General features: G+C 43.6%; 2 protein-coding genes and 2 non-coding genes across 4 annotated transcripts; 2 read left to right on the top strand and 2 right to left on the bottom strand.

Moving 5' to 3' along the window:
- Window positions 1-49,627: 49,627 nt before the first annotated feature.
- On the top strand, window positions 49,628-49,700 carry Trnak-cuu (transfer RNA lysine (anticodon CUU)). The gene has a single exon. It is a non-coding gene; the product is annotated as a tRNA-Lys (tRNA).
- Window positions 49,701-57,446: 7,746 nt separating this feature from the next.
- On the top strand, window positions 57,447-189,604 carry LOC126209848 (amyloid-beta-like protein). Its single transcript, XM_049938976.1, has 11 exons — window positions 57,447-57,495; window positions 66,647-66,868; window positions 124,269-124,486; window positions 129,253-129,401; window positions 140,282-140,474; window positions 152,631-152,885; window positions 166,185-166,375; window positions 168,816-168,976; window positions 173,564-173,895; window positions 179,203-179,349; window positions 186,273-189,604. The coding sequence occupies exons 1-11, from the start codon at window positions 57,447-57,449 to the stop codon at window positions 186,381-186,383; spliced, it is 2,028 nt and encodes a 675-aa protein (XP_049794933.1). The 3' UTR covers window positions 186,384-189,604.
- Window positions 189,605-256,547: 66,943 nt separating this feature from the next.
- On the bottom strand, window positions 256,548-269,904 carry LOC126209847 (another transcription unit protein-like). Its single transcript, XM_049938975.1, has 3 exons — window positions 269,744-269,904; window positions 264,099-264,315; window positions 256,548-257,060 (listed from the first exon to the last, which is right to left on the bottom strand). The coding sequence occupies exons 1-3, from the start codon at window positions 269,902-269,904 to the stop codon at window positions 256,548-256,550; spliced, it is 891 nt and encodes a 296-aa protein (XP_049794932.1).
- A 17,023-nt stretch (window positions 269,905-286,927) lies between these two features.
- On the bottom strand, window positions 286,928-287,002 carry Trnat-ugu (transfer RNA threonine (anticodon UGU)). Its single transcript has one exon. It is a non-coding gene; the product is annotated as a tRNA-Thr (tRNA).
- Between the last annotated feature and the right edge of the window lie 1,356 nt (window positions 287,003-288,358).

Raw genomic sequence — 288,358 nt, 5'->3', positions numbered from 1 at the left:
TGCTCACCAGTGTGTGATCCGTACCAGATGGGGTTGGTAGAAGAGATAGAGAAGATCCAGCGGAGAGCAGCGCTCTTCGTTACAGGTTCATTTAGTAATCACGGAAGCGATACGGAGATGATAGATAAACTCCAGTGGAAGACTCTGCAGGAGAGACGCTCAGTAGCTTCGTACGGGCTTTTGTTGAAGTTTCGAGAACACACCTTCACCGAGGAGTCAAGCAGTATATTGCTACCTCCTACGTATATCTCGCGAAGAAACCATGAGGATAAAATCAGAGAGATTAGAGCCCACACAGAGGCATACCGACAATCTTTCTTTCCACGAACAATACGAGACTGGAATAGAAGGGAGAACCGATACAGGTACTCAAGGTACCCTCCGCCACACACCATCAGGTGGCTTGCGGAGTATGGATGTAGATGTAGACAACAGTTTCCTTTTATCATTAATAAGTGCGAAAGTTGTTTAACAGCACCATAAACTTGTTTTACATCAGTTCGACGAAGTGTTGAAGAGATGTATGATACATTTTTATGCCTTTTTTTAACCTTACCTTTTACGAGGAAACTGCGTTGATCAGCGCTGCATGATAAATCCGTATATTTCGTTTTTTAAAATTTCTTGTAATGTCTTTGTGTTCCACATTACGAATCAACAATTTTCTGATTAAACTCGAACATTGACCATTTCTATTTCGCTATAAATACTGTTTCTTGTTAAGTAGCAGACAGGAGGAGAACTATGAAGAACAGTTATGTTCCGTAGGTTATGCGGCCGTTCATACACTGCTGGCCACCGTAAATGCAACACCAAGAAAGACAAGAGGTAGCACAACAAAATTTATTTTGTAAATAACATGTTGACCAAGTATCAAATGATTACGTTTACACACTCGCATTCGGGAGGACGACGGTTCAATCCCGTCTCCGGCCATCCTGATTTAGGTTTTCCGTGATTTCCCTAAATCGTTTCGGGCAAATGCCGGGATGGTTCCTTTGAAAGGGCACGGCCGATTTCCTTCCCAATCCTTCCCTAACCCGAGCTTGCGCTCCGTCTCTAATGACCTCGTTGTCGACGGGACGTTAAACACTAACCACCACCACCATTACGTTTACAGACGTCTGTGACATGTGGTTCCTGCCAGAATCAGTAGCCAGAGTAGCCGCCATTGTTGGAGATCACCGCTGCCACACGTCTCGGCATTGAGTCAAAGAGACGTTGGATGTGTTCCTGGGGTACAGCAGCCCAAGCAGCTTCCACACGTTGCCAAAGATCATCTGGTGTGGCAGCTGGGGATGTAATCTGGGTCACTCGTTGAGCAACCATGGACCACATGTTTTCTATCGGCGAAAGATCCGGAGAGCGAGCCGTGGTCGCGCATTATCCTGTTGAAATATGGCTGTGGCCGAGCCCTGAAGGTAAGGAAGCACAACTGGCTCCAGCACCTCGGATATGTAGCGCCGGCTATTTAAAGTACCGGCAATGCGTACCAGAGGCGTGCGAGAGTAATATCCAATACCGCCCCATACCATAATACCCGGTGCAAGACCAGTGTGGCGGTGCATAATGCAGCTGTCCAGCATCCTCTCTCCACGGTGTCTCCACACTCGAATCCGACCATCGTGGTGCTGCAGACAGAAGCGTGCCTCGTCAGTAAAGACAACGTCATTCCATTCTGCCGTCCACATCCGTCTGTCATCACACCATTGGCGACGGAGACGTCTGTGGTTCTGCGTCAATGGTAGACGAAGCAATGGACGTCTTGCGGACAGACCACTCTGCTGTAAACGGCGTCGAATGGTACGCGCAGACACTGGATGATGCGTTACAGACGCAATGTGCTGTGCTATAGTTCGGGATGTCACTGAGCGATCCGTCACTGCCATGCGCACAATTTGCCTATCAGCACGTGCAGTGGTGCACCGAGGTGAATGCGATCGACCACGTCGGTCCGTCGTACCCTCCTGCATCCAACGGTCACATATCCGCATTACAGTTGTTTGGTTTCGTCCAACACGACTAGCGATTTCTCTGTATGATAATCCACAATCTCGGTAAGCCACTATCCTTCCTCTGTCGAACTCGGATACTTGATCAAACGATGTTCGCTGTTGTCTACGAGGCATAACTGATCGTCTTGTGAAACAACCACAAGATAAACACACGTGCCGAACGTACACTCGTCGAAATCGCCAAGCCTTAAATGGCGCTATGAGGTGGCGCCACAGGCGCGCGTGATGTGCGTCTGCGCTGAAATCCTAATCAGTTGCATATCTCATCGCTGCAAACCCATGGTGTAAATTTCACTTGATTCGAATGCTTCCTTCAGGGTGTTGCATTTACGGTGGCCAGCAGTGTATATCCTCAGTTTCTAGACGAATCTACTAAAACAATGATAGCACATCCAAACAAAGCGATCGCAATGGCGTAACACCCTATAGGCGTACCGGTACCATAGTTGCGATTTTAACTGACCAGAGCTACGCTTCCTTAAGACAGTCTACCGTAGCCTACGGTAGTTTTACTACTGTCCCGGTAACTGACCCTCAACAGAAACAATTGTAACGTATCGCGCATAAACAGGCAGAAACAGCCATTACTGTAGTATTACGAGAGCGAGTTAATACGTTCATGTCAGCGTTTACCAACGGCGGTCGACGCTATTTCTTCCCAATGGACGCTGTTTATCACGGGTGGCTCGCACTACATCCTCCCACTGGACGGAGTTCATCACGGGTGGCTCTCGCTAGATCCTCCCATTCGACGACGCGTCCCAAGTCTGGCTCACACTTAACTGCACTAATTATGCTACCAGCATTACACTTACGTGTGACGCGTTACCAGGCAGCCAGGGGCAACGAACAAGTCTGAATACAATGTGGTCATTCAGCGAGAGTGCTTTCTGAACAAATCAGATGTCACATAATTTGTGATTAATCTAGTGTATAATTAGTCTGTGATCCTTAGTGTTTTCAAAAGAATTGACTTAGACCAGTTTCAAAATAAAAAGTTAGTATTTTGACAACGTAGGAATACACAGATTGCTACCTACCGCAAAGAAGATGGTTCAAGTGGCTCTGAGCACTATGCAACTTCTGAGGTCATCAGTCGCCTAGAACTTAGAACTAATTAAAGCAAACTAACCTAAGGACATCACACACATCCATGCCCGAGGCAATATTCGAAACTGCGACCGTAGAGGTCACGCGGTTCCAGACTGAAGCGCCTAGAACCGCACGGCCACACCGGCCGGCCGCGAAGAAGACACGTTAAGTTGCAGACATACCTAATTAAAAGAGACTTGCATAAAACTTTCGCCCGCAGCCTTCACCAGCAAAAGAGAAATACATATCATTCATACACACAAGCATACATACCTCATGCACACATGACTTACTCCTCCAGCATCTGGATACCTACACTCCTGGAAATGGAAAAAAGAACACATTGACACCGGTGTGTCAGACCCACCATACTTGCTCCGGACACTGCGAGAGGGCTGTACAAGCAATGATCACACGCACGGCACAGCGGACACACCAGGAACCGCGGTGTTGGCCGTCGAATGGCGCTAGCTGCGCAGCATTTGTGCACCGCCGCCGTCAGTGTCAGCCAGTTTGCCGTGGCATACGGAGCTCCATCGCAGACTTTAACACTGGTAGCATGCCGCGACAGCGTGGACGTGAACCGTATGTGCAGTTGACGGACTTTGAGCGAGGGCGTATAGTGGGCATGCGGGAGGCCGGGTGGACGTACCGCCGAATTGCTCAACACGTGGGGCGTGAGGTCTCCACAGTACATCGATGTTGTCGCCAGTGGTCGGCGGAAGGTGCACGTGCCCGTCGACCTGGGACCGGACCGCAGCGACGCACGGATGCACGCCAAGACCGTAGGATCCTACGCAGTGCCGTAGGGGACCGCACCGCCACTTCCCAGCAAATTAGGGACACTGTTGCTCCTGGGGTATCGGCGAGGACCATTCGCAACCGTCTCCATGAAGCTGGGCGACGGTCCCGCATACCGTTAGGCCGTCTTCCGCTCACGCCCCAACATCGTGCAGCCCGCCTCCAGTGGTGTCGCGACAGGCGTGAATGGAGGGACGAATGGAGACGTGTCGTCTTCAGCGATGAGAGTCGCTTCTGCCTTGGTGCCAATGATGGTCGTATGCGTGTTTGGCGCCGTGCAGGTGAGCGCCACAATCAGGACTGCATACGACCGAGGCACACAGGGCCAACACCCGGCATCATGGTGTGGGGAGCGATCTCCTACACTGGCCGTACACCACTGGTGATCGTCGAGGGAACACTGAATAGTGCACGGTACATCCAAACCGTCATCGAACCCATCGTTCTACCATTCCTAGACCGGCAAGGGAACTTGCTGTTCCAACAGGACAATGCACGTCCGCATGTATCCCGTGCCACCCAACGTGCTCTAGAAGGTGTAAGTCAACTACCCTGGCCAGCAAGTTCTCCGGATCTGTCCCCCATTGAGCATGTTTGGGATTGGACGAAGCGTCGTCTCACGCGGTCTGCACGTCCAGCACGAACGCTGGTCCAACTGAGGAGCCAGGTGGAAATGGCATGGCAAGCCGTTCCACAGGACTACATCCAGCACCTCTACGATCGTCTCCATGGGAGAATGGCAGCCTGCATTGCTGCGAAAGGTGGATATACACTGTAGTAGTGCCGACATTGTGCATGCTCTGTTGCCTGTGTCTATGTGCCTGTGGTTCTGTCAGTGTGATCATGTGATGTATCTGACCCCAGGAATGTGTCAATAAAGTTTCCCCTTCCTGGGACAATGAATTCACGGTGTTCTTATTTCAATTTCCAGGAGTGCATATGCACATACACAGATGGCGGTCGTACACAAGGTATGAAAGGATAGCGGAATGGAGGAGCTGTCCTTTCTACTCAGTGATTCATGTGAGGTTTCCGACGTGATTAAGGCCGCACGAAGGGAATTAACAGATTATGAAAGCGGAATGGTAGTTGGAGCTGGACGTATGGGACATTCTATTTCGGAAATCGTTAGGGAATTCAATACGCAGTGGCCGACGGCCTTCATTTAACGACCGAGAGCAGCGGCGTTTGAGCAGAGTTATGAGTGCTAACAGACCAGCAACACTGCATGAAATAAGCGCTGAAATTTATGTGGGACGCACGACGAACGTATCCGCTAGAGCAGTGCGGCGAAATTTGGCGTTAATGGGCTATGGCAGCAGACGATCGACGGGAGTGTCTTTGCTGACAGCACGACATCGCCTGCAGCGCCTCTCCTGGGCTGGTGACCGTATCGATTGACCCTAAACGGCAGGAAAGTCGTAGCCTGGTCAGATGAGTCCCCATTTCACCTGATTGGGAGCTGATGATAGGACTCGAATGTGACGCAGACCCTGCGAAGCTATGGACCCAGGTTGTCAACAAGGCACTCTGCAGGCAGGTAGTGGCTTCAGAATGATGTGAGTTTTCAGAATGAGATTTTCACTCTGCAGCGGAGTGTGCGCTGATATGAAACTTCCTGGCAGATTAAAACTGTGTGCCCGACCGAGACTTTGCCTAGGCAAAGGTCCCGAGTTCGAGTCTCGGTCGGGCACACAGTTTTAATCTGCCAGAAAGTTTCATATCAGCGCAGAGTGAAAATCTCATTCTGCAAACATCCCCCAGGCTGTGGCTAAGCCATGTCTCCGCAATATCCTTTCCTTCAGGAGTGCTAGTTCTGCAAGTTTCGCAGGAGAGCTTCTGTAAAGTTTGGAAGGTAGGAGACGAGGTACTGGCAGAAGTAAAGCTGTGAGGACCGGGCGTGAGTCGTGCTTCGGTAACTCAGATGGTAGAGCACTCTCCCGCGAAAGGCAAAGGTACCGAGTTCGAGTCTCGGTCGGGCACACAGTTTTAATCTGCCAGGAAGTTTGATGTGAGTTTTGTTTACATGGTATGGAATGGGTCCTGTGGTCCAGCTGAATCGATCACTGGCTGGTAATGGTTATTTTCGGCTACTTGGGGACAATCTGCAGCCATTCATGGACTTCATGTTCCCAAACAACACTGGAACTTTTATGGATAACAATGCGCCATCTCAGTAGGCCACAATTTTTCGTGATTGGTTCGAAGAACATTCTGGACAGTTCAAGCGAATGATGTGGCCGACCGCTACGGCGCAGGTTCGAAATCCTGCCACGGGCATGGATGTGTGTGATGTCCTTAGGTTAGTTAGGTTTAAGTAGTTCTAAGTTCTAGGGGACTGATGACCTCAGATGTTAAGTCCCACAGCGCTCAGAGCCATTTGAACCATTCTTTTTATGTGGCCGCCCAGATTGCCCGACATGAATCCTATAGAACGTTTATGGGAGATAAACGAGAGTGGAGTTCGTGTACAAAATCCCACGTCGGCAACACTTTCGCAGCTATGGACGGCTGTATAGACAGCATGGCTCAGTATTTCTGCAGGGGAGTTCCAGCGACTTGTGGGGTCCATGCCACGTGAGCTTCTGCACCACTCCGGGCAAAAGATGTACGACACGACATTGGGAGGTATCCCGTGACGTTAGTCGTCTCAGTGATCTAAAAGGGATTAAGTGTTTTTAGAAAAAAAATCAAAGGAATTACTTTTCACACGCCGTCGCTGTTCTGATTAAAGCCGGCCGGAGTGGCCGAGCGGTTAAAGGCGCTACAGTCTGGAACCGCACGACCGCTACGGTCGCAGGTTCGAATCCTGCCTCGGGCATGGATGTGTGTGATGTCCTTAGGTTAGTTAGGTTTAAGTAGTTCTAAGTTCTAGGGGACATGACCACAGCAGTTGAGTCCCATAGTGCTCAGAGCCATTTGAACCATTTTTTGTTCTGATTAAAAACTAGAATGCCATAATGTACAGGGTGGTCCATTGATAGCGACCGGGCCAAATATCTCACGAAATAACCATCAAACGAAAAAACTACAAAGAACGAAACTCGTCTAGCTTGAAGGGGGAAACCAGATGGCGCTATGGTTGGCCCTCTAGATGGCGCAGCCATAGGTCAAACGGATATCAACTGCGTTTTTTTAAAATAGGAACGCCCAATTTTATTACATAATCGTGTATGAATGTTTTAGTTGGACCGCTTTTTTTAGCTTTGTGATAGATGGCGCTGTAATAGTCACAAACGTAACTTTCCGCCAGTGCGGACGGTATTTGCTTCGTGATACATTACCCGTGTTAAAATGGACCGTTTACCAATTGCGGAAAAGGTCGGTATGGTGTTGATGTATGGCTATTGTGATCAAAGTGCCCGACGGGCGTGTGCTATGTTTGCTGCTCGGTATCCTGGACGACATCATCCAATTTTCCGGACCGTTCGCCGGATAGTTACGTTATATAAGGAAACATGAAGTGTTCAGCGACATGCGAAACGTCAACCACGACCTGCAACAAATGATGATGCCCAAGTAGGTGTTTTACCTGCTGTCGCGGCTAATCCGCACATTAGTAGCAGACAAATTGCGCGAGAACCGGAAATCTGAAAAACGTCGGTGTTGAGAATGCTACACCAACATCGATTGCACCCGTACCATATTTATATGCACCAGCAATTGCATGGCGACGACTTTGAACTTCGTGTACAGTTCTGCCACTGGGCACAAGAGAAATTACGGGACGATGACAGATTTTTTGCACGCGTTCTATTTAGCGACGAAGCGTCATTCACCAACAGCGGTAACGTAAACCGGCATAATATGCACTATTGGGCAACGGAAAATCCACGATGGCTGCGACAAGTGGAACATCAGCGTCCTTGGCTGGTTAATGTATGGTGCGGCATTATGGGAGGAAGGATAATTGGCCTCCATTTTATCGATGGCAATCTAAATGGTGCAATGTATGCCGATTTCCTACGTAATGTTCTACCGATGTTACTTCAAGATGTTTCACTGCATGACAGAATGGCGATGTAGTTCCAACATGATGGATGTCCGGCACATAGCTCGCGTGCGGTTGAAGCGGTATTGAATAGCATGTTTCATGACAGGTGGATTGGTCGTCGAAGCATGGCCCGCACGTTCACCGGATCTGACGTCCCCGGATTTCTTTCTGTAGGGAAAGTTGAAGGATATTTGCTATCGAGATCCACCAACAACGCCTGACAACATGCGTCATCGCATTGCCAATGAATGTGCGAACATTACGGAAGGCGAACTACTCGCTGTTGAGAGGAATGTCGTTACACGTGCCAAATGTATTGAGGTTGTCGTTACACGTGCCAAATGTATTGAGGTTGACGGACATCGTTTTGAGCATTTATTGCATTAATGTGGTATTTACAGGTAATCACGCTGTGACAGCATGCGTTCTCAGAAATGGATAAGTTCACAAAGGTACATGTATCACATTGAAACAACCGAAATAAAATTTTCAAACGTACCTACGTTTTGTATTTTAATTTTAAAAACCTACCTGTTACCAACTGTTCGTCTAAAATTGAGCCATATGTTTGTGACTATTACAGCGCTATCTATCACAAAGCGAAAAAAGTGGTCCAACTAAAACATTCATATTTCTTTACGTTACTACACGAAATGTAATAAAAAATGAGGTTTCCTATTTAATAAAACGCAGTTGATATCCGTTTGACCTACGGCAGCTCCATGTACCAGGACAACCGTGGCGCCATCTGGTTTCCCCCTTCAAGCTAGACAAGTTTCGTTCTTTGTAGTTTTTTCGTTTGACGCTTATTTCGTGAGATATTTGGCCCGGTCACGATCAATGGACCACCCTGTATACTTCATAGAGAGAGGAATTACTTGTAGTTTACAAAAGACAGCTTCACCGATATTACCTATAATTGTTCTCGGTTTCTTTTTGCTGGCACTGCTAGCCTCATGAAGTCATTTCCACATCCGCTTTCAGTGTCAGCGGTAGAAGAACCTGGAAAAGCTCCGGATTCTCATTCATAATTAATTCACCCCAGCAATTATCAGAAAATCAGCTCCAGTCAAAATTTAGCCTCCAGAAGTTGCTGCGAAAATCTGTTCCGCGAGCTGTCGGCACAGACACGACTAATGCCACGAGTGTTTATCGATGTTAAATTGCGTAAAGTGCCGTACGCGTAACGTCAACGGAAAAAAAGACAAGATAGATAAAAACATGGCGGCCTGAGCTCTCGGCCGGTCAATTATGATATCATCACAGACTACCAAGGAACTCGTACAAAAAATTAAAAGAAAAAACCCACGCGAAATGTCAAGAAGACAGTGATACTTCCCAACACAGAAAGTGAACTTATAAAATGAAATGAAAGTACTGTGTGCAAAAACTCAACACATGCACGTGGTACCGAGCGAGGTGGCGCAGTGGTTAGCACACTGGACTCGCATTCGGGAGGACGACGGTTCAATCCCGTCTCCGGCCATCCTGATTTAGGTTTTCCGTGATTTCCCTAAATCGTTTCAGGCAAATGCCGGGATGGTTCCTTTGAAAGGGCACGGCCGATTTCCTTCCCAATTCTTCCCTAACCCGAGCTTGCGCTCCGTCTCTAATGACCTCGTTGTCGACGGGACGTTAAACACTAACCCCCACCACCACCATGCACGTGGAAGCCGAAGAAGAAACCGATAAACAACAATAAAACCTGACCACTGAAGATGCTTTAAAATCGAAACGCGTCTGGTCTTAATAAGACTTTTATTACTGTTGCAAAAGACGGCAATTAACCTATACAACTTAGCCTCGTAAAACTTTTAACCTGTTTCTAGAAAACGCATGAGAACGTGAAAAGCATGTTATATAAGTATGTCCTACAGTCGTGCGAAACACTAGCAGAACGGGTGACCTGCTGGATGTGTGCTTCCCTTCTAAGATGCTCAGTTTAGGAGGCCAGCAGAAATACAAACATAAAAACTGGTCAAGTGCGATTGGGACTCACGCACTCAAGATTCCGTACAAACTTAATTATGATTCCTGGGAATCGAGAATTTTTGTGTGTTAACGGTATCGATACTGGCAAGATATTGGTCCTGGGAATTTCAAGACCGTATCGAAATCTCTGCAGTAGCTCATCGGATTAGCCTGAACACACAAAAAGAAACGAGCAGGGACTTCAAATGGCTCTGAGCACTATGGGACTCAACTTCTGAGGTCATTAGTCCCCTAGAACGTAGAACTAGTTAAACCTAACTAACCTAAGGACATCACAAACATCCATGCCCGAGGCAGGATTCGAACCTGCGACCGTAGCGATCTTGCGGTTAAAGACTGCAGCGCCTTTAACCGCACGGCCACTTCGGCCGGCTGCAGGGACTTCAATTTATATATATATAAAGAGGGAAAATTTAACAAAATATCTTTGTCTATTTACTGAAACGTGACTGTGTTGTGTTGTGGTCTTCAGTCCATTCACTGGTTTGATGCAGCTCTCCATGTTACCTATCCTGTGCAAGCTTCATCATCTCCCAGTACCTACTGCAACCTACATCCTTCTGAATCTGCTTAGTACAACTTACATTTTTTGTTTGCATGCGGTAAAATTCCTCTAATTTCCTTTTTACGGATGGTACTATGTATGGCAATGTGGCAAAAAATATTACATGAAGTAATTACAATTTAACAATTTTCTATTTTTTTTCCTTTAAGTGTACTGCGAATCCTTGCTTCTTGCCAAATTGCATGATTCTAGGTCAAGGGAAAGTTTCCTGTAGGTTTCGATGAGTGAGTTTGCGAGTTTCAAAATATGCAACTTAAGTGGCTGAATCTCTTTCTCACATTGACTCAGAAGCTTAAATTTTTACACCGCCAAAAGACCATAGATCTTAGCATGTGACATAAATTTGAATTTGATACGCCAATCTGTTCACGAGATAAAGGAGTTCTAACAGACAGACAGGCAAAAAAAATAGTTCATGTTATTTAATTACAGATTAACAATTTTCGGATTTTTTCCCATTACTTGTACCGTGAAACCTTACTCCTTGCAAAATTTCATGATGTTAGGTCAACGGGAAGTACTCCATAGGTTTTGATTGAGTTTTCGAGTATAAAAATATGTTACATAAATGAAATTATCTTTTGATTCCGTTTACGAACAACCTTAAAATTTTTACACCGCCAAGTGACTATAGACGTGATAACAATTTAAACTTCATACGGCAATCTGTTCAGGAGAAGAAGGAATTGTAACAGACGGAGGGACAGACAGACAGACGGATGAAAAGTGACGAAAAATATTTTTTCGCGTTATGTAATTACAAATTAACAGTTCAAATGGCTCTGAGCACTATGGGACTCAACATCTGAGGTCATCAGTCTCCTAGAACATAGAACTACTTAAACCTAACTAACCTAAGGACATCACACACATCCATGCCCGAGGCAGCATTCGAACCTGCGACCGTAGCGGTCGCGCGGTTCCAGACTAAAGCGGTTAGAACCGCTCGGCTACACCGGCCGGCACAAATTAACAGTGTTCGGGTTTTTTCCTCCTGCCATCGGAGGTTCGACTCCTCCCTCGGGCATGTGTGTGTGTGTGTGTGTGTGTGTGTGTGTGTGTGTGTGTGTGTGTGTGTGTGTGTGTTGCCGTTAGCAAACGTTAGTTTAAGTAGTATGTAAGCCTAGGGACCGATGATCTCAACATTTGGGCCCCGTGGGAACTTGTTCCCACAAATTTCCAATTTTTCGGATTTTTTTTCCTTTATTGTACTGTGGAACCTTGTTTCTTACCAATTTTCTTGATTCTAGGTCAACGGGAAGCACCATATAGGTTTTGACGAGTGAGTTTTCGACTATCAAAACATGTGCCATAAAAAGGCTGTATCTTTACATTGAACTGGCTTAGAAGCTCAAAATTTTGCACTCCGAAGGGACAGTAGAGCTTAATATGCGACAAAAATCTTAACTTGATACGACAATCCATTCCTCAGAAAAGGAATTCATATCAGTCGGACAGAAAGACAGACAGACGGCGAACAAAGTGATCATATGATTGAGACACGGAACTCTAAAAACTGGAATAATCTGGAGAGAACGAAAAGGCAACATGGGAAGAAAGATACGATATTGCAGTGCCGGTGTTATTCCCAATTACGATGCAAAGTCCCTTTGGACATGTATGCGTACAGACACTGTGACGACTACAGCCGTTGTTGTTGTTGTTGTGGTCTTCAGTCCTGAGACTGGTTTGATGCAGCTCTCCATGCTACTCTGTCCTGTGCAAGCTTCTTCATCTCCCAGTACCTACTGCAACCTACATCCTTCTGAATCTGTTTAGTGTATTCATCTCTTGGTCTCCCTCTACGATTTTTACCCTCCACACTGCCCTCCAATACTAAATTTGCGATCCCTTGATGCCTCAGAACATGTCCTACCAACCGATCCCTTCTTCTAGCCAAGTTGTGCCACAAACTTCTCTTATCCCCAATCCTATTCAATACAACCTCATTAGTTATATGATCTACCCATCTAATCTTCAGCATTCTTCTGTAGCACCACATTTCGAAAGCTTCTATTCTCCTTTTGTCCAAACTATTTACCGTCCATGTTTCACATCCGTACATGGTCACACTCCATACAAATACTTTCAGAAACGACTTCCTGACACTTAAATCTATACTCGATGTTAACAAATTTCTCTTCTTCAGAAATGCTTTCCTTGCCATTGCCAGTCTACATTTTATATCCTACTTCGACCATCATCAGTTATGTTGCTCCCCAAACAGCAAAACTCCTTTACTACTTTAAGTGTCTCATTTCCTAATCTAATTCCCTCAGCATCACCCGACTTAATTCTACTACATTCCATTATCCTCGTTTTGCTTTTGTTGATGTTCATCTTATATCCTCTTTTCAAGACACTGTCCATTCCGTTCAACTGCTCTTCCAAGTCCTTTGCTGTCTCTGACAGAATTACAATGTCATCGTCGAACCTCAAAGTTTTTATTTCTTCTCCATGGATTTTAATACCTACTCCGTTACGAAATGCATTGAATGTATTCACAATTGCGAATATGGACAACCATCAGCTGTAGAATGGAATGACAACAGTGAAAATTTGTGGCAGACCAGGACTCGAACCCGGAATTCCCGGTTATCGCGGGCGGTCGCCTTACCATTTGATGATCAAAAGTATCCAGACACGTGGCTGAAAATGAAATCGTGGCGCCCTCCACGGTAATACTGGGATTCAGTATGGTGTTGGCAAATCCTTAGCCTTGATGGCAGCTTCCACTCTTGCAGGCATACGTTCTATCGGTTGCTGGAAGGTTTCTTGGGGAATGGCAGCCCATTCTTCAGGGAGTGCTGCACTGAGGAGAGGTATCGATGTCGGTCGCTGAGGCCTGGCACGAAGTCGGCGTTCGAAAACATCCAAAAGGTTTTCTATAGGATTCAGGTGAGGGACTGTGCAGGCCAGTCCGTTACAGGGATGTTACTGTCGTGTAACCACTCCGCCACAGGCCGTGCATTATGAAAAGGTGTTCAATCGTGTTGAAAGATGCAATCGCCATCTGCGAATTGCTCTTCAATAGTGGGAAGCAGGATGATGCTTAAAACAGCAATGTAGGCCTGTGTTGCCACGCAAAACAACAAGGGGTGCAAGCCCTCTCCATGAAAAACACCACCACACCATAACACCACCGCCTCCGAATTTTACTGTTAGCACTATACACGCTGGCAGATGACGTTCACCGGGCATTCGCCATACGCACACCCTGCCATCGGATCGCTACATTGTGTACCGTGATTCGTCACCCCACACAACGTTTTTCCACTGTTCAATCGTCCAATGTTTACGCTCCTTGCACCAAGGAGGCGTCGTTTGGCATTAACCGGCGTGATATGTGGCTTATGAGCAGCCGCTCGACCATGAAATCCAAGTTTCTCACCTCCCGCCCAACTGTCGTAGTACTTGCAGCGGATCCTGATGCAGTTCGGGATTCCTGTGTGATGGTCTGGATAGATGTCTGCCTATTACACATTACGATCGTCTTCACTGTCGGCGGTCTCTGTCAGGCAACAGACATGGTCAGCCTGTACGCTTTTGTGCTGTACGTGTCCCTTCACGTTTCCACTTCACTGTCACATAGGAAACAGTGGACGAAGGGATGCTTAGGAGTGTGAAAATCTCTTGTACAGATGTATGACACAAGTGACGCCCTATCACCTGACCACGTTCGAAGTCCGTGAGTTTCGCGTAGCGCCCCATTCTGCTCTCTCACGATGTCTAATGACTACTGAGGTCGCTGATACGGAGCACCTGGCAGCAGGTGGCAGCACAATGCACCTAATATGAAAAACGCATGTTTTTGGGGGTGTCCGGATACTTTTGATCACACAGTGTACATTCCCGTACAGGTGAGATATTTTTCTTGAAAGTAGCTGGCCCCGTGTCGGCGGATAAATATGGTATTGTAGTGCTTGTCTTACTCCGACCCTCGCGATAAACGGGAATTTCGGATTCGAATACCGGTCAGTTTTCACTGTCGTTATTCCATTCTACACCTGATGGTTGTCCATATTCGCGATTGCGAATACATTTAATCGGAAGAGAGAGTTCTGGATGCCTGGAAAGTACAAAGACTGAAAAGCGTGACTCAGGTGGTCAAAAGCCGAAAAACTGGCATCAGATACAATTGTGGTGTAAACAAGTTAGCATCAGGCTGTGACGTAGGGCGCTGCACAGCAATCGCTGCTCCTACCTTCTCCCAGACAAGGTGAGCCACGGCGTGTTGATGACGACGTCCGCTTCCGTAATGTACGCCTCCAGCCATATGGGAGGGAAAAGCTGCCCGCGTCACATCGTCGTGGCATCGAGTGTGATTCAGCCTTAACGGCCGTCTAATGTGATGCGACGTGGACGAAAAACGCCATTGGAAGTGTGGAATGTCTCATGAAACTCGACACAAATTTCCTTGTCAGTGCTCGTCGTCCGGAGGGTTGTGTATAAAGGAGTACAGCAGCTTTTTTATTTCCTTACCAGGTTCCGTGTAGGGTAACCATAGTTTCTTTAGACAGGAGTGGGATTTTTCATACCTCGTCTTGGCCAGCAAGTGGGACAATGTTTTATGCGAGGCGTGTTTTTTAAGTAAGTGTCGTTTTGAAATTAAAAACAGACGTTCTAAGATATCTCAATAGATTTATTTTTACATGAAAGCCTGTACCATAATCTACGCACTGACGCCATTACAGTCTGATTCTTCCTTGTTTGCATTGTGTACTCAGTATTTAAGATGCCTCCGATAATCGTGATTCAAATGGTTCTGAGCACTATGGGACTTAACATCTGTGGTCATCAGTCCCCTGGAACTTAGAACTACTTAAACCTAACTAACCTAAAGACATCACACACATCAATGCCCGAGGCAGGATTCGAACCTGCGACCGTAGCGGTCGCGCGGTTCCATGTTGGAGCGCCTAGAACCGCACGGCCACACTGGCCGGCCAATCGTGAGTCCCACCGACTGCGAAGTATGGCCTGTTATAAGATTTCTTAGTGGTAAAGGCCTAAAAGCCATCGATATTCATCGTGAGATCTGTGCAGTTTACGGAGAAAACATTATGACTGATTGAATGGGAAGAAAGTGGGTGAGAGCATTTAAAAATGGCCACACAAATGTGCCATGAGTAACAACGGAGTGGGCGTCCTTCGGTCGATAATGAAAGTTTGGTGCAGGAAGTGGACAATAAGGTGAGAGAAAACAGACGCTTTACGATTTCCTGCTTGCGGGATGACATTCCTAATGTTTCTCGTAGTGTTTTGTATGGCATTGTGACCGAGCACTTGAATTACCGAAAATTGTGCCCACGTTGGGTACCGAAAATGTTGACGGATGTGCACAAAACCAAACGTTTAGACAGTGCATTGACCTTGAGTGGTACCACTACGACGGAGATGATTTCTTAAGCCAAATTGTTACGGGCGATGAAATATGGGTGGCCTACGTCACACCAGAATCAAAGCAACAGTCCATGGAAGTTGAGCAAGGGCATCGTTTTGCTGCAAGACAATGCCCGTCCGCATGTGGCGAATCAGACCAAAGATCTCACAACATCTTTTCGATGGGGAACTCTAGATCATCCTCCGTACAGCCCCGACCTTGCGCCCACGTACTACCATCTGTTCCTGCACTTGAAGAAACACCTAGGCGGTCAGCGTCTTCAAGACGTCAAAACAGTGGTGATGCAGTGGTTAACAAGTCAGGCGGCAGACTTCTATGAGGAGGGTATTCAAAAACTGGTACAACGTTATGACAAGTGCCTCAATATTGACGGAAATTACGTAGAAAAGTAGATTAAGGTACAGCTTTTCATGTAAAACTAAAAGTATTCAGATATCTTAGCACGTCTTTTTTTAATTTCAAAGCGGTACTTACTTAAAAAAACACGCCTCGTATATCGTTAAATATCTTTTTTAAACCTAAAATTTTCTCTTTCTCTGGCATTGTGGGCGTTACTAATATTGTTGGCGGTTGCCAAGCGTATACAGGATGAAGAAAAATTTCCACACTCGGGCTTCGCAACGCAATTCCTCCCATACTATAGCCCGATCCACGAACGATGCCGGTTCGTGCGTGTCGAGGAAATTGGTGGTAAGCTCTTATAGGACCAAACTGCTGAGGTCATCGGATCCTAAGCTTAAGCACTACTTAATCTAACTGGCCGAGCGGTTCTATGCGCTACGGTCGCAGGTTCGAATCCTGCCTCGGGCATGGATGTGTGTGATGTCCGTAGGTTAGTTACGTTTAAGTAGTTCTAAGTCTAGAGGACTGATGACCTCGGATGTTGTTCCATAGTGCTCAGAGCCATTTGAACCAATAAAATAAGCGAAATCAGACTTCGTACAGAAAGACTTAAAAGCTCTGTTTTCCCATGCGCCGTTAGAGTATGAAACGGTAAAGAAATAAATTGAGGTGACAGATGCCATGGGATATCCGACTATTGTGTCGGACCTGCTTTCGCCGGGCTAGTGCAGCAGCCTGTCATTGCATGACGCTGGAAGTTCCCTCGAGAAATACTGAGCCATGTTACCTCTATAGCCGTCCATGATTGCGAATGTACTGTCGGTGCAGGATTTTATGCACGAAAGGATCTCTTGTTCTAATGGGATTCATGTCGGGCGATCTGGGTGGTTAAATCACTAGCTCGAATAGACCAGAACGTTCATCGAACCAGTTGTGTACAGTTGTAGCCCGGTGACATGCCGCATTGTCATCCATAATAATTCCATCGTTGTCAGGGAACATGAAGTCTATGATGGCTGCAAGTGGTCTCCAAGTAGCCGAACATAACCATATTCAGTCAATGATCGGTTCGGCTGGACGAAGGGACTGGTCCATTTCAGGCAAACACAGCTCACGCGATTATGGAACCCCCACCAGCTTGCGCAGTGCACGGGACTCGCATTCGGGAGGACGACGGTTCAATCCCGCGTCCGGCCATCCTGATTTAGGTTTTCCGTGATTTCCCTAAATCGCTCCAGGCTAATGCCGCGATGGTTCCTTTGAAAGGGCACGGCCGACTTCCTTCCCCGTCCTTCCCTAATCCGATGAGACCGATGACCTCGCTGTCTGGTCTCCTTCCCCAAACAACCCCCTTGCACAGTGCAGTGTTGACAACTTGAGTTCATGGCTTCGTGGGGTCTGCACCACTCTCGAACCCTACCATCGGCTCTCAGCAAGTGAAATCATGGCTCATCCGACTACTCCACGGTTTTCAGACGTCTAGTGTGCAAACAATATGGTCACGAACCCGGCGAAGGCGCTGCAGATGATGTGCTGTTAGCAAAGGCACTAGCATCGGTCGTCTGCTGTCATAGCCCATTAACGCCAGATTTCGCCACAGTGTCCTAACGAATACATACGTCCCATATTCATTTCTGTCGTTATTTCACGCTGTGTTGTTGTCTGTTAGCGGTGATAACTCTACTCGAGCACTGCTGCTCTCGGTCGTTAAGTGAAGGCTGTCGGCTACAGCGTTGTCCATGGTGAGAGGTAATGGCTGAAGTTTGGGATTCTCGGCACCCTCTTGACACAGTGGACCTCGGAATATTGAATTCCCTAACGACTTCCCAAATACAATATCCCATGCCTCTATGTCCAACTACCATTCCGCGTTCATAATCTGTTATTACCCGTCGTGCGGCCATAATCACGTCGGGAACCTTTTCATATGAATTACCTGAGTATATATGACAGCTCTGCCAACGTATTGCCCTTTTATACCTGCAGTTGCGAGGTGCCGGGGCTAGCAGTGTATTTAACACTAAATTCTTCTCGAATCTTCATATGCAAATGATGCTCTAAGCCCCCCCCCTTTTCTAACTCCGACTTTTGCTGTCGCACATGGATTAAGAAGAAACGCGAACTGACTGTAATCGACCCTGCAAGTGAAGTAGAAAAGAGTTTGGCACCTGCAATAATTAATAGAAATTAATTAGATAAAGGAAAGTTTCATTAACATAGTGAGAAATGAAAGGGTTGCTCTACCTATTAACAGAATGAAAGTTCTGTCCAAAATAACAATTTCATTAACTATGACTAAATTCAAAATAATCAACAAAACACATGAAACATTTACAATACCTCAAATTGGATACTCAAATAAATGCTGTGCAGGTGAAGTTCTCCATAAACTAGATTGTGACATTAATGACCAAGTGGTATGTGGAGCCAATTCCTTGCAACTCAAATCTTAAGAGAAACACCCAGCCAACCCAACATTAATTGCTGCTACAGTAGTGATAACTCAGACAATGAACACCCAAGACAGAACAAAGTTAGAAAAGACGAGCAGGCGCGCACTGCTGAGCTCTGATTATGACCTAGCAAACTTCCCTGATTTGCCGGTGCTGCGGATGTACATTACCAAGCTGTCTTCTTACCTAAGGACACGATCTGGCATACCGGAGGCGATGGCTGGTTGCTTCGACGTCCCGTCGTGGTGATGATAATGTCGCGAGTATAGCCTGAAACAAATTCTCCTGGTCTGGTTGTTCCAGACTAGAGACTTCCTAGCAACACAAATACACCTCTGAGGGAGACGAAGAAGGCTTGCTACACAATCACTGGTGGTACAGTGAGTGATTTTAACGAAGTCACACAGTAACTCCGGTACAGTCAACTTTAGCCAAAACTGCTCAGGATGGACAACATAGGCCGCTTGTAGGCAGAACGCTCAATTGCCAACTGTACTCGGAAAGTTACGTTGAAGTCAAAACATCAGCAACTTCGTCAAACAGTTACAATTAAATGAAAGTATATTAGACAGCCAATGGAAGGCAGGCTGTCCAGAGCAGCGAGAGCTCAGTCTTGTAACCTACTCCGACCGAAAGGCGAGAGCCGACCTCTCAAGAGCACCCGTACAAGCCGAACACACAACATTCTCGCCCCCACGACAGTGGCCGTGGTTAAACGTTCCAATCAGCAACTCGAAAACCGGCGGAAAATTCCACTCTATTGCCGAAGCACTACTATTCCACCAATGGAGATACTTGGCGCCAATTTCTGCGCCGATTTTGCTACTTCACGGAGCTGTCTCCTGAGGAAGCCAATCACAGATATGATTTTGCAGAAAACGCGGGAATTTGCCCGCCAAGACTGTCTGGGAACACAAGTCATTCACACGCCTCGTTGGTAGCCTGCCAGAAAGTGTTTTCACCAAGTTTCTGCGAAGTGACGGAATCTCTAGCCCAGCCGCTCCTTCAGGCCCCTGTGGGCGTGTCGCCCCTGCTCTTATGACAAAGTCGGCGTCTGGACAGCATCCACTCGACTCCCTCACACCCGTCGGCATAACCCTTTCAAGATCAGCAGAACCCGCCTGTCACCGGACCACCCGGGTGACGGGAGACGCTGCGTGGGAAGTCCGCATGTGAAAGAATAGCAACTTTTCACCGCATGCTGTTAGAGAGGAAAATCGAATTACTCAGAGTAAGATAGAAATATGAGAGGGGGCTCATGCCACCTCTCACTGTACGCAGTACTTCCGCCCTCTGTATATGTGCATATCGCTGTTCCGTGACCTTCATCACCTCATTTTACAGGTGGTTCGAAGAACCCACTGCGGGCCACTTTAGCCTGAATTGCAGAGTAGTCATGTAGATGTATCTTGTTCCCACGACATTAAAGTATATAAAAGTTCTTGATTTTTTTTCCTTGTGGAGTTGCTATTTAAATGGCCCACAGTGTAAATTGGCATGTGATGTAAGGGATCGGATGTTAAGCGCGAGGCAGGCAAGCTGCATGAATTAGGGTCGCTGAGTCGCGCAGGCTGAAGGCCACCTGCGATTCCGGCTGCCTCTCACCGGCGCGAGAAAGGAGGAGGAAACGGGCAGGAGGATGAAAGGCTTGTGACGCAGTCGGACCGCTGGCGCACGAGGTCACGGCCGGCGCGGGCCTGCAGACTTCTAGGAACAGCCAACAGCCTCTGGCGACCGCAGGAAGCCCAGTCTCACAGACAGCGGCGCACTTCCCGTATGCAGACAGCGCCCTACATTCTACCAGCTACATAGACGCGATTGAAAAAGGTAGAGGGGAGGGAGTCGGTCTACACACACCTCACCCAGACGCAAACAAAATACACTACTGGTCATTAAAATTGCTACACCACGAAGATGACGTGCTACAGACGCGAAATTTAACCGACAGGAAGAAGATGCTGCGATATTAAAATGATTAGCTTTTCAGAGCATTCACACAAGGTTGGCGCCGGTGGCGACCCCTACAACGTGCAGACATGAGGAAAGTTTCCAACCGATTTCTCACACACAAACAGCAGTTGACCGGCGTTGCCTGGTGAAACGTTGTTGTGATGCCTCGTGTAAAGAGGAGAAATGCGTACCATCAGGTTTCCGACTTTGATGAAAGTCGGACGGTAGCCTATCGCGATTGCGGTTTATCGTATCGCGACATTGCTGCTCGCGTAGATCGAGATACAATGACTGTTAGCAGAATATGGAATCAGTGGGTTCAGGAGGGTAATACGGAACCCCGTGCTGGATCCCAACGGCCTCGTATCACTAGCAGCCGACGTGACAGGCATCTTATCCGCTTGCCTGTAACGGATCGAGCAGCCACGTCTCGATCCCTGAGTCAACAGATGGGGACGTTTGCAAGACAACAACCATCTGCACTAACAGTTCGACGACGTTTGAATAAGCACGGACTATCAGGTCGGAGACTGTGGCTGCGGTTACCCTTGACGCTGCATCACAGACAGGAGCGCCTGCGATGGTGTAATCAACGACGAACCTGGGTGCACGAATGGGAAAACGTCATTTTTTCGGATGAATCCAGTTTCTGTTTACAGCATCATGATGGTCGCATCCGTGTTTGGCGACATCGCAGTGAACGCCCATTGGAAGCGTGTATTCGTCATCGCCATACTGGCGTGTCACCCGGCGTGATGGTATGGGGTGCCATTGGTTACACATCTCGGTGACCTCTTGTTCGCGTTGACGGCACTTTGAACAGTGGACGTTACATTTCAGATGCGTTATGACCCGTGGCTCTACCCTTCATTCGATCCCTGCGAAACCATACATATCAGCAGGATAATGCACTAACGCATGTTGCAGGTCGTGTACGGGGCCTTTGTGGATATAGAAAATGTTCGACTGCTGCCCTGGCCAGCACATTCTCCAGATCTCTCACCAATTGAAAAGTCTGGTCCATGGTGGCCGAGCAACTGGCTCGTCACAATACGCCAGTCACTACTCTTGATGAACTGTGGTATCGTGTTGAAGCTGCATGGGCAGCTGTACCTGTACACGCCATCCAAGCTCTGTTTGACTCAATGCCCAGGCGTATCAAGGCCGTTATTACGGCCAGAGGTGGTTGTTCTGGGTACTGTTTTCTCATGATCTATGCACCCAAATTGCGTGAAAATGTAATCACATGTCAGTTCTAGTATAATATATTTGTCCAATGAATACCCGTTAACATCTGCATTTCTTCTAGGTGTAGCAATTTTAATGACCAGTAGTGCATACTGAAGCGGCAAAGAAACTGGTATAGGCATTCGTATTCAAATACAGAGATGTGTAAACAGACACAATAGGTGCTGCAGTCGACAACGCCTATATACGACATTTTCTGGCGCAGTTGTTAGACCGGTTACTGGTGCTACAATTGCAGGATATCAAGATTTAAGTGATTCTGAACGTGGTGCACGAGCGGTGAGACACATCATCTCTGAGGTAGTAATGAAGTAGGGATTTTTCCGTACCACCATTTCACGTGTGTACCGTAATCGAGAATCCGGTAAAACAACAAATCTCCGGAAAAAGATCCTGCAAGAACGGGACCAACGGGCCCGCCAGGTTAGCTGAGAGCGCTAATGCGTTGCTTCCTGGACTCGGGAAGGCGCGCCGGCCCCGGATCGAATCCTCCCGGCGGCTTTACGACGGAGGCTGGTGTGCCAGCCAGCCTAGATGTGGTTTTTAGGCGGTTTTCCACATCCCACTATGTGAATACCGGGCTGGTCGCCACGTCCCGCCTCAGTTACACGGCTCGCAGACATCTGAACACATTTGCACTATTCCATGGATTACACTAGACGCAGACAGTTGGGGTACCCTAATTGCGTCCTGGGGGGTATGGGATGGCGGCAGGAAGTGCATCCGGTCATCCCTTAAATTAACCTTTGCTACATCCGATTAACCTTGCCGACCCTGCGTCATTGCGGGAAAAGGCACAAGCGAAAGAAAGAAAGAACGATACCGATGACAACTGAAGAGAATCGTTCAATGTATCAGAAGTGCAACCCTTGCGCATACTGCTGCAGATTTCATTGCTGGGCCATCAAGTGTCAGCGTGCGAATCATTCTCGAAGCATCATCGATATGGGCTTTCGGAGCCGAAGGCCAACTCGTGTACCCTTGATGACTGCACGACACAAAGCCTGGGCCGCACTTGGTCTGAGCCGCCTTGCATGATTCCAGCGGATGCCCCTTCAGAGGTTCGAGTTCTCCATCGGGCATGGGTGCTTGTGTTGTCCTTAGTGTAAGTTAGTTGAAGTTACATTAAGTGGTGTGCAAGTCTAGAGACCGATATCCTCAGCAGTTTGGTCCCATAGAAGCTGACCACAAATTTCCTGATTGCCTCGCCTGGGCCCGTCGGCACTGACATTAGACTGTTGATGACTGGAAATATGTTGCCTGGACTGACGAGTCTCACTTCAAACTGTATCGAGCGGATGGACGACTACGGGTATGGAGACAACCTCATGAATCCATGGACCCTGCATGTCAGTAGGTGACCCGTTCAAGCTAGTGGAGGCTCTGTAATGGTGTGGGGCGCGTGTAGCTGGAGTGATATGGGACTCTTGATACGTCTAGATATGACTCTGACAGGTGACACGTGTCACGATCACCTGCATCCATTCATGTCCATTGTGCATTCCGACGAACGTGGGTAATTCCAGCAGGACAGTGCGATACCCCACACGCCCAGAATCGCTGCAGAGTGGCTCCAGGAACACTCTTCTGAGTTTAAACACTTCCGCTGGCCTCCAGACTCCACAGACATGAACATTATTGAGCATATCTGGGATGCCATGCCACGTCGGTTTAGGTCACTTCTGCGTGCTCGCTGGGGCCCTACAAGATATTAAGCAGAGGGTAGAGGGGAGGTGTCGTGTAACACACACCCCACCCAGACGCAAACAAAATATACTGAAGCGCCAAAGAAACTGGTATAGGCATGCGTAATCAAATACAGAGATATGTAAACGGGCAGAATACGGCGCTGCGGTCGGCAACGCCTACATAAGACACCACGTGTCTGACGCAGTCGTTAGACCGGTTACTGCTGCTGCAATTGTAGGATATCAAGATTTAAGTGAGTTTGAACTTGGTGTTATAGTCGGCGCACGAGCGGTGAGACATAGCTTCTCCGAGGTAGTGATGAGGTGGGGTTTTCCTCGTAGGACCATTCCAAGAGTGTTCCGTGAATATCAGGAATCCAGTAAAACATCAAATCTCCGACATCGCTGCGAGAGGAAAAGATCCAGCGAAATAGGATCAACGACGACTGAAGAGAATCGTTCAGCGTGACAGAAGTGCAATCCTTCCGCAGATTGCTGCAGATTTCAATGCTGAGACGTCAAAAAGTGCCAGATTGCGAACTATTCAATGAAACACCATCGATATGGGCTTTCGGAACCGAAGCCCCACTCGTGTACCCTTCATGACTGCACGCCACAAAGCTTTACGCTTCGCTTGGGCCCGTCGACACAGATATTTGGCTGTCGACACCGATATTGGGCTGCTGTTGACTGGAAACATGTGGCCTGGTCGGACGAGTTTCGTTTCAAATTGTATCGATTGGATGGATGTGTACGGGTATGGAGATAACCTCAAGAATCCATGGGCCCTTCGTGTCAGCAGGGGACTGCTCAAGTTGGTGGAGGGCAGTAGCGGCTTGCTATCTGCGACAGTGCATGCAAGGTGTGGTTATGTTAGTGCGAGGTATCGTGCATCGTTACCTTTGTCGTTGCGGGTGCTCGTTGTAGGGCCTGTGGGTTGTGTACAGTACGACTTCCCTGCTACCCTATTGTCGCAGAGGTTTTTTTCCCTTGGCGCTTGCCTTGGCACTTTTTTTCCTCTGCTCTTACAAACCGTTACTCTTCGATCGCTTTCGTCCACTTTCTGTCTCCTGATGGACCATGTCAAAGAGTAATCCTACCCAGACCTATGGACATCACAGCCCGTATCCTGTGACTCCTGATTCGAAAACTAACATGTTATACAGAGGTGACAGCAGACGTTTTGGTTTGGTCACCACGTCGGTGTGGGCATGGAGGGGACCCGTCCTCAAAAAAAAGCCGCTCGAAACGTACAGCCCGCCACGGACGCAGGCTGGTGGGAGCAGTATGGTGCTAAGGGTGACATTCTCCTGCGCTTGCCTGGGACTTGTGTTGGCGACGACACACTGGTAACTGTGAATCACCTGCAACCATTAAGCCTTGATGTCTTGTCCGACGGCGTGTCATCTTTCAGCAGTATAACTGTCCGTGTCTTGGAGCTGGAACCGTACCACAGTGGTTTGAGGCGCATTATAGTCAACTCGTGTTCATGTCTCTGTGGTCGAATTTGGCTGATGTAAATCCTATGGAACTCATCTGGGTCGCTACCGGGCGCCATCACCGCATAAGCAAATCAGTGGCCCCCTATTCACCACACGACCCGTTTGTAGACCTCTAATGCCACACACCTCCACAAACTGACCAAAAAACTGTTAGATTCCTGATACGCAGAATCAGCGATGTATTTCGTTCCAAAGACGGACAAACAAGCTATTAAGCAGGTAGTGATTATGTTTTGGGTCATCAGTGTATTTCATCGAACTGCTCCTCCGCTCTCCCCCACATACAGAAATTCAAAACTGTTTTGACCAGATAAATTCAGATGGGAGTTTTCTCCATTTTACTGTACATAAATTCTACATATATATACTCCACAAGCTACCGTAAGATATGCAGCGGAGCGCACTTCGTACTACTGTCACTTCCCCTTGTCCTAATCATAAATGGTCTCTTCGCGAGGTATACGTAGAATGGAGTAATATGTCACCTGACTCTTACAAAAAGTTACTTTCTCTGAATTTATCGAAAAACCACACTGTGACGTCGAACGAATCAAAAAAATGGCTCTGAGCACTATGGGACTCAACTCGAACGAATCTCTTGCAGACTATGCCACTGAAGTTCTCTGAGCATCTCCGTGACGCTTTCGCGCTTCCTAAACGGACCTTCAACGGATCGCACTGCTCTTCTTCCCACATATCTACTTCGTCTATCAATCCAATCTGATACTTTTCCCACAGTGATAAGCGATATTCAGGAATTGGTCGAACGAGGGCTTTATGAACTACTTTTTTGGGGGAGAAAATTCTGAAGTCTAGAATACCCAAGAAGATTGCAAATCTTATAAAATTACACTGGAAGACTCCAACGGAATTGTGAAAATGGACGGGGATTATCCGATGGCTTTTGCCATAAAAACAGGAGTCAGCGAACGAGATGTAATATCACCACTATTGTCCAATGTAATAATTCAGGAAGCGCTGGATACAACAAGTGAAGCATACGAATGAAAATGACTGTACTGGCCTTTGCTGATGATGTAGCGTTAATCTCTGAAAATCTAGACGATCTGAAAATAGTGACAAGAAAGCTCTTTCAGAAGGAAAAGGCCGTTGGATTAGATGTAAATGACGAGAAAATAAAATTCACAAGGACAGAAAGAAATTACAAGACAAAAAGGCAGGAAACCATACAGGTTGATTACCATGTGTTTGAAGACGCAGAAGAGTTTCGATAGCTGGGGTTTGGAGTACATAACACACATGATGGAAAACAAGAAATAGAAGCGAGGATAAAAGCGGTGTCCTATAGTTCAGTATTAGGGTCTGCCATGTGGGCCATAAATATTCTGTTGTTGTGGTCTTCAGTCCTGAGTCTGGTTTGATGCAGCTCTCCATGCTACTCTATCCTGTGCAAGCTGCTTCATTTCCCAGTACGAACTGCAACCTACATATTTCTGAATCTGCTTAGTGTATTCATCTCTTGGTCTCCCTCTAAGATTTTTACGCTCCACGCTGTCCTCCAATACTAAACTGGTGATCCCTTGATGCCTCAGAACATGTTCTACCAACCGATCCCTTCTTCTAGTCAAGTTCTGCCACAAACTCCTTTTCTCTCCAATTCTATTCAATACCTCCTCATTAGTTATGTGATCCATCCATCTAATCTTCAGCATTCTTCTGTAACACCACATTTCGAAAGCTTCTATTCTCTTCTTGTCCAAACTATTTATCGTCCATGTTTCACTTCCATACATGGCTACACTCCATACAAATACTTTCAGAAACGACTTCCTGACACTTAAATCTATGCTCGATGTTAACAAATTTCTCTTCTTCAGAAATGCTTTCCTTGCCATTGCCAGTCTGCGTTTTACACCCTCTCTACTTCGACCATCATGAGTTATTTTGCTCCCCATATAGCAAAACTCCTTCACTACTTTAAGAGTCTCATTTCCAACCGAGTTAATTCGACTACATTCCATTATCCTCGTTTTGCTTTTGTTGATGTCCATCTTATATCCTCGTTTCAAGACACTGTTCATTCCGTTCAACTGCTCTTGCAAGTCCTTTGCTGTCTCTGACAGAATTACAATGTCATCGGCGAACCTTAAAGTTTTTATTTCTTCTCCATGGATTTTAATACCTACTCCGAATTTTTCTTTTTTTTCCTTTACTGCTTGCTCAATATACAGAATGAATAACATCGGGGAGAGGCTACAACCCTGTCTCACTCCCTTCCCAATCACTGCTTCCCTTTCATGTCCCTGGACTCTTATAACTGCCATCTGGTTTCTGTACAAATTGTAAATAGCCTTTCGCTCCTTGTATTTTACCCCTGCCACCTTCAGAATTTGAAAGAGTATTCCAGTCAACATTTTCAAAAGCTTTCTCTAAGTCTACAAATGCTAGAAACGTAGGTTTGCCTTTCCTTAATCTATTCTCTAAGATAAGTTGTAGGGTCAGTATTGCCTCACGTGTTCCAACATTTCTACGGAATCCAAACTGATCTTCCCCGAGGTCGGCTTCTACCAGTTTTTCCATTCGTCTGTAAAGAATTCGCGTTAGTATTTTGCAGCCGTGACTTATTAAACTGATAGTTCGGTAATTTTCACATCGCCTTAAATATGGAGAATAAATAAATACATAGAGAATAAGATAATGGTTTTGGAAAGCAATGGCGTAGAAGATATGCGGACCAATTAGTGAGGGAGGAGAATGGCGAAGAAGAAGAAAAAGGGAGCTCAGGGAGTTATATAATGAACCAGATATTGTTGCGGAAGCCGAGTGGGTTTTCTTCTATAAAAAGGCAAAAAGAATCAAGATTGAGAGAAGTGTTGGAGTTGAAATCTGAAGGCCGAAGACCATAATAGACTGAGAATAAATGGAGAGACTAGGTGGCCAAGGATCTTCAGATATCATGTATACAGACTGAAGCGGCAAGTGAAAATTGTATCACGGCCGGGAATCGAAACCTGGTGTCCTACTTAAAAGGCAGGTGTGTCAGCTATTCCGCCATCTTGGCACAGCGATACACACAACTGCATGGATTACGTTGGCATGCCTCCCCTTGCACATTCTCAATACCGCCCCAGTCTACTTTAAATTCCCCCTTACACACGAACAGAACTTCCGAGGCTCTCCAATCTGTCTCTATGGATGAGTTTAATTCTACTACTGCTACTCAAGTCATGCAAGTACTGTGAGATCAATCAGTGGTTCACCCTAACCTTAATAGTGCATCAGATTAATATCAATCAGGTAGAATATAGATAAACCAAGGGCGATTGAAATTGTATGATAATCGCCGAAACAAAATGAAAGGAGAGGTGCCTGACAGTTATTACCACAGCAGTGGGCCGGGATGGTTCCTTTCAAAGGGCACGGCCGACTTCCTTCCCCGTCCTTCTCTAACCCGATGAGACCGATGACCTCGCTGTCTGGTCTCCTTCCCCAAAACAACCAACCAACCACAGCAGTGGCCTGCCCGGAAGACACCGAAGTCTTTCAAACGCAAAAAGAATCGAGCCCCACCCGTTCGTACATCTGCTGTGATTATTTGAGCAGGAATGGTCCAGAGTCCAAAGAAGTCGACCAATAAATTGTCGCAGCAAGTGATCGTTTCGTGTAGGTCTCGTCAACGTATTTCACACCATATATGGATGAAGCCCTATGAAATGCAAAGTGTCCAAGAACTGAAGGACGAAGATACGGCAAAAATTGTGAATTACTGTAGTCCTGGTTCCATATGACAGGACATGTGGACTCCCAGAACATCACATACTGGTCAACAAATAGTGGCCTTACGATTACCGAGCGAGGTGGCGCAGTGGTTAGACACTGGACTCGCATTCGGGAGGACGACGGTTCAATCCCGCGTCCGGCCATCCTGATTTAGGTTTTCCGTGATTTCCCTAAATCACTCCAGGCAAATGCCGGGATGGTTCCTCTGAAAGGGCACGGCCGAATTCCTTCCCCATCCTTCCCTAAACCGATGAGACCGATGACCTCGCTGTCTGGTCTCCTTCCCCGAAACCAACCAACCAACCTTACGATTAAGGAGGAACCTCTTCTCGGTGAAAAAGTCGCAGTGAGGTATGCCGTGTCAACAAGTGGGATTGTGGGTCCCATATTTTCTGGAAACAACAGTAAACACTGCAGTGTATACGCAAGTCTTGAGGAGTTATTTTCACTGTAACACTTGACGCGAGTCAGTCTCAAGAATTCGTGAAGGATACACAGAAAGTTCAAGACTTTTGGCAAAATGCAGATAAAAATATTGTTTAAATTAATAGATTTTTCAGCCGCATCTTTATTACCAGTTTTCAGATATACTTGCAGTGAGGAAAGCCGTTTTATAGATAGTTTAAAAGGACTGTCAACAAAGGATTCTGGGCGCCGCATTCGCCATGCCTAACCACTTGTGAGTTTGTCTGTGGAGTAGCCTAATACCTCAGTAATATTAGAAGATTTGAAGGATAATATTCATAATGAAATTTTGAGAAATGATGCGGCAGAGTTACGCTGTGTATATTAACATGTTAGGACGGGGTGAAGCATAAGGAGATCATTTTCAGCACCTAACATAATGTAAAAGAAAAGATCAATTCACTAAATATAGACCTTTGCACTACCTTATTCGTTATTTCCGTACTAGCTAAGTTATTACGTGTTTATCTATTTGTTATCGTATCTGCTCACGGCAGGCGACAATTCGTGCGCAACTGGCGAGTAGTCTGTACTCAGGGCTGGTTTTCTGTGCGCCGCACTGCATGTCATTGTTGGATCTTGAGTTGGCTGAAAAAAGACCAATGTGGGCACGCAAAAAAAAAGAAAAAAGTATTTCACCAGCATAATGCAGCATCCCACACATCAGCGACAACAGTGCACGAATTGGGCTTTGAACTGGTTCCTCATCCACCCTCGATTAGATTAGATTAGTACTTGTTTCATAGATCATGAATACGACACTTCGTAATGATGTGGAACGTGTCAGGTTAATGAAAGGTGTCTATACAAGATATTTCATTACATGACACTTAATTTTTTTGGGTGGGGGGATGTGGGGAAATTACCCACTTACTATACCCAAAAATTCATCTAATGAGTAGGAGTTGCCATTCAGATATTCTTTTAATTTCCTTTTAAATGCTATATGGCTATCTGTCAGACTTTTGATGCTATTAGGTAAGTGTCTAAAGACTTTTGTGGCAGCATAATTTATCCCCTTCTGAGCCAAAGTTAGCCGGCCTGAGTGGCCGTGCGGTTCTAGGCGCTACAGTCTGGAGCCGAGCGACCGCTACGGTCGCAGATTCGAATCCTGCCTCGGGCATGGATGTGTGTGATGTCCTTAGGTTAGTTAGGTTTGATTAGTTCTAAGTTCTAGGCGACTGATGACCTCAGAAGTTAAGTCGCATAGTGCTCAGAGCCATTTTTTGAGCCAAAGTTAGATTTAACCTTGAGTAGTGAAGATCATCCTTTCTCCTAGTGTTGTAGCCATGTACACTGCTATGACTTTTGAATTCGTTCGAATTGTTAATAACAAATTTCATAATTGAATATATAAATTGTGAGGCTACAGTGAAGATCCCTAGCTCTTTAAATAAGTGTCTGCAGGATGGTCTTGGATGAGCTCCAGCAATTATTCTGATTACATGCTTTTGTGCAATGAACACTCTTTTACTCAATGATGAGTTACCCCAGAATGTGATGCCATACGAAAGCAGAGAATGAAAATAGGCGTGGTAACCTAATTTACTCAAATGTGTATCGCCAAAATTTACAATGACCCTAATAGCACAAGTAGCTGAACTCAAACGTTTCAGCAGATCTTCACTGTGTTTTTTCCGGTTCAACCCCTCATCAATGCATACACCTAGAAATTTTGAATATTGCTACCGACTTCTGATCGAAGTCTATATTTATTAATGGTGTCATTCCGTTTACTGTATGGAACTGTATATACTGTGTTTTGTCAAAGTTTAATGAAAGCCCATTTGAGAGAACCACTTAATGATTTTCTGGAAAACATCGTTTACAATTAATTTCATCAGTTAATTCTTCTCTGTTGGGTGTGATAGCTACACCTCTATCATCGGCAGAAAGTACCACCTTCCCATCTTCGTGAATATAGAATGGCAAGTCACCAGACCTAGCCCCAAGTGACTTTGTGGCCATGCGGTTCTAGGCGCTTCAGTCTTGAACCGCGTGACCGCTACGGTCGCAGGTTCGAATCCTGCCTCGGGCATGGATGTGTGTGATGTCCTTAGGTTAGTTAGGTTTAAGTAGTACTAAGATCTAGGGGACTGATGACCACAGATGTTAAGTCCCATAGTGCTCAGAGCCATTTGAACCATTTTGAACCCAAGTGACTTCCTCCTATTCTCTGACTTCAGACTTTGGTTTGCTGGAAGAACTTCACATCAAATGAGGCAGTGATAAGTTGCAGTCAACGAGTACATTGCAGAGTTTGACCCCTGGACCAAGTGTGTATCCCTCAAAGGAGATATGTCGAGGAATAGGATGAGTCGTTTACGAAACAAACATTTTTTAAAACTTTGAACATAGCTGCTAAGGGTCAGTGACCGTGTCAGAATTATATTAGAACAAATAAGCCCTCGGTCACAAATATTAAGTCAAAATTGACCAGGTTTCGACGCTACTATGAGCGTCGTCTTCAGAATTAGACTAACTGTTCTAAAACATATTAGGTATATAATACATTAATAAAAATAAAGTTTGTACTGACTGGAAAAGATGCAGTATTTACAAGTCACATATTAAAAAAGATCTAAGCTGGAAAGGCGACGTCATGAATAGTTGTGAGATGGCGAGCCGGTAAGGGCTGCTCGTACTGTGAACAAGGGTTGCAAGATGCAGTACTTACAAGTCACATATTAAAAAAGATCTAAGCCGGAAAGGCGACGTCATGAATAGTTGTGAGATAGCGAGCAGCCCTTAGCGGCTCGCCATCTCACAACTATTCATGACGTCGCCTTTCCGGCTTAGATCTTTTTCAATATGTGACTTGTAAGTACTGCATCTTTTCCAGTCAGTACAAACTTTAATTTTATTAATGTATTATATACCTAATATGTTTTAGAACAGTTAGTCTAATTCTGAAGACGACGCTCGTAGTAGTGCCGAAACCTGGTCAATTTGACTTAATATTTGTGACCGAGGGCTTACTTGTTCTAATATAAACATTTTGTTATTTTATGTAAAAATACAGCAACCAGCCACTTTTTAATGCGTTTTTATTTATGCCAATATGCATTTCGGGTTTGCACCCATCTTCAGCTGGCAAATTACATGGATCTTCAGTTACTACAGTAGTACAATCTCGACAGCAGTTTGGATGCTGCAGCAGGCCTGTGCAAAAGCAACGATTCCAATCATTTACTTCAATTTCGCGAGTTTAAAGTTATTCACTATCAGTTGTTCATTTTACTTACATTCTCCTCTCCTTGTTTTTTCTTCGCTTTTCCTCTTTTTTGCAACAACACAAACACTTTTTATCATGCATTTTACACAGGCGCACTGCGTTATCCGCCATGTTGTCGACTGACAGTTTTTGTTCACATACAAACGGTTTATCTATGGACAGAGTTATATTTTACGAAAGTTTTGAGGTTCTAAGATAAGCTACTGTTTTCTAAACATTGACTTGGGTGATAGAAGTATTCTAAGTACGATGTATACAATTTTTTTTTTGCAGTATTGGAGATAATAAACTAACATAACACATTTATACAAAGCAGTAATTCATACATTTACAATATAACAACGATATAATTAAGATTTTTATGTTTTATATTATTACATGCATTTGTTGGGTTTATATTAGATTATGTTATTTCTTGATTGTGCTTAGTAAGTGGTTTGATAAGTAGAGTGTGGAAGTTTTTCAGAAATATTCGGTTTGGCAGCTCTGTTTGGTCGTTAAGTATGTCAGAAGGGGATGCATGTTTATGTGAATAAATTTCGATTTCTTCTAGGAGGTTCACTCTTTTTCCTTTGTTAGCTAGGTGGAGAACTTGTAGGTTATGGGATATGTCTGTTACTTGATGTTCTTCTGGTACATGTTGGGCGAATGTGGATTTATTTAAGTTTTTTAAACGAAGAGCATCCATGTGTTCTCGAAACCGTATGCTGAAGTTTCTCCCTGTTTGGCCTATGTATGTTTTTGGACATGAGTTGCAGTTAAGTTTGTATATTCCTGATTGATTGTACGGTTTGGTATTATTTTGAATGTTATGGATAGCTTCGTCCTTTATTTTGTTATTTGTATAGTAGCTGATTTTGATATCTGTTCCTCAGAACAGGTTTGCTATTTTATATGACAGCTTTCCTACAAATGGCAAGCTTACATATTTTTCCTTTGGCTGTGTTGTGGTATTCTTTAATGTTGTTTTGTTATTGTATTTGTTTATGTGGGGATTTATCTTAGAGTATAGTTCATCTATTAATTTTGGATTGTAACCATTATTGTAAGCAATTGCTTTGATGGTGTTTAGTTCTTCTATTTGGTCAGCTGGTTCTAGTGGTATTTTGTGCATTCTGTTTATCATTGCTCTGTATGAAGCCGTCTCATGTTTATCCGGGTGGCAGGATGATTTATTAATTGTATTATCTGTGTATGTTGGTTTCCTGTATACTTGAAATTTGTGTTTGTTGTTGGAGCTACTTATGCAGAGATCCAGAAAATTTAAACCTTCTTCTGTTTGGTGTTCTACATTGAAGATGATGTTCTGATGCATTTTATTCATTTCTTTTGCAAGGTTATCAATTTCTTCTGCTGTGCCATCAAATAAGATTATTATATCATCAACATACCTTTTGTAATAAATTATCTTGTTTACTATCTGGGGGTTTTCTTTAAAAAATTTACATTCTAATTTATTGATGAAAATATCTGCAAGCAAACTGGCAAGGCAGCTACCCACAGCCAGGCCCTCTTTCTGCTGGTACATTTTGTTATTAAAAGAAAAATAGTTGTGTGATAGTACTAGTGTTAATAGATCAATGAATTCATATATTTCTGATAATGCCAGATTTTTATGTTTAAGTAAATTGTTTTTAATTATTTCTATTGTTTCTTTGACCGGTATGTTTGTGTAGAGGTTTGTGATGTCAAGTGATGCAAACCTAGCAGTATCAGGAATCTGAATTTCCTTTAGACAATTAATAAGTTCATAACTGTTCTTTACTGAGTATGTCTCCAAAGCCGGCCGAAGTGGCCGTGCGGTTAAAGGCGCTGCAGTCTGGAACCGCAAGACCGCTACGGTCGCAGGTTCGAATCCTGCCTCGGGCATGGATGTTTGTGATGTCCTTAGGTTAGTTAGGTTTAACTAGTTTTAAGTTCTAGGGGACTAATGACCTCAGCAGTTGAGTCCCATAGTGCTCAGAGCCATTTGAACCATTTTTATGTCTCCAAATAAAATTGACAAATTGTTATAAACATTTTGTACTTCCTTTTTTTACGAATTCTCGAACCACCTTCGAACGGCAGCGGAGTAAGTGTACATTGCTCGATGCGCTCGGTAGTGACGTATAAGGAGGTAGGGTGCGTCACGGAATGCGTTGGCGGGCTGACGCACGCCCGCGGCCCGCATGCCTTCTGCCAACGCCCGTATTGCGTCGCGCCTGCTCGCAGCCCTAACTCGCGCAGTGCGGCCCCCTCTGCCAAGTTTGCAAGCGCTGTCCGCTTCTCTGACCTCGAGCGCCCGTGCGCCACCGTTGCCAGACTTCCGCCTCTTCCCTCTGTGTAGGGAAGTCCCACCGCCGTCCTTCCGCACCGGCCACAAGGCGCTTGTTAGCGATCATACAATTTGTCAAACTTTACAAGTTGTTCGAAATATTTCACAGCGTGGGACCCTGTTTGACGTGTTTGTCAAACATGTTTGACACGGTTGAGAGAAATTTTGTTTGACGCTAGATCTGACAAGGTGATGGACGTTGTTTGTTTTGGATGTACGCGTTTGTTTACAAAGCTCACATGAAGCTACTGGGGGTTTATGCTAGTAGCTTTAGGTCTACATTGCAATCTACAGCTTGTCATCTGCAAACAGCAAAATGTTATTTTATTTTTCTGTTTATTATCCACGTCCGACTGAGAATCACTATGTATAGAATAATTTGTTTACATCGTCTAAAATTGTTGAGAGACACAATTACATAGTTAAAAAGACATTGTGTCACATCTTGTTTTGGTTGTAGGACGCCACCATCCCAAGGAAATTTCATCAGCCGGCCTCTGTGACCGAGCGGTTCCAGGCTCTTTAGTCCCGAACCGCGCTGCTGCTGCGGTCGCAGGTTCGAATCCTGCCTCGGGCATGGATGTAATGTCCTTAGTTAGGTTTCAGTAGTTCGAAATCTAGGGGACTGATGACCTCAGTGTTAAGTCCCATAGTGTTTAGAGCCATTTGAACATTTTGAAATCTAATCACTTGGGGAAGCAAAAAGCGAAAGCTAATGTAAAACGCATCGTAACGTGAATTAGCCATCTGGAGATGAACCTTTCATCTCGAAACCAGTAACTGCGCTATTTAAATAACTAAGTAGCATTGTAAAAAGTGGCTGCTTGCTGTTGTCCTCTCTGTAAGAGTCAACCTGCACTACGTACAGTTTTGTTATGCGGTGTTACTTCCAGTTTTTGATATTCTAGTATTTTCTCCTTTGTGTCGAGGTAACACGCTTATTCCTTTCGCTTTTGTCGTTTCACATGCATTTTCTATGATTTGTTCGCCAAGTACAGTGTTTTTCCCACCATTACCTGCTGTTGTGGCCGTGTGTTGTTCGTTTGTTTCGTGGCATGTTTATCTGGGATGTGGCGCGCGCATTTGAAGTCTTCTTGACGTTTGCGATGGCTTCACAAATGCTGGTCGGGTCGGAGTGAGTTTCCTCCAACGAGGAAACGAGCGGGAGGTGAGACGACGTAAGTCTGTACCCCGTACTCTAGGAATGGGTTTCACAGTTAATTACATCCTCTTTGCTAACAAAGGCAGTGATCTGAGCAGTTGAAAGGAATGGATGGTGTCTCGAAAGGAGGCTATAAGGACAACGTCAACAACAACAAGCCTGTAGTAATGGAATGTAGTGGAAATTAAATCAGGCGGTAGTAGGAGATGGGGCACTGACGGTGCACGATGATTTGTGCTACTTGGGCAGAAAAATAACTGATAATGGCGGAAGTAAAGATGATGTGAAATGCAGACTTGCCAATAGCAAGGAAATCGGTGTAGAAACAGAGTAATTTGTTACCATGGAATACGAAGTCTTAACTGAAGGTAATCATGTGGAGTGTAGTCTTCTACGGACGTGAAATTTGTACGATAAACCATTCAGACAGGAATACAAGCATTTGAAATGTTTTGCTGTGGAAGAATGTAGAAGATTACCTGGAGCAAATAGTTAATTGTTACTGCTTCTACTGAATTGAATTGGGGGAAAAGGAAGGATCAATTAATAGAACATACCTAGGGACATCAGGAATTTGTTAATTTAATAATGGAGAGCAGTGTGTGTGGCACGGGGAGAATAAAAAATTGTAGAGAAGACAAAGAGATGAATACAGTTCAGCAGGTTCAAATGGAAGTAGGTTGCAGTAGTTACACAGAGGTGAAGAGACTTGCGTACGATAGAGTAGCGTAGAGAGTTGCATGAACAAGTTACCAGGCCGAAGACATCAACAATGTATTTATAGTACGTTCTAACGACTCGGACATCCTGGGTGTTTCAGTTGCCCTATCTATCATTTTATGTAACCCACAACACCTTCAAATACCAGAAGCAAGTTTTTCATGTTCTCTAGCTCCCTACGCGCAAAGTGTTAGTCCTACAGCAAAAATGAACAGGACCTTTTTGTAGGAAATGTAATGGTTCAAATGGTTCAAATGGCTCTGAGCACTATGGGACTCAACTGCTGTGGTCATAAGTCCCCTAGAACTTAGAACTACTTAAACCTAACTAACCTAAGGACAGCACACAACACCCAGCCATCACGAGGCAGAGAAAATCCCTGACCCCGCCGGGAATCGAACCCGGGAACCCGGGCGTGGGAAGCGAGAACGCTACCGCACGACCACGAGATGCGGGCAGGAAATGTAATGTAGGAGGGGACTGCACAACCTGGTGGAGGTTCTGTAATGGTGTTTGACGTGTACAGTTGGAGTGATATGGGACCCCTGATACGTCTAGATACGGCTCTGACAAGTGACACGTACGTAAGCATCCTGTCTGATCACCTGCATCCATTGTGCATTCTGACGGACTTGGGCAATTCCAGCAGGGCAGTGCGACCCCCCACACGTCGAGAATTATTACAGAGTGGCTCCAGGAACACTCTTCTGAGTTTAAACACTTCCGCGGGCCACCAGACTCCCAAGTCACGAACTTTATTGAGCATACCTGAGATGTCTTGCAACGTGCTGTTCAGAAGAGATCTCGAGCCCCTCGTACTCTTACGGATTTATAGATAGCCCTGCAGGAATCTGGTGTCAATTCTTCCCCCGGCACTACTTCAGACATTAGTCGAGTCCATGCCACGTCGAGTTGCGGCACTTGTGCGTGCTCGCGGGGGCCCTACACGATATTAGGCAGGTGTACCAGTTCCTTTGGTTCTTCAGTGTGTGATCGAACAGTGTAAACAGCGCGCGATAGTTATGTTATTTTTTTTTTCATTACAAGAGACAAAGACACGAAATTCGTTCGGATAAAAAATGAAAGACGGCTCATGACTTTACTAGAAAATTATCACACGTACAAAACAAAGGCAGAAAAGAAGCTACTACCAAATGACCAAGATAGTGTAACGAAACACTCATAGTTTACAATGACAGGTCGTATAATGGACAGATATTTTCGAATTATGCAAGAACAACGTCACAAAGTCACCTTCAAACGCATTTTTCTTGAATAACTCGAGAATCCCAGCGAATGTGTATCCCAGCACAAAATTTAACTACACTAAATTTCCTACAAAAAGGCCCTGTTAATTTTTTCTGTAGGACTAACGGTCTGCGCGTAGCGAGCGAGAGAATATGAAAATCTCGCATGTGGTTTTTGAAGGCGTTGTGGGTTGCCTAAAACCTATAGGTTGGGGCAGCTGACTCACTTTGTATAAATTTTGTTATTGTTCCCAGAATGAGATTTTCACTCTGCATTGGAGTGTGTGCTGATATGAAACTTCCTGGCAGATTAAAACTATGTATCGGACCGAGACTCGAACTCGGGACCTTTGCCTTTGGTGGGCACGTGCTCAGTTTTTTTTCTCATTTTGTTCTATATTGTTCGTTGAGTTTGTTCAGGGCGGACGTCCGATGACACCCGTTCAGGTTGAGCTACCGTGCCGGCTGCCAACTGAGCTACCCAAGCACGACTCACGACCCTTCCCCTCAGCTTCAATTCTGCCAGTACCTCTTCTCCTACCTTCCAAACATCGCAGAAGCTGTCCTGCAGACCTTGCAGAACTAGCACTCCTGGAAAAAAAGATATGGCGGAGACATGGCTTAGCGACAGCCTGGGGGATGTTTCCAGTATGAAATTTTCACACTGCAGCGGAGTGTGCGCTGATACGAAACTTCCTGGCAGTCTTAACCTGACAGGAAGTTTCTTTGTTATTGTTGTTAATAATTTTTTCCTTATTATGTGAAATACACTCATAAGCCTAAAAATTATGACGACTGCCCACCGCAACGTCGGATGCCGCTTGGCGGCGTCGCGAGCCCTTGACGCGGTAAAAAAAAGCCGACACGGACGGGGAACCACTCTAGCGAAGATATGGGCTGCTAATGGGGAAATCCATGGAGATATGCGACTTTCACAAAGGGCAGATTATGATTACTCAGAGAGCGTGAACGAGTAACTCGAAATCGGCGAAACTGGTAGACTGTTCATGTGCTACTGTCGTGAACATATAGGACAGTGAAACTTCCGCTAGGCGCAAAATGGTTGGACGTCCACGATTCTGCTCACAAGGGAACCTCCCCATCGCACCCCCCTCAGATTTAGTTATAAATTGACACAGTGGATAGGCCTTGAAAAACTGAACACAGATCAATCGAGAAAACAGGAAGTTGTGTGGAACTATGAAAAAATAAACAAAATATACAAACTGAGTAGTCCAATCAGTTCCGCTGTTAACTGTTGCGCTGCACTTCAGTGTTTACATCGCTGTACTTGTGCTCCGCCGAGTGCCGTCCGTCCGTTGATCTCCGTGTTCGTTCCTGTTCCTTGTGATCTGATCGCTCTTTCTGGTCTTTCCGCTGCTACTTGGAATTTCGGTTGTTTAACCGAAATTGCTTCGCTGGATTAACCATGGCTACAAACCTCAGGAAGAATACTCTGGTATTTGCTTTTGACAAGGAATCCCGTCCTGTTCAGCCGACATCCCTGGAAATAGATGACTGGATTACACAGGTAATTGGTCTAAATTCTGAAACCGTTCATACCTGGCAACTGGATCAGGAAAAATACTGTGTTTTTGTCAAGTTAATCAGTGCTTCGACTGTTGATAAAGTGTTACGAAAGTGGGGCTATGAAGTAGATTTTGTGCATAGAAATGGTTATAAAAGTAAGGTTTCCATCTATAGAGCGGACATTCATTACAAAACCGTTCGTATCTTGAATCTTCCCATTGAAATTGAAAATGATAAGATTAAGGAAGCTCTTTCAAACTACGGAGACGTTAAATCAATTGCAAATGAAAGATGGTCGCCTCGCTTTAAACTGCAGTGTTTTAACGGGGTCCGCTGTGTAGAGATGGACGTTAAGACGAATATTCCGTCTCACATAACTGTTTGTGGGTATAAGGCACAAATTGTTTATACAGGTCAGGAAGCTACATGTCATATATGTAACGAAACCGGCCACTTCAGACAGGAATGTCCGCGGCGAACTGTTGTTCTTAAAAGTAATTTGATACAGCGTCAGAAGCTTACCTTAAATGATCTGTTACCAAAGAATAGCCCGGAACAACTGGTTGAGGATGTTAACGCAGCGGGCCAAGCTGATGTCTCCCTTCACGATAACAGTCAATTTCCCCCGTTAACAACAAAAGGAAACCCTGTTGCCACTACTCGTGAAACTGAAACGCAACCGAAAAAACGACCTCTGGAGATAACTGATAGTTGTTCATCAGAGGACGAGCTGTCTTGTCCCACTCCCTCACTTCGCAAGCAAAAACAGTGCGATGAGGAGGCAGAGGAACCTGAAGGCAAAATGCGAATGGAAACTAATGAACAGAAAGATAATACACATACGGTACCAGAAAATGAAGAGGGTGTAAGCAGCAATAATTTGCAAGAAACATCAGGTGCAGTAGCCGATTGCAAAGATCAGAATCTATCTGTTAATAAACAGATTCAGGGAGAGGTTGCAAAACTGCAGTCTCCACTTGTTTCCCTCGATCAGAAAGTGAGTGAAATTAATAAAGAAAAAGGAAGTGGTGGCCAAACTGAAATCACGGTCAACACCTCAGGGCAGGCGCCGGCAACCGAAATTGCGAAAGCGTCTGCTGCTGCTCCAGATAAGCCGCGAAGTAAAATACCGACACAACCAAATGAGAATGTAGTTCGTAACCAAGGGAAGGGAAAATCCGGTAGGGGCGAACCAAGCCCAAAGAATGTTCAGTCCGAAACGGTCGTACACGAATCACTGGAGGAAAAATCAGAAAGTTTACCAGGAAATCAGTCTGCTTGCGTTACAAGAGAAAACATTAGAAGCAGAAAAAAACGGGACAGTAACTAATAAACTGACTGAAGTGTTATTCCATGTTCAGCCTTCCGAGAAAGCTGTTACAGCTGAACTGAACCCTGAACCACATGAAACTATATTAGTTCATCAAAACAACTACAAAGTGACAGCACAATGACGCAATCTTATTCTGTCACCACTATAAACATAAATAAAATCACGACCGGTTTGAAATTATCGGCCCTTAAGGAATTTTTGTACGAATCCGCGACTGATATTGCCCTGTTACAAGAAGTTCTAATTTCGGATTTGGTAATTCCCGGTTTTGTCAGTTACATAAATGTGTCTCTCGAAACAAGTGTCGGAACAGCTATTTTGGTGAGGGAAGGGATTGCAGTAAGCGAGGTGGAACGACTGGAATCCGGAAGAGGAATAGGACTAAATATCTATGATGTGACTATCGTCAACTTGTACGCCCCTTCAGGAAGTTCTCATCGAGCTGACAGGGCACGTTTCTTCAAAGATGACCTGATATACTTGTTAAGGAAATCGCCAAGACAGTTATTACTTGGAGGTGATTTTAATTGTGTTTTAAATCGAAAAGATCAGTTACCTAATTTTAATTTCTCAAGTGAACTAAAACAACTAGTTACTGGTTTAGAATTAAAGGATGTATGGGAAATCAAATACCCCTCCAGTGTTGAGTTCACTTATGTCACGGCAATATCACGCAGCAGGATTGATAGACTATATATTTCTAAAAATCTCGAAACGTCCGTGACAAAAGTAGAAACAATTCCTACGTACTTTTCAGACCATTCAAGTGTCTTAGCTTGCATAAATCTAACAAGACAGCCGGTTCGCCGATTCAAGAATCAGTGGAATTTGAACACTTCCTTGTTAGTAAATCATGATTTAGAAGATCTGATTAAAGAAACATGGGCAATATGCCTGCGAGCTCGTAGTAGATATGCCACTGCTATTGACTGGTGGGTTAAAATGGCAAAGCCAAAGTTGAGGAAAGTTCTTATTCAATACAGTGCCCAGAGCGCAAGGGAAATGAAATGCACTATAGAGTATTACTATTCCGTTTTGAGAGATCTATATGATCAAGTCTCAGCGGGTTCCTCACTTCGGATAGCAGACATCAAAAAAGTCAAAGCCAAGTTACTTAATATCAAGAGAAGTCAAATGGAAGGGTTGAAAATAAAATCGAAGGCAAATTCGGTGTCAGAAGATGAAACTACTTCCCTATATCATTTAGTGAAGCATAGGAAAAACGGGAGAAGGACTTTTATTGATGAAATTCGAACAAAACACGGTACGATTCTCAGAACCCAGCAGGATATCATGGACGAGATTTATCGCTATTATTGCGAGCTATATTCTGTACATCAAAGTAGAGATGCTTCCTTGGAAGAATTGCTTGACATCCTAGCCCCACAGCTGACAGATGATGACAACGAAAATTTTCTCGAGGTTGTCACCGAAGAAGACGTGTATGAGACTCTGTGCGCCTCACCACCAAAAAAATCCCCAGGACCGGATGGTCTGCCAGCAGAGTTTTACATCCGTTGCTGGCCAATAGTAGGTGCAAAAATCACGGACATTGTAAATGAGGTTATTCAGGGGAAAATGATTCCGGCTGAGTTTAAGGAGAGTAAAATTGTTTTGGTGCCAAAAAAATAATGGAAACAAATATTTAAATAATTTTCGTCCAATTTCACTGCTGAATTCTGATTATAAATTAATAGCTAGAATAATAAACAAGAGAATTTCATGCCTTACAGATAAAATTATTAGTCACCATCAGAACTGTGCACAAGGCAGAACCATTTTTCAAAATCTAGCGGAATTCAGGGATATCATTGCAATAACTTCTGTAACAAACATAAAGTGTGCTTTATTGTTTTTAGATTTTTATAAAGCGTTCGATGTAGTAAATCATGAATATCTTCTACAGACATTGAAGAAAATAGGTTTCAACGATAGGGTCATACAGTTGATTAAGAACATAGCAACTGGAATAAATGCTAAAATAGCGGTGAATTGTCAACAATCCAGGCCGATGCAAATACAACGAGGTGTTCCTCAAGGAAGTCCTCTGTCCATGTCGCTCTTCGCAATTTCGCTGGAACCTTTCCTCCGACATGTCCATGCAACATTAAAAGGCTTATCAGGAAATAAAACAGTTATAAGAGCCTATGCTGACGATATAGGGGTCATTATAAGGAATAATGACGAGGTAACCACGCTCGCAACGGTGATTGATTCGTACTGTAGAGCATCTGGAGCCAATGCAAACGAAAAAAAAAGTAAGATGTTAAATCTCAGAGGTTTTGATAATATCAACGTCGAGTGGGCAAAAATAGTCCGACAACATAAAACACTTGGGATCACCCTGACAGCATGTCCTATGAAAATGACGGCTTTAAATTGGAAAGTTGCAGCAGATAAAGTGCAAGGAGCCATTGTAGAGAATTTAACTCGATATATGAACCAAGTTCAAAGAACACAGTATATCAACTCATGCATCCTTGCTAAGGCTTATTATACTGCCCAGCTGTTTCCAATACCGAGAATGATAGCGAGGAGAATAATGTCCAAAATCACCAACTTTTTGTGGAGAGGTGAAGTGTTCAGAGTACCTGCTAAAGTAGCCACTTTAGATCCTAAAAATGGTGGACTAGGATTAATTGATATAACGGATAAAGCCTCTGCTCTTTTTATCAAAAGGCAAGTTAATTTAATAAGAGACTCGCGAGAAAGCATAACCAGCCAACTTTTCGAGATCATTAAACCTCCAAGCCTGCTTCCCCCGATTGACGTGCAGAATATCAACAGTCGCTTACAGCACGTGAGGATTTTCTATGTTGAGTTTAGTTATGTCAGTGTCGAACTCAGGCAGTCACGACACTTAACATCGAGAGCCATAATGCGGGAACGAAAGAAAAGCGAAGGAAGAAACAAAATAGAACGACAGTTTCCAAACATTGAGTGGACTGAGATTTGGAAAAACATTAGTTCTAATGTGCTCACGTCTAACATAAAAACGGCATGGTACAAGACAGTTAACAACATAGTTAGCACCAATGAAAGACTGCACGCAATCGGACTCTGTGAAACAAATTTATGTCAACAATGCCATCTAGTTGACACAGTAATTCACAGATATACTTGCAGTGGTCACATGAATAGTTGGAAGTGGGTCCGAGAGCAAATAGCTCTGATTACAAGAACATCCCCTGAGTATATATCGCTGTCATTGATACACAGGCCTGACGCACGCTATTTCCCAGAAGCAAAAAATAACGCTGTGCACTGGTTGCTGGGAAATTTTGTTAACTACGTCCTTAACAAATTAGGATCCGATAGCATCATAGAGTTCAAGGTACACATGCTTTGTGAGTTTCATAAAATTAGAAGCTATTCGAATCACAAGAAAAAGTTCGGTAATATGTTAAAAATTGTATTTGAAAGAATAGACATTGGTTAAGATAAAAAAGAAGACTGTGTTGACAGTGATGTATTGTAGAAAAAGTTCGGTAATATGTTAAAAATTGTATTTGAAAGAATAGGCATTGGTTAAGATAAAAAAGAAGACTGTGTTGACAGTGATGTATTGTAAGGATACTATTTAATATTTTACAGTATATTAATGATGTGTACTTTTTCTACTTCAGAGAGTAGTTTTTGCAACTTATAAGCTAATGTACAGAACTTATGTGACATTGAGACTGTGTGTCGAAATAGTGTCAAAACACAAAACATTAAAGGTGCATTATTGGCTTATACTAGAAATTTGGAAATAGACAGTTTTTATAGAAATGTCCTTATCGATTGTTTAAAACCATAAGATTCTATCTGATAAATGTAATATTCAATGGCTGGCACATTGCCCTGTTCATTTTTGCACTGTGATGTGTAAGTCAGTTTCTCAGTGAAAGACTGATTATATAGATCTGATCCAGTGAAAGACTGATTATATAGATCTGATCACTTCAGATTCAATTAATGTCCAGAAAGTGTAGTTGGGAGGCTAGTCAAATATATTATATATCTCCTTTCGGCCATTCTCAAGTATTTCCGAAATTGTCCAATATGATTATTAAATTGCTGTAATTAAAATTATCCCATCAACTTGCTGATATCCATCATAAAGAAATTATGCTTCTGTAAAGATTGCACCTCATGTAATTCAAAGTGCAGATTTTACTTCTTCAGGTTGAAGTTTGAATGTCTTTAAAAAATTTTGTTCTTGATGTTTAAATTAATTCTTTCTGGTAATTACTCAGTAACACAATCCTCTGTTGTCTTTCCTTAACGTCAGCGTAACTGAAATGTTTAAATAACTTCATGTATGCATAAAATAGTATGTATTTGGAGTGTAACATTGTTTTTTTAATAAATGTTTTATTAAAAAAAAAGCGTGTTCGGTCAGTGGGTTTGCTGCCTTCTGTAATAAAAAAACTGAGTTAATCGATCAACAACGAACTTAAACGGATGTCTCACGACGTCCGCCCAGAACAGATTCAACGAACAAAAGCGAACAGAATGAGATTAAAAAAAAAAAAAGTGGTTAGAGTGAGCGACTGCGAATCGAGAGGTCCTTGGATCGAGTCCTCCCTCGAGCAAAAATTTTACTTACTTTATTTTCGCAAAGTTACGATCTGACCGTTCATTCATTGACGTCTCTGTTCACTGTAATAAGTTTAGTGTCTGTGTTTTGCGACCGCACCACAAAACCGTGCGATTAGTAGACGAAAGGACGTGCCTCTCCAATAGGAACCGAAAACATTTGATCGCAAGGTCATAGGTCAACCGATTCCTCCACAGGAAAACGCCTGAAATATTCTATACGACACTGGTGACGGCATGTGCGTCACATTACAGGAATATGTTGTCGACCCACCTAACTTGCACACTTGGCGAATGGGTAAAAAGATTCTTCTACCTTGCCCGATTTAGGTTTTCTTGTGGATGTGTTCCTGAAGAGGGGCAGCAGCCTTTTCAGTAGTTGCAAGGGCAACAGTCTGGATGATTGACTGATCTGGCCTTGTAACAATAACCAAAACGGCCTTGCTGTGCTGGTACTGCGAACGGCTGAAAGCAAGGGGAAACTACGGCCGTAATTTTTCCCGAGGGCATGCAGCTTTACTGTATGATTAAATGATGATGGCGTCCTCTTGGGTAAAATATTCCGGAGGTAAAATAGTCCCCCATTCGGATCTCCGGGCGGGGACTACTCAAGAGGATGTCGTTATCAGGAGAAAGAAAACTGGCGTTCTACGGATCGGAGCGTGGAATGTCAGATCCCTTAATCGGGCAGGTAGGTTAGAAAATTTAAAAAGGGAAATGGATAGGTTAAAGTTAGATATAGTGGGAATTAGTGAAGTCCGGTGGCAGGAGGAACAAGACTTCTGGTCAGGTGACTACAGGGTTATCAACACAAAGTCAAATAAGGGTAATGCAGGAGTAGGTTTAATAATGAATAGGAAAATAGGAATGCGGGTAAGCTACTACAAACAGCATAGTGAACGCATTATTGTGGCCAAGATAGATACGAAGCCCACACCTACTACAGTAGTACAAGTTGATATGCCAACTAGCTCTGCAGATGACGAAGAAATTGAAGAAATGTACGATGAAATAAAAGAAATTATTCAGATAGTGAAGGGAGACGAAAATTTAATAGTCATGGGTGACTGGAATTCGAGTGTAGGAAAAGGGAGAGAAGGAAACGTAGTAGGTGAATATGGATTGGGGCTAAGAAATGAAAGAGGAAGCCGCCTGGTAGAATTTTGCACAGAGCACAACTTAATCATAGCTAACACTTGGTTTAAGAATCATGATAGAAGGTTGTATACATGGAAGAACCCTGGAGATACTAAAAGGTATCAGATAGATTATATAATGGTAAGAGATTTAGGAACCAGGTTTTAAATTGTAAGACATTTCCAGGGGCAGATGTGGACTCTGACCACAATCTATTGGTTATGACCTGTAGATTAAAACTGAAGAAACTGCAAAAAGGTGGGAATTTAAGGAGATGGGACCTGGATAAACTGAAAGAACCAGAGGTTGTAGAGAGTTTCAGGGAGAGCATAAGGGAACAATTGACAGGAATGGGGGAAAGATATACAGTAGAAGAGGAATGGGTAGCTTTGAGGGATGAAGTAGTGAAAGCAGCAGAGGATCAAATAGGTAAAAAGACGAGGGCTAGTAGAAATCCTTGGGTAACAGAAGAAATATTGAATTTAATTGATGAAAGGAGAAAATATAAAAATGCAGTAAATGAAGCAGGCAAAAAGAAATACAAACGTCTCAAAAATGAGATCGACAGGAAGTGCAAAATGGCTAAGCAGGGATGGCTAGAGGACAAATGTAAGGATGTAGAGGCTTGTCTCACTAGGGGTAAGATAGATACTGCCTACAGGAAAATTAAAGAGACCTTTGGAGAGAAGAGAACCACTTGTATGAATATCAAGAGCTCAGATGGCAACTCAGTTCTAAGCAAAGAAGGGAAGGCAGAAGGGTGGAAGGAGTATATAGAGGGTCTATACAAGGGCGATGTACTTGAGGACAATATTATGGAAATGGAAGAGGATGTAGATGAAGATGAAATGGGAGATACGATACTGCGTGAAGAGTTCGACAGAGCACTGAAAGACCTGAGTCGAAACAAGGCCCCCGGAGTAGACAACATTCCATTGGAACTACTGACGGCCTTGGGAGAGCCAGTCCTGACAAAACTCTACCATCTGGTGAGCAAGATGTATGAAACAGGTGAAATACCCTCAGACTTCAAGAAGAATATAATAATTCCAATCCCAAAGAAAGCAGGTGTTGACAGATGTGAAAATTACCGGACAATCAGTTTAATAAGCCACAGCTGCAAAATACTAACACGAATTCTTTACAGACGAATGGAAAAACTAGTAGAAGCCGGCCTCGGGGAAGATCAGTTTGGATTCCGTAGAAATACTGGAACACGTGAGGCAATATTGACCTTACGACTTATCTTAGAAGAAAGATTAAGGAAAGGAAAACCTACGTTTCTAGCATTTGTAGACTTAGAGAAAGCTTTTGACAATGTTGACTGGAATACTCTCTTTCAAATTCTAAAGGTGGCAGGGGTAAAATACAGGGAGCGAAACGCTATTTACAATTTGTACAGAAACCAGATGGCAGTTATAAGAGTTGAGGGACATGAAAGGGAAGCAGCGGTTGGGAAGGGAGTAAGACAGGGTTGTAGCCTCTCCCCGATGTTATTCAATCTGTATATTGAGCAAGCAGTAAAGGAAACAAAAGAAAAATTTGGAGTAGGTATTAAAATCCATGGAGAAGAAATAAAAACTTTGAGGTTCGCCGATGACATTGTAATTCTGTCAGAGACAGCAAAGGACTTGGAAGAGCAGTTGAACGGAATGGATGGTGTCTTGAAGGGAGGATATAAGATGAACATCAACAAAAGCAAAACGAGGATAATGGAATGTAGTCGAATTAAGTCGGGTGATGTTGAGGGTATTAGATTAGGAAATGAGACACTTAAAGTAGTAAAGGAGTTTTGCTATTTGGGGAGCAAAATAACTGATGATGGTCGAAGTAGAGAGGATATAAAATGTAGACTGGCAATGGCAAGGAAAGCGTTTCTGAAGAAGAGAAATTTGTTAACATCGAGTATAGATTTAAGTGTCAGGAAGTCATTTCTGAAAGTATTTGTATGAAGTGTAGCCATGTATGGAAGTGAAACATGGACGGTAAATAGTTTGGACAAGAAGAGAATAGAAGCTTTCGAAATGTGGTGCTACAGAAGAATGCTCAAGATTAGATGGGTAGATCACATAACTAATGAGGAGGTACTGAATAGGATTGGGGAGAAGAGGAGTTTGTGGCACAACTTGACCAGAAGAAGGGATCGGTTGGTAGGACATGTTCTGAGGCATCAAGGGATCACCAATTTAGTATTGGAGGGCAGCGTGGAGGGTAAAAATCGTAGGGGAGACCAAGAGATGAATACACTAAGCAGATTCAGAAGGATGTAGGTTGCAGTAGGTACTGGGAGATGAAGAAGCTTGCACAGGATAGAGTAGCATGGAGAGCTGCATCAAACCAGTCTCAGGACTGAAGACCACAACAACAACAACAGTGATAATCACTCCCAAAAAAGTGATGAAAACATTGAGTTTGTCGCATAAACGGCAACAAATGAATGCAACAGTTTCACAGTCGCACAGTTTTCCCTGTGCTCTGTCAAAACAAACGTTTTTAACGTTTTCAAGTTTTTCCGTGTGTAGACCGTCAAATCCTGCATGTGTCCAAGCAAATCTGAACATGTCCTGGAATTTTGGGGAGCAAAGTTGATCATGTCTGAGTGCATGAACTTTGATAATTGTCTGAAAATAAAAAATTAAAACTTTTCACTCGAGGGAGGGTTGAACCAGGGACCTTCCGTTCCGTAACTGCTCACGGTAACCACGTCACAGAGAAGTGTTACAGAGATGATCCTAGCGTCTCTCAGCTACTACAACGTACAGGATGGTTTCTGTACTACAAACTATTTTCAACATAGTTTGCACTTTTGTGTTACGTAAACTGATGAAAAAGATAAACCTGTAATTGTGCCGTGGTGGAGTCCCATTAGGCACTCGGTGTTCAGTAGTTCCCGGCCGTTGTATATAGCCGCATCTCATTGGGCGCGGCGCACTGTCTTTCCTGTTGCGTAACCCGTGGCGCATGATATCATTTCGCGCGTGGCGTCGTGATTTTCACCACACCGAAACACACGCTCGTGCGGTATGCATTCGCGCCAGTTTGTTACGCTCATATGTGACTTTTCTGCTAGTAGAACAAGACTGATGATAGCGGGGAAGACACACTTTATGCAACGCGCCCGGCTAGCTCAGTCGGTAGAGCATGAGACTCTTAATCTCAGGGTCGTGGGTTCGAGCCCCACGTTGGGCGAATATTTTAATTTGTCAACTATTGTCTCGAATTTAGCGCCGAACTTACTACGTTTCCGCCAAGTCAACTACAACAACTAGAATGAACATTTTATTAGAATATTGACGTTAAAAATAGCGACGGGAACAACCGAATTAAAACAGTCGATGCGGTAGGGCTCTAATTATTTAGAGCGGAAAAATTCGATCGTTTCCCCATTGTCTAATCATTATTTTTTATTTCTCTCTATTATTGGCTGACATTACTCTTACTGCCGTTCCGTTATTTTCTCTGCCAATAAGTAGCTGTTAGCTCAGTTTTTCTGACACAATGAATCCTGCAGGGCTTCCATAAATCCGTGAGAGTACGAGAGGATGGAGATCTCTTCTGAACAGCAAGTTGAAAGGCATCCCAGCTATGCTCACTAATGTTCATGTCTGGGGACTTTGGTGGTCAGCACACGCTCCACACCATTGCAGAGCCTCCACCAGCTTTAACAGTCCTCTGCTGACATGCAACGTCCATGGATTCATGAAGTTGTCTTCAAACCCGTGAACGTCCATCCGCTCGACACAATTTGAAACGGGACTCGTCCGACCATGCTACATGTTTCCAGTCATCAACAGTCCAATGTCGGTGTTGACGGGCCCAGGCGAGGCGCAAAGCTTTGTGTAGTGTAGTCATCAAGGGTACATCTACATCTACATTCTACATTTATACTCCGCAAGCCACCCAACGGTGTGTGGCGGAGGGCACTACGCCCCACTGTCATTACCTCCCTTTCCTGTTCCAGTCGCGTATGGTTCGCGGGAAGAACGACTGTCTGAAAGCCTCCGTGCGCTCTCTAATCTCTCTAATTTTACATTCGTGATCTCCTCGGGAGGTATAAGTAGGGGGAAGCAATATATTCGATACCTCATCCAGAAACGCACCCTCTCGAAACCTGGCGAGCAAGCTACACTGCGATGCAGAGCGCCTCTCTTGCAGAGTCTGCCACTTGAGTGTATTAAACATCTCCGTAACGCTATCACGGTTACCAAATAACCCTGTCACGAAACGCGCCGCTCTTCTTTGGATCTTCTCTATCTCCTCCGTCAACCCGATCTGGTACGGATCCCACACTGATGAGCAATACTCAAGTATAGGTCGAACTAGTGTTTTGTAAGCCACCTCCTTTGTTGATGGACTACATTTTCTAAGCACTCTCCCAATGAATCTCAACCTGGTACCCGCCTTACCAACAATTAATTTTATATGATCATTCCACTTCAAATCGTTCCGCACGCATACTCCCAGATATTTTACAGAAGTAACTGCTACCAGTGTTTGTTCCGCTATCATATAATCATACAATAAAGGATCCTTCTTTCTATGTATTCGCAATACATTACATTTGTCTACGTTAAGGGACAGTTGCCACTCCCTGCACCAAGTGCCTATCCGCTGCAGCTCTTCACGAGTGGGCCTTCGGCTTCGAAAGCCCATATCGATGATGTTTCGTTGAATTGTTCGCACGTTGACACTTGTTAATGGCCCAGCATGAAATCTGCAACAATTTGCGGAAAGGTTGCACTTGTCACGTTGAACGATCTCTTCGGTCGTCGTTGGTCCCGTTCTTGCGGGATCTTTCTCCGACCGCAGCGATGTCGAAGGTTTGATGTTTTACCGGATTCCTGGTACTCACAGAACACTCGTAAAATCGTCATACGGGAGAATCAGCTCTTCATCGCTACCTCAGAGGTGCTGTGTCCCAACGCTCGTGCGCCGACTATAACACGACGTTCAAACTCTCTTACATCTTGATAATCTGCCATTGTAGCAGCAGCAACCGATCTAACAACTGTGCCAGACACTGGTGTTATATAGGAGTTGCCGACTGCAGCGCATTATTATTCCTCTTCAGATATCTCTGTATTTGAATACGATGCGTGTACAGGGTGTTACAAAAAGGTACGGCCAAACTTTCAGGAAACATTCCTCACACACAAAGAAAGAAAATATCTTATGTGGACATGTGTCCGGAAACGCTTACTTTTCATGTTAGAGCTCATTTTATTACTTGTCTTCAAATCACATTAATCATGGAATGGAAACACACAGCAACAGAACGTACCAGCGTGACTTGAAACACTTTGTTACAGGAAATGTTCAAAATGTCCTCCGTTAGCGAGGATATATGCATCCACCCTCCGTCGCATGGAATCCCTGATGCGCTGATGCGGCACTGGAGAATGGCGTATTGTATCAAAGCCGTCCACAATACGAGCACGAAGAAATGGTTCAAATGGCTCTGAGCACTATGCGACTTAACTTCTGAGGTCATCAGTCGCCTAGAACTTAAAACTAATTAAACCTAACTAACCTAAGGACATCACACATATCCATGCCCGAGGCAGGATTCGAACCTGCGACCGTAGCGGTCGCTCGGCTCCAGACTGTAGCGCCCAGAACCGCACGGCCACTCCGGCCGGCGAGCACGAAGAGTCTCTACATTTGGTACCGGGGTTGCGTAGACAAGAGCTTTCAAATGCCCCCATAAATCTAAGTCAAGAGGGTTGAGGTCAGGAGGGCGTGGAGGCCATGGGATTGGTCCGCCTCTACCAATCCAGCGGTCACCGAATCTGTTGTTGAGAAGCGTACGAACACTTCGACTGAAATGTACAGGAGCTCCATCGTGCATGAACCACATGTTGTGTCGTACTTGTAAAGGCACATGTTCTAGCAGCACAGGTAGAGTATCCCGTGTGAAATCATGATAACGTGCTCCATTGAGCGTAGGTGGAAGAACATGGGGCCCAATCAAGACATCACCAACAATGCCTGCCCAAGCGTTCACAGAAAATCTGTGTTGATGACGTGATTGCACAACTGCGTGCGGATTCTCGTCAGCCCACACATGTTGATTGTGAAAATTTACAATTTCATCACGTTGGAATGAAGCCTCATCCGTAAAGAGAACATTTGCACTGAAATGAGGATTGACACATTGTTGGATGAACCATTCGCAGAAGTGTACCCGTGGAGGCCAATCAGCTGCTGATAGTGCCTGCACACGCTGTACATGGCACGGAAACAACTGGTTCTCCCGTAGCACTCTCCATAAGTGACGTGGTCAACGTTACCTTGTACAGCAGCAACTTCTCTGACGCTGACATTAGGGTTATCGTCCACTGCACGAAGAATTGCCTCGTCCATTGCAGGTGTCCTCGTCGTTCTAGGTCTTCCCCAGTCGCGAGTCGTAGGCTGGAGTGTTCCGTGCTCCCTAAGACGCCGATCAATTGCTTCGAACGTCTTCCTGTCGGGACACCTTCGTTCTGGAAATCTGTCTCAATTCAAACGTACCGCGCCATGGCTATTGCCCGGTGCTAATCCATACATCAAATGGGCATCTGCCAACTCCGCATTTGTAAACATTGCACTGACTGCAAAACCACGTTCGTGATGAACACTAACCTGTTGATGCTACGTACTGATGTGCTTGATGCTAGTACTATAGAGCAATGAGTCGCATGTCAACACGAGCACCGAAGTCAACATTACTTTCCTTCAATTGGGCCAACTGGCGGCGAATCGAGGAAGTACAGTACATACTGACGAAACTAGAATGAGCTCTAACATGGAAATTAAGCGTTTCCGGACACATGTCCACATAACATCTTTTCTTTATTTGTGTGTGAGGAATGTTTCCTGAAAGTTTGGCTGTACCTTTTTGTAACACCCTGTATAAGTTTCTTTGGTGCTTCAAATACCCGGCAGTGTATTGTAAGAGGGGAAAGGAGAAGCCCGGATGAATATTCATCGCGAGCAGAGAAATGGGGAGGCAGACATGATTATCCAGATGGTGATTGACGCGAAGTTTCCATTTGTAGCGGCAGCTTGTTGACGTTAGCAGGGTTGCGCGGTGACTGTCCCTCCAGGAAACTACGGCCCGGTTAGTGTGGCTTCTGCGATAACCTTTTTCAGCACCCAGGATGGTGACGTGGACTTTCCTTCTCGCCTTCTGGCACGTGTCCAGACAAGGCGTCAATCGCCTGCGAAATTTATCGAGTGTGCCATTTAGCCTCAGTTTCTAGAATGGCTTAATTTTTCGCTGCGGGGGAGCTGAAATTTTATGCTGTCGGCATATGGCGGTGAAACCACGCATCCGACACCATACGTCGTAAGTGGTGTTTCTTATGGTTAAAACTAATGTGTATAAGGTATGCAGAGCACGTAACAGCTCTGAGTAGCACATCGCAACACGTAATTGTAACGAGCAATAAAGACAATTCCTTTACAATACTGAGAGAAAAATGGGAGGATAAATCACAATTATTTGTTGCGAAGACATATTGCGTGATTGTGTTATGACTAGGCGGTGTCTTCCAAATTCAAAAAATAAAGCAATAAGTAGACACCAGTAACCCAACTTCCACTCACTCTCATGTATAAAATGAGTCCGTTTTTCGTAAATCTAGTTTCTCAGGCATTGCAATGTTTATGACATCATATCTCCTGAAATGCTGCAAAATTCTTTACAGAAGAATTGAAAAACTGGTAGAAGCCGACCTCGGGTAAGGTCGATTAGAGTACCGGAGAAAGGTAGGAACGTGCGAGGCAATACTGACCCTATCGTAGATTATACATTAAGGAAAGGCAAACCTGCGTTTATAGCACTTGTAGACTTAGTGAAAGCTTTTGATAATGTTGACTGGAATACAGAGGCGAAAGGATAACTTGTACAGAAACCAGATAGCAGTTATAAGAGTCGAGGGGCATGAAAGGGAAGCAGTGGTTGGGAGGGGAGTGAGACAGGGTTGTAGCCTCTCCCCGATGTTATTCAATCTGTATATTGAGCAAGAAAAATTCGGAGTAGGTATTAAAATCCATGGAGGAGAAATAAAAACTTTGAGGTTCGCCGATGACATTGTAATTCTGTCAGAGACAGCAAAGGACTTGGAAGAGCTGTTGAACGGAATGGGCAGTGTCTTGAAAGGAGGATATAAGATGAACATCAACAAAAGCAAAACGAGGATAATGGAATGTAGCCGAATGAAGTCGGGTGACGCTGAGGGAATTAGATTAGGAAATGAGACACTTAAAGTAGTAAAGGAGTTTTGCTATTTGGGGAGCAAAATAACTGATGATGGTCGAAGTAGAGAGGATATAAAATGTAGACTGGCAATGGCAAGAAAAGCGTTTCTGAAGAAAAGAAATTTGTTAACATCGAGTATAGATTAAGGTGTCAGGAAGTCATTTCTGAAAGTATTTGTATGGAGTGTAGCGATTTATGGAAGCGAAACGTGGTCGATAAATAGTTTGGCCGATCACGTATCTAATGAGGGGCACTAAATAAAATTGGGGAGAAGGGAAATTTGTGGTCCAACGTGACTAGAAGAATGAATCGGTTGATAGGACACACTACGCGTCATCAAGGACTCACCAGTTTAGTAGTGGAGGGAAGTGTGTGTGTGTGTGTGTGTGTGTGTGTGTGCGCGTGTGTGTGTGTCAAAACTGTAAAGGTACACCAAGAGATGAATACAATAAGCATATTCAGAAGGATGTAAGTTGCAGTGGTTATTTGGAGATGACGAGCGTTGCACAGGATAGAGTAGCATGGAGAACTGCATCAAACCAGTCTTCGGCCTGAAAAAAAAAAGCGCTACCACGTCCTGAATTGTGTGTCGAACAACGATCTGATTTTCCATGTATAAGTAGCGGCATATGTGGAGACTGTCCGCAAAAGGTGTTGCGAACAGAGTGAAGTAAAAATCAGTAATATAAAGCGTTATGCCTGATGCTGTAGTTTTACTGTATGAACAGCGAAAAATATATTAAGCGATAAGTGGTTTCCTTGTCACAATTTTATGGGTTTGTGTCGGCAATAGAAAGCTTCGTAAAGGTTTGTATTGATGTATATATTTGATGGACGTCGCGGATTGCTTCTCATCTTCAAATACTGAATGAATACAGTCTGGGTAGCTTGTGCAGTCTGAATTTGGGTGCGTTTATGCTGCCACTTCTCTGTTTGCCAGAATGACCCAGCGGTGACAAAACAGGCCCTTCGATATCTGGTGCATTTGTTGCACATTTTGGAAACCGTTGATTTCTTTTCTTTCTGTGTGAGTATCTACCAGGTTCATAATGACTATGCATTATCTGTATCTGTAACAAAAAAATTATTTAAGGAGAAGCTCTCCCAGTAGTAAATAAATTTGTTGGTTGTGGGAAGTACAGTATGTTGTAATTTGTGCAAAAAATTAAAATTCACTGCCAGAAAATTAAGCATCTTCTTTTACGCTTGAAAGTAAGTGGAACAACGAGAAAAATCATCAGCATGAACATTACCGTACAAGTAGTGGAATATATTTCATTAATTGAAGATGTTCTTGTTTGGAAAAGAAGTCTCCTAAAAGAACTATTTTGTAAATTGCCTTTTCCACTTAGTAGGCGACTGAGACCATCGCTTTCTGATTCTTTGTCATATTTATCAGTCTTTTGCATGAGACTTCTCGGCAGATTGAAACTGTGTGCCAGAACGGGACTCGAACTTGGGTCCTTTGCCTTTCATGGGCAAGTGCCCTACCCACTGAACTACCCAACCACGACTCATCACCCGTCCTCACACCTGCACGTCGACCAGTACCTCGGCTCCTACCTTCCTAACTTCGCAGAAGCACTTCCGCGAAACTTGCAGAACTAGCACTTCTGGAAGAAACGATATTGCGGAGACATGGCTTAGCCACAGCCTAGGGTATGTCTCCGGAATGAAATTTTCACTCTGGAGCAGAGTGTGCACTGATATGAAACTTCTTGGCAGATTAAAATTGTATGCCGGACTGAGATTCGAAATCGGGACCTTTGGTTTTGGCGGGCAAGTGCACTTACCAGCAAAAGGCAAAGGTGCCGAGTTCGAGTTCAGACCGTCACACTGTTTAAATATGCCAGGAAGTTTCATATCAGCGCACACTCCGCTGCAGAGTGAAAATTTCATTCTACTCTTTTCTACGTTTTTTATTCTGAGTGGTAGTTTTCAGAAATGTGGGGGTGAAAACAAAAATTTTGTAGTTTGCTGGACGCATACAGGAGCTTTCGATTTCGTAACTCCACATGTGTACCCACTACACCACAGTAATCTATCGCTTGCGCCTTTGTCCCGCATTGTGCGCAGGGTTGGCGTGATTAAATCGGATTTGGCATGTTAATGTGAAAGGGTGGCCGGATGCCCTTCCTGCCGCCATCCCCCCCACCCCGGACAGAATCAGCGTACCCCATCTGCCTGCGTCCAGTGTAAATCATGGAAAACTGCGGATGTGTTTCAGATGTCTGTGAGTCGTGTAACTGAGGCAGGACGTGGGGACCAGCCCGGTATTCACCTAGAGGGATGTGGAAAACCGCCTAAAAACCACACCTAGGCTGGCCGGCACACTGGCCCTCGTCGTTAATCCGGCGGGCGGATTCGATCCGGGGCTGGCGCGCCTACCCGAGTCCAGGAAGCAGGGCATTAGCGCTCTCAGTTAACCTGGCGGGTCCCACTACATCACAGTAATCCTGATAAAATTGTTTGTTTTTGGTTGGTTGATTTGGGGGAGGAGACCAAACAGCGAGGTCATCGATCCCATCGGATTAGAGAAGGATGGAGGAGGAAGTCGGTCGTTCCTTTTCAAAGGAACCATCCTGGCATTCGTCTGAAGCGATTTAGGGAAATTACGGAAAACTTAAATGAGGTCGACCGGTTTGAACCGTCGTCTTTCCAAACGCGAGTCCAGTGTGCCAACCACTGATAAAATGGCGAATTTGCTCCGCGTCATAGAGCACCTGAAAGCTTCAAATGCTGGTAAGTCATTACCTAATCCAATACGGCTTATGCCAGGTTCTTGAGCCAAAGTGTATCTTCGAAAGGAGCGGAGCCACAGCACCACTCGTAACACGTATGTAAATAGAGGCAGTTACAGACAACTGCGATGAGATGAGGTGGTCACTTTTCCGCGCCAGCACGCCCAGCCTTGGTGTCGGCCGTGACCCGGTGGAACAGAACAAAGGAACGGCGCTCCCCGTGACGTGACGAGCAGCTGTAGCCGCTCGCTGCTCGCCGCCAACAGACACAACACCGACCGCGCCATAGCGGCAGCGGGCGGATAGGCATTGAGCGGACTTCACACGAGCGTCTCAGTCGATTACTCGTGAAAAGTGAATCGACTGCAGCGCCTATGGAGTTTGAGTCTCGCGTGTTTCCAGTGGTTGTTTCCGTTTGGCCGTCCGCGTCAAAATCGCATGCGTTTTGACAGTTGTCTGCTGTGCATTTCTGCACCTACACCTACATACGTACACAAGACACCGTGCTGTGCATGGCGGAGGGTATCACGTACCACTTTCAGCCATTTCCTTTCCTTTTGCATTCAAAAACAGAGCGAAGGAAAAACAACTGTCTGAAAGCTTCCGTACAAGTCCTAATTTCTCGCGTCATTATGCGAAATGTATGTTGACGGCTGTAGAATCGCTCCATTGATGGTTACGTTGTGGTCTTCAGTCCTGAGACTGGTTTGATGCAGCTCTCCATGCTACTCTATCCTGTGCAAGCTTCTTCATCTCCCAGTACTTACTGCAACCTACATCCTTCTCAATCTGCTTATTGTATTCATCTCTTGGTCTCCCTCTACGATTTTTACCCTCCACGCTGCCCTCCAATGCTAAATTTGTGATCCCCTGATGCCAAGAAACATGTCCTACCAACCGCTCCCTTCTTCTTGTTAAGTTGTGCCACAAACTCCTCCCCAATTCTATTCAATATCTCCTCATTAGTTATGTGATCTACCCATCTAATCTTCAGCATTCTTCTGTAGCACCACATTTCGAAAGCTTCTATTCTCTTCTTGTCCAAACTAGTTATCGTCCATGTTTCACTTCCATACATGGCTACATACTTTCAGAAACGACTTCCTGACACTTAAATCTATACTCGATGTTAACAAATTTCTCTTCTTCAGCAACGCTTTCCTTGCCATTGCCAGTCTACATTTTAAATCCTCTCTAGATCGACCATCAGCAGTTATTTTTTCCCCAAATAACAAAACTCCTTTACTACTTTAAGTGTCTCATTTCCTGATCTAATTCCCTCAGCATCACCTGACTTAATTCGACTAAATTCCATTATCCTCGTTTTGCTTCTGTTGATGTTCATCTTATATCCTCTTTTCAAGACACTGTCCATTCCATTTTTTGACCAAAGTTCAGTCTTGATCACACCATTTATGTTTCAATTATATAGGTAACCGGTTTCGGTTATTTTTACATAACCATCATCAGACCCATGGCTCCCTTAGGATGGTAGGCGGAGCTCTCCTCAGCTGCTACGAAGTTACCTGTATCATTGAAACATAAATGGTGTGATCAAGACTGAACTTTAGTCAAAATATAATAATCTATTGATCAGTGTATTCCAAAAATGTTTACCAAAATTGTACTGTCCATTCCGTTCAACTGCTCTTCCAAGTCCTTTGCTGTCTGTGACAGAAATACAATGTCATCGGCGAACCTCAAAGTTTTTATTTCTTGCCTATGGATTTTAATACCTACTCCGAATTTTTCTTCTGTTTCCTTTACTGGTTGCTCAATGTACGGATTGAATAACATCGGGGATAGGCTACAACCCCCTCACACTCCCCTCCCAACCACTGCTTCTCTTTCGTGCCCCTCGACTCTTGTAACTGCCAGCTGGTTTCTGTACAAATTGTAAATAGCCTTTCGCTCCCTGTATTTTACCCCTGCCACCTTTGGAATTTGAAAGAGAGTATTCGAGTCAACGTTGTCAAAAGCTTTCTCGAAGTCTACAAATGCTAGAAACGTAGGTTTGCCTTTCCTTAATCTTTCTTCTAAGATAAGTCGAAAGGTCGGTATTGCCTCACGTATTCCAACATTTCTACGGAATCCAAACTGATCTCCCCCGAGGTCGGCTTCTACCAGTTTTTCCATTCGTCTGTAAAGAATTTGCGTTAGTATTTTGCAGGTGTGACTTATTAAACTGATAGTTCGGTAATTTTTACATTTGTCACACCTGCTCCGTAGTCCCTCTCAAATGCCGGTTCTCTAAATTTTCGCAGCAGCACCTTTGTGAAAAGAGCGTCGTCTTCCATCCAGGGATTCTCATTTGAGTTTCCGAAGGATCTCCGCAATACTTGCGTGCTGATCGAACGTACCAGCAACAAATGTACAAACAGGGCTCCATACTGCTTCGATGTCTTCCTTTAACAGCCGTGGTGGGGATCCCAAACACTCCGACAGGATTCAAGAATGGGTCTCAGTACAGTTCTATAGGCCGTGTTCTTTATGGATGAACTACACTTTCCCAAAATTCTCCAAATAAAACAAAGTCGAGCGTTTGCCTTCGCCACTACAAACCTGACGTGCTCATTTCATTTCATATCGCCTTGCAACATTATGCCAACACATTTAATCGACATGACTGTCAGGCAGCACACAACTAATTCTATATATTGGATTGTTACCTTACTCGTCTGCATTAACCAACATTTTCCAACATTTAGAGTAACTTCCGTTTCATCATATCAACAAGAAATTTTTTCCAACACCCCTCCCCCCCCACACACACACACACACTTCAAATTGTATCGAGCAGCCGGCCGTTGTGGCCGTGCGGTTCTAGGCGCTACAGTCTGGAACCGAGCGACGGCTATGGTCGCAGGTTCGAATCCTGCCTCGGGCATTGATGTGTGTGATGTCCTTAGGTTAGTTAGGTTTAAGTAGTTCTAAGTTCTAGGCGACTGATGACCTCAGAAGTTAAGTCGCGTAGTGCTCAGAGCCATTTGAACCATTTTTTTTGTATCGAGCAGATGGTCGTGTACGGGTATCGAGACAACCTCACGAATCCGCGGACCTTGCATGTCAACAGGGGACTGTTCAAGCTGATGGAGGCTCTGTAATGATGTGGGGCCTGTGCAGTGTGGTATGGGGCCCTTGATACCTCTAGATACGACTGACTGGACTGGACTGATTTGGGGGAAGAGATCAAACAGCGAGGTCATCGATCTCACTGGATTAGGGAGGCGGCTGGTCACGGCGGAGATTCGAGTCCTCCCTCGGGCATGGCTGTGTGTGTGTGTGTGTGTGTTTGCCCTTAGGCTAATTTAGGTTAAGTAGTGTATAAGCTTAGTGACTGATGACATTAGCAGTGAAGTCCCATAAGATTTCACACACATTTGAACATTTTTGATTAGGGAGGGATGGGGAAGGAAGTTGGCCGTGCCCTGTCAAAGGGACGATCCGGCATTTGCCTGAAGCGATTTTAGGGAAATCACGGAAAACCTAAATCAGGATGGCCGGACGCGGGATTGAACCTTCGTTCTCCCGAATGCGAGTCCAGTGTGCTAACCACAGCACCACCTCGCTCGGTCTCGCGTAGAGTTCTCAGTGCTAACAGACAAAACAGACAAGCAGCACTGCGTGAAATAACAGTGTGGGACGTACGACGAACATATCCTTTAAGACAGTGCGGCGAAATTTGGTGTTACTGGAGTATGACAGCAGACGACCAACGCGAGTGCAGTTGCTAAAGCACCACATCGCCTGCACCGCCTCCTCTAGGCTGTGATCGTATCGTATCAGTTGGATCATAGACGACTGGAAAACCGTGGTCTGGTCAGATAAGTCCCGATTTTAGTTGATAAGCGCTGGTGGTACGGTTCGAGTGTGACACAGATCCCACGAAACCATTGACCGAAGTTGTCAATAGGGCACTGTGAAAGCCAGTGTTGGTTGTGTTTACTTGGAATGGATTGGATCCTCTGGTCCAACTGAACCGATTATTGACTGGAAATAGTTATGGTCGCCTACATGGAGACCATTTGCAACCATTTATGGATTACATGTTTCCAAACAATTTTTATGGCTGCGATGTGCCGTGTCACCGTGTGTTATAGTTGTTTGAGATTGATTTGGAGAACATTCTGGACAATTCGAGCGAGTGATTTGGCTACCCAGATCGCCCGACATGAATGCCATCGAAAATATATGAGACATAATCGAGAGGTTAGATCGTGCACGAAACCCTTCACTGGCAACACTTTCGCTATTATGAACGGCTGTAGAGGCAGAATGGCTCAATATTTCTGCAGAGGACATATTGTGTCCATGCCACGCCTAGTTGCTGCAGTTATTATTGTTGTGGTCTTCAGTCCTGAGACTGGTTTGATACAGCTCTCCATGCTACTCTATCCTGTGCAAGCTTCTTCATCTCCCAGTACCTACTGCAGCCTACATCCTTCTGAATCTGCTTAGTGTATTCATCTCTTGGTCTCCCTCTACGATTTTTACCCTCCACGCTGCCCTCCAATACTAAATTGGTGATCCCTTGATGCCTCAGAACATGTCCTACCAACCGATCCCTTCTTCTGGTCAAGTTGCGCCACAAACTCCTCCCCAATCCTATTCAGTACCTCCTCATTAGTTATGTGATCTACCCATCTAATCTTCAGCATTCTTCTGTAGCCTTTTCAGTAGTTGCAAGGGCAACAGTCTGGGTGATTGACTGATCTGGCCTTGTAACAATAACCAAAACGGCCTTACTGTGCTGGTACTGCGAACGGCTGAAAGCAAGGGGAAACTACGGCCGTAATTTTTCCCGAGGGCATGCAGCTTTACTGTATGATTAAATGATGATGGCGTCCTCTTGGGTAAAATATTCCGGAGGTAAAATAGTCCCCCATTCGGATCTCCGGGCGGGGACTACTCAAGAGGAACATCAAGAGCTCAGATGGAAACCCAGTTCTAAGCAAAGAAGGGAAGGCAGAAAGGCGGAAGGAGTATATAGAGGGTCTATACAAGGGCGATGTACTTGAGGACAATATTATGGAAATGGAAGAGGATGTAGATGAAGATGAAATGGGAGATACGATACTGCGTGAAGAGTTTGACAGAGCAATGAAAGACCTGAGTCGAAACAAGGCCCCCGGAGTAGACAACATTCCATTGGAACTACTGACGGCCTTGGGAGAGTCAGTCCTGACAAAACTCTACCATCTGGTGAGCAAGATGTATGAAACAGGCGAAATACCCTCAGACTTCAAGAAGAATATAATAATTCCAATCCCAAAGAAATCAAGTGTTGACAGATGTGAGAATTACCGAACAATCAGTTTAATAAGCCACAGCTGCAAAATACTAACACGAATTCTTTACAGACGAATGGAAAAACTAGTAGAAGCCGACCTCGGGGAAGATCAGTTTGGATTCCGCAGAAATACTGCAAGGGCAGCCAAAAGGCGGTCTGACACGATATTAGAAAGTGTACCGTGACTTTTATCACCCTAGTGTATATGAGGTGGAAGAATCCATCCTCATAGCCACAAGCATTAAAGCGCCCACTTCTGCGACACGGAGAGACGTCCCTGGCCGCAGTTTGAATCCACCCAGCGTATTAATGATGTGGGATGAGCCAACCTGCCTGAATGTGGGTTTTCCACATCCCACTTGGTGAATACCAGGCAGGTACCCGCATTCCGACTCAGATACACACACTGGAACACGTTCTTGTACTTGAACACAAGATAAGATTAGAGCAGATAGATGGGGTCCAGGCAATTCTGCCCCAAAGGGGAGGGAGGAGTGGGGGACGGCAGGGAAGACAGTATGTTAGATGTTCAAATATTTGTATGAAATATTATGGGACTGCTAAGGTTACACACTACTTAACCTAAATTATCCTAAGGATAAATACACACCCATGCCCGAGGGAGGACTCGAACCTCCGCCGGGACCAGCCGCACAGTCCATGACTGCAGTATGTTAGATGGAGAGGTCGTTATGTACAGGGTGTGGACAAAAATGCAGCAGTCGCAAGGACAAGATCATTTTATTGACAAGTGAGCTGAGAGGTATATCATCATCGTAGGAGTACATGATAAGTAATACAGACAAATGAAACACGCATCATACATTAATGCAGACGTGTACCCCCTCCCCCTCGTATGCACTCATGTATTCTCGCATGCAGACGACCATAAAGGTGCCGAATGGCATCCTGCTCACAGACCGTCCGAAGCTTCTTGTGCCTTTTGTTGTTGTTTGGCAATGCTTGTTACAGGCCATGGAGAACGAGTAGCTTACCACTTCTTCGTCATCTCTCGTACGTGTTCAAGTGGCGAGAGTATTTGTGACCTCGCTGGCCAGGACAGTTGTTGTACACTACGAAGAGCATGTTGCGTCGCAGTAGCTCTATGTGACTGTGCAGTGTCTTGCTGGAAAAGCACATAAAGTTCCTGGTGAAGAAATGGCAGGAGCATGGGGATTCTAACCTATGCAGTGTAACGGGAACTGGGTTCTTTACCCAGCACAAACGTAAAATATGACCGCCAGTTGTAACTTATGACCTCCAACACCATGAAACCTGTGATCGTACCTACTTGTGATGGGTGCATGCTCTCTGCAATAGGCAGCTTGCTGAGTATACCCCATACATGTTTACGTCCATCACTCGCCTATAGACAGAATCTATTCTCTTCGCCTAAGACGACAGAATGACATTCCACACTACAGTCTACTCGTTCACGAAACCAGAGCAGCCATGGTCAGCAGTTTCATGGTGTCAGTGACGTCCTAGCCAGAGGCACGCATGGTCTTAATCCTGCTGCAGACGGACGTTTCCCAATGGCCTCTTATAACACAGAGTGTGCAACACGTGTCCGGATTTCATCCTTGGATGACGTTTGGTCAGCCCATCACTACTCGCACAATATGTCGATCTTGACGTGTGTCTGTACTACGCAGACGTCTGGAATCTGGTCTGCAGGTGTGGGGAAGTTTCACAGACCTCTCTTGAAAGCTGCAACATACACTCCTGGAAATGGAAAAAAGAACACATTGACACCAGTGTGTCAGACCCACCATACTTGCTCCGGACACTGCGAGAGGGCTGTACAAGCAATGATCACACGCACGGCACAGCGGACACACCAGGAACCGCGGTGTTGGCCGTCGAATGGCGCTAGCTGCGCAGCATTTGTGCACCGCCGCCGTCAGTGTCAGCCAGTTTGCCGTGGCATACGGAGCTCCATCGCAGTCTTTAACACTGGTAGCATGCCGCGACAGCGTGGACGTGAACCATATGTGCAGTTGACGGACTTTGAGCGAGGGCGTATAGTGGGCATGCGGGAGGCCGAGTGGACGTACCGCCGAATTGCTCAACACGTGGGGCGTGAGGTCTCCACAGTACATCGATGTTGTCGCCAGTGGTCGGCGGAAGGTGCACGTGCCCGTCGACCTGGGACCGGACCGCAGCGACGCACGGATGCACGCCATGACCGTAGGATCCTACGCAGTGCCGTAGGGGACCGCACCGCCACTTCCCAGCAAATTAGGGACACTGTTGCTCCTGGGGTATCAGCGAGGACCATTCGCAACCGTCTCCATGAAGCTGGGCTACGGTCCCGCACACCGTTAGGCCGTCTTCTGCTCACGCCCCAACATCGTGCAGCCCGCCTCCAGTGGTGTCGCGACAGGTGTGAATGGAGGGACGAATGGAGACGTGTCGTCTTCAGCGATGAGAGTCGCTTCTGCCTTGGTGCCAATGATGGTCGTATGCGTGTTTGGCGCCATGCAGGTGAGCGCCACAATCAGGACTGCATACGACCGAGGCACACAGGGCCAACACCCGGCATCATGGTGTGGGGAGCGATCTCCTACACTGGCCGTACACCACTGGTGATCGTCGAGGGGACACTGAATAGTGCACGGTACATCCAAACCGTCATCGAACCCATCGTTCTACCATTCCTAGACCGGCAAGGGAACTTGCTGTTCCAACAGGACAATGCACGTCCGCATGTATCCCGTGCCACCCAACGTGCTCTAGAAGGTGTAAGTCAACTACCCTGGCCAGCAAGATCTCCGGATCTGTCCCCCATTGAGCATGTTTGGGACTGGATGAAGCGTCGTCTCACGCGGTCTGCACGTCCAGCACGAACGCTGGTCCAACTGAGGCGCCAGGTGGAAATGGCATGGCAAGCCGTTCCACAGGACTACATCCAGCATCTCTACGATCGTCTCCATGGGAGAATAGCAGCCTGCATTGCTGCGAAAGGTGGATATACACTGTACTAGTGCCGACATTGTGCATGCTCTGTTGCCTGTGTCTATGTGCCTGTGGTTCTGTCAGTGTGATCATGTGATGTATCTGACCCCAGGAATGTGTCAATAAAGTTTCCCCTTCCTGGGACAATGAATTCACGGTGTTCTTATTTCAATTTCCAGGAGTGTATTAATGATGCATTGTATCCAACATGTGCAGCAATCCGTCGGTACGTCAATCCAGCTTCCTGAAGACACCCAATGCGACCCCATTCAAATGGTTGAAACTATGCAACACGAGTATGAACTCGTCGCGTAGCATTATTGTACCCTAAAACGAATGTTGCCAACACCGTTCAACTCTAAACTCAACACAGAACACAGTTGCTGCCTGCAGTCAAAGCAGAACCTCCAGAGTACAGTCTATAGCCGATGGCCGTGATAAGTGATGCACTAATAGTACAACTCGGCAGTATTCACGTATCTTACCCTGGTGCCACTGTACACAGTCCTTAGAGGGTGTGGCATTCTTTTCTTACAGCACTGTATACGATAAACAATAATGGAGCTAACAATGCGCCTTGTGGAACGCCATAAGCGATTTCGCCCCATTGACGAGAATCTCCCCCACTTACGTTGGTTGAACTATTGATACAACTTTCTGCATTGTTTTGGGTAGATCTGACATCATCCATTAGTTGGCTGTACTATCAATCCCATCACACCTCAGTTTATCTAGGAGAATATTGTGATTCACACAGTGAGATTTCTTAGTTACCAGCCGATGTTATTGAATACTCGTAAAATTTGGTGAGTGAATATGATGGTTGGCAGACATTCATGCGTTTGATTACCGTGTGGACCCAGTTTTAGTATGCTGACTCGATGTGTTTTGTTTTGTGTTGCAGAAGGCCCGTTCCAGAGCGATGCGCTGCTGGTGCCGGAGAACTGCCTGTTCGACCACATCCACAACCAGACCAAGTGCTGGCAGTTCGACCGATGGAACGCCACAGCTGCGGATTCTTGCCGCGAGCGCGGTCTGGCGCTGCGGTCGTTCGCCATGCTGCTGCCCTGCGGCATCTCGCTGTTCTCGGGCGTCGAGTTCGTCTGCTGTCCCAAACACTTCAAAGGTCAGTCAGTCAGTGTCTCTCTGGTCAGTCAGTCGGTCAGTCAGCCCCCCGCCCCCCCCTCTCTCTCTCTCTCTCTCTCTCTCTCTCTCTCTCTCATGCTGCAACGCTAACGTGAACATGATTTCCGACGTGTTTGTGCCGTCTCCACACGGGACGTGTCTCTCACAAGGGAACCTCCCCATCGCATCCCCCTCAGATTTAGTTATAAGTTGGCACAGGGATAGGCCTCGAAAAACTGAACACAGATCAGTCGAGAAAACAGGAAGAAGTTGTGTGGAACTATGAAAAAAATAAGCAAAATATACAAACTGAGTAGTCCATGCGCAAGGTAGGCAAGAACAACGAGTCTGTTAGCTTATGAGCGCCGTGGTCCCGTGGTTAGCGTGAGCAGCTGTGAAACGACAGGTTCTTGGTTCAAATCTTCCCTCGGATGAAAATTTTAATTTTTTATTTTCGGATAATTATCAAAGTTCAGGCACTCACACATAATCAACTTCACTTTCCAAAATTCCAGGACATGTTCAGATTTGCTTGGACAAATACAGAATTTGACGGTCTACGCACGGAAACATTTGAAAACGTTAAAAACGTATGTTTTGACAGAGCACAGGGAAAACTGACCGACTGTGAAACTGTTGCATTCATTTGTTGCAGTTTATGTGACAAACTCTTATGTTTTCATCACTTTTTTTGGAGTGATTATCATATCCACAAGAAAACCTAAATCGGGCAAGGTAGAATAATCTTTTTACCCATTCGCCAAGTGTGCAAGTTAGGTGGGTCGACAACATATTCCTCTCATGTGACGCACATGCCGTCACCAGTGTCGTAAAGAATATTTCAGACGTGTTTTCCTGTGGAGGAATCGGTTGACCTATGACCTTGCGATCAAATGTTTTCGGTTCCTATTGGAGAGGCACGTCCTTTCCTCTAGTAATCGCACGGTTTTGCGGTGCGGTCGCAAAACAGACACTAAACTTATTACAGTGCACAGAGACGTCAATGAACGAACGGACAGATCATAACTTTCTGAAAATAAAGAAAGTGAACTTTTCACTCGAGAGAAGACTCGAACCACGGATCTCTCGTTCCGCAGTTGCTCACTCTAACCACGAGACCACGGCACTCATCAGCCAATGTTGTCCTTGATGTTGCCTATGTTCTGCATGGACTACTCAGTTTGTATACTTTGCTTATTTTTTTCATAGTTCCACACAACTTCTTCCTGTTTTCTCGATTGATCTGTGTTCAGTTTTTCAAGGCCTATCCACTGTGTCAATTTATAACTAAATCTGAGGGGGGTGCGATGGGGAGGTTCCCTTGTCAGTGTAAAGCACACCAGACGTGGTTTCCATTGTGGGTGAGGCACGCTTAAACCGTCCTCTCACGGGACATGACAAGTACGTGGACGAGGAGTTGGTGACGTCATAGCGTGGAATTCGAAGCCTACGAGGATGACAGGCCCCGCGACGAACTTGTGACGTCACATTAGTTGCCTTACTGGCATACTTGGCGAACCCTCGGCTCCATGCAGGTCCCACTGGAAGTCAAAATGTCGCTGAAACGCTACTCACTGTAAATAAATAGCGCTGGAAAAAGTGGCTGCCTGCTGTTATCTTCTCAGCAAGAATCAATCGGTATTTTGTATGCAGGCAAGGACTCAGAGTGCAGTTTTCGTCAAAATAATACCCACTAAAGATCACTGTGTCTTGCGCTATCTACAGTTTGCATTCATTTAAATGCCCAGTTAGTAATTTTAAACTTCTCTGAAATAGCTATTCGCTTCCCACTGGAGCCGACCGGGGTGGCCGAGCAGTTCTAGGCGCTACAGTCTGGAACCGCATGATCGCTAAGGTCGCAGGTTCGAATCCTGCCTCGGGCATGGATGTGTGTGATGTCCTCAGGTTAGTTAGGTTTAAGTAGTTCTAAGTTCAAGGGGACTGATGACCTCAGAAGTTAAGTCCCATAGTGCTCAGAGCCATTTGAACCATTTTTTTCCCACTGGAGAGGTGCTGGCAGTCGTACAACCTGCAGTGTCATGTGCTGTGGAGTATGCACTGCCTGTCTTTCTTGTGGGCCTCGGTGGAATTTCATTGATAAGCCTGAAATGAAGACACCTCATAAAAATGAAAGCACAGATTCGAGGAGTTGGTCCATTCGTGGTGCAACTCTCCTTAAGCATTACAATGCTGTATCACATATGAGTGCTGTGGCATATGCAACAATGCGACACCTCGGGGTTAACTGTCATCGATCATCCTCAATATAGTCCTGACGTGGACGCAACCCGATTTTCATCTGTTTCCAAGACTTGAAGAACTCCTTCGAGGACTTCACTTTGATATTAATGAAGAAGTTCAAGGAAAGGTGAAGCTGTGGCCCTGTCGATGAAGTCAACCATTCTACAACGACTGTATCAAGAAACTGGTCTCTTGTTGGGAGAAACGAGTTCATCACCAAGGTGGTTATGTTGAGAAATAAATATGTAGACATACAGAATAAACACAGCAGCACACAGCATAGCACTCCGTCTTCAGGCCACAAGTGGCCCATCGGGACCAGCCGACCGCCGTGTCATCCTCAGTTGAAGATGCGGATAGGAGGGGCATGTGGTCAGCAAACCGCTCTCCCGGTCGGTATGATGGTTTTCTTTGACCGGAGCCGCTACTATTAGGTCGAGTAGCTCCTCACTTGGCATCACGAAGCTGAGTGCACCCCGAAAAATGGCAACAGCGCATGGCGGCTGGACGGTCACCCATCCAAGTGCCGGCCACGCCCGACAGCGCTTAACTTCGGTGATCTCACGGGCGTTGTCTCACGGGAACCGGTGTATCCACTGCGGCAAGGCCGTTGCCATAAAGAATAAAGGTGACGCTTAATAATGTTTGTTCTACTTAAAAAGCTTTAAGAATTTTCACATAAAACTTCGGAGGCGTTACTTTTCAGCACGCATTTGTAGATCTCGTGCATAATCCATGGATATCTGCCGGGCCTTGTCGTTTTGCCTATTCAGTCCACTGCTGCCTGCACTGTTTCGTATCTCAAAGCTACTGTCAAAGCTAATTTATAAAAATATTATGCTTACTTGCCCCACAAACCACTGCGGGCTTTTGAGCTCATTATGTAACCTCCTCTACAGCGTTCTATCCTCAGGGTCTTCTTTCCTTCCTCCCACTACCTGAATATCCTTGACCACCTCGTCTCTCCATCTTATTTTCGGTCTGCCTAAAGGTCCTTGTCCTTCGGACCTTTCTCATAGACGTGAAATAAAGAAATTTGTTATATATATATAATGAGGGTTGGAACTTAAATAGTGGCAACTATTCATTCACAACCGATACAAAAGAGTTACATGTTTGCACCTGTTACTGTCCTTCAAAGTAGTCACCAGCGTTGTGTAGAACACGTTGCGAGCGATGTGGAAGGCGTAGTATACCGTAAGCAAAGCCTGTTCTGTTTATGATGCGAATGGAGCGGTCTACTGCCTGTCGAATCTCTGGAACAGTTCTGAAGCGAATGCCACGAAGTGGTTCCTTCATCTTCGGAAGCAAATCAAAGTCACAAGGACCTAAGTCCGGGGAGTGTGGTGGACGGTACAGTACTTCCCAGTCCCATCGAGCGAACAGAGCAGCCACAGCTTGCGCTGTATGCGCCCGCGCATCGTCGTGCAAAATGATGCGTGGGTTGCGCAGAAAGTGTCGTCGCTTCTTTCGCAAAGCCAGTCGCAGGTGATGCTCCAAAAACGAACAGTAATACGATTTAAGTACACTATTCAAGTTCCAACCCTCGTATATAATATACAGGGTCCGGCATAAAAAACTCCCCGATTACAAAGTAACGTGCAGCGGACAGTAGAAGGAGCAGAGTGGTGGAGGGCGCGTCGTTAAGTAGCTGCCTACGTGCCGTTTTCAGTGTACGCCATGGCGTGGTCTGGTGAACATCGTGCCTTCGTAGTGGGAGATTTTATTCAAAATGGCGAATCGCCTATTAATACTCAACGTGCTTTTCGCGTTCGCTTTGCGCTCGGACGACGGGACCCTGTTCCCGATAAGAAAACAATTTATTCTTGGGTTGCTAACTTTCGTGAGACAGGTTCCGCATTAAAAAGGAAACCACCTGGACGACCACGGACTGCAACAGGCCCCGGAAATGTTGATGCAGTTAGAGCTTCAGTTCAACAATCTCCTCGACGATCCGCTAAAAAGCATGCGGCAGCATTACGGATATCTGATCGAAGTGTGAGAAGAATCTTGCATCGAGATCTTAAAATGCATCCTTACAAAATTGTAACTACGCAGGAACTGAGTGAACGAGACTGTGGTGTCCGTGTAAGTTTGTGCCAAGACCTTCTTCAGAACATTCGTCCCAACGATATTGGGATTTTTTCTGATGAAGCACACTTTCACCTTGCCGGAACAGTGAACAGCCACAATTGCAGGTACTGGTGTGAACACAATCCCCAAGAACTTCATCAACGACCACTTCATAGCCCTAAAGTAACAGTATGGTGTGCTGTTTACAATTCCGGCGTTATCGGTCCTTACTTTTTCGAAGAAAATGACAGGAATTTAACCGTCAACAGTGAACGCTATTGTGCCATGCTCCGCGACTTTCTCCAACCGCAACTAAGGGAGCTTTTTGGTGAAATAGAGAACGTGTGGTTCCAGCAAGATGGTGCTACAGCCCACACAGCGCGGCAGTCACTGGCATTGGTGAAGGAAATGTTTCCTGGACATGTGATCTCGTTGCGTGGAGACATTGGCTGGCCCCCACGATCGCCGGACTTAACGCCCTGTGATTTCTTTCTTTGGGGCTATTTAAAAGCAAAAGTTTATGAACAACGTCCACAATCTTTACGAGCCCTGAAAGAAGCAATTACACAAGAGGTTGAAGCTATTCCACCTGAAATGACTCAAAGAGTAATGAATAACTTCAGGGAAAGACTCAATCAGTGTGTCGACAGTGCAGGAAGCCATTTAAGGGATGTTTTATTTAAAAAGTAAGACCATAAGAGTATTTTCTAAAATGGCATAATATGTACTTTTATTTAGTATAAATAAAATTGTTCTACCTTATTTGGTTTTGTTTTTATTAGCTTTCCTTAAAGGGGAGGTTTTTCTGCCGGACCCTGTATTATATATATTGAACGTAGAATACTGACATGGAAGAAGTTTAGCAGCAACAGAGCAAAAGAGACATCGCAAGATGTCCAGAAACAATCCTCGAAAGATGTTAGAAGAGTGAAAAGGACGTACGACATAAACAGACTAAATGTAATTGAGGAAGATTTCAAGAGAAGTAACAGGATAAATTTCTACAGAGTTTTCCGGGAAAACATGAAGGGTTATCAGCCTCCAAATATTTGCTTCAAAAGAACGGACGGATCTATGGAAAAAATATTAAGGAAAACTGCAAAATTCTTAGAATTATTTTGATAAACTCATCAACATCAAGAAGCCTAAAGAAAAATTACAGTACCAAACGCAGAATCAAAGCCGCCTTCAATAACAGAGATAGATGATATTATAAAACGACAATAGAGCCCCAGGAGAAGGCGGCATTGTCTCAGAGTCTGGAGACTCAAAAGCTAAACAAACACCAAGAAAATCTATGAAATTCTTACAGAAATATGGAAGACAGAGAAAAATTCTACAGGAATGAAAATGTGCGTTGATTCACCCACTGCACAAAAAGGGGCGAACAGTCAGACCGTAATAGCTACAGAGGTATCTTACTATTGCCTGTCACCTACAACTCTCTCACCAAGGCATTACTCAACAGACCAGAACCTCAAGCAGGTACAGAGATAGGAGAATTCCAAGGACGCTTCAGAAAGGAAGGTCCTGTATTGAACAAATCTGGAACCGGCGAACGCTCCTGAAGAGCAGACAGACGAACAACACTGTAGTCATATTGGTGGACTTTAAGAAGGCCTAAGACACCACAGACAGGCAGATTCTCTTTGACAGATTAGAGTAACATGGAATGGACAGAAAAACTAGGACACTCATACAACAGACACCACATCTAAAATAAAAATTATGGGAGACGTCTCAGACCCATTCGAGATACATACAGGTGCCAGACAACGAGATGGGCTCTCACAGCGTTTATTCAGCGTTGTCTCGTACAACATTATCAAACAATGGGAAGGAAAAGTAAAAGGAATTCAGTCAGGAAGAACGTATGCAAACAAGACGATCATAAAATGCCTGGTATTTGCAGATGACCGGGCAGTACTCAACAACAATTGACAAGAAGCACTGGAATACTTAGTTCCCGGGTTCGATTCCCGGCGGGGTCAGGGATTTTCTCTGCCTCGTGATGGCTGGGTTTTGTGTGATGTCCTTAGGTTAGTTAGGTTTAAGTAGTTCTAAGTTCTAGGGGACTGATGACCATAGATGTTAAGTCCCATAGTGCTCAGAGCCATTTGAACCACTGGAATACTTACATGAAGTCTCTGCGAAAACAGGTCTACAGATATCGTATGAGAAGACGCAGTACATGGAAAGAAAAAACAACTACAACTACACGGAAAGGTTAACAGACAGGAAAAATTCAGATATCTTGGGGATATACAGTATACAAATAGAAGGATCAAGCAAGGCATCCAACATACAAAGAAAAGAAAAACTTCAGGAAGCATGCAAACTGTCATGGACGCACTACAACAAAAATATTTGAGGATAGGCTAAACTCAGTTACTACAGGACAGTTGTACTACCAGAAGCACTCTACGCATCAGATTGGAGCATCAGGCATCACAGAGGCAGAAAATAGTAGAATGTAAAATCCTCAGAAAAATTTTTGGAGCAGTACACAGAGATCGTATATGGATCAAGAGACCAACCAAAGAATGATATAAACATGCGGACAGGCTTACAGACATGATCACAAGACGCCGACTAACAATCTATGGACACGTACGTAGAATGAACAACAACAGACTCACAAAGAGGATTTTTGATGTAATAAACAGTTCAGTCGAAAAAACCAGTTGGTTCCAAGAAAAAGAAGACGTAAAACAAGCAGGGATCAGTATTGAAATGGTAAACGAAAGAGACGAATTGAGAAACGAAATTATGAACTTGAAATTGGAAGTAGAAGAAAGGAAGGAAACAGGAAAAAGTAGTACAAAGAAAAGTTGACAGGAACACAAACAAAAACTGAAAATCATGTAACATTCAAGGTTGTCATTGTCCTGGAAGTATGTATAATACTCTTTATTTCACGTCTATGCTCTCAAACTAGTTAGGTCCTCAGATTACCAGTTTGTCAGCAATGACCATCTTCAGATCTGCAGCAGAACATAATACAAATGCGGCTAGTGGGTTGTCTAAAGCTTAAAACAATAGAATAGGCCATGATGAAAAGAATTACTATCATACATGTCGAAATTATGCGCTTTAAGTATGACGAGGCATACCTGTTTTAAAAACACGTTCTAATATAATGGAGCCTTAGTAGCATCGTCCACTGATAAACACAAAATTAGCGCCTGCATCGTCAGACATATACAAAATATGGTGTATACTACAGTCATGGAGAAGAAGTAAAAACTTTGAGGTTCGCCGATGACATTGTAATTCTGTCAGAGACAGCAAAGGACTTGGAAGAGCAGTTGAACGGAATGGACAGTGTCTTGAAAGGAGGATATAAGATGAACATCAACAAAAGCAAAACGAGGATAATAGAATGTAGTCGAATTAAGTCGGGTGATGCTGCGGGAGTTAGATTAGGAAATGAGACACTTAAAGTAGTAAAGGAGTTTTGCTATTTGGGGAGCAAAATAACTGATGATGGTCGAAGTAGAGAAGATATAAAATGTAGACTGGCAAAATATATATATAGTGTACGCATATTAAGGTCTACGGTCCCTTTGCGGTATAACAAATTTAAGCTTCTAACTTGTTGCAAACAAGTATTACAGCCATTTATGTAACATATTTTGATACTCGCAAACTCACTCATCAAAACCTATAGATGACCTATCTGTATACACAGTTACGTTTGTACGGAACTCTCAGAGCGTGTGTCCTACTCGCACTTGTCTTTTTTTTTACCTGCGACCACAGGACTTGGAGACACGCTTCTCTCCATGCTTACGGGCAGGCAACACGTGACTCGTGGCTTACCTGCGCCGCTCATGATGGAATTCGCGGCAAACGGCGGATCGGCATTTCGATGTCGGCGAACATGACCGAAGCGCGCCACGGTTCGTCTACGGCGAGGTCACCTTGCCCGGAAACCGGTTCTCCAGCCTCTGATTTCTTCACGAATTGACGTCACCCGACCAGGCTCTGGGAAATGAGAGAGATCTGGGTTGGGCCTGTTTCTGATGAGAGCCACAGTTGACGTCTCTGCTACAATCTGTGGTCTGCGCGGATACGAACATCCGCTGCAGTAATTACGTCGCGGATCGAAATACTGCCGATGTGGATGTCCTTGGGAACATCAGTATACGTCCACAATACTAATTAATTTGTGGTTAAAAGATAAACGATATCATAGATATACACTACTGGCCATTAAAGTTGCTACACCACGAAGATGACGTGCTACAGACGCGAAGATGAGGTGATATGCAAATGATTAGCTTTTCAGAGCATTCACACAAGGTTGGCGCCGGTGGCGACACCTACAACGTGCTGGCATGAGGGAGGTTTCCAACCGATTTCTCATTCACAAACAGCAGTTGACCGGTGTTGCCTGGTGAACCGTTGTCGTGGTTCCTCGTGTAGGGAGGAGAAATGCGTACCATCACGAATCCGACTTTGATAAAGGTCGGATTGTAGCCTATCGCGATTGCGATTTATCGTATCGCGACATTGCTGCTCGCGTTGGTCGAGATGCAATGACTGTTAGCAGAATATGGAATCGGTGGATTCAGGAGGGTAATACGGAACGCCGTGCTGGATCCCAACGGCCTCTTATCACTAGCAGTCGAGATGACAGGCATCTTATCCCCATGGCTGTAACGGATCGTGCAGCCACGTCTCGATCCCTGAGTCAACAGATGGGGACGTTTGCAAGACAACAACCATCTGCACGAACAGTTCCACGACATTTGCAGCAGCATGGACTATCAGCTCGGAGACCATGGCTGCGGTTACCCTTGACGCTGCATCACAGACAGGAGCGCCTGCGATGGTGTACTCAACGACGAACCTGGGTGCACGAATGGCAAAACGTCATTCTTTCGGATGAATCCAGGTTCTGTTTACAGCATCATGATGTTCGCTTCCGTGTTTTGCTACATCGCGGTGAACGCACATTGGAAGCGTGTATTTGTCATCGCCATACTGGCGTATCACCTCTTGTCCGCATTGACGGCACTTTGAACAGTGGACGTTACATTTCAGATGTGTTACGACCCGTGGCTCTACCCTTCATTCGATCCCTGGGAAACCCTACATTTCAGCAGGATAATGCACGACCGCATGTTGCAGGTCCTGTACGGGCCTTTATGGATACAGAAAATGTTCGACTGCTGCTCTGGCCGGCACATTCTGCAGATCTCTCACCAACTGAAAACGTCTGGTCAATGCTGGCCGAGCAACTGGCTCGTCACAATACGCCAGTCACTACTCTTGTTGAACTGTGGTATCGTGTTGAAGCTGCATGGGCAGCTGTACCTGTACACGCCATCGAAGCTCTGTTTGAGTCAATGCCCAGGCGTATCAATGCCGTTATTACGGCCAGAGGTAGTTGTTCTGGGTACTGATTTCTCAGGATCTATACACCCAAATTGCGTGAAAATGTAATCACATGTCAGTTGTAGTATAATATATTTGTCCAATGAATACCCCTTTATCATCTGCATTTCTTATTGGTGTAGCAATTTTAATGGCCAGTAGTGTATTATGTTAAAAATTATGACAGGTAAAATATTAGCTGATAATGAATCACCATGCACATTAGGAGGGCGGCAGAAAATAAGTGTCCGGGAGGAGATCAACCTTATATGCGGTGCATGTATCGCACTTTACAGAACGGACATTGTCGGCATTCAAGAACTGTTCGGCACTAACCATTAACTTGCACCACTGGCACCGAACGGAAAATGGCGCGCCGCAGTGATCACAAAGATTCGCACCACCACGATCGAAGGTGAACTCGTTGGAAGTTACAAACCGTGCAGAGCGTTCGGGTACGTATCCACTCATAAAGGATGCATATATTATCAGTGTGATGTATCGGGGTGATGAGAAGTGACAGAATGTGATGGCATGCAACCAAATGCGAAACAGTCTGTCCTGGAGCTTATCCTGAAACTGGCTGTCCTTTAAACCGTAACAGCAGACAGTGCAATAATACGTTTTATAGGCACAGAAAAAACAAGCAACCAGAGTCTTAAATTGTCCAGTGGTTCCAGGTGGTATGAACTGCAATGTTACACACTTTTCAGGAGGGATAGTTAGCCCTAAGGAAGTATGATTTTTGTACGCAGACCAGGAATCAAGCAAAAGCAAATTATTTTGACCAGCTATTGATCAAAGCAGTGCTCATACCTTAGTTGTAGTTTTCTTACACACAGTTTCCTACCCCCGCTTGCTGTCACGTAGATACACCCCACTGCATTGGCAAGGTCACGCACATGAGAAAGATTCGTAGGAGGCAGAGCACCTCCAACTTGTCGCAGCACAATAAATAACTTTCCACCCAGATTAACAGTCGGTATAATTGTATACGAATGCATTAAGGCATTGATGTTAGTTGATATTGATACAACTCCCTTGATACCTCTTAATTTCCATGGTTCCTTCCACGTGCATTTCCTCTTCAGATCCCAATTGGTCGGAATTGAAAACACATTCTTTTCTGAACGATGGGATAAGTTTGTTTACCTCATCCATAAATATTCTGGCCGCTTACGCTGTTTACTGTGCATCGTCAAGTTACGCTTTGTTTGAAATTTCTTTATCTTAGGTCTTCCAATTCTGTAGCACTGTTTGATTTTATGCAACCATCCACTGCTTTCCTTGAAATACCTTAATCTATGTCGCGCACAATCTGATGTGCGTAACTTTGTAGGGCTCTATAATGCACATACTGTGTATTGTATCGAGCATCCTTGAAACGCGAAAACACCAACTCTTGTAACAAGTGCGGCTTGTTCTCCCTTGAATAAGCATAGCTTTTCTTATACACTACACGCTCATATTTCTGCGAACCATCTGTTCAATATCCACTCCTTGGACAACGATTGTGCTTTACTACGTCTCACTGGAGACGGGATTTGTGACTCCCTGTCTGACGAGGGTGAAGAACAACGTAGCTCGACACTTGTTTCAATATCATTTGCATTAAGCACGTATCGTCGTCATTACAGGCCTCATTTGCATTGTCCGCACAGTCCAGCGTGTACGACACCACAGATGCTGCAGACTCATCTTGCAGAAACCGTGAAACTGCCACTTCTTTCTCACTCTGCGAAATTCCTTGTGTGCCTTTCTACTAAACGTCAATTTCAGCAACTGTTGTTGTAGATAAAACGCAGTATTTTCTCTGTTTATCTTTGCCATCGCTGTGCTATGTATCAGCTGTTATGTACGAGGCGGAACTATGGGCCTCATGGAAAAACGGCAACACCGACTCAAAGGAAAGCCTCGGCGCTTGTTCGTGACGTCACGTCAGCTAGGCACGGAGAACGCCAGGTCTGTTGCAGGCAGACTCATAATGGTGGTGTCTCCCTCTCTGACACAGGAAAATCTGAAACTATTGGCGGTAGTTGACCAACACACATTGTTCTGAGAGATTTCTGCAGTCAATTAATTATGCAATTCATTACACTTCTTAACAAATAGTGTAGTCCTGAGCTTAAATTTCCACCTGTTTTAAGGATTGACATACAAAATCAACTTCATGGTCCATGGTTCTCCATGGTACTGCTTTACTTTATTTGTAAATCTGAGGAAGTTACGTTTGTACTGGGTTGCTTTTACAAGAAACTGTGAACATATTGGTGCTCTTCTTTAGGTATCTTGTTTGACTATAGGGTGAGGAGCACTGAATAATGAAATATCTTTCGATTGTACACGTTGGGGGAGGGGGTGGGGGACAGAAGAAGAGGCAAAAGAGAGATACTTGTTTTATCAAATTAAACTTTTTTATCTTATAAAGTTTCTCCTTTCAGTTGCAAGAGGGGAATATTTATCTTTTCTAATGTGCATGTTTAAAAAATTTTAAGCTCAGCAGTATTTTCGATGTATGAAGCTATTTTGTTTCCTGTTTAGAATTCCTTTCGTTGAAAACGACTGTAATCTAATGACTGGCAACAGTTGGACATTTACACATGTAAATTAGTTCACATTTCCAGTGACGATGTCAAACGAAAATAAATAAATCAATAAATAAAAGAAACGAGTTAATTGTAAGGGGGTTGGGGTAAGTTTCGATAACAAAATGCATCAAGTAAATATAGTTACTTGAATGTAAAATTTCCGAAGCTTGCAATGGGGCAAAGGATCTTCTCATATTGACCTACGTTTGTTTCGACAGGATTCAGTAATACAGAACTATAATGTTCATTTGTAGTTTTACCATAGTAAGAAAATCTTTCTTCTAAATAAAACTGCAGAATCCAAAACAATACCAAACATTTTGTCCAAAAATAAGAGATTTATAGCGATAAGTACGCCCAGGCGTTCTGCCTGCAACAGACCTGGCGTTCGACGTGCCTAGCTGACGTGACGTCACCAACAAGCGCCGAGGCCTTCCTTTGAGTCGGTGTTGAAAAGGGTGACCCGGCTGAGTCACGCAATTTGACTCTTAGTCTGATCACGAGGTGTGGCCATTAATTGCACGTGCTGATCACGCAGGCTGACGTGAGGATCAATGAACTATACTTGAGGGACGTACCTGGAACATCTTAGGCGATTACGAAGTTAGTAGACAGGAATACAATTAAATACTTAGCTCTAATTCAACATCAGCGGTGAATGTCGATCTTGATTTTGTACAATCATATTTACAAGTGCAGTTATAGACTGTAATGCGAATTCTTCTTTACAATTCTGATTGCTTCACACATATACAGGGTGTTATAAAAAGGTACGGCCAAACTTTCAGGAAACATTCCTCACACACAAAGAAAGAAAATATGTTATGTGGACATGTGTACGGAAACGCTTACTTTCCATGTTAGAGCTCATTTTATTACTTGTCTTCAAATCACATTAATCGTGGAATGGAAACACACAGCAACAGAACGTACCAGCGTGACTTCAAACACTTCGTTGCAGGAAATGTTCAAAATGTCTTCCGTTAGCGAGGATACATGCATCCACCCTCCATCGAACGGAATCCCTGATGCGCTGATGCAGCACTGGAGAATGGCGTATTGTATCACAGCCGTCCACAATACGAGCACGAAGAGTCTCTACATTTGGTACCGGGGTTGCGTAGACAAGAGCTTTCAAATGCCCCCATAAATGAAAGTCAAGAGGGTTGAGGTCAGGAGAGCGTGGAGGCCTCGGATTTGGTCCGCCTCTACCAATCCATCGGTCACCGAATCTGTTGTTGAGAAGCGTACGAACACTTCGACTGAAATGTGCAGGAGCTCCATCGTGTATGAACCACATGTCGTGTCGTACTTGTAAAGGCACATGTTCTAGCATAACAGGTAGAGTATCCCGTATGAAATCATGGTCGTGAATCGAGGAAGTACAGTACATACTGACGAAACTAAAATGATCTCTAACATGGAAATTAAGCGTTTCCGGACACATGTCCACATAACATCTTTTCTTCATTTGTGTGTGGGGAATGTTTCCTGAAAGTTTGGCCGTACCTTTTTGTAACACCCTGTAGATCAATTGTCAATGCCTAAACTGTATGTGGCGCCTGGCTAGGTCGTAGCTGCTGACTTAGCTGAAGGCTATGCTAACTAGCATCTCTGCACATGAGATCTCTGAAGCTATAACAACAAGTGAACCATTCTTATGAAAGTCGGCTGTAGAACTGGCCAGTGCGCTAGCTTGTCTCGTAAGACCAGCCGAGTGGCGGCGCTCGGTCTCCCAGCGTAGACAGTGGCGACGCGCGGGTCCGAGGTGTACTGACGGACCGCGGCCGATTTGAAGCCTACCACCTAGCAAGTGTGGTGTCTTGCGGACACCACATCAACACCACTGCCACTGTTGTGAGTTACTCGTCAACTAAGCAGAACAGCTACGCTCCGTAGCCTCATGCTGTGCCCGGCATTGGATACCTTCAGTCCCGCCCTATGTTGCCATTAGCAGACAATTGTGGTTGCGTGGTAGACAACATGTTGGGCGTGAAATGCCGTAAAGATCATTGACCTTCTGCGAACTCGCACTCAGGGGGTTCCTTGTCAGTGCTGAGAAACTACACTGGGGATTACAAACAGGCGATGCAATAAACAAGTCAGACAGAGTTCGGAATTCAAACGCTGACTGCGAGTTCCCTGACATCAACCTTGTGAGGTACAGATATACTAGCCATTAGTGACACATGAAAATTTGTGCCAGGCCGGGATTCGAACCCGGATTCACCGCTTATCGCGGGCGGTCGCCTTAAACACTTTGGCTGTCACGCCCTCCGGACCGACCCAAATTTCTGTATGTCACACTGTCTACATCCTCATGACGTATCCATTCAGTTCATCGTCAACAGTATCTGTTTTTTTTTCTTTTTTTTTTCAGACGTATTACACACGTAGGTGGGCACACAACGATAACAACATTGGTCTCGATTCTTCCTTGTCTCATTCTCCCTGTTGCGGGAATCCATTACAGACGCCTGTCGTGGGACTCTACGGAACAAATCTGGGGCGCTGCCGGGCGGCAGCTTCGCTCGCACAAACCAGCGTCTCGCAATTTAGCGAATCTGCGCCACTTGTGCGTAGGTATATGGTGTCAGATAACTCCGGATATCTACGGCACAAGAATAGCTGCTGTATTCTGTTCCAGAAGTCGACCGAGAAAGTAGTGATCAGATTCCCGTATGGAGGACATAGTGATAGACATACCTGGGGTTGTGAAGCAGCTGAATGGCTTGAAAATAAATAAATCGCCAGGTCCTGTTGGGATTCGAATTCGGTTTTACAGAGAGTACTCTACTGCATTGGCTCCTTGCTTAACTTGCTTTTATCGCGAATCTCTTGCCCAACGTAAAGTCCCGAGCGACTGGAAAAAAGCGCAGGTGACGCCCGTATATAAGAAGGGTAGAAGAACGGATCCTCAAAATTACAGACCAATATCCTTAACATCGGTTTGTTGCAGGATTCTCGAACATATTCTCAGTTCGAATATAATGAATTTCCTTGAGACGGAGAAGTTGCTGTCCATACATCAGCACGGCTTTAGAAAGCATCGCTCCTGCGAAACGCAACTCGCCCTTTTTTCACATGATACCTTGCGAACCATGGATGAAGGGTATCAGACGGATGCCATATTCCTTGACTTCCGGAAAGCGTTTGACTCGGTGCCCCACTGCAGACTCCTAACTAATGTACGAGCATATGGGATTGGTTCCCAAGTATGTGAGTGGCTCGAAGACTTCTTAAGTAATAGAACCCAGTACGTTGTCCTCGATGGTGAGTGTTCATCGGAGGTGAGGGTATCATCTGGAGTGCCCCGGGAAAGTGTGGTAGGTCTGCTGTTGTTTTCTATCTACATAAATGATCTTTTGGATAGGGTGGATAGCAATGTGGGGCTGTTTGCTGATGATGCTGTGGTGTACGGGAAGGTGTCGTCGTTGAGTGACTGTAGGAGGATTTGTGATGGGTGTAAAGAATGGCAGCTAAATCTAAATATAGATAAATGTAAATTAATGCAGATGAATAGGAAAAGAATCCTGTAATGTTTGAATACTCCATTAGTAGTGTAGCGCTTGGCACAGTCACGTCGATTAAATATTTGGGCGTAACATTGCAGAGCGATATGAAGTGTGACAAGCATGTAATGGCAGTTGTGGGGAAGGCGGATAGTCGTCTTCGGTTCATTGGTAGAATTTTGGGAAGATGTGGTTCATCTGTAAAGGAGACCGCATATAGAACGCTGGTGCGACCTATTCTTGAGTACTGCTCGAGCGTTTGGGATCCCTATCAGGTCGGATAGAGGGATGACATAGAAGCAATTCAGAGGCGGGCTGCTAGATTTGTTACTGGTAGATTTGGTCATCACGCGAGTGTTACGGAAATGCTTCAGGAACTCGGGTGGGAGTCTCTGGAGGAAAGGAGGCGTTCTTTTCGTGAATCGCTACTGAGGAAATTTAGAGAACCAGCATTTGAGGCTGCCTGCAGTACAATTTTACTGCCGCCAACTTATATTTCGCGGAAAGACCACAACGATAAGAGAGATTAGGGCTCGTACAGAGGCATATAGGCAGTCATTTTTTCCTCGTTCTGTTTGGGATTGGAACAGGGAGAGAAGATGCTAGTTGTGGTACGAAGTACCCTCCGCCACGCACCGTATGGTGGATTGCGGAGTATATATGTAGATGTAGATGTACATCAGGTGGTCCTAACGTGTCGGCTCGTCAGTGTGGATGCTATCCTCGGGTCGCCGCATCAGCGAACTTTTTTGAGCGCCGTACCAGGCCGCTAACGCTCGGTTCTGCGGCAGCTGGCAACCGTTTTTACAGCCCAAACCAAAGCCGATCACACGACTGGCACTCGGCCCAGTACAACAACCTCGCTCCAGAAACACGCGCTCGTAATATCAGTCTTCTTCACCGATCGTCCTTTGTCAGCACACACTTGTGCGGCGACGGAGCTAGGCAATCCCACTGGCTGAGTCACTGAGTAGGGATGCGAAAAACCGACCGGTTATAACCGATACCGGTATTTTAGTTCCGAATAACCGGTATTTTTCGGTACGGTACGATTATAAGAGATTTTTCACATTTTTTATTAATCTCCAAGTAAATAAAACAAAATATCAGTTAGCCATGGCAACAGTGCTAAAATTTTTCACTTTCATTGGATTTTTTTTTTTTTTAAGAACTGTAACATTCATCCTTCCGGGTAGTGATGGCGGGGACTGGGCATAAGTACGTACAAGTGATTTATTTAACGTATTGGATTTTATAGTGCAATGTTATGGGCGCTCTGACACTTACTTGTACCCCCCAGTAAGAGCTCGTTAATCTATTTATATTACTCTCACAAAATGCTTTGCCTATCCTATCTGAAGGTGGCAGGGATAAAATACAGGGAGCGAAAGGCTATTTACAATATGTACAGAAACCAGATGGCAGTTATAAGAGTCGAGGGGCACGAAAGGGAAGCAGTGGTTGGGAAGGGAGTGAGACAGGGTTGTAGCCTATCCCCGATATTATTCAATCTGTATATTGAGCAAGCACTGAAGGAAACAAAAGAAAAATTCGAAGTAGGTATTAAAATCCATGGAGAAGAAATAAAAACTTTGAGGTTCGCCGATGACATCGTAATTCTGTCACAGACAGCAAAGGACTTGGAAGAGCAGTTGAACAGAATGGACAGTGTCATGAAAGGAGGGTATAAGATGAACATCAACAAAAGCAAAACGAGGATAATGGAATGTAGCCGAATTAAGTCGGGTGATGCTGAAGGAATTAGATTAGGAAATGAGACACTTAAAGTAGTAAAGGAGTTTTGCTATTTGGGGAGCAAAATAACTGATGATGGTCGAAGTAGAGAGGATATAAAAGTAGACTGGCAATGGCAAGGAAATCGTTTCTGAAGAAGAGAAATTTGTTAACATCGAGTATAGATTTAAGTGTCAGGAAGTCGTTTCTGAAAGTATTTGTACGGAGTGTAGCCATGTATGGAAGTGAAACATGGACGATAAATAGTTTGGACAAGAAGAGAATAGAAGCTTTCGAAATGTGGTGCTACAGAAGAATGCTGAAGATTAGATGGGTAGATCACACAACTAATGAGGAGGTATTGAATAGAATTGGGGAGAAAAGGAGTTTGAGGCGTAAGTTGACTAGAAGAAGGGATCGTTTGGTAGGACATATTCTGTTGCGACAAGGGATCACCAATTTAGTATTGGAGAGCAGCGTGGAGGGTAAAAATCGTAGAGGGAGACCAAGAGATGAATACACTAAGCAGATTCAGTACGATGTAGGTTGCAATACGTACTGGGAGATGAAGAAGCTTGCACAGGACAGGGTAGCGTGGAGAGGTGCATCAAACCAGTCTCAGGACAACAACAACAACAACAACATTGCCTATCCGTTTCCCAGAATTATCCTGCAGATAATTAATTATTCAGGATATGCCTCCCTCGGGCATGGGAGTGTGTGTTTGTTCGTTGGATAATTTAGGTTGTGTGTAAGCTTAGGGACTGATGACCTTAGCAGTTAAGTTCAAATGCCTCTGAGCACTATGCGACTTAACTTTTGAGGTCATCAGTCGCCTAGAACTTAGAACTAATTAAACCTAACTAACCTAAGGACATCACACACATCCATGCCTGAGGCAGGATTCGAACCTGCGACCGTAGCGGTCGCCCGGCTCCAGACTGTAGCGCCCAGAACCGCACGACCACTCCGGCCGGCAGCAGTTAAGTCCCATAAGATATCACACACATTTGAACTTTTTTTTTTAATCATATTTCTGGAAGTCGCATTCTTTCGGCGCGCCGACCAGTCTCCGACCTCGATTTTGGTTTTGGCGTCGAAACTTATGGAATATGAAATTAGGACCCACTAATGTACTTAGGTAGTGGGTTAATATGTATAATTATAATAATTTTGAATAAAGAATTTTTTTTAAATCTCCGTACTTCGACGAAATGTGAACCTACCAATCCACGTCAAGTCGGTTACATTTTCCGCGGGAACACGCGTGTCGAACAAGTTAAACGGTTAACGGCGCGGTCGTGGTGGCTCTCGAGCTGTGTGGAACCCGTTGTATTGCCTACGGTCGGGACAGCCAGGCTCTGCACGCAGCCGTGTCTCCTGGTTCGCGACTCTTAAGCTGGTCCCACCATTCACCGCCGAACTCTTACGAAGACGGCCGCCGCGGACTACTATAATCAGTTCATCGTAAGAATAAACCTGATGTATACAAACACAAACGCGATGATTGGTCAGAAGCCGTAGCACACGTGCGCTGGTGTTGTTACGCGCTTGGAAGTAGGTACTACTTATGTATTAGATATCTTATTACTAACAAGGGAACCTCCCCATCGCACCCCCCTCAGATTTAGTTATACGTTGGCACAGTGGATAGGCCTTGAAAAACTGAACACAGATCAATCGAGAAAACAGGAAGAAGTTGTGTGGAACCGTGAAAAAAATTAGTAAAATATACAAACTGAGTAGTCCATGCGCTAGATAGGCAACATCAAGGACAACTTGAGCTCAGGAGCGCCGTGGTCCCGTGGTTAGCGTGAGTAGCTACGGAACGAGAGGTCCTTGGTTCAAGTCTTCCCTCAACTGAAAATTTTACTTTCTTTATGATCTGTCCGTTCGTTCATTGACGTCTCTGTTCACTGCAATTAGTGTCTGTGTTTTGCGACCGCACCGCAAAACCGTGCGATTAGTAGACGAAAGGACGTGCCTTTCCAATGGGAACCGAAAACATTTGATCGCAAGGTCATAGGTCAACCGATTCCTCCACGGGAAAACACGTCTGATATTTTCTATACGACACTGGTGACGGCATGTGCGTCACATGACAGGAATACGTTGTCGACCCACCTAACTTGTACACTTGGCGAATGGGTAAAAAGATTCTTCTACCTTGCCCGATTTAGGTTTTCTTGTGGATGTGATAATCATTCCCAAAAAAGTGATGAAAACATAAGAGTTTTGTCACATAAACTGAAAATAAAAAATTAAAATTTTCACTTGGGGGAAGAATTGAACCAAGGACCTCTCGTTCCACAGCTGCTCACGCCAACCACGGGACCACTGCGCCCCTGAGCTCACAGTGTCCTTGATGTTGCCTATCTTGCACATGGACTACTCAGTTTGTATATTTTGCTTATTTTTTCATAGTTCCACACAACTTCTTCCTGTTTTCTCGATTGATCTGTGTTCAGTTTTTCAAGACCTATCCACTGTGCCAACGTACAACTAAATCTGAGGGGGGTGCGATGGGGAGGTTCCTTTGTAAGTTACGTTAAATGAAACTTTAAGATATTCAAATTTATTCACAGCCATCAACGTTTTTCTTTATCACTCTTTAGCCACGTAGTTTTTATTTCAAAAATCGTGTACAGTCACGGCCTCTGCAGCGTTGTGCTCTGATTGTCGCGCTGTCAATGCGCAGTAGGAAACTGGCTGAGGATGATTTCTGTTCCGTAGTGAGACAAGCGCGTGGAACACGGTTAAAAAGTGCCGAGAAATAGGTTCTTCTTGATGTTTATCATAAATCTACGGAGGTAATCGGCTTTGAAGTTTTCCCAACGTTGTGTATAATGCAGTTGATAAACAAATACGCGTTGAACATGTAGCGCAGTCGGTAACGTGCCGGCACGGTAGTTCAGCGTATTCGGTCAGAGGGTTAGCTGCCCTCTGCAATAAAAAAAACTGAGGGTGTTTTTTTTAAAAAACAATCTCATTTTGTCCGCTTTCGTTCGTTGTATCTGCTCGGGCGGACGTCGTAAGACATCCCTTTAAGTACCTTGTTGATCGATTAACTCAGTTTTTTTATTACAGAGGGCAGCTAACCCTCAAGTTACTGGATCAACAACGAACTTAAACGGATGTCTTACGACGTCCGCCCCGAGCACATGCAACGAACAAATAGCGAACAAAATGTTTAAATAAAAGACAAGCGTAATGGAATGTAAAGCAAATGCCGTTATTCGTGCGTTTGTTCAAATTTCCCCGGTGTCATTATTTTCTTCTCGTTAAATTTGAAATACCTACATCTCGATGTTATGAAATTCATAATCGTTTTTTTATGAATAATGCCCGTCTTCTTGTTCCTATTTACAGATTGTACGCGTAATTCCTTTTTCCATTTCAAATACAAATTCTTAATTATCTATCTTTTATACAAGACTGTTCATAAACATAACAATTTACAAAAATGGCTCTGATTACTATGGGACTTAACTTCTGAGGTCATCAGTCCCCTAGAACTTAGAACTACTTAAACGTAACTAACCTAAGGACGTCACACACATCCATGCCCGAGGCAGGATTCGAACCTGCGACCGTAGCGGTCGCGCAGCTCCAGACTGTAGCGCCTAACAGTTTAATTTTTAATGCAAAAATGAAAAACCAAATCCTCTTTATTTGTACTATGTCCATCGTTTTGTAACACATGAAAAACAGTCATTTTCACAGCATCGAGCACATCATACAAATGCTGCATTTTTACGTTGCAACTGTACCATTAGAATATGAACCCAACAGAACTGATCTGGAGCCAAGGTGCGGGATTTGGCCCGAGAAGTAACAAGACTGTTAAGCTGCCAGCCTTGCTGGAACCAACGCGCACAGCTTTTTCTCACGTCACTGCCGAACGCTGGCGGGATATAGAAAGGTTCGTCATAAAAGAAGAGAAAATGCTGCGCCTGTTTGGCTTCGTGGATTCTGTTGCTGATAGGCTCGTTATCCACGTAGTAGGTGACACTTCCAGAATTGAAATATATTTCTCGGATTCGGATAAGGAAAGAGCTAAGAGATTACCAGACGACTAAGTAATATCTTCAGTGGCTTCAGTATTTAGTTATACGGTTAAATCCTTCAATACTCTCCTGCGTTACACACAGCTTATGCAGGAAATTTACCCTGTCCTTAAGTCAGGAATTTTCATCATTCTTGTTTTTAGTTACAATAGTACGTTAGCTAAAAACGATAACGTGTTGCGGTTTTCGTCTAGTCATCGAAGGAGCGAATTGTGGGAGATTTGCGGTGTATTATTTCATCCTGCTTGAAAAGTAGATGACATTCGAAGCTGTATTGCTCCTTTGCTCGTCTCGTTTCACGTGTGAACTGCAGCTGGCCACGTCACTGCAGGCTGACGAGCCAGTGCTAAGTTAAATGCGCCCGTATTTTCCTTAAGTCGACGTGCGCGTAACGCACAGCACAAAACGTACCCTTTTTATCGTACTTGACAGTACTCGCAACAGCTTGGCTGCAGTCCCACGTGAAACGGAAATCCAATGAGGTTCCAGCAAACGCAGAAGAATACATAGTGCAAATGTTTATATCAGGTTTATTCTTGAAACTTCCTGGCGGATTAAAACTGTGTGCCCGACCGAGACTCGAACTCGGGACCTTTGCCTTTCGCGGGCAAGTGCTCTACCATCTGAGCTACCGAAGCACGACTCACGCCCGGTCCTCACAGCTTTACTTCCGCCAGTACCTCGTCTCCTACCTGAAGAGTTTCCGAGAAGGAAAACGGCTTGGTATAAGCATACGCACCCGTTCCTTCTTATACTGAGCTAGTGCAACATTACTTCTACTCAATCACCCAACATGCACCAACAATATAAATTAAACTAAGTGTACTTGACAATAGCAGTCACACAGATGGTTCCGTAACGAATTAGAACATATTTGACATCTCCTTGAAGTCGCTTAATCGAGTAATATTCGATGGAAAGGCTCCTGGTGAGGTGCAAAATACTGCCACCTTACAAAAGGGGTAATTTTTATCCGTAAAATTTGCAATGGTTTAAAATACACTGAAGCGCCAAAGAAAGTGGTACAGGCATGCGTATTCAACTACAGAGATACGAGGGTTGGAACTTTAATAGTGGCAACTATTTATTTACAGCTCGCACAAAAGAGGTACGTGTTTCAAAGTTTTACTGACCTTCAAAGTAGTCACCAGCGTTGTGTATAACCCGTTGCCAGCGATGTGGAAGTCGCAGGATACTCTTCGCAGTGCAGCCGGCCGTGCGGTTCTAGGCGCTGCTGTCCGGAACCGCGTGACTGCTACGGTCGCAGGTTCGAATCCTGCCTCGGGCATGGATGTGTGTGACGTCCTTAGGTTGGTTAGGTTTAAGTAGTTCTAAGTTCTAGGGGACTGATGACCTCCGATGTTAAGTCCCTTAGTGCTCAGAGCCATTTGAACCATTTTCTTCGCAGTGCAAGTTGTGTTGACAGTTGGAGCGGCGCGGTCTATTGCCCGACGAATTTGTAGCAGTTCTGAACCGAATGCCGTGAAGTGTTTTCTTCAGTTTAGAAACAGAGTTGAACTCATGAGGGCTTAAGTCAGGGGAGTGCAGTAGGTGGTATAGCACTTAGCAGCCCTATCAGACAAACAAATCAGTAACAGCTTGCACTGTACGTGCTTGAGCATCGTCCTGCAAAATGATGGTCAGGTCCTGCAGAAAGTGTCAGGACTTCTGTCTGTATGCTGTTCATTTATGGAACACAACCTACGACCAGCTTTTACACACAGTTCAAATGGCTCTGAGCACTATGGGACTTAACTACTGAGGTCATGAGTCCCTTAGAACTTAGAACTACTTAAACCTAAGGACATCACACACGTCCATGCCCGAGGCAGGATTCGAACCTGCGACCCTAGCGGTCGCGTGTTTCCAGACTGAAGCGCCTAGAACCGCTCGGCCACACACACACAATATATATATATATATATATCGGGTGATCAAAAAGTCAGTACAAATTTGAAAACTTAATAAACCACGGAATAATGTAGATAGAGAGGTAAAAATTGACACACCTGCTTGGAATGACATGGGGTTTTATTAGAACGTAAAAAAAGAAAGTAAGTTCGCAAAATGTCCGACAGATCTGTTGCGCGCGTCGTTTGGTGATGATCGTGTGTTCAGCCGCCACTTTCGTCACGCTTTGCCTCCCAGGTCCCCAGACCTCAGTTCGTGCGATTATTGGCTTTGGGGTTACCTGAAGTCGCAAGTGGATCGTGATCGACCGACATCTCTAGGGATGCTGAAAGACATCTGACGCCAATTGCCTCACCATAACTCCGGACATGCTTTACAGTGCTGTTCACAACATTAATCCTCGACTACAGCTTTGTTGAGGAATGTTGGTGGACATATTGAGCATTTCCTGTAAAGAACATCATCTTTGCTTTGTCTTACTTTGTTATGCTAATTATTGCTATTCTGATCAGATGAAGCGCCATCTGTCGGACATTTTTTGAACTTTTGTATTTTTTTGGTTCTAATAAAACCCCATGTCATTCCAAGCATGTGTGTCAATTTGTACCTCTCTATCTACATTATTCCGTGATTTATTCAATTTTCAAATTTATACTGACTTTTTGATCACCCGTTATATATTCGTTTCACAATGATGGAAGTTGCAGCTTGTGAGACGAATATATGAACATAATCTCCCTCGCATAGTTCAGCCACTACATACACACTATGCACTTTGTACCATCCATCCATGACAGTAAAACTGAGATATACAAATCATATATACTTAAACAGCTCATGAAAATGCCTTCTCCGAGTCGTAGGTAGTTCCCGCAGTGGATCAGAAGTTGCTTCATTATACGCTTTGCAACAGATAAACGAAGTAATTGACAGCACATCGCAACAGTAACTATGTAAGGGCTATTTAATTGCTGTGATGCCTACACAGTATAATAATAGTAATAATTATTATTATTATTATTATTATTACTGTGGCAGTGCGTATACAAACACTGTTTCCAGCCTGAAGTCTTCCAACGTCTCACACTTTAGAAACAAGAAGTCCAGCAGCCAAGTGGTTTAGAACAATAAGTGCAGCATTAGGGAGAGGCATCAAGGGATCACCAATTTAGTACTGGTGGGAAGTGTGTGTGTGTGTGGGATGAGGGTGGGGGCGGGGGTTAAAACCGTAGGGGTAGACCAAGAGATGAATACAGTAAACAGATTCAAAGGGATGTAGGTTGCAGTATTTACTCGGAGATGAAGAGGCTTGCAACAACAACAAAAACAACATAGGGAGAGGAGTGCTGCAGAAAGAAAAAAAAGCTACTACAAAAAGTGAATGTCACTTACCTTCCATCGCTTTAAAAATAAAAAGTTCGAAGAATTTTTTTTATTCTAAAGTTCAGCTGGGTGCTTACTTTCGTTCTTTTGGGGGCAGGGGTTGGTGTTACCAGTCAATTTCAGATTACACTTATGGGTCGGAAAGGCTGGGAACTAGTGCTCTAGCAGGTGGAGCCCAGAAAACGAGATTCCATTCCACATACCCTCTGCAGTACGATTTTGCTAAATGGGGTCAAACTGCACGGAACCGTCCCTGAGACGATAAGGAGCACATAAAGGTCATGTGGAGGAAGGCTGAAGTTTTGAATTTCACGTTTAAGAAACAGAGTAAATGGATCGTACAAGTATGCCGTCTGTCGCACAGACTCCCGTATGGAGGACACAGAAACAGGCATCCTCGGCGTAGAGAAACAACTGAAAGAGGTTAAAACAAAAAGTCGCCCGGTCCGGACGGAATCCCAATTTGGTTTTAAAGAGAGTACTTCGCGACATTGTCCCCTTACTTGGCTTGCAATTATCGTGAATTTCTCGCTCGGTGCCAAGTCCCAAGCGACTGGAAAAAGGCTCATGTGACCCCTGTATAAAAGAAAGATAAAAGAGTGGACCCGCAATGTTACAGACCCATATTCTCAACATCTGTGTGCTGCAGAATTATTGAGCGTATTCCAAGTTCCAATATAACAAGTTTCCTTGAGACAGAGAAGCGTCTGACCACGAATCACCACGGATTTAGGAAGCATTGCTCGTGCGGGACGCAACTTGCCCTTTGCTCACGATAGCCTACGAACCATAGATGAAGGGCAACAGGCAGATTTGCGAGGTGTCGGGGCTAGCAGTGTATTTGACACTAAATTCTTCTATAATCTTCATATGGAAATGATGCTCTAAGCCCCCGACTTTTGCTGTTGCACACGGATTAAGAAGAAACGCGAACTGACTGTAATCGATCCTGCAAGTGGAGTAGAAAAGAGTTTGGCACCTGCAGTAATTTAATTTGATAGAAATTAATTTGATAAAGGAAAGTTTCATCAACGTAGAGAGAAATGAAAGGGTTGCTCTACCGATCAACAGAATGAAAGTTCTGTCCAAAATAACAATTTGATTTATTGTGACTAAACTCAAAATAATCAACAGAACACATCAAACTTTTACAATACGTCAAATTGGATACTCAAATAAATGCTGTGAAGGTGAAGTTGTCCATAAACCAGGTTGTGACATTTATGACCAAGTGGTATGTAGAGCCAATTCCTTGCAACTCAAATCTTAAGAGAAACACCCAGCCAACCCAACGTTAATTGCTACTACAGTAGTGAGAACTCAGACAATGAACACCCAAGACAGAACCACGTTAGAAAAGACGGGAACAGGCGCGCTCTGCTGAGCTCTGATTATCACATAGCAAAATTCCCTAATGTGCTGCGGACATACATTACCAAGCTGTCTTCTTAACTGCAAGGACACGATCTGGCATCCCGGAGGCGATGGCTGGTTGCTTCGACGTCCCGTCGTGGTGATGATAATGTCGTCAGTATAGCCCGAAACAAATTATCCTGGTCTGGTTGTTCCAGACTAAAGACGTCCTAGCAACACAAATGCGCCTCTGATAGAAACGAAGAAGGCTCGCTACACAATCACTGACGGTACAGTGATTGATTTTAACAAGCGAAGTCACACTGTAACTCCGATACAGTAAACTTTAGCCAAAACTGCTCAAGGCGGACAACATAGGCCGCTTGTACACAGAACGCTCAATTGCCAACTATACTCGGAAAGTTACGTTGAAGTCGAAACTTTAGCAACTTCATCAAACATTTACAATTAAATGAAAGTACATTAGACAGCCAACGAAAGGCAGGCTGTCCAGAGCAGCGAGAGCTCAGTCTTGTAACCTACTCCAACCGAAAGGCGAGACTCAACTCTACCAAGAGCACCCGTACAAGCCGAACAGAGAACATTCCCACCCCCATGACAGTGGCCGTGGTTAAAACATGCCAATCAGCAACTCGAAAACCGGCGGAAAATTCGACTCTATTGCCGAAGCACAACTATTCTACCAATGGAGATACTTGGCGCCAATTTCTGCGCCGATTTTGCTACTTCACGGAGCTATCCCCTGAGGAAGCCAATCACTGATATGATTTTGCAGAAAACACGGTAATTTGCCCGCCGAGACTGCCTGGGAACACAAGTCATTCCCACGCCTCGCTGGTATCCCGCCAGAAAGTGTTTTCACCAAGTGTCTGCAAAGTAACGGAATCTCTAGCCCCAGCCGCTTCTTCAGGCCCCTGTGGGCGTGTCGCAGCCGCTCTTATGACAATGTCGGCGTTTGGACAGCATCCACTCGACTCCCTCACACACGTCGGCATAACCCTTTCAAGATCAGCAGAACCCGCCTGTCACCGGACCACCCGGGTGACGAGAGACATTGCTTGGGAAATCCGCTTGTGAAGCAATAGCAACTTTTCACCACATGCAGTTAGAGAGGAAAATATTCATGGGTTCTGAGTTCTCAATACTAGCCTTGTAATGACCATACTCGTCTATACTTCCCCAAATCTGAGTAAGATAGAAATATGGGAGGGGGCTCATGCCACCTCTCAGATTCCATTTCCCTAAATTTCCGCAAAGCGTTCGACGCGGCGCCCCACTGCAGACAGTTAACAAAGTTAGAGCATACGGAACAGTTTCTCAGACATAGTGAGCAGCTTGCATATTTTTTAAATAGTAAAACCCAATATATTGTCCTCGACGACGAGTGTTCATAAGGGACAAGATTGTCGTCAGGAGAGCCCTGGGGAAGTGCGATAGGACCACTCTTCTTATCTGTGTACATAAATGATCTGATGGATAGCGTGAGTAGCAGTCTGCTGTTGTTTGCTGATGATGCTGTGGTGTACGGTGTGTCGGTTGAGCGACTGTTGGAGGATACAGGGTGATATAGACAAAAATTCGGGGTGTGATGAATGGGAGCTTGTTCTAAACGTATAAAAATGTAAGTTAATGCAGGTCAGCAGGGCTGCTCGACACAATCATTTCGAGTAAATTTCCAGGCATAACACTCAACTGAATTGATGAAAGGAGAAAATATAAAAATGCAATAAATGAAGCGTGCAAAAGGGAATACAAACGAATCAAAGATGAAATCGAGAGCAAGTGCAAAATGGCTAAGCGGGAGAGGCTAGAGGACAAATTTTAGGATGTATAGGCATATACACTATGTGATCAAAAGTATCCGGACACCTGGCTGAAAATGATTTACAAGTTCGTGGCGTACCCCATCGGTAATGCTGGAATTTAATATGGTGTTAGCCCACTCTTAGCAAGCATATGTTCAGTCAGGTACTGGAAGGTTTCCTGGGGAATGGCAGCCCATTCTTCAGGGAGTGCTGCACTGAGGAGAGGTATCGATGTCGGTCAGTGTGGCCTGGCACGAAGTCGGCGTTCCGAAACATCACGAAGGTGTTCTATAGGATTCAGGTCAGCACTCTGTGCAGGCCAGTCCATTACAGGGATGTTATCGTCGCGTAACAACTCCGCCACAGGCTGTGCATTACGAACAGGTGATCGATCGTGTTAAAAGATGCAAGCGCCATCCCCGAATTGCTCTTCAACATTGGGAAGCAAGAAGGTGCTTAAAACATCGATGTAGGCCTGTGCTGTGATATTGCCATGCAAAAGAACAATGGGTGCAAGCCCTCTCCATGGAAAACACGACCACACCATAACACCACCGCCTCCGAATTTTACTGTTGACACTACACACTTTGGCAGCTGACGTTCACCGGGCATTCGCCATACCCACACCCTGCCATCGGATCGCCACATTGTGTACCGTGGTTCGTCACTCCACACAACGTTCTTCCACTCCTCAATCGTCCAATGTTCACGCTCCTTACACCAAGGAAAGCGTCGTTTGGCATTTGCCGGCGTGATGTGTGGCTTATGAGCAGCCGCTCGACCATAAAATCCAAGTTTTCTCACCTCCCGCCTAATTGTCATGCAGTTTGGAATTCCTGTGTGAGGGACTATTACACATTACGACCCTCTTCAACAGTCGGCGGTCTCTGTCAGTCAACAGACGAGTTCGGCCTTTACGCTTTTGTGCTGTACGTGTCGCTTCACGTTTCCACTTCTCTATCACATCGGAAACAGTGGACCTAGGGGTGTTTAGGAGTGTGGAAATGTCGCGTAAAGACGTATGACACAAGTGACACCCAATCACCTGACCACATTCGCAGTCCATGAGTTTCGTGGAGCGCCCCATTCTGCTCTCTCACGATGTCTAATGACTTCTGAGGTCGCTGATATGGAGTACCTGGCAGTAGGTGGCAGCACAATGCACCTCATATGAAAAACGTATGTTTTTGGGGGTGTCCGATTACTTTTGATCACATAGTGTGTAAAGAAACTGTTAAAACGTTACTGACTCAATGGAATTCATTTATATAAGCAGCACATCCAGTTGTAACATTGAAAAGAAGGGAACTAGCGGGAAAGCACTCCTGCCGGAGCACAAAAATGGCGAATATATTTCTTTTCAAAAGACTCTGACAGAAAAGTCGGGAGCCTGCTGCCTCAATAGTCATCCCGGCTTCCTCACCAAAAATTTTGGCAAGCGAGCATTATTTATTTGCTGAAAAAGGGTAGCAGAGAGAAGGTGACGGTGGATGAGAAAGGCGACAGTGCCACTGGAAGAGAAAGAGAGAGGAGAGGACGCAGCGGCGATGGGAGAGAGTGGGTGTGAAAGAGAAAGCTGGATGAAGGTAGTAGCTGTGGGAGCCAAAGGGAGAAGACATATTGATGGTCAGTGAGAGACAGTGATAGCAAGAGAGGAAGGGAGATGGATGAAGATAGAAGAAGTGGGAGCAAATGAGAGAGGGAACAGTGGAAAGGAAAAATACAGATGAGTGGAGATCATACATACGCTTGGGAGGTCTGGACTCTCCCAGAACGGCGAACTTTAACATGCAGGTATAGGAGATGGCGCATTTTGCGCCGAAATTTTAAACACGTGAGTATAGGGGAAAAAGTAAATTGAACCCCCAGAATTTTAGACGTGCTGAGGTTTTGTGCAGATAGTCAGAGTGGGGACAGTGTAAGTGAGAGAGGAGCCAGTGGCAATGGCGTACACTGTAAATCAATGGGAGGAAAAGGAGACATATATCAGGCTGAAGGCTTAACCACAAACCGAGGCTGGGTAAAAGGATTTAGAATGTTCTGTGTTGAAAGAGCGTGAATATGTTCGCATGCCAAAATTTTTCTGCGCGGAATGCGAAATGACGATTGACGTAACTGGTTCCTCCACTTTTCTGCCACGGTCTTTTAAAAAGAAAGATATTATTCTTTTTTGTGCTCCGACAGGAGCATTTTTCGGTTGGTTTATCATTATAGACCGAATTGAAAGTCTTAAAATGCTTTCGTAATCTACTCATTAAGAAATATAGTCTTACGTTAAGGGTTTAATACAATCAGCCACATGTTACAGTTTGTGTATGTCTCTTCAGGCAGCATAACTCAAGGCGCGCAGATGACCCCAACTATATTCATCCAAAACTTGAGAATGCGAGAACTTGGCGACTTCCAATAGACTTAACACGTAATTTCAATTCTTTCGGAGACGTTTCCTTGTTGACACCCGTCACATCTACATCTACGTGATTACTCTGCTATTCACAATAAAGTGCCTGGCAGAGGGTTCAGTGAACCACCTTCAAGCTGTCTCTCTACCGTTCCACTCTCGAACGGCACGCAGGAAAAACGAGCACTTAAATTTTTCTTAAATTTTATCGTGATGACCATTTCTCCCTATGTAGGTGGGTGGCAACAAAATTATTTCGCAATCGGAGGAGAAAACTGGTGATTGAAATTTCATGAGAAGATCCCGTCGCAACGAAAAACGCCTTTGTTTTAATGATTGCCACTCCAATTCACGTATCATGTCTGTGACACTACCTCCCTTATTTCACGATAATACAAAACGAGCTGCCCTTCTTTGTACTTTTTCATGAAAAAAAAAAGTTTATCGCTTACTGCATATTCATTGTTGATGCAGTAAGACTTCAGCATCATATATGATGTATTAATTTATAACTTGTTAACTGCTAACTGTATTCGGTGCCCATTTTGCAGACAGTGTCCACAAATACCACTAAATGTCCCTACAAAATTATACCATTGTGTGACACGCGAGAGTTTGATTCTTTGAGGGCTCAGGTGCGATGGTGGTGGCGGGTTTTCTCCTAAATCGTCGATACAGAATGATATCACCTGCCCCTATCTATAGATTTTATACAACCCGCAAAACCTTCAAAAACCATGCAGGAGATTATCGTATTCTCTCGTTCGCTATGAACAAACTGTTACTCCTACAGAAAAAATTAGCAGGACATTTTTGTAGAAAATTTAATGTAGTTACGTTTTGTACTAGGATACGTTTTCAATAGAGGCCATGGTTTTCGATTTGTCCAAGAGATATGCATCTCAAGGTCACTTTTGTGCATTTTTCTTGATTAAGCCGAAAACTAAAGCCTCTAGGGCAAACGTACCCCAGTAAAAAATTTAATTACATTCAATTTCCCACAAAAAGGACCTGTTCATTTTTTCTGTGTGACTGACAGTTTGTGTGCACTGAGCGAGAGAATATGAAGTCTTTGTGCATGGTATTTGCAGGCGTTGTGTGTTGCATAAAACTCAAAGGCAGGGTTAGCTGAATCACGCCGCTTAGATTAAGAACAGCAGAAGGTCTACAACATTTCCTTCGGAAGCGCCGGGTATCACTTGCTTTTCACTCGATGACTCACCGTAAGTTATTGTGAAGTGTGCCCTTTGTGGCAGGAAATGCCAGAGAGAATGGAAACATGCGTTTGTTAGGAGAATTGCGAAAGGACTACGTTTGTAAATGGCTAAGGCCGGTATTACACTATCAAATTTCTTTGTCAAAGATTTGATCAAAGATGTCATCAAATATTCCGTCAAATATATTTGACAAAGATCTTTGACGTAGCGCTAGAAGGGGTATTACACTGTCATCATATTTTTCGTCAAAGTTCAAGATGGCTGACAACAACAGCTTGTTATTAACCGCAGCGGTTGCATGTACCACAATTGCATTGTGTACACATGCGGAAGAGAAGTTGGGGAAAAAAAGGAACCATACATACGAGGTTGACAGTCTTAAATTCCTGGGACTACAACTTGATAATAAACTCAGTTGGGAGGAGCACACCACAGAACTGCAGAAACGCCTTAACAAATCTGTATTTGCAATTCGAGTGTTAGCAGACATAGGCGACATAAAAATGAAAAAGCTTGCAAACTTTGCCTACTTTCTTTCCATAATGTCTTATGGTATAATATTTTGGGATAACTCTTCAAGTCAAACAAAAGTTTTCAGAGTCCAAAAGCGTGTAATACGTATTATTTGTGGAATAAATTCACGGACGTCCTGTAGAAACCTCTTCAAAGAACTGGGTATACTAACTACTGCCTCTCAGTATATTTACTCCTTAATGAAATTTGTTCTAAATAATATACCTTTTTTTGCAACAAATAACTCAGTTCATACATACAATACCAGGAACAAAAATGATCTGCACAAGGACTTAAAAGTACTTACTTTAGTTCAAAAAGGGGTCAACCACTCAGGAACACTCATCTTCAATAATTTGCCAGCAAACATAAAAAATTTAGTTACAAATAAAGATCAGTTTAAAAGGAGCGTGAAATCAGTTTAAAAGGAGCGTGAAAGACTTACTAGTGGCCAACTTCTACTCCATTGACGAATTTTTTAATAGAAACAAATGATGTATTGTATATATTCATACTATTAGTATTGTTATTTCAGCTTAAAAAAATTGACAAGTTCCACATCCACGAGGATCTCCTCAGCACGGATCAATGGAACGAAAAACTAATCTAATCTGGGTGAAGCCGTGGGCTTTACGACGACACGATAAAAGCATTCAACAAAACTTGTTACGTGAGTCGTACATCATTTATTTAAGAATGGATGAGCATACATTTCTATATGTGCTCAGTGAAGTGTATCCTCATATCACAAAGCACAATATTCACTTAAGAACTGCTACATCTGCAGAAGACAGGCTCACTGTAACATTCCGATTTCTTGCTACAGGAGAGGGTTAGGTCTCCAATCTTCTTAATCTGTTTCTGTATTCAGGGTGCCTCACGTTGTAAAGCGCCTCATTAGCTTCATACATCTCTATTAATTTTGTAGTTGTCGGCACACACCAATTGTATTTACCGGCAATGTTTATAAAAACACTACAGACGACAGAATGCAGCAGCGATGCTAGCGCTCCATGCGGTAACATGTGACATTGCAGTGAACAGTAGACAAGCGACTTCTTTGATCAAATCTACAGCGAGGCCCTAGATTTGATCAAATATTGGACATTTGACAAAGTTCCCTATTACACCATCAAATATCTTTGATAAAGATATTGGACAAAGATATTTGACAGAGAAATTTGATAGTGTAATACCGGCCTAAGGCTAGGCCAAGAGTAGTGGTCGGCTAAAGCAGCGAGACGAAGGCCCTGGCTGTCGGTCGGGCTGCGCTGGGAGCAGGCCGCGCTTTCTGTGGCGGCTGCTGCTTCCTCTTTCAGCCCGTGCGCAGTCTGTTCCGCTCAGGAGTTGGGGGCCCCGGTGGGTGGACGCCTGCTGTGTCTGGCTGATCGCTAGCAGAGCCGACACTGGCCAGAGCTAAAGGGCCGGCCGTAACGTTTCTGACCACCCAGCGCATACCAGTGAGTCACTTGTGAACGAGAACTAGCTGATTTAATGTCACGGATCAGAGACTATTTTTAAATAGCGTCAAGGAAACTGGTATAGGCATATGTATTCAAATACAGAGGTATGTAAAGAGGCAGAATACGGCGCTGCGGTCGGCAAAGCCTATACAGGGTGAAAGGTATTTAAACCGACAAACTCTGGGAGGTGGTAGGGGACATCAAAAATAGTTCAAGTGGCTCTGAGCACTATGCGACTTAACTTCTGAGGTCATCAGTCGCCTAGAACTTAGAACTAATTAAACCTAACTAACCTAAGGACATCACACACATCCATGCCCGAGGTAGGATTCGAACCTGCCACCGTAGCGGTCGCTCGGTTCCAGACTGTAGCGCCTAGAACCGCAAGGCCACTCCGGCCGGCAAGGGACATCAAAACAAATATTTTTCCCTAATGTCATTTTTTCCTATGAGGATTATTTAAACCGGTGGAGGCCGTATTACGCTCGTCAGTTGTTAGACGCCGTATTACGATCTTCAGTTGTTAGAGGGCGTATTACGCTCTTCAATTGTAGGCAACTGCTGTCCACCAGTGTAGTAGTGCATTGTCTTTGTTTACTAATGAAGCGATACACATGGAGTGAGTACACTGATATGGTTGGTGCGTACTACGTAGCGCACCACAACAGACGGGCTGCACAGATGGTTTATCAACAACAATATCCTAATCGCCGTATCTCGCATCGTACGATCTTTGGTGTTGTGTACCAACATCTGCGTGAGACAGGGTCATTTAGCAGATTACCTGGTCAGGGGCGCCGTCGAACGGTAAGAACGCAGCAAAAAAAAAAAAAAAAAAAAAAAAAGATTCAAAATGGCTCTGAGCACTATGGGACTTACGATCTATGGTCATCAGTCCCCTAGAACTTAGAACTACTTAAACCTAACTAATCTAAGGACATCACACACATCCATGCCCGAGGCAGGATTCGAACCTGCGACCGTGGCGGTCGCGCGCTTCCAGACTGAAGCGCCTAGAACCGCTCGGCCACACCAGCATGTGGAGTGGGACCCTTCAATCAGTGCGGTTCTTCGTTAATGTGTGGGTCGGTGTTTAATTGGGCCATATCTGCAACCTAGGCCATTAAATGGCAGGCATTATTACAATTTTCTCGCCAGAGCTTTGCCAGAATTGCTGGAAGACGTCCCGCTCCCTACAAGACAACGCATGTGGTTCCAACATGACGGGGCGCCGGCACATTTCGGTCATCTTGTGCGTCGATTCCTGGTCCGACGGTTCCCAGAAACGTCGATTGGCAGAGGTGGTCCTGTACCATGGCCTGCTCGATCCCCAGATATGTCCCCTCTGGACTTTCTTGCGTGGGGCTAGATGCGCAACCCTGTTTACACAACTCCTGTTGCATCAGAAGAGGATCTGGTTGCCCGTATAGTAGCAGCAGCAGGAACAATTCAGGATACTCCTGGGGTTGTTGCCCGTGTCAGACAGACCATGATCCGACGGTGTAACCTTTGTGTGGTGTCACCGCCAGACACCACACTTGCTAGGTGGTAGCTTAAATCGGCCGCGGTCCATTAGTACATATCGGACCCGCGTGTCGCCACTGTCAGGATCGCAGACCGAGCGCCACCACAAGGCAGGTCTCGAGAGACGTACTAGCACTCGCCCCAGTTGTACGACGATGTTGCTAGCGACTACACTGACGAAGCCTTTCTCTCATTTGCCGAGAGACAGTTAGAATAGCCTTCAGCTAAGTTATTGGCTACGACCTAGCAAGGCGCCATTTGTACCATGGCATGTATCTCAAGATAGTCTCACTTGTCTCATCAAGATTGCTGTATACCAAAGGACGATATAAAAGTTAAGTGTTCTAGTAGCTACGTTCTTTTCTTTATCACATTCATTACGAATCCTGTTCCAGACTTCGCGCCAGTCGGCGTGTGTGTACGTGTGCCTATCGGCTACCCGTCACTGTGGACTGGCTGCCTTGTCAGTCCACTACACTTTGTTTACGTGTCAATGGAGGCATTTTTGAAAATCTAATGTAACTGAAATTGGGTTGTGTTAATGTGTTGTCTATGGTCATAAAAATGGAAAAGCAAATTAAAAATGGCGTTTTGGGAGGGAAACTACGGAAAATTAATTTGCGACCAGAGAAATCTTCCTCTACGGGTTTAAATACTCCTCATAGGAAAAAATAACATTAGGGAAAAATATTTGTTTTGTTGTCCCCTACAACCTCCCAGAGTTTGTCGGTTTAAATACTTTTCACCCTGTATAAGACAACAAGTGTCTGGCGCAGTTGCTAGATGAGTTACTGCTGCTACAATGGCAGGTTATCAGGTTTAAGTCAGCTTGAACGTACTGATATAGCCGGTGCACGAGCGATGGGGGACAGGATCTCCGGGGTAGCGATGAAGTGGGGATTTTCCTGTACGACCCTGTACCGTGATTGCCAGGAATCTGGTAAAACATCAAATCTCCGACGTCGCTGCGGTCGGAAAAAGATCCTGCAAGAGCGAGACCAGCGACGACTAAAGAGGATCGTTCGACGTGACAGAAGTGCAAATTGCTGCAGATTTCTGTACTGGGCCCCCAACAAGCGTCAGCGTGCGAAACATTCAACGAAACAGCCGAAACCGAAGGCCCACTCGTGCATCCTTCATCCCTGCACGACACAAAGCTTTACGCCTCGCTTGGGCCCGTCAACACCGACATCGGACTGTTGATGATATCACGCATATAGTTCACTGTGATGTATGCCGTGTGTGGACGAGCATTTCCTGTTGAACAATGACACCATGTCGCTTGAGAGGTAACACATGAGGTAGCAGGATGTCCATGTCGTACTGTTTTGTCGCCAGAGTTTGCTAGTTTCCTCTATTTCTGCCAGCCGTTACCTGAAGTCTTACAGTCGTACCCGATGGCTCCCCAAAACCATGAGGCCAGGAGTACCACTGCTGTGGCGCTCCTAAACATTGGAAGAATGGGACGTTTCCCCATGTCTGCACCATACTCTCTGACAATGGCCATCCATAGCAGCACAGAACTGCGATTCAAAGCTAAATACTCTGTGACGATATTCATCTGCTGACCATGCTTTCTGGTCATGAACGACTCCAAATGAAGTTGTTTGTGTTTTAGTGTTAACAGCAGCCTATGCATAGGATGGTAATTTCCTCGTCAAACTGCTGCCAGTCTCTGACAAATGGTGCTGCATGACACACAGTGTTCCAGCGAGTCGATTACTTGTTCTAGGATGGGAGACAGAGGTGCTAAGGGGATTATTTGTGCACAATAGGGCAATCCTCCGTTGTCGTGGCCATGGGGTGGTACAGAACCTTGATGACGAATATGTCTGGTCTCACATTCCCATGCAGTCTAACAGCGAGTCACTATCACATCCTAATGACCAGCAGGCCAAATGGCGTGCCAAAATTCCAAACTTTTCTGGTGCTGATAATTCAGTCTCATACATATACACAGCGCCTCCATGTCCTTCAGTGATCACTCAACATAAGATGCTGCTCGCGCGTGTTATATACCCTATCAGGTCTCGCAATAACATTTAACACGAACAACACTAATGCAATCTGGTGGCCATTCTGCCTGTCACAGAAAATGACAAATCCTGCCTCTAATGTATCTGCCGATGGTGTGTGTACACATAGGAAGGTACATCCGTATCCGACGGTATCTTCTGGGTTCTTTAGTTTTTCTTTCAATCACCGTACAGAGTGACTCAGAAATGTAGCGAGGGGTTGTAGGATAGGAGAATAGGAACCACTGTCTGGAAACGTCACCCAACAACGCTACAGAGCGTCTAACAAGGGAACCTCCCCATCGCACCCCCCTCAGATTTAGTTTTAAGTTGGCACAGTGGATAGGCCTTGAAAAACTGAACACAGATCAATCGTGAAAACAGGAAGAAGTTGTGTGGAACTATGAAAAAATAAGCAAAATATACAAACTGAGTAGTCCATGCGCAAGATAGGCAAGATCAAGGATTGTGTAAAGGCGAGGAGCGCCGTGGTCCCGTGGTTAGCGTGAGCAGCTGCGGAACGAGAGATCCGTGGTTCGAGTCTTCCCTCGAGTGAAAAGTTTACTTTCTTTATTTTCAGAAAGCTATGATCTCTCCGTTCGTTCATTGACGTCTCTGTGCACTGTAATAAGTTTAGTGTCTGTTTTGCGACCGCACCGCAAAACCGTGCGATTACTAGAGGAAAGGACGTGCCTCTCCAACGGGAACCGATAACATTTGATCGCGAGGTCATAGGTCAACCGATTCCTCCACAGGAAAATACGTCTGATATATTCTATACGACACTGGTGACGGCATGTGCGTCACATGACAGGAATATGTTGTCGACCCACCTAACTTGTACACTTGGCGAATGGGTAAAAAGATTCTTCTACCTTGCCCGATTTAGGTTTTCTTGTGGATGTGATAATCACTCCCAAAAAAGTGATTAAAACATAAGAGTTTGTCACATAAACTGCAACAAATGAATGCAACAGTTTCACAGTCGGTCAGTTTTCCCTGTGCTCTGTCAAAACATACGTTTTTAACGTTTTCAAATTTTTCCGTGTGTAGACTGTTGTGGCGTAACAAGCTAGTCACGCCACACTGAGAAGGAAGCCGAAAGGCACGCGTACACACACGCCGACTGGCGTCAAGTCTGGAACAGGATAAGTTATGACTGCTATAAAGAAAATACGTAGCTTTGGAATATACTTAACTTTTAATGCTTCCTTTGGTACATCTCTCTTGACTATACAAATGAGACTCGTAAGATACATGCACTGATACAATTGGCGCCTTGCTAAGTCGTAGCCATTAACTTAGCTGAAGGCTATTCTAACTGTCTCTCGGCAAATGAGAGCAAAGGCTTCGTCAGTATAGTCGCTAGCAACGTCGTCGTACAACTGGGACGAGTTCTCGTACGTCTCTCGAGAGCTGCCGTGTGGTGGCGCTCGGTCTGCGATCACACAGTGGCGACACGCGGGTCCGACATGTACTAATGGACCGCGGCCGATTTAAGCTACCACCTAGCAATTGTGGTGTCTGGCAGTGACACCACATAGACCGTCAAATCCTGCATATGTCCAAGCATATCTGAACATGTCCTGGAATTTTGGAGAGAGAAGCTGATTGTGTGTGTGTGTGTGCCTAAACTTCGATAATTGTCTGAAAATAAAAAATTAAAATTTTCACTCGAGGGAAGATTCGAACCAAGCACCTCTAGCACCACAGCTGCTCACGCTAACCGCAAGACCACGGCGCTACTGAGCAGGAGCTCTCCATAATGTTGCATATCTGAGCATGGACTACTCAGTTTGTATATTTTGCTTATTTTTTTCATGGTTCCACACAACTTCTTCCTGTTTCTCGATTGATATATGTTCAGCTTTTCAAGGCCTATCCACTGTGCCAACTTATAACTAAATCTGAGGGGGGTGCGATGGGGAGGTTCCCTTGTAAGTTACAGGTGCCGGCGCCTGCCACTAGGTAACCCCGTTTAGCAGCAAACGTGACTTTATACACTGGCAGACCATACGCGTAACGTCTCACAGTGATGTTTCTTATTCAGTGATCGCGACTGATTGCCACCATCGCCAGCAGAGAAGATGGAGCTAGCTAGTGTGTGGAAAGGCTTGTCTCCCACGAGTGTGATGCTCTGTTGCCTCGGTGGGTGGCGGTTTCAGACACGGATGTCCATCTGCAGTTTATTTTTCTCAAGGAACTTTCTAATATCTCCAATGTTTTTCGGTGTACAGATGAAACTACAGATGGAAATCTGGCTCCGAAATTGACATTCACTGAGGGAACAGAGCGTCATAATCATAGGGGACAAGCCTGTCTATACAGTAGCTAGCTCCATCTTCCCCACTGGCGACCATGACACGCAGTCACGATCACTGAATAACGAACAACATTTCGAGACAGTCCACCTACTGTCCGTCAGCGTAGAAAGTCTAATTTGGTGCCAAAGGGATGGTCTAGAGGCTGGTCCTTGCGACTATACTTCAATGTTCTGTAGCGTGGTTGGATGGCCTCTCCGGACACCGGTTTCTGTCACCAATTCAGTACTCAACGCTCTACAGCCCTTCGAAGTTTATCGCAACACCCTGTAAATGTCATCCCGAGCTTGAGTCTGCTATGCTGATGGATGTGCTGATGAACTAAAAGACTATGACCAGCTGATTAATAGGTGTTGTTCCACATCTGGAACGCAATACAGCAGTGATTCTGCATGGATTCGACAAGATTGGAAGGTAGGAAACGAGGTATTCGCGAAATTGAAGCTGTGAGAATGGGTCATGAGTCGTGCTTGGGTAGCTCAGATGGTGGAGTACTTGCCTGTGAAAGGCAAGGGTCCCGAGTTCGAGTCTCTGTCCGGCACACAGTTTTAATCTTCCTGGAAGTTTCTGTTCTTGTTTGGTTTCTGGAAGTAAGTGGCATCACATTAGTCACGGATTATGGAATTTCCCCAAATTATGTGCCGGAGCAGAGCTGGCGTTCCGATAGTGTCCCAGATGTGTTCCATCGGGTTCAGATCAGGTGAATTTCATGGCCCAAATATCAACGTGAGTTCACTATCATTTTGCTCAAAACATTCTTGCGCGATTCGGACCTTGTGACACGGATATACTGCTGGAGGATGCCTTCGCCGTCCAGAAGACATCAAGCATGGAGGGATGCAGTAGGTTTGTAGCAATGTTCACGTAGTCCACAGCCATCATGGTGTCTACCAGTACTACCACAGGTCCCAGGGAATCCCAGGTGAAAGTCTCCCGTAGCATAATACTGCTCCCACTGGTATACGCCTATGGTGCTGTGCATGTATCGAGTAGCCCTTTGCCTGGATGACGTTGTATACACACACTAACATCTACCTTGCCCGCCCAGTTAGCCGTGCGGTCTAACGCACGGCTTTCCGGAGTGGGAAGGAGCGCCTGGTCCCCGGCACGAACCCGCCCGGCGGACTTCTGTCGAGGTCCGGTGAGCCGGCCGGTCTGTGGATGGTTTTTAGGCGGTTTTCCATCTGCCTCGGCGAATGCGGGCTAGTTCCCCTTATTCCGCCTCAGCTACACTATGTCGGCGATTGCTGCGCAAACAAGTTTTCCACGTACGCGTACACCGCCATTACTCTACGACGCAAACATAGGGGTTACACTCGTCTGGTGTGACACGTTCCCTGGGGGGGTCCACCGGGGGCCAAACCGCACAATAACCCGAAAGTGTTGTTCGGTGTGGGGCGGCAGAGGGTGAAGTTGACTGTGGTAGTCGTCTACAACATACATACATACAACATCTACCTTGTGTAGGCAGAAAGGTGATGCATCTGACCGTGAGTCATGTTTCCATTGATACACGGTCCAGTCTTGATGATCTCATTCGCACTGCAATCGAAAAAAGGTCACCGCTGAGTGTAGTGGTTCAAAGATTCGGAGGTCAGTACACCCATTCATCATCATGCTTCCCCACACCATAATATCTGGAACACCAAATCGACCATGTTCGACAATGCTAGAGGTGTCCTCATACAGAGATGGGAACTTGAAATGGATCTGGGAACACTGTCAAACATGATCATTTTGATGGTCCAGGTGTTACGGTTTGGGGAGGTTAATTGTTGCATTGCAGTACTGACCTCCAAATCTTTGAACACGGTACTCACTGTCCAACATTATGGTGACACTGTACGCTTTTCCGTTACATGTCTTTCCCATGTGCATTTGGTCCTCACTTTAGTTTTATGGATGACAACGCGCGACGGCATCGAAAAACGCAGGTGGATGAGCGCTTGTAACGAGAGGATATCCAGCCAAAGGATATCCAGCGAAAGGATTGGCCCGTCCTCGCACCTACTTAAATCCCATTGAGCACGTGTGGGATGCATTGCGGAGACATATTGCAGCACGTCCGCATGCACCAATGGCCATCCAGCTCTTGTATTAACCACGTTGGTGGAGAAATGGAATGTCCTACCACAAGACCGCCTTACCAACTTTACGCCCAGCATGTGAGCACATTGCAGAGCACCCATTGCAGTCCGTGGTGACCGCTTACCCAATTTAGAGCCATGCCCCAACGTTTGTAATGTCCAGTGGACCATCTTGAATCGCAGTAATTAGTGTCTTCTGAATGCTTGTGTCTCTCAGTTACCTTCTGTGCTGTACTGTAGAAGTTCTCTAGAAGTGGGAAAAGTTTGATCGAGCTTTGTTTCTTGGCAGTGACACGGCTCACGACAGTGACACTACTGGCCGTTAAAATTGCTACACCACGAAGATGACGAGCTACAGACGCAAAATTGAACCGACAGGAAGAAGATGCTGTGATATGCCAATGATTAGCTTTTCAGGGCATTCACACAAGATTGGCGCTGGTGGCGACACCTACAACGTGCTGACATGAGGAAAGTTTCCAACCGATTTCTCATACACAAACAGCAGTTGACCGGCGTTGCTTTGTGAAACGTTGTTGTGATGCCTCGTGTAAGGAGGAGAAATGCGTACCATCACGTTATCGATTTTGATAAAGGTCGAATTGTAGCCTACCGCGATTGCGGTTTATCGTATCGCGACATTGGTGCTAGCGGTGGTCGAGATCCAATGACTGTTAGCAGAATATGGAATCGGTGGGTTCAGGAGGGTAATACGGAAGGCCGTGCTGGATCCCAACGGCTTCTTATCACTAGCAGTCGTGATGACAGGCATCTTATCCGCATAGCTGTAACGGATTGTGCAGCCACGTCTCGATCCCTGAGTCAACAGATGGGGACGTTTGCAACACAACAACCATCTGCACGAACAGTTCGACGACGTTTGCAGCAGCATGGACTATCAGCTCGGAGACCGTGGCTGCGGTTACCCTTCACACTGTATCACAGACAGGAGCGCCTGCGATGGTGTTCTCAACGACGAACCTGGGTGCACGAAAGGCAAAACGTCATTTTTTTGGGTGAATCCAGGTTCTGTTTACGGCATCATGATGGTCGCATCCATGTTTTGCGACATCGCGGTGAATGCACATTGGAAGCGTGTACTTGTCATCGCCATACTGGCGTATCACCGGGCGTGATGGTATGGGGTGTCATTGGTTACACGTCTTGGTCACCTCTTGTTCGCATTGACGGCACTTTGAACAGTGGACGTTACGTTTCAGATGTGTTACGACCCATGGCTCTGCCCTCATTCGATCCTTGCGAAACCCTACATTTCAGCGGGATAACGCACGACCGCATGTTGCAGGTCCTGTACGGGCCTTTCTGGATACAGAAAATGTTCGACTGCTGCCTTGGCCAGCACATTCTCCAGATCTCTCACCAATTGAAAACGTCTGGTCAGTGGTTGCCGAGCAACTGGCTCCTCACAATACGCCAGTCACTACTCTCGATGAACTGTGGTATCGTGTTGAAGCTGCATGGGCAGCTGTACCTGTACACGCCATCCAAGCTCCGTTTGACTCAAACAGCATGTGTCGGGCAACCTTTTGCTGGCGTGGGTGCTTGCTCAGATAATTGTCCTAAAAGGACAAATTATCTCAGCGGGAGAGGGACCGCCGCCATCTCGACCTTTGGACCCTGCGGGGCCCCATTTTTTTTATCAGTTGCTGACCCTCATGAATCGAAACGTGACTGCGTCGCGTCGTTTCCTGATTCGAGGGTCAGCAACTGATAAAAAAAATGGGGCCCCGCGGCCAGAAGGAAGTAATATTGGCGTGCGACGGCTCCGCCCAAATAGACCACGAAATCGTGGTCGAGGTCACCAGAGTTCAGATATAGAAGCCGCTAGCGAAACAGTGCCCTTGTTACCTGAAAGTGTCACGGACGGGGCCGCAGTTAACACAGCTGGTGTCACAAGTTTAGGGCAGATAGCGATAGCGGCTGGTGCGACAACTGCTGCCGCCGCAGGTGCTGCTTACGGCGTTAAAAAAGTAGTTGAACGTGTGCAGAACAAAGGATAATTGTAATTTATTTTTATTTGTTGTAATAATTGACAATAAAAATTATACATTGTACAAATTCTTGTCTTTTATTTAATAGGGAATATTATACATTTGCAACAATGAAAAGAAAGCTAAAGGATAAGGCTTTTTTATTGCATTTTTCAGTTCATCAAACTTTTTCCACCTAATAGTTCTCACACGGACATTGTTGAAATCTGGATGACTACATACAATTGGCTGAGAATTAGAAATTAACAGTAATGGAGTACGTCTTAAGATAGCATCTCCTTTATATTTTACACGAATGTTGCATGCAATTCCTTCACAAACTTTTTTGAAATCCTCTACAGCACCTTCTTCTAATGAAATTTCATTTCCAATGATTATACGCCTATTTACGGCGTCTTGAAGAGCAAATTGATTCGTCTTATTATTGCATCGGCCAATGTGGCCTACATTAAGTCCAAGATGCGACCCTGCGATGTTAATGATAATCACCTTTTATCCACAGTATATAATAAAATACGTACCATAGACAAATCAAAGCAGAAATTTAAAGCAGGAGAGTTCGTAAGAATCAGTAAAAACAAAGCCGTTTTTGATAAAGGATACACACCAAATTGGTCTACAGAAATATTTAAGATAGTTGGAGTCGAAGAAACAAATCCGAGGGCATACACTCTGCAAGATTTTGAACTAAATAATATTGCTGGCGCGTTTTATGGTCATGAATTACAGAAAACAAAATACCCCAATACTTATCTAGTAGAGAAAGTATTGTACAGGAAAGGAAATAAGGCATTTGTGAAATGGTTAGGTTTTGATAGAAAACATAACAGTTGGATTACAGTAACATAAAATGTAATTTTATTATATAAAATTACAGTTATTTTTAAAGAATTATATAAAAATTACAGTTATGTTTTAAAGATATACCAAACGAACAACTGCCTCTTCAAGTTCCTAATAGTTATACCACAGATGCACACCAACACACAACACATCAGGAATTTTAAAGCATTTACAAAAAAAAAAAAGGCCTGAATACTAGGAAATGAAAATAAGCTTCACAGTTTTCACATGATTCACAATTGTCTAACAGTTCACACTTGCCTGATTTTGTGAGGGGCCATTACACTCTTTACTCCACACTGTTCGGCATAATGTTTTAAGTAGTATTTTTTGTACCACTTCACCAGCAGATTTGTATTCAATTTCGCAGTTACTGGTTGGTACCTGCCAATACCATTCAACTTACGTAGAGCATGTAGTGAAGGGCAGCCTTTCTCCTCCACATTAGTTATTAGGCAGTCAGGTAAGAACTCTCTTACCTATTTCACTTTTTCAGTACCTTTAACAAGTACAGTGCAGTTTGTTGGTACCACTGATTTGATGGAGTTTAATGCACCATCCAGCGAGACTCCAACTGAATTAATGTTGTAGTGGTGATGGTTCTCTGCCAACCATTTTGCTGATTCGATATCAAGTTCGTAATACGGTGTTGTACATTGAAGAATGTAACTTCCAGAGGCAAACACCCGGGCGTATCAAGGCCGTTATTACGGCCAGAGGTGATTGTTCTGGGTACTGATTTCTCAGGATCTATGCACCCAAATTGCGTGGAAATGTAATCACAAGTCAGTTCTAGTATAATATATTTGTCCAATGAATACTCGTTTATCATCTGCATTTCTTTGTGGTGTAGCAATTTTAATGGCCAGTAGTGTACTTTGTTCTCATGTTTGCACACTAGTGTAGATTAATTAATTAAGTCAGTGCCAGTTTGAAGAGAGGCTGAAGACGTAATAAATAGCGAACAGTAGCAAGTGTCCACACAACCACTTACTGTGAACTCTTATGAGATGTGCGAGGAAAGGAATTGGTCTGGCAACGCTACAAGCGATCTGGCAACGCTGTGTTGTTCTACTCGTCACCCCTTCCAGATGTGCAGTCAGAGTTTCAGCTCCACACAGCCATCACGCTACCTTTGGGAACGCCACCAGTGGAATCGTGTTTCTGTTGGGTATTACAAAAATGGAATTTAGAGAAACGTCCTGCCATCAAGTTTTGTGTTCAACTTGGGAATCCACCAGGGCGGCCCTTGAAAACATGAAACAGACCTAAGAAGTACGTTCCTTATCAAGAGCACAACTTTTCGCTGGCACAGATCATTTCTGGAAGACTGGGAACTCGCTGAAGACGAACCTCGCTCAGAGAGACCTGTAGCCTCAAACACCGACGAAAACGTGTGCGTGCCCTTGTGAGATCAGACCGACGTTTAACAGTAAGGAATATGGGTGATCTGTTAACCACTCACCACCGTACATCGAACTTTGACCGAAGATTTGCACTTGCAAAAGGTTTGTGCCAAAATGCTGCTGACAAACCTCACAGCTGAGCAGAAGAACAACTGAAGAAACGTGTTCTTGATAGGATTTCCAATGACCACGAATCGTTCAGTGGTGTGGTCACTTGCGATAAATCGTGGATTTTTAAGTACGACCCTGGGACAAAAGCGGCAAAGTGGGGAGTGGCACATTGACACATCTCCTCGATCGAAAAAGGTTCGAATGATCAAATCAAAGATCGAATGCCAGTTTGCTTCTTTGACAGTAGGGGCATCGTGCTTAAAGAATTTGCTCATCCAGGACAAACTGTACCCCAAGTGTTTTACGATGTCCTTGAAAAGCTCAGGAGAAAGGGGGAATCGAGCGAGGCCGGACATCGCAGACAAGTGGATGCTGCATTATGACATCGCTATCCCATGTTGCATGGCCACTTCTATCAAGGAATTTTTGATCTATAAAGTAGTCCTGTCGTTCCACAGCCCTCTATTCACCTGATCTGAGCCCTTGTGACTTTTTTGGTTTCCCGAAACTGAAAAAGTCTTAAAACGACGTAATTTTCGGATTGTGGAGAAGATTCAAAAGAGTGTGACCGACAGTTTCAAGTCCCTACCAGTTGAAGTCTTTCAGCGCTGCTACTAACCCTGGAAACGATTACGGTGGTGTGTAGCTGCCGAAGGGAACCATTTTCAAGGGGACAATATTGTTATTTGAAAAGATAAAAACTTTGATATGTAAAAAATCAGTCACGTTACTTTCCTCACACAGCTCGTAAAACTATTTCGCCGTTCACCGTCAAACTATTATGAATTCCCCTCCTCCCCTCCACCCCCCCCCCCCATCCCTCTCCCTAGATCAGAGCCCGGATACACTCTTGAACTCTGATGATGCAAAGTCTGGTGATCAGGAACTGTACACCAACACATCACATCCTGCCTACGCCAAATTTCTTCCACCACCAGGATGCGAACCGGGCACTTCCGCCGTCTGGTGCCACTGCACGGCTTTCCGTTGGCGACGTCTGCTGCAGAGGTGGGTGCCGTATTCGTTAACGCACTGGATTCAAATTCAGGAGTGCGCGGTTCATCTAGGCTTTGCCACTGCGTCCCAAAATTACTTGATCAGACAGGCGGTATTGTTTTTTTGGAGACTTCCCGACCCTTTGTTACCCAATTCCAGTTAACCATCGTCGTTGACGCTACGCGAAACCTAAAGCTTACTTCCTTCTTACGCAACGTCTGTATTCGTCTCCTTTGAAGGTTGCTGCATCCCGTCAGAAACACCAAGGCCGGTAAGTATGAATTCTGTCCGCCGTGCTGTAGAGACCAGCGGTAGAATGCTATTACTGCAGGAGAGTCAGGTGCCAGGAAATCTTGTACGCACTCTTAATGTTATGGCTGCACCATCTCCAGACAGCTAGTATGTAGCCATGGAGTCGGTAAAGACGCTATGAAGCATCATTTGTCCTAATTTGTGATTTACACTACTGGCCATTAAAATTGATACACCTTGAAGATGACGTGCTACAGACGCGAAATTTAACCGACAGGAAGAAGATGCTGTGATATGCAAATGATTAACTTTTCAGAGCGGTGGCGACACCTACAACGTGCTGACATGAGGAAAGTTTCCAACCGATTTCTCATACACAAACAGGAGTTGACCGGCGTTGCCTGGTGAAACGCTGTTGTGATGCCTCGTGTAAAGAGGAAAAATGCGTACCATCACGTTTCCGACTTTGATAAAGATCGGATTGTAGCCTATCGCGATTGCGGTTCATCGTATCGCGACATTGCTGCTCGCGTTGGTCGAGATCCAGTGACTGTTAGCAGAATATGGAATCGGTGGGTTCAGGAGGGTAATACGGATCGCCATGCTGGATCCCAACGGCCTCGTATCACTAGCAGTCGAAATGACAGGCATCTTATCCGCATGGCTGTAACGGATCGTGCAGCCACGTTTCGATCCCTGAGTCAACAGATGGGGACGTTTGCAAGACAACAACCATCTGCACGAACAGTTCAACGACGTTTGCAGCAGCATGGACTATCAGCTCTGAGACCATGGCTGCGGTTACTCTTGACGCTGCATCACAGGCAGGAGCGTCTGCGGTGGTGTACTCAACGACGAACCTGGGTGCACGAATGGCAAAACGTCATTTTTTCGGATGAATCCAGGTTCTGTTTACAGCATCATGATGGTCGCATCCGTGTTTGGCGACATCGCGGTGAACGCATTTTGGAAGTGTGTATTCGTCACCGCCATATTGGTGTATCACCCGGCGTGATGGTATGGGGTGCCACTGGTTACACGTCTCCGTCACCTCATGTTCGCATTGACGGCACTTTGAACAGTGGACGCTACATTTCAGATGTGTTACGACCCGTGGCTCTACCCTTCATTCGATCCCTGCCGATCCCTGCGAAACCCTACATTTCAGCAGGATTATGCACGATCGCATGCTGCAGGTCCTGTACGGGCTTTTCTGGATACAGACAATGTTCGACTGCTGCCCTGGCCAGCACATTCTCCAGATCCCTCACCAATTGAAACCGTCTGGTCAATTGGTCAATGGTGGCCGCGCAACTGGCTCGTCACAATACGCCAGTCACTACTCTTGAAGAACTGTGGTATCATGTTGTAGCTGCATGGACAGCTGTACCTGTACACGCCATCCAAGCTCTGTTTGACTCAATGCCCAGGCGTATCAAGGCCGTTTTTACGGCCAGAGGTGGTTGTTCTGGGTACTGATTTCTCATGATCTATGCACCCAAATTGCGTGAAAATTTAATCACGTGTCAGTTCTAGTATAATATATTTGTCTAATGAATACCCATTTATCATCTGCATTTCTTCTTGGTGTAGCAACTTTAATGGACAGTAGTGTATATTTATGGTGTGCATTTAGTATTACGTACTTCACTATTACACCATTAGGCACAGTTAGAAACATGCATACTGCCAAACTGCCTCGTCAGACATAAGAGATGCAGCTATGAAACAACGGGACTATGGCTGTAAAATATTTTATATCAAAAATATACATATTTAGTTGTTGTCACCCTCAACATACGCCCCTCCTCTGTCCCTGCAACGCAATGAGAATTTTCCATTGATCGAAACAGTGCTGGCCAGCCAGTGTGGCCGAGCGGTTATGCGCGCTTCAGTCTGGAACCGCGCTACCGCTATGGTCGCAGGTTCGAATCCTGCCTCGGGAATGGATGTGTGTGATGTCCTTAGGTTAGTTAGGTTTAAGTAGTTCTAAGTTCTATGGGACTGATGATCTCATATTTTAAGTCCCATAGCGCTCAGAGCCATTTGAACTTTTTTTTTAAACAATGCTGGATGTCTTCCTCTGTGATCTGCTTGATGACGCGGGCCGCTTTTTCTTTCACTGCTTCAGCGGACTGAAATCTTTTTCCTTGTAATGCAGATTGACTTGTTCTTCGAACGTTGTTTTTTTCCCTTATTTTCTTGCGGAGGTGAGCAAGAACCTGAAGATAGTCTGACCTTCAAGAACTCATTGAAGACACACGATTCGACGAATATGGTAAAAAACAATCATCCGTGCTTTGGATCCTTTACTTACTTGTTCGTTAGAGTTTTTTCGGTCTTGGTGAAGGTGGGCCCTCATTGCATGGATTGGCGATTAGTTTCATTTTCACGAGGTTTTTTCGAGATTATTTTCAGCAACAGTTTCGCACATACTTTTCTCATGTTTCGTGGGTTGTGTAAAATTTGCCTTATGCATTCTTTGTCAATTCCTACAGTTCCAGCAATCAGTTCAGTCTCAACCAACTGTCAATCCAATCATATTACTTACTTTTTCGATATTTTCATCCGTTTTTGACGTTGAAGGGCGTCCCGGGCATGAGTCATCTTGAACGTTTTCTCAGCCGTCTTGGAAACGCTTGAACCACTCAAAAACTGGCGTACATGAAAAGCAGTCTTTACCATACACTTCTTTTAGTAAAAGATAGGTTTCAGTAGCAGTTTTTCCAAGGTTCATGTGAAACTTCATGCCAATTCATTGCTTTATTATTACACTTAATGTCTCGACAATACAAAGTAACAGCTTTTACACAAACGAAGGCCAGACACCAGCGATGCAGCATTCGACTGAGAAGGTTTCACGATTCACAGCTATTGGTGTATTATTTTATCCGTCTTCAGCAACTGTAGTTGTGTATAATGAAATAACAAGCAATCGGCTCCATACAAGAAATTTAATTTATGTACCGATTTCGGGCGCTTAGTGCCTTCTTCAGAAGGTTATGCCTATCGCATTATTTGTGAATGTCAGTAAGAAAGTGCATGCAGGAAAACCCCATGGTCCTGAAAAGATATGCAGGTGGAATAAGTCTCTTAGATGCCTACATGTAGTTCACAGTGTCTGCATAAGTTATAGGTCATTTATCTTTGGCGCATGCGTACTTACTCTACGACACCATCAGTCCCGTTATGTTACAGCCATACATTGTACACAAGAGTCGCCATTATACGTGTAACATGGTCTAAAGATCGTCAATTACTGTTGATGGTTAACACTTTCGAAGAACTCTGTTCATTAACGAAAATCCGATGCCAAATATCTAACAAAGATTGTAACGTCCAGTTTCGTATACATCGGTGCCAACTAGCGATACAGCAGCCGAATTCCTCTGTTATAACAATTCCTAAGAACGTTCTTACATCTGTGTTACAATGCTTCCATCTACTGACACTTGACGGAGTATTATAAAATTAACTGGTGTATGTACATACGTCATGCTTGGCAACTAACTAAATGGTTCGCAGGCGGTAGCAAAGTACTTTGGAATAACAAGAGCTCCTTAGAAAGCGGCAGAGGCAGCTTGAATATACTGCATTGAGAAAAAAATTATTGCTATTAAATTTAGAAGAAGTAAAAATACCTCGCGCTCTCAGAGATGAACGAGTCAGTGTATTAAACGAAAAGACAGAAGTGTTCAATGGGCAGTTGTGGGCCCACTTTAGCGATGTTCTAAAGAGGCAGCGACACCTGATGTCCTTTAGTAGTAATAAGATTTTTTATGTTCTTAGTTTGTAATTTATAGCGTAGGAGTATGTACTGAGCACATCTTGGAACATGAGTCAAGAGTTGAACACAGGGATCGGTTAGTTTGCAAGGATTACGTATGTAGGACGATAGATCAGAAAATATCATAATATCCCCCCCCCCCCCCCCAAGTCTCAAGAGATGCAAAACATGGTAACGTAGATGTAAATTAATATTCAGGTGTTGCTACAATATAGATATACATATGTTAAAAGATCGTTGAGTCGAAAACTGTTATCGTTGGTTGGCATTGATATATACCTTGCATGTATAAACAACAGGGTGTGGAATCTTTGGTAGGTTACTGACATTGGATTTTCGTTAATGAACGAAGTTCTCTCTCTCTCTCTCTCTCTCTCTCTCTCTGTGTGTGTGTGTGTGTGTGTGTGTGTGTGTGTGTGTGTGTGTGTGTGTGTGTCAAGTGGTCAAGTGGCAGCAGTAACTACGATCGTTATGTCGTGTTAGATTGTTATACCATGTTAGATGACACTAGTAAAAGCACAATCTTTAAAGAAACCAACTATCTTGTACAAAACAGCTTGAAACGCCTGATAACTTTACAAATGAGTTATTGTGTCAAATGTTTGTGTGTGTGTGAATTCCTAAGGGACCAAACTGCTGAAGTCATAGGTCCCTAGACTCACAAACTACTTAAACTAACTTATGCTAAGGACAAAACACACACCCATGCCCGGGGGAGGACTCGAACCTCCGGCGGGAGGGGCCGCGCAATCCGTGACATGGCGCCTCAAACCGCGCGGCCACTCCGCGCGGCATCAAATGTTTGACGTTAAGCATACAAGGCAGAAATTGTTCAGGAAATGTGTGAAATTATGCTTAACATTTATTGTAAATCGCTAAGTGCTGTCATATGAAATACCGTATGAATATTGTTTGGGTAATCTGACCTCCATTTTTTAAGCATAAGCCAGTTTTGCAGGTATCTCAGTCTTTATGACGTCATGTGTCCTGAGCTGTGTGTCTTACAGTGATGTAATTTTGCAGGTACATTCAGTGGTGTATGTGGACACCGTGTGCAAAATGTGTTGCGAATACAGTCTGTAGTAGAAGCCAGCATCTTCACTGCCGAAGTCCTTGCGGTCGAAGACGCCATTCAATAGACGGCAAATCACTTCAGCGACATCCTTATTGTCACGGATTCGAGAAGTGCACTGGAAAACCTGCAAAGGGGCTCCAGCACTAACCGTCATGTATTCGGTGTTGTTAAGTTACTCTACCAGTGTGAAAGTCATCTGATACCAGTGGTCACGTGAATGTTCTTACACTGGCAGATGAGGTTCCGGACGCCCGTGCACCGCAGACACCAGCCAGTATTGTTCTGTTGTAAGGACAGCAATGGCAGACCGTACAGCTACCATAGCACAGATGTGTCAACGTGAACTGTACTGTTGCGAATCAGTTATTAGCAGTGGGATTACTGGCACGCACACCTCTAGCCCGTCATCCACTCACACCAGAGCATACGAGGTGTGGCTAGAAAAAAACCGGACTAGTACCGGTGAAACAATAAAACGAATGCAATAAGGCTGAAAGTCCCGTGGCCTGTCACGTGACTCTCGCTCCGCCTACTGCCCGAGTTTCATCTGCACTCAGTCTGCCCGTGGCGTCTGTTTTAAGTAGTTGACGTTTTGTCTGTGCGACGGAAAATGTTGAGTGTACAGAAAGAACAGCGTGTTAACATCAAATTTTGTTTCAAACTAGGAAAATCTGCAAGTGAAACGTTTGTAATGTTACAACAAGTGTACGGCGATGATTGTTTATCGCGAACACAAGTGTTTGAGTGGTTTAAACGATTTAAAGATGGCCGCGAAGACACCAGTGATGACACTCGCACTGGCAGACCATTGTCAGCAAAAACTGATGCAAACATTGAAAAAATCGGTAAACTTGTTCCTTGTCAACTCCTGTTAACTCAGACACTGCTCTGATTGTTAAACGGCGATCTTGTCGAACAAGTTTACCGATTTTTTCAATGTTTGCATCAGTTTTTGCTGACAATGGTCTGCCAGTGCGAGTGTCGTCACTGGTGTCTTCGCGGCCATCTTTAAATCGTTTAAACCACTCAAACACTTGTGTTCGCGATAAACAATCATCGCCGCACACTTGTTGTAACATTACAAACGTTTCACTTGCAGATTTTCCTAGTTTGAAACAAAATTTGATGTTAACACGTTGTTCTTTCTGTACACTCAACATTTTCCGACGCACAGACAAAACGTCAACTACTTAAAACAGACGCCACGGGCAGACTGAGTGCAGGAGGCAGATGAAACTCGAGCAGTAGGCGGAGCGAGAGTCACGTGACAGGCCACGCGACTTTCAGCCTTATTGCCTTTGTTTTATTGTTTCACCAGTACTAGTCCTGTTTTTTTCTAGCCACACCTCGTATATGTGCGCGGCTCCACTGGTGCCATCGGGGGATCACTTGGAATGCCGCGCCGTGGTCTTCAGCGATGAAAGAACATTCTCCTGCCTGCAGGTGTGCCGCAATGTATCCCAGTAGAGTATTCGCCATCTGTACAATCGACTGGTTGCCAGAGTCAGCACCTGCATTGCCACCCATGGAGGCTACACCTCTTACTTAATAGTATGGTTGTTTCAGCATGGGTCAATTCCTGGTACATCAGAACCGCTTGCGCTATTGATCTGTGAATGAAATCTTGTTACGTACTCCATATTCACTGTTGCAACTATAAATCTTTAATTGTGATTACGTAGGCTTTTCCGGCGTAATAAGTCTTGAAAGTCTCTTCGGGCTTGCTGCCGGATCCTAAAATCAACTTGACTCGATATTTCGGCGAACCAACTGGTCGCTATCTTCAGGAAAACGCTGCTTCTGCTGATGAGTCCCGCTGAGAACTGACGCCAGGGTTTTTTTTTTTTTTCTTTACTGTATTTCAATTCCCCATCGGGGCGGGCTGGCAGCAGCATATGCGCTGCTCTTCAGCCGAAAGACATAGAACAATAGAAGACGTTTAAAAAGGAGAGAATATGGTGAACATACATATAAAAAAGGGGGAACATCATGGAAGGCAATGGACAAAAAACGGGGTGACCGTAAAATGGAGATAAAAAACTGTTAAAACTGTTTAAAAGTAGCACACACAAAAAGCCACACACTGCGACAATTAAAAGAGCACAAGGCACTGTATGATTGGAGCATGAAAGGTATCGACGGATGTTGTAGCACATAACAAACACTGACGGCTAACGTCAAGGCAGTACACAATTAAAATCACACCTCTTGACGCACAGGAGAAACAGCACTAAACACAACACTGACGTGGCACACTGACGATGATCAAAACAGAGGATCTGCCAGGCGCAAGGAGATGAGGATGACCGGAAGAAGGGAGGGTGGGGAAGAGATGGGGGAGGTGAGCGGGGGGCGCGCTGAGGAGGGCCAGGTAGGGAGGGATGTGGGAAGGAGAGAGGCAAGTATGGGGTGCAGGGTCTCAGGGGGGGGGGGAGGGGGAAGGAGGAAGAATCCGCTCTGGCAGAAGGAGGAAAGAGGAAAAAAGGGAGCCCTGGGGACAAGGCCAGGTTATAGTTGGAAGAACGCCAGGGTGCAAATCGACGTCCTATATAAGGCACCTTTCAGTACACCGCGCATGCGCTGCACATCACGGTTGTTACCCTCCAATACAGGGAGGTGGCGCCGCCCTCAGTGAAACACTGCTGGCAACGATATATCGCAATCAAGGCCGCACCGAAGAACGTTCAGTTTTGATGCAAGACAATACAGGATTCCACGTCTTGCTAAGAGGAAACCCATTGTCTCTGTTGATTAAATTATCAGCGAACCTAGTTTCAATCGCCTCTTTAGCCACTGTTCCAAAAACCGTAAATGTTGGCAACTACCACAGTTTCATCAAATTGCATACTGTGTCCCTCATTTAGGCAGTGTTCTGCTACCGCCGATTTTTCCGGCTGTTGTAGCCTCGTATGACGGCGATGTTCCACACACCTGTCATGCACTGTGCGAATCGAACGGCCAATGTAAGCTTTCCCACATTTACACGGAATTTTGTACACACCGCGTCTCCTAAGCCCCAAATCATCTTTCACAGAGCCGAGTAGTGCCCTAATCTTAGAAGGGTGTACTAATTTTTTTTTTTTTTTTTTTTTGGACAATGAGGAACAACCAAAAGCGATTACTTCTGAAAGTGGTTATTTTTTCGGGTTTAACAACCAAGTTAAACTGCAGAAAAAAACGTTGTAACCGAATGCCGGTTGTTTCATCGATAACCAGCCTCCTCTAGCTGACTGCCTCGATCCATGGCTTTCAGGATGTCGTGAAGAAATCAATCGGCCCACAGCCACTTTTTGTAAAGAAAATTGTCATGCCTCCAGAGGAAGAGCGGACTTCGTTTAAATAGCTGCAGGTTTGCTTTCACTTCTCCCGCCACTGTACCGTCAATCGGAATCGCCACTCTTCCGACCAGTGTACACTCCTGCTGCGATTTCTCTTCTGTAGAGATGTGCAAGCCTTGAGAACACAGAAGTTTTGGCGAACTGTTTGCTGTTCGACAAAACACCCGTCCGTCAGTCACAGAGCTATTTTGATGGCTGTGCGCTGGTAAAGTCCCGAGATCCGATGCTTAAAACAGCTTCAAAACAGTTCTTCTATTTCAGTGTCGTTTTCTCGGGCGAAGAAAGGTAGAATAGCCATGGAGATTGCCGCACATTTCTGTAATTTGTTTAAATCATTTTTTTACATCTCATTCCTTCGATTTTTGAAATCACGGCTCGTTATAGTATTTTGATTGTATCAGACACATACCAGCGAAACGACAAATTGGGACAGCGGTTCCGAATAGCGAATAGTAGGCAGAAGTTTTCTAGCTCTGGTAGCTATATTATACTACTCGCCATTAAAATTGCTACACCAAGATTAAATGCAGATGATAAACTGGTATTCATTGGACAAATATATTATACTATAACTGACATGTGATAACATTTGGGTCCATAGATCCTGAGAAATCAGTACCCAGAACAACTACCTCTGGCCGAAATAACGGCCTTGATACGCCTGGGCATGGAGTCAAACAGAGCTTGGATGGCGTGTACAGGTACAGCTGCCCATGCAGCTTCAACACGATACCACAGTTCTTCAAGAGTAGTGACTGGCGTATTGTGACGAGCCAGTTGCTCGGCCACCATTGACCAGACGTTTTCAGTTGGTGAGAGATCTGGAGAATATGCTAGCCAGTGCAGCAGTCGAACATTTTCTGTATCCAGAAAAGCCCGTTCTGGACCTGCAACATGCGGTCGTGCATTATCCTGCTGAAATGTGGGGTTTCGCAGGGATCGACTGAAGGGTAGAGCCACGGGTCGTAATACATCTGAAATATAACGTCCACTGTTCAAAGTGCCGTCATTGCGAACAAGAGGTGACCGAGACGAGTAACGAATGGCACCCCATACCATCACGCCGGGTGATACGCCAGTATGGCGATGACGAATACACGCTTCCAATGTGCGTTCACCGCGATGTCGCCAAACACGGATGCGACCATCATGATGCTGTAAACAGAACCCGGATTCATTCGAAAAAATGACGTTTTGCCATTCGTGCACCGAGGTTCGTCGTTGAGTACATCATCGCAGGGCCTCCTGTCTGTGATGCAGCGTCAAGGGTAACCGCAGCCACAGTCTCCGACCTGATAGTCCGTGCTTATTCAAACGTCGTCGAACTGTTAGTGCAGATGGTTGTTGTCTTGCAAACGTCCCCATCTGTTGACTCAGGGATCGAGACGTGGCTGCTCGATCCGTTACAGGCAAGCGGATAAGATGCCTGTCACGTCGGCTGCTAGTGATACGAGGCCGTTGGGATCCAGCACGGGGTTCCGTATTACCCTCCTGAACCCACCGATTCCATATTCTGCTAACAGTCATTGGATCTCGACCAACGCGAGCAGCAATGTCGCGATACGATAAACCGCAATCGCGATAGGCTACAATACGTGATGGTACTCATTTCTCCTCCTTACACGAGACATCACAACAACGTTCCACCAGGCAACGCCGGTCAACTGCTATTTGTGTATGAGAAATCCGTTGGAATCTTCCCTCATGTCAGCACGTTGTAGGTGTCGCCACCGGCGCCAACCGTGTGTGAATGCTCTGAAAAGCTAATCATTTGCATATCACAGGATCTTCTTCCTGTCGGTTAATTTTCGTGGTGTAGCAATTTTAATGGCCAGTAGTGTACATACACATATTTTGAGCATGCCATAGCAATAACATATTTCCAATGTGCTTGATGGAAATGGCTGTTCAAACATAGCAGTGCCCTCTGTTGGTACCGTCGCGTGACGTACCGGTGTTTCGTTTGCAGATAACGGCAAGATGAAGAAGCCACTGGAGCTGGCTGTTGCGGCGGCAGCGCTGAAGGGCAAAGAGCAGAAGATCCTGGAGGCGGCGCAGCAGCAGCAGATGGTCCAGCAGCAGCCGCCACAGCTGCCAGAGGAAGACGACGACGAGGACGACGACGAGGAGGAGGAGGACGAGCTGCCCGAGGACGAACTCAGCGAGGATGACGAGGACGAAGATGCGGTCAGTGCTCGAGCTTTCGACTCTAACACATCCCTCCTCATCACCGTACTCTTTACTCCATACTACTTTCTCATCCTTCTCCGTGTCCCTTCTTTACTCTTATGACTAATCTCCTCATCTCCATCCTCCTCATTTCACAATACTTTTTCGTCCTCGTACTTCTCGTAACTTCTTCACTGTTCTTAGAACTTCTCACCTCATCCGAACACTCCTAATGTAATGCTACTTTCTCTTAAATCTACATCTCTGTCTCCTCCTCTTACAGCTTTCTTCTCATCCCCATACTCGTAATTTCGTAATACTTTACCTTCCTTCTCCATCTCCTTCGCCTCTCCTCTCTTCTACTGTTGTTTCTCATCATCCCTATCCTTCTAATTATGAAATACTTCCTCTTCCTTCATAATCTCCTCTTCTCCACTCTAATCTTATGTATTCCTCCTCTCAGTCTTGTACTTCTTGCTCTTCCTTTACCATCTCTTTCACCTCTCAGCCTCCTCCACCCTTACATCTTCATCACACCACCCACTTAATTTAATGCTGCTAAGCCTTCCTTGTACATATACAGTATATCTCTTCCTCCTAATGTTCATCCTCTTAATTTTGTACCACTTTTTCTTCCTTAAACACGTTCTCTCCTCCTCCTCCTCTACTCTTACAGCTTTCTTCTCATCACCAGCCTCTTCACTTCATACTATTCTCTCTTCATTCTCAATCTCTTCTTCTGCTTCCTCCTCAAATTTCCTTGCTGCATTGTTCTTTCTTCTTCCTCCATCTTTCCTTTGCACATCTTCACCTACCTACCGCTTTTCTTTTGCTACTGTCTTTTCTTCTCCTCAGTTACTTCTAATATTCCTCACATCTGTGCACTTTTTCTCTTATAATTTTTTTTACCTTCCCCTTCACACATCCGCTTGTATGGTGCGTCCTCCTCCTCCTCCTCCTCCTCCTTTACCTTTCCATTTTATTCTGTTACTTTTTAGGACTCCATACTGGAATCCATAAAAATGGAACACTTATAGGATCATTTTGATATCAGTCTGCCTAACTGTCCAAAACCCTTTTTACTCCTGAATGGGTAGACATATCAAGTTGAAATTTATGTCACGTATTATGGTCAGTGGTTCCTTGGCTACGTAAAAAAGTGAAGTTTGTAAGTCAATGGAATCAAATGGTGAGGCCATCTATGTCACGTGTTTTGATACTCGGAAACTCACTCATCAAAATCTGTAGGGTGCTTCCCCTTGAGGTAGAATCTTTAAAGCTAGTAGGAGGGAAGAATTCGCAGTGCAAGTAAAGGATAAGAAGCAGAAAATTGTTAATATGTAATTATATCACAGAAAAAATATTTCTTTTGTCATTTGTTATCTGACTTTAAACTTGAAATTAAAACGCTTTCGGAAGTTTAGGAATCCCTGGGACCAATATCTTGCTAGTATCAATGTCTATAACAGGCAAAAATCGTCGAGATCCTCAAATCCCAGTACGGGTGAACTGCCTACATACATAATTAAGTTTGTAACGGAACACTCAGTACGTGAGTCGTACTTGCACTTGACCAATTTTTTTGCTCTTCATTCTCTTCCTCCCATACGTAGTTCTCATACTGCTTTCTCCTCTTTATTTATCTCATGTTTCACTGTATTTTCATTACTTTCACCTTCTTCTTCTCCTGATTCTCATCTTCTTTCTCATTTACTTCCAATTTCTGCGCCTCCTCCATCTTCTATTATCCAATTCTGGTGTTACTGATCATCAGACTTTTCGCAAGTGATGCAGATAAAAATCCAAACCTCCATATAGGAAAATTGTTTGATAAATAAAAATGTAAATGTCGTGTGACTAGGGCCTTCTGTCGGGTAGACCGTTCGCCAGGTGCAAGTCTTTCGATTTGACGCCACTTCGATGACTTGCGCGTCGATGGGGATGAAATAATGATGATTAGGACAACACAACACTCAGTCCCTGAGCGGAGAAAATCTCCGACCCAGCCGGGAATCGAACCACGACCCTTAGGATTGACATTCTGTCACGCTGACCACTCAGCTACTGGGGGCGAACGTTTGCAAAAAGTGATGCATACTTTGCATCCTTGTGTTTTGTTCGTGTTTAGGAGTGGTTTTTCAATTCTCCTTCTTGCTTATGCAGTTTTGCTTTCTACGTGCATATCTGAGGGTACACCAAGCCTGCTGTTTTACCCATATAATATGGCACCACTTTTCCCTTTGTCTCCTTCTTACGAGGGTGGTTTGATAAGTCTGGTAAATTTCTTAAAATAATGAAACTTCTTTATTGCGCCTTCATCGTTGGTAAGCTTGATTATTCCAAGAATCATAAAAAAAATTCAAAGAAGTACAGTTCATTGTTGACAGCCACCTGAATTGCTCAGTGTGTCGACTGCGACTGGAAATGAAGACAAAGTTTCGTGCTGTTATCAAACATTTTAATTTGAAGGGTTGGACTCTGTAAAAATAAAAACAGAATTGGATGAAGTTCATGCAGTCTCTGCACCATCATTGAAGACCCTTTATTTCTGGAATAATTAATTTAAACGTGGTGGGACAATCACTGAAGACGAAGCGCGTTCTGGGTGTCCAATTGAGGTCATCACAAAGGAAACCATTGACAAAATCCGTCATGAGTAATGCAAGGCCACCGAATAACAATTTGCGAGGTTGCTGAGACTGTATGCATCTCAAGTGAGGGAGTGCATAATATCCTGCACGGAGAATTGTCTATGAATGAGCTGTGTGCGACGTGGATGCCGCGACTGCTCACTGTCGACCAAAAGCACATTCGGCACAACGTTTCAACACAATCCCTGCTACGTCTGATCGCAATCCGCAAGACGTTTTGCGCCGGCTTGTGACAGCTGATGAAGCCTGGATCCATCATTACACACCAGAGACAAAACGGCAGTCAGAACAATGGACAAAGGCTGGTAAAAATGCACCGAAGAAGGTGAAGACCAGTTTGTCAGCTGGTAAGATGATGGCCGTTGTTTTTTGGGATTCCCAAGCAATAATCTTCATAGATTACTTGGAGAAAGACAGAAGCATAACTGGACTCTGTTATGCTTCATTTTCGAATCGTTTTAAACTTGCGTTGGCTGAAGATAAGTGAAGGCTGGCACGCAAAAATATGCTCTTTCTCCAGGAAAGTGCACCATCCCACACACAACCGATTACAATGGAGAAACTACCGGAATTGAGCTTTGAACTGGTTCCTCATTACCCTATTAACGAGATTTAGCCGCAAGTCACTGCTTCCTGTTCCCTAATTTGAAGCTTTGGCTTGCTGGGAAAAAAATTATCAAATGAGTAAGTGATGGTTGCAGTCAACGAGTATTTTGCAGAGTTTGACAGAACCTATTTCCCCGATGGGACGAAAAAACTGGAGGATTTCTGGACCAACTGAATATCTCTCAAAGGAGTCTAAGGCGAAAAGTAAGGTGAATTGTTTATGTTACATTTTAGTTTTGTTATTTCGACGTTATTGTAGTTTTTTACTGTTCGTCGTGTGTGAATTTTGGTAAATTGCTTTTTTTATGTCTTTAGTAGGTATGGACATGACTGACTATGTCAACAGTTTTCGGTTGTCGGCGATGATGGGGGACAGTGCGTTGTCTCCAATAAAATTTCTTCAACTAAACGGATTTTTGGATGAAGTCGTGAAGTGTTCAGTACGTCGTGAAGAAATGAGGCTTACTAAAGTTCCGGCGTCTCGGACAAGGGACGGCTGTATGTGGAGATGTCATAAGGATTACAGGTCAATTTTGTTCAAATGTCTCTGAGCAGTATGGGACAACATCTAAGGTCATCAGTCCCCTAGAACTTAGAACTACTTAAACCTAACTAACCTAAGGACATCATACAACACCCAGTCATCACGAGGCAGAGAAAATCTCTGACCCCGCCAGGAGTCGAATCCGGGAACCCGGGGTCAATTTTGTTGTTTTGTTGTATTTTTTGAGGTAGTGATGGTTGTGGACGTGTTTGTAGTTTTGGGTTTTAAGATTTGGTATCTGTAGTTTCTGTTGACCTATATAGGTCAAGGGAAGTGTTGGATTCCAGTGTGTGGTTGTGGGTGTTCCGGTATCGGGAGTTGCTGTTGAGTTTTATAGGTCAGTTCAAATTTGTGGGATCTGGAGCTGCTGTTGAGCTGTATAGGTCAAGGGAAGTGTTATTCGTGGGATCGGGAGCTGATGTTGCGCTATATAGGTCAAGGGATGTTTTCGATACCAATTTGTGAGTTCGGGAGCTGCTGTTGGGCTATATGTGTCAAGGGAAGTGTCCGATTCCAGAGGATATGGAGTTTAGTGGAATTTGTGGAGTTTTGTGTTGTCGGTTTTTTTTCGTCGTTTTGTGTTGTTTGGTATTGTATGGTAGTGTGTGTCTAAATTTTTTTATATTTACTTTGTCCCCACCCAAAAACCTCCAGTTTCCCACGCATGTCTCGTTAGTTTCATTAGGTTTTTTGTGAACGTGTGTGTGTTGGTGTTTCAATGTATTTTCGTGTTTGTGGTCATGTTTACGTCATAGGCGCCATATTGGAGTCGTAGTGTATGGTCGTTTCCGCCATATTTGTGACGTCATGGGTCAAAGTAGACGGGTGGAATCGGACGCTTCTGTATTTCCCTCGCAAGTAATCCAATTACACTCATGTATTAGAGCAGCACTTTTTATCTGTGAGCGTTCATTTTCCTCGCTATCTCGGATTAGGTGAATGCCAGACAAGGCTGATAGTTAACGCAAGTGCTTTTGTTTCAGGACCAGGAACAGGATCAGGAGCAACAGGAACAGGACGACGCCGTGACAGACGAAGAGGACGAGACGGAGGAGGGCGCCGGTGATGACTACGATGATGATGACGAGGAAGATGAGGGTGCTGTGGACAAGGAGCAGGATGCGAGCAGCGCGTGAGTACTGGGGATTCCCCCGTCAGGTCTTGAGAGTTCTGGGGACTCCCCTCCCATGTCGCATGTGTGACCAATGGTCCAGTGGCTTCCAAGGAGGCGTGGTCACCAGGGGTTCTCCTACCACGTTGCGCCAGTTTTTCGCAATCCCTTATAGGGACTTAGGATGATTTGGACAGAATTTGTACTTGGTGCAATGAAAGCCGTGAGTGAGATAAGGGGGAAGAGGTGAGAGAGAGAGAGAGAGAGAGAGAGAGAGAGAGAGAGAGAGAGAGAGAGAGAGGAGAAGGATAAAAAGCTGTCAGCAACTCGAAGGCTGACTGGTATACCGCAGTGTTTTGCTGGGCGTGATCCTGTTGGAGGTGGTATGCCATTGCCTTCCTCCAACCATTGAGCTGAGTTATACCCAGGAAGTTATAGGGGGACCTATGGCTTAACGTGCCCTCGGAACTACGGTGCATCTCGACATTTTTCACTCCAACCAACACTGCGAGACTTGAAACAAGTTAAGAAGCCGCAGATAAAAGCCCTTGGATTGGGCGGTGTTAGAGGTCTGTGAATCGACAGTAATTTTTCCTATATCATTCGAAAATGGAAAAAAAAAAGCCACGGCTTGTGGAGCAGGAATGTAAAGTAGAAGCATTTCCAGAGAAGCTGGCAATCCGCTACCTTAAAGTGTATAATAAATTCCTTCATTTATTTGACCAATGCAGTACGTAGGTTAATGTATACTTTAACGATTACGCCATTAAGGGAACCACACCCTGGTTCAGGTCGGAAAAAATCGATTTTCGCTTTTCATCATATTTCGATAGATTACGGTTTTTATTAAGTACTCTGTAAAGGATTTTGCTGAAAAAAATTTTTTTTCGAGCATTTAAAGAGCGCTCTCCTACCACGTGTATTCATGTGCCATGCCCACTTTTCTGTCACCCACTTTCCTGCATATATTTTACATAGTTATATCCCCTACATTGCACTTTAGGGATTTTTTTTACTCCCGAGTGTGTTGGCTATTCTTGGACTGCAACGGTCGGAATTCTTTTGTTTCTGCTGTTTGTAAACAACACGCTTTCAAACACGCGGTTAATTTTGTTCAAGTGTGATTGCGATTAATTGTTATACTTACTTCTGCAGTGCTTGTTTACGTGTGTTTTGTTGTGTTTATTGAAGATGACGAAACGTAAAGGCATTTTCAAGAAACGACAATTTAGAGGAAACAAGTTTAGAAAGCTTTCTGTACAAGAGGTTATGTCGCCTGGCAACGATTTTTCTAATTGCAATTCTTCAACAAGTGCATCATCAAATAAGCTCTCAACATTTCAAGAGAGTTACACCGAATTTACTGTAAGTGACAAGGGGTGCAGTAACATTATTGTAAATTTGAGAATATTATCAGATGTAATTTCTATATTTGTGCAATGTAGACAGTGTGGTGAGTTACAGAGTGTGACAATTTGTGAGCGTGCCAGTGGGAGAAAAGGCCTAGCAATTGCTTTGGATTTAATTTGCACTAAATGCTCAGCTGTGGTTTCATTTATGAGTTCTTCAAAACCAGATGCAAGTGGCCCCGATGAAATCAATACTAGATCAGCGTATGCCTTACGATCCATTGGCAAGGGCATGGCTGCAGGGAGAACATTTTGTTCAGTGATGAACTTACATCAACCACCAAATAAATTTGAAAAACTGACTGCAATATTAGATAAAGCTGTATGTGAGGTCAGTGAGGAAAGCATGAAACTGGCTGCTAGGGAGGCAGTGGAAGAAAATGATGGATGTTCGGATACTGCAGTTGCAGTTGATGGAAGTTGGCAGAAAAGAGGACATACTTCTCTGAATGGAGTAGTGACTGCCACGAGTGTAGACACCGGAAAAGTGTTAGATGTGGAGATAATGTCGAAGTACTGCAAATGTTGTAAAGTCAATGAACATAAAAACACAACTGTGTGGCTAATTGTAGTGGATCAAGTGGTGGTGTGGAAGTTCATGGAGTACAACAAATATTTCATCGCTCCGTAGAAACAAGAGGCGTACGGTACACCAAATACTTGGGCGATGGTGACAGTAAGACATACAACAACGTGGTGAACTCTTAAGCCATATTGAGAAGCCATTATTAGCAAAATACAGTGCTATTACAAATGATTGAAGCGATTTCATAAATTCACTGTAGCTCCATTCATTGACATATGGTCACGACACACTACAGATACGTAGAAAAACTCATAGAGTTTTGTTCGGCTGAAGCCGCACTTCAGGTTTCTGCCGCCAGAGCATTCGAGAGCGCAGTGAGACAAAATGGCGACAGGAGCCGAGAAAGCGTATGTCGTGCTTGAAATGCACTCACATCAGTCAGTCATAACAGTGCAACGACACTTCAGGACGAAGTTCAACAAAGATCCACCAACTGCTAACTCCATTCGGCGATGGTATGCGCAGTTTAAAGCTTCTGGATGCCTCTGTGAGGGGAAATCAACGGGTCGGCCTGCAGTGAGCGAAGAAACGGTTGAACGCGTGCGGGCAAGTTTCACGCGTAGCCCGCGGAAGTCGACGAATAAAGCAAGCAGGGAGCTAAACGTACCACAGCCGACGGTTTGGAAAATCTTACGGAAAAGGCTAAAGCAGAAGCCTTACCGCTTACAATTGCTACAAGCCCTGACACCCGATGACAAAGTCAAACGCTTTGAATTTTCGGCGCGGTTGCAACAGCTCACGGAAGAGGATGCGTTCAGTGCGAAACTTGTTTTCAGTGATGAAGCAACATTTTTTCTTAATGGTGAAGTGAACAGACACAATGTGCGAATCTGGGCGGTAGAGAATCCTCACGCATTCGTGCAGCAAATTCGCAATTCACCAAAAGTTAACGTGTTTTGTGCAGTCTCACGGTTTAAAGTTTACGGCCCCTTTTTCTTCTGCGAAAAAAACGTTACAGGACACGTGTATCTGGACATGCTGGAAAATTGGCTCATGCCACAACTGGAGACCGACAGCGCGGACTTCATCTTTCAACAGGATGGTGCTCCACCGCACTTTCATCATGATGTTCGGCATTTCTTAAACAGGAGATTGGAAAACCGATGGATCGGTCGTGGTGGAGATCATGATCAGCAATTCATGTCATGGCCTCCACGCTCTCCCGACTTAACCCCATGCGATTTCTTTCTGTGGGGTTATGTGAAAGATTCAGTGTTTAAACCTCCTCTACCAAGAAACGTGCCAGAACTGCGAGCTCGCATCAACGATGCTTTCGAACTCATTGATGGGGACATGCTGCGCCGAGTGTGGAAGGAACTTGATTATCGGCTTGATGTCTGCCGTATCACTAAAGGGGCACATATCGAACATTTGTGAATGCCTAAAAAAACTTTTTGAGTTTTTGTATGTGTGTGCAAAGCATTGTGGAAATATCTCAAATAATAAAGTTATTGTAGAGCTGTGAAATCGCTTCAATCATTTGTAATAACCCTGTAGAATGTGTAGGCCTTCACCAACGGAAATTTTTTCTTTGGCTTCTTTCCACGTAAGGATTCGACTTTGAATGTAGGAACGCTGGTCGGCGCGTGTAATCCGACTTGACTCGGTTTGATCTTCCATTTTAAAATTGAATTACTCACGACACAGCTACGCGAACCAGCAAACACATATACGACCGACACGTCTAAAGTCTCACACACAACTTAAATGATTTTCAATTTGATCACATCACAGAAACGGTCGCGCATGGGCACTGTGCAGGACTTTTGAAATGACCCTCGTAATTTAAATTTACGGCAAATTTCATGAGATTTCAACCTCCGAGCATCCGAAAATAGAATAACTTCAGTGACCTTGCTGTCGACGTGTCTGAGTCAGTCCATTTTAAACAAACACTAGATGAACACTAATGACTTGTTTCGACTGGCGCTCACTCTCCATTGAAAAATGGAAAAGATGTTGTAGATGACTCATTCGACCTCGGACAGAAGCCTGCGCAGCCGGAATGCCCAATAGTTCGTCACTTGCTGCGTTACCGGTACCTGTGCAGTTTACGTCCTTTCCGTTAGCAACCGCTTCCCGTGAACCGCAGTCACGAGTTGTTTGACGTACAAACAACGTGAATGCTGTTTCCTGCAGCTGTTGTCGCTCCTGGATGTGACCTCACCGCTGGATTTCCTCAGCCTTTCCACACGTCGCGCTGCGCGAGTATCCCGTGGCAGCACTATGATAGGACACAAAGCGGCTAGAGACGTGCCAACTGCAACATTTTTATACAACGTGTTTCACGATTAGTACGGATCACTGGCAGGGGCGAGAAAGTACACGATAATACTTCGTAGAAACAAAAATGTTACGGTAAACATGGAGCAGAAAATGAGGCCTTTGCGAGCTAACTGCAAATGTGTGGCTACGTGTCATCCACTGACTTCTGTACGAAATATTGTCCCAGTTGGTACAAACCAATGATCCTACCCCATCCCCGATTCTTTAAAGAATAAAAAAAGCTTCAGACGTCTAATTACGTCACAATTCAGTAAACAATAAAGAACACCCTTGCTGAATTTGGTCTAGATAAGAAAACAATCTGATAAGCGCCACTAAATAACACACTGTCAAAGATCAAGTTCAGAGGCGAAGTATCGACACTCATTGCAAATAATATTGACGAAGCTAACGTTCAAGTGTCCAGCCTACAATCAATTGCTGCTAAGACTGGTCTAAACATAGCATTTAACAAAACTGAATTCGTCACAAACATCAAACACGCTCCTCCTCATACTGAAATACAACGAGAGAAAATCAAGCAGTCGAAGACACTTAAATATTTCGGAGAAATAATTACACCTGTTGGTTCAGAAAGTAGGTGTTCTAAACTAGAAGTGCTTTTCATCTGTGCAAAGACTTATACAAAATCAAAAGCCTGTCTTTAAACCTAAAACGTTGTCATTATAACAGCGTAATTAGACCGTCAGCTTTGTATGCATCAGAATGTTTAAACATGACGAAGAAAGGACCACATCGAAAACTTGAAATAAGACTGGAAAATTTTGAGGAAAATCCTTGGCCCTATCAATGAAAACGGTGAATTCCGCCGAAGACACAACTGTGAATTATACGAACATGCAGAAGACATTGTTACCAGCATGAGGAAGCGGAGATTGATGTTTTTTGGTCATCTGGAAAGAATGAACCCGCAAAGACTTACTCATCGCATACATTCGTCAATTTCAAAAACAAAATCGTATTCAAAATGGGCAAGCCAAGTTAAAAAGGATTTACAGGAAGCTGAAATTTCATTTGATGACATTCAGGATCGAGAAGTTTTCAGAGAAAAAGTCAGAATTACTAAAAACCTTATTTCGCTTACTATGGCAGTTCCACGTCCTGCAAATGGTCAAAACAGAGAAAAGAATCACAGTCAGCCAAAATGAAAATCTACTGGCAAAAGAGGAAAACACAATCAGGGGAGAGATAAAAATCTTCGTGGTCCATAGCAGGCCAAAACGATAGCAAAGAAACATTTTTTTGACGATAAGCATGAAAACCTAAATGGTTGAAGACGCAGAACCCTAACTATATAGATTTAATTACGTTACGATTATTCACCAATAGTGTGTGAGAAAGTCAAAAGAAGACTGAATGAGTGTAGGTTCGGTAATTTTTTGCTCCGTTTTAAGGAAACCTACTTATTACACATCTCAATGTTTATAACGTCGCAGCTCCTGAAATGCGTTTGATGCAATGATATAATTTTGCAGGTATATTCAGTAGTATACGAGGTCTGTTGAAAAAATTCCGGAACATTCGTAATTTCGCGTCAGTGGTGTGTTAGAACGAAGTGCGATTGGCATCCCTGCACACGCCTCTAATGTGTAACTGCCGGAAATTTCATTGTTGTATGTCTGTTAGATGTTGCTCAGTGCTGTATTGATTAGAACGTTGTGTCGCACAGTTTATGAATTTCGGGATGTCAAGAGTTAGAGAAGCAACGCATCTGCATTACATTTTGCGTGAAACTCATGAAAACCTTTACAGAGACATGCCAAATGATGCAGAAAACCTATGGTAATGAGTGCTTAAGACGTACTCGGTGTTACGAATTGTTCACACGGTTCAAAATGTACCGGACGGAAGTTAAGATGGCTCTCGTTCAGAACGTCATTCGACGTCTACCAACCGACTTTGAAGGATTAGTTCATCATGAATTCGTGTCACAGGGAGAAACTGTTAATCGATTATACCATCGTAACGTGTTGCGACGCCTGCGAGAAAATTTGAGAAGGAAAGGGCTTGAAATGTGGCGAGACAATTCATATCTCTCGCATCACGATAACACACTCGCACATTCATTCCTGTTGGTGCGTGACTATTGCACAGAAAACGAAATCACTGTGCTGCCTCATTTTGCGTTCTCTCCAGACGTGGCCGCTGCGGACCTTTTTTCATTTCCAAAGTGGAAAACCCCGTGGAAAAGACGATTTGAAACAATAGCCGAGATAAAAGAAAATTCACAGACGATGCTTCGTGCGATCCAGCAAGAGGTGGGCCAAGACTGTTCCAGGAAGTGGAAACTGTGTTGGTAGTGGTGTTTCAATTGTGCAGAAGAGTATTTCGAAGGAGACGCAGCACAATAAGTTGAAGGTAAACGTAGAAAAATTTTGTGGGCCGAGTTTCGGAATTTTCTTAACAGACCTCGTATTTGTATACTGTGTGCAGACTGTCCTGCGAATAGAAGTATCAGTAATGAAGTAATAAATTAAAAAGTCATGCCTGGCGCTGATGTGAACTGTGAAAATGTAATCTATCCAATTATAAATATTTATGTATGTTTGACATCTCATCCTAAACCACTGGACCGATTTCAACCAAACTTTGTACACGTGTCATTTATGCTCTGGAGAGAATCACTTTGGGATAAAAACCACCTACTTATCAAAGAGGTGGCGGTGGCTATGAAAAAGTAGTCCAGGCCACGAGGAAACTTTTAATTTGTTTGTCCGGTATTTGAGAACGAAAGTGCTTAGAGACGTGCAACAAACTTCACACATAATTTCGAATGTTTGCAAAACATTTTCTTCCTCACGACCCCCACAAAATGATGAAAGGAAAGAAGTTTGCCACCCACATCATTCTCGCTGTTCAACCAGTAAAACTGCCACACGAAGCATGACGTTTTTAACTGTTTCCATGAAATTGTGCGTACTGTATTCATATATTCCGCTGAATGAAGCAGAAAAATAACATTGTACGACACTTAGCCCAGCAGCTAAGACATAACACTGAATGCGTGAAAAACTACCGCATCATGCGAGACGTTTAAATTTATTACTAACTGTCCGCAACACTTTTGTCAAACAGTATCCACATTTGCCACCGAATGCACCTACACTGCTGGCCACCGTAAATGCAACACCCTGAAGGAAGCATCCGAATCAAGTGAAATTTACACCATGGGTTTGCAGCGATGAGATATGCAACTGATTAGAATTTCAGCGCAGACGCACATCACGCGCGCCTGTGGCGCCACCTCATAGCGCCATTTAAGGCTTGGCGATTTCGACGAGTGTACGTTCGGCACGTGTGTTTACCTTGTGGTTGTTTCACAAGACGATCAGTTATGCCTTGTAGACAACAGCGAACATCGTTTGATCAAGTATCCGAGTTCGACAGAGGAAGGATAGTGGCTTACCGAGATTGTGGATTATCATACAGAGAAATCGCTAGTCGTGTTGGACGAAACCAAACAACTGTAATGCGGATATGTGACCGTTGGATGCAGGAGGGTACGACGGACCGTCGTAGTCGATCGCATTCACCTCGGTGCACCACTGCACGTGCTGATAGGCAAATTGTGCGCATGGCAGTGACGGATCGCTCTGTGACATCCCGAACCATAGCACAGCACATTGCGTCTGTACACCGAGCGAGGTGGCGCAGTGGTTAGACACTGGACTCGCATTCGGGAGGACGACGGTTCAATCCCGCGTCCGGCCATCCTGATTTCGGTTTTCCGTGATTTCCCTAAATCGCTCCAGGCAAATGCCGGGATGGTTCCTTTCAAAGGGCACGGCCGACTTCCTTACCCATCCTTCCCTAATCTGATGAGACCGATGACCTCGCTGTCTGGTCTCCTTCCCCCAACAAACCAACCAACCAACCATTGCGTCTGTAACGCATCATCCAGTGTCTGCGCGTACCATTCGACGCCGTTTACAGCAGAGTGGTCTGTCCGCAAGACGTCCATTGCTTCGTCTACCATTGACGCAGAACCACAGACGTCTCCGTCACCAGTGGTGTGATGACAGACGGATGTGGACGGCTGAATGGAATGACGTTGTCTTTACTGACGAGGCACGCTTCTGTCTGCAGCACCACGATGGTCGGATTCGAGTGTGGAGACACCGTCGAGAGAGGATGCTGGACAGCTGCATTATGCACAGCCACAATGGTCTTGCACCGGGTATTATGGTATGGGACGGTATTGGATATTACTCTCGCACGCCTCTAGTACGCATTGCGGGTACTTTAAATAGCCGGCGCTACGTATCCGAGGTGCTGGAGCCAGTTGTCCTTCCTTACCTTCAGGGCTCGGTCACAGCCATATTTCAACAGGATAATGCGCGACCACACGTGGCACGCATTGTCCAAAGGTTCTTCGTCAATAACCAGATTGAAGTGCTTCCCTGGCCGGCACGCTCTCCGGATCTTTCGCCGATAGAAAACATGTAGTCCATGATTGCTCAACGAGTGACCCAGATTACATCCCCAGCTGCCACACCAGATGATCTTTGGCAACGTGTGGAAGCTGCTTGGGCTGCTGTACCCCAGGAACACATCCAACGTCTCTTTGACTCAATGCCGAGACGTGTGGCAGCGGTGATCTCCAACAATGGCGGCTACTCTGGCTACTGATTCTGGCAGGAACCACATGTCACAGACGTCTGTAAACGTAATTATTTGATACTTGGTCAACATGTTATCTACAAAATAAATTTTGTTGTGCTACCTCTTGTCTTTCTTGGTGTTGCATTTACAGTGGCCAGCAGTGTCCAAAAATGAAACATTGTACGCCTTATGTATGTATGTATGTATGTATGCATGCATGCTTAAACCGGTGCCCTAGAAACGATGGAAGAGGCTTTGTCCCGCCGTAGCCCTCAGTGGTTCACAACCCAACAACAGGCCCCAGCAGTCCCACCCACTCCACCACCGCCCCACACCGAACCCAGGTTTATTGTGCGGATCGGCCCCCTAGTGGACCCCTCCCCTGGTAACGTCTCATACCAGACAACTGTAGCCCCAAATGTATGCATGGTAGAATAATTATGGTGTACGCATACGTGGAAACAGTGTTTGCGCAGCAATTATCAACACCGTTTAGCTGAGGTGGAATAAGGGCAACCAGCCTGCATTTGCTGAGGTAGATGGAAAACCACCTGAAAAACTATCCACATGCTGGCCGTCATAATGGCCCTCAACACTAATCCGCCGAGCGGATTTGTGCTGGGGACCAGCATGCCTTCCCATTTGGGAAGCAGCGCATTAGAGAGTGCGGCAAGCTGGGTGGGCTGTACGACTTATAGTTAATAAGATTTGATGTCAAATAGGCTACTAAGATGCAAGAAAAAACCAGCTCATCATGCATGAAGTTTCAGTTTAGGCCTATTACTTCTTTGCTGCTAACTCTATTTGCAACACATGACACTCACTGTATCTACATATGCTGTTAAATGTACATAGAAAAAAATATCACTGTGCAACAAACAGTTCAGGAGATATGACGTCATAAACATTAAGCTGTGTCAAAATGAAACTTGAGGGTGAAATTCACTAGACATTCAGGTGAAATACGTGTACAAACATGCATTAGATATGTTAAATATGTGTGAAGCATATTTGTCATGTGCATTTGTGAGCAAAGCCACAGATAAAAAGCTCATCATGAACTCCCGGAACACTTTCAATTAAATATGGTTGACATATTAGTTACAATCTGGAAGTTAATAGTGTAGGAGTAAGAACCACAAACTTCCTGTTGGGGTTAGTGTGATACTGATGAGAGAGGAGTGAGGGTGAGGAGATAGACAGTGAGGGGGAGAGGAAGAGATAGGCACAGATAGGAGGAGAATGATGAGGAGAAGGAGTTGGACAGAGATAAAGAAGGTGAAAATGCACCGAGGGAGGGGAGAGGTGGAGATGGACAGACAAAGGAAAGAGGAGGAGATGAACAGAGACAGGGAGAGGAAGAGGCAGAGAGATGGTGGAGGAAGAGATAAACAGACAGAAGGGGAGGAGGAAGTGGAAAGAGAAAGAGGAGGAAATGGACAGAGAGAGCGAGACCAGAAGATTAAGAAAGAGAGGGTGAGGATGAGGGGGCAAGGAGCAGATTAACAGAGAGAGAGCGGAGGGGGGGGGGGGGGGTAGGAAATGGACAGAGCAAGGATGGTAGAGAATATGTACTTACAGAAGAAATTGGGTCAAAAAATACCTGGGCAGTTATTGTTTTCCCAGCTAGTTATACTAGAATAAGAGCAGCTGAGTAGTTTAGGACAAGAAGTTGCTGCTTTTTTTCAAAGTACTGTAGCTGTTTTTCCTCTGAAATACATCTAGTAAGTGATTTAGAAGTAAATACCATAATTATCAGTTTTAATAGGTTAGTGTGAATCATAATTTGTTGTTATGTAATTTTACAGAAGTAGCTATCAGCACTTGCTTTTGCCTGTTAATGCATAACCTGATTCGTGCTGAAAGCTCTCCTTTATAATAGAATTGACAGAACATGAGTTGTGGAGGAATGAATGGTCTTACGAAGTATTGTGTATAAGCACAGGTTTACATATTCACATTTAGAGAATGTGTTAGAAATTGGTTTTCCAGCAGTATTATGACTGTCCCTCTGACAGGGCCCCAGCTGCAGCCGCTCTGCCCAGCCCCACGGCTGCACCCGCCACTGCCTCCGGAGCCGGCTCTCAGGCGGCCACCCCCGTGCCCACACCCGACCCCTACTTCACGCACTTCGACCCACGCATCGAGCACCAGGCCTACAAGGACGCGCAGCAGCGACTCGAGGAGCAGCACCGGGAGAAGGTCACCAAGGTGGGCCGACACACTGTGTAACAGCAGTACATGGACAACAGACAACTTGAGACTCATATTGTAGAAACATGAACAAGCTAACTTTCTCTTTTAGCATTGCCACCCCAACAAATTTTGTAGTACGATTTTATCCATTTGAAATGATCCGTGAAAGCCTGCATCTTCGAAAAAAGTGGGTTTCATTATAAAATAACTTTCTGATACCAGTCATAATGTTCTGTTATTTATCTTTTGCATGACAGATGACAAAATGGTAGATATCGAAATGGATGACAGAGGGATAGAAAAACAATTAAAATCGCTCAAAAGAGGAAAGGCCGCTGGACCTGGTGGGATACCAGTTCGATTTTACGCAGAGTACACAAAGGAACTAGCCCCCCTTCTTTCAGCGTTGTACCATAGGTCTCTAGAAAAGCGTAGCATTCCAAAGGATGAGAAAGTGGCACAGGTCATCCCCATTTTCAAGAAGGGACGTCGAACAGATGTGCAGAACTATAGACCTAAATCTTTAACGTCGATCAGTTGTAGAATTTTGGAACACGTATAATGTTTGAGTATAATGACTTTTCTGGAGACTAGAAATCTACTCTGTAGGAATAGGCACGGGTTTTGAAAAAGACGATTGTGTGAAACCCAGCTAGCGCTATTCGTCCACGAGACTCAGAGGGCCATAGATACGGATTCCCAGGTAGATGCCGTGTTACTTGACTTCCGCAAGGCGTTTGACGTGGTTCCCCACAGTCGTTTAATGAACAAAGTAAGAGCATATGGATTGTCAGACCAATTGTGTGATTGAATTGAAGAGTTCCTAGATAACAACGCAGCATGTCATTCTCAATGGAGAGAGGTCCTCCGAAGTAAGAGTGATTTCAGGTGTGCCGCAGGGGAGTGTCGTAGGATCATTGCTATTCACAATATACATAAATGACCTTGTGGATGACATCAGAAGTTCACTGGGGCTTGTTGTGGATGATGATGTGCTATATCAAGAGGTTGTAACAATGAAAATTGTACTGAAATGCCGGAGGATCTGCAACAAATTGACACATGGTGCAGGGAATGGCAATTGAATCTCAATGTAGACAACTGTAATGTGTTGCAAACACATAGAAAGAAAGATCTTTTATCATTTAGCTATAGTATAGCAGGTCAGCAACTGGAAGCAGTTAATTCCATAAATTATCTGGGAGTAGGCATTAAGAGTGATTTAAAATGGAATGATCATATAAAGTTGATCGTCGGTAAAGCAGATGCCAGACTGAGATTCATTCGAAGAATCCTAAGGAAATGCAATCCGAAAACAAAGGAAGTAGGTTACAGTACACTCGTTTGCCCACTGCTTGAATACTGCTCAGCGGTGTGGGATCCGTACCAGATATGGTTGATACAAGAGATAGAGAAGATCCAACGGAGAGCAGCATGCTTCGTTACAGGATCATTTAGTAATCGCGAAAGCATTACAGAGATGATAAACTCGAGTGGAAGACTCTGCAAGAGAGATGCTCAGTAGCTCGGTACGGGCTTTTGTTGAAGTTTCGAGAACATACCCTCACCGAGGAGTCAAGCAGTATATTGCTCCCTCCTACGTATATCTCGCGAAGAGATCATGAGGATAAAATCAGAGAGATTAGAGCCCACACAGAGGCATACCGACAATCTTTCTTTCCATGAACAATACGACACTGGAATAGAAGGGAGAACAGATAGAGGTACTCAAAGTGCCCTCTGCCGAACACCTTTGGGTGGCTTGTGGAGTATGGATTTAGATGTAGATGTAGACATGTTTCCAGAAATGATTTCCATTTTCAAGTGCGTTTCTTGTGTGTTATGCCATTTATTTATGGTTTTTTCAAGGTGTGATGTGCTGCATTGTTCTGTTACCTTTACCAGAATATATAAACATACCCGATTTTTTAAATTAATTATTGCTCTTTATATAGAGTTAATAGATGTGCACAGTGGAGGCAAGAGCCAAAGTCAAATACCAAGGGGAGCTGTCCAAGGATTTCCTTATCAGAACGGGTGTGAGACAAGGTGATGTTATTTCACCACTGTTATTTAATCTGATCCTAGAGAAAGTAACCTGAGAAATGAAGAGAGAAAACAAAGTGGTGACGCTAAATGGTAAGACAGATTTATTGGGTTATGCAGGCAACATCACAGTTCTAGCAGAATCAGAGGAAGAGATGGCAGAAACTTTAGAGGACCTTGCGCAAAGTGCAAGTAAGATCGGGTTACAGATTAATGTGGAAAAGACTGAGGTAATGGAGGTATCAAGAGAAGCCCCTAAAGACATCCCATTGCAGGTAGGGATATGGAAATTTGCTGAACTGGAGAATTTGAAATACCTTGGTACATGGTTCAACAGACAGAATGATTTAAAACAGGAAATAAACCAATGTATTGTGAATGGGTCTAAAATTTATTTCAGTCTAAAGCAGATAACGCCATCCAAGAACGTGTCAATTAAGACCAAACTTAATGAATGTAATGCCGTGACAGTGCCAGTATTGTTGTATGGGACAGAAACCCTAAGTACAACAAAGAAGGATGAAGAAAACTTGTTGGTCTTCGAAAGAAAAATTATGAGAAAGATCTTTGGGCCTGTTCAGGAAGGGAGCTCATGGAGATGCAGAAGAAAAAAAAAAAAAAACAAGAATTGTATGAGCTGATGAGGCAACTGAACAGAATAAGCTTGGCAGGCCACATTGCTAGGAGACCAGACACCTCTCAGGCAATAGCCTTATTTATGGGAAGATCTGATGGTATCTGTCCAATCGGAAGACCCAGAAAGCGATGGGCGGATAAGCTGCAGAAAGACCTTTGCCAGCTAGAAGTTCGTGACAACTGGATCCAAAGAGCACAAGATCACCATCCATGGAGGAGCATTGTGAGGTCGGCACATGATCTACAGGGTCGTTGAGCACCGATTTGATTAATTGATTGATTGATTGAGTTATGGTGAACTTGCAAAAACAGTAAGTAACCTTTTCCCAAATTAACCATTAACTATATATGAAGGTTGATTATTAATTTACAAACTTATATATATAAAGGTAAATGCAACAGAGCAATGAAGCACTTCATAAATCGAAAACAACATGAATAAATGGAGTAATTCACAAATGTTTCATTGTTATAAAATTCATCATGATTAGTTTTATTACATTACAATAACTTTACATGATTTATTGTATTACAGTTTGCTTACTAAGTGCTCTCACCTTAAAATACATGTTTTTCTATCAAAGAATTATTGTGATTTTCTTAAAGTCAAGTTCATATATTTGTTTTGACTGGCAATTTCATATATGATTTTTGTATGACTAATATAGTGCATCAGTACTTGTCCCCCTGAATGTAGTAAATGTACATAACATGGAGCAGTATTCATAATCAATTTTAGTTTTATAAAAGAACAAAACTTCATATAAAATTTGTGAATTTATGTCACATAAATAGTGAAGTACCTCAGACCTGCATATGTTTATCTTACATTATTAGCATTTATATTTACGTAAAACATTTATAAAGAAAAGTGAAAATTGTTGTAGGATCCATGCCTATTAACAATTCACTGTATTAGGTGCTACATTAATCCAGGGTATCAACACTGAAACATGGCTGAGACAGTTACATTTCATTATCCATTTTTTGATAAGCAGTGTTCCACAGCTATGAAATTTTGCAGAAATGACACTGAGCATAACATCTTCAGCTGCTGAATTAAAGAACTTTATTTGCTACTGATTTTAATGTAACACTACTACCTTCAGGCACAAAAGTTGAAATTCACATCTGTGTGTCAGTACTATGGCAAACTGCCAATTATCTGGGTTAATATGGTCCTGAGATTGCACTGCTAACTGAAAAACATGAATAATCCAATACAAGTGTTTTGACCAGAAACTGCTGTTTACAAAGCAAACTTTTTATGTGAAAGCCCTTTACCTGTTAGTAACTGGGAAATGAAACTTTTTTTACAAAATTGTACTGAGACACACTGCATTTCATTTCGTTTCAGGTTACTTTTGAAAAACAATTCTCCATGTTTTTTTTTTTAACTCACTTTTTTTCGTGATGCTACTTCTCATTTTCCAAAGATTCACACAATCAATAGAAGGGAGAACCGATAGAGGTACTCAGGGTACCCTCCGCCACACACCGTCAGGTGGCTTGCGGAGTATGGATGTAGATGTAGATGTAGAATCTAGTGAATCAAATGAATATCATCTTGCATAGTCTGCTAGCAGATCAACAGGTTTCAGTGCTTTCGTATGTGTGAGAACAACTTCCTTATATCGTCTTGCCTCCACTCTGTTTCTCTATCGGACACAATTTTTTCACTCTATCTGTGTCACTTAGCTGCTCAAATCTTGATGCATCAGTGTTGCTATTTAACCACCGTTGGATGTTTTAGTCATGTCCCCACAGCAAAAAATTTGATTCCTAAATTAAAATACTCATTCTTGTTATAACAGAATATTTCATACTTCAGTTTTTATTTTTCCAAAAACAACTGAACTATGCACTTATAACTTACAAGCTGGGTAATGCACCCAACAATCAGCAGCCAAAAAAAAAGGTAATGTCATGTGACTAGGGCCTCCCGTCGGGTAGACCGTTTGCCGGGTGCAAGTCTTCTGATTCGACGCCATTTCGGCGACCTGCGCGTTGATGGGGATGAAATGATAATGATTGAGACAACACAACACCCAGTCAATGAGCGGAGAAAATCTCCAACCCAGCTGGGAATCAAACCCGAGCCCTTAGGATTGACATTCTGCCACACTGACCACTCAGCTACCGGGGGCGGACAATCAGCAACTTACTGAATGTAGTTATCACAGGTTGATTACAAATCTTTAGTAATGATATACTGCTTACACACATATATGGTTTCAACTTTCATTCCAGAAGATGGTCATGTAAACCAGTAGTGGCTAAAATTATTTAATTCTACTAGCTGAAGGTGTTAGTCACAATACCAGTCCTGCAACATGGGTAAACCTGTCATACAGCTCAGTGTCATGTGTTTAGAGCTGAGATATCTGTTCATTGGTTGACCTGAAGACAAGGGTGTTTAAAGATAGCAAAATTTTCTGAAATATCAATAATTGACACTTTGATACATAATTTATTTTGATGCTGAAGGTACATTGTTGTTGAAATACTGATTTTTTTATATTGAAAAGAGCGATTCTTTTTAGATTTGTAATGATAAACTGTTTTCTAAATTTGTCGTATGAGAAGTCTGTCATTGTTGATTTGCACACAAGATCTGTCAAGAAATTTATTTAATGAAGAAAAGTATTTTGACATTTTTGTTACTCCTAAATGAAAGAAAATGTATGCAACTAACAGGATACATTAGCTGAGAGAGCAGAGAGAAAACAGTTCTTCTAAACTGCAAATTGTGTTTGGAAATCAGCAACATCAACTATATATATATATATATATATATATGGCAGGTCGATAGACACACAAACAAACACAAATATACACACAAAATTCAAGCTTTCGCAACAAACTGTTGCCTCATCAGGAAAGAGGGAAGGAGAGGGAAAGACGAAAGGATGTGGGTTTTAAGGGAGAGGGTAAGGAGTCATTCCAATCCCGGGAGTGGAAAGACTTACCTTAGGGGGAAAAAAGGACAGGTATACACTCGCGCACACACACACACATATCCATCCACACATACAGACACAAGCAGACATATTTCAAGACATATTTCAAGACATATTTCTTGAAATATGTCTGCTTGTGTCTGTATGTGTGGATGGATATGTGTGTGTGTGTGTGCGAGTGTATACCTGTCCTTTTTTCCCCCTAAGGTAAGTCTTTCCGCTCCCGGGATTGGAATGACTCCTTACCCTCTCCCTTAAAACCCACATCCTTTCGTCTTTCCCTCTCCTTCCCTCTTTCCTGATGAGGCAACAGTTTGTTGCGAAAGCTTGAATTTTGTGTGTATATTTGTGTTTGTTTGTGTGTCTATCGACCTGCCAGCGCTTTTGTTTGGTAAGTCTCATCATCTTTCTTTTTAGATATATATTTTTTCCACGTGGAATGTTTCCCTCTGTTATATATATATATATATATATATATATATATATATATATATATATATATATATATATATATATATATATATTAAAAAAAAACAAAGATGATGTGACTTACCAAATGAAAGTGCTGGCATGTTGATAGACACACAAACATACACACAAAATTCAAGCTTTCGCAACCAACGGTTGCTTCATCAGGAAAGAGGGAAGGAGAGGGAAAGACGAAAGGATGTGGGTTTTAAGGGAGAGGGTAAGGAGTCATTCCAATCCTGGGAGCGGAAAGACTTACCTTAGTGGGTATGTATATATATGACACCATAGTTTGATGTTGGCTCAAAGAAATGAGGTTCAGAAGTGGTGTCAATCTGAATACTAACAAGCACTATCAATTTTTGACTAGGCTGGTTACTAGTTTCCAGATACCTGTTACACTTGACTTTAGCCACCAGTGGTAAAATTAGCAACAACATAACCATTTTTTTGTAAAGTGTTCAGCACGTCAATTATCACTACTACATCTTAGTAACTTGGGATGCATTCTTTTAAAGCTCCAAAAAGAGACACAATAAGGAACTTTGTTGACTATAGGCCAACAGTTCACACCAATTCAATAACATTGAGTTGACTGAACAACTAAACTAATCAGATGGAGATACATAACTGACTTCAGACTACAAAGAAATCAAACATAATTCTTTAAAACAAAATTAAGCATTTACTGTATAGATGAACTGAGGTGCTATATACTATATCAATTTATTACAGAAATACTAAATGAATCTTTTGTAGTGTCGGCAGACTTGCCAACACTACGTACACTAATTGAAAGAGGCGGCCAAGATGCACGCGCTAACTCACGAAGGATGGAGTGAGGTCTGAAACAGGATACGTAATGAATGTTATAAAGAAAAGTACGTAGCTCCTTGAATACTTAACTTTTAATCCATCCTTGTGGTACATCGTTCTTGATGAGACATCTGGAGATTGTGGTGATACAAGTGAGACTCTTTAGATACATGCTATCTAAGGCTAATGGCGCCTTGCTAGGTCGTAGCCATGGACTTAGCTGAAGGCTATTCTAACTGTCTCTCGGCAAATGAGAGAAAGGCTTCGTCAGTGTAGTCGCTAGCAAAGTCGTCGTACAACTGGGGCGAGTGCTAGTAAGTCTCTCGAGACCTGCCGTGTGGTGGCGCTCGGTCTGCGATCACTGCCAGTGGCGACACGCGGGTCCGACATGTACTAATGGACCGCGGTCGATTTAAAGCTACCACCTAGCAAGTGTGGTGTCTGGCGGTGACACCACATCTTTGTTCTGTTAAATTCAGTTGACATGATATGTGAAAAACGTGATTACTAGCACCCAATACCCAGTCAAAGAATGCAGAAAATAGAATTACGAAAGCCCAGTACATAGATATTGTATATATGTCAACAATATAATACTGATGTATGGATGGCAGTATTATTTCCACAAAATATTGCTGTTTTTTGTCATCTCTAAGAGAGTTGGCATTCTGTCACATTTCTCTCTTTATTGCCTTGAAATATTTCCAGCTGCAATGTAGCTATATTAAATAAGATATTTATTCAACAAAAGTGAGCAATAAGAATGATAGATAACTGTGTAGTTTACAGGGGCCTCTTCAAAGACATTACAATTCTAATACTAGCTTTGCTGAGCATTTAATCTTAAAATTATTTGTTGCTAAAGTGAGGGCACACTGAAAATAAATGTTTCCAAATTTTTTTATCTGAAATCTCTTAAATCTTTTAAAATAAGCCAAACATTATTACCATTCTACGTCTTTATTCTCCATGCCAACATATTTGCTGCCTTCTACCACAAAAGAGCTCCGAATTCTGAGATGTAACATGGTGGTGTGTAATGTAACTAAATAGGTACAATAGAAATGGTGTCCTATAATCAGGTTTTGAATTTGAAGAGTTCGTCACATGTAGAGCGCCCTCTCCCAGCACGGCAATGCCAGACCAGACACAAGTGCTGCTACATACAGAACAATCTGAGACAATTCCTTGGGTTCACTGTCATTGATCATCCTGACTTGGCCCCATCCAGTTTCCATCTGTTTCCAAAACTTAAAGAACACCTTCGAAGACTTCACTTGGTGAAGAAGCGGTGCCAGCAGAGGTGAGGTTGTGGCTCTGTCAGCAAACTCAAATATTCTACAGTGACAGTATCAACAAACTGATCTCTTGTTGGGAGAAATGTATTAGTTGCCAGGATAGCTACATTGAGAAACAAATATGTCGGCATGAAGAATAAATATATAGAAAGTCAATAGCACTTGTTTTTAGAATGAGATTTTCATTCTGCAGTGGAGTCTGCACTGATATGAAACTTCCTGGCAGATTAAAATTATTTGCCATACCAAGAATCAAACTTGGAATCTTTGCCTTTCATGAGCAAGTGGTCTACCAACTGAGCTAAACAAGCATGACTCACAACCTGTCCTCACAGCTTTACTTCCACCATTACCTCATCTCCTACCCTCCAAACTTAACCTACTAGGAATTCTTATATCAGTGCACACTCTGCTGCAGATCGAAAATCTCATTCTGTTCTTTGAAGTTTGAAAGGTAGGAGATGATGTACTGGCAGAAGTAAAGCTGTGAGGAAAGGTCATGAGTCATGCTTGGGTAGCTCAGTAGAACAATTGCCTGCAAAAGTCTAAGGTTCCGAGCTCAAGTCTCGGTCTGGCACTCAGTTTTAATCTGCAAGGAAGTTTCAACTTTTGTTTTATTTAAAAAGCTTTGAGTTTTCCACATTAAAAATTTGGGGAATTACTTTTCAGCATGCCCTCCTACCGAGTGAGGTGGCGCCGTGGTTCGCACACTGGACTCACATTCGGGAGGACGACGGTTCAGTCCCACGTCCGACCATCCTGATTTAGGTTTTCCGTGATTTCCCTAAATCATTCCAGGCAAATGCCAGGATGGTTCCCTTGCAAGGGCACGGCCGACTTACTTCCCTAATCTGATGAGACCGATGACCTCTCAGATCTCAGATTGGTCTCTTCTCCCCCCCCCCCCCCCCCCCTCCTCCCCCCGCACCAACCTAAATATGAGTTTAAGATAAACTATATTTTAGAAATCAGAGACTCTGCTTAGCTGTGTGACAGAATTATGAGTACCAACATGATCATGGATACATTGAACTAAATGGGTAATATAAACAGAGACTTTTTAATATAGCTGAGGAGGCAACCAAGTGTTTCCTGATCTTAGTCTGTTAAATTTAGCTAGTGTAAGTGCGAGGGGCCTCTAGAAGTATAGTGATAATTTATTGCAAATCTGGTGAATATAGGTTATTCTCTAATAGCCGCTTCTCTTTTCTTAACCTACGTCTGCTCCCTGTTCTCCAAACCACTATTAGGTGCATGGTAGAGAGTACTTCCAGTGTACCAGTTATTGGGCTGCTTACCATTCCATTCACATTCGAGCATGGGAAGAATGTTTAAATGTGTCTGTGCATGCTGTACCTAATCTAATCTTGGTCTCATGATACCTATGCAAGTAATAAATAGGGGTTGTAGTTCCTAGATTCAACTTATAAGTTTACTTTGTAAATAGGCTTTCTTGGGGTAGTTTGCGTCTGTCTTAAAGAGTCTGCTAGTTCAGAATGCATGACTCACTCTATAAACCTGAAAATGCTCTTTCCTAATGACATATTTGGAACATGATGAATGAATTAATGTGGGATACAGGGCTGTTGGATATTATACTCACCATGATATAGTCAGCCAATGATTTCTACTATTAAAGGTGTACTTCCTGTTGTTATCCCTGTTTCTTTCAGATCTTCTTTTACAGCTACAGTCCTCTTTATTGTCTTATTTTAGCTTAACTAAAAGTTTCGTAAAACTCCATAACTTGGTTTGTTAATCTGTTTGATTTGATTGCATTTATATGCCCATAGAATTTTAGCCTGTAATTTTTAATATCAGAATAAATGTGTGTGTACATTTGAATTTCCTTATTTTCTCTTAGTCTACGCATTCCTTTTGGGGTGTATGTTCTACCTAAAGTTTTCCTCAGTATTTTTCATGCCCTCATTTCTTCGTTCTCTCTCCTTCTGTCATAAATGAATATGCCAGTCCTGTAAAGATGCTGTGGTTTGATGAACCTGTAGAGTGCCTCAGTATTGTGTATTTTGAAATGTAGTTTTGATGTAAGTTTGAAGTCTGTTCCCAGTTTGTAGCACTGAATTCCATAAATGCTCTTTTAGAACAGCTTCTTGAATTGAGAAATCCTCCAATACTTTGCACATACAGTTTCTAGAATAGAAGTTTGCGTCTTACTGATACCCCCCGCCACACACACACACACACACACTCCCAGAAGGGAGGAGGACGAGCATTTTAAAGCACCTGCTTCTGAACATGAAGACACACACACCAGCCCAAATCAAATCTGCCTGATGGATTAACCATGGGGAGTGGTGTGCTGGCCAGCCTGTTGTTGTTTTTAGGCGATTTCCCACATCCACTGAGGCAAATACTCGGCTGGTTCTCATGTTCTGCTGCAGATACTATAATATTTCCCACAAAAATGAAGTCAGAATAAAGATGGAATGCTATGTTGCATTGTGCCTCTGAATACTAATTGCCCTGAGGTGGGAAAATCACAAATGCTAGAGTGAGACGAAAATGATTTTGTTTAGTTTTCAGGTAAGATACAACTTGAAAAGAAAAAAAAAATATTGTCACTGTGATGAAACCATGCACACCAATCACAGTAGGAGTGCAATAAGTTGGCCGACGGTTGACCATGTTCAAATGAAGTACAGTATGATGAAATACATCACAGTGCACAACAAGAGTAATCTGACTACATATAGCAGACAATTTAGACTGCTGGTTCTAAGCGGTGTAATGCTAATATGGATGTGATAGTACACCGATAGTATGTAATAGCTGTATCACCAAACCTTTGCTTCCCAACAGAATTAAGCTGCCGAAACATTTATTTCTACAGGCAATTTGTGATATTTAAGGTACATGTTCAATAAATAGTAAGTCATTTTAACTCAGTAGTAAGATTATTATTCACAATTAGCTTAAAAATACAAATATGACATTCTTACATGCATCTAGACAGAAGAAGGGATTGGTAGGACTCTAAGGAACTTCCTTTGTTTCATATAAAACCAGAATGAAATTAATCCATTAACTCTAATACATTGTGGTGAAGACTATACATATATCTCTACATAGTACTTAATTAAATGACAAAAATTAAATTATTACATCACACAATGCTCGAATGCTTTGACCATGCACTAGATGCAAACAGGAGGGGTACGTAGATTCCTCCCCAGAAGGGAAGGGAGGGGGGAGGGAGCTGGTAGTAGTTTCAAATTGCCTTTGGGTGTGTGTATAGTCTCTTAAGATTTCCGTGGGTTCAGGAATATATGAACGATGTATGACATATGCTATTCATGACCTTGTAGGTGTGGCTGAAATGTTCCCATGAAACATAATAAAAAGCATTTGTTGCTGGCATTAATGTTATGTAATTTGGTATTTGTAGACATAACATCCACAGTACCCTGATTTGCAAGTAACAGAGCCCCATAAATGATTTCATTTTATTAAGAAAGAAGTTAAATTATGGCAGTATTGAAAAAGAAACTTTGGTGCTCACTTTATGGAGGAGATGCTGAGTCACAGATAGACACAACAAAAAGATTGCCATAGATGTCGGGTTTTTAGCCAAAATGCCTTTTTCTAAAGTAGACAACACACACATTCACACAAACACAACTCACACACTCGTGCTCGCTGAGGCCAGACATTGGGCAACTGCACACGATGGGAGAAGCGATCTGGGTGGTGGTGCTAAAGAGGAGGCTTGGGACCAGAAGGGGAAGGGATAGTAGGTTGGGGAGGAGGAAGATAAAGCGCTTGTTGTGGGAGTATGCAGTGATGTGATGGGGACAGAGCAGGGCAGCTAGATGCAGTTGGGTAGTTTGAAGCGGGGGGGGGGGGGGGGGGGGAGCAGAAAAGCATTTTCTATTATTAGAAGATAAATTACTGTGTTTGTAAGATTTTTGTTGTGAACATATTTGCAGGTGATGAAGGACTGGTCAGACTTAGAGGAACGCTACCAGGATATGCGTGCCAGCGACCCTCGAGCTGCCGACGACTTCAAGCGCCGCATGACACAGCGCTTCCAGATGACAGTGCAGGCCCTGGAGGAAGAGGGGGATGCTGAGAAGCACCAGCTGGTCGCCATGCACCAACAGCGGGTCGCCGCACACATCAAGGAGCGCAAGAAGGACGCCATGACCTGCTACACTCGTGCTCTCAGCGACAGCCCACCAAATGTAAGTGCCAGTTGGGAAGAGCCGTGCTCCTGTATATGATGAAGTGTTACACAACGGATGTTCAGGGCAGGAGAACAGCTACCCAGTATTTTTGATATTTTGACATACCCGAGATATACAGTATGGACATCAACAGTGAAAAAACAAAAACTATGCATTCTGCAGGAAATACCCATTACGAAGGAATATTTGTTTGAAAATAAAAGTTCAGAAATAGTGAATACATTCACATACTTAGGCTGTAAACTATCCTTCCTGGAAGAAACAGGCATAGCTGAGAAAGCCACCACATATAAAGGGTGTTTATAAATGAATATCGGGGCTTTAACACTTTATAATATTTATTACATTAAACTTACAGTTATAAATGATATGTAAAATGAAAGAGAAACAGTTTTACCAAGAACCTTATAAATGTTCAATGTGAGCATCATTTATCACACAGCACACATCAAGTGTTTTTTATGCCTTATCCCATTGTAAAGTTTATGGGTCTTTCTTTTTTGGTGAACCTACTGTAACTGGCACTTCTTACCTTGATGCACTACAGCAATGGCTCTTCCCTCAGTTGGAAGAAGCCAGAATACTTCATTTTCCAGCAAGATGGTGTGCCATCTCACTGGCATAGCGAAGTACAAGATTGGTTGAACTTCAGTGTGCCCAAGCGCTGGGTAGGCCGCAAGGGGCCCAATGACAGTGCTTGCTTTGCATGGCCTCCACGTTCACCCGACCTAATGCCATGCGATTTTTTCCTTTGGCGCTTCATCAAGAATCGTGTGTACGTGCCTCCGCTACCAGCAGACCTCCCTGAATCAAAAACCAGATTGAAGCAGCTGTTGCTACAATCACTGAAAACACACTTATCAACGTTTGGGAAGAACTCGGCTATAGACTTGATGTGTGACATGTAACAAATGGTGCTCATATTGAACATTTATAAGGCTCTTGATAAAACTGTTTGAGTTGCTCTTTCATTAGACATATCATTTATAGCTGTAAGTTTAATATAATACATATTATAAAGCATTAAAACCTCTATATTCATTTCTAAACACCCTGTATACATAAACAATAGGAGTCATTAATAGTGTAATGAAACATTTCATACTCCAGAAGCACACCAGAATATGCATCTATAAGACCTTAGCAAGATCTGTGCTGTGATAAGGCAGTGAGGCCTGGACAATAAAGACAAAAGATGTGAAAATACCAACAACCAGTCAAATGAAAGCTTGCTTTTGCTGAATAATTCGAGGAACTGTGGTGATATTTTCAGAAGTAACTACAATTTCTTTGGGACCAACATTCCTAACTAGGTCATCAGCCATACTGCCTGTCTGTTGGAACTTTGTGAAGAGCTTGTGGATGGTTTTCATAATGGGTAATTTCAGAACATTAAGTCATGTTTGAAAACTCCACCTTGTTGCCTATTGACTGTATTCTAACCCTTGGTATTCCAGTATCAGAAAAATACATTTCTCAGTGGAATATATAAATTCTACTTCCTCCATCAGCACGCTAGCCTACTTTTACATTTCAGCAGTGGAAATGTCTGCTCTGAGTTGCGGTGCACTATTTGCATGCACTATCTGTTGTGATTACAGCACCAATTGTTAGCAGCTTTTTGAACAATTTCGAAACTACTGTATAAAATTCTTACAGCTTTCACAAAGACACACTGTCTGTTACACTTATCTATCAGTCTTACTTTTTGATATACACTCCTGGAAATGGAAAAAAGAACACATTGACACCGCTGTGTCAGACCCACCATACTTGCTCCGGACACTGCGAGAGGGCTGTACAAGCAATGATCACACGCACGGCACAGCGGACACACCAGGAACCGCGGTGTTGGCCGTCGAATGGCGCTAGCTGCGCAGCATTTGTGCACCGTCGCCGTCAGTGTCAGCCAGTTTGCCATGGCATACGGAGCTCCATCGCAGTCTTTAACACTGGTAGCATGCCGCGACAGCGTGGACGTGAACCGTATGTGCAGTTGACGGACTTTGAGCGAGGGCGTATAGTGGGCATGCGGGAGGCCGGGTGGACGTACCGCCGAATTGCTCAACACGTGGGGTGTGAGGTCTCCACAGTACATTGATGTTGTCGCCAGTGGTCGGCGGAAGGTGCACGTGCCCGTCGACCTGGGACCGGACCGCAGCGACGCACGGATGCACGCCAAGACCGTAGGATCCTACGCAGTGCCGTAGGGGACCGCACCGCCACTTCCCAGCAAATTAGGGACACTGTTGCTCCTGGGGTATCGGCAAGGACCATTCGCAACCGTCTCCATGAAGCTGGGCTACAGTCCCGCACACCGTTAGGCCGTCTTCCGCTCACGCCCCAACATCGTGCAGCCCGCCTCCAGTGGTGTCGCGACAGGCGTGAATGGAGGGACGAATGGAGACGTGTCGTCTTCAGCGATGAGAGTCGCTTCTGCCTTGGTGCCAATGATGGTCGTATGCGTGTTTGGCGCCGTGCAGGTGAGCACCACAATCAGGACTGCATACGACCGAGGCACACAGGGCCAACACCCGGCATCATGGTGTGGGGAGCGATCTCCTACACTGGCCGTACACCACTGGTGATTGTCGAGGGGACACTGAATAGTGCACGGTACATCCAAACCGTCATCGAACCCATCGTTCTACCATTCCTAGACCGGCAAGGGAACTTGCTGTTCCAACAGGACAATGCACGTCCGCATGTATCCCGTGCCACCCAACGTGCTCTAGAAGGTGTAAGTCAACTACCCTGGCCAGCAAGATCTCTGGATCTGTCCCCCATTGAGCATGTTTGGGACTGGATGAAGCGTCGTCTCACGCGGTCTGCACGTCCAGCACGAACGCTGGTCCAACTGTGGCGCCAGGTGGAAATGGCATGGCAAGCCATTCCACAGGACTACATCCAGCACCTCTACGATCGTCTCCATGGGAGAATAGCAGCCTGCATTGCTGCGAAAGGTGGATATACACTGTACTAGTGCCGACATTGTGCATGCTCAGTTGCCTGTGTCTATGTGCCTGTGGTTCTGTCAGTGTGATCACGTGATGTATCTGACCCCAGGAATGTGTCAATAAAGTTTCCCCTTCCTGGGACAATGAATTCACGGTGTTCTTATTTCAATTTCCAGGAGTGTATTTAATCTTGAAATTGGGAACTCTGTCACTACATATCCTGTATGTTGTAGATTGTTTCAAGAGCATTTACTTTTACTTGAAGGTAGAGGAAATGTTACAGACTTTGCATCTGTTTTCAACTGGGTCCTGGGCTTCATTTTGAAAGACATTAGAATTAAGACAGCATCCATGGAATATAATTCATTCATCATTTTTAATTAATAGTAATAATATCACAATGTGAACCTTTGCATGATCTCCCAATAATGTATATTGAACTTGAAAGCACAGCTAATGAAAAATGATCAGAATGTATTATCCAGCGAGACCAACTGAAGACCTGACCAATGTGGCAGTACTGTCATGTTTACACCTGAGAATCAGGAAGGGGAGGTAGCAACAGCATCTGCTGCAGTACCTTCACAGGTCGAGCACTTGTCACATGCTACATGGCCATATGCCAAAGCATTACATAGCACAGAAAATAAAAATTGTTTGACAATACTGCTAGTATACTATCACAGTGATATTATTTCACAGTGTAATATATATGAATCCAGTCTGAATAAACCACTAGCCACCATAGTTCTGAAGTCCCATTTTTTTATAAAAATTTAATTTAGTATACCTTTTTAATTTATGTAACTGGTCTTATAAAGCACAATTAGCGTAATTGATACTAAAAGGAGTATGTGCTAGACACTATTTAAAATTAATAGAACATCTACAAAAAACTTCTATGAAGGCTTAAAAATATAATACAAGACTGCTGGTGATAAATGTGTGCTCAATACCAATCCAGTAAATCAAAAAATATAAAAAGCAAACAGCCTTGTCTTTACACAGCAATAAAAAATGTCATTTATCAACATGAGAAGTAATTCATTCTGGCACCTTCTCATATCAACTGCACAGACAGAATAATTGTTCCCAGCATTTTTGTGCTATCCTTGAAATCTTGTTCTGTGCAAGAGAAGCTGAGTTTTTGTGACATTGGTACTTCTTTGTATTGTTCATAATATCGCAGAAGTTGCTGGTTGATAAAAAATTTATCCATACATCAAAGGCTTAGTGTGTACACTTTGTTTCTTCTTCTTTGGGATAGATACTTGAATTAATCTCTGTTAAGCATAGTTCCTTATTACTGTAATTTGCACACCATTGACATACTTCATTTCAACATTTTTCTCTCAAGGTAAATCATCTTTCTTGTCAGAAATGTCACACCCTTGTTTTTCTCATCGCCAGTATATTTAATGATATTAGCAGCAAGACACCCCTGCTACCTGCAAAGACATTTTTTAATGATCACTTTTCGCAACTGCATTATGAAGGAACTCCATGCAGTAATCTGAACTGGAACGTCACTGTAGGTAGCCACATGACCAAATTAGTTTCTACTAAGGGCAGGTCTACACATTGCACATTGAAGTGACAAAAGTGCTGGGATAGCGATATGCACATTACAGATGTGGTACCCCCTGCCCGAATTATCCCTGCCTGTCGTAAGAGGCGACTAAAAGGAGTTTCACACGTTTCAGCCTATATGTGATGATCCCCTGAAGGGTTTGACCTCCATTCTTCAAAATTTTCCCGAAGAGCGAGCCAATTGGGGAAGGGCACCTTACATGGTGCATTGTGTCCATCATACATTGAGATCTTTAGCCCACTTTCTCGTCATCGCATTGCAGTCCCCCCCATCGCCACCTCTTGGGCGAGGACACCTTCCCGGGTGCGTTTTCTACAATGCACTATGCAGTGTCGCTTTCTGCATGACGGTGACCGTGGACTTCTTTGCACCAGATATCCAGCACGGTAGCCAGTCCATTGTGGTGGGGACGCCATGTACCCTGTTGGTTGTAGCCCCATGACCACACAGGGAATCGTTCGCCTGATGCCTGCATCGTTAACTCCCCACGTATGTCAAGGGGTGGATGCCCATCCCCCTGGGGCATCAGGTGTCCTGGCAGTGGCCATCCTGCCAGGTGGCCTTTGCTGCAGCTGGGTGGTGCCGGTGGGGAGGGCCCGTGGTCAGAGTGGGTGGCATCAGGGCGGATGACACGCGATGAAGCGTAGTCCATCATCTCTTGCTGGCAGTCCCTAAGTGATAACGAGCTCAGTTCAGTGCACAGAAGTATGACCCCAAATCATTCCCCTCTCTGGCCACACCATGGGAGGAACATCAGGCTATGGATGGCAGTGGATCTTATTCGCCCCAGTACCTTGTATGTTTGAGAGCTGATGGGGAATCTTTCATGATGATGAAACGTCAGTTTTTCTGTTGAGCATTTAGAGAACAAGTTTGGGGAGGTGGAGGGCTTTTCCAAAATGAGATCTAGGTCAGTCTTGATCAAAACAGCATCCTCTGCCCAGTCACGGAAGTTACTCACTTGTGATAAGCTGGGGATGTTTCTGTAACCATCAAGCCCCATAAGAGTTAAAATGGTCCAGGGTGTCATATTCCACAGGGACCTTCTTTTGCAGTCTGACGATGAACTGCACGCCAATTTAGAGTGGCGAGGTGTACATTTCATCCGGCATGTCCAGCAGGGTCTGAGGGATAATCAGGTTGCCACTGGTGGCTTCATCTTGGCCTTTGAGGGTGATACATTGCCCGAGAATGTCAAGGTGATGGTCTACCTCTGTGATGTAAAGCCCTATATCCCTCCCATGATGCAGTGCTTTAAGTGCTGGAAGTTTGGCCATATGTCTTCCGCTGCACTTCCAGCATCACATGTCGAGATTGAGGATGCCCATCATGACCCAATACTCCACGTTCCTCGCCTCCCATCTGTGTCAACTGCGGAGAGCACCATTTGCCTTGCTTGCCAGACTGCAGGATTCTCCAGAAAGAAAGGAAAATCATGGAGTGCAAGACCCTGAACCGACTAACCTACACTGAGGCAAAGAGAAAATTTGAACGCCTGCATCCTGTGCGTATGACATTGTCTTAGGCTGCCGCTACAACAGCTCCACCAACACAAGTCACCTCTCAGAGCTGGAAGACTACACCTGCCCCCTTGATGGTGGGGGACATTTCCCTCCCTGTTGCTCCTGCACCACCTACTTCAGGAGCAACACCCCCCCCCCCCCCCCCAACCATAGGAGACGTCCATCTCCACTTCTAAGCCAGAGAAGCGTAAGTCGTCTTCAGCTTCCCTCGCTAGGAAGGGGTCCCTTGGGTCACTCCCTTCCCAGGTTTCTGCTAGTGGGAAAGACGACACCCGCCAGAGGCTCAAGAGCCCAAAAGCAGCTGGTCGTAGGGCTTCATGCTCACCCTCAGTTCCAGAGACTGAGCCAGTGAAGTCCTCCAGCCAGGGAAATCCAAGGAGCAGCGAGAGAAATCCAAAAAGAAAACCCCTAAGACCAAGGAAATTGCGGTGGCATCCTCACCACCGCTACCTACAAGCTCTGCGTCTGAGGAAGGGGTGGAGATTTTGGCATCTGCTGAGGACCTAGATCTCGCCAGACCCTCAATGGATATAGACTGCTCAGCAAAATGTCAGTGGCAGCAGGTGACTCCGAGGCGTAAACTGCCTCATTGAATGTTCCATACCCTCCCAGTCTCACGATGTCATTCTCCAGTGGAATTGCGGCGGTTTTTTCCACCGCCTGGCTCAGCTACGCAACTGTTAAGCTTTACACCTGCTATCTGCATTGCCAATTGCCCTCCAGTAAACCTGGTTCCTGGCAGTGCGGACCCCTGCCCTCCGTGGCTATAAGGGATATTACAGGAACCATACTGACTATAGTCAAGTGTCAGGTGGAGTTTGCATTTATGTCCTAAACTCAGTCTGTAGTGAACCTGTGTCCCTTCAAATCCCTCTTGAAGCTGTGGCTGTCAGAATAAGGATGATACAGGAAATAACTGTCTGCAATGTATATCTTCCTCCAGATGGTGCAGTACCCCTGAATTTACTAGCTGCACTGATTGATCAACTCCCTAAACCTTTCCTACTTTCGGGAGATATCAATGCCCATAACCCCATGTGGGGTGCCACCGTGCTTACTGGCTGAGGCAGATATTTCGAAACATTACTGTCTCAGTTCAACCTCTGCCTCTTAAATAGTGGGGCAGCCACACATTTCAGTGTGGCTCATGGTAGTTACTCGGCCATTGATTTATCAATTTGCAGCCCAGGACTTCTGCCATCTATCCACTGGAGAGCACATGACAACCTGTGTGGTAGTGACCACTTCCCCATCTTCCTGTCAATACCCCAGCATCAGGCTCATGACACCTGCCAGATGGGCTTTAAACAAGGCAGACTGGGAAACTTTCACTTCTGCTGTCACCGTTGAATCTCCCCCACATGGTAACATCAATGTATGGTTGAGCAGGTGATTACAACAATTGTTTCTGCAGCACAAAATGTGATCCCTCACTCTGTAGGGTGACCGAGGTGTAATGCATGCCCTTGATGGTCGCTGGAATTCGCTGAAGCAATTGAGGAGCATCAGCGAGCTCTACAGTGGCATAAGCAGCACTCTTCCCTGGAGCACCTCATAGCCTTTAAACGGCTCCGCACCCATGTTTGCTACCTTATCAAACAACAGATGCAGGAGTGTTGGGAGAGACACGTCTCGACCATGGGGTGCCATACATCACCTTTCCAAGTCTGGGCAAAGATCAGACGTTTTTCGGGCGCCAGGCCCTAACAGGTGTCCCTAGTGTTACCATAAATGGCGTGTTATCTACCAACGCAAATGCAATTGCCGAGCACTTTGCTCAAGCCTGTGCTTCGGAGAATTATTCCTAGCCTTTCGCACTCTCAAACGGTGGCTGGAACGGAACATCCTCTCATTCCCTACACGCCGTAGTGAATCCTATAATGCCCCATTTACAGGGTGGGAGCTCCTCAGTGCCCTTACACATTGCCCCAACACAGCTTCTGGGCCTGATCAGATCCACAGCCAGATGATTAAACATCTCTCATCTGACTACAAGCGACATTGCCTTGTCATTTTAAAGCGGATCAGGTGTGATGGCGTCTCTCCATCGCAATGGCGGGAGAGCACCATCATTCCGGTGCTCACCTGGTAAAAACCCACTTGATGTGGATAGCTAGCGGCCTATCAGCCTCACCAACGTTCTTTATAAGCTGCTTGAATGTATGGTATGTTGGCGGTTGGGTTAGGTCCTGGAGTCACGTGGCCTGCTGGCTCCATGTCAGGGCGGCTTCCGCCAGGGTTGCTCTACCACTGATACTCTTGTGTTGATTGAGTCTGCCATCCGAACAGCCTTTTCCAGATGCTAACACATGGTTGCTGTCTTTTTGACTTATGCAAAGCATACGACATGACCTGGCGACATCATATCCTTGCGACATTTTATGAGTGGGGTCTCTGGGGCCCGCTCCTGATTTTTATCCAAAACTTCCTGTCGCTCCGTACTTTCCGTGTCCAAGTTGGTACCTCCCATAGCTCCATCCATATCCAAGATAATGAAGTCCCGCAGGGCTCTGTATTGATTGTGTCTCTACTTTTAGTGGCCATTAACGGTCTAGCAGCAGCTGTCGGGCCCTCCGTCTCACCTTCACTGCATGCAGAGGACTTCCGCTTTTCATACTGCTGCCCCGAATTGATGATGTGAGTGTGTTTTATGGTTCGGCAGCACCTTCAACGTTGCTTTTGCTTAACCCTGTGCACCACTGCGGGCTTCGACTAGCGACAGGAGCTTTTAGGACGAGTCCGGTGACCAGTGTATTGTTGGAGGCTGGTGTCCCTCCATTGCAGATCAGACGTGTGCAACTGCTCACCAGTTATGCAGCACACATTCATAGTTCCCCTGAGTATCCGAATTACCGTCTCCTTTTCCCGCCCACAGCAGTCCATCTCCAGCATGGGTGCCCAGGTCGGGGCTAACGATTGCGGTTCGCATGCGGTCCCTTCTCTCCGAACTGGAGTCCTTCCCTTTACCACCTCTACCTGTGGTCCATTCACATATGCCTCCATGGTGTATTCCTCGGCCGCAACTTCATTTGGACCTGTCACGTGGCCCTAAGGACTCAGTTAACGCTGCGGCTCCCCGCTGTCACTTCCTCTCGATTCTTGACGTGTTTCGGGGCTCTGAAGTGGTTTACACCGATGGCTTGATGGCTGATGGTCGAGTTGGTTTTGCCTACGTGCACGGCGGCCATGTTGAACAGCATTCCTTACCCGATGGCTGCAGTGTATTTGCTGCAGAGCTGGTGGCCATTTCTCGTGCACTTCAGTATCTCCGTTCATGCCCTGGGGAGTCTTTTCTTTTATGTACTGACTCCTTGAGCAGCCTGAAAACTATCAACCAGTGCTACCCTCATCATCCTTTGGTAGTATCCATCCAGGAGTCCATATATGCCCTGGAATGGTCCAGTCATTCAGTTGTGTTTGTCTGGACCCCTGGTCACGTCAGAATCCCAGGAAATGAACTTTCTGACAGGCTGGCCAAACAGGCTACACGGAAACCACTTCTGGAGATGGGCATCCCCGCAACTGACCTGGGTTCCGTTATTACGCTGCAAGGTTTTTCAGCTTTGGGAGACGGAATGGCAAAATTTCAGTATGCACAAAAAACTGTGACCCGTTAAGGGGACCACAAATGTGTGGAAGTCCTCAATGAGGGCATCTTGCAGGGACTCTATGGTTCTCTGCAGGTTCCACATTGGCCATGCATGGGTGACCCTCGGCTACCTCCTGCGCCGTGGAGAACCACCTCAGTGTGTTGACAGTGGCCCATATTCTTGTGCTATGTCCTTCTTTGGCTGCCCTACTACTTCATCTTCTGTTGCCGGACTCGTTAACTTTGATTTTAGCCGACAACGCCTCATCAGCTGATTTGGTTTTACATTTCATCCGTGAGGGTGGGTTTCATAATTCGATCTGGGTTTTAGCACCTGACCTTTGTTCCTCTGTGTCCTCCACCCTAGTGCTTTTAGGGTGGAGGTTTTAATATGTTACAGGGTGGCTGGCTTTTTCTTTTTATTAGGGTGGTTAACCGGCCACTGTAATCTGCTTCCTTGTTTTACTCTCTTTTAACTGTTTCTTGCATCTCTCTGTTTATCTCTCATCCTCTTTTGTTCCTTTTAGTGTTCGTTGCCTTTCCTTCCTTCTTGTGGTCTTTCCTTTCTTTCCGTTTTGTGTTATATGTCTTGTCTATTTTATCTTGCCACTTGTGGCAATGTTCTATTAGGAACAAGGGACCGATGACCTCGTAGTTTGGTACTCTTTTAAAACAACCAACCAACAGATGTTGTAGTACCGTGTACACAAGTTATAAAAGGGCAGTGCATTGGTGAAGCTGTCATTTGTATTTGTTGATCCATTTGAAAAAGTTTCTGACAAGATTATGGCCACACAGTGAGAATTAACAGACTTTGAACGTGGAATGGGAGTTGGAGCTAGATGCGTGGGACATACCATTTTAGAAATTAATAGGGAATTCAATATTCCACAGTTGACAGTGTCAAGGATGTGCTGAGAATACCACATTTCAGGCATTACCTCTCATCGTGGACAATGCAGTGGCCAATGACCTTTACTCAGAGACCAAGAGCCAGCAGTGTTTTGCGTAGAGTTGTCAGTGCTAACAGGCAAGCAACATTGTTTGAAATAAACCAAAAAAGCAATGTAGGACATACAATTAATGTAATCACTAGCACAGTGCAATGAAACTTCATATTTATGGGCTGTGGCAGCAGACAACTGGTGCAAGAGCCTTTGCTACCAGCACAACATTGCCCATATTGTAGGTTCTGAGTGTGGTGTAGGCCCCATGAAGCCTTGGATCCAAGTTGTCAACAAGGCACTGTGCAAGCTGGTGGTGGCACCATAATGGAACAATGGAATTTTTATGGTGAATGGTTTGGCCACCCAGATTGCCCGACATGAATCCCATTGAATATTTATGGGACATAATCGAGAGGTCAGTTCACGTACAAAATACTGCGTTGGCAACACTTTCATAATTATGTACAGCTAATGAGGCAGCATGGCTCATTTTCTGCAGGGAACTTCCGATGACTTGGGTTGGGCTGTTTGGGGGAGGAGACCAGACAGCGAGGTCATCGGTCTCATCGGATTAGGGAAGGACGGGGAAGGAAGTCGGCCGTGCTCTTTGAAAGGAACCATCCCGGCATTTGCCTGGAGCGATTTAGGGAAATCACGGAAAACCTAAATCTGGATGGCCGGACGCGGGATTGAACCACCGTTCTCCCGAATTCTGATGACTTGTTGAGTCCATGTAATGTTGAGTTTGTAATGGTTCACCCACTTTTTTTTTCCCTCCTTGGTGTCAACATACTGAATTTCTGTACTGGCTGATAAATTGGGGGGCGGGGGGGGGGGGGGGGGGGGGAAGTCAAGCACGGACCACTTTAAATGATGTAGCAGACAGGTGCACATTTGCGTTTCACAATTGTTGCTTTCACTGTTCACAGCCCTCCCCCCCTCCCCCATAAACACATTTAATATGGCCAGTGCACTATTGTTTAACTTTCGATAAGCCTCATTAATAGTTTGCAGGTGAACATTCATACACTGCTACAATAGTTTACTATTGAATATCTACGGCCAGTAGAAACCTAACCACACAGTTCTTGAAGAATAACAAGGTGCATTTGGAACAGACACCGTCATTGTTTTAACACATAGCCTAATTGTGTTACTCTTATTTCACGGATGTATTGTTGTTGATCTAAGCAATACAGGTTCCTCATCTGAAACTTGGCTGTGGATTAACTGTCTCGGGACCAAAAATCGGGCCCTTATATATCTTCACAATAATAGGTGCTGAAACTACATGTTGTTTGATGTTTAATTTACAAAAATTACAATTAAAACTTAACTCATTAAATTAACTGAATACACCAAAAAATTGTTTCTTTTTACAGTTCAACTACAAGAGTTAGGCCAAATTATTTGTTTAAATCATGAAATTAACAAATATTGTTAAGCAAACAATGTTTTTGACAAAACTGTTAATTACTTTGGAATTAATAAGTGCTGGCTTTGCTCACATGTTTTCGAATAGAGCCAAATAGATCCTTTAAGAATACTATTAGTTGTTCCTCCAAATGTTTATAATTAGTACAGAATTTATATTTGTTTATAAGTCAACAATAGAATTTAAGTTACGAAAGAATCACCAATTTCACTCTATAATGAAAGATACTAGCTAGTAATAGTCAAAATAAATTACAAAATCAATTACATACATAACTAAGCACAAAGGAAAAATATATCTAAAAGCAAAGATGATGTGACTTACCAAAAGAAAGCGCCGGCAGGTCGATAGACACACAAACATACACACAACATTCAAGCTTTCGCAACCAACGGTTGCTTCGTCAGGAAAGAGGGAAGGAGAGGGAAAGACGAAAGGATGTGGGTTTTAATGGAGAGGGTAAGGAGTCATTCCAATCCCGGGAGCGGAAAGACTTACCTTCGGGGGAAAAGAGGACGGGTATACACTCGCGTGCGCGCCCACACACACACACACACACACACACACACACACAGAGTCTGTATATGTGGGGATGGATATGTGTGTGTGTGCGAGTGTATACCCGTCCTTTTTTCCCCCTAAGGTAAGTCTTTCCGCTCCCGAGATTGGAATGACTCCTTACCCTCTCCATTAAAACCCACATCATTTCGTCTTTCCCTCTCCTTCCCTCTTTCCTGACGAAGCAACTGTTGGTTGCGAAAGCTTGAATGTTGTGTGTATGTTTGTGTTTGTTTATTTGTGTGTCTATCGACCTGCCAGCGCTTTCTTTTGGTAAGTCACATCATCTTTGCTTTTAAACTAAGCACAAAATTAGATCTGGTGTTATATTCTTTAAAACTGAGGGCCAACCTTTCTCTTTTATGAAAATGCTGATTATAATCACTTATGTTCATGGTAATTAGTCAGACATGAAAAAATGAATTTTAAAGAGGCAGAAGGGGGAAGTAAAAATATCCCAGCTTGCCTCATCACAAGTTGCTGCACTACACTGGGCAAAAAGAGATCCAACACAACATTAGGAGGTATCCCATGACTTTTGTCACCTCATTGTAGTTTACTTTGTCAGGTACTACAAGGTACACTGATAATGTTTTCACCAGTTAGCACATGAAATTTGTGGTTATGCAAAACATCTTTCAGAATGGGTGGCTGCCCACTACATTGACCTAATTGTACTAAATTTGCCTGTTCCAGACGCACCGTGTGCAGAAGTGCCTGCAGAAGCTGCTGCGTGCACTGCACAAGGACCGCCACCACACCATCTCCCACTACCGCCACCTCCTCGTCTCCAGCTTCGAGCAGGCCGAGCGTGAGAAGGCCGCAACACTCGAGCACCTCACCGAGATTGACCGCACTGTCAATCAGTCACTGCAGATGCTCGAGAGGTACCATTCACTTGCTCTCACAATGTTTTAAAAGTATTTCAATAGCATTTTTAATTCTTGGGTCCATAGCTGAATCGAAATTTTTGAAAACACAATTTTTTCTGCAGGATGTTGTTTTTTATTTGAAATAATCACTTTCCAATTGATTGCTCATTTGGATTTCTTGGGCATTATGAAGCAACATCAAACAAACAAAAGAATGCCACTATTTGCTTTCATTTCTCAGCATCTCATCATCCATACAGGAGTGTCAAAGGATTGTCATTAATGACAAGCCATGTGTGAGGTCAATTTCTAGAAAGAAAAGAGTGCACTCTATATGTGAGTTTCATCACAATTCCAGCACATTGGAATCTTTATTTTCCTTTCTGTATTTATTGTGGGTGTTCATTTACTTGAAATGTGATCTCTCACAATGATTTTATGACTGCTCAGCCATTTAAAACAAAACATCTTCAAACCAGTTAACCATTTAAAACAAAACAATGAACACCATGTATACATGGATAGGTACCTTTCTTTCTACAATAATTTGCAGAACTCCGTGTTGCATCTCTTGTGGCTGAATTTCTTCTCAAACTAAACTGTTTCTCTGCCAAATTTTTCTCCATTACCCATTCCAGCCTTTTATTTCTGATCCTTAACACAACTTTGTCTTCACATGAAGTGAAGTTAAATGCCTTGTGATCACTGCATTTCTTGTTTCCTGTTTCTCTTCTACTGGAATCATTACCATTGACATAAATTCATCTGGTCATTTGTCACTGGCATATATTTTGTTGCAAAGCCTCAATATTTCTTATATTTTTTCTTGGTCCAAACACTTGAGTATTTCTCCTGGTAAGGTACTGCACATACCTCTTTCTCCCACCTTTCATTGCAACTATTGTGGTCTTTATTTCTCCCAGTTGTCATTCATAAAAGTAAAAGCGTTTGGAACTGTTAGTCTGTTCCTTGGGAAGGGTAGACGACTAGGTTAAAAATGAAGTGCAGGTCACTCAGTTCCCAGAGTGAGAAAGACCCACTTAGTTATTATGCGTAGGGTGGGGCTGGAGGCAGGGGATAGAAAGAGGGGAGCGAAAGGAAGAAGAAAAAAATGTATACCCATTTTTCCTGTCTTTTCCCCATCTTCATTTCCCTATCTCTCCTCTTTTCTGTTTTCTCCCTTTTTTTTCACCACTGCCCCCTTCCGCCCTTGCTGTTGTTCCTTCTCACTTTGCCTTTACCATCTCTGGATTGAAGCTGGCTTAGTGCTTATCAGTGTACCATCTCTGACTTACACTTCCTAACTCCTCCCCCTACGTCATTTTCTACTCTCATTCCTGCTATAGGTGGATCCCTTTCGTCCTGGGGTCTGAGTGACATATCTTTCCTTTGTAACCTTCCTTACACTGTTACTCTCTTCTGCCTGAGTAAGGACGCAATAGATCCAAAACATAGGATGAATTAGAGAAATAAAATATTGTAACATATTACCTACATTTCACTGTGTAACATTTGTCTTCTACATTGGTGGAAAAATTTTTAAATTTCTACTAACATTTTGAATTATTTAGCATGTTTAAAATTGTATTACTTGACTCAAATGACACATATTTAACCTACATTCCAGTGATGTGATGATGTATTCAGTTTTGCATCCATTTACGTAGATTGGCTAAATAAAATAAAAAAATATATAGAATGTAAAACAAAAATGGTTAAATGTCACTCTTCTAAGTGACTTTTTATTTTATGTCATCAATCTATGTAAACAGAAATAATTCAAAATTCAATACTCCCATCACATCACTGTAACACAGGTTAAATATGTGTCATTTGAGTCATGCAGCACTGTCACAAACATGCTAAATTGTTCAAAATGTAAGTGCAAATATGGAATTTCTTCACTAATGCGGAAGACAATTGCTATGGAGATAATATGTTACAGTATTTTATTTCTCTCATAATTCTGCATGAGACAGTTTTCTCCTTAAAACTACCAACTGTGTCATCTTCTTGCTGTTAGGTGAAAAATTGTAGCAGATGTAATGCCCATCAAGTCTCTGCAGTCTGTGAAAATGGAGCTGTAGCTCTGAATAGCATTGGACAGTTGTTAGAAAATAATGGTATTGTGAATGTAATTACTTTCACATTTATCTGTGCCTATTGCCATTACTAAACATTTCACCCCTTGAATTAAGTACTGACCAGCAGTTTTGTCTCATAATTTGCTAAATTTTATAGGTAGAATTTTCCTTTGACGCAGTTAACACTCTTTATTTCTTCCATTATGACTGGTGGTCTTTTCTCATCATCAACATCACTCAAGAATTCAAGTTCCACTTTTGTTAGTCTTTGATCTGTCTTATGATCAAATGTTATACATCAGTAAACACCAGCTTAGTCAACACGACGTTGTATCTCCCAGAAGTCTCCAGTGATTACACACAATGTGCAGGTATCCGGAGCTGCGCACCAAGATTGGCCAGCTGATGGAGGACTACATCCAGGCCCTACGTAGCAAGGATGAGACTCCGGGCTCTCTCTTGGCCATGACACGGGATGCGGAGGCAGCTATTCTGGAGAAGTACCGTGCAGATGTTGCAGCCAAACAGGAAGGTACAGTCACTTAGTTAATTATTTATTCATCCACAGATCATTTTACATTTATATTAGATGTGTCAGCTTAATTCAAGCTGCCCACCTACACACACACACACACACACACACACACACACACACACTAGTACTCTGTTTGTGGGCTTCAGGGAGGTCCTCCCCATCGTGGATTGAATCCACCTAGCAGATTAATGATGAGGACCAGTGTGCCAGCCAGCCTGTTTGTTTCTATTCTAGGCAGATTCCCACAGCTGATAAGATGAATTCCAGGCTGGTACCCAAATCCCTTCTCAGTTACACAATTTTCAAACATTGCAAAAGTGTCCTCACATTTTTGTATGGAACAATGCTAGACCCAGACAGATGGGGTACACAAATCCCATCCCAGGGGAAAGGAGTGACCACATGAAAAACCTCTACCAGTAATATTGCCAAATTCTGATTAATTTGCCAACCTTGTGAAGAAGTGAGATAAGGTGAGGAAAAAGAAAATGTCAGCTTAATGCAGCAATAAAGGAATTAAAAATCAACTAATCCAAGTGTGTAATCACCTGCAAGCTTAGTTAATTCCAAAACTAATGTTACACTATTTATTAACATCTCAGTACTAGTCATGCATGCACCTACACGCACACTCACACACACATATACACATGCCAATTTGGCTGACATCTTGATCATGATGATTCTCCTGCCTCTCCATAATGTTGTTGATGTGTTTTCATTTGTCTGCCTGCTTCCATTATGGAGGGGAAGATAGTCTCAGGGAGACAAAAGCAGAACATTTTGGATCAGAGATCGTTGGCATACAGTTTTCCAGCAATATGGGTTATACTCTGAAGGCAATAAGAGTAATCTGCTGAATTACAGACATATATCACTAAAGCTGATTTGCAGTAGGGTTTTGGAACAGATACTGTGCTTGAACATCATGAATTACCTCAAAGGTAATGGTCTATCGACACACAGTCAGCATGGATTCTGAAAATATCATTCTTGTGAAGGACTACATGAAATAAAGAGTGCTATCAACAGGGCATCTCAGATTTATTCCATTATTCTAGATTTCCAGAAAGCTTTTGAACCATTCCTCACAATTGTGACTCTATGGAGAACTGCTTCAGCTTTGTGACTGAATCCATGATTATCCCTCAGAAAGGTCAGAGTACATAGTAATCGATGGAAAATCATTGAGTAAAACACAAGTAATATCCATCATTGCTCAAGGAAATGTTATAGGCCCTCTGCTGTTCATAATCTATATAAACGATCTAGGAGTCAATCTGAGCAGCCTTCTTAGATCAGAAGATCAAAACAATTGCAAAATAATTTAGACATAATATCTGTATGGTGCAAAAACTGTTGACTGTTTCTGAATAAAGAAAAGTTTGAGGTCATCCCCATGAGTATGAAAATAAATCTGTTATATTTTGGTAACATGAGAAATCACACAAATTTAAAGGCTGTCAATTCATCTAAATACCTAGGAATTATAATTACAAACAACTTGAATAGAAATGATTACATAGATAATGTTGTGGGGAAGGCAAACCAAAGACTGCATTTTACCAGCAGAACACTCAGAAAATAAAACAGGTCTACTAAAGAGACTGCCTACACTATACGTGTTCGTCTTCTGATAAAGTACTGCTGTGCATTGTGGGAGCCTTACCAGATACCATCGACAGAGGACATAAAAAAAACTCAAAGAAGGGCAGCTTGTTGTGTATTACTATGAAATAGGGGTGAGAGTATCAGATATGATAAGCGAGTTTCGATGGCATTCATTATAACAAATGCATTTCTCATTGTGGTGAAACCTTTTCACGATATTTCAACCACCAAATTTCTCCTCTGAATGTGAAAATATTTTGTTGTCACCAAACTACACAGGGAGAAATGATCATCATAATAAGAAAAGAGAAATCAGAGCTTACCGGTATACATAAAGATTTAAGTGTTCATTTCTTCCATACACTTTTAGTGTATGGAACAATAGAGAAATAGAATGAAGGTGGTTTGAAGAACCCTCTGCCAGGCACTCAAGTGCAAATGACAGAGTAGTAATGTAGATATAGATGTAGATGTATATTGAAGTAAGTCAGAGATTTTTTTATTTTAAAAAAGAACTGTGCACATAAAAATAGGTGTGACTGTAAATAGGAGTTACCATATCTGTGGATTAGCCACCACATGAATTGTCAAGAACAAATGAAGATGCCAATGTAACATGTACAGGTCACATGACATTTGTAGTACTGTGCAGTTCACTGCTTTCTAAACCTGTCATTTTCCCAATAGCAATGCATTTTTGTTGTTAAACAGTATTTTGTCAGCTGTTCCCATACATGTATTGTAGACATATTTAGTGAGAAATATCCAGATGCCGCAGTACTTGCATAACATGTTCATGGTATGCAGGAATTCAAGGTGGTGGATAAAGAAAAAGCGTTTAGCATACTGTACATGGTATTAGTCACTTGTTAACAGCCATGGAATTGCAGAACTGGATTGCATTTTCTTCACTGATGTGGTTTAGTTTCACCTTAGTGCATAACCAACTAGCCAAAATGCAGGAACTTTGCAGCCAAAACTCCTTGTGTCTGTCGTTAAAGTACCTTGCACTGTCAGAAAATCAGAATGAGGTGTGCTGTATCATTGGACAGTGGGTCCTTCATCCTTTTAATCTACAGTGAACTGTGTTGTGTACTAATGTTATTTCACTTCTTGAGGCAGATGGTTGTTACTGTTGGTTGCAGCAGCATTGTGCCACTTGTCACACATGTAACAAAACAATTCATTTATTATATGAATTTTTTGATGATAAAATCATCTGTAGAGGATTGTGTCTCATACATTAGCCCGGTTTTTTCAGTGGGGCTACCTTAAGGGTAGGATCTATAAAAACAGGCTACACTCACTGACAGCACTAAAGATTAACTTAACAATGCAGATTAACAACACTGGTGTCAACTTTCTCTGAAAAGTGGCTTTAAACATGGTTAAACAAGTTTGTGCTTGCAGTACTGGACAGGGCAGACCATTTTGAACTGTTACAAATAATGTATGTGAGGTAATAAAATATTACCATACACACATGCGTGCATGTGACACACACTGGACTACTTTTTGATTTGACTTGTGTAACATTTTGATTGCCCTCTGTAAGTAAACCTTTGATGTACAGTATGTATTATTTAAGAGGTGTACTTTTAACTGCCTGTTAACCTTGTTGCTTTTACTATGGAGAAGAAAGACTATTCTTTTACCACCTCCCTTCCATTCAGCTATATTTAATATTCTAGTTTATTAATGGCTTTATCATGAGACACATTAGTGTTGATGTCAGTGTGATACACAAACACTAGTGTATCCTGTTAATGTAACCCATTGTCCTCTAACTTTCATAGATTAGGCCAGAGAGTCAAGCTTGTTCACATGTTACTTTTGGCGTCAAGGGAGGCAAACCTGCCCCAGATCGAATTTTCTTTGTGGTTTCATGATGAGGGCTGGTGACCCGTCCACTGTGGATGTGGTTTTTAGGCAGTTCTCCACATCCAAGTAGGTAAATACTGGGTTGCTGCCCACAAAACACACACACACACACACACATGGATGGGTCGCACAGATTACTTCTTGGGGGGGGGGGGGGGGCATCATGAAGGGCTTCCGGCCACCAGTTGTCACTAACATTGCTACAACCCATACAACAATACCAACTCTGTGGGGAAGCCGGGAAAGGCAAGACAAAAAGGAAGATTCTCTAACATTGCTAAAGTTGCTGCAGGTGAAGCTTTAGTTGCTTTTAGATCGACTGAAAGTAAATTAAAGCAACAAACACACTTGAATGGGAGAAAAATAGTGAAATAATAGCCTTTGTTCACCATTAACAAAAAAACATCACAGCTAACGTTCCCAGTTTTCAGTTCTATGAATGTAACAAGTTTGATGCTTTTAGTGCTGTCTTTCCTTGTGGAATTTATTGTACTGTATGACAGCTCTTTTGCAGTTTAAAATACAGATGAAAAGTTAGAGGACAAGTGATAGTCAGAAGTTGCAAGGTCAGGACTGTATGGCAGGTGACCGAACTGCTCATAAGCGAATTTTTTAATAAGGTTTTGGGTGACACTAGCATAATGGGGATTTGCATTGTCTTGAAGCAACACAATGCCTGAACTGAGCATTCCAGGCCTTTTGTTTTGAGTCTCTTGCCAAAGTTTTCTCAGTGTTTCACAGTATATCTCAATGTTTCACAGTATAGTGCCACACTGGCTGTTTCACCTCTGGGAAGTAACTGAGTCAGCAGAAACATGCAATAATTGGTGTTTGGCATCTTTCTACGGAGAGGGCATAGAAAAGTTGGTTACCCTCTGGTACAAATGTCTGGACAATGTTGGGAACTATGTAGAAAAATAGTTCAAGATGTTCTTTCCTGTAAAGATAAATTTTGGTTTTAAAAGGAAAAGTGTTTTTATGAGCTTTTTTCAAAATGGTACTTGCTTTCTGGACACACCTCAAAGATGTATATCCACATTAACGAACACTTCCATTCTTGTTTCTCACTCGTTACTGTTACCCGGCCGACAGAGAAGGAACGCCAGCGCCAGCTAGAGAAACAACGCAAGGAGCAGCGTAAGAAGGAGAGGGCAGAACTGTCGCGCCAGCAGCAGCAACAGCAGCAGCAGGATGCTCCGGCAGAGGCGGCCGTGATACCGGCAGAGGAGGACGCAGCTGTGGCGGCGGTGGCCCCACAGCCCGCAGTGCAGGCACAGGCAGGACAGCAGGCTCCACCCGTGCAGCCAGCCGCCTACAGCTCGGCCGCCCCACCCGAGTCGGAGACCGCAGCCGTGCACCACCAGGAGGAGCCGCCCGCCAGGGTCGCACACGCGCAGACCCACGATGTGAGCCACAGTGAAGCGGTGAGTGCTACGTTCTAATCTTGAAACAGCACTTTCGTCTGTCCTCGGAGCTTCGGTGGCATCACACAAATACCCATTCGTAGCCACACCCAGAATCTAGACAGTCTTACTCACGTGTGGTACAGGAGACAAATTAAAGTATGCATTTCTACGTAGATTAACTTGGCAAACATTTATTGATTGACTCAGATTAATTATTATACTGCTAAACCCAGTGCTTTTTTATAAAAAAAAGTTTGAGGGTACTCCGACATTGGATATAATGCAGCGAAAATTACTTATAGCTGAAGCATGGGATACCACCCATATGCTTTTAGCCATGATGTCATCAAGTCGAACTACAAAAAAAATCGTATTTGACTCTTCAGTTGACTTTACTACAGCTCAAATGAAGCAGGCAATACCGAAAAACACCCAAACATACAAGAGAATGTGGTATCGAACACTTCAGTTTACATCACCTCAAATGAAGCATGCGATTCCCATCAACCCCTGAACAATAAAAGAAAATGGTATCATATACTTCAATTAACCTATAATACAACTCAAATGAAACAGGAGAGTCCAATCAATCATTGCTCAGGTCTACAGTTTCACTTTCATCATCCACTGATGTTGAACTTCCTGGCTTTTCACTCGCACACGAATTATTGACAGTTTTTGGTTTTCTAGATGCAGGAGAACAAGTAAAATAGTTTGTTAGTTTTCTGCTCATCGCTCACCTCCAACTTAACTTACAAGTTGCAACGAAAGGCACGACACATTGTAAAACTTTGCACAACTGACAAGAATGGAACAGCAAACGCAAATGAATAAAGAACAACAAAATAAAGATGGCAATGAATCGAGAAGGATCACGGTAGTGGGATCGTAGAGACATCTATTGGTAGCTCGGCGTTTGAGCGTACTCATATCCGTTTAGCACTACCATCAACCACTATTAGCGGGTGAGGGTACTACATGCTTGTCGAAGTGGCTGCCAGCGATTCAGTTGTCGAGAACGGTTGCCGCAGCTTCGAAATGCTCGAAACAGTTGATGACATCACTTTTCCCACCACAAACTGCACTGGTATCATTCGTACTGCAATTACTTACATGAAAAAATGAAATAAAAAAATTTACATTTGTGAAATGAATCTTTGGCACTCGTCTAAGTTCTCATTGCAAAAAAATTACTTTGTCGACGAAAAAGTTTAGGGGCACGCATCCCCCAGCATTCTCCCAGAAAAACAGCACTGGCTAAACCCATACTGAACTGGTCACTACAGTAGTTGAATCAATACAGCAATTTCCTGATTATTTAGTTACACATCACATTTTTTTCTCAGCCGATTTTGGTTGAAAACATGTGGACTTGGTTGTGGGGCATCACAGAATATTCCCCCTTCAGCCCCTATAGTTTCCTGAAGCTCCAGTAGGTGGTGGTGCTATATACAGCATTCAAAATGGCATCTGTAACGGAGGTGTGTTCCAGGCAGACAGTCCCCCCCCCCCCCAACCCCACCCCCCTCTTCAGAAAACCAGAGAATCACAGATATCCATAGGCACTTCCAGAATGATTGTGATTGTGAACAAAAGTGTGGTGAGTGTTTGGGCAAGGCATCTGTCATTATTGCAACATTATCATGCAAACCTGCCTGGTGTCCCACGTGCTGGCCAGCCGCACACAGCTGCGACTCCTGCAGTGTTGGAATGTACAGACTCTCTCATTCAAAGTGACTGACAGAACGCAAACACCTCGCTGCGCAATTGGATGTCTCTGTTCGTAGTGCTGTCACACTCGTCAACCATTGGATACTGAAAAGGGTGTGCCCACTGGGTTTTTTAGTGCCTAATAGAAGAGCATAAAGAGTAATGAAGGACCGTATGTGTGAAGGGCCTGCATGTTACAAGGCTCATAGTGACAATATTTTGTTGAAATTATCACAGCTGATGAAACTTGATTTCATCACTTTCAACTGGAAGCAAAACTGCAATCCATGGAGTGTTGCCACATTACTTCTCCTCAAGAAAAAAAAAGTTCAAAGCTGCTCCCTCAGCTGGTAAAGTATTGGCAATGGTCTTCTGTGACTCTGAAGGGGTTATTCTGTTTGATGACCTTCCTCATGGTGCAACAGTCAGCTCGTAAGCATTTTGTGCTACCCTCAGGAAACTGATAGAGTTGACTTCAGTGTGTTTGTTTCCACAAAAATGCAAATGAACTTCTCCTTCTGCATGACAACCCAAGGATTCACGCAAGTCTGTCCGCCTCGGAGCATCTCCCAAAGTCTCACTGGACTGTTCTTCCTCAAACACCCTAGAGCCGAGATCTCACACCTTTTGACTTCCATCTGTTTGGCCCAGTGAAGGATGCACTCTGGAGAAAGCAGTACACGGATGATGGGGAGGTTATTGATGCAGCAAGACATTGGCCCTGATATCAAGCAGTAGAGTGATACCGTGCAAGCGTACAGTCCTTCCCAGTAAGATGGCTCAAGTCCATCACATTGCACGGAGATTATATTGAAAAATATGGTTTTGTAGCCAAAAGAGTGGGAAATAATACGGCATATTGGAACTCTGATAAAACCAACTGCCTCTCAAAAAATTTACCCTCTGTAGATTAGTTAGCTTGTGGATTTTCTGGGCGTAGTTCAGTGATTTTTAAAATAAATAGTGATGGCTGAAGGATTTTGTTATAATCGGAATGAATATCTTCATTTAGAATATTAATTTTTGGTTGTGAAGATGCAGATGTTGAAAATGTCAATGGGTGGTTAAACAGTGATGACAGTGAATGAGAATTTGAGCAACTAAGTGATGCAGATGTAATAAACAAAGGGTGTTCAGTTGAGGAAAAACAGCAAAGATGAAGTGATCAAGCAACCCATTATCACTCACACTGAGACACGGAAATGTGTCAATCTGTTATGTATGCTGGGCAAAATTTGGTTTACAATACCATAGTTTTAACTCTACAGAAAATGAGAACCATAATAAAGGGGAAAAGAGACTAAAAAACAGGAATTGAAAAAATTGGAAGATTATTTCCCAATCTGCAAGTGATAGAAAGTATGGTGTTTTTAAGTATAATTTTGTAAATAAGTTGTCAATTTTTGGTGAGTAAGGTATGAGTAATGCAGTGGGCTTTCAAATGTTACATGTACATGTACATGTTTTGCAGATACAGTAAATAGCAGTTCCTTGCAAAAATGTATGATGAGTGGCAATGGAAAATGTTCTAATTTTAAGTGCCATTTGAAAAAAATATATGTTCTCAGGGCTGTTGTGATTCTGGTACTCCATTGCAGGTCCCTTAGTAATGATCCAGGTACCAGACCACAGAGAAAGTCTTTCAGGCTCGCATTAGTAGATGACACATGGACTTTGCACCAAGCTCTGTTTATTTATAATATTATTTATTGTATACAATTTACAAATATTTTTATCAATGATCATATAAGGGGTGTTCAAAAAGAAACAAGCCAGAGGCATAATTACAGGAACCAGCACCTGTATGTTAGAAGTATTGACCCTGGCTGTTGAGACACTTGTCCCACTATGACACAAGGCGGTGAATAGCTGTCTCATAAAATTCTCGGGACACCGATGTTAACCAGTTCCTCCAATTTGAATTTCTGTAGGAGTGTTGTGACTATATTGGTCATATCAGACTTTGCATTGTCATGGAGCAGAATGACCCCACATGTGAGATTGCCTGGTAGTTTTGATTTGATTGCTTGGCAAAGAGTGGTCAAGGTTTGCAAGTAATTTTGGGCATTCACTGTTGTCCCATGCTGCAGGAAGTGAGCCAAAGGGGGCCATCTTGGTCAGAGAAGAACGTCAGCATAACCTTTCAGATTCACCTCCAGCTGTACGTGCAGAACTGGTTCACATCGCAGCCCCGGGAATTTTATGAGACAGCCATTCACCAACTTGTGTCCCAGTGGGACAAGGGTCTCTACAGCCAGGGTCAATACTTCTAACATACAGGTCCTGTTTTCTGTGATTATGCCTCTGGCTCATTTCATTTTGTATGCCCCTTATACTTGCAAGCTCTGTATACTCCCACTTATATTGGCATCAAAATACCCACATTTTTCTGATGAACAACAGGCAAAAAGAAAACACAAGTGGTTAACTGCATCCAGTTAACTAGGAGCCCAGGCTAATTACTTCAGACAGCTGATCTCAGCACAGTTCACACAGTACTGCTTATGTTCAGTCTCGAATACTGCTGACTATTGAATGTCAGTTCCTTGATATTGCCAAATTTTGGTCAGCAGTTAGTCAACTCACATCATAATTTTCCCTTTAATCTTAATTAATTTGTGTGTAATTCTGCTTTCGACTGTATATCTTGACACAGCATTGATGTGGGTGTCATTTGGTGGCAGCAGGTTTTAAACTCGATGAATCATTTACTAGATTGTTACATTGAGAGATTTTCAGTTGTTAAATACCGTCAGTATTTGCCTGATTGTATTTGTATTGTCCTAAGCTTTATCTGGGCAGGTTGTCAGACTGTGCACACAGCAGTGATTACTTTTTCAACACCACTCTATAACAAAAATTAATCTGAACATGGAAGTTTTATAATGTAGGTGTATTTTATCCTCATTTTGGTTATTTGGATTTTAATGTATAGGCCACTATTTTTGTTCTGGGGTGTATGTGTACACAATTATGTGTAGTCACCAGTCTTCTGACCCACCCCAAGTTCCTCTCTTGTGCCAATTCGTTCAACTCATAGTGACACTTGTACCATATGTCCAATCTATCTTCCCCTACAGTTTTTTATCCGCTACATGTGAGTTATTTGCTGATGTCTTAACACATCATATCATCCTGTCCTTTATTCCTGTTAGTGTTTTCTGTATGTTTCTCTCTTCACTGATTCTGCAGAGAACCTGCTCATTCTTTATCTTATCAGTCCCTCTAATTTTCAAAGTTCATCTGTAACACCACATCTCAAACACTTCAATTCTCTTCTGTTCTGGCTTTTCCCACAGTCCATGTTTCACTACCATACAGTGCTGTGTTCCAAACATACATTCTCAGAAATTTTTTCCAAAGATTAAGGTCATGTTTCATACTAGTAGACTTCTCTTGTCAAGGAAAACCCTTTTTGCCTGTGCTAGCCTGTCCCCCTTACTTTGTTTGTCAGGTGCAATTTTGCTTCTGAGGTAACAGAAATCCTGTCTACATTTATCTTGTTGTCTCCAGTTTTCATGATAAGTTTATTGCTAATATCATTTCATTTAACTTGCTCTAAATCAGTTGTGCAAACTCAGAAAACTGGGACTAATAGAAACTGTACTTTGGCAGACTTTCTCAGTACGACGTGAGGTGTACCATCGGGAGAACAAGAGCATCTACTTCACTCTGGCTTTTGCCGGCATCACACTCATGGCAGCTGTGATAGTTGGCATAGCTGTGCTGCGGAGAAGGAGCGCTCGGTCACCGCAAAACCAGGTAAGTGGCGTCTCACTTTGCATTACGGGAACCTCGGATCTGATCGAGAGGAAGGCTCAGTGTAAAAACACACATGAAATCCACTCTTAGAATGTTTTGTTTGACACCTAGTGTCAATAGAATTAGTTTCTTGTTTCTCATTATGCAAGTAAATGTTGTCTGAACTGCAATTCTGTGTTCCTCATCTTACAGAGAAACCTCAAATTAATTCACTGCAATATTATTTTCATGATTGTTAATTGGTGGTGACAGTAAAACACAGAGAATAATCTGTGTTCCCAGCAGCAACTGAGTAAGGTGAGTCTCACAATGTACCCTACTCTTGGGTTCTTCAGACAAAGACTGTTCTGAGTTGCTGCAGAGACACTGGCTATCTTCTGTGTTTTTTCAGCACTGTCAATACCTGTTCTTCACTGAATAATTTTAGGTTACTTTATTGAGCTTATAATAAGAACAATCCTACATTTTTCTGTTGATACCTTTGTGTGGGACAACATCACAAAAATAAAATTGAAAATTTCTTCAGATATACAAGGTGCATTCCATAAGTAATGCAACCAAATTAATAAAAAATCATTTATTGAATATATTCGTACAAATAATCAAAAATTTTCAAAATAGCACCCTCTTGCATCGATACACTTCTGGAGGCGGTGTTTCCGTGCCTGGAAGGGATCCTGGAATGCCTTTTCCAGAATGTCCTTTAGAGCTGATGTAACATGCGCCTGGATGGTTTCAATCGTGCCCCAATGTTTTCCTTTCATGACTCCTTTTAACCGAGGAAACAAAAAAAAGTCTGCAGGAGCCAGGTCAGGACTGTAGGTAGGCTGGGGAACCAGTGGGGTCTTAGTCCTGGCCAGGAAGTCGTTATCAATGAAGGCGCTGTGACTCGGTGCGTCGTCATGGTGAACTTTCCACGTGTTTCAATGTTGCTTCGGCAGTGCGAGACCCTCCTTTTCAGTCTTTTGAGCACTTCTAAGTAGAAAGCTGAGTTCACTGTAGTCCCAGTAGGTATAAATTCATGGTAGACACTGCCTCTAATGTCAAAGAAGACAATAAGCACGGTTTTGATCCTGGACTTGGTCATGCATGCCTTCTTGGGATGGGGCGATGATGGGTTGTGCCACTCTGAACTCTGCCTTTTCGTCTCAGGGTCATAATCAGAAATCCACGACTCGTGACCAGTGATAACCGAGTTTAAAAAATGAGGATCATTTTCACTTCCAACATTTCTCGGCACCAAAGCACTTGCATATGCTTGTGTTCTTCAGTCAACACTTTTGGGAAGAGTTGGGCACACATCTTTCTCATGTTCAAATCTTTGATAAAAATGCGGAAAACAGTTGTTTTTGACATGTTTAGAGTTTGTGCTATCAATTGAAGGCTCAGCCGTCTGTCAGAGTTGAAACAACCGCGCACACGCGTCACATTTTCGTTGACTCGTGCAGTTGATGGCCGTCCTCTGCGAGGTTCATCGGTGATCTTCTCTCGGCCCTCCATGAACGACTTGTGCCATCTGAAAACTTGTGATGTGGACAAGCAATCAGTCCCAAAGGCATGCTGAAGTAATGGAAACATTTCGGTGGCGGACTTCCCAAGTTTAACGCAAAATTTGATAGTGCACTGTTGCTCTACAGAATGATCAATTGTGTAGTGTTACATAAACTCGAAATGGGGTTGACGGAAATGTACATCCTGACTCTCTGGCAGCTTGCAGCCGAATGAGACAAAGAGTGTTTTGAAGCTAACACCCCCCTTCCACTTATCCCAGCCGGTTACAACACGCTGTGGTGTACTGTTGTGTCAGAAAAAAATTGGTTGCATTACTTACGGAAAGCACTCTGTATAGGAGACATGCTACCCAAACCTTTTACATGGATGTTTTTCTTCAAGATTCCGTATCTGAAACTTTATTTAAAAAGATTCAGAATATCAGATGGGGAGATGGAATAAAATTAATGTAATTGAACAGAGATCCCAAACCAAAACTGAAATTCTTTTGCCAGGGGAGTTTTTTGGTGTGTCTGAACAATTCATTAATTTCTAATTTAAAAAATGTAAGATCCTTAGTAATGCTGACCAGCAGAATAATGTTTGAGGAAAGGAACAGGAACTGTGTAATATAACCAAAGTTCTTCAAAACAAATTTTCAAGGGTACAGCCAGGGAAAAAAGTTTTTATGCTTCCAATTTTCGGGAAGTATATCTGTGCCATTTTAACAGATTTTTAATAAGTTTATGGCTTCTAAATTAGAAATCATCTTTCACTTTACAAATTCATCAAAAAGAGTATATTTGGCTGTTTTTGCTTATGCTGAAGTTTGAAGACTCCCTTTTTTTTCTTTTTTTCATTCTGAGCATGGTTATTTTCTGTGTTTGTAGGAGTTAGAAATCTGTCTGCAGCTGATAGTGGCAGAAACAATAACAGAAATGGTGACACATGATATGAGAAGTACTGTGTTGATTGCAATGACAGATTCTCCTACTATTTTTCCTTCTCTTCCTTTTCCACTATAGAAATCTAGTCTCCCATCAAAATTAGATTTGTGTCTTCCATAACTATCTGAATAATTTCTTTTGTCTCATTAAACACTGTTTCAGTCTCATCATCATCTACGGAGCTGTTAGGGATACAAATCTATTGTGGTGGTTGTTTGCATCATGTCTACCTTGGCTACGATAGTGTGTTCAGCATGTGGTTTGTAGTAGCTTACCTGCAGTCTTAGTTCTTATGCATTAGTATACTTACTCCTGCTTCAGTTTCTCTTTATAACTCAGTACTCACTCGACAGTAAGTCCTGCTTGTCATTTACTAATTCCCACTATATCTAACTTCAACTTATCAATTTCCATTTTTAAATTCTCTATCTCACCTACCAGTTAAGGAATCACACATTCCACACTCCTACCTGCAGAACCCCTGTTTTATTTCTACAGATGACAGTACCCTCCAGAGTAGTCCCTGCCTGGAGATCTGAGTGGGGGACTATTTTACATCCAAAATATTGTGCCTAGGAGGATGCCATCATCATTAAGCCATGCAGAAGATCAGCAAGCTCTTGGGAAAAATAATAACTTCAGTTTATCTTTGTATTTACAAAACCAGTGTAAGAAGGCATTGTTGGCCAATGTTACAAGGTCAGATCAGTCAGTCATCTCGACTGTTGCCACTGTAACTACTTTAGATGCTGCTGCCACTCTCCAGGAATCACATATTCATCTAGCCTCTACACATATACCCCTCCATTGTGGTAGCACCTATGCCAATGGCTGTCTGCATAGTTGAATCATTCAAGCCACTTTGGATCGGTGTGGGGTGTTAGAGTACATAGATGATGTACTATGATACCCACTGGCTATGTATGCTCTAGCCAGTGGCAGTGGGCATTAATGGCTGAAACTAGCCCAGCAAAAATATTTGACCACATAATAGAAGATCAAAAGAGAACTGTCAAAGAACTTATAGTTTGGAACTGGTGTTAGACAGTGAGATGTACTATCCCCAGTACTCTTCAACTGCCTGCTGGAGAAAGTTTTATGTGAATGGGTAAGACACTCAGATGTTACAGAGCTGATAATCAGTTACAAAAAGGACAAGTTAGTAGTCAATTGGCCTGCTTCACAAATGACCTCACACATTTAGCATCCAGTGTAGGAGAAGCTGGTTATCCTCATTGCGACTGAAGTGGAGTAGCAGAGTGCCATCAGGAAGGCAGAGTACATCATAAAAGTCAGAGCGGCACCCAGCATGATCATTAAGAGAGAAGATGGACTCCTTCAAATACCTTGGAGCACAGATAAGCCCACATTAGTGAGGATCTGGCCATGAACTATAGGGGCACCATCTAATGGTCCGCCTGGTCGTCGTTGATATCGCTAATTGCTGTAAACGCACTATTTCACTCCAATTTACGGAGCTTGTTAGCACTTGATGTTAGGTTGGCGCCATTACAATGTATTGTATTGTAGTAATCGCTGCTGCTTGCTGGATCGCTGCTGTGTCTCGATGCTGATGCTGGCTCTAAATCTGGTTGTCTAGGGTTAAAAAACATGAGGTCCCGTGTTTTTCATGTGCTTTTGATGATAAAGAACGAGCGAAACCAACACGTATGTAAACATCAAATATTTATTACTTTAGTGGCCATATTAATTCCACTGTCCACCAAAGACCATAACACAACACAAAGTAGTACTTCCTTTACATGTTCTTTGCCTTGTTTTGCCAAACAATAACACAGAAACACACTTCACCAAAGTGACATTCCGACTGCCCCTGACTGCCTCCGACTGGTTTTCCGACCCTTCTCGCTGCTTGTATTTATAACATTGTCAAAGAACTACTAAAAAGAGATATAGTTTATGAGTCACATGTACATCTGTTATCATAATTTGTGCAGAAAAGTTATTAATTTGCATCGAGTGACATAATTTAACATGTTATTAAAATGACAGACAGATTTGTTGACTTGACAGAATAATTCTTTGTTACAAAAAGGTCGTTTTTTAGAAGTTTGTCAATTGACTTCTCTAATTTGCATAAATAAGTAAGTAACGTGAATTATGAAGAATTACATTGGTTTTCGTCTAAAATAGGATTGATTACGTGAATACTGAGTGAAAACGCTCCTAGTGAACAAATAGGTTTCACTGGGTGATTTTTATTTAAGGAGATCCAAAATACCCAAGTTGGCCACTATTTTTCGTACTTCATATTAATTATTTAAGATGAACTTAGTGTTTTTACATGATGACATTTGCTGTATCAGTGATCAAGTGATATTAACTTTTGTGTGGGTCAGTTATTCAGTATAATTTAATGGGTTGACTGTTTATGGAGACATGTTATGCAATCATTGTTAACAAACACAATAACTTTTCTATAATCATAAATACTCATTAAACTGGTTAAATTTGGAAGGGATCGCATACTTCATTAAAGTAAAGCCTTTAATATGTTCCGTTACAACCAGAATGGAGACAACCAAGTATTTCTGTAAGAAAATTTACAGATCTAATTCCCTTTCCCTCAGTCTAAAGCTCTAAACATACAGTGCCATAATAAGAGGCTTCAGAATGCCTGAACATCTTCAGAAAGGGACAACACTGGAAACTAGAACTAAAGGGCAGAAAGATTTTGGGAAAAGTGATGGGGACTATCAATATTGTGTATACACAACAAGGAACCCTGCCAACATCTAGAGCGTTTTACAAAGTAGTGATAAGAGGGATACTAAACTTCTACAATTGTATATAGTCACAATGTACAATTGGAGGCTCACATCGAGAATCTTCAGCATTGTCTTCCAGGGGAAAGTGACTGATGTCAAGTGGGCAAGGCTAGTTGGGAAAGACGTGGAGCAGCCAGAAGTGGACCACACTGACATTCATGACAGAGATCAGTACAGAATTATCATCAGAACCTTATCAGTTGTCACAGTGCATAAAAAAGGGGGATTTTGTGTGTGTGTGTGTGGGGGGGGGGGGGGGGACATGCTAGAATTAAGGATTGATCAAATGTGAACTTGAACATAATATAATTATTTATTGCACATGTAACTTATTGAATCAAACAGAGCTTTTAGATACATTTTCCAGATGGCTCTCATGCTGATGGGCTATTTTGCTGTCCTCAGTGCGTTTCGTTCCTCATCTTTCAGGAATCTCTGGCTGTACTACCCTACAGCTTGCCTGTTGCCTGAACATATTCCTGTCTACTACCTCCACTACTTCTCTCTGAACTTTCTCAAGGTCTTTTTTAACTTGTTGGATCATTGTGTTTTCTTTAATTTTCTTTTATCTGTCATAATATTGTGTGCAAAACTCTTGGTTGGGTATCTTTGAATATGACCATAAAATTTCAATCTTTCTTTTCTGATATCTGCTGCCAGATTTGATATTTGTCCTGTTGCTTTATGAGATTTTGGACTGTATCCAGCATGTGCTTTTTTTTCCAAAAATGTTACCAAATCACATTTTCTGTTGAGAATTAAAGTTTCACTCACATAGATAACTTCCAGTTTAATCATGTTGCTGTAATTGTTAAGCTTTGTATGTGTGGATAAGCTTTTTTTTCTATTGTAGATGATAAAAGAAATCTATATATAAATATGAAATGAATGTGTGTGTGTGTGTGTGTGTGTGTGTGTGTGTGTGTGTGTGTGTTTTACACAGTGCTAAAAATGCATGCCTTAAAAGCTAGGAGCACTTGTTCAGAAGAAGAGATGTGTTCCACAGTAGTGAAGATAAACAAGTGCTCATAGCTATTGAGGTATGAATTTTAGAGTCTGTTTTACTAGACATAGTTTCTTGTTTCGGTGTAAGGAGCCCGTCCTCAAAGTCAGTAAAAGTATTTTTTAAACATCCTGTTTATGTATGTTCCATATCTCCTCCTCCTGAGCCCTTGGATCAATTTCAACCAAACTTGATAAGTGTAACACTTATTGTGTGGAAAGCAGTAGTAGAGGACTAAGAACCACTTACCTCCCATAGAGCTGGAGGTGACGTGGAAGGTGCACACGAAATGCAGGGGAAAGAGGTGATGGATACAGACAGAAGGTGGAGACACAGATGGACAAGGGGGGAGGGGGGGTGGAAGAGATGGACAAAGAGAGGAGGGAGGAAGTGAAGGATACAGGGAGGGGGAGGAGGAGATTGACAGAGAGGAGGGAAATGAAGAGATGTTTGCAATATATGTGAGATACAAATGCCTCGGTGAAGCGGCAGGTGAAAGGCCAGTATTGTAATGATAAAAGAAAATTTATACAACCAGCTTTTATTGATACATACATGGCAAAAAAGAGCTCCATAACAACTAAAATAACATTCGTATTATTTTGTCCAACCGTTGTATCTTCTGATTTTTTTTACATACTCTTCCACTACTTTTGTAAGAAGCAGCACCAACACATACTGGCATTCCCACAGGGTTTTGTCGAGGTAGACCAGGCGGCGACCCCAGAGGAGCGGCATGTGGCCAACATGCAGATCAACGGCTACGAGAACCCCACCTACAAGTACTTCGAGGTGAAGGAGTAAGGTACGAGTGGGAGGCCGTAGTCTGCCGCCGCCACTCGTCTGGCGTTTCCTCGGTGTCACCCAGATATCCCTTGCCCTGTCCCGAATGCAGATATTTGTCTATGTGGATGGTATCCTTTTTTAGTTTGTAATATGTGGCAAAGAAGTAAGATTTTAAGAAGCAGAATATACAATACCTTAACAGCAGAAGCTATATGTACAGTGTGTGTCTGCTAACCACCTCAATGTATTAACACTACTACTACTATTATATTAATAATAGCTACTGTACACTGTTAAGACAATTTGATGTAACACAGTACCGGTGTGTATAAAGCAAAATATGTAATGGTGTCTGTATATTTTTTCGTTTGTAATAATACCTACTGCTCGTCTATGTTTGTTATATTGATAATAATAATACTATGTCTAATAAAAAGGGTAAGTATTTGTAGGGAGTTGCTGTCTATATGTGTGGAAACTTTCATTGCCATCATTGACTTTCGTTACCAGTACCGCTGTAAGATAAATATTTGCACGGCTTCACTACTTGAGCAAGGCAGTGAGGCAATTGTAGGTGATCCGTGGTGCTTGCACTGTGAGCTAACAGAGTATTCACTTTGAGCACACTTCTCCATATCCACTGTATGTTTCTCCCTCTGACCATCCTGGTTTCTATTTCTAATCTTAAATGATTTGGCACGTACTATCCCGAAGACAGCAGATCGGAGGCAGTACGGGAGTGCTGTATGAACTTTGGTGTTCAGATGTCAATTACGTTCTAAAAGTTGTCATCCTTTTGACATCTAAATGAGAGCCTGAACATCCATTATAGGCTACAGTAATCTACAACTTTTTTCCTCCCCCTTTGATTTATCGTTCGAGATAGCAAACTGTTTCAGTCACATAGAGATGGCTACAATATTTGATGTCATTCCTACATAATATTATAAAGATGGGTGAGCAAATGTACAATTGTGGTGTTAGCTTTTTGAAACATGATAAAAAAGTATAGTGTGGTGTTATTTTTGGATGTGGGTGTTTTTCTTTCTGTGCGGTGGGATTAGGAAGTACACTTAAAATAATATTAAAATAATAAGGCTCCCTCCATATATAGTATTTTACTTTTTTAATTGTATTAAAGCTAATATAAATGATTAAAAAAAACTAGATTATTACACAGCTTTGCAAGTATAAACTAGAATACTAATAATATATGCATTTAATAATGTAACAACGTTCACTTGATGGGTAAATGTTTTATGAAGAGGTACAGTTGCATCTAGCTCCTGCATACTTAAACTTACTTGTAAATGTTCGAGGAACTTCTTTAGTCCTCAAATGTCAAATATACAGCATATTACTACACACTCCACAGAATGCCCGTATGGTTCACTCTTAGCAGTTTGCTTCTAGTACTCTGTACTACTTTCTGGACATTTACCCATCAAACTTGTTCACCTAGATGATAATAAGATGGAGAAAATTGTAAATTACAAGAATATTTTGAAAATCATTTCATCATACATATTGTTTTGATAAGTGTGGCATCTCATAATTAAATATAGTTGGCACCTCTGATTAAGAATTTTTGTTCAATCTTGTGTATCACTTTCATAGTAAAATTGAATAAAGATGTGTACCCTACAAATGTTGTGTTACAACATCTGTGACGTTATTTCCTGGGAGTAAACAGGAAATTTTAGCCCTCATTTTCCATCTTTCATGTGGGGCAATCCTGACCGTAATACCTATTGAAAATACACTTGGAATATTGAAACAGTTTTAAGTAGTTCTGATTATGTGGCCTCGAAGGATTCAACATTGCTAAATGGCAACATGGTTATACAGTAAACTGGTTGTCATTTTCCTTTCACTACAAGAATACCCAAATTGAAAACTTTGTGTGTTTTGTATCACTTAAAGATTCCACTGTTTGATCATTTTTGAAGCTAAAGGTTTTGTCTCATTCAGATGCTCAGTTTGAGCAATACTGTTATTTATTTTGGTGTATTTATGAGATACTGAAGAAACTTCAGAAGCAATGTTTGTTTTTAAATCCTAAGAACCTTTCTATATGTTACAGAGGTCTCTGATTTTCAACTTAAGATGAAATAGGAATAGTAGTTTTTTGTCCATGCTGTATATGGAGACTGATATGAGAAGTCATCCAGAGTGTCTCCTCTTGTTCTATTAAAAACTGACAATGAACTGCACTCACCTCATCTGTGAGGCTATAGCAGAAACTTAACTGAACTCATGGCATAACATAAAGAGTGCAAAAACTCTTTTTACTATAAAAAAATTAAATGGATAATCATGAAATTTTGTTCAAAGTCTGGTGCGTCACTATTGCTACCATGTTTCAAATAAGGGAATTAGAGTTGCCTATATATGGTTTTTTCCAGCCAGCAAATTACTCCCTTAATCTGAATTACTGCCCACAATACTTTAATGTTTGGTGCCGGTGGATTTAATTAGGTCCGTTTTTCCAGCTAAGCATAAGAAACCCAGAGAGACTGTTGTTGGTAATTTATATACTGATTTTTCTGATAAAAATGCAACAGTTGAATTTTTTCTCCCGTAACAGGAGACCATTCGGTAACATCAGTGTCGGTTTCGAAATATTTGTGGTTAAAAGAAAAATATTGAGCACATGATTAGGGAAAGGGTAATTTTGACATACGGATTCACATTATTCAGCAGAGACCAAGAAGCCACATGTACCCAACTAAAACGTTTTCTCTCTCCCCCCTTTTGTTTTCTAGAGAGCTACTTGTGGAGACCCAGTCTTGAAGTGTATTTTTCTGTACCAGAAAAGTTTTACAATGGCCACAGAAGGATCCTGTTGGCCAATGTTAGATAAATATGGAAACAAAAATCAGGAACAATATGTACAAACATTATACCTTTGCACTGGCTTCCTGGTCAATATGGATTGGGCAAAGTTAAAAAGCTTTTATTCTTTTTTTTTTTTTCATCAGAGGTGTCATTAATAAGTATAAGACTTTACATCTTTTCAACACCACACAAATAGAGGAAATTTCAAAAGCACAGTGCACAAAGAAGAAATACATGTTTGCCAAAAAATAAATTTAAAACTTTCAAATTTGGCATTTAAAATAAGTTTTATAAAGTTAGACTATAACTATAATTACTTTCTTCTTTCTTTCCTTGTAATATTTTGTGTATTCTGTGGCCATTGTAAATTTGATTAAGAAATAAATAAAGACGCTAAGTAATATGTGGTTTTTCCTAGCTCTTCCCCCTATACCACCTGCTCTTACATGAAAGGGAGGGAATAAAATTTCAACAGAGAGTTGACCAAATAAAATGTAAAAATTATAATCAGTAAGTACCCATGGTTGAAGACTGATGTGGCTGACAGAAGCCGGTATTATCCATCATGTACCGCATCTGTTAGATAATGCTAAAACAACAATGACGTCAAGAAAATTTTGTATTTTGGGTATCCACCTCTTCAGAACTGAATCATGGCGAATAAAACCACTTCAACTGTACGATAAATCATTATTTCTGATCCAACTAGTTTTGCAACATTAGAACCACGCCTTTAGGGTTACAGCTGTATGTAAACAATAGTAAAAACGAATGAAGATCTACCCAGAGGTGTATTGGAAGTATGATGTACTCACATTTATAATTTATTTCAAACATTAAGCAGTAAATGATCCGACATTCTTTGTCCCATTGTGATAAAACTGTTTAACTGTCAAGAGGTCAGTAGTGCAATTTAAAATGAAGCAGAATTTAGGGAACACAATTGTAATACAGGAAAACTAGAATAAGAATAAAGTGGTAAACCAAATGTATGTTGTAGATAAAACAAATGATATGTGTAGGTGGTGAAAGCCATGTTCTCACTCGCAAGATAAAATAAATCTCAAAGCAAAACTTATATGATACAGGAAAAAGTCAAGTTTAGATAAAATGCTGCATAAAAAAATAGTCTGTCATCTAAATAAAAGGACTGGAGAAAGGAAAACATAAAATCTTGTGCAGGCATACCTAAGGCTTAAACATCGTCATGCGAATGTGAGGTCCACAATGATTGCCTAGATGAACTGTGCTGAACCAGTGCCACTGCCAATAAGGAAAATAGGCACGTGCATGTAAGAACATATGCAACGGAAGGCGACATGGGAATGTAATTGTAAAAGGTGACAGAAAAAGTTGGGTAGTATCTTTACAAGTAATTTTATGAAAGGTAGAAGAACCTAAAAAACAACTGTTGTTTTGTTTTATTTTTAAAAACTATGGGGCAGCCATGCATAGTGAAATACAATTATGACATAAAAGGAATTGTATAGTATTTTATCAGTAAACTTCTTTATGAATTGCAAATAGATATATAGTGATGTATGAATCTCACAATGCTTAACAATTCTAGAGGTGACGCAAGAGAAATGTAGCGGGGTGATGTCTTCAAATTCCAACAATATTTTGACAGGTGCATTGTCATTTTCAAGGCACAGATGTAACAAGACAGGACTGCACAAGGAAAGGTATGCTGAGCATATGCAGAAAGAAAGATAACACACACGCTCTCTCTCTCTCTCTCACTCTCTCTCTCTCTCTCTCTCTCTCTCTCTCTCTCTCTCTCACACACACACACTGCAAATGCCTGCACCACCACACAACCAAAGATGACCAATATTAGAAGTTATCACAGTGAAAATTAATAACTAATGGGGGACATAGCATTAACTCTGTCTCTCTGGCAGTGAAAGAGTAGTATTCTACATGCAATTTAGGCAAAAGTCTCTATTTATAAGGTCACTTGCTAATTTAATCTCAACTGCTTCCTTAATAACACTATCCCAATAGCTGGAATTGCACGCCAGAATTTCTGTGTTGTTATATTCCTTAGAATTACTGGTGCCAAGGCAGTGTTCTGCAGTAGCAGATTTTCTCAGCAGTTGTAAGCATGTGTGATTCTTATGATCAGTACACCATTTCTTCACTGTCCTGGTGGTATGTACTTATTCCCAATGGACTGTTTTAGACACTGCCAAAAACAAAAGCAGGTTTGTGTCAAGCAAGCAATATTGTTTTAAGGTATAACCCAGCCAAAGACATCATTAAAGGCACTCATTTTCTCTGTCATTGTTTTCCCTGTCTGTGCATGCTCATGCACTTGCACATGCTGACATGCATGCACTCACCACACTCGCTCATTCTCTCTCTCTCTCTCTCTCTCTCTCACTCACTCACTCACACACACACACACACACACACACACACACACACACACTCCTAAATTGAAAAGTATATGAAATGTTCACAAAACAAAACGAACTAGGATTAGGATTTCTTTCCTTAGAACCAGCTACAACATGCAATGGCAATCCTCAAACCACATGCTGATCGGGACACATTGTCATAAATGAGTGGACATGTGTTCAACACACAAGTAATATCACAACTAAGCATGCCTGTGTTTGACCAACAGTCAACAAGGTCATGACACATTAATGAAGTGCAGCCAGTTAAATTTAATACTCCAAGCAACATGGCTATCACAAACCCCATTTCATCGAACACCACCACTGAATGGTCATCTGATGCACAGTAGTGCCTCCAGTCTTAATTTAGTTGCTCCAAGTTTGATGCAAAACATGAGACATCCTAGTAGTTGCTCTGAAATGACATGTAAAACTCATTTCCTTGTCAATAAACAGAACTCAAATCGTACTACTGAAATACAGAATCAGATTTCAAACAGATGCCAAAATGAGCTCAAAAAACAGCTAATACAAGACACTGAACTTTCATGTGTTGGACTACCAAAATACACACAATCCATGTGTGCCTAATCACCAGTTACATGTCATAGTGGAACAACTCACCTGAACATGTGACACATAACAGAGCAGGAATACATGTGCCTAGCACACACTCTACAAACCCATTCTGAAAACAGTTTGTCAGTGTCTGTCACAGGAAACAAACTCTACCTGTTGCTAATAGAACATGACAGGAAAGCCAGTACTCTCACATAAAAAAGGAATACCAAGTAATGTGACAGCAGAGAGCAACAATTCAAAAACACCTCCAGGTGTTTACCGTATAGGATCTAACACTGCCAATTTCATTGCACATGACTCAGCTCACCACATTAATGCTGTACTCATTATTACAAAAACCAAATAAAGGTTTTCAATATGTTTGTGCATTTCCGATCTTGGTGTACTGGTGACAGTACTAACAAGGGAACCTCCCCATCGCACCCCCCTCAGATTTAGTTATAAATTGAAAAGCTGAACACAGATCAATCGCGAAAACAGGAAGAAGTTGTGTGGAACTATGAAAAAAATAAGCAAAATATACAAACTGAGTAGTCCATGCGCAAGATAGGCAACATCAAGGATAGTGTGAGCTCCAGGAGCGTCGTGGTCCCGTGGTTAGCGTGAGCAGCTGCGGAACGAGAGGCCCTTGGTTCGAGTCTTCCCTCGAGTGAAAATTTTACTTTCTTTATTTTCGCAAAGTTACAATTTGTCCGTTCATTCATTGACGTCTCTGTTCACTGTAATAAGTTTAGTGTCTGTGTTTTGCGACCGCACCGCAAAACCGTGCGATTAGTAGACGAAAGGACGTGCCTCTCCAATGGGAACCGAAAACATTGGATCGCAAGGTCATAGGTCAACCGATTCCTCCACAGGAAAACACGTCTGATATATTCTATACGACACTGGTGACGGCATGTGCGTCACATGAGAGGAATGTGTTGTCGACCCACCTAACTTGCACACTTGGCGAATGGGTAGAAAGATTCTTCTACCTTGCCCGATTTAGGTTTTCTTGTGGATGTGATAATCACTCCCAAAAAAGTGATGAAAACATAAGAGTTTGTCACATAAACTGCAACAAATCAATGCAACAGTTTCACAGTCGCACAGTTTTGCCTGTGCTCTGTCAAAACATATGTTTTTTACGTTTTCAAATGTTTCCGTGTGTAGACCGTCAAATCCTGCATATGTCCAAGCAAATTTGAACATGTCCTGGAATTTTGGAGAGCGAAGTTGATTATGTGTGAGTGCCTGAACTTTGATAATTGTCTGAAAATAAAAAAAAAATTTCACTCGAGAGAAGACTTGAACCAAGGATCTCTTGTTCTGCAGCTGCTCACGCTAACCACGGGACCACGGCGCTCGCAACTACACACTCTCCTTGATGTTGTCTACATTTTGCATGGACTACTCAGTTCGTATATTTTACTTATTTTTTCCGTAGTTCCACACAACTTCTTCCTGTTTTCTCGATTGATCTGTGTTCAGCTTTTCAAGGCCTATCTACTGTGCCAACTTATAACTAAATCTGAGGGGGGTGCGATGGGGAGGTTCCCTTGTAAGCACCAGGAATAAACTTTCAGGGGCTAAATATTCAGACCTTTCACATGTATGGCAAATGTAAGTATCACATTAGGAATGGTACATCACATTGGAAACCTCACAAGGTGATCAGAATGGATTTCACTAGATGTGGTGCCAACACACACATACACTGGTGCAAAATATGTAAGCGATGTGAAATTAATAACAATTCCTACACATGGTTTGCATCCCAATCAAACACAACACACATTCCTAACCTCTAACCGAGTGTCATTTGCTAAACCACTCCCAGTGGAATTAATGCATTTCCCCAACATTCAACAAATGAGTAATTGCAGTCAAACAACAAGACAAATTACTTGATGCTCTTTAACTAGAGAGAAGCATACTAAACAGTTTGCAATTCCACTGTACTGCCCATGGTGGCCTGACTGAAAGCCATTCACAACCACGTCTAAACACATGGTCATGTGGAGTGGCCATGCAGTTTGAGGCATCATGTCACAGACTGCATGGCTCCTCCCACCAGTTCAAGTCTTGCCTCAGGCATGGGTGTGTGTGTTGTTCTTAGCGTAAGTTTGTGTAAACGGTCAGGACCACATGGCACAAATACACTCCTGGAAATGGAAAAAAGAACACATTGACACCGGTGTGTCAGACCCACCATACTTGCTCCGGACACTGCGAGAGGGCTGTACAAGCAATGATCACACGCACGGCACAGCGGACACACCAGGAACCGCGGTGTTGGCCGTCGAATGGCGCTAGCTGCGCAGCATTTGTGCACCGCCGCCGTCAGTGTCAGCCAGTTTGCCGTGGCATACGGAGCTCCATCGCAGTCTTTAACACTGGTAGCATGCCGCGACAGCGTGGACGTGAACCGTATGTGCAGTTGACGGACTTTGAGCGAGGGCGTATAGTGGGCATGCGGGAGGCCGGGTGGACGTACCGCCGAATTGCTCAACACGTGGGGCGTGAGGTCTCCACAGTACATCGATGTTGTCGCCAGTGGTCGGCGGAAGGTGCACGTGCCCGTCGACCTGGGACCAGACCGCAGCGACGCACCACTCACAGACAGCAGGTGAGAGCACCAGCAGTAGAAGCAGAAGTAGAAGTAGAAGTTTATTGTCTCATAACACACAATTTCAAGCCATTGACTTAAAAGTACAGGAGAGTCATCAAAACACAAAAACTGGTTTACAATTTTCCTTATAATACCAGTAATATAATATACAGAACTGAATAATTACTTAATTAAGCAATTAATAATTTTTCTTCAAAAGTAACAAACTTTTAAGATTAACAGTCCTAGGTACTTGCTCTCTCCTGCTCAAATTTTCAGGTTGTCATTTATGAATTATTCTACTGAATAGTAACATTTCTGCACTAGTTTCTCATATAAGGATTTTTTCAGTGCTTCTAAATTTATGCTGAGCAATTCTCTTCCTTTCACTTTATTATAAATTTTCATACCCATATAATGTGGAGTTTGAGCATAAAGTTCTAAACAGTGGGTGGGCAGCATAAATTATTTTGATTTCTGTTGTTGTAATCATGTTGAAAATCATTTGTTACAAACAAATCAGGGTTACTTTGTACAAAGATAATCAGCTCATATATGTATAGTGAGGGAACACTTAGTATACTCAGATTTTTTAGGAGTGGGTGACATGATTTTCCTCGCTCTACATGGTGCATATTTCTAATGATGGTTTTCTGAAGTTTTAGTATTCGACACATATGGTTTGAGTTACCCCAAAATACAATTCCGTACCTTATTACTGACTCAATGTAGCTGTGAATACTACTTTTCTCTTGGCCATACTGGTAGCATTGTACAATATTCTCATTGCATATGCCAGGCTATTTAATTTATTTGCAAGGTATTGTATGTGTGACCCCTATGATGGCTTTTTATCTAGTTGCATTCCTAGGAATTTCACATACCTAGCTTTGTGCAAATCCTCATTTCTGTGACTGACCTGAATATGATTTAATTTTGCTTGTTTTGTTTTAAATTGCATTAACTGAGTCTTTTCCATTGTTAATTTTAACCCATTTAAATCAAATCAGGTATCTAAGTTTTCTAAACTATTTAATACAGTTTGTGGAATTTGATTTGTAATGTTACTTTCAACGATTAAAGATGTGTCATCTGCAAATAAAACTTAGTGACACTCAATATTAAGTGGAGGATATGTAAAGCATGTCAGGAGGATGTGGGAAACAATGCAGTCATTGTCCTAATGTGGAAAGGGAGTGATCTATCTGATGTCAAAAAGAGCATGATCATTGGCTTTTGGGCCAAGGATGGAAACATTTCTGAAAGTGCCAGTTTTGTGAACTGTTTGTGTGCTGCCATCTTAAAGTATATAGCACCTGGAAAAATGGTACTATCCAAAACTGGTGCTGAAACAACTGTGGTGCACCACAGGCCATAGATGACAGCAGTAGAGATGTGTATAGGCAAACAGATGTGCAACTACTGAGCAACTGACCACCCAGATGAAACAAGGGGCTACCAATAGTGTGTCCTTAACATCTGTTCAGCAAATGCTGTTGCGTAGCAGGTGCCTGGTTCAAGCACCCATGCTAGCTGCTGCTCACTGACAACGAAGACTGCAATTTGCACAGCAATACTGGAACTGGCTGTCCACGGAATGGTGACAGGTGGCCTTTTTTAGATGAATCACATTTTATGCTTCAGCAGACAGATGGCTGTTGGCATTTCTGGGGTGAAATTTCTGAAAGCAAACACCCTGCAACATTTATTGGAAGGGTCCTGGCCAGAGAAGGGTGTGTTATGACCTGGGGAATATTTTTGTGACATTCCCTGGATGGTATTGTCATTCTGGAAGACACAATATCTCAACACAACTCTGTCCTTGGGGACCATATTCAGGCTTTTGATGTGGCTGGACAGTGTAGAAGAAAAATGTGACTGTACAATGTAAAGATGTCTTCCATCTAATGTGAAATTTAAAATTTTCCCAATGAATTAAATGCTCAAAGAGATTTTGAAATACCAGCCAGTCGTTGTAAACTTCACTCCACGATATTTTGACTGGTTGCCTGCCATTCATTTTCAGGTGAGACACTGAAAACTGATGAAGACATTCTCCACTCTGCCCTGTATAGTGCATTGAGAGTATTGCTGTGCAAATGTCAGAGTCATGGTGACAGATGAACCACACCACCCAGCAACAGAGCCCTTGCTGATGGAACTGTGAAGATCAGCTGTCTTCAATGATGCTGCTCGCAGCTTGTGTCTTCATCTGGAGTAAATCTCAAAGATGGCAGGATTCCACACATTATCCAGCTTGTAGCTGCTGTCATTCTTCATTAGACTTGCCACGATGCATATTTCATGGATTCTTTTATAATAGAATCCTAAAATGATGTTGCTATGGCCAAAATTAATGTTTTATCGCACTCCATTGTATGTCCGTAGGAGATACAATGTTCCATGATTGCAGACTTTCTGGGTTGCAAAAGGTGAGTGCAACATTTATGTTCCTTGCAGTGTTCTTCCACTGTGCGTGTTGTTTGTCCTAAATAGGCCATACCATATTGGCAAGGTATTTTGTAAATTCCCACCTTCTGCAATAACCTTCTGATCCCAGCAGGTCCAAAATATTAGATGGTGGGTGGAAAATCACTTTCACGTGAAAATTACTAAGGATTCTTGCAATTTTGAAGGAAATATTCCCAACGAAGGGAGAAAAGCTAGGGACTCTGCTGGTGCATTCTCCTCTTTATCCACTTCCCGGTTCTTGATTTCAGCTAAGAATGCCCTGTTAATTTGCCATGCAGAGTATCAATTGTCTCTGAACACTAACACTATCTTTAAATGTGCAAGCTCTTTAGGCAAACTATTTGCATCCAACACTATATGGGCTCTGTGTACGAGGGTTTTAAGCACACTGATGGTTTGGAATGGGTGTGACAACTTGAAGAGCATAAGTACAAATCAGTGTGAGTGGGCTTAAAATAAACAGAATGTCCCAGAGAACTGTCATTCTTCTGTCTAGCCAAAACGTTCAGGAATGAGAGAGACGATCTTTCTCTAATTCCATAGTAAACTGAATGCTCTCATGAATGGAGTTAAGATAATGTAAAAGCCACACTATCAATGGAACATTGTGAGGAAAGACCACTTGAATCACTTGTTCTTAAACCACTGTTTTTTGGAGATATGTGGATGACAGTTTCATAAAGTGGCTCCACAGAGAAGATAAGTTAATGGAGTTTTTACATCATCTTAACTCCATTCATGAGGACATTTGATTTACTGTGGGACTCAAGAAAGATGTTTATCTCCCATTCCTGGATGCTTTGGTAAGACAGAAGAGTGATGGCTCTCTGGGACGTTCTGTTTTATCATAAGCCCACTCGCACTGATTTCTACTTACACTCTTCGAGTTGCCATCACCCATCCCAAACCATGAGAGTGCTTAAAACCCTTGTATATAGTGACCATACAATGTCAGATGCAGATAGTTGGCCTAAAGAGCTTGCACATTTAAAGACAAAGTCCACAGAAAATGAATACTGTACCATATAGGACAAACAACACATAAAGTGGAAGAATGCTGCACAGAACATAAATGTTGCACTCACCTTCTGCAGCCTGGCAAGTCTGCAGTTGCAGAATATTGTATCTCCAATTGTCAGTCAATGGAGTATGATGAAACATTAATATTGGCCACAGCAACATATTTTCCAGGATTCCATATTAGAAGAACCGATTGAAATATGCATCACAAGAAAAGAATCCATTCAAATATGCATCATGGAAAATCTAATAACCATGACAGTAGCCACTAGCTGGATAATGGGCGGAATCGCATCATATCTGAGATGTGCTCCAGACAATGATGCCAGGATACTCTGATGGCTGCAGCAAATGGCAATGCCAAAGACAACTGATCTTCGCAGTTCCACCAGCAAGGGTGTTGCTTATGGGCAGTGTGGTCCATCTGTCACTGTGTCACTGTGACTCTGTCACAAGCACACAAGTACTCTCAGTGCACTATATACGGCTGAGCAGAGAATATATTCATCGGTGTTTGATGGCTCACATGAAGATGACTGGCAGGTGTCCAGTCAAAATATTATGGATTGAAGTTTACGACAACCAGCCGTCTTCCATCTGATGGTGGACGGTGTAGCAGATAAAATAAATTTTCATCACTGAAGCAGAATCATATTTCTTTCAGTTAACTGACAGCGCCTGCCCTCAAACACACAATCCATAATGCATGTAATTGACATTCTGATATGGTATTTGTGTACAGTTTTTGTGATGTAAATATTGTTGCAGCTTGTAGAGGATATGGTAAAAGATTTCCTAATTGTAGAGCGCCAGATTCTAAAGTGTTTGCACTAAATTGCACGAGGCTGATGCTGTACACAGCAGTCATACCTCATCTGAACACACAAATGAACAGAATGTGGATGAAGTAGAAGAAATTTATTCAGTTGGTCCAATACAATCTTTCAACAAGAACATGCAGAAATTTCTAAACATATCAACATTCAACATACAAGAATATAGAAGACATTATTTCATCTGTTACACTACCATCCAAACAACACACCAAGAAGACTCATTCTCAGTAAACTAAAATCCTCCCTGTATCGCTACGTAACACTGCCGTGTTCTCTAAATCATTTTCTGTGTCAAGTACCTGATGCTGAAATAATCTTCTTTGAAATATCAGAGAAATTAGATTCCTTTCATAGTTCAAAACACAGCCAATGCTCCACCTTTTATCACAACAGCTCTCTCTTCCATATAGTTATCTGCAGCTCACTCTCACCAACCTTTTCTCTCCTCATTACCTACAGGTTTCTTTATTGAAATTTTGTTCTTTCTTTACAGTCATTGTCATTTTCATTTCAATCTTATCCTCCTTCATTATCCTTCCTATTTCTGATAATATTAAAAATGACATCAAATGTGCTAAACTGAAGAGTGTGGCTGACTGTTGTCATCACTTTGCCGGAGTGATGCTGATTTCAGACTGTTGGTTGAAGGACATGCTTTGCTAGACTTCAATTACATATCTCATCATTGACAATGCAAGGCAGACACACCCCACCCCAAGCAGTGGCCAGCTGCAGTCTGTTAGTGGGTCATGGTCCCAATGTCAGTGGCATGTTTCTTCTTCTTGATATGACTGTGTTCTGCTATTGAATGCCTGCACACAGGCAATTTAGGCCTGGCTCCCATACACTTTGGCAGCGAGGAAAGACTCCCACGCGTGGGACCTGACCTGCTGCCCTCTGGCAGGAGCCCGACTGTGGCAGACACGGACAGCAGTTCGGCAAAACGGTGGCACCGAGTTCCACGGGAGATGGCTGGCCTAACCCATCTTTAATCCATGGCTGCTCCTAGTGCTGGCCCAGTCACCTTGTCATCTAGCATAGTCCTGGCACCATGGTGGTGCCGCCAGCCTCCAAATGAATCAACCTCAAAATTCACAGGTATTCATATGGCTCCAGGGTGCATTTATTGCAATATTACGCAGGCCTCAGACACATTGAGTACAACATGGGTCTTGCTCTGGTGTGGTGACGCCATCTGCCTGCTCTAGCTATTACTGCTGCACGGTGCAGGTTTTGCTGAACACGGCTAGCCCATTTTGCAATCCTTTGGCATACATGTTGCCATAAGCTTCATGCCACCTCAATGTGCTTGCTGGACAGCAGTAGCTAACATAATGCTTCACAGCGGGTTTAGTACAAGTTCCTACAAGTTTCATTTAAAACTAGGTAACAACACTACATTGTCCCCCTTCCACAGGGAAGACCTGGTCCCTCAGTTCCCCACCACAACTACTTCCACTGTTGATCTAAAACATAAGTGAGATACACCCAAGATTATACTAGAATTACTATACATTTCCTACATTACGTTAAACTTTATGGCTGTCATCACTTCGGAATCTCTGCTTGTATCACTTATCACAACATCTATCAAGGGTCCCTTGCCCTGCTGATTAACTCAAATACTGAAAAACATATTTCACTGCCAGGCCTCTTCCCATGCTTATGCACAAGCAACTTCTAACTCCCCATTTCACATGTACAAACTAAAGTGACACTCCTCCAGTCTTAGTAAATCATCCTCAACATATCAGTTTTAACAATACATTGTCTGGTTCCATTGAACTCTTACACTTGGCATCCTATTTGTCTATCCAGTAGTTTTTTAACCCTTTGTTGTGGAACAACCTTTAGAATTGTGTCCTTGCAACAGCAGTTCCCCATGTGCTTTCCCAGCAAACATACTCCCAGAACTGTCCTCACAAGAATACCACAAACAGCACCACCATTCACAACACTGTGACAGGTACTTTCTCTTATTCCTCCCACTGTAGTGCTTATTACAGACTGAATTTCCCTTAAATGCTTGATTTTCCAGTACACCTGCTCACCCAAAACAACTTCCTGGTGCCTGGTAGCACTATGCCATCCTAATTACACCTCAGTGTATTTTTACATTGTTTAACTGGTTTGATTTGTACAATAGACACTCCTTGTGACAGCTCTACACTGGAAACAGCTTTTTGCTGTTGAAGGTCAACTTTAGCATGAGGGCAGTCAGAACACTTTCTTTAAGGCTCATGTTGTATCCTTCCCCCACTTCATACTCACTGCATAGATCAGACTGTGGCTGTGCTGTAAATAACTCACTGTGCATGTCAACTACTTGCCTTGCAAGGCTGTGACACAACTCTTGTGCTCGTATTACATTCCAAACCTCTGGCTTACACTCTTCAGCTGATTCGCCCTGTAGATTTGATCATACACTATACAAATTCCTTCCCCCTTTTCCTCAGTTCATCCTGCTTCTGTGGAAATATATGTGCTTGTACCATTCTGCCACAACATCTGTGACACAACAATCAACAACTTTTTGTGCATTCCCTGAAGAATCTAAAACATCATCTTCTGCCATTCCACTCTGCACGATGCAAAAATCACTGACATATGCACTTCCCTGTGCATCTGGCCCAGGCTCTCTGGCCTCAACACAACACTCCTTATCATACAGTGGGACAGATACTACAGCACTTAAGTCAACCATGTTGCTATACCCACACTTAATCACTCTAGTATGGCCCACACTCATTCTTTCTACCTCAGACTCCACAATTCCACTTGACGTCTGAGGTAATTCTACACTACTCACCTTAACGTCAACAACATCATTACTCGGTGTCTTGCCGATATACTCCAGGACTTGTATTATGACGCTATTTACCATTAACTTAATCTCCCCACTCAAAAAATTGACCACCAGTCTGTGACATCCTGCCCTACTCTTCATACGATCAACAGGTTTAACTACATTAATGGTAGGCAGATGTTCTGCAGGAACAGGTAAACTGTTCAGAAGCCTGCTTCTCCTCTTCCTTTCAACTCCATCCTTCTTCCTCCTCTCTGCTTCCTCTCTCTCCCTTCTTTTCATTATATCCATAATCAACATTTTCCTCAGATTCCGAGGCTTGTTTTTGATCAATTAGTTGTGCTCTCTCTGCCAAATTCTCTCTATGCTCTGGAGTTTTGTGATAAGCTATTTCTTTCTCCTTAGCATCATGTGCTTCTACGCTCCTCCACTTGCAACTTACCTGCTTGGTCTCTTAAAATTTGAAACACTTCCTTCATGGTAGCTCCTTGCAGTACTGACAACCCTAGTCCCTGCGGTACTGACCACGACATGATTACCTATTATTAATTATTGCACAAACACAAATAGTAAAAAACATTTCAACATTCCACTAGCCCAACTCTTCTTGTTGCTTTACATGCTCAAATATTGAGCCATATTCCTTGCTTTGCACAAAACGAAGTCAAATCACAGGAGCATTTAACCATCACACTACTGCATGACTGACTGCTTTACTTGTTATTATACAGTGAAACAACAACTAAACCTATCTTGCCCTTTTGAATCACTTCTAATGGTTAACAATGTATGTATCACAGCACAATGATCCACACCACTTGCTTGTGACACTCACACTGCCCATATAAATGAGGTGGAAACTAACACTTATACTTACACCATCTCAAAAATACTGTCTGTATTCACCTGCCACATACTGAACTTACAGGCACAGCTCAACCCCTGCCAAAATCCATTGGCTTGCCTTGACCTTGCAGAAAGAACAAAAAACAAAAAGAACCTGCACCCCTGGAATAGTCGATTCATTGTCTTCATAGAGTTGTAATCTGCTGTTTGGACGTCACACTGCGGGATGTGGTACACCCCCTGCTGTCCACTGGTGGTGACATCAGTTCTCCTAACACCGCTCCGTGTGGTGGCTGAGAGTAATGCATTATTAGACTTCAGTTATACATCTCGTCATTGACAATGTAAAGAACACACATCCCACTCTGGTGTGGCAGGCCAGCAGTGGCCAGTGGATGGCTGGCTTCCACACTGGCAAAGAGATACGTGTGCTGGCACCCTACATAGCTGATATGAGGCTGCAGTCAAGGCCCTAATGTCAGCAGTGCATTTCTCCTTCTTGCTGTGACTACACTCCTGGAAATGGAAAAAAGAACACATTGACACCGGTGTGTCAGACCCACCATACTTGCTCCGGACACTGCGAGAGGGCTGTACAAGCAATGATCACACGCACGGCACAGCGGACACACCAGGAACCGCGGTGTTGGCCGTCGAATGGCGCTAGCTGCGCAGCATTTGTGCACCGCCGCCGTCAGTGTCAGCCAGTTTGCCGTGGCATACGGAGCTCCAGCGCAGTCTTTAACACTGGTAGCATGCCGCGACAGCGTGGACGTGAACCGTATGTGCAGTTGACGGACTTTGAGCGAGGGCGTATAGTGGGCATGCGGGAGGCCGGGTGGACGTACCGCCAAATTGCTCAACACGTGGGGCGTGAGGTCTCCACAGTACATCGATGTTGTCGCCAGTGGTCGGCGGAAGGTGCACGTGCCCGTCGACCTGGGACCGGACCGCAGCGACGCACGGATGCACGCCAAGACCGTAGGATCCTACGCAGTGCCGAAGGGGACCGCACCGCCACTTCCCAGCAAATGAGGGACACTGTTGCTCCTGGGGTATCGGCGAGGACCATTCGCAACCGTCTCCATGAAGCTGGGCTACGGTCCCGCACACCGTTAGGCCGTCTTCCGCTCATGCCCCAACATCGTGCAGCCCGCCTCCAGTGGTGTCGCGACAGGCGTGAATGGAGGGACGAATGGAGACGTGTCGTCTTCAGCGATGAGAGTCGCTTCTGCCTTGGTGCCAATGATGGTCGTATGCGTGTTTGGCGCCGTGCAGGTGAGCGCCACAATCAGGACTGCATACGACCGAGGCACACAGGGCCAACACCCGGCATCATGGTGTGGGGAGCGATCTCCTACACTGGCCGTACACCACTGGTGATCGTCGAGGGGACACTGAATAGTGCACGGTACATCCAAACCGTCATCGAACCCATCGTTCTACCATTCGTAGACTGGCAAGGGAACTTGCTGTTCCAATAGGACAATGCACGTCCGCATGTATCCCGTGCCACCCAACGTGCTCTAGAAGGTGTAAGTCAACTACCCTGGCCAGCAAGATCTCCGGATCTGTCCTCCATTGAGCATGTTTGGGACTGGATGAAGCGTCGTCTCACGCGGTCTGCACGTCCAGCACGAAGGCTGGTCCAACTGAGGCGCCAGGTGGAAATGGCATGGCAAGCCATTCCACAGGACTACATCCAGCATCTCTACGATCGTCTCCATGGGAGAATAGCAGCCTGCATTGCTGCGAAAGGTGGATATACACTGTACTAGTGCCGACATTGTGCATGCTCTGTTGCCTGTGTCTATGTGCCTGTGGTTCTGTCAGTGTGATCATGTGATGTATCTGACCCCAGGAATGTGTCAATAAAGTTTCCCCTTCCTGGGACAATGAATTCACGGTGTTCTTATTTCAATTTCCAGGAGTGTATATTCTGCAGTCGAATGCCTGCAACTCGGACAACTCAGGCTCAGCTCACATCCGTCACACCACAGAGGGAAGCCTGCTGCGCGTGGGACGTGAACTGCTGTTCCCCTGGCAGGAGTCTGGCAGCAGCAGATGTAGATGACAGGTCAGGGGCATTGTGGAACAGAGTCAGCAGCGTGGACTCGGCACGCCCCGAAGTCGCTGGCCCAGTGTAATCTGGCTACAGCAATTGGTGCTCATCTGTCTCATTGTCTAGCATAGCCCTGTCATTGTGATGGTGCCGCTGGGCTCTGAATTAATCTGCCTCAAAATTTACAGTTATTTATATGGCTCTGGGCTGCATTTGTGGCCCTATTATTTTTATTACCTACTATTTTTGTGCACATGTTGTTATAACCTGTTTGTCACTCCCCACTGCACTCTCTGGACATCAGTAGTTAACGCTATGCTTCACTGCAGCTTTCTTTCAAATTCCTACAAGTTCCTCTTAAAACTAGGCAGGACACTATTAAACTAGTCAATACCATTCTGTGTGACCATTAATATTTTTGGTACATGTTGTTCCCGGCCGCATGTAAGAGAGGGTCTTAAGGCACTAATCTGGTCGGGCTGGATCAGCAATAAGTGAGAGAATAAAATAAATTATGTATTCTGGTATGATTTTAGTAATTTAATTGAAAGCTTCGTTGCTTTGGTAAAAATAAAATTGGTTCTTTTTGTCGTGACGCAATAAATTACTATTAATCACACCAGATTTGTCGGAGAACAGCAGCAACATGTGTAATTGATCCAGCTTTAAGAAATTCTATTACCTTTTAGCGGAAAATTCGTGCGGTACTCTCCGACGTTAGAAAAGTCGTGGTGTTCCGTTCAGAGCAGGAGGCGGCTGTCTTTTCTCATTCGCGATATCGAAAATTACTAAAAAAAAATTAACAGAATTTTTTTTTTTTTTTCGGAGGAAGATCGCGTGGAGAAAACAGACGGAAGTTACATGAAAGAAACCTAAGGGACCAACTAATTGGATTTGTACGAACATATAAACGGAACTGAAAGAACTTGGAATAAATACTATAACGATGTCATCACGACAGCCTCCTATTCCAACAGAACACATGCTGGATCATAAGCTGCATAAATCTTTTAAACAGGAAAGATTATCACAAGTATAATTAATGAAAATAAGGTTGAGAGATTTTCTTTGAAATTAAATAAACTTCAAGGCTTCAAGTATTATATTATGAAACGGAAACTTACATTAACATGGCCACCCAATGTGGCAGTGGAGCGAATTTTCATGACACACATTCTCGCTTGTTTGTGGCTACATATATTTTTAATCACTTAAACTCTTAAATTTACAATAAAATAATTATATCAGTATGGAGCACAATACTTTTGCGTCCGACTCGCAACACATTCACAGAAGAACAGCTAGAGAGTGGCGCGGCTCCCTGCAGAAGTAAAAATTGGCAATTGTTACTTTGAAACATAGGTGCATCGTTTTTTTACTGATCGATAGCAGCGTATAACAGTTTATAGCTATCGTGATATTCTGCGCTTTTCAGGAGCGCGGCAAAGATATCTGGTTACAACAATCATTGGTATTTGTTAAAAGTTCGCACATACTGACGCGAATACAGAAAAAAAAACTTTCACATGTTAAAAATCGCAGTGATAAAGGCTGTAATGTCACAGTATCCATGTCTTCTGTTCACAGTGAATTCAATTTTAGAGGCAGAGATGAATGTAAACAATTACATTTTTGTCATTTGCTTATTGTAAATTGCAATGTAATCACATTAATGCTGTTTACTGATTGAGCAACTTTCACTCATGATGGTAGCAGTAACACCCTTAACTCATACTATTGGTCTGAGAAATACCCATGTATCTTCATAGAGACACATTTCTGAGGACATAACTGTATGGTGTAGTGGAGTACAGTAGACAATCTGTTGATTCAACCTGTTCTGTTACTGCATCATCTTCCAAAGGCCCATAACGTAGACTTTCTTGAAAATGAGCTTCCAGCATTAATGGAAGTTGTTCCTTTGGCTACAAGCATGCATATGTTCTTCCAGCAAGATGAGGCTCCTGTTAGCTGTCAGGTAACACATCATCTAAACCTAATACTGTCCAGAAGATGGACTGGCAGAGATGGTCACATTTCTTGGCCACCTACGTCTCTGGACCTTATCCCTTGAGATTTGTATCTGTGGGAATGGCTGAAAGGTGACACCTACAAAGAAGAACGTAAACGTGAGGTACGAATTGATCTTTCAGATTATGAATGGTGCTGCACTCACGTAAGACTCCCAAGATGACCTCAGAAGAGCTACACGTGGTGTAGTGCACTGATTTTGCAGGTGGTATGTATTAAAGTCAACATTGAACTTAATGAGTTGCCTCTGCTTAACACCTTCTATAAGTATTTGTTTGAGCTACATTCTACCAGCCATAACATTGTAGCCAATAAAAACTAGGCATGCGCTATATGGCATGTTTTATTCAAAATAGTATACATTACCACCTTCTAAAATATTTACTATGACTTCATAAAGTTAATGAAGCCATTTCAAGACAATGGGGACCAGCTATTTGGAATTCCCTATCTCTTGTATGAATTGGAGGATGCTGGAGAAACCACCATCTGCAGAAAAATCACACTGTGTGCAGTTATGTTATGTTATGTTATGTGGTTTATTCATCTCATTACATACAATTTTCAAATCATTTGATTTGATGTACAGGAGACATGTCAAGGTTTACAAAAGAAACTTTTTTCACTTTTTTTAAGAGAAATACAAAAGTTTACATTATATTTTACATTTCTAAGTTACAGCTACACATGTACATAAAATAATAAATGTATTACAATCCCTGTGTTCAGATTGTGAAGCTGTCCTCAATGAATTCATCGACAGAATAATAACACTTTTCCACCAGGAGAGTAAAGAGCAATCTTTTCAGTGAACCAATCTCCATTTTAAATATATTACTGCCTTTTAATTTATTGAAAATTTTTAACCCCATATACTCTGGCGTTTTGGCATAAAGTTTTAAACGATGTGTTGGAAGTTTGAAGTTATCTCTGTGGCGAGTGCTGTAGTTGTGGTCAAAACGGAAATTGTCTAGTGTATGTTGATTTCTATATAGGAACACCACCATCTCATATATGTAAAGTGAGGGGATAGATAGTACTTTTAAATTGTTTAACAGTGGTCGACAGGATTCCCGTTTTTTTGCAACACACATGTTTCTAATTACTTTCTTTTGTAATACTAGGAGCCTAGTGACATTTGCTGAATTTCCCCAGAAGATTATCAGTACTAATAGGCATATTATTATTCTCCTTTTTGTCAGTGTTTGTCCTGTCTGACACAGGCCCTGCTGTACTCAGGATCTGGCAAATTTATTTTCATAACCAATTTGAAATCTGATGGCAAAATAAAGCTTTTATTCCATCTGGCACTTGCTTATTGTCTGTGAAGTTCACTGATGACATCACTGTTTAGCACCCTAAAACATTTTTTTCACGCTCATCAGTGCAATTGCAGAAAACAAGCCCTTCTAGTTTCAGATGTCTCCCAGTTATCATCAAATACTCTATTTTATCTATTAAATGAAGTATCCCCAATTTATTTGCACACTGTATACAGCAGAACAAAACTTGCATAATAACTATAGCTAGTAATATTATGACAATACTGTTTAAAGTTCATTACTCAATTTTTTTGGAGTTTTATCACTTCAATAAATTTCACAGTATACAGTACATAAATTATACAAGTACAATTCAACAACTTTTTTCTTTTACTGATATTTATTGATTAACAAACTCATTGGTACAGCATTTTCTGAAATCGAACATGCCAAAACAGCTGCAATTCCTATAATCATATTTGTTTGCTGGTATGTGGTTACTACATAGAATTCTGGATAGAGACATAACAAAGGCTTGTACTAACTCATAATTAATTACAGTTCCCTAGGTACTGCTATTCATAGCCCAAACACAACATGATATTTACTTATAGATCATTACTTGTTGCCCTTAACAATACAGGGTGATTCAAAAAGAATACCACAACTTTAAAAATGTGTATTTAATGAAAGAAACATAATATAACCTTCTGTTATACATCATTACAAAGAGTATTTAAAAAGGTTTTTTTTCACTCAAAAACAAGTTCAGAGATGTTCAATATGGCCCCCTCCAGACACTCGAGGAATATCAACCCGATACTCCAACTCGTTCCACACTCTCTGTAGCATATCAGGCGTAACAGTTTGGATAGCTGCTGTTATTTCTCGTTTCAAATCATCAATGGTGGCTGGGAGAGGTGGCCGAAACACCATATCCTTAACATACCCCCATAAGAAGAAATTGCAGGGGGTAAGATCAGGGCTTCTTGGAGGCCAGTGATGAAGTGCTCTGTCACGGGCTGCCTGGCGGCCGATCCATCGCCTCGGGTAGTTGACGTTCAGGTAGTTACGGACAGATAAGTGCCAATGTGGTGGCGCTCCATCCTGCTGAAATATGAATTGTTGTGCTTCTTGTTTGAGCTGAGGGAACAGCCAATTCTCTAACATCTCCAGATACTGTAGTCCAGTTACAGTAGCACCTTCGAAGAAAAAGGGACCAAAAACTTTATTGGCTGAAATGGCACAGAAAACGTTCACCTTAGGCGAGTCACGTTCATACTGAGTTGTTTCCCGCGGATTCTCAGTGCCCCATATACAGACATTGTGACGGTTGACTTTCCCGTTAGTGTGGAAAGTTGCTTCATCACTAAACACAATCTTTTAAACGAAAGATTCATCTGTTTCCATTTGAGCAAGGATAAAATCACAGAAATCGATTCTTTTAATCTTATCAGCTGCAGACAGTGCTTGAACCAATTTCAGACGATAAGGTTTCATAACTAACCTTTTTCGTAGGACTCTCCATACAGTTGATTGTGGAATTTGCAGCTCTCTGCTAGCTCTGCGAGTTGATTTTCCTGGGCTGCGAACAAATGCTTGCTGGATGCGTGCTACATTTTCATCACTCGTTCTCGGCCGTCCAGAACTTTTCCCTTTGCACAAACACCCATCTTCTGTAAACTGTTTATACCAACGTTTAATACACCACCTATCAGGAGGTTTAACACCATACTTTGTTTGAAATGCACCCTGAACAACTGTCGTCGATTCACTTCTGCCGTACTCAATAACACAAAAAGCTTTCTGTTGAGCGGTCGCCATCTTAGCATCAACTGACGCTGACGCCTAGTCAACAGCGCCTCAAGCGAACAAATGTACAACTAAATGAAACTTTATAGCTCCCTTAATTTGCCGTCAGATAGTGCTTAGCTCTGCATTTTGTCGTTGCAGAGTTTTAAATTCCTAAAGTTGTGGTATTCTTTTTGAATCACCCTGTACAATGATCCTGTATAACAGGAATACTCAAACGTATTTCATAGTTATACAGGATGTCTGAGATGTCACTATACTCCTGTTGAATTTGAACAGCTGGGGAAATAAGGTGTTGGTTTATTGGTCCCTACTTTGAACCTGATGAAAAGCATTATTGTCAGTACTGTATTTGTTTTAGTTGTGAAGTCATGAATGATGTGACGTGGGAACACACACACACACACACACACAGAGAGAGAGAGAGAGAGAGAGAGAGAGAGAGAGAGAGAGTGTGTGTGTGTGTGTGTGTTCATAAGCATCCACAAACAGGGCAGACAATGGCAGAGATAATGAGTGCCTTTAATGGTCTCTTTAGCTGGGTTCCACCTCTTAAAACAACAGTGCTTGGTTGGCAGAAAAATGTTTCTGGTAGTGTCAAAGACAGTCCATTGGACATAAGTAAACACCGGAGGAAGTATGTGCTGCCATTGCTCAATTAATCAACCAGTTTCGGATGAAATGAATGTGTAAAAAAGCAGCTGAACTTCAAGTACTGCAGTCAACAAGCAATGAGTTATCACATTAAAAGGGGGTTTGAAAATGATGGCATTTGGGCCAATGTTTGTTAACAAATTATCTGTCACTGATATAGATCAACAAGTGGAAGCCTAAATTGCTTTGATGGTACAATTTCCAAATTCATTGTACAGCTGAAGAGTGTTATTTGGTCATGAACCTATGGCATATCACAGTTCAAATAGTAGGAATGTGGCTTTCTGGTTTATGGAAAATCTACTTTACATGCAAGACTTGGAGAGGGACCTACCTCATATTATAATATGGGACAGGATGGTTGTGACAATACCAAATTGGAATATATTTTTTTGAAAGGTATGTAAATGTAAATTCTTCTTTGGATGTGTTGCAAATGTAGTTAATACTTCAGACAACAGAAACTCCATGTAGGAATATCATCAATTCAGAAAAAGACAGATTGCTACTTGCCATAAAGAAGACACACAAAGTTGCTGACAAGACACCTCAGTTTGAAGAAAAGGGAATCACGAATCATGTGTGGTTACAGCAGGATGGATCTCCAACACACTTTACTATTTAGATTAATCAAGTGTGCCATACTGGATGCAGTTCAGAAACTTCTCCTGACCATTGAACTGACCACCAAACCAAACAATTCATTATGGTGAATTATTTACTTTTTATTTATATACATATTCTGTAGATCCAGTTACACCTACGGGACACTAGGAAGTGGACCAAGCTAAAAATATATAAGAATACATTACACATATTGCAGGGTAAATAAAAACATAAAACTGGAAAAAAAACAGAAACAAAGTGAAAAAAAAAAGTTAGAAATATATGCATAAAATTCTATACATCTTTTCTGAAAAACTTATCTAATGAATAAAAAGTTTCACCAAGTAAATAAATCTTTATTTTATCTTTAATATGCATTGCTGCTATGTATGCCTGTGGTGTTATCTGACAATGAGTCAAAAATTTTAATATTGGAATAACTTTCTGTACCTTTGCTAAATTTTTGAGGTCACACTGGATGTCAGACTTCCTTCTTGCATTGTGGTCATGTTACATTCCATTGCTTTCATAGTGCATAGAAGTTTCAGCCATGTAGCTCATAACTGAATAAATATATACAGAAGTTGTAGTAAATATCCAAAGTTTCATAAAGAGATTACAATGGCACATTCTCAGGGATACTCTGCACATAATTTGGACAACCTTTTTCTGCAGAAATAAAGTTTTCTTTAATGTGAGTGATTTCTGTCAGAAGACAATTCTATACTGCATAACAGAGTGGAGTTGTCCAAAGTGAGTGGACTTTGTTACAGTGATGTCTGCTGACGTGATGTTCTCGGCTAACCCTGCTGTCTCTGTGGAGGGGTTAGGAGGTTGTTCTGAGGGAGGAGACCAGACAGCGAGATCATCAGACTCATCGGATTAGGGGAGGATGGGGAAGGAAGTCAGCCATGCCCTTTCAAAGGAACCATCCGGCATTTGCCTGGAGCGATTTAGGGAAATCACGGAAAACCTAAATCAGGATGGCCGGACACGGGATTGAACCATCGTCGTCCTGAATTCTGTGGAGGCCTAAGAATTTTGGTGCAGTGTACCCGTTGCATTTGCTGATTTCCATATACCATAGGGGCCTCCTGTGGGAATTTGTGATCAGAGCTGGGCTGGATATAATACGTTTTGCTCAACTTTACTGACACCGAATTTACTTTGAAACAGGTTAGAAGCTGTGAAAGTAATTGGTTGGCATCAGCTGCTAGATCACTGGTGTCATTGTTGTTTGTTACAATGTTGTCAATGAACATGTTTCATATGAAAAAAGAAGGTTACTTGCATATCTAAGAGACAGCACCTGACCAAGAACAGATCCCTGGGGGACTCTACAGAGAGCAGTGCCCTAAACAGACTGTATCTCCTCATCTGTTTCGTTGCTCTCATCCTAAACTACCTCATGGATCCTGTCTTGGAGGTAGAATTTTAGCCAGTTTCCCACAGTATCTCTGATTCACTTTGGGGAGAAATATTTTATGGTCAATGTAGTCAAAAGTCTTAGAAAAATGATCACGTATCCCAGCTGACTTCATTTTATTTGTTTAGAGACTCCAGTTGAAACTGTCACTTAGAATTCTTGTCTAGAATTTGCAAGTGCACTCACATGATATGAGGTTTGCAGACAAACTCCAAGGCAGCAAGAAAGAATAAATGATTCAAGAAGACCTTACTTAATATGAGCAATGCTGGTCTTCTCCAAGCTAAAAATGCACCAAGATCCTCTGAAATATTGTGTAGAAAATTTGAAATTTGTTTAATATTCTCTGCTGCCTTTAAAAAAAAACCCTGGCCATATATCTGTTGCAGATATTACTGTATTCACTAGTTGATTAACTTCTTCCCGTGTATGCAACGCACAGTCCACAACAGTGTTGCACAATTATTCCATACGCAGAATACTTGAAAATCACATCTGTTTAGTAGCACATCCAAACTGAGAATTACATATGTCTCAAAGTATCTAAGGTCATAGAATTACTCCTAGTGTCAAATTATTAATTACAATATGACCTCTTTATGTAGGGGATTAACATCCTCAGAATTAATTCAAATAGATTAAAGGAAAACATTTTTACTCAATCTGCAACAAAAAATTTCAACCAAATCATTTTAAGGAAACGGAGAAGGATTTGTGAGCACTCCAAATCACAGAAAATATGGTCATATATAAAACTGAAAAAAATAACCAGAGACAAGTCAAACTGAAAACACTTCAAATCTCTGTAGAAGAAAGGACAGCAAGACCAGAAAGAATGAAATAATACTGGGCTAATAGAAAGCCACAGAACGTTAAAAACTGACTGCTTTTTTAATGTACCCCAAAGTATGCTGAAAAAAGTCCACACTTGTATACGAGTATTTGCTTTGTAAATAAAGACCGCCTTTTCTTGCTGCACTGTATTTTATTTCTCCCACATATGTTTCGTCTTTTTCGCTTTAATGCATCATCAATGGGGTCTAGAACGATACAGCTTTGTTTTGATGTGTATTATTGGTAGATTATAAAACACTTCACATCTCTTTTTTTGTGTAAATAAGTGATTACTTACAGTTCTTACATACAAAACGCTATGTGAACTGTTTTATAATCTAGATATAATACATATCAAAATAAAGCTGTATCATTCTGGATCCCACTGATCATACCTTAAAGTGAAAAGGGCGAAACACGTTTGGGCGAAAAACAAATACAGTGCAGCAAGAAAAGGCGGTTTTTATTTACAAAACAAATATTTCTGTGCTTGCGGCGGAGGTTGGTCTCGCAAACAAAGCTGGCTGGCTCTTAGCACTACGGGACTTAACTTCTGAGGTCATCAGTCCCCTAGAACTTACAAGTACTTAAACCTAACCAACCTGAAGACATCACACACATCCACGCCCGAGGCAGGATTCGAACCTGCGACCGGAGCGATCGCGCGTTTCCAGATTGAAGCGCCTAGAACCGCTCGGCCACACGGCCGGCTCGCAAACAAACTCGTTATGTTCGCACTTGTTTACTTTCAAGGAAATTTATTGCGCTTTTATCTTTTTGTGTAATAAAAACTACGCACTCCGCTCCCACCTGATGCAAGCATCTAATGAAATTATCACATTCGTCTTTCTCACGTCCCCAATTGGATCTTACAGCGCTTCGACAATTTTCTACCAATAATAGTGTTTTCCTTCAGTGTTGGTGGCATGAATTGTGTGTGGTTCTCTTGGACACCAGAAGCGCCTATGGTACCTGTATGGTGTGCGGACATTTGCCACGATTTTACCTGCACCGAAGGGTTGGGTCCCTTGTCTCCCCCTCCTCCTCCTCCTCATCGCTTACTGAGCCTTTCCGCTGGGTTACTTAACATAGAACCAGAATCTCTTTGGATTTTCCGCCACATGTCTAGAGAGAGTTTCGTTGTGGAAACTATTAAATACATCTCGCATCGAAATCCACACCAAATTTCGAGCCTCAGTAAAACTTCGCCAATCTTGGAGATTTTGCGCTCGTCTAAATTATACTTACCTTTTTCGGTGTTCCTGCAGCAGCTTTCTGTCGTGGGGATCAGTTCCGTCTCTTATTAATTTATTTGGTATGAATCTCTTGAGTGCTGTTGATACTATTTCTTTGAACTTAAGCCACATATGGTCTTCACTTACATAGTTTGGAAGGATTGGTGATTGCCTCTTACAAGGGAACCTCCCCATCGCATCCCCCTCAGATTTAGTTATAAGTTGGCACAGTGGATAGGCCTTGAAAAACTGAACACAGATCAATCGAGAAAACAGGAAGAAGCTGTGTGGAACTATGAAAAAATAAACAAAATATACAAACTGAGTAGTCCATGCGAAGATAGGCAACATCAAAGATAATCTGCTCTCAGGAGCGCTGTGGTCCCGTGGTTAGCGTGAGCAGCTGCGGAACGAGAGGTCCTTGGTTCAAGTCTCCCTTCAAGTGAAAAGTTTTTCTTTATTTTCGCAAAGTTATGATCCGTCCATTCGTTCATTGACGTCTCTGTTCACTGTGATAAGTTTAGTATCTGTGTTTTGCGACCGCACCGCAAAACCGTGCGATTAGTAGACGAAAGGACGTGCCTCTCCAATGCGAACAGAAAACATTTGATCACAAGGTCATAGGTCAACCGATTCCTCCACAGGAAAACACGTCTGATATATTCTATATGACACTGGTGAGGGCATGTGCGTCACGTGACAGGAATATGTTGTCGAACCACCTAACTTGTACACTTGGCGAATGGGTAAAAAGATTCTTCTACATTGCCCGATTTAGGTTTTCTTGTGGATGTGAGAATTACTCCCAAAAAAGTGATGAAAACATAAGAGTTTGTCACATAAACTGCAACAAATGAATCCAACAGTTTCACAGTCGCACACTTTTCCCTGTGCTCTGTCAAAACATATGTTTTTAACGTTTTCAAATTTTTCCGTGTGTTGACCGTCAAATCCTGCATATGTCCAAGCAAATCTGAACATGTCCTGGAATTTTGGATAGCGAAGCTGATTATGTGTGAGTGCCTGAACTTTGATAATTGTCTGAAAATAAAAAATAAAATTTTATGTTCGAAGGAAGACTTGAACCATGGACCTCTTGTTCCGCAGCTGCTCACGCTAACCGCGGGACCACGGCGCTCCGAACTCCAGATTATCCTTGATGTTGCTTATCTTTGCATGGACTACTCAGTTTGTATATTTTGCTTATTTTTTTTCATAGTTCCGCACAACTTCTTCCTGTTTTCTCGATTGATCTGTGTTCAGTTTTTCAAGGCCTATGCACTGTGCCAACTTGTAACTAAATCTGAGGGGGGTGCGATGGGGAGGTTCCCTTGTTAGAAAGAAGTCAACCGAATTTTTAGTTGCTTTTATAAATAGATATCTTTGGCGTTTAGTTTTGGTGAATTTCTTTGTTACGGAATGGAGCCTCGCTACGACTGTGTGTTCACTAATGCCTGTATCCGTAGTGATGCTCATGATTATTTGTGGCTAAGAGGTCAAGTGTGTTTTCGTAACCATTTACAATTTGAATGGCCTTGTGAACTAATTCTTCAAAATAACTTTAAAAATAGCATTTAGAACAATTACGGAAGTTGTTTTCTATCTATCATAGGGTCTGAAAATGTATTTTTATCAACGTACGGAAGGTAGCTTGACGACACTGCCAACTGTAATTGTATGAGTAGGCTACATATTTGTGATGAGACTCAAGTTCTCTTTGAACTGTTCAGCAACTGTTTCATCTGAGACCGTGGATCGTAAAAGGAGCCAGTTATTAATTTATTCCGGTTGTCGAATATAACCTCTGCCCATTCTAAGTCACAGGAACTATCTGCTTCAATGTCGCTTGTGAGCTGGAACACACGTTACATTATTTTTCCTGAAGTTGTGCTTCTTGTTTCTGTTGTAGTGCAGATCATTACAATTATGACTTTTCCCTCCAAAACCTAGGATGCTTTCTCTGTGACCTGTAAACACCAGGGCTAAACAATGTAGAACAACAATGTACGTTACAAGCATAGCATTCTGTATTACTTCATTTTCTTATTTCTAACATTTTAAAATTGTACGTCGACTTTAGATGACATGTCAGTCATTGATGTTCTTATCTCTATTTAGTGAATGTATTTTCAGTCATATTTTGAACATTGTCCCGCTACACTTTATTAACTAACGTTTCGCCGCACGGGATATCGCATTTTAGAGAGTAAATTAATATGGAGTATGTCGTTATTCTTTACAAACATTCACATACCCATTTCTTCCTTCCTTGTTGTCTTTTAGGCATACAGTTGTAGTAATTAAAGTAGGCACAAATGCAGTGATCAAAAAGAAATGATTAGCGTACATTCGCATTCTCGTTACATCGTTCCTTTCTTGTTGCTCCCATGGCGATGGACTGTTTCTACCGCAATCAATAAGCGTGAAAGGAAGCTACCGTACTGACAGAGGAATCTATATTTATACTTGGCAGAACTAATTACATACTGACATAATCGTCTGTATTGCTTTCGTTTCCCAAAAGTTATAAATATTTCGATTTCGAAAAAGAAGCTCTGTATTTGGTCAAGATGTCGAAGAAGAAGGTCCCTTACGTACTGCCTGTATCGAGTGAGATGTGGAGACGGTGGTTTGAAAGCGGACGGAAGTAGTACGAGGAAGGGCGTCCCTTGCCTGAGGGATCGCTGCCTGGCGAGGGGCAAATGTCCGGCGTGGCAAATGTCCGGCATTCATCTGTATTCTTCCATCCCTCACATTGCATCCTGTCCAGACGACTCGTGTTGCACTCCTCAGTCTGCAGTTAGCCCTCGTGGCGAGCACCTCCTTGTTTACTCGGAGTTCCGCAGTGTCGGTCGCGCCGTGAGCTGAAGTAGTGTTTCAGTGTTTGTGTACGTGTTGTGCTGCGGTTCGGCTTTTCGGCACCTGATTATCGTTTTATGGCTGCTCTGTGTGGTGTGTCATGAGTAGCGGAGAAGGAGGCGGTCCACCCGTTTCGCAAGAGTACGGACGCTGACCAAGGTACCGTTTCTGCGGCAGCTGCCAATGCGCTTAAGGCTGTGAACAGTCAGTTTGACGATGTCCAGCAATTAGTTGAAAATATGAAACGAGCCAGTGACGTAGACTATCAACCCGTTGAGAAAAAGGTTGCTACAGAAAATACTATCACAAGTATCACTACAGGAAGTGTATGTACCACAAAAGAAATCAGTACAGTCTGATGGGAAATATGACAGTGCTGCTGTTACTGAAGACGCTAGTGAAAGACGTGCCTCAGTTAGAAACAACAAGTAAAAACCAAATGACTGGTCCCTGTTATGGTTATATGCAAGGTAGAACAGGTAGCTATATGTATCCAACGCCTGTTAGGAAATTACTATTAAAGATTTTGAGGTACAAAGGAATTACACACATTGGCTGAGAGCGGCATTGATTTAAATCAGTGGAGAAAGTTGAAAATTTCTGCTCGACCGGTATTCGAACTTTTTTGAAAGGAACCTTCCTGGTGTCCAAGGTTCAAATGGCTCTGAGCACTATGGAACTTAACTTCTGAGGTCATCAGTCCCCTAGAACTTAGAACTACTTCCCCCCCCCCCCCTTTTCCAGGAACCAAGGAAAGTGTAGCGAACGTGGAGTAGAGGTACAAAGCATAGCAATGATTTATTCATTTATTAGGTTAGCGCTAGCTGCTTTGCTTGCATAGACTCTACGGCCTGCCGATACATTTTTTAAACGGAATGTTACGTTGTTAACAAACTGCAACACCTTCTAAGCATTTCTCGCTAATTAAGGCCATATAAGTAGGGTCCTCTCAGAATGTACTTCTGACCAAAAAGCTATAACGGAAGCTATAGTTGAAAGTATTTGTTAATCATGCCCTTTGGATTATTGCGAAGATATTCCCATGGCAACTTTCAACCCCCAACTAATATTTCTGTATATCTAATCGAGGAGTGAAAGACCAATTTTTATATTTTTAGCTTTAAATTTTTTTTAATGTAACGATACATTTTCTTAAAAATTTTCATCTGCTATTGCACTTCCTTATGAGTTGAATTTTCAGAAACGGAGAAACAGGTAATTTAATATTTCTAACCGAGAAGTCAAATACCATTTGTCAGAGGTGTGGCCTCACAAATTCTTTAGTAATTATTTATTTTGAAAAAATTTCATCCACTGTTTTCCCCCTTAGTTGTTGAATTTCAAAGAATGCTGAAACACGAATTTTTTAATTTCTGACCGTGACACCAAATACCAGTTTTCGTAGGTTTAGCTTCAAAATTGCTTTAATAGTGACATTTTTAAAAAACCCTTTAATCCCCTATTTCACCCCCTTAGGGTTGGTATTTAGAAAAATGCCTTCTTAAACGACGCCTACAGAATAGAATCCACACCTCATTCAAATTTCCTTAGCGGTTTGGGCTGGGTGATGAAAGTCAGTCAGGACATTGCCCTTTATATAGACAGATTTGAGAACTTTTAACATTGCAGCACCTCAGCAGTCCTGAATAACTTAATGATTATAAAGAATCCGCCTCGACTGCAAATAGAAACCGGATGTTAACCTAGGTTTCGGCACGGATAACCACGCCTTCCTCGGAACACACTAAAACTACAAACTGCCTAAAGAGGTATGGTCCAACATTAATACAGAACGCCCACCGAACGTTGGCTGGGGTGAGGAAGCACGCTCCTGACGTAGCTAAGTACAGCTATAGACATGGTACACGCGTACCGTTTATTTTACATTTTATGCGAGTCTTTTGCCCTTTTGGGCGTTCTGTATTAATGTTGGACCATGCCTGTTTAGGCAGTTTGTAGTTTTAGTGTGTTCCGAAGAAGGCGTGGTTATCCGCTCCGAAACCTAGGTCAACATCCGGTTTCTGTTTCTAGACAGATTTATTTATTTATATTCCTTTTCTTATCGTATTTTTTAAAATGATTTTAATATCATCGAGAATACCAGGAAACCGGTGTCACAAGGAAAAGGGAGCAGCAAGTCGCCGTAACTCAGGTTTTCTGCTTACTAGGCAGACGCACCAACCTCTTGCTATCCGGACACGTGGTCATCGTAACTGCGCGGACTACCCCAACACACCTCCCGTCAGACCTGAATTCTCAAATTATCCACACACAACTAATATATATAAGTAAAATTATCATCATTTGCGTTGTAAGACAGTGACAAAGTTCATCTATATGCAGATTAATATGCTACATTTCAAAATAATGTGCCTGGCAGAGGATTCATGAAACCACTTTCAAACGACGTCTTCACCGTTCCGCTCTCGAACAATGCACGGAAAAAAACGAGCACTTAAATCTTTCCGTGCGGACTCTGCTTTATTTTATTTTTTTATACTCTACGTCGAACTCGATGTTGTGATACGTTTTGCAATATGAATTTGCATATGGTGCACTGGGAACTGTCGGTGGGGTTGTGATGGCCTCGGTTGAGCATATTCTGTGGTACAGCCCTGGGCTACCACCATCGTGTACAGGTGGCGCAGCTTCCATTAGTTGTTTGTCATCGCTGGGGGTGTTGAAGAGTCCGGAGTCCGTGATTTATGTATCTTGCTGCCTGTTTCCAGTAGTCGGTGAACTGAGGGGCTGATGTCAGGCTGCAAACTGCCGTTCGGTCCCCAATGAAGAAGAAAGTGTCCTAAGTACGTAGCTTATTCTGTTTTGCATGAACTTTGAGAGGCACAGCATTCTTTTCAGAGAGGTTGACTTGACCGCCTCTAGTATATGAGATCTGAGTATGTGGGGTGTCTCGACCTAAGCTGTATCCCATATGATGCAGTCGGTGCTACATTTGCGTTGGATAATCTCAGGGCCATTCTTGGAGATTACAGACGCAGTTTCTTAACCTCTAAGTTGCCTTCATCGCTCGTACTACTCAGTCATCAACGTACTTTGGTAATAAAATACGCTTGTACATTAAATGTATTCGGAGTTGCGAATATGGACAACCATCAGCTGTGTAATGGAATGACAATGAAAATTCGTAACGGACGGGGACTCGAACCCGAATTTCCTGCTTATCGCAAGCGGTCGCTTTACCATTAAGTTATCCGAGCACCTTTCAAGGCCAAATCCAGAATCCATGTCGTCAACAATGAGTCTAAAACCTGTACCCGTCCATCCATTATGTATATTCCCGTGCAGGAGAGACAATTTTGCCCGCATCTCGTGGTCGTGTGGTAGCGTTCTCGCTTCCCACGCCCGGGTTCGATTCCCGGCGGGGTCAGGGATTTTCTCTGCCTCGTGATGGCTGGTTGTTGTGTGCTGTCCTTAGGTTAGTTAGGTTTAAGTAGTTCTACGTTCTAGGGGACTGATGACCATAGATGTTAAGTCCCATAGTGCTCAGAGCCATTTGAACCATTTAGAGACGTTTTACGTGAAAGTCGCTTGCCCGATGTCGTCATTCGATTATACAGCTTATGGTTATTCATAGTCGCAACTGCGAACAAGTTTAATGTATTTCTTAACTGCTGTAGTTGCAGCCGTACCTGTTCCTTCGGACGTGCATGCATGTCCAAAGGGAAATTACATCGTAATTCGTAGTAAAACAGGCACTGCGACATTGCCCCAAAATACGCTTGAGCCATCCTGCTACTAAAGGCAAAATAAATTAATGTATCACTTCCGTCGGTAGAAACAGGGTCAAAGAAGTGCTGTAATGAATGTACTCACAGCCAACCAATTAGTGCAATTTATTTCTTTGCAAAGCGTAATTTAGTGCCATTCATACCTACACTACTGGCCATTAAAATTGCTACACCAAGAAGAAATGCAGATGATAAACGGGTATTCATTGGACAAATATATTATACTAGAACTGACACGTAATTACATTTTCACGCAATTTGGGTGCATAGATGCTGAGAAATCAGTACCCAGAACAACCACCTCTGGCCGTAATAACGGCCTTGATACGCCTGGGCATTGAGTCAAACAGAGCTTGGATGGCGAGTACAGGTACAGCTGCACATGCAGCTTCAACACGATACCACAGTTCATCAAGAGTAGTGACTGGCGTATTGTGACGAGCCAGTTGTTCAGCCACCATTCACCAGACGTTTTCAATTGGTGAGAGACCTGGAGAATGTGCTGGCCAGGGCACCAGTCGAACATTTTCTGTATCCAGGAAGGCCCGTACAGGACCTGCAACATGCGGTTGTGCATTATCCTGCTGAAATGTAGGGTTTCACAGGGAGCGAATGAAGGGTAGAGCCACGGGTCGCAACACATCTGAAATGTAACATCCACTGTTGAAAGTGCCGTCAATGCGAACAAGAGGTAACCGAGACGTGTAACCAATGGCACCCCATACCATCACGCCGGGTGATAGATACTCCAGTATGGCGATGACGAATACACGCTTCCAATGTGCGTTCACCGCGATGTCACCAAACACGGACGCGACTATGATGATGCTGTGAACAGAACCTGGATCATCCGAAAAAATTACATTTTGCCATTCGTGCACCCAGGTTCGTCGTTGAGTACACCATCACTGGTGCTCCTGTTTGTGATGCAGCGTCAAGGGTAACCGCAGCCATGGTCTCCGAGCTGATAGTACATGCTGCTGCAAACGTCGTCGAACTGTTCGTGCAGGTGGTTGTTGTCTTGCAAACGTCCCCATCTGTTGACTCAGGGATCGAGAAGTGGCTGCACGATTCGTTACAGCCATGCGGATAAGATGCCTGTCATCTCGACTTCTAGTGATACGAGGCCGTTGGGATCCAACTCGGCGTTCCGTATTACCCTCCTGAACCCACCGATTCCATATTCTGCTAACAGTCATTGGATCTCGACCAATGCGAGCAACAATGTCGCGATACGATAAACCGCAAACGCGATAGGCCACAATCCGACCTTTATCAAAGTCGGAAACGTGATGGTACGCATTTCTCCTCCTTACACGAGGCATCACAACAACGTTTCACCAGGCAACGCCGGTCAACTGCTGTTTGTGTATGTGAAATCGGTTGGAAACTTTCCTCAAGTCAGCACGTTGTAGGTGTCGCCACCGGCGCCAACCTTGTGTGAATGCTCTGAAAAGCTAACCGTTTGAATATCACAGCATCTTCTTCCTGTCGGTTAAATTTCTCGTCTGTAGCACGTCATCTTCGTGGTGTAGCAATTTTAATGGCCAGGCTGTTATTCGAGGAGCAAATTTAGAATTTGGTGTACAGAAAAGACGGAGTTACGGCAGAATGGGATACCACCTGTCTGCTTTGACCAATATTACCACCACCATCCCGAAAACCCCTACTTCGAGCGTATCCTACATGGCGACCAAAACATCAACCCCCCCCAGGGGGTCCACAATTCTTTTGTGGATACGTGCGTAGCGAGCACAGGACCCCGAGCTAATGTGGCCCTCCTTCCTTTCCTGGCTGCATACTTTCCTTTTCCGCATCCTTCCCTATCCCCCATCTTCGCCCCCCCTCCCCCACCCATCTTCGCCCCCCCTCCGCTCACCTCTGGCTCTTTCCTTCCCTTTCTCCCCCTCTGGGAGTATGGTTTGTGCCTACGTCCGGAGACGGACGCTCGTAAATGTAACGCATTCTTCGCCTTCTCTGCTTGTATGTCTTCATCCTTCCTCTGTCCTTCTCTTTTCCTTACCTCTTCTCTTTACCCTTTTCTCCGCTGCGGCGTTTGAGACCTCTCTTCTTTCCTTTCCCTTTCTTTGTTTTTCCCTTTCTCTTTCTTCCTCCCTGTGCGTGTCTGAAGGCCGACCCACTCATTTTCGTGCATAGCCGGTGACGGGGTAACGCGTAATTCCCCGCCCCGGGTAGACAGGTAGGACACGTACGCACCCTCTGGTAACGGCCAGGCCCAGGGAGGGATGATTACCCGAGCTGATACCTTCCGAAAGTGCCGATTGGTCCCTCCGTCCGTTTGTCGGGAGGTGTGACCTGAGGTGTGAACAATCACCTAAGGCGGGAGTGCCCTCAGTGAGGGCCCCCACAAGGGAGGAGCGCGCCATCGGAGACGCCGGTAATCATGGGGGATTCTTCTGCAATGGTTTCCTCATCTTCCACTATGTCTGCTCACAAGCGTAAGTTCACTGAGTCTCAGCCACAGACAGTTCTTCCATCGTTGCCACAGTTCCTTGTTGTTTCTCGGTCTGACGAAGGTCACGACTTCTCCACGGTCAACCCTTTCATTATTCAGAAAGGTGTCGACGCAATTGCAGGTCCCGTAAAGTCTTGTTCCAGATTACGGAATGGCACCTTGTTGTTAGAAACAGTCAGTGCCCTCCAGGCACAAAAATTGCTGCGTACTTCACTGCTCCACACCTTCCCTGGCCAGGTTGAAGCGCACCGCACTTTCAATTCCTCACGTGGAGTCGTTTATACACGCTCCCTCGACGGATTGTCTGTCGAAGAAATTCAGCACTACCTGTCTGACCAGGGCGTAACGGCTGTTCATAGAGTTATGAAACGGGTTGACACGAACATCATTCCAACCCGCACTGTCTTCTTGACATTTGACAAAGTTCAACTCCCATCGAAAATCAAAGCAGGCTATGAGATAATTTCCGTTCGCCCTTACGTCCCAAACCCTACGCATTGCTATCGGTGTCAGCGGTTCAATCACATCAGCCAGTCCTGTTCCAATCCGGCCAAATGTGTTACATGTGGCAAGGATGCCCATGAGGGTGCTTGTCCACCTCCATCCCCTCGTTGCATCGACTGTATGGGTGACCACGCTGCTTCCTCTCGAGATCGCCCCATTTTTAAAGACGAAAAGCTCATTCAGGAAATCAGAGTGAAGGAAAAGGTGTCGACCTTTGCTGCTCTAAAATTATTCGCCAGTCGACAGCCCACCGTGCCTCAGACAGTACAGCACTGTCCTTGCTTCTCCTCGGCCAACAAAGGAGGCGGCCACGCAGACTTGCGACCTCACCTTTAGTGCCACGGTCGTCAGATCGGCCAGCGCAAAGATCGCCCGTTCAACCTCACCACTTTCGCCTGCCCACTCTATGGCTCACCCTTCATCGGGTTCTGCTAAATCTCGAGCCCTAAAGTCAGACACCAAGACTTCGAAAAAAGAGCATACTCGTGAAGATTTTTTATGTACCCCAACTTCAGAACCATCGGTTCCTCCTTCATCTAAACATCATGTTTCCAAGAAGGCTAATAGGAAACCCAGCTCATCTCCTTCTCCGCCAGGGCATGTCTCATCTACAGCACCACCTGGCGGAAATCGCCCTCGGTCGTCTTCTGTGTCGCCGAGGCGCACTGCTGGCGGCCGATCAACCGTCCGATCGCTGGTGGCAGGAGCTGCTCCTGAACAACCTATGGATCAGGATCTTCTGCCTTCGGCTGAATGCCATTCCATGCTGTCGGTCGCAAGCTCTGAGCAGTCGCTGAGTTGACGGCAACCTTGGTCACATTCCTCCATTTTCTGTTCACCCTATGTCCATTATCCACTGGAATATCCGCGGCATTCGAGCCAATCGGGATGAATTGTCGATCCTCTTACGATCCTACTCGCCGGCCATCTTCTGTCTTCAGGAAACAAAGCTGCGTCCCCATGACCGCTTTGTTCTCCCCCATTTTCAGTCTGTCCGATTTGATCTCCCCTCTGTTGAAGGCACTCCAGCCCATGGAGGACTCATGATTCTTCTCCATGATACTCTCCATTATCACCCTGTCCCCTTAAACACTTCCTTCCAAGCTGTTGCTGTCCGTCTTTCCCTTTCTGGATATACCTTTTCTCTTTGTACTGTATACATTCCATCGTCCACACCAATGGCACGAGCTGATCTCCTTCATCTTCTTGGTCAGCTTCCACCCCCCTATTTGCTGGTTGGGGACTTCAATGCCCACCACCCGCTTTGGGGATCTCCACATCCTTGTCCACGTTGCTCACTATTGCTAGAAGTCTTCCACCAAGCGGATCTAGTTTGCCTCAACACTGGGGTCCCTACATTTTTGTCTGCCTCCACGACAAATTTCTCTCATTTGGACCTTTCGGTCGGTACTGTTCCGCTAGCTCGGCGCTTCGACTGGTTCGCCCTTGATGATACACACTCGAATGACCACTTTCCATGTGTCCTTAGACTGCAGCCTCAACTGCCATATATGCGCCCGCGACGCTGGAAGTTTGCCCAAGCCGATTGGACACTTTTTTCGTCTCTAGCGACATTCGATGACCGTCACTTTCCTAGCGTCGACGATGAGGTCACACATCTTACAGACGTTATTCTTACAGCTGCGGAACGTTCAATACCACGCACCTCCGAATTGCCCCGGCGCCCCCCAGTTCCTTGGTGGAACGAGGCATGCCGTGACGCAATACGTGAGCGGCGACGTCCTCTTCGTGTTTTCCGCCACCATCCTACTTTGGCCAACTGTATCCGCTATAAGCAGTTCCGTGCGCGATGCCGTCGCGTCATCCGCGATAGCAAGAAGGCAAGCTGGAAATTCTTTATTAGCTCATTTAACACCTTCACTCCCTCCTCGGAAGTTTGGAGTCGGATTCGACGGTTATCAGGCGCGCCTAGTTTCTCCCCAGTCTCTGGGCTCTCTGTCGCGCATGATACATTAGTAGACCCCGTCGCAATTTCTAACTCATTGGGTCAACACTTTGCTGGGATTTCGAGCTCTTCAAATTACCCGCCAGCGTTTCTCCCGAAGAAACGTGCAGCGGAAGTGCGACCTCTTGCTTTCTCCTCTCAAAATCGCGAAAGCTACAATACTGTTTTCTCCATGCGGGAACTCCAACATGCCCTCTCTTCTTCTCGCTCCTCCGCCCCAGGACCGGGTGGTATCCACGTCCAAATGTTGCTGCATTTATCAACCCGTAGTCTGCGTTACCTCCTTCGCTTTTATAATCGAATTTGGACAGACAGTACTTTTCCCAGACGATGGCGGGAAGCTATCGTCGTTCCTGTTCCGAAACCTGGAAAGGACAAACAATCTCCCCTCTAGCTATCGCCCCATTTCTCTCACGAGTAGTGTATGTAAGGTTTTGGAGCGTATGATGAATTGCCGTTTAGCTTGGTGGCTGAAGTCCCGCAGTCTTTTAACACCTGCCCAATGCGGATTCCGAAAGCATCGTTCTGCAGTTTGACCATCTTATTGCTCTCTCCACTTATATCATGAACAATTTTCTCCGGAAACGCCAAACAGTAGCAATATTTTTTGATCTGGAGAGAGCATACGATACCTGTTGGAGGACAGGCATCCTCCGCACACTGTCCTCTTGGGGCTTTCGAGGTCGGCTGCCCCTGTTTCTTCGCGAATTTATGGCAGAGCGCACATTTAGAGTGCGGGTGAACACTACTCTCTCCCGTACTTTCTCCCAAGAAAACGGGGTACCCCAGGGCTCCGTGGTGTTGTACTGTTTGCCATTGCCATAAATCCAATTATGGATTGTCTCCTTCCTGATGTCTCGGGCTCCCTCTTTGTGGACGATTTTGCGATCTACTACAACTCTCAACGGACCAGCCTTCTTGAACGACGTCTTCAAGGATGTCTCGATCGCCTCCACTCTTGGAGCATCGAAACCGGCTTCCGTTTTTCTCCCAGTAAGACCGTTTGTGTTAATTTTTGGCGACGTAAGGAGTTTCTTCCACCCTCCTTACATCTAGGACCTGTCAACCTTCCGTTTTCGGACGTCGCTAAATTCTTGGGTCTTATGTTTGACAGAAAACTGTGCTGGTCCTCCCACGTTTCCTATCTTTCGGCTCGCTGTCTGCGATCCCTTAACACCCTCCGTGTCCTGAATGGTACCTCCTGGGGAGCGGACCGAGTGGTCCTTCTCCGCCTCTATCGCGCCATCGACATCTTTTAAGCGGCGATCCTCCCCGACTCTGTCCCCACTGCTCTCAGCTGTGGACGGTAAGACACCTTTTAATTGAGTGCCCCTATTATACTCCGTTACGCGCCCGTCTACAGCTGTCGCCTAATATATCGTCCATTTTAGCAGATGACACGCGCTCAGCCGATCGCGTTCTCGAGTTTATTAGTGCCAGTGAAATGACGTCAGTCATTTGAAGCTTTTTTAAGGGACAACCAACCCCTTTCTGTAGTGGATTTTTAAACCTTCCTTCTGCTTTTAGTTTCTCCAATTTTTTGAGTTTCGTTCCCATTGCTGCTGGTTTCCATTTTCGGTTTTTACTGTTTCCTAAGTCACGGACCGGGCGCTAACGACCATAGCAGTTTTGCGCCCTAAAACCAAAAAAAAAAAAAAAATATCAATCCTAACTCCTGCAAAAATATAAATACCACGCAAACCAACACACTGACTAAACGCAATGAAATTAGCGGTACAGTCGCGGAAAAAAGGGTTTTGGGTGGCGAAAAGGTAAAAATTCAACACTAATCTCAACACCGCTCAAGACACAACATACTGCAAAAAACAAAACTCTCGGAACTTCCAAAAAATAATACCCGACAAAATCATATAAAACACACGATAAGATCACGAACTCTCAGTTTAATAAGCCACGGTTGCAAAATACTAACACAAATTCTTTACAGACGAATGGAAAAACTGGTAGAAGCCGACCTCGGGGAAGATCAGTTTGGATTCCGTAGAAATGTTGGAACACGTGAGGCAATACTGACCTTACGACTTATGTTAGAAGAAAGATTAAGGAAAGGCAAACCTACGTTTCTAGCATTTGTAGACTTAGAGAAAGCTTTTGACAATGTTGACTGGAATACTCTCTTTCACATTCTAAAGGTGGCAGGGGTAAAATAAAGGGAGCGAAATGCTATTTACAATTTCTACAGAAAGCAGATAGCAGTAATAAGAGTCGAGGGGCATGAAAGGGAAGCAGTGGTTGGGAAGGGAATGAGACCGGGTTGTATCCTATCCCCGATGTTATTCAATTTGTATATTGAGCAAGCAGTAAAGGAAACAAAAGAAAAATTCGTAGTAGGAATTAAAATCCATGGAGAAGAAATTAAAACTTTGAGGTTCGCCGATGATATTGTAACTGTGTCAGAGACAGCAAAGGACCTGGAAGAACAGCTGAACGGAATGGACAGTGCCTTGAAAGGAGGATATAAGATGAACATCAAAAAAGCAAAACTAGGATAATGGAATGCAGTCGAATTAAATCGGGCGATGCTGAGGGATTTAGATTAGGAAATGAAACGCTTAAAGTAGTACATGAGTTATGCTATTTGGGGAGCAAAATGACAGATGATGGTCGAAGTAGAGAGGATACAAAATGTAGACTGGCAATGACAAGGAAAGTGTTTCTGAAGAAGAGAAATTTGTTAACTTCGAGTATAGATTTAACTGTCAGGAAGTCTTTTCTGAAAGTATTTGTATGGAGTGTTGCCATATATGGAAATGAAACGTGGACGCTAAATAGTTTAGACAAGAAGAGAATAGAAGCTTTCGAAATGTGGTGCTAGAGAAGAATGCTGAAGATTAGATGGGTAGATCACATAACTAATGAGGAGGTATTGAACAGAATTGGGGAGAAGAGAAATTTGTGGCACAACTTGACTAGAAGAAGGTATTAGTTGGTAGGGCATATTCTGAGGCATCAAGGGATCACCAATTTAGTATTGGAGGGCAGCGTGGAGGGGTAAAAGTCGTAGAGGGAGACCAAGAGATGAATAGACTAAGATGATTCAGAAGGATGGAAGTTGCAGTAGGTACTGGGAGATGAAGAAGCTTGCACAGGATAGAGTAGCATGGAGAGCTGCATCAGACCAGTCTCTGGACTGAAGACTACAACAACATAATGGTATCCCAATGTCCAGTTAACCAGTTTAGCTAATTCTAGTCCAAGATACCAATAAAGAACCCCTAACTACAAAAGGCGGTATCCCAATCCCCAGTTCACCTACACTGATAAGCCAGAACACTGCCTACCGCGAGGGTGGATGCCGCATGGTGACGTTGCGCACACGTGAAGAGCTATGAAAAGTATGCATGCACATCAGAGACGGATTAGTGACCACCCTTGCGAATACGTGGGCTACAAGTGGGGAAAATCCACTGAGATAAGCTTCTTTTGTCAAAGGACATATTATTATTACGCAAAGCCTGTGAACGAGTATCTCTAAAACAGCGAAGCTGCTCGAATATTCACGTGCTACTGTCGTGAACATCTGCGGAAAGAGGTATGACAGTGAAACTACCACGAGGCGCTAAATGGTTGGACGTCCACGACTCTTAACAGAACGTGGGATTTGGAGGCTAGTCTGCTCTGTGAAGTAGGGTAGGTGGTGACCTGTGGCATCTCTGCCGAAAGAGAACAGTGCTGGTGCACGCAGCATTGTTTCGGAGCACACCGTTCATCGGACATTGTTGAACATGGAGCTCTGCAACAGACCACCCCTAAGTGTTCACATGTTGAACCGACAACATCGTCAATTACGATTGCAGTGGGCACGGGATCTTCGGGATTCGACCGTCTATCAATGGAAGCTTTTAGGCTCTTTGGGTGAATCACATTTTTGCTACATGAAGTCGATGGTCGTCTCCACAACGCCGTCATTGGTGTGAACGGCTGCTCGAAACGGCCGGCTGCTGTGGAAGAGCGGTTCTGGGCGCTTCAGTCCGGAACCGCGCTATTGCTACGGTCGCAGGTTCGAATCCTGCCTCGAGCATGGATGTGGGTGATGTCATTAGGTTAGTTAAGTTTAAGTAGTTCTAAGTTCTAGGGGACTGATGACCTCAGAAGTTAAGTCCCATAGTGCTCAGAGCCATTTGAACCATTTTTTTGATCCAGTTACAATGAAGTCGAAACTTTTTGGCAACTTTTTGGAAGTAGTATTTATCTAGTTGTCACCAGGAAAACAGCGCGAACGTGTAATCTACTTACTAGAAAATGGCACGATAGCGGCGTGACGTCACTGATGGCAATATTTTGCAACGATACTATTTCTGATAACTCTAAACACCAGAATGAGATTTTCACTCTGCAGAGGAGTGTGCGCTGATACGAAACTTCCTGGCAGATTAAAATTGTGTGCCGGGCCGAGACTCGAACTCGGGACCTTTGCCTTTCGCGGGCAAGTGCTGAGCTACCCAAGCACGACTCACACCCCGTCCTCACAGCTTTACTTCTGCCAGTTCCTCGTCTCCTACCTTCCAAACTTTACAGAAGCTTTTTAACTCTAAGCACGTGTACTACGGACAATTCATATTCTAGAACAGATTTCACTCTCAAGACTTTTTTGCGTACAGGCACAGGAGTATGTACGTTTTGTAGATGGGCCATAAGACGAATATCAACGGCACTTTTCTCCAGCCGGCCGGGGTGGCCGAGCGGTTCTAGGCGCTACAGTCTGGAACCGCGCGACCGCTACGGTCGCAGGTTCGAATCCTGCCTCGGGCATGGATATTTGTGATTTCCTTAGGTTAGTCAGGTTTAAGGGGCTCCGGAACGCCCTATACTTGCAATGTTAAAAGAAAGCTTATAAATTACATCTTTCCTCACAAAGTATTTGAGGTAGGAAGTTGAACTTTTTACAGATTATTTATTGGAATATGGGCTACAACTTAACACAGGGATTTTACAAAATTTTAGTTCAGTTATTAAAGATGATTTTTTTTTCAATTGTAATGAAAATTCACAACATTTTTTGCAATTTTTTATTTATATATTCAAAAATATACAGTTTTTTTGGAAAAAGGCTGTGTTAAATTATGCAGAAGGTACTGTGTAACATTTACTGAAAGTTTGAAACAAATATGTGTGGATGATCCTTAGAAAACATGTAATTAGTATGAGAAAATAAAAGTTTTGGGAATCGAGCGACAAAGATTGGATTAACTTTTTAGTGCATTCCAGGTCCATAGGATGGATTATCTTCATCCTCTGCAAACTCCTCCTCCAGATTCCTCTTGTTCCTCCTCCTGTTTACTCTTGCTTGTATTTCTAGACTCTTTACAGCGCTGTCTGCAGCCCGAAGGCGTTCCTTGTCTAAAGCAAGCATCGCTCGTACCATGTTAGAACCTATCTTCATTCCCATATTTCTAAATACCTTTGGCTTTCCAACATTTCTCCTTTTCTTAAAAGCCTTCAGAGGATTTCTAATAACTTTACTTTTACTCATTATTATACTTCAACAAAACAGAGACTCAAGAAACAGAATTAATTACGAATATTTTCTAGATAACGACAGAGTAAATAAACATGAAACAATCGACAATCACACCAGCGATATGTATTGAACCATCACAGGTTAGCCACAACACATACTTTATCTCACATCACTAAAATGTACCTGATGAACATGGACGTTAATAATAACACCATTTGACAGCAGTTTAACAGCGTCACAGTGGGTCACGCCCACGTAGAACACATTTAAAAAAATTTAAAAGTAGTTGTAGTCTTCGGAATTGAATAAATTATATATCTATTAAAAGGTAATAGTCTGCAGATTCAGAAAACGCAAAGAAGTAAAAATTGAACTTTTCATGATTTTGAGCCTTTCCGGAGCCCCTTAAGTAGTTCTAAGTTCTATGGAACTGATGACCTTAGAAGTCCCATAGTGCTCAGAGCCATTTGAACCATTTTTTTGCTCGAAACGTGCAGCACGCATCGGACGCAGGCTGGTGGGAGCAGTATTATGCTATGAGAAATCTTTTCCTCCGCTTGCATGGGATCTGTGGTAGTAATCAGAGACACCCTGACAGCTGCAAACCACCTCCATCCCTTCATACTTGACGTCCTCCCCGACAGCGATGTTATGTTTCAGCTGTCCGTGTCTCAGAGCCAGTCCCATTTTACAGTGATTTGAGGAGCTTTATAGTAAACTTAGTTTGATGTCTCGGCGACCGAATTAGCATGATGTAAATCCTATGGCTCCCATATGGGTCGCTTCGAGGCGCCATCACTGCGCATGCAGATCAGCAGCCCTTTTTTCACATGAATTACATGACATTGCAGTAGGCAATGGACCTCACATAGCTCCATAAACGTACCAACAAACTGTCCGATCCCTGATACACAGAATCAATATTGTATCTCGTTGCAAAGGCAGACAAACACGCTATTAAGCAGGTCGTCATAATGTTTTAGCTCATCAGTGTATATAGCTCAATCCTAGACCAGGTTACCAATAACCCCTTCCCACAACTACAAAAGCTGGTATCCTATTCTCGAGTACACCTACATAGCTCAACCTTAGCAGAAAAGTGCACATACAGTTCAGTGGCTTTTCTGTTTCGTGCCGCAGTTGGTAACAGCATGCGCAGTGAATGATGGAAGGTGAACATGACGAATCATGAATCGAATAGAACTCTTGATGGAACCCATAAGAAAATAGTTTTCTGTACACGTCGTAAGTCATCAATGCTTTTGAATTAAATCATAGGAGACGGTAGGTGGATTAAAGCTTATTAAGAATAGCGCCGCATGTTCGATATACTAATAAACATTGAGCCACCAACCTTCTCCTGTGATTCAATTAAAAACATTCATCCATTTACTCAATCGTTATGCAGGCACTTAAGAATACAGTTTAAATTTTAGGACATATTCTGTTTTATGTGAGAACATTCTGGAGATATACACTCCTGGAAATTGAAATAAGAACACCGTGAATTCATTGTCCCAGGAAGGGGAAACTTTATTGACACATTCCTGGGGTCAGATACATCACATGATCACACTGACAGAACCACAGGCACATAGACACAGGCAACAGAGCATGCACAATGTCGGCACTAGTACAGTGTATATCCACCTTTCGCAGCAATGCAGGCTCCTATTCTCCCATGGAGACGATCGTAGAGATGCTGGATGTAGTCCTGTGGAACGGCTTGCCATGCCATTTCCACCTGGCGCCTCAGTTGGACCAGCGTTCGTGCTGGACGTGCAGACCGCGTGAGACGACGCTTCATCCAGTCCCAAACATGCTCAATGGGGGACAGATCCGGAGATCTTGCTGGCCAGGGTAGTTGACTTACACCTTCTAGAGCACGTTGGGTGGCACGGGATACATGCGGACGTGCATTGTCCTGTTGGAACAGCAAGTTCCCTTGCCGGTCTAGGAATGGTAGAACGATGGGTTCGATGACGGTTTGGATGTACCGTGCACTATTCAGTGTCCCCTCGACGATCACCAGTGGTGTACGGCCAGTGTAGGAGATCGCTCCCCACACCATGATGCCGGGTGTTGGCCCTGTGTGCCTCGGTCGTATGCAGTCCTGATTGTGGCGCTCACCTGCACGGCGCCAAACACGCATACGACCATCATTGGCACCAAGGCAGAAGCGACTCTCATCGCTGAAGACGACACGTCTCCATTCGTCCCTCCATTCACGCCTGTCGCGACACCACTGGAGGCGGGCTGCACGATGTTGGGGCGTGAGCGGAAGACGGCCTAACGGTGTGCGGGACCGTAGCCCAGCTTCATGGAGACGGTTGCGAATGGTCCTCGCCGATACCCCAGGAGCAACAGTGTCCCTAATTTGCTGGGAAGTGGCGGTGCGGTCCCCTACGGCACTGCGTAGGATCCTACGGTCTTGGCGTGCATCCGTGCGTCGCTGCGGTCCGGTCCCAGGTCGACGGGCACGTGCACCTTCCGCCGACCACTGGCGACAACATCGATGTACTGTGGAGACCTCACGCCCCGCGTGTTGAGCAATTCGGCGGTACGTCCACCCGGCCTCCCGCATGCCCACTATACGCCCTCGCTCGAAGTCCGTCAACTGCACATACGGTTCACGTCCACGCTGTCGCGGCATGCTACCAGTGTTAAAGACTGCGATGGAGCTCCGTATGCCACGGCAAACTGGCTGACACTGACGGCGGCGGTGCACAAATGCTGCGCAGCTAGCGCCATTCGACGGCCAACACCGCGGTTCCTGGTGTGTCCGCTGTGCCGTGCGTGTGATCTTTGCTTGTACAGCCCTCTCGCAGTGTCCGGAGCAAGTATGGTGGGTCTGACACACCGGTGTCAATGTGTTCTTTTTTCCATTTCCAGGAGTGTATTTATTCCAGTGTGCCACGACGTAATTTCGAACACTCCACATCATGACGACTGCAGCATGCTAAATGACACAATAACATACCTCACAAACACAGTTAAACTGCTAGAGCTCGCCACCTTTTCATACACCACGTCAGCTACCAGTTTCACTTCCATTCCAAAACACGCACACCACGGCTCGATGACGTCATACAACACATCGCGCTGCAGCGCAAGTACGTCATGATCGAAGTAGACGGGTGGTATCCTGCAACCAAGTATATCGGGAAATAGTTTCCGAAATCGAATCGTTTGTTAAAGTCATTAGCGTGAATAGATTTTCCAAGAAAGTAATCGGTGAAGGGAAACCAAACCAACAACTGTTAAGCACCCAATATATTGTCTAACTTTCGACTCACATATGCTTCCCAAGTATGTTGATGATGAGTAAAAAACTTTCCTTCTTTTATTACGTATAGCTTTATATGTAAACTTGCCCGCCCGGTTAGCCGTGCGGTCTAATGCACGGCTTTCCGGATGGGAAGGAGCGCCTGGCCCCCAGCACGAATCCGCCCTGTGGAGTTGTGTCGAGGTCTGGTGAGCCAGCCGGTCTGTGGATGGTTTTTAGTCGGTTTTCCATCAGCCTCGGTGAATGCGGGCTGGTTCCCCTTATTCCGCCTCAGCTACACTATGTCGGCGATTGCTGCGCAAACAAGTTCTCCACGTACGCGTACACCATCATTAGTCTACCACGGAAACATAGGGGTTACACTCGTCTGGTGTTCCCTGGAGGGAGATCCACCGGGAACCGAACCGTACAACAACCCCAAAGGGTGGTTCGGTGTGGGGTGGCGGAGGGGTGAAGTGGACTGCGGTAGTCGTCGTGGGGTTGTGGACCACTGCGGCTGCGGCTGGGACGGAACCTCCCCGTCATTTCTCGGCCTCCAGTTAACACACAATACAATACAATATGTAAGCTTCACGATGACGTGTCTATCATTTCCTTGATGGTCATAGTTTTGAGATGACATATGAAAATAGTTTGCAATAAAAATAGATTTCACTGTGATTTTGCGTTTGGTGCATATTACGTAATATGTGAAATTTAGCGAACGTGTTGAAGTTTTCCTTAGAGATGAATGGAGGTCTCTGTCACCGATCTTGAGATAATTGATCTGATGCAGCTCACGTATTTGTGATTAAGCCAGAATGAACTATCCATAACATTCTTTATATTTCATAAAGAATGTCAGCTACTGAAATTAGATTTTTGTAAATGATAGCACACAAAGAGGAGAGTATCTTTGCATATGGTTATTATGCAAGACTTCATTATCTATGGTATTATTCTACTAACTACAGGCTTTTTCGATGAAATTTTTAAGGGCCATCAGTAGCTGGTGAAACAAGAAATGGTGGGTGATTCGGAACAACGTAACTGAAGACATTACACGTTTATGTTCGTACTGAGGGTGAGCTTTTTCAAGAGCTATTTACCTTACTTTTCCTCAGTTCCTCACTTAATGAACCACTGTTTCAGAATTATCTCGCAATTGCATGTGCACAACATGTTAGTGAGGTAACACTATGTAAACTCTGCTGTGTTTTGGGAAAAAATGTAAATTTTAGACAGCAATATGAGAAATGTAGGTTTTACTAAAAATTCGCCACTCATGGCGCTTCCCCGAAATTTACAAATAGTTATTGAGCCTGGCGAAAATAAATCACTGCTTTTGTTGCATTTTCTGCAGAATTCTTTTTAAATCCTCTGTCATAGTGGAGGCTACAGTAAATCTTTTTGAATGGTCGCTATGCAAGTGTGGGTGTGATAGGGCTTCAGTTAATATTTACAAAAACAAAAAATGAGCATAAGCTTTGTGCAAAACGTACGGGTTACTTTCGCCCTTACTAGTGCTGAGCGTCCTACACGATAACTTAATAATAACACCTGGTGGCTACTGTAAATATACGTGTACGATGTGTTAAGAAAAAAAAATATGTTGTAGATGAGCCGCGAACGTCTACGAAAAAACAGGTGGTAAGAGCGAGTGACTTCAGCGATGCAACGACTCACCTTCGCTGGGTGCAGAGATGATGCCTGAGCGACGCGCAGTAGCCGGCCGCTGTCATAGAGAACCGACAGCAGCAACGAATAATTAATTAATTGTCAAAAGTTGGAGTGGCGCTGCGTGTTTGTTCGTTTTAAATGGTTCCTATGGTATGACATGAAGAGTTAGTTAGTTCCCATGTTGTCCTCTCACCTACTAACAGGATTTATCGATGTCCGTCTAGATCTGATAGTAAAGAGACCCACTGCGTGGTGTAGTGAGGCATCGCAGCTAGCGGTTAAGGCTTGGGAGAGGGAAAAGGGTTTTGATTGGTAGCTCCAGCATTTTAATTTAGGTACAGTTCGCGGAGGCAGCGTGGCTATTTAGTCTATCAGGCCCCTGCTCATATACGTGGCTGTGACGGTCGTTTCCTCCCAACGCTGAGCAATGGAATATACAGAGATTCTGTGGGATTTTCTGAACAGTCGCTCGTGATACACCGGTTTTGGCGAATTTAGGAGCACAAGCTCTCAATTGATTGTCATCTTGTGGGCAGATTCGGTGGTAAAGTTTGCTGTGGTAAATCCAGCGTGAGCCTGGTTAGAGAGAGAAGTAGATTTGTAGGTGCTGAGTTTTTGGGACTCGGCGGAACCGATATCCTGTCCGTGTTGTACGATTAGTGGTCGCGGCTCGCCCAGAGGTAATTGGGTCGTTAGCCGTTTTGTTGAAGTGGTTTGGTAGTGATTGGTGTGTGTGTGTGTGTGTGTGTGTGTGTGTGTGTGTGTGTGTCGAGAAGTGAAAGCCTCGAACATATGTTCGTAGTTGTTGTTTAAATACCACTATCTTACAGCGGACCGAGAATTGGCTCGAATAAATACGAACTGTTTCACTATATTGTGATAGAGTGCACCAGTAGTTGAGTGGATAAGCGACGAGAAAATAAAGGAACCATTTTACAAGCAGCACGCAGCTAAACAAAACCTTGATTAGCCGAAGTGACGAGTGGCCGAATTCAAGTAGGGAACTTAGCGGGTCGCGTATTGTCAACGCATGAAGAGGTTCATAATTGTTTTAAATTGTCACTTAAGGTTAGATTTAAAGTGGCGGTGGCACTTAGATTTTTTGTTTAATTTTTCTTATTATTGAATTTCCGTATTGTGGGGTGTATTCTTTGATGGCACTCGCTCACTTACGTGAATGAGGTTGTATTGAAATACCTAGAGAAAATAAATTCAGGTTTTCTTGAAACTTCCTGGCAGATTAAAACTGTGTGCCGGACCGAGACTCGAACTCGGGACCTTTGCCTTTTGCGGGCAAGTGCTCTAAAACTGTGAGGAGAGCGCGTGAGTCGTGCTTGGGTAGCTCAGATGGTAGAGCACTTGCCCGCGAAAGGCAACGGCCCGAGTTCGAGTCTCGGTCCGGCACACAGTTTTAATCTGCCAGGAAGTTTCATATCAGTGCACACTCCGCTGCAGAGTGAAAATCTCATTCAAGTTTTCTTGGGTTAACGTAAACCTTATGTGTATATATGTTACAGTGAAACATCGAAATCTGGAGAATGTCGACTTTCACTGGTGAATGTCAACATTCACATAGTCGCTTAATGTATGTCCGAAATATTTGCTGAATACCCTTATTTCTGACTTACACCGGTAAATGTTGACATTCACCATGCAATAATGGTGAATGTTGAACATGTTGGAGATTTATATTTTCTTCTCTGTAATTCAGTCGCTATAAAACGTCACAAGGGTGTCGTAACATTTTTGCCTCTCTTTCTGAAAGGAATGACCAAGAATTTAAAATACACAGTACATTCTACATGAGAAAAATGAATAATAGTTATAAAAAATTACTTACTTATGTGATTCAAATCTTATTTATTGCAACAGTTTAAACTATTATGACACTTCGGAACTGCACAAGAGTCCCTTGCTTTTACAACTGCTTTTATATGTGGAACACTTCTTTTTGCAATGACAGCGTGTATAGCCTTGTCCCCCGCTTCTCGAATTAGCTGCAGCTGCTTCTCTCAGCGACATTTCTTGAAAAAAAATCTCACCTATGAAAGTAACTTTTCGTTACAAATTACGAACTGATTACGTGTGTGGAGCTGCTTGATGGTACCATTTTTAATTGCCAGTTTATAGAAGTCGGAGTCTTCTATTCCAATAACCGCTAACACATTTCGGCTATCTGTACGACCACGCTCGACATCAGGGACTTGTATTCGTACATTATCACCAATTTGAGCAGGAGGAAATTGTTTTTGTGAGGTTCGTAACATCTTTGTTGCTTGCAGTAGAAGATTTTCTTTCACGGCCACTCTTTTTGTAGAAATCAACTCGTGCTTTTTAGACTGAATTTGGTGTGAAGACGTTGTAGGTTGTAGGTCCTCTTCAATATTTTTCTTTGGAATATCGTTTTCGGTATGACCACCGCTCAAATTTTTGTTATAAGCATTAACAGTTTCTTCAAGCTGTTCTTCGGTTTCAGAGTTATTGGCAATTTCTTCGAGTTGTTCTTCAGTTTCAATATTTGCGACTTGTTCGCCAGTCAAAAAAGACGATGCTATGCCTCTTTTTGCTTTAACGCCAAACGTGACTTCATAAGGACTTTGGCGGATTCCTTCGTGGTATGTAGTGTTCTTGGCAAACTGAACATTTCATCCATGCAGTTAGCATATTCTGTATATCCTGATTGGCCCTTTCAACTGAGCCTTGTGTTTGACTGTGACGAGGCTTTCCATGAACTGTTTTAACATCTTTCCACATAGCGCATATTTCGGATATGACTTGATTACTAAATTCTCTACCATTATCTGATTGCAATATTGCTGGTGCACAAAATGTTAAAAATATTGAAAGAACGTGATGAGCTACTTCTTCAGCTCTTTTTGTTTTCAAAGGTCGTAGCTGGACAAACTTAGTTAAATCATCTTGATACACTATTATGAACTTATATTCGCCATCTCTGTTTGACTGCAGATCTATCAGATCAACTTGACATCTTGAGTTCAATTCAGAACTAACCATTGGCCTCACAACAATACCTTTCTTAGGTGCACTGTATTTCATTTGACAATGTTTGCATAAATTTGAATACAACATTACAACTTCGTATGTAATATTTGTGCATTTAACTTGCAACTCTTTGAGCATACGTGTCCTTCCTCCGTGGCCTATTCTGATGTGAGTTTCATATAGTATACTGTACAATTCTTCATTGGTAACATAATACTGTATGTTCGTTTCCCCTGGTTTTAATGGTACAATTAACTTCTCTTCATCATTAATTTTTAAAACATCAAAACGTTTTAATCGTCTGTAATCCAAAGGTGTGTTGCATTTAATTTTAGCAGAAACCTCTTCAGAAAGTATTGTAGAATACTTTTCTTGAGAAAAATAAAAAAATTGTCTTCTCGTTTACCCGCAATTAATGCATTTAACTTTTCAAGAAAAATATCACGATTTACTGCAGTATCCATTTAGTAAAAATTAGGGTAGCGTAAAAAAATTAAGTAAACGTTGCTCGCGTTATCAAAGCTTGCATAAGACTGACAAAGCTGATTGACTCCGTGCAGAACAAAGGATTTGGCGGGAGAGAGCCAGTCGCTTGTTTTTTGACTCTTCTGTTTTGGACCTCCACCAGAGCATATCTGTGATTGTCGACACACACCGGAGAGGGTCCGAATGTACAACAATGTAATGAAATATTCGATCTTTCACCGACGTATTTGGTATCTGTTGACATTCACCGGTGAAAGTCGACATTCTTCAATTTCCGTCATTCACGGTAACACATATATATTACGAGAAAAGAAAAGGGTGAATTCCAGAGATCTTAATACTGCGTGGCATGATACAAGTATCCACTGGTATCTGTAAGTTTGCCTAATCAAAAGTTCATTGGCTGATAAACCTACAGAGGATAGATATTCTAAAAAGTTAAAATGATTTTATTGCTGGAAAGAATGTCTAAGTAAATGCAAGTAGAATTGAAGTTGTCATAATTCATTACGGAAAGGTCAACGGTTACACCAAGGACAAAGATTATTAAATCTGTGAAGTATGTGACGTCTTATTATTTACATAGTAACGCTGGACTAAGTGGAAAAAGATTTAGTGGTAGCATTTCAGTTCTTATTGATGTTGGTGAAAGCGTCTTAATACAAACTGGTCACAACATGACGGTATATGGAATAGGAATTTTGTAAGTAATTAAAAAGTTACGAGTCTTTTCCACAGATAAAGTATTGTGTTGTGAGAATTTTGTTGTGCATGAGAACAATTGCAACCTAGATGTGTCATTTGTCTCGACATAATATAAATAGGTATTATTTAAAGAGATTTGTTGCTTTGATTTGACCAGTAGTTTAGATGTCGAGAGTTGTTATCTAAATCGGCCTATCTCGTAATTACTGCTTGATATTGGTGATCATTGTCATTAGAATGTTTGGATGTGTCTATTCGTAGTGTAATCGTGTCATTGTTCGATCTCGACGTTGTGGAAAGTCATTATTCGATATTCGAGCCATCTGTATAGTCAGTGGTTGAGGTTGCCGCACTAGTAAATATACTAAGAGTGATCTGTCTCCTTGAGAGAGCGATTACAGTACGAGCTAGACTTCGAGTAGTCACCAGGCACTCCACTACGACTGGAATCTTCTAAAATCAGATAGCAATCGGTAGTCATAACATCGACTGTGAAATTAAAACTGTACCTAATTAAAGCTTTAGTGGTCGATTGGTTCACCCAAGTATTCTGCGAGGCAGGAAGTCATACATTAACGGCATAGCGACGCTGGTACAGTACAATCCACTGTCGTCGTAAGTTTGATCTTGGGTTCCGCCAGTCAACACGTTACAGCTTCAGTTCAGAATAGCACTTCCCCTCCAACGCTCGGCATTTCCCCTACAGCGACTGCCCATAACCCCCCTCCCCCACCCCCCCACCCCCCCACCACCACAACTCTCGCCATGCCTGCTATGCCGACTACGCATCTACTGGCAACGTTATTCTGCACGCACTACACTGGTACATTAAGAGCCAATGTCGTAGAATCGAGTGCTGTAGTAAATGTGGTGGAGGATACCTGACAGTTAACTGCATAGCCGCTAGTTTACAGTGCTTACATTGTGGAGGAGGCCACTTCACTATGTATAAGAACACTGCAGCTTTGCTCAGGAAGTGTAAAGAGAATGTGTGTGTTATAACTTAATGACACATTGTTCAGACACTCAGGTCATATTTAGTGAAAATATCTATCCTGGTGTAATAGGAAGGTCTCTGAGAGACAATACTTGCAGACATGCATTCAGTTCTCAGGCTTATTTACTCGTCTTTTTCAATCTGTTCATCAGCAAGTAGGTTTCTGTTCTTCCATTGCTACTGCAACACCATACTACCCAGATAAATGCACAGAAAGTGTTTACCAGAAATGGCTAACATGAAAAACATCAGATGGACTTTTAGTTTATAGAGGCAGCAGTTCTCAACATTCTATTCGGAAACCAGTAAATGAAAATTTTGTATCATAATTTTGATTATTTTTTTGGGGTAGTGGGGAGGGGGTGGTGGGGGGAGGAATTACTCAAATACGAAACCAATTGCAACTGTCAGTACTTGTTAAACTCTGTTAGGTGATGCAGAAGAGGAACATACCTGCAGAAAGAAAATGATCGATTTTTATTTCTACCGACCACATAATATTTTTCATGAACCTTACTCCATCTGAACAGATCTCGGAAGCTCCAATGGCACCGACCGATTGAAGTGCAATCGTAAGCCGACAGATGTCACTGTAAGCAGATATTGAGCGCCATGTGATCAGTACTCCCTTTCTCTTGGCCGTTGTCAGTTTCGTAACCGGAGAGGCTATTTCGCAATAAAGTGGCTCCTCAGTTGGCCTCAAAAGTATTGAGTGCAGCCTGTTTTCCAACAGCGCTCAGCATATCCGAACGGTCACCCATCCAAGTGCTAACTGAGCCGACAGCGCTTAATTTCGGCGACCTGAAGATCATCGGCGTTACCACTGCTGCAAGCCTGTTGGCTTCATAGATTTTAAAAGACTGTTGAAGCTAAGTTGACATACGAATAAAACAAAGTCAAACGATTATTAATCTCCTAGTTACCGGACAAGCGTAGCGTTGGCAATCTCTTTAGTAGCTCTGTTGCATCTTCTAATTGTTCTGCCAAAAAATAACAGTCTTTGGTTCGCCTTCTTTCCAATTTAAGTTGCTCATAAATCAAATTCCTAAGTATTTAATCAAATTTATGACACTTAGATTTCATAGATTTGTAGAGTAATTGAAATTTAACGGAGTCCTTTTAGCACTCATGTGGATGACTTCACACTTTCATCATTTAGGGTCAATTGCCAATTTTTGCACTATACAGGTATCTTTTCTAAACCGTCTTGCAATTTGTTTTGTTCTTGTGATGAGTTTACTAGACGGTAAACGACACAATCATCAGCAAACAACCTAAGCCAGCTGCTCAAATTGTCTCCTAAAGCGTTTAAATAGATAAGGAACAGTAGCGGGCCTATAATACTACCTTGGGGAACGGCAAGAAGCACTTCTGTTTTCCTCGATGACTTTCTGTCAGTTATTACAAATTGTGACCTCTCTGACAGGAAGTCACGAATCCAGTAGTACAACTGAGACGACATTCGATAAGCACGCATTTAGTTATAAGCTCCTTGTGAGTTACAGTATCACTGGTCTCGGAATCTGACATGATAGAGCTGCACCAGTATGCCCTGATCAGCCATCTAGAGAGCATCGATTGCGGCAGGGCACACAGTTTGTATCGTGCGAAGGGACTGCTAGTCTCGACTCCTGCTGGGGAGTTGCAAGTGGGCGGCTACACAAGACCATGGTCTACTGGAGCATCTAACAATCAGCTGACACGCGCAATGTAACCACAGTCTAACATAACCATGGGGGTAGAATAAGGGGAGATGGCGCTACAGACTTAACGCTGTTGTTTTGAAGCCAGTGGGCGGGGCCTGCCGCCATCTTGGACCCCCCAAAACATTAGCAGAAGAGTATTTACAATTCCTTCTTGTTCGTTATTTCTGTCGTGTGCACGCGATATTTATTTTATGTAGTAAATGTTACACTGTTTTAGTGAGCAACACAGCGTAAGGAACGCAACTTTAAACGTTTTTCTGGTCTTAAATGCGTATTCGATACAGTAATACGACACGAAAATATGACGCTTCTGACCTCAGTACTGTAATTCATTTTTGTTTATACACTTCGAATAACCGAGAAGAGAAGTATGTGCTATGAAAAGCGTGCTTTCGTAATCCATTTCGATTCACTTTCACTGTGTTTGTGTCGATAATTGATAAAGCCAGAACTCCAGAAGCAATGATTGATATTTCAGAGGCACTGATTTGTATTCTTTGCATTTTAAAGTCAAATGCAAATTTTAAATGTTCAAGTTTGCAAGAAACTTGCCTTATTTCCTTTGGCATCCCAAAGATGTATGGAGGGATGATATAAACAAGCCAGCTGTCATGTCAACAAAGTGAAAGATTCGTTAAATTACGAAGGAAAAGAACGGAATTTAAGATTGTCAGGCCCATTGTAGTTTACTCATCTGTCAAACGCAAATTTTAAATGTTCAAGTTTGCAAGAAACTTACCTTATTTCCTTTGGCGTCCCAAAGATGTGTGGAGGGATGATATAAACAACCCAGCTGTCATATCAACAAAGTGAAAGATTCGTTAAATTACGAAGGAAAAGAACGGAATTTAAGATTGTCAGGCCCATTGTAGTTTACCCGTCTGCTTTGTTTTTAAATTATACCTACCAAGTGACAGTCAGTGTGACAAATAACAGCAATTTACAGGGTAACACGACAACAGGTGATTAATGTATTGATCTAAATAGCGTGGACATAAATAGGGAACTTTGCTTTAACAAATATGCAACCCTTTAAGTACTTATAGTTTAATCACTGTAACAGGTTACTGAAGATTTAATTAACTACATGTAGTTACATTACTTTCCTATTAAATTAACGCATTTTAAAACATTAGTCCCCATTTCCTAGATATTTCTTGCCAGGACTTTTCAGTTACTTGGGAATAACCAAACAATGAAAACCAAGTGTATTGCTCACCTCCAGAGAGCTCTTCGCTTTGGATTGATAGGAAATCTAAAGTCAAATCACAGAAATAAAACCATACTGTAGAACTTTACAGTGCCTCAGAATTTCAAGTATATATAAGAAAACAGCGCTTAAAGAAGGCCACTTACGAATGAAATGTGATTTGTTTAAACTTTAGACTGCAATCAGAATGATTAGTACACCAGTAAGAGACAAAAGCCAGCATTTTTCATCAAAACACTTCACGACTACACGGAATCAAACTACCATAAGCGAATGCTTTGGGGTACCTAACATGGCGCATCTTCACTTGGGTCGGCTTCAAGTTTGTGACGTCATAACTCCTCCTCTTATTTTTACCTCCATGAACATAACAGTTGCGACACTTCGCCTCGATTTTGTTAACTTCCGCGCCAGCATCGCGCCAAGCGGCCAGTATGTTAAACTGTTGAGTACGAAGCGATCGTGGATCGTGAAAGCGAAAGCGAATAGCAGTTGTTTTTTTTTTTTTGGTTTGTACAATGGCTTTTACAAATGGAAACGTAGCTAGCGCAATAAATTGCTGCAACAACAAGAAGAGGATACCACATCTGTCTTTTTTTAGGTTTCCTAAGCACCCTGAGAGGGATATACAGGGTTATTACAAATGACTGAAGCGATTTCACAGCTCTACAGTAACTTTATTATTTGAGATATTTTCACAATGCTTTGCACACACATACAAAAACTCAAAAAGTATTTTTAGGCATTCACAAATGTTCGATATGTGCCCCTTTAGTGATTCGGCAGACATCAAGCCGATAATCAAGTTCCTCCCACACTCGGCACAGCATGTCCCCGTCAATGAGTTCGAAAGCATCGTTGATGCGAGCTCGCAGATGTGGCACGTTTCTTGGTAGAGGAGGTTTAAACACTGAATCTTTCACATAACCCCACAGAAAGAAATCGCATGGGGTTAAGTCGGGAGAGCGTGGAGGCCATGACATGAATTGCTGATCATGATCTCCACCACGACCGATCCATCGGTTTTCCAATCTCCTGTTTAAGAAATGCCGAACATCATGATGGAAGTGTGGTGGAGCACCATCCTGTTGAAGATGAAGTCGGCGCTGTCGGTCTCCAGTTGTGGCATGAGCCAATTTTCCAGCATGTCCAGATACACGTGTCCTGTAACGTTTCTTCGCTCACTGCAGGCCGACCTGTTGATTTCCCCTTACAGAGGCATCCAGAAGCTTTAAACCGCGCTTACCATCGCCGAATGGAGTTAGCAGTTGGTGGATCTTTGTTGAACTTCGTCCTCAAGTGTCGTTGCACTGTTATGACTGACTGATGTGAGTGCATTTCAAGCACGATATACGCTTTCTCGGCTCCTGTCGCCATTTTGTCTCACTGCGCTCTCGAGCGCTCTGGCGGCAGAAACCTGAAGTGCGGCTTCAGCCGAACAAACTTTATGAGTTTTTCTACGTATCTGTAGTGTGTCGTGACCATATGTCAATGAATGGAGCTACAGTGAATTTATGAAATCGCTTCAATCATTTGTAATAGCCCTGTAACATCATATTTCTAAATTGTATCGCCAAGATTCGCTTGCAAACTGCAGGTATACTGATGATTAATGTTTCGTTCTAGGAGCAGGAAATGGATAGAGAATAGAAGACGAGAACGTCTTATGAAAAAAGACCCTGTTTACCTCTATAATAATGTTAAATTTCGTCCGCTACAAGCCGAACAAAACCAGTTAATGAATGCAGATACTAATAAACTCCTGTGGAATATAGTTAACAACATTGTTTGATATTCCAGATAAGCCACCTCAACCGACGCTGAAGAGAAAAATGCCACAAAGGTTCCCCAATCCGTCTAAAGCTGTAAAACATTCCTATGGCACTGAAGCAGCCAGTTCAGTTCTCCATATATCAGCGCCAGATTCATTTGAATCGCCAACACAGACCTGCTTCGACGATGAAGTGGTACAATTAAGTGCAATTATTCGTGTCTAGAAAAAGCATGTGGATTATCAGAAAGTGCAGATCGTTAGTCTTCATGCAAAACTATATCATTTTAAGTACAGACAGCAAAGGAAAGTATATCAGGAGGATCAAGTGAAGAAGGATAAATAAATTTTAAATACCATAGGAATCCGATATTTTTTAAAAAATGTTGTTGAATAAGCCAGATTAGCATGCCATCTGCAAGATGGAAAGACAAAAATAAGCTGTTTGCTGTAAATTTATTATACTACAGCACAAAGGCATACATGTTTTGAGAAAATGTTTTATGTTTCCATCAGTGTATACAAGACAGAGGTATGTGAAAGGTATACAAATAAAATGTGGGATAAGTGACAATATGTTCCACCGTTTAAAGCAGAAGGTACAGGATTTCTCCAACATTAATAAACTAGTGCATATGTCATTGATGAAAAGTCTCTAATGGCAAATTTAACATATGACGGCACTTCTGACAGTTTTATTGGTTTGAGGACTTGGGATCCACCGATGACCTCAGCAGTTTGGTCCCACAAGAACTTCGGATTTATACTCACAGTATGTTTATCCCACTATTTGGCAGTTGATTGTCCCACTTAGAATAATATATAGATGAAGGTCGTACTTGTGGTAACAGGCGACAATGGCTAAAACACAGTAGGCTTACGGAACGACAAGTGCAGCATCGATCCCTTTTGAATGTAGAGGTACAAGTCTGTGCTTCTTATGTGTGAATCTGTGTGTTTATATTCCGTCGATATCAACCTGATAAGCTGCAGTTCCATCCAATGTCACAAGTACTTTTTCACAAATGTATTGTTACTTGCCACTGGTTTCATGATTTTTATCCCTACGTGCGCTTATTTTGGAAACATTTTTAGAAACATGTATGTCTTCTGATATTACAAAAAGTCTTGGAGGTGAGAAAATAATTCAAATATTTCGTAAACCACTTAAAGCGATGCAAAACAAACATTACGCTTGCGACGCTTCTACAGTTCTTCTTTCTCGCCGCCTGGAGCGCTAGTGTCGCTCCAGCTATCAAACGGTAACAACTTTTACAGCAGTGAGTGTCGCACTGTTATGTTAGACTGTGGTGTAACTGTCTGAGGTTTGTGGCAGTGGACTCCATCCCTTGACATAAACTGCGCAATGCGGCACTGGCAAGCCGCCTGACTCACCTACAGCTTACCATATGCACTTCAGTGTGTATAGATTTCTATGCTTCTGACAAGCTTGTTTTTATCTTTGAAATAAAAACATGTCAAAGATTTTTGGACTTACTACAAACCCCAAACCAAAGAGGATCATTTGGCTTAGATATATAGAAGTAACACTGATACAGGTTTTTTAAAATATGTATTGTGTGTAAGTGAATTTTATCCATAATGAATGCAGCCGAACATTGCGAGTGTTCTGTTATAGGGTGTACAATAATAACCAGTGTCAGTCACAATGGAAGATGAATTTATTTAACACAAGTCTGGTTTCGGCTTGTGTCCTTCTCCAGGAGGTTTACATTTAGTTACATGTTTCCGTACTCCATGATTGAGATCACTGTTTAAAAGACAAACAAATAATGTGATGACGACTAAATAGAGACAATGGAAACAACTCGAACAATCTTTCTGTGATGAATATTTTTCAACACATGTCACTTAGCCACTTCCAGTTTCAGTTATGTCTATTTAGTCATCATCACATTATTTGGTTTTTATACAAACACTGAGTATGGAAACATGTAATTGAATGTAAACAATCTGAAGGAGGTCACAGGCCTGAAACTTGTTGTGTGTAAAACAAAATTGTCTTGTATTGCGCCTGGTAGCAGTTATTATACTATACCATGCATTATACATTTCTGTTTTATGATAGGTTTTTATGTCCTTGTCCGCAGCTCGTGGTCGTGCGGTAGCGTTCTCGCTTCCCGCGCCCGGGTTCCCGGGTTCGATTCCTGGCGGGGTCAGGGATTTTCTCTGCCTCGTGATGACTGGGTGTTGTGTGATGTCCTTAGGTTAGTTAGGTTTAAGTAGTTCTAAGTTCTAGGCGACTGATGACCATAGATGTTAAGTCCCATAGTGCTCAGAGCCATTGAGAGCCATTGAACCATTTTATGTCCTTGAGAATCTCATCATTATTCACAGAAATCTGAAGGCTGTAAATTCAACTAAATACTTAGGGATTACAAATAACCTAAATTGGAACGATCACATAGATAATGTTGTGGGTAGAGCAAACCAAAGACTGCGGCTCACTGGCAGAACACTTAGAAGGTGCAACAGGTCTACTAAAGAGACTGGTTACACCACACTTGTCCACCTTGTTCTGAAGTATTGCTGTGTGGTGTGGGATCCGCATCATGTGGGAGTGACGTATGACATCGAAAAAGTACAAAGAAGGGCAGCTCATTTTGTATATCGCGAAACAGGAGAGATAGTGCCACAGACATGATACGTGAATTGGAGTGGCAATCATTAAAACAATGGCGTTTTTCGTTGCGACGGGATCTTCTCATGAAATTTCAATGACCAGTTTTCTCCTCCGATTGTGAAAACATTCCGTTGGCACCCACCTCATTGGGAGAAATGATCATCACGATAAAATAAGAGAAATCAGTACGTGCACAGAAAAATTTGAGTGCTCGTTTTTTCCGCATGCTGTTCGAGAGTGGAACAGTAGAGAGACAGCTTGAAGTTGGATCACTGAACACTCTGCTAGGCACTTTATTGTGAGTAGCAGAGTAATCACGTAGATGTAGATGTGGAACAAAATGTCTAATCTGTCTAATCTTCAAACCAACATTTGTGTTGAGGACAGCTTTACTTAGAACCTAGGTGCCCCGATACAATGTTTACCGAACTCGAAATGTTCATTCTGCAATTATTACTTGCTGGCTATTCCTGTGAAGTACATTTGAATTAATGAAAATAGCTAGTTGTATATATTCAGAATGAGGTCAAAAAGTAAACAATTACTTAGTTCATATTTGTTTTGTGTCATGGCTATTTATGCTTTGTGTAAGTTCATAATATGTACTGTATCTGCTAACCATGTATAATGTGTGTTTCTATTAGATGTGGATGTAGTTTGTTTTGTTTATATTGTGTTATCACTTTGGAAACACTACACAGTTAACATGAAGTACTGTAGGTATATACACACATTCATATTTTCTCAGACAAATGATATCTTCATAATAGCTAGTAATATAGGAGTGAAATAATTACAAAAAAATCATAGATAAAAAACTATTTATTTAAGAAATCAGACATATGACAAATGCCAATCTTTGAAACACACTGTTTATATTTTGTAGGTTATTTGTCAAATTTAATATCTTTTAAAATATGATAGTATAAAAATACAGAGATTTTTATGAGTATCTTTGGATCAAAAGTTTGTGACTTACATGCATTTATAATTAACACAACATCATTAACAACAGAAATGTTGCTTTAAAGAAAGTAATGTATGTAACATTTTTAAATTGATTTTCTCGCAACAAAATAATGCAAAAAGAGAAATACAAAACGGCAGCAAAACTTAACGAAATCACACAAAAACAGCAATATCTGCTCAGGTACCCTCTTATTCGTGCAATGGCTAAACATGAGCAAACTGCACAATTGTAAATATAGCAATCAAACGCAGCAATTATTAGATTAGAGTAACATACAATAGCAAAAGTCTAAAATCTAGATAAAATCAACAGATTAAAGATCGACACAAAACAAGAAATTTATTGCTTTCAGTGCTTTTAATATGGCATACCCTGTGATGATAGCATTGCATTAAGCCCGAGCTTAGACAAAATGTTAAGGCCTACAATATTGTGAGTGATAGTAATCTAAAAGTCGTTCACTGATAATGGTAATAAAAAGTCAACAAACCTGAAATATACTGGTTAGTGCATCATTTTTCACTCTATTATTTCATTAAAAAGTCTCACATCTAAATCGTTCATGCCCTGTGGAGGGGCAAATCCTAAATATTACATTTGTTGCGTATAGGTTAACAAAAGTAGTAAGTTATGTCCACATATTGTTAATAACTGCTGAGCATAATCTGCACACTTCTATGAAATAGAAAAACGAGACAACAGAGCTAGGAAAACATAGTTCTCAAAAACCCATATATTTCTTGAATCAATAAAAAATCAAAAAACAATGACGATAACAATAAAATCAACACTGATACGAAATATTCATACCTAGAAAAGAAAGATATCATGTAACAACTATTTTCTCTATGTGCACAACAGTTCTTAAATAAAACAGTAAATTTTTATTCATAACATAGATAAATTAGGAGAGTATTTCTTACACCTGTTCTCATAACAAAAATTTCTTAACACATGGAAAATTAATAAAAAGAAATAACATTAACATATAATGAAACTGTTAAAATTAAAAAGAGAAATTTGATAAAAGTTTAAAACATTTCAAATGCAAATTCTTATCCAGTTTTATTTTTAGTTTTTCTCCATTTCAGATATATGTAACTACATTTGCTTTACATCAGCCTTTATTTATTTAGGTGCAGTTGTCATAATGCACAAAAGTGTGCAACTATAGTCTCTATGTGCCTGTGGCCATATTTATCAACAGTTCCCTTATCACAGTGTTATCTGGTAGGTAAAAGGCCATTTTGATCATAATTGGTCAGGTATATACACCCACTACACACATTATAGTCCCAGTTGTCAGTGCAATACATGTTCATTTGCTTGAGTTACATCATTCATGAGAGAGCATCTTATATAAGTAAAAATGTAAATGTATGAACATTTTTCATACGTGACCTGTGTCCACAATGTTATTGTTGGTAGGCATTTAGTGTCTGCTTGACCTGATAATAATAGCATATTACACAAGTGTTATGGTGTTTCCTGTAACTACTCTGGACAGTACTATCAAGAAATTCAGTCCATACTCTTCACTGCCAGTAAGTTAATATAGAAACTGCAGCTAGCTCTCCTATGGGCATGATGGGAAACTATGTTTCACTGTAATTGCTAATAAGTTATAATGGCAATGACATGTCTCACTCACAGGGTTTGCAGGCCAAGCTCCATCATTGTACCAAGCCTTCTGACTGTTTACTTGATTCCACAGAACCCATTCACTTAAAAATGAGAACAGCTTTGGAATAGTTTCTGTAAGCACCTACTGATATCCTAGAATTTAGCATGAAGAGCCATTTAAGAAAATTGTAGCTGGCACTGTATCTGTCACACAAAGGAGCATCATTGAGCATTGTGAGGAAAAGCGTTTTACTTTGATAGTGAAGACTTATCCTCTTGCTGTATATAATGATGGAACCTATCACGGAAGCTCCACATTACGTTTTTAAACAATAATAGTGATTCTGGCTGTCGTGCCCCTCTATTTTAGCACATTTCTCGGATATTTTTGTGAAACACTTAAATATTAACATTAACAAGTATTACATAAGGGTTCTCATTTTATCAGGCATTTTCGAATGTCGTTAAATATTCCATTAAAAAAAAACATACTCACTTTAATATCGCATTCTACACGAATTTTGGGAGCATTGTCCATGCAAGAAAATTATGTGCCTCTCCATGTACTATCATTTGCCGAGAGTCCAGTTTCAATAGATTGAACAAAAGGTGTGAGACATCGTGTGTGTATACATTGAGAACAACATTGGCCCTACCTTTCATGCAACATAATGTGGCCCTGTGCAGAAACGCATCCTCGCCTTGAATGCTGGGTGAGTGGATTTCTTAGTTCTGAAGTGGTGGCCATCTCAGTCAGTTGCATGCCAACCTGCGTACTTTGAATATTTTTAACTTCTCTTTTCTGTCTCTGTTGTACACAGCATAGCATTGCAGTCTTTGTGTACAATAGAAGGAGGAAAAGTGTTTCATAGTCAGACACGAGAGATTATCTCAAACGCCAAATATTTATGTCGAAAGATGTAAATGAGGTAGCTAAAATCCCATTAAATAGTGTGTTAGGGAAAGTGGCAGCAGGCACTGTCACTTCCTGTCACACAAGACTGAGATTGAAGCATGGTGAGGGGGGAGGGAGGAATGAAGTTATACATACATATAAAGATGGTATCTGTTCTTTCGGACACGTGACCGTGCAGCTCTCTAGAATGAAATGATAATTAAATCAAGACCCTAAGCTGCCGACAGCATTTATTTGAGTATCCAATTTGACGTATTGTAAGTGTTTCATGTGTTTTGTTAATTATTTCGAGTTTAGACGTAATAAATCAAATTGATATTTTGGATAGACAGCTGAAAATGTGTGCTCCGAATGGGACTCAAACCGCATGATTACTAAGGCTTCTCTTTTCTAAAAAATGTGCAGAAGGAGAGGATGAAAATTTAACATTTAGATAATTTTGATGAACAGGTTGTCAGAATACTAATACATAACTTCTGCATGAAATGTAAACAGCACCAACATTTAAGTTCCTGGTTCCATTACTTAGAGGAAATACCTCATTTTAAGGAGGCTTTTCGTCATGATTTTCGCCACAAATGTTATGCTTGAGGTACCCCAGTTTTTACTTTTGTTCCTATCATACCTACATATTTAAATACTCATGTCGCCACAAATGTTGTGCTTGAGGTACTCCAGTTTTTACTTATGTTCCTATCATACCTACATATTTAAATACTCATGAAATTCATATTGTATAGCATTTGTCAGATGGAAAGGGTCATAAGATAAAAGTTACATGCCTGCCGAATGTTTGGATATACAAAGCAAAGATTTTGAATAATGTAGGAAATTACTGTACAAAATCGTTTGTGTCACTGAAATATATATTCATAATTATGTCTAGACTGAACAACTGTTTGGATGGATCAGTGGAAGCAATAAAAGCGCCTCTTTCAAAAGGACAATGTCTCACTGTAGTACAAGCAGACAAAAAACCACGTGTGCATGTATGGTTATGAAGCAAAAAAGATATTTTTGTGCCTTGAAGATAAGTAAATGGTTCCCCTACTGGAGAAAAATCCGACTTTGCTCTTAACGTACTCTTAATCTTCGTATCAGAAAGTAAAATGGAAGATTACCTTGAAAAATGTACTGCATTTTTCAATGTAATTTTGTGACCCTTACAATTCACTTCCAATGTCTGCAGTATTGAAGTTCAACTGAATTATTGTCTTTCTTGTATCAAGGTCTGGAGCAGAAATGAATATTCAACTTGCAGAATAACTCCATTGTTACACTTGACAATCCTACTTTCAACTTTTGTTTTTGCTGAATTATTGTTCATTCTGACAAAACCCACCAGGGGTAGCCGAGCGATCTGAGGCGCCTTGTCACGTTTTCGCGTGGCTCCCCCCCCCCCCCCCCCCATCCGTCGGAGGTTAGAGTCCTCCCTTGGGCATGGGAATGTGTGTTGACCTTAGCGTAAGTAGTTAGATTAAGTAGTGTGTAAGCTTATGGACCGATGTTTTCAGTGGTTTGGTCCCATAAGACCTCACCACAAATTTCCAAAATAGTGACAAAAAACGATCAACCCCCTACTTAGCGCTCATACAGGGATCATGAGGATAAGGTTAGAATAATTACTGCATGCACAGAGGGATTCGAACAATCATTCTTCCCATGCTCCACGCATGAATGTAACAATGGCTCTGAGCACTATGGGACTCAACATGAATGTAACAGGAAGAAACTCTAATAACTGGTAAAATGGGACGTACCCTACACTCCGCCATGCACCTCACAGTGTTCTTCAGAGTACAGATGGAGATAAACTGTTAATACAATCGTTGGCAGGCACACTAATTGTTTCTTAGAGGTTCTGTGAGATGTGTGACTGTGTGAAACCTTCAGCTAGTAAACTGCACATCCCCTACCACACAGTGGCTGTCCACAACGAAGCTCCCCCCCCCTCCCTTCCTTTGTCCCCTCCCCCACAGCACAGTCTGCATGGACCCAGCTGTTTTGGGCACACACAACCTGCTGGTATGCCAGGCATTACCTATGCTTCTGATGATGCCTTCATATGTAGATGTTTACAGGGAGATGACACTGTTAGAAACTTGTTACGAAATGAAAAGAGGCATGCATATGGTCCATGCTTGATACAAAAATTGCAGCACACTGTAAATATTTTTTTAAAAAAAATGTAATGTCGTATGTAACTAAATGACAAGGATTGACAAAATGAGCTATCTTGTCACAAGATCTACATTGCACTTTTCATCTACAAGTTCGGAAGCAGGTGCTGGTAGATGGTTATTGTAGAGCTAGTTGTGTGTACTACCTGGAGAGCTCAGCTGATAAAAGCATGTCTACAGGAGGCAATAGACTTGCCTCAGAATGCTGGCTTAATACGTTCGAAAGTTTCATAACAGCCCTCTGGTGCAGAATGAACTATATAGATGATGGACCAACCATCAGTCACATTCCTAGTGGGTTGTCATCGACCCTAGTCCCACTGCTAAAGCCTCTGTTGGTGAACTGATAATAGCTGTGAGCCTGAAAGCACTTCAGAAGACCTCATGGTACCAAAGCAGTTGTGTAGTGTGTGTCCTTCACCAGCGCTCTTCTAGTGCAGTCCTCATTTGTGAAGGACTCACTCAAGAGGACAGTGAAACAGATCGCAATGTGGAAGGAATGCCATTGGTTATGCTTGATGGAATGATAATAAGGCATGGTAATAACAGAGTATAGAAAGGGATAGGGTGTGATAAGAATAATAAAGCATGATAATGGCATGTTGATAGATGGCTCTGTCAGTTAGGTAAAGGGTTCAGTGGTGTCGTCCAGTTGATGTAATGGCCATTTGAGCATTTCTCCTGTTACATTTCGGTGAGAGGCAGAGGTGTGCTAATAGATGGACAGACTCCATTGTTTGGGACAGCCTGCGTGATGTGACAGGTAGAGACAGACCTTGTGATGAAACTTGCTGGCAGATTAAATCTGTGTGCCGGACCGAGACTCGAACTCGGGACCTTTGTCTTTCGTGGGCAACTGCTCTGCCAACTGAGCTACCCAAGCACGACTCACGCCCCGTCATCACAGCTTTAATTCCACCAGTACCTCGTCTCCTACCTTCCAAAGGTAGAAGCTCTCCTGCTAAACCTTGCAGCCACAGCCTAGGGTAGGAAGGTAGGAGACGAGGTACTGGCGGAATTAGAGCTGTGACGACGGGGAGTGAATCGTGCTTGGGTAGCTCAGTTGGTAGAGCACTTGCCCGCGAAAGGCAAAGGTCCTGAGTTCGAGTCTCGGTCCGGCACACAATTTTAGTCTGCCAGGAAGTTTCCTATCAGCGCACAGCCCGCTGTAGAGTGAAAATTTCATTCGAGACCTTGTGATGTTGTCCTAGTTGATGTAGTTGGCCACTGAGAAACCGTACTGGTACACTGAAGAGAGAAGATGATTCCAGCACATTTCAGTAGGCTTGAATTTATGATGATAGATTGAGGTAAGCCTCAAATTCTCAGACTAGCCTCTCTGAAATGACAAGCAGAGAAAGACCCTTGTTACATGATACCAATTGGCGAAGTTAGGGTTGGAGGGTCCCTACTGATACATTGACACATGATGGTAGGCTGCGGCTAATATCCAGTACTTGAAGTAAACTTGCTGATGTGATAGGTACATAAAGGCCTCTGTGATATGGCCAGTTGATTAAGTACTTGTTGGAGTGTTCCTGCTTACACACCAGGATGCAGTAGCACTTGTAAATGAACGGCAGACTCCCAATATTTGAGGCAGGTTCCAAGATGAAATAGAGAAAGGGTCATGAGGTGTGGTCCCAGTTGGTGTAGTGACCGTTGAATGGTCCCTACTGGTATACTGAAGCGAGAAGCGGTTTCCGACGCATCTCAATGGGCTTGAAGGCATGCTGATAGACGGAGGCCAGCCTCCAGTGTTCGGGGTAGCCTCCTTGCTGTCCAGGCCACAGTGAGAAGGGTGGGGTCAGCGTGTCAATGCTGTAGCAGCGCTTGGCAAAGGGTGCACGCGGCCGAGGTACTTTGTATACAGACGTCTTCTTGTCTCCACCACTCCCGGCGCTGCTGCCGCCACCACCAGAGGAGGACTCCGGCGACCCCGCCTTGAAGGCCATCTTGTACGGCTCTGGGGGTGGCAGTGCTCCTCCACCCCCAGCGCCTCCACTGCCGCTGCTGCAGGCCGTACAGCCGACTCGCAGGTTGGGCGAACTTCTGTGCCGAGTGGGCTTCTTACCGGTGGGGTTGTTCCTGCTGTGATTGTTGACATTATTGTTGCGGTCTGGAGGAGATGCACGGTCCTTGGGACTGCTGGATACCCCACGTCGTGCGACCATCCTGATGGAGCTCTGCACAAACCAGAAAAGCAATTCAGACGCTAGAAGTTGTCGCCACAAAGAAAATAATCACCAGTAAAACAGAATACATATTAATGAGAATTTTCACTCTGCAGCGGAGCGTGCGCTGATATGAAACTTCCTGGCAGATTAAAACTGTGCGCTGGACCGAGACTCGAACTCGGGACCTTTCCCTTTCGCGGGCAATTGCTCTACCAACTGAGCTACCCAAGCACGACTCACGCCCCGTCCTCACAGCTTTACTTCTGCCAGTACCTCGCCTCCTACCTTCCAAACTTTGCAGCAGCTCTCCTGCGAACCTTGCAGAAGTAGCACTCCTGAAAGAAAGGATACTGCGGAGGCATGGCTTGGCCACAGCCTGAGGGATGTTTGCAGAATGAGATTTTCACTCTGCAGCGGAGTGTGCGCTCATATGAGAGCTTCTGTAAAGTTTTGAAAGTAGGAGAAGAGGTACTGGCAGAAGTGACGCTGTGAGGACGGGGCGTGAGTCGTGCTTGGGTAGCTCAGCTGGTAGAGCACTTACCCGTGAAAGGCAAAGGTCCCGAGTTCGAGTCTCGGTCCGGCTCACATTTTTAATCTGCCAGGAAGTTTCAGAATACACATGACTAAAAAACACTACTGAAATCCTCAAGGTAGCACAGGTAAAATACAGGGATCAAAAGGTTGATCTCAACAATTATAAGAGTGGAAGGGCGTGAAAGGGGAGCAGTAGTAGTGATCGGAGTGAGACAGGTATGGAGACTACATCATGTAATTCAGTCTAAACATTAAACTAACGGGAAAGGGCACCGTGGAGAAAATAGGAAAGGGAATTAAAGTTCAAGGAGTAAAAAGGAAAACTTTGACGTATGACAGTGACATTGTAATTCTGTTGGAGATGGCAAAGTAAAGGGTGAGTTGAAACAAATTGATAGTGTCTTGACCTGAAATTATAAGATAAAAATCAACTAACATAAAACAAGGACAACGAAATGCAGCCGAATTACATTATGCAGTGCCGAGGGAGTTGAATTAGTATATGTTTAGGTGATACAGTAATCTCTAGAATTATGTACAAGCACTAATGACGTAGTGTTACCACACACGCAGAGCCTGTTATGACGCGAGCTGTGACATTCATTGGCGCCTCTTCTGCTAGCGCCATCTCGCGACGCGACCTGTAGTGTAAGAACAGAGCCGGACTTGTGATAGTACCTAGAGTGCGCTTGCATGTGATGGAGACACATTTATGTCATCTCTCTTCGACGCCTATGTGCTACTAACGACAATTTTGTAAGGCCTGCGTGTTATAGGTAACTATTAATATCATCATTGTTTGCCTTGATGTTGTAACCTGTATGTGTACTAAGGTATGTAACTAAATTTATATGTATACATGTTATATAAGTGGAATCCAAGCCCACTTTTATAGTGTTTTCGGTCCTCCCTAGATCCGATGATGGCTGCTTTAGTTTTGTCGAAACCGGTAATCATGGAATAAAAAGAATTCCTGCGATCTTGGCTACCAGTTTATTGTGTTATAAGCATCTAGATCGCACCCACATGAGCACAATGTGCTCCCTACAAGATAAATCCATTGTTTGAGCAACCACTGATACAATGCGACCCTTGGAGCAAAGTCAGTCACAAGCACTGCATGGACCCGTTGTGGGTGGTATGGGTGAAATTGTTGTTCGTGGAGTACTCACCACACATGTGCAGCGCCCGTTTCACGTGCAATACAAAGAATACTTGTAGTGGAGTCCTCTGCAACACGCTCCAGCACCTCATCAAAATCGGGTGCGCGAGTGGCATTCATGTTGCCGGGCCCCTCGTCTCTTCTTTCATATGAACCAGATTGAGAGAAATAAATACTCGTCATGACGGATACACCTGTTAGGAAATCGTTCCCTGTACAGTCTTTGAGCAGTGTCAGCACTGCAACGTACTTCCCCATACACAAGGAGCTCATCAGTGAGTTCAGCGAAACTGTATCGGTACCGATCCACGGTATTGTGCTGTATGTCTCTGAACAGCACTGAGTAATGAATGTTGTGTCGCTGATTCATGGCACGTTTGAGAGGTGGCATGAGCCCCCTCTCATATTTCTATCTTACTCTGAGTAATTCGATTTTCCTCTCTAATTGCATGCGGTGAAAAGTTGCTATTCCTTCACACGCGGACTTCCCACACAATGTGTCTCGCCACCTGGGTGGTCCAGTGACAGGCAGGTTCTGCTGATCTTGAAAGGATTAAGCCGACAGGTGTGAGGGAGTCGAGTGGATGCTTTCCAGATGCCGACATTGTCATAAGAGTGGGGGCGGCACGCCCACATGGGCCTGACGGAGCGGCTGGGCTAGAGATTCCGTTACTTCGCAGAAACTTAGAGAAAACACTTTCTAGCGGGGTAACAGCGAGGCGTGGGAATGACTTGTGTTCCCAGGCAGTCTTGGTGGGCAAATTCTCGCGTTTTCTGCAAAATCATATCTGCGACTGGCTTGCACAGGGGATAGCTCCGTGACGTAGCAAAATCGGCACATAAATTGGCGCCAAGTATCTCCATTGGTGGAATAGTAGTGCGTCGGCAATAGAGTGGAATTTTCTGCCGGTTTTCGAGTTGCTGATTGGCGGGTTTAACCACGGCCACTGTCGTGGTGGTGGGAATGTTCTGTGTTCGGCTTGTACGGGTGCTCTTGTATGAGTCAGCTCTCGCCTTTTGGTCAGAGTAGGTTACAAGACTGAGCTCTCGCTGCTCTGGACAGCCTGCCTTCCGTTGGCTGTCTAATATACTTTCATTTAATTGTAACTGTTTGACGAAGTTGCTGAAGTTTCGACTTCAACGTAACTTTCCGAGTACAGTTTGCAATTGAGCATTCTGCGTACAAGCGGCCTATGTTGTCCGTCTTGAGCAGTTTTGGCTAAAGCTGACTGTATCGGAGTTACTGTGTAACTTCGCTTGTTAAAATCAATCACTGTACCATCAATGATTGTGTGGCGAGCCTTCTTCATCTCCCTCAGAGGCGCATTTGTATTGATAGGAAGTCTTTAGTCTGGAACAACCAGACCAGGATAATTTGTTTCGGGCTACACTTGCGACATTATCATCACCACGACGGGATGTCGAAGCAACCAGCCATCGCCTCCGGTACGCCAGATCGTGTCCTTGCACTTAAGAGGACAGCTTGGTAATGTATGTCCGCAGCACCGGCAGATTAGGGAATTTTTCTCTGTGATAATCGGAGCTCAGCAGAGCGCGCCTGTTCCCGTCTTTTCTTACGTGGTTCTGTCTTGGATGTTCATTGTCTGAATTCTCACTACTGTAGCAGCAATTAATGTCGGGTGGGCTGGGTGTTTCTCTTAAGATTTGAGTTGCAAGGAATTGGCTCCACACACCACTTGGTCATAAACGTCACAACCTGGTTTATGGACAACTTCACCTTCACAGCATTTATTTGAGTATCCAATTTGACGTATTGTAAGTGTTTCATGTGTTTTGTTAATTATTTCGAGTTTAGACGTAATAAATCAAATTGATATTTTGGATATTACTTTCATTCTGTGGATCGGTAAAGCAACCCTTTCATTTCTCACTACGTTAATGAAACTTTCCTTTATCACATTAATTTATATCAAATTAAATGATTGCAGGTGCCAAACTCTTTTCTACTCCACTTGCAGGGTCGATTACAAGCAGTTCGCGTTTCTTCTTAATCCATGTGCAACAGCAAGAGTCGGAGTTAAAAATGGGGGGGGGGGGGGCTTAGAACATGATTTCCATATGAAGATTCTAGAAGAATTTAGTGTTAAATACACTGCTAGCCCCGGCATCTCGCACGTTCTGTCATGGGAAAATGTAAATATGATACAACAGAGCCACCTTATGGACAAGTAAAGTAAACAAAATCCGAATCATGACTTCCTAGTATTCAGGCTCGTCGTCCTTGTTTTCTTGCAGGAAATAAAAAAATATACACGTAAATAAACAGCACAGTACGGGTAAACTTGTATGCATGTTGTATGAAATCAGAGTCTCGCGGCGATAACATTGAATAAAATGTTGTCGGCTGGCGAAGTACTTGGCCAAGCTCCTCACTCCACATGTGGGACACTACGAACATCATATAAAAAACTCAGCAGAATTTATCAGCAGAATCTACCGTCTACGCCTTAGTGAGGATGATATTATGGTCAGTTTTGATGTTGTGGCGCTGTTTATGGAAGTGCCTATCAAAGACGCTTTGGACCTAATTTACCAGTACATAGTAAGTAACGTGGTCGACCTATTTAGGCACACTCTTACGTCCTCCTTTTTCGTGTACATCGGCCAGTATTACGATCAGACAGATGGCGTAGCAATGGGTAGCCCGTTGGCTCCAGCTGTTTGCAAACCTCTTCATGGAGAATTTTGAGGATATTGCCGTAGATACTGCGCCATTGAAGCCGAAGTGTTTCTTTCGATGCGTTGACGACACGTTCGTCATTTGGCCACACGGATGCGAGAAACTAGACGAGTTTTTGGAACACCTCAATGGCATCAACAGTAATATTTCACCATGGAGGTGGAAAAAGATAAGGCATTGCACTTCCTCGACGTCCTTGTCCACCGTAAACGAAATGGGTGCCTTGGCCACAGCGTCTACAGGAAACCCACCCACACAGACCTGTACCTGCACGCCACCATCCAACACAGAAGCGCACAGTATTACAAACATTGGTGCATCGTGCAAGAGTAATACCAGACGACGATAACCTGCCCCACGAACTGAGCCACCTACGCAAGGTTTTCAGGAATAAAGGCTACAGCGCCCATCAAGTGAAAGAAGTGATTTCTGGGAAATATCAGAATAAGACCACCGACGAAGAGCAGGGAAAGAAACTTGCTTTGCTGCCATTCTGTGGCTCTGTGTCGGGCAAGATAAACCGCTGTTGAAAAGACACAAGATCAAATCAATCTTCAGGCCTCCAACGAAAATCCGTCACTGAGACCAGTTAAAGACGCAGTATGTCTCGGAACACCTGCAGTCTACGTAATACCTTGTGAGTGTGGCCGGACGTACATCGGACAAACAGTTCGCACTGTGGAACAACGAAGGTAAGAACATGAGAGGTATTATCGCCTACGCTATCCAGAGAAATCTGCGTTAGCTGAGCATGCGTTAGAAAACGGTCGCCACATAAAATTTGACGATACCTCTGTCGTGACTCGCACTAACGGTTTCTGGGACAGTTTAATAAAGGAAGCTGTTGAAATAAAAATTACCGCAAACACCCTGAATAGAGACGGTGGGTTGCAGCTCAGCGCTGCGTGGGATCCAGCGATCGCGCCGTTGAAGAGGGCACATCGGACGCCGACTCAAAACATGCCCATATATGGCAATGTCACGGGCACCAGTGACGTCACAGCCGGCAGCTAGCGTATATAAGGGCGCACCAACAGCCCACTGGCAGTCATAACACTTGACAGTGGCCAAGGAGTGCTTGGCCGAAAGCTCACGTCGTTTTACACAATTGACGCGGTTGGAAACCCGAGAACATTTTATTCATTGTATGCATGTTAGTTGCAAATAAGCTTGAAAACAGTAATGCTAGACAAAGCGGTATACCAGTATACTTCCATATTGTAATGCCACTTCCTTGGACGAGAAATAAAAAATCAAAAATTAGCTCCCAATACCCCAAAGATTTCTCCCCAAGTCCCCAATTCCCAGAAAAGTGAATAAGCGAAGGAAGTTCCACTTATCACTATTATTAGGACAATAACAAGTAATTAAATCAGGAATCAAAGACTTGACAATTTAGCAATCTACGAAAGAAAGATTAAATTTCAGTAAAATTAAAATCAAAATCATAATAAATCGCAAAATTAGCATAAATTAACATTCGCAAAGTAGAACCAACGATCCCAAAGAATAGTCCGTGCGAGTACTCTTTGGGAGTCGTGAGTAATGACGAAGTATAATTCAATGCATTGTCACTACGTTACGAGAGTTAGCCGAAGCAGGTCATATATTTGAATGCCCGTACATGTAGGCGCGCTTGGATTGTTTTTGAGATCAAATAAGTGAGATCTATCATGACGCAGTAATACGATCTTCTGACTTCAAATATCACGGCATTAGAATTCGCGGAGGACTTTCACCTACTAGAATAAAGTGAACTTTTAACTAGATAATTGAACTAAACATTACTTAGTGATTTAGGCAACGAACACTGATAGACAATTTTCATTCAGAATAGCCAGTGGTTTATGGAACTTCAGTGACAGGTCCGAAGCATATAATTTAAATCACCCAACACCTGGGAAAGTTTTCTTCTCAAGTATCGGTTAGGAAATGACTGATATTGTGCAATAAAACACCCTCTCGTGCATTTGTGATTTAAAATTCTATCAAATTATTGACATGAAACTCCCGAGTAATAATTACGTGCAGCGATAATATTTGACTGTAGCGCTCGGCGCTTGTGTAGAATCTTTGACTCAAATAACAAGCCCACTGTTACGATTTCTTAGATACTTGAAATTACGACCAGCTTGTAAGGAATTTGTTGTGGATGCGACTGTATTGGTTTTATCATTAATATTTCATCATTAATCAGTTAAACATCGATTACGAACGATTAATTACGATTCTTGGTGAAGTAAATATCTCACGCACGTCGACATTTCGGTTCAGCACTGCTATTTTGTGTAACGGCGTCTTCGTAACTTGATAACGATCTCAACTCTCTACCGACTGTCGTCGAGTTTTAGCCGGGGCCAAGTACAGATCAAACCAAATCATCAAGTAGAAGATTCGCTATAATATCTACTAAAGTTGGATTCTCTAAGCCCAGGTTCCGTGCCTCAAATTTTTCAGTGAAGCATTCTCTATGTCCTGTTACATTTTTGCGCGCTCTTATGCTAACACCCAGTAAATAGCTTGACAATAGAACACAACGACGACGTAACTTAGGAATTCCAAAGTTTGTACCCTAGTCGGCAGTGTTAAAATCCTTTACGTGTCTCGGCAGAACCCAGCTGGCACCGCAGCAGAGCCGGGAGCCACTCACCAGGCTGTTGGACTGGTCCTCGGATCCCAGCCTCGCACTGCCGGCGGGCGCCGCCGACTTGCTCCTGGCGTGCGAGCCCGCAGACCCGCCCCCGCTCTCTACAGGGTTGGGGGCGGCGGCGGACTTGGCCCTGTGGAGCGCCGCGCCGCTCCTCGCAGGCTGCTGGCTCCTCCTGCCGTTCACCTCCCCTGGCCGCTTGCTCTCTCCTGTCGACCTGCTGCCAAAGCATCCCAGCACATGAGTAGTTTGCCAAAAAACATTAAATAGAAAAATAGGAAAAGGTGAAGCTGTCGTCAGTAGGAAGTTTGGTTGGTCACACAGTGCTTTAGTAGGATTATAAAACAAAAGTAATGAATCCGACTTTTTTATACTGTTCTCAATATCGATCATGCTCGTAAATTAAGGATGATTGCAGAATGTGGCGCTAATAGCATAGGCACATAGGGAACACACACGACACAGATCTGTAAGTCCACGGTATTGGTGGTAAGTTGAGAAAACCGCCCCTAAAACACATATGCTACAAAACGCCACCGTTTGCTGCGCATGCACCCCGCCACCAGTATGGGATATGATCACCATGCACACGTACACAGGCCGCACAACGGGTTGGCTTACTCTGGATCAGGTGGTCGAGCAGCAGCTGGGGTACAGCCTCCCATTCTTGCACCAGTGCCTGTCGGAGCTCTTGAAGTGTCGTAGGGGTTTGAAGACGTGCAGCGATACGTCGACCGAGAGCTTCCCAGACGTGCTCGATAGGGTTTAGGTCTGGAGAACAGGCAGGCCACTACATTCGCCTGTTATCTTTTATTTCAAGGTACTCCTCCACGATGGCAGCTCGGTGGGGCCGTGCGTTATTATCCATCAGGAGGAAGGTGCGACCCACTGCATCCTTACTGGTGCAAAATGACCTGTTACAGTTCCTCTGTCAAAGACATTGTAATGATCTGGGAGATGTGTTATTTTCTACCGGATTTGTCGATACCAAATGTAATGAGGGAGGTTGTAAATGTGTTCTTATACTTTTCTCAGAATATTTTTTGTGAATTGTAATTTGCGATATTTTATGCTAATTTGCTTATATGTTCGAGAGTGACAACATATTGATTAATATTAGTAGATGTGACGAATAATATCAAAGAGACTGGTTACAAGTGGAAGCTTGTGTGTTGTGTGAAATGTCTCTGACGCTGGAGTCGTCTTTGACCGTAGTCAGTCGGATGTGAACACTCGGTGTGTGACGGTGGAACAATGTACAGTTCCCCGTTATAATAATTTGCAAGTGACCAGCAAAAATGAGTTATTCTACTACTTTTTTATATAAACATCAAGGAGGAAGCACATTCGGAAAAATGGAATTTGAAGCACCAAAAATGAGGCAAACGCATTGAACCAGGACATTTCCGCAGCCGACGAAACAGCATTATGGAATCTTCACTAGACAACTGAAGCCAACACAAAAAAAGTCAAATATCATCTTATAAACATCCACGGAAAAGTGAGTACTGTCACGAAATATGCTAAATTCAAGTATATAAAAATAGTGAGCATATTTCAACATGCAGGGGTGTAGGTGCGCCAATCATAATCCCACCCCATACCATCAGACCACGACCTCCATACAGGTCGCTTTCAAGGACAGTAAGGGTTGGTACCTGGTTCCTGGTTCACAACACATGAAAACCCGGCGAGAATCACTGTTCAGACTATACCTGGACTCGTCTGTGAACATAACATGGGACCACTGTTCCAGTGACCATGTACCGTGTTCTTGACACCAGGCTTTACGGGCTCTCCTGTGACTAGGGGTCAGTGGAATGCACCTTGCAGATCTACAGGCGAATAAACCATGTGTGTCTGGAGACAACTGTTCCAGTGGCTGCGGTAAGGTCCCGAGAAAGGCTACCTGCAGTACTCTGTGGCCGTCTGTGGACACAGATGGTGAGATATCGGTCTTCTTGTTGTGCTGTATACTGTGGACGTCCCGTAATGTAGCGCCAGGACACGTTTCCTACTGCTGGAATCGTTGACATAATCTTGAGATCACACTTCGTGGCATACGGAGGGACCGTGCTACGACCTGCTGTGTTTGACCAGCCTCCAGTCGCCCTAGTATTCTACCGCTCATAACGTCATCAACGTGTGTTCTTTGAGCCATTTTCAATACACAGTCTCCATTAGCACGGCTGAAAACGTCTGCACACTTACTCGCTGCACCGTACTCCGACCTGCACCAACACAGCTCTGCGTATGTGGACTGCTGCCAGCGCCACCGTGCGACGACCGCAAGTCAAATGCACCGAGATGATTTAAACGTGCAAACCGCCCACCAGAGCGTTGTTTCACCATGTATCAGCATTATCCTTAATTTATGAGCACGAGTGTCATGTGTACTGCTCAGTCGACTTTGCCGCTTCGCTGACGTATGTTGCAACCGTCTGCCGCTAGAGGGCTCCGAGTTGTAGCGTGTAACATGACGGTGTGTAACGCCATTACTGAATGTGAGTGTGTGAGAAACAGCATGCTGGTATCGAGTTTATAACCGCAGGAAATGTGCTTCCAACTGAAGCCAATGGAAGAATAAATCTGTGTACAGTGATGATTGTATTGGCACCAGTAATGTGCTACGTTGGGTTGTTCGTGCTCGTATTGAAGGAAGCGGCGGTGTCACCCTCAACATGTGTGACTGAGGCCGGAATGGAAAACCTCCAAAAAAGGTCAAGACGTCGCCATCGGCAGGTAAAGTCATGCTCACAGAGTTCTGAGACGGTCAGTGCCAGATGCACTTGGAATTCGTGCTTAAAGGCACCACCATAAACTCTGCGCGGTACTGCGAGACCCTCAGGAAGCTGGAAGCACGTCCACACACGGTGCGCACTCTCCTACAGCATGACATTCCTGGATGATACACGAGTGCCACCACGTCTGCAGCTACACGACGTCTTGGGATCACTGTCTTCGGTTACAGTACATACGATTCTGACTTGGCTCCATCCAATTTTAATCTTTTTCGAACACTTACAGAACACCTTCGAGGAGTTTACGTTGATAATGACGGAGCGCTGCAAGAAGTTGTGAGGCTGCAGCTCCGTCATTCTACACCGACGGTATCAACAAACTGGTTTCTCGTCGGTAGAACTGTGCTCGTCGCCAGAGTGACTGCATTGGGAAATAAATACACTACTGGCCATTAAAATTGCTACACCAAGAAGACATGCAGATGATAAACGGGTATTCATTGGACAAATATATTATACTACAACTGACATGCGATTACATTTTCACGCAATTTGGGTGCATAGATCCTGAGAAATCAGTACCCAGAACAACCACCTCTGGCCGTAATAACGGCTTTGATACGCCTGGGCATTGAGTCAAACAGAGCTTGGATGGCGTGTACAGGTACAGCTGCCTATGCAGCTTCAACACGATACCACAGTTCATCAAGAGTAGTGACTGGCGTATTGTGACGAGCCAGTTGCTCGGCCACCATTGGCCACACGTTTTCAATTGGTGAGGGATCTGGAGAACGTGCTGGTCAGGGCAGCAGTCGAACATTTTCTGTATCCAGGAAGGTCCGTACAGGACCTGCAACATGCGGTCGTGCATTATGCTGCTGAAGTGTAGGGTTTCGCAGGGATCGAATGAAGGCTAGAGCCACGGGTCGTGACACATCTGAAATGTAACGTCCAATGTCCAAAGTGCCGTCAATGCGAACAAGAGGTGACCGAGACGAGTAACCAGTGGCACCCCATACCATCACACCTGGTGATACGGCAATATGGCGATGACGAATACACGCTTCCAATGTGCGTTCACCGCGATGTCACCAAACACGGATGCGACCATCATAATGCTGTAAACAGAACCTTTATTCATCCGAAAAAATGACGTTTTTCCATTCGTGCACCCAGGTTCGTCGTTGAGTACACCATCGCAGGGACTCCTGTCTGTGATGCAGTTTCAAGGATAACCGCAGCCATGGTCTCCGAGCTGATAGTCCATGCTGCTGCAAACGTCGTCGAACTGTTCGTGCAGGTGGTTGTTGTCTTGCAAACGTCCCCATCTGTTGACTCAGGGATCGAGAAGTGGCTGCCCTATCGGTTACAGCCATGCGAATAAGATGCCTGTCATCTCGACTGCTAGTGATACGAGGCCGTTGGGATCCGACACGGCGTTCCATATTACCCTCCTGAACCCACCGATTCCATATTCTGCTAACAGTCATTGGATCTCGACCAACGCGAGCATCAATTTCGCGATACGATAAACCGCAATCGCGATAGGCTACAATCCGACCTTTATCAAAGTCGGAAACGTGATGGTACGCATTTCTCCTCCTTACACGACGCACCACAACGTTTCACCAGGCAACGCCGGTCAACTGCTGTTTGTGTATGAGAAATCGGCTGGAAACTTTCCTCGTGTCAGCACGTTGTAGGTGTCGCTACCGGCGCCAACCTTGTGTGAAAGCTCTGAAAAGCTAATCATTTGCATATCTCAGCATCTTCTTCCTGACAGTCAAATTTCGCGTCTGTAGCACATCTTCGTGGTGTAGCAATTTTAATGGCCAGTAGTGTATGTAGACAGGGAGAGTAAAGATGTAGAATGTTAATAACGGTTGTTTCACTTGAAAACCTTAGATTTTTGACATAAATTCCGTGACATTACTTTTCAGCACTCCCTCTTATATGGTGGTACCTTGCTAAAATGAAGAATGCTTAATCTGATTAATACAGGCTCGAAGAGTGGGTATACAAGTACTACATAGATGAGTGTAACTGACATCCCTCTTTTCAGAAAAGGAAAACGGAGTAATTGTGATAGTTATTAAGGGATAAGTTTTGTAGACACAGTCTATAAATCATGATCGAGAGCTGGGTGAAACTCGATGTAGAAAGCTCTGAGATATTTAGTGATTCGTGGAACGTAGATCGAAAAGACAGAGAAGACGTCATAGGAGAGGGGGGGGGGGGGTATGTTCACTGCAGTTGACAAAAATGTCTTTACTGAGGCCGAATTTTTTGAGTGCATGGTCGCGTCTGTGTCTAGGAGAAATCAAATTGATAGTTGGATGTTTTTACCGACCACCCGATACCGCTAAGACGGTTTCAGAGTCATGGACAGAAAGTCTACCGTCAGTACTGCGGGAAGACCCAGATAATACAATATCACTTGGAGTGTAGACGTCTATGGATTCATTGCAAGGGAGACGGACAAACAGTGTTGTGGGGTTCTTTTGAATATGTTTTCTGGAAACTGTCTATAGCAGCAAGTTCGACAGGCTACACGAGATGAAATTATTTTAGACCTTGTAGCTACAGACAGGCCAGACCTAATCGGAGGCAGGATATGAACCTGCGACCGTAGCAGCAGTGCGGTTCCGGACTGAAGCGCCCAGAACCGCTCAGCAACAGCGGATAGCTTCCAGCACGTGTCCTGATACTTCTGACAAGACAGTGTAGTGCTACAGGGATATTCATCAGCAAAAATTGAAATAAGGCTGTCTGTAAATTCTGTAAACTACAGATCGTTGCTAGGACTCACCCTTCCCCATTGTGCCTGCTGTCAGCGCTCCCCAGCCGTTTGCCACTGACGACACTGCCCTCTATGGTGTTACAGTTGCTGCCGGAACACGGTCTCACACCGTCTTGGGACGCACCGTCACAGTTACCGTTGCTGCACCCTCGCTGGTTGTTGTTGTCAGTGTGGTATCCATTGTGTTTGTTGTTTTCACTGGTGGCAACACTGCCGCTGTCCAGCCTCGCTTCAGTCCCGTTGTTGGCAGCACTGCCACCACTGCCATTGCTGCCTCTGCCACTGCCTCCACCGTTGCCATTGAGGCTCTGTCTGTGGCCGTTCCCGTTGGCGCTGTTGCCATTATGCTTGCTGGCCGAATCGTTGCTTCTTTTCCTCCTATTCATTTTGTTGTTACCGCCATTTGCATTGCCATTCTTTGCACTGCCCCGGTTGTTTGCAGATGCCTTCCTCCCATTCTCGGCCTTCACTCCGTCGTCTTTTTCTTTGTCTGAAAGGAAAAAAATACTTAATTCATTATTCATATCCATCAATAATACTACCATAGCATATACAACACAGCTGACTGATATTTTTGGTGTGTGTATCACTTAGCACATTAGAGTTTAGTCTGAAAAGTTCTTGGTTTCACCCGTAGATCACAGCAGTAGATCCGTGATATTTTTTCTCAGAGGTACACAATACTTTCAACAGGCTCTATGTGATATTACAAGTCACGGCTGCAGGCAGCAGTCGAAATAAGGCATGGTGCACGAATTCTCAGAAAATAGTTTAGATAGTTTTTTTTTGTAACAGATTTTATGCTGATTAGTGTTTTTGTAACAAATTTTATGCTGAACAAAATTCATCGCAGGTTTGTAAATGTGTACAACACTTCTTCAACTTCTAACTTGAAGAAATTAGCTGCAGCATTTAAATGAGAGCGTAAAAGTGTCCAAGATGGTACATATAAAGGACAGGTTTGTGGAAAACATAAAACTGCATTTCCAGTTGTGCGCCATGAAAATTCCTTGCTGTCTCCATGCCTGAAGCATCGAAATCAACTCTTATTACAGATGTGATTACATTGGAGTAGATCAGGCGAGATGATAGGTTGAGAGAAGAGAATAGCAAAACTGTACGTACATAACAGTTGACTATAGACTCAATTAGATAGGTACACTTCGATAAAAGACCCAATTATATATTGATAATTCACTTTGGATGACTGAAGAAGGTAAAAAAAAACACTGAAATACGTAGGCGTGTTGAAAATTAATGCCTCCTGATTTTTTAAATGCTGTTGTCAATATCGGCTGAGATATGAAAACGAATTTTTCGCGACGGCACTTATATGTAAAACATTCTCGGTATTCTTGCCGCGTCAGTTCTGGATAAAATCTCGAGTTTTCGACGATTACCTCCATCGTCGTCGTCAGAAGCTGACTGTCTTCACTGCTTTTTTTTTCCTTTATTGCTTTTCAAATTTTCAATTCCCCCCGAAGGGGGCGGGCTAGCAGCTGCTTAGTACGCTGCTCTACAGCCTACAGACTTTTTTAAAAACGGAAGAAGAAAAGAAACAGGAGTCTTCACTGCTGCTGTGGTGCCTTATTTATAGCCCGTGGACGGCTTATGATTGGTCGGCGATTACGTACTGCTGTCGCAGACGGTGTCAATGTCTGCGCTGGTGTTGCCACCGCTTCTGTTGGAACGTAAACCTTGGAAGGAACGTCTCTGCTGCTTCTCTGCACCTCAGATGGTATCCGCTATCGCGATTAAAGTTATTTTTGCTCATTCTTGTTTCAACAGCCCCCTTAATAACATAATCCCAGTACGTGGAGGCATGGGACAGAATTTTTGTTTCATCGAACAAAATTTTATGTTTGTTCGTGAGGCTGTGCTCCGCAATTGCCAATTTCTCCAGTTCTCTGTTTTTAATGTGGCGTTGGTGTTCTGCACAACGGTCCGAAACGGTACGAGTCGTTTGCCCTATATAATTGCTTCCACACTCACAGGGTATATTATAAACTCCAGGGACCCTGAGGCCGAGATTGTCCTTAACAGGGCGCATCATCCCCTTAATTTTCTTAGGACGACGAAAAATCGGTCTTATAACTCGTCTACGCAGGACTATTTTGCTGGAAATCGCGCCACAAAAAGGAAGAACCGCAATCGGTGTTTCATCCTGTGAGTGTGCAGCACTTTTTTTTTTTTTTTTTTTTTTTTGAGAACTCTGCCTTTATATCGCATGCACCATAGCCATTCTTTCGGAACACGTACTTGAGATGGTTAATCTCGGACCTAATGAAGTGGTCCTCGTCAAAACAGTTTTTACTCTACAGGGTGTGGTAGATAAGTAATGAGACTGGCTGCCGCGCGGCGCCCCAGTCGCTCGCAGGGCGGTCTCCACCTGTACGTCACGTGGTGGGGGATCTGAGCTAACAATAGAACCGGTTTGCAGTCGCATCGGAGCTCTGGTGCAGTGAGGGTCGAGCTTCGCGTATTACGTTGTTTGTGTGCCCGTGACACTTGTGAAAACGCTGAAGATGGATCGCTCGATAGAACAGCGGTATGCAATCAAATTTTGCTTTCGCTTGGGCAAAACTGCTTCGGAAACTTTTGCTATGATTACGGAGGCCTACAAAGAAGACTCCCTATCAAGAGCTCAAGTGTTTCGGTGGTTTAATGAATTTAAAAACGGGAGGGAATCCGTTGAAGACATGGAACGATCTGGACGCCCTTCAACGAGTCGTGTGGATGAAACGGTGGCCAAAGTGAAAGAACTCCTGGACTCCGACCGTCGTTTAAGTCTCAAAATGATCGCCGATGAGGTCTCCGTGAATAAATTTACGGTTCACCAAATTGTTACGCAAGATTTGATGATGAGGAAAGTTTGCGCAAAATTGGTTCCCCGAGTGCTCACCGCCGAACAAAAGCAACAACGAGTGGACGTTTGCCGTGAGATGTTGAATGATTTGGAAAATAATCCACACTTTTTAGACAACGTAGTAACAGGCGACGAATCGTGGACATTCCAGTACGACCCGGAGACGAAAGCCCAGAGCTCGGAGTGGCACACACCGGCATCCCCGCGGCCGAAGAAAGCAAGAATGTCAAAGTCCCGCATCAAGACAATGCTGATTGTGTTTTTCGACAAGCGGGGGTTAATTCACAAAGAGTTTGTCCCTCAGGGGAAGACTGTCAATGCCGAATTCTACAAAGAAGTCCTTCAGCGATTGCACAGAGCCGTCAAACGGAAGCGACAGGACCTTGCTTAACGCTGGCGTCTCCACCATGACAACGCTCCGGCGCACACAGCGTTCCTCGTGACCTCCTACTTGACCCAAATTGGAGTTGAAGTTTTGCCACATCCACCATACAGCCCTGACGAGTCCTCCTGATTTCTTCCTATTTCCGAAGGTCAAAAGATGCCTGAAGGGTCATCGTTTCGACGATATTCCGAACATCCAACGTGCTGTCACGAAGGCACTAACTGGGATAACTCAGACTACAGTGGGGCCTGTGAAGCTTGGAAAACGCGCTGGCAACGTTGTGTCGACGCCCAAGGCGAGTACTTTGAAGAATATTAACGTTTTGTACAAATTGGATCAATAAATTTGTTTTTCTAGACTGAGTCTCATTACTTATCTACCACACCCTGTATACACCAACGTATAACGGCTCTCTTCTGAGCAGGATGATGGAAACTCTGTGCATTCAGGTATAAATCGGCATGCGTCGGCTTACGGTATAAAGAGTAGCCAAGACGCCAGTCCGCCTGTCGTTGTACTAAAAGTCTAAGAACGGCAGTCTCCCTTCCTTCTCCATCTCGACAGTGAACTGGATGTTCGAATGTATCCTGTTCATGTGTTCCATGAATTGTTCCAGAGCTTCTGCGCCGTGTGGCCGTGGGCTTATAACAGTCCGAAACCGGTCGTGTGAAAATAAGGTAATTTACAACTGAATCGGTATTTTCAACCTCTGCTCAAATGCTGGGTTTCTAAATTTCTCTGTAGTGCCTCGCGAAAAGAGCGTCGTATTTGTTCCTGGGATTCGCTTCTGAGTTCACGGAGTATCTCTGTAATACATGCATGCCGATCGAACACACCGGTAACAAATCTAACAGCAATTGCTCCCACGTCTTCCTTTAATCCGACCTGATGGGAATCCTACACACTCGAACAATACTGAACAATGGATCGCACCAGTGTTCTGTACGCGGTGATACTCATAGATGAACTACAATTTTCTAAAATTCTCCCAACTAACCGAAGTCGGCCTCTCGTCTTCTTTACTACCGTTCATACGTGCCCGTTCCATTTCATATCGCTTTGCAACCTTACGCCCAGATATTTAAAAGACTTGGCGGTGTGAAGTAGCACACTGCTACTGCTATATTCGAACATTACGAAGTTGTTTTTTTTTGTTTATCTGCATTTGCCTACATTTAGAGCAAGCTGCCACTGGTCACACCAACAGGGACGCTGGTATCAAAATTAATGTGAAAACTTGAAATATGTCAATAGAGAATCAACCAGGCCAAAACATAAATAAATCAAAGTAATAAACTGACGAAAAATATTTATAAGATAAGAAACATGTAAATAACAATTATGGTGTGTAAGAAAAATGTTAAGAAAAATGTTTTGTAAAATTTATTTAAGTTCTTTGCATATCAATGGTGACAGTGGAGTACCCGCACCAAGCTCTTTGTTGGCGGGAGAGCCCGCGCATTGATACATAGGGAGCGCGGAGAGAAGTGCGCAGCATTGTCGATAGAACACTCCTGAGTCAACTTTTGTGCACTGAAGTTGTGTGTAGAGAGAGAGCGGTGTGCTTGTTCGCCACCAACAATATATTACTTGAAGAATACTATAATTATATAATTGGTAATTATTTATGAATTATTAAAAATTGACGTCATGAAGACATCAAAGATATTTAAGCGCTAACTGCATATTGTAAGTTCGTTGTTACATTTTTAATCTGTTTTATGTAAACGATCCCCAAACTAAAGTTTTATAGATTGAATCATTATAAAGAGTTAAAAATTTATATTCAGTCATTTTCAGAATAGTTCAGTTTATCTCAGTCAATATCGTATTATGTTTCATTGAACCCAATAACCACAAGATTTAACTTTTGTTGAGTTTTCCCAATTTTTTAAATTTAATAATGACACTGAATTTTGCACTAGTAACTTCAACCAAAAAAGCAAATTAATAAGTACAGTTTTAGCTCACATATTTGCAGTCCTAGTAAATGAAGGCCAGCCCAAATAATTATCAACAATAGATCAGAGTGAGTATATTCAGACATGCAGTCAGATGACGTTATCCCAGTAAAATAAAAGGTAGGGAAAATATATATGTATGTTTTCAGGTTCACTGCATGGACAACCAGTACTAAGGGCCAAGGCATAAGCTTATGTGTTCACGTCGAAATAATCTTCTTTTGCTCAGTCACACTAATATCGTTACCAATAAAGGCACAAGGCGTACAACATTGTGTACGCTAAAGACTATCAGATCAGACACGTTGTCAAAAGCAAGTCCAGACAGGGAAGCTGCAAGGCACAAAAACTTCAAAGAAATGGCTCTGAGCGCTGTGGGACTTAACATCTGAGGTCATCAGTCCCCTAGAACTTAGAACTACTTAAACCTAACTAACCTAAGGACATCACACACATCCATGCCAGAGGCAGGATTCGAACCTGCGACCGTAGCAGTCGCGCGGTTCCGGACTGAAGCGCCTAAACCGCTCGGCAACCGCCGCCGGCCACTAAAAGTTCAGGTCTCTTTCTTTCTTTAATTAGACGTAAAGTAAGTTAAATTATTTTATTCCACACGGGAAGGTTATCGTCCAAACGCATTAAGTTCAATCATTATTTCCTTTTATTTATTCGTCGGGAATTTTTTTACATAAAAGAAACTTTATTGACATTCCGTATCTTTAGCCTTAGAAGAATGCTGAAGATAAGGTGGGTAGATCACGTAACTAATGAGGAGGTATTGAATAGGATTGGGGAGAAGAGACGTTTGTGGCACAACTTGACTAGAAGAAGGGATCGGTTGGTAGGACATGTTTTGAGGCATCAAGGGATCACAAATTTAGCATTGGAGGGCAGCGTGGAGGGTAAAAATCGTAGAGGGAGACCAAGAGATCAATACACTAAGCAGATTCAGAAGGATGTAGGTTGCAGTAGGTACTGGGAGATGAAGAAGCTTGCACAGGATAGAGTAGCATGGAGAGCTGCATCAAACCAGTCTCAGGACTGAAGACGACAACAACAACAGTCTTCGTGTCTACACATTTATTTCTCAACGTAGTCACCCTTGCCATGAAGGCGTTTCTCCTCACGAGAGACTACTTGGGTGCGTGGGATTAGCCGAGCGTGCCGGCACGGTAGCTCAGCGTGTTCGGTCAGAGAGTTATGTGCTCTCTGTAATAAAAAAAACTGAGTCAATCGATCAACAACGAACATAAATGGATGTCTTACGACGTCCGCCCCGAGCAGATGCAACGAGCAATGGCGAACAAAATGAAATTAAAAAAAAAAAAAAAAGCGGTCTAAGGCGCTGCAGTCATAGACTGTGCGGCTGATCCCGGCGGCGGTTCGAGTCCTCCCTCGGGCATGGGTGTGTGTGTTTGTCCTTCGGGTAATTTAGGTTAAGTAGTGTGTAAGCTTAGGGACTTATGACCTTAGCAGTTAAGTCCCATAAGATTTCACACACATTCGAACATTTTTTGAGAGACCACTTTGTTGATACCGTCACTGTGCAACGTTTGACCTCGTTGACGGAGCCACGACCTCACCCCTGCTTGCAGCATTTCATCGCTATGAAAGTGAAGTACTCGGAGGCGTTCTTTTACTTTTGGAACAGATGAAAATCGAATGGTGCCAAGTCGGGACTGTATGGAGGATGATCGTTGACAGTGAACCAGAGGCGTCGCACGATGATCAAATGGTTCAAATGGCTCTAAGCACTATGGGACTTAACATCTGAGGTCATCAGTCCCCTAGAACTTAGAATTACTTAAACCTAAGGACATCACACACATCCATGCCCGAGGCAGGATTCGAACCTGCGAGCGCAGCAGCAGCGCGGTTCCGGACTGAAGCGCCTAGAACCGCTCGCACAGTGATCCAAGTCGCTTCAAAACCTGGGCGGAATAGAAACAGGAAAAGGAGCGCGTTCCGACTTTAGTTTCGCGAAATCTTGTATAGATTGCACTGGTGTATACGTGTCCATTGTTGCGGAGGCCTTCGAGTCTCTAGCCGATACGATACGTGCCGTGACAGTTGCCGCTGAACAGTGAATCGGACAGCCACACATTTTTCAGAATTGTTTGTGTTGCAAGATGAAATAAAATGGGTAGCACTCCAGAAGGTATGTAAAAGATATTTTTAACCGGCGTAATAACGTATATCGACTTAAAAATAAACTGTTACTGATACTATACGAAATCGTTGGCCACAAAGTGTCATCTGCGTGGCTGCAATTTTGTAAATGATTCTCCTAGTAACTTAGTAACGTAGTTAAGCAGTTGAAATGTATTCGGATGGACATATTTGAGCGTTTTTAGTAGATCGTCATTTTTCTACCTAGCGTCAGTGACACAGGGTAGAAATTGGTCCCTCAATATTGTAATTATCTCGTAAATTGTTATCTGCACAACAATGGCACTGTGGTTTTCTGTGAACCTCTTATGGAGCTACTAAGAATTGTGATCATAATTTTATTTAGGAAACTGCGAAATAACTTCTTTTACAATATTAAAATTTTTCCTAGTTCTGTAGTTTTCTTCGCGAAATTGTGGAGGATTATATAAATTTTCTATTGAGAACTATAGACCTGTAGTATATCTATCTACATTTACGTGATTACTCTGCTATTCACAATAAAGTGCCTGGAAGAGGGTTCAGTGAACCACTTTCAAACTGTCTCTCTACCGTTCCACACTCGAACGGCACGCGGGAAAAACGAGCACTTAAATTTTTCTGTGCGAGCCCTGATTTCTCTTATTTTATCGTGATGATCATTTCTCCCTATGTAGGTGGGTGCCAACAGAATGTTTTCGCAATCGGAGGAGAAAACTGGTGATTGAAATTTCATGAGAAGATCCCGTCGCAACGAGAAACGCCTTTGTTTTTTAGGTTATTTGTAATTGTAATCCCTAAGTATTTAGTTCAATTTACAGCCTTCAGATTTGTGTGACATCGCGTAATCGAAATTTAGCTGATTTCTTTTAGTACTCATGTGAATACCTTCACACTCTTCCTTATTCAGGGTCAATTTCCACTTTTCGCACCATACAGATATCTTATCTAAATCATTTTGCAAGTCATTTTGATCATCTGATGACTTTACAAGATGGTAAATAACAGCATCATCGGCAAATAATCTAAGACGGCTATTCAAATTGTCTCCTATGTCGTTAATATAGATCAGGAACAATAGAGGGCCTATAACACTGCCTTGTGGAATCTGTTAAAAATGTGCATTTTTAATAGAGTCCTTGATAGATATGCTATAGTGGACCACCTGCCAGTGACTCTTCTGAACGCGAAAGTAACACAAGCAACTAATGTGTCTACCAACTGCGACATAATCGCGTGTACAAACAGTGATCCAAAACTGTAAAATGCTTTTTTATTCCAGTCTCTGATCACAAATGAATTCTTTAGACGATGATCGATTTCAGTCTTTAATGTACTCGCTCTAATCTTGTAACTGATTATCTCCTACCTACTCGGGAGGACGACGGTTCAATCCCGCGTCCGGCCATCCTGATTTAGGTTTTCCGTGATTTCCCTAAATCACTCCAGGCAAATGCCGGGATGGTTCCTCTGAAAGGGCACGGCCGACTTCCTTCCCCATCCTTCCCTAATCCGATGAGACCGATGACCACGCTGTCTGGTCTCCTTCCCCAAAACCAACCAATCAATCTCCTACCTACTCATGGAATGTATAGCCAAACTACACTCCTGGAAATGGAAAAAAGAACACATTGACACCTGTGTGTCAGACCCACCATACTTGCTCCGGACACTGCGAGAGGGCTGTACAAGCAATGATCACACGCACGGCACAGCGGACACACCAGGAACCGCGGTGTTGGCCGTCGAATGGCGCTAGCTGCGCAGCATTTGTGCACCGCCGCCGTCAGTGTCAGCCAGTTTGCCGTGGCATACGGAGCTCCATCGCAGTCTTTAACACTGGTAGCATGCCGCGACAGCGTGGACGTGAACCGTATGTGCAGTTGACGGACTTTGAGCGAGGGCGTATAGTGGGCATGCGGGAGGCCGGGTGGACGTACCGCCGAATTGCTCAACACGTGGGGCGTGAGGTCTCCACAGTACATCGATGTTGTCGCCAGTGGTCGGCGGAAGGTGCACGTGCCTGTCGACCTGGGACCGTACCGCAGCGACGCACGGATGCACGCCAAGACCGTAGGATCCTACGCAGTGCCGTAGGGGACCGCACCGCCACTTCCCAGCAAATTAGGGACACTGTTGCTCCTGGGGTATCGGCGAGGACCATTCGCAACCGTCTCCATGAAGCTGGGCTACGGTCCCGCACACCGTTAGGCCGTCTTCCGCTCACGCCACAACATCGTGCAGCCCGCCTCCAGTGGTGTCGCGACAGGCGTGAATGGAGGGACGAATGGAGACGTGTCGTCTTCAGCGATGAGAGTCGCTTCTGCCTTGGTGCCAATGATGGTCGTATGCGTGTTTGGCGCCGTGCAGGTGAGCGCCACAATCAGGACTGCATACGACGGAGGCACACAGGGCCAACACCCGGCATCATGGTGTGGGGAGCGATCTCCTACACTGGCCGTACACCACTGGTGATCGTCGAGGGGACCCTGAATAGTGCACGGTACATCCAAACCGTCATCGAACCCATCGTTCTACCATTCCTAGACCGGCAAGGGAACTTGCTGTTCCAACAGGACAATGCACGTCCGCATGTATCCCGTGCCACCCAACGTGCTCTAGAAGGTGTAAGTCAACTACCCTGGCCTGCAAGATCTCCGGATCTGTCCCCCATTGAGCATGTTTGGGACTGGATGAAGCGTCGTCTCACGCGGTCTGCACGTCCAGCACGAACGCTGGTCCAACTGAGGCGCCAGGTGGAAATGGCATGGCAAGCCGTTCCACAGGACTACATCCAGCATCTCTACGATCGTCTCCATGGGAGAATAGCAGCCTGCATTGCTGCGAAAGGTGGATATACACTGTACTAGTGCCGACATTGTGCATGCTCTGTTGCCTGTGTCTATGTGCCTGTGGTTCTGTCAGTGTGATCATGTGATGTATCTGACCCCAGGAATGTGTCAATAAAGTTTCCCCTTCCTGGGACAATGAATTCACGGTGTTCTTATTTCAATTTCCAGGAGTGTGTATAATTTTATTTATTGAATGCTTATATGTTGTGTAAAAGTTTTCTGTGGGAGACATGTCACGATGTATGTAAAGCCCTCTATTGGTTAAGTTCTTACAATCGGTGTGCGCGTACATAAGATCCTAGCGGCCGACCCAACAGAGGGCGCTGTTCATTGATCTGTCTCTTTTTTTCGGCTGTCATGTAGACATTTTATCTTTCATAAGTAATTTATAGGTTGCCACAGGCAATGTATTATGCTATATTAATTGTTGACCGTAAATTCACCATAAAAAAGGGTCAGACCTACACTCTTCATATATTTTCTTTTAATAATTTTACATGATCCAGAATGAGATTGTCACTCTGCAGCGGAGTGTGCGCTGATATGAAACTTCCTGGCAGATTAAAACTGTGTGCCGGACCGAGACTCGAACTCGGGACCTTTGCCTTTCGCGGGCAAGTGCTCTACCAACTGAGCTACCCAAGCACGACTCACGCCCCGTCCTCACAGCTTTACTTCTGCCAGTACCTCGCCTCCTACCTTCCAAACTTTACAGAAGCTCTCCTGCGAACCTTGCAGAACAAGCACTCCTGAAAGAAAGGATCCTGAAAGAAAGGATATTGCGGAGACATGGCTTAGCCACAGCCTAGGGGACTTTTCCAGAATGAGATTTTCACTCTGCAGCGGAGTGTGCGCTGATATGAAACTTCCTGGCAGATTAAAACTGTGTGCCGGGCAGAGACTTGAACTCGGGAGTTCGAGTCTCGGTCCGGCACACAGTTTTAATCTGCCAGGAAGTTTCAGTTGTACATGGATAACTGCATTCATCTTTTAATGTATCACAATTGGTTTCTATGATAGTCCTCAATTTTAATAAGTCTGCTACATACATTTTATCTAATGTACTTTTATCAGATTATGTTTTTGCGTAAATGATGACTACATATAAGCAAGCCCACAGTAGCGACATCTAGGGAGGGTCTAGGCAAACAGGTTTCTGGATGCTGCTGTACCTCAGCAGCTAGTTGGTAACAATCACTATGTGGTCGATGTGGCCTATTCTACACCATATTTTAAATCTATGTGACGATGCTATGCTGATTATATTTATATGTTTTGACGATGCCATCATGGCCGTATCACTTTAGGACATGGTGTAAAAAAGGTACGTTATACCATATTTTATCTGTACGTTTCCCTGGTGTATGACAGTATATTGTGATACATATTGCTGTTTTATGTTAAAAGACACACTGATCACTAGGTGTGTATATTTTAGATCTGAAGATGGTCATTACAGACTGAAACCGGTCATCGTCTAAAGAATTAATTTGTGATCAGAGACTGAAATAAAAAAGCATTTAATGTGACTACAGTTTGGGTTGAAAACTGTAAAATACCGAATAAAATATTCCAGAAAGGCAATTTCAACTTCTAATTCTTTATCAGCGACCTCAAAATACTTTATACCGTATGAATCCGATAAATTTACAATTTTTGATCCGGCAATTTGAATTTTGTAATTCCGACGTCGTATTCCTAATCAGCGTCCCAGTTTTTTAGGATTTTTCTATTACTTTGTACGTCCAGATTTTGAAGCGAGTTGGCACGCTGTACGTCGGATGCTGCAGATGTCGCAACGCTTGTGTGTTGTCTGGCATTGTCCTGCTGAAGATGAAGGTGTCCATGCGTTGACGAACCTTCGTATTTGTGCTTTGTTTTCTGAGCTGTTTCTCGCGCACCGACATAGCAACATTGCGCGCCGCCATCTTACCCGCTGCAAATCGTAGCCCTCTAGCGGCAGAGAGTTGCAACTTCCGTCAGCGAAACGGGAAAGTCGACTGAGTAATGTACACAACATTTAATACCTCGACTGATACTGGAAACAGAATAAAAATTCGGAGGCATTAGTTTTCAGCACGCCATCGTATAAATTCAAGAAAGTCATTTTGCATCCTGCTACAGTCATTTTGTAAGTAGGCTGTTTAGGTTTTATGTTGGTAACGCCACGTAGCGCTCTGTATGAAAACCACTGACTGTGCTGTATGCAGTCTGTGGCTGGTTGGACTCATTGTCGGAATATTCGCTTGTGTAGTGTTGTGGAGTTGGATGGGAACAGCGCGTAGCGTTGGGCAATTGATATGTGATGACTTTTGAACATAGTTAAGGTAAATACATTGTTTGTTCTCTATCAAAATCTTTCGTTTGCTGACTATGCCTTTCAGTAATTAGTGCCTTCCGTAGTTAGAATCTTTTATTTAGCTGGCAGTATAAAAATATTGTGTGTCAGTTTAGTGTTGATCAGAATAAGTAAAGAGAGAAATGTCTGAGTACGTTCAGTTTTGCTCAGCTGTTTGGAAATCAAATAGTGTAAGAGGTTTACCAACACAGATATTTATAATTTTCCAAGGAGATGTTTCAGTTTAATGACGACACCTTTCAATACACCAGAATATCATCAGCAAACAGCCGCAGATTGATGTTCACCCTGCCGTGAGATCATTTATGTGCTTAGAGAATAATGAGCGATTCTGTCACACGTCCTAAAGGACTCCTGACGATACCCTTTGTGTCTGATGACTACTCGCCGTCGAAAACAACGTTCTGTGTTCTATTTATTAAGAATGCCTAGAGCTACTAACTTACGTGTGACCTTAATCCATATGCTTGAACCTACTTTAACAATACGTAATGGAGCACCGTGCAAATCACAGCCTTAATGTTTATGAAATCTCCCAAATATGTACCAACGGCAATTTATCGTTTTTCATTACGTTATCAGCAGGATTTTTATAGCACGCTACCTCTGTGTGTCCTTTGTTACAATTTCGTCTTGTTTATTGCTTTTCAGTATACTGTGGACGTAAATTTAGTTTTATGTTGGAATCTGTCCTTTGCTAAGCTCATGTAACTTCGTACGGATTAAACTAATGTATACTCTGAATTGTGAAAACAATTGTAGTACAACAACACCAGCGTTGAAATGGCTGTCTCAGCGCATTCCGAAAACCAGTAAATGAATAAAATGTTAATGACGTTATACCTCCTCAAACATTTGTCGTACAATGATATAATTTTGCAGGTACATTCAGTGGTATATGCGAATACTGTCTGCGAAATTTGTTACCAACAGAGTTAGTAGTAAAGAAGTAGTAAATTAAAACGTGCTGCCTGATGCTGAAGTTTCCTTTTATTATCTTGTGGAGTGTGTCAGCGAGAGAAAAATTCGATAAGGTTTGAAATTACGTGTGAAGTTCGATGGAAGTCGCTAAGCGCTCTCATCCTCAAAAATCTGAGTGAATACAGTATATGTTGTGTCCTGTCACAGGACAGAGAGAAGTCAGGGGGTTTAAAGTCGGTCTGCAAATTCCGAGCGGTGAGGGGCAACTGCGGAAAGACAAATATCCAGTGAGAGCAGGCTGATGACTTGGATCGGCGCCAAACATTGTCACAGAGCGCCTACGAGAGATGCGGATTTTCGGGCTCGCCAGAACGCATGCAGCAGGAGAGTCACGGAATTCAGGGGTCTGATTGGCACTATTTATTTGTGATCAGAGTAATTGTTACACTGAAGGCTAATTTTAAACAATAGAAAAAAAGCAAAGGAACAGTGTCTAAAACCTTGCGGGGGGGTTAACAGAAGTGGCGAACACAGCAGCACGTTACGTACAAACTTGAGAACAGCACTTGTAATGCATACATGCATCCCTTTCACGTGTTTATGCTAAGTATTATGCTCATTTATGCGATCGGGAACGCTCAGTAGCAGCCAGGCTACATGTTCATCTGACAATTATGCGTCAGCAAGGAGCATTAACGATAATATCATGGGAGGCAATGTTGTGCAACCTTAGTAGGGACAAGATCCGACTATTCGGGAGTAGGATCTTACAATATGAGACAGTGTTCCGAGACAAACTTCCGGCCGGCCGGAGTGGCCGTGCGGTTCTAGGCGCTACAATCTGGAACCGAGCGACCGCTACGGTCGCAGGTTCGAATCCTGCCTCGGGCATGGATGTGTGTGATGTACTTAGGTTAGTTAGGTTTAATTAGTTCTAAGTTCTAGGCGACTGATGACCTCTGAAGTTAAGTCGCATAGTGCTCAGAGCCATTTGAACCATTTTTTTGGAACAAACTTCCGTCACAATGTCCGCAAACGTGACGTCAGATCCGCCTGGCAGCAGCGATCTAAACGCCTATTGGCTAAAAGTTTTGATATATATATGCGTAGGAGACGAGTGAAGCGTCCTTATTGGCTGAGGAAGAAAGGTGGGGTCTCTCTTGTGCGTCGGGAAGACAGGGCGAGTTAGTAGCGAGGCGCCATTCAAAACGTACGGCCGAGTAACCGGGGCGGCTGCAAAAGAACGGTCGCGAGTAAATATTCCAACTGTTAAACAAGATACGAGGTGTGGCTAGAAAAAAACCGGACTAGTACTGGTGAAACAATAAAACGAATGCAATAAGGCTGAAAGTCGCGTGGCCTGTCACGTGACTCTCGCTCCGCCTACTGCTCGAGTTTCATCTGCCTCCTGCACTCAGTCTGCCCGTGGCGTCTGTTTTAAGTAGTTGACGTTTTGTCTGTGTGTCGGAAAATGTTGAGTGTACAGAAAGAACAGCGTGTTAACATCAAATTTTGTTTCAAACTAGGAAAATCTGCAAGTGAAACGTTTGTAATGTTACAACAAGTGTACGGCGATGGTTGTTTATCGCGAACACAAGTGTTTGAGTGGTTTAAACGATTTAAAGATGGCCGCGAAGACACCAGTGATGACACTCGCACTGGCAGACCATTGTCAGCAAAAACTGATGCAAACATTGAAAAAATCGGGAAACTTGTTCGACAAGATCGCCGTTTAACAATCAGAGCAGTGTCTGAGTTAACAGGAGTTGACAAGGAAAGTGTCGAACAAGTTTACTGATTTTTTCAATGTTTGCATCAGTTTTTGCTGACAATGGTCTGCCAGTGCGAGTGTCATCACTGGTGTCTTCGCGGCCATCTTTAAATCGTTTAAACCACTCAAACACTTGTGTTCGCGATAAACAACCATCGCCGTACACTTGTTGTAACATTACAAACGTTTCACTTGCAGATTTTCCTAGTTTGAAACAAAATTTGATGTTAACACGCTGTTCTTTCTGTACACTCAACATTTTCCGACGCACAGACAGAACGTCAACTACTTAAAACAGACGCCACGGGCAGACTGAGTGCAGGAGGCAGATGAAACTCGAGCAGTAGGCGGAGCGAGAGTCACGTGACAGGCCCTTTCAGCCTTTTTGCATTCGTTTTATTGTTTCACCAGTACTAGTCCGGTTTTTTTCTAGCCACACCTCGTATAAAGCTAAAGTGAAGGTATTAGTTATCAGTGAACGCCACGTGTCGTGGGCAGTGTCTATCACGAGTAAGGAAAGTGATAAATTTGTTGAACAGGGTTGAATATCACGGCGTAGCCAAGAGCCGCCATATCGGAAATTCTGTAACGCGTGTTTCAAAGTATTCTTCATTAAAATGAGTATATTGCAAAATGTTGTTAACATTTAACAACTGGCATCCCGACACACCCCACTTCAGCAGGATCACAAACCCACATGGAAACTGGCGTCTGAGCGCTGCTACTGTGTGATGAGGGACAACCGAAGCAGCAAGACACCAGGTTAGTGATACAGAAACCAGAGAAGTACGGCAGAGTCGCTTCCTTCTCGCTACAAGGCCACAGAGGGCACTGTACACTCCGAGTGAGGGAAACAGAAATGTCGGGGCTTACCACGAGCGACACGGAGTCGGAGCCCCAGCAGTCTGATTGAGAGCTCTCTCTGAATACAGAAGCGTGGCGGCGCACCATTTCTGCCTTCCTATAGCCGACCCAACAATACAACGGCACTTAACAAGCTTAGGCCAATCTGGCGAATCGCTCTGCACCTCCAGGGCACCTCTGGCCAGCCACACTTAGATCCCTCCCCTACTCCTTACTCGGTAGACAGTGATGCTTTTGGATTTTACATTAACAAACTCCAAGTCTGGTATCAACAGGGTTCAGCTGAAAGCCAAACGTCACTGCCACTCCTGTTATGGTCAGCAGCAACAGTGTTTCACACCACTTGTCCCCCCCCCCCCCTCCCCACGCCCTTCTGTGCGTGGGGACTGCTGCAGTAGCGCTCCAATCTGTCTAAACGCACTGACGTTGCAGTTCTCAGGAGCAAGTACCAAGCTTGCTGCCTCTGCTAAGACGTGCCTTTTCGTGGCCATCTTCTACAGTGGCATCTTACAACAGAGTTTAGGCGGTGGAGGGAGTTTACGGTTTATTCTCTGCAGTGAAACTTCTCCCCTGGGACAGATGCCCAGAGCCTCTGCAATTTACACGGCTCCAATGTTACTGTTTATCTCCGGTAACCTAAACGCTACCACTTTTGCCTGCTCTTTGCCTTGTGTCTCTGATTTTCTACCTCGGATTGCCGTTGATGGCTCCCAACCGCCTTGAGCGTATCAACGTACAAGTCGTTATGGACTCAGTATATAACATCTGGGCAATTTGTTAGTCACGCTGCCTCAAGAGGCACACATAGTTTCTAACTTCGATGCTTCACTTACTGTGTTAATTTTTAACGTAAGATTACACCCATAACGATTAGGTTATGATAGCATTTTAAATTTTTAAATTTGGTGAATAACCATGCAAAACATTGAATATGAAGCTTCCGTTTATGCTGGAAGAAATTTTATAGGCAACCTGCCAATGTACGAGAGTGAGTAAAATGAAAACCTTAAATTTATAACTATATATGACGGTAGCATCTGTTCCCGAAAGAACAGTTACCGTGGATGACCATGCAGCTTTGCTAGAAATGAAATGATAATTAAATAGACACCCTAGCTGCAAGCAGGCGTTGATGTACTTCATTGGGGACATGTTGAAAATGTGTGCCCCGACCGGGACTCGAACCCGGGATCTCCTGCTTACATGGCAGACGCTCTATCCATCTGAGCCACCGCGGGCACAGAGAATAGTGCGTCTGCAGAGTCTTAAATTTATAATAACAAATCGAAATTTCGCGCCGTTATCCTGTAAGTTGGTAAGCGTGCTACAAACAGCGTGCAGAATGGCCTGTAGGTGGCAGCATAGTGCAGATGCACACATACCGTCGCTGTATCAGTATAAAGATGGCCACCCCACTTGCGACTTACACTAGGGAAAAACAGCGTTCTGTTATTCGGTTTTTGCGTAGTGAAGGTGTGAAACCTATCGAAACTCATCGACGAATGAAGGTTCGGTACGGTGATGCATGTTTGTCACAGCAGCAAATCTACGAATGGAGTAGGAAGTTCGCAAATGGTGTGACTTCAGTGGAAGATGCTCCTCGTCCAGGTCAGGCACAACGAGTTGTGACTCCACAGAACATTGCAGCAGTTGAAGCCATAGTGAAGGAAAACCGCCGAGTGACACTGAATGACATTGCAGCATGTTTACAGATTAGTCATGGGTCAGCACACCACATTGTGCATGATGTGCTCCGGTTTCACAAAGTGTCTGCAAGATGGGTGCCACGGCAGGTGACTCCTGAAATGAGAGAACGACGTGTTGATGCTTGTGAAGAACTGCTTCGGCGCTTTGAACCTTCCTTGCAAGAATCGTTACTGGGGACGAAACCTGGGTTCACTTCCACCAACCGGAAACGAAGAGAGCGAGCAAGGAATGGCGCCATTCCTCATCACGTAAACCAAAGAAGTTTCGAACAGAACCATCAGCAGGGAAGGTTATGCTGATTACATGCCTAGAGGGACCACTGTCACGAGTGCATCATTCACAGATCTAAAATATTATCTGCGGCCTGCAATCAAATCAAAGCGACGTGGATTGCTGTCAGCAGGTGTCCTTTTGCAACATGACAATGTAAGGCCCCACACTGCCCGTACAACAGTTGCAACAATCACAGACCCGCATTTCGAGTGTCTTCCTCATCCACCATACTCACCAGACCTTGCCTCAAGTGATTTCCATATGTGTGGACCACTCGAAGACGCAATGGGAAGGAAAGAAGTTCCGTTCTGATGAAGAGGTACGCCACGCGGTGCATGAGTGGTTGCGCGGACTACCAAAATATTTTTTCTTTTAAGAGGAATTTATGCACATTGTAAGCTCTGGAGAACTTGCATTGAGCGTGGGGGAGATTATGTTGAAAAGTGATACAGCTTTGTACCACTTCTGCACAATAAATAATATTTAAAAAAAAAATTTAAGGTTTTCATTTGACTCACCCTCGTAAACGTATGGACGTGTACCCGTTAAAGGCGTCTAATATAAATGGTTCACACAGTCAAAAGCCTTGCATGTATTTCGACGCAAGCCTTAAAC

Source organism: Schistocerca nitens, chromosome 10 (genome assembly GCF_023898315.1).
Source record: "Schistocerca nitens isolate TAMUIC-IGC-003100 chromosome 10, iqSchNite1.1, whole genome shotgun sequence".
NCBI classification, from domain to species: Eukaryota; Metazoa; Arthropoda; class Insecta; order Orthoptera; family Acrididae; genus Schistocerca; species Schistocerca nitens.
This window is presented reverse-complemented; position numbering and strand designations above follow the sequence as displayed.

Coding starts and splice junctions, on each gene's coding strand:
- LOC126209848 (XM_049938976.1), top strand. CDS start 57,447: ATGGCGAATTTGCTCCGCGTCATAGAGCACCTGAAAGCTTCAAATGCT. Junction 152,886..166,184: donor TCAGCGACAGCCCACCAAAT/GTAAGTGCCAGT, acceptor TGCCTGTTCCAG/ACGCACCGTGTGCAGAAGTG. Junction 173,896..179,202: donor ATGTGAGCCACAGTGAAGCG/GTGAGTGCTACG, acceptor GTACTTTGGCAG/ACTTTCTCAGTACGACGTGA.
- LOC126209847 (XM_049938975.1), bottom strand. CDS start 269,904: ATGGCAGTGGTGGCAGTGCTGCCAACAACGGGACTGAAGCGAGGCTGG. Junction 264,316..269,743: donor ACGGTGCGTCCCAAGACGGT/GTGAGACCGTGT, acceptor ATGCTTTGGCAG/CAGGTCGACAGGAGAGAGCA. Junction 257,061..264,098: donor AGGACCAGTCCAACAGCCTG/GTGAGTGGCTCC, acceptor TGGTTTGTGCAG/AGCTCCATCAGGATGGTCGC.